Below are 275365 nucleotides of genomic sequence, written 5' to 3' on the forward strand. Positions count from 1 at the left end.
CTAGTGATCCTCCATTTCTACCTATTATCAGGTAGTGGACACGCCCATACCTAACCATGTTAGCAACGAACTGTGTATCTAATTTTGGCTGATGAATGAATCACATCATATGGCCTATGGTGCCGCACCGAGTAATCCCTTAAGAAAAACTTTTAACTCCTTTAGGCTATCGAATCTCATTTCCTTCTTTATAAACAGCTCACCACTATCGGGTTCAACTTCAGTAAGACATAATCTAGAATCACAATAAGTCTTCCTCGGAACCGAATAGAATATGAAAAATTCAGGTACATGTACATGTACAGCTTCCAACTGCCTCAGATCAGTTGGAGTGAATTGCGGCCACCGAATTCCAAAAAGAATATATACCGATCCTCTTAATGCCTCATCCACCATCTCATTAAATAATGGAGTAGCTTGACCCACCGAATTTGGTTCAAGTATAGGACTACTTTGCACCACAGGTGTTGGTTGCGATATTGGAGTTGGAATGTATTGCACCACAGGTGTTGGTTGCGTCATTGGAGTTGGAATGGATTGCACCATAGGTGTTGATTGCGTCATTGGAGTTGGAATTAATTGCACCACATGTGTTGGCTGATGGCCTCGCTTCATCAATAAATGAGACTTATCTTCACCACCATTTCCAATATCATCTTCACCACCACTTTGTTCTTCTTTAGAGCCCACGGATATATCATCCTCATCCTCCTCCAAGTTAGCAAACATTAAAATTATTGTTTACTCTGCATATATCAAAGTAACATTTATCACCGTTACCATCTGAACCATGAGAACAATCGTTATCACCACCCTCTTCATCATTCTCTTCCTCATCAACATTATTGCCCGGTAATACATCTTCCTGAGTTAAGTGTTCGATGGGCTCATCGCTATGTTGAGACATAGACCGCGGGTAAACATCCACAACTAAATTGGTACAAGCAACTTGAGAACCTTTCACCAACTATTTGTAAAATAACCAATCATCATCACATGCAATTGGCATCAACACATAGTGAGATCTTTTGTCACCGACATCAAACCTTGCACAAATCCTTAAATCCTCTTCCTCATTTCCAACTTTGAACAAAGAATTTACTGGGCCTATTATATCATCAAATGTTGGAGGACTATCAAATATTGCTACTTGTTGCCGCATTCTTGCAAACTCTCCATTATCATTAATCGTGTCACCCGATAAAAAACAAATTAAACGATCATCTACACACAACCAACAAATTAAATTGATTACATGGATCTTCACCTAGTTCCTAATGACTTCTACGTTACCAAATAATAATGAAGATTATTCTCTAAAGCATTATTCGTAAACCACAATTACCACATCGAAATCCTACCTTGTAAGAGAAACTACATGATACAAAAGGGCTACTATCGACCATTGCACGATACAATATAACTAGAGGGTGTTTGGTTCCACCTTGCTAAACTTTAGTTGCTAAAGTTTAGCAACTTTTAGCTGCTAAACTGCCAAACACCCTTGCTAAAACTTGCTAAAGTTGAGTTGCTAAAGTTTAGCACTTTAGCAAGTTTTTGGTTGCTAAAACTTGCTAAAAGGTGGGCTGGACAATCTATACCCCTCATTTATTGCTTGTCTCCCCCTCCTGCGCACCTTTAATAAGGCTAGATAGGTCTTTTTACAGCTCATTAAATGCCTTTTAGCAAGAGTATCCAAACAGCTTTTGCTAAAGTTTAGCAACTAAAGTTTAGCAAGAGGAACCAAACAGATCCCTAATCATAACCGATTCATACTCAATCCAAAGTTCCAACTCATATCATACACAAAATCTAACCACCTCATATCCAACTAAAATGACGGAATCGAGAAAAAACTAATTAGTTAGAGTTGAGGAGTTACCTTCCCGGAGCAATTTCCCTTTGTTTCCGCTTCGGATCGGGTGAGGAATAGAATGAATCTAGAGGGGGAGGAGTGAGGGGTGGTGCCATAGGAGAAAGAGCTGAGCTCGGGCTAGGGTTGGGAAGGACGGGAGGAAGTGGGGAGGGAGAAGGAAAGGAGCTGGTGAGTCCAGTGTATAATATGCTCAGTCGCACCAAAACATGTGGCGCGACTCAAGCTGCCAGCTCAGCGGCTAGCACGGCCACCCTGCACGCGCCACGCTAGGTTGGAGGGCTGGTCGTACCACCTCCACTAGCGGCGATCGAAAGGGTTACTTCTTGGTATTTTAGTTTTGCGTATGCTGTTTTTAATATCTTAGATTAAAAAGGTTAAAATAAAAAAAATTCCGTGCGCCGGACGCTCGCTGCGAGCGCACAGATGGTGGCAGTGATTAATGCGGTTTGATTATTGTGGGGGCGGGGTTCGCCAAGTCGCGAACGGGGGGGGAGGCGCCTGCGTGTACCCGCGCGATCGGCCGCTTCCGCTTGTCGCTTCCTCGCGCCGCCGCAGGCAGCAGGGCGGGGATGATTGGCTCGACCGGATCGGGGGGTCACCGGACCCCCGACGGCGACGTGTCAGCCCGCCCCTCGTGTTGGGCGTGCGATATGAACGTCCGAGCGGGGGGGTCGGAGCCTGGACTGTTGGAGATTGTGAGCGTCGTCGGTTCGACGGTGCAGGGATAGGGATAGAAACTGCAATGGTCGGTTCAACAGAAAATACCGGGGAGAGACAAGGCTATCTGCAAGGTAAACTTTGAGGCCATGCATCCAACGAGGTGAGCAGAATGGCGATTGGCAAAGCACCTCTGATGACAGAGTATCGTCATTGTTTCGCACTGCCAGTACGCTTTATACTGTTTTCCCTTGCTTCTGCTTGCAATTCAAAAATGAGAAGAAATACCTAGATGTATTTTTATTAAACGACGCTGACGTACGCACAAATATAATGCTCACACATCCTAACCATACGAGCAACTAAAGAGATTGGATAATTATGTTTTGGGATTGATAAAATCATCACGGATGCCTAACTGTCCATGGTATGTCGTCTGCCTCTAAAAAGTATATTTACCTAAAATACAAACACCTCTACCACTTGTAAACCCGGATAAGTACCACAAGGAGCCTAACAAACTTCGCCATGTTAGGTGTAAAATTAAATATTACCGGACTATATGACAAAGTTAATTAACGGGCCTCGCGTGAATATAATCTCTGCCGTACATAGGATAATGAAAAACAAAATATACTGCAAGCCTGTACTCTGCTCCCTCCATCCCAAATTACTATTCATTTTAGCTTTTCTAGGTACATAGATTTTACTACGTATCTGGACATAATATATATCTAGGTGCATAGCAAAATCAATATATCTAGAAAAGTCAAAACGAATAATAATTTGGGACGAAGAAAATATCTTATTATTATTGCTGGACTGAATCTTTTTGGAGTTCAGCATTATTGGTCGTAACCTAGAATGACACCTTGCAAGATATCGACGGCAGCCTTGATTTTCATTTATTGGCTTTTGCACATGCTTCAAATGGTAGTTGTAAACTTGCACTCCTACATGTCAGCACGACACGACTTGCATAAAGTAAATCAAAGTGTGCAATTAAGGACGTGCGCTTAATCACACCTTCCAACTGCTCCTCCTATAATCACCACCGGTGCCTTTCAGTAAGAAGATTGAAAGACTAATGTTGCCGCAACCTGGAAGAATCTTTAAATAATTTTCCTTGCAAAAAAAATATTTAATTATGCTAGGGAAGGCTCTATCTGACTATCTCCTCCATTTGAGCCACTATTTTGGATTCATCGACGACTCGCGGGGTCATTTTGCTAAAGCACGCGAAGAAACAGCTGGAGCCGAACTTTACAAGTCAAATTGTGATTTTAGTTTGCCATCTTCTAATTGGAGACTCCTTTCGAAGCCTCCAGGTGAAACCACATAAAAATCCTAGGTTGATACTCTATAAAAAGAGAGAAATACTAGAAATTCTTAAAAAAAGCAAAATATCTAACCATCAATCAGTAAACTAAAATCATTATAGTTATTGGATCTATTATGTTTTCTAAAAATTACCCACATGTGCCATTAAAAAAATAGCATAAAGTAACCTCTGTCGGGCATGCATCCCAGGCCCACGAGTAGGCCCTGTGCGGCCCAGTAAGGGGCGTACTCGGACATAATCAAGACTAGGGGGCTACGCAGCAAGAAGTGTATCCTACTCGGACTAGTTAGGTGTGCATATGGAAACTACTCGGTCTACACCGAGTAGAACTCTGTAACCGTACCGGACTAGGATTCAAACTTGTAACCCTACCCTCCTGAGTATATAAGGGCGGGCAGGGACCCCCTCAAAGACAACTCTCTCAACTCACCCGAGTTCAATACAATCAACACACATGACGTAGGGTATTACGCGATCTAGTGGTCCGAACCTGTCTAAATCGTGTTCCTTGCGTCACCATTGACTCCTTGATTCTCGACGGCCCTTACCGCACAAAAGACCACCTAGGGTACCCCCTAGGCGGGTTGCCGGTCTAAAACACCGACAACCTCCTAAATCTATTACCCACCCCTGCCATTATATAAAATAAACTAAAGTAACCCTAATATTCATCTAAATTACCCACTGCCCATTATAAAAAATAATTTAAAATAACCTCCAAAACTTGAAGCCAAATTGCTTACCAATAATGCTTAAAAAATAGTTTAAAATAACCCCTTAAATTTGCATCTATATTACCCATATACGCTATTATTAAAAATAACATAGCAGAACCCTAAATTTGAATCCAAAGCACCTTCATTAAAAATATACACTAATATATGATTCTAAATTATCTTTTTCTTACACTATTGGTATATGATATAATCATCATGTCACCATTTATAAAAATATAGAGAAAAGTGATCAGAATATAAATATCTATGTTAAAAGTATAGCTCAAATTTAGGATGCGTTAAACAAATTCAAGCGTATACATGCAATACAATGTGAAAAATTAAAGATTATAAATGTGAATGAATACATTATACAGTAATTACTAGCTAAAATCTATCACAATCGGATAAAGATAATAAGTATATATTTACATAACTATTGTTCGAATATTTAACAAATGAGAGGTAGTTCAAGGTAATAGTTTTGTAGCAATGTGAACTCATTTTGTTTCCATTGAAGACTTCGCATTAACTCTCACGAGATATGATAGAAAAAAAGACAAATCCTAAAAATAAAATCAGAAACATCAAACATCAATCCTATAAACTCTAATAATCACTGTAATCGGTCTATTATATTTTCTAAAAAATTACCAGCTACTATCATTATAAAAATATTCTAAAGTAAACCTCTAAATCTATATATAAATTACCTAGCTTTACGATTATGTTAATATATAAATACTAAGTTAAGGTATATACGCATGATGGGTGTCACCATGTAGACTATTTATACATGTATTTGAGGAAGTGATGAAAAATATTAATTTTTATGCTAAACAAAATGCATGTGGAGGTGCGATACAAAATGAAAAAGGTATGCTGCATGGAAAAGTGTATAGAGTAATTACTAATTAAAAATCAATCACAACGGTATAAAAATAAGTGCACATCTATATATAAGTATTGTGTTGAAGTATTAAAAAAATGAGAGAGTAGTAGGTAAACAATTTTGATTATTAGTTAGGAGTCTAATTTCTAAATAATTTTTAAATATAATAATTTTTAAAAATATTAGCCCCCGCGCGCACGGTTTGATGGACTAATTTTTACAAGTGTAGCTCGAAGAGTAGAACTGGACATCTTCGAAGCATTCCCAAGCGAGGTACCAGAAATTCAGACGAAACTAGTTTTTTTTTTGCTTAAAAAAGTACCAGAAATCCAGAGCACCCCACGTAAGTTGCACCGTCATCGCAACAAATAAAAGCCGACGATGTAGAACAGAGCTGGGCGCATGATACGAATGCAATGGACGAAATGGGGCTGACACATCTTGTTGTGGTAGCGAGGATGCGAGAGCGATGCTCGTATACGCACCACGTGCCGTAAAAAACGCTCGTCTTCCTTGGTGAGAGGAACCACACGTCCCCTGAGGAGGTGTTTGGATCCTTTAAGTTAAATTTTAATTTATGTCACATCGAATCTTCAGAGACTAATTAGAAGCACTAAATACTGTGATTTGATAATATGATTCTACATTGTGCTAATTATGAATTAATTAGGTTTAATAGATTCGTCTCGCAAATTAGTCTCCATCTGTGCAATTAATTTTATAATTAGTGTATACTTAATACTTATAATTAGTACTGCACATTCGATGTGACAGGACTTTAGTGCGAACTACAGAACCAAACACCTTTACGAGCCGATCAGGAAAGGGAAGATTTCGCCGGATCGAGCCCGCGGCATTGTCAGTTTGTCACGGCCGGTGATGGTAGTACGAGCCGAGTGCGTGTGATCGCTCAGTTAAATCGCGTTGATTATTTGGCCGCGTGGGCATGAATGGTGGGGGAGGCGCCTGCGTGTGTACCCACGCTCCCGCTCGTCCCTTCTCCGTCGCGCCGCGTAGTAACGCCGCAGCGGCTTAATTTTTGGCTGGCAGTGTGGGGGTTGGGGGCCAGCGGCCCCGACGGCGACGTGCAATTCGGCCACGGCCAGCCTCGTGTTATGCGTGTGATACCAACGCAACGCCTCAAACTCCGATCGGGAGCGAGATCAGGGGCGTGATTGGATGATTGCATATGGGTGAGACAGTGTGTTGGGTTTCCTGCATAGTAGTCTGAGCCTGTCCCCGTAGGTGCAAAAGGTCCCTCAGAGCTTGGCTCCGTAGAAACGGAATTTTGATTCGTTTCTCGCGGGCCTAGCTCGCTCGATACGAGAGTGCATGCGAAGGACGTCCCAAGGTGTTGTGTCAGTGACTAGCAGCGATACAGAATTTATATGCAACCAATCAGCATCCCTTTCGCACCTGACTCAACACGATTAGCAGACCAAACAAGCGCATGCTGCACACACCAGACCTGGCTGTGGCTGGCCTGGCTCTGATGTTCAGCCAGGCCCGAGACGTCTGACCAATAATCACGCCCCAGCACGCGCGCGGATGCTCGCTGATCTGAGGCGCGCGACGGTCGCTTCGAGCCTTCAACACATGGGCGGTGAGAACCAAATAAACCGGATACTTAGAGCATTTCTAACTAAGTTCTCATCTCACCCCTACTCTTCATTTGAGAGTTCAAAGGCAAAAAAACAATCTCCAATCGGTCTCTCATCCCAACCCCATCTCTCATCCACCCCCTCGAGCTCTCAGATGTAGGAGCTCCTACTCGAACACTCATCCAGTCGCACGCCCAACTGCTGTCGTCCGCGCCTTGGCTCAGAAATCTTCGAATCAAGGCTGCTGCCGCGGCGATGGCCGCCTCCCAGCGAGCCCCATCTCCGGTTGTCAAATCGAGTAGAAAGACTAAGAGGAGAGAGAACTCGTAGATCCACGCTGCCGGCTGCTTCTTGCCACCCGCCTACGCTGCTGCCGCGTAGGGACCGTGAGGGGATGTGTTCCCACCCACATCTGCGAGAGGCCTGTGCATTGCCCCGCACGCCGGATGCGAAGGCACGCCCCCGCACAGGTGCTCAGCCGGCCAGCCCGTGCACGAGGGGAGGGGTGCAGCTTGCCTGCGGGAGTGGGAGAGGGAGGGAGAAGGAAGATCGGTGCTCAATTTTGCTGGTGCTTGATTTTGCCTGGAGAGAAGGGAAGATTATTAGGCCCGCTGCCCTGGTTATCCATCCTCACTCCCCAAATTCACACCACTTCAAATAAGGAGGGTATAGGTAGAAAATTATATACCTGTTAGAAATGGGGAGGGTACGATTAATCAATTGGATGTGTGTGTATTACAAAGTTAATTATCTATTGGATATGGGTGGGATTGGAAAAAGTAAGGAGTGGATAATAATTATATGAATTTGGGTGTAAACAAGAGTAAGTTTTTCCATATCAATTCCAGTGGCAGGCCTAAAGATTATTGTTGCCGCTTGCTTGCTGCTTGCCCGCGAGGGAAAGGGGCATGCGGGAGGAAGAAGATAGGGAGACGGAGAGCAATTTTTTATTTTTGCAATTGATATTTTAATATCAAGTTATCAACTGATATTTGATTTGACTAGGCATTAAAATTAGCCATTACACATAATTATTGTGAATACAGCTCTTCTATAAATAATAGTATCAAATAATTTCATTCACATATAAAATAGTAACTTAGTTACAAGATATGAATAAAAATGGAGATGGGTAGAAAATAGGGAGGTATATGAGAGATCGGTTGGAGTACGTAAAGAAGTAGGTGGCTAGAATGCAGATGACAGATCCTCGCTAGAATGCAGATGACAGATCATGGCATGGTGCAGGGGTTCAATTTTGAGAGATGGATTGGAGATACTCTTCGAGGTAAACTTTTGAGTCATGCATCCGAGGAGAAATGAGGCGTTCCCTTTGTACCGGTCTTCTTCCTCCCTACTGTACTCTTAGATTCCTTTTCGTTTATCCCTGCTCGCAGCTCAAAAACAACAAGACAAACATGTACTCCCTCCGTTTCAAACTATAAGTCATTCTAAGTTTTTTTAACAGTCAAACCATTTTATGTTATCACAAAGATTTATGACACCGAGTAGATATACTATGAAAATATATTTAATGAAAAAACTAATAGTACTTATTTAGTATCATGAATATTAGTATTTTATTGTATATATTTAGTTAAATTTGAGATGCTGGTTGTGCCTATCACCACGTCGGCATGATAAAACTCTTGCTAACTATCAGGTGTGACGACTCTTTTATACTAATCCCTCCGTCCCAAATTATTATTCGTTTTGGTTTTTTAGGTACATAATTTTTTTTATGCACCTAGATATATATTAGGCACCACGTCGGCACGATAAAACTCTTGCTAATTATCAGGTGTGACAACTCTTTTATACTAATCCCTCCGTCCCAAATTATTATTCGTTTTGGTTTTTTAGGTACATAATTTTTTTATGCACCTAGATATATATTAGATATATATTATATCTAGATACATAGAAAAATTATGCATCTAGAAAAACCAAAACGAATAGTAATTTGGGACGGAGGGAGTACATGATTGAACCCGGAAGCGGGAAGCATATGTAGTTGCTACCTTTTGGCACCCTTTCATCAACATCATAAAAATTTACTACTCGCTCTAGTTCATTTTACTCCCTTCGTTCCAAATTACTATTCGTTTTAATTTTTCTAGATACATAGACTTTGCTCTATATCTAGATATATGCTATGTCTAGATATGTAGTAAAACTATATATAATAAATCAAAACGAATAATAATTTGGGACGGGTGGAATAGCTGTTTTAACGTCGGCAGTTGACAAGTAGCTCTTCTACTATTGTATTGAGTCGAGTAGAACTGTACGAGTGCAGAACTCGGCCAATCTTTAAAACTTTTTGCAAATGAAGTACCAGAAATTCAGAGCGCTCCATACGTGCTTGTCCCGTCGCAAGAAATAAAATAGAGTACGAAACATATGTTGAAGCCGCCAACGTAGAAGAAGGGAGCTGGACAGGCTATACGTTGCTGGTCCTAGCAAGGTAAATGGAAACGATACTGTCACCTTTTCTACTTCGTAGCGAGAGCGCAACTCGTACGAATCAAATCACGTGCCAGAAGAAATAATGGTCCGGTCGTCCTTGGTGAGAAAAAGCAGTTTTACGTGCCGATCAGGGGAAGGACAATTATTGCCGGATCGACCGCGCGGCGTTGTCACGGTGGCACGCTGGCACTGCTATTGCCAAAGAGTCCCAGGGTCCGGGCTAGCTTTGATTTCAGGATCGCCTAGCCCTATCTACCGGATTCAAGGTCGTTGCAGCCATTATTCTTCTCTCCTTTTCTTCTAGCAATTAATTAGCAGCCTTTTCTATTCTACAGTTAGTACAGTAAACTACTACTAGCAGTGTAACACTGGTACAGTTAGTACTGTATTGTAAGTATACCAGTAGCAGTGTCAAATATTACTGCTAGCAACTTAATAAAACTATCGGATACACATTACTATCTGAACCAAGTCTGCATCATCGAAGGCTCTTCCCAATCAACCGGCCGGGACGCCACTATTGTTGACGTCGACATAGCAAGAAGGTACCTCGAGCTGGGACACGACAAAATCTGTTTTTTTAGGGCCCTTCGATATCTTATCTAGATCCGCCGCGCCACCTCATCTTGAGAACTCCTGCGTACGGGCGAAATGTTATCATACGCAGCACGCGGGGCACGAGCACGAGTCGACCCGGACAGGCCGGGCTAGCCCGCATGATTGCTGTCCTCTCCATTGGTCCCCGGCATTAATGGCGACACGGACGGATCGGCTCCGTAGCTACCCGCGGTGGAATCGCAATTATGATGGCGCGATGATGAGTCGATGACGATCTCGACCAGATGCATGGAGCCTCGATCCGCCGGGCAAGCTACTTGCTCTCTCGTTTCGTTTGGCTGCTGCAGGCCGGGTGCTTGCTCGTTGCCGTTGCGCGGCTAATAATATAATCAACTCGAGATCTGCCGCCAGCTACCGGCGCCGCCGCCGGATTAATCTGGGATTAGCGACGGCGTACGTGGAGGATCTAGACCACACGCATGCCATGATGTCAATTAGACTAGAGTGCTCCGACATGACCGATCGTGCTTTAGTGTGTGCACGAGATCAAGCGAGCCACGCTCGATCTCTCTTCTCTGAAGTACACTACAGTAGCGAATAGTGTGCTTTTGCTTGGCAACAAAATCTCACCGCCCATGCGCCGCTACAGTAAGTACGTGTATCCTCTAGGTTTTTTTTGGTTTGGTTTTACAGAAATCGGTCGTATAGCATTTCACAAAACTTAGCTGCTAGCTATCGACAGGATTTAATCCGCACACTCCGTTAATTTTGACGCATGGTACATGCAAGCAGCCTTCCACACCAATTATTTTTGCGTCCCTGCTGGGTCCTCACGTACACTGGACACCGATGTGCTATTACATGACGCTACAGTGTACAGTGATCGCCGCAATGCTTCTTGAATTGTTCTAATCGCTTCCAGCTCATCATTTGTTTTAACTAAAATCATACAGAAGTACTACGTCATGTTAGGGGACCGGAATGTGATCGGGATTACGAGTAGCATGACCCTACTTAATCTAGGATGCTAACATTGCATACACTACTACAGTTCCCGCGCGGTACCTATGTGACATCAGGGTGACAGGGACTTCTGAGGTGAAGACAACGTCGCAATTAAGGAGTGGTTGCACTAGCCAACCGCCCTTCCTGCATTCTGTTTGCTGTAGAAAATTCCAGCAAGTCTCTGTACGCAGTGGCTGGTGCTTATCAGCATCTCCAATTTAAATATTGTTGGATATATTGATGTGTTGTTTGGAACTTTGGAATATTTAATGGGTCACTCCAATACATATTGCAATCATTGCACGTTTGGATAATACTGTTGTAGGGGTACATGCGTCATTTTTACATGTTCATTTATTTATGTGAAGAATACTGGATTTTTTGGGACGGAGGGAGTAGTACAGTAGACTATGGTCACAAAATGCTCGACGCAATCTTTGTTTTTAATTAAAAAAAGGAATGCTCGACGCCACAGTTGGACGTTAGCAGCTGGTATGTTCCGAGAAAGATCAGTGATGTGTATAGAGCAGAGCCTGGAGGAACAAGGATACGACAGCAGAAGTTAAAAAAGGAGTACTAGTATCATAAGCAGCACGCGGTGCACGCTTTTGTGTGTGAGCACTCAGTCAGAACTTCTTCGGACAAAACAGTTTAACTTGGTCCGATCGCTAGATTCAGATGGGCCCGGCCTAGGCCCATATAGCTCCGGCACAAATTGGTGTAAGTCATCTCTTTCTTTTTTTTTTATTCGTCGAGAAGATCCATCGATGCATGGGCCCGGCCCAGCCCGGTGTATCCCTCCCTACCTGCGCTAAGCCTGTTCGCTTCAGCTTATAAGCCGGCTGTAAAGTTGAAACGGCTGATTTGTTGTGAGAGAAAAATACTATTTGATGGCTGATAAGCTAGCTGAATAAGCTGAAGCGAACAGGCCAGCTATCGTCATCGGTGGCCTTTCCCAAAAAAAAAGAAGTAATCATAGCGATGGCCTTTCCGGAAAAAAAAATGGTAATCATAGCGATGGTGAGATGGAGCCCCGGCCCCCCGCCGGTCACCCGTCACCGTCCGGCCGGGCTGGCTAGCTCGTCGAGGGCTGCTGGTGCACACGGCAGCCTCCCGAGTTCATGCACATCAGCACATGCTACGGCCTACGGGTTGCACACGCACGTGGTGTTTTCTTGCGCCCGCCGGGATTGAGGCGATCTTCCAACACAACTCGATCTATGCTAGCGAACTATCCAAGCCTGATTGATATGGAGTCAATTGCGCACCTACACGCGCGCAGGAGCTGCCCGGCTGGACGGATCGGCCATGATCACACGCCCATGTCACCTTGTCGACTATTGGGGATAGAATCCGACAGATGAGCTCGTGCGTGCGTGTCCGGCCATGAACCTTGAACAAATTTTTGTAGTGAATCCCCGCATGTTCTTTTTAACACAGGTTGCACACAGGCCTCGGGCCAGTCATTTGTGCCCTCGGTTTGTCTTGTCACGTACTCATCGACGGGTTCGTGTAATTTTATCCTTTTGCATTGTACCCTAACTACACTGATATGCACTTCCATGTGATACACGATTGGAGAGAGCAATCAACGTTGCTTTCGTTGGGCCTTGTCGTTCTCCGTCGCCAGCCAGCTTGTTGAAATAGCTGGGCCGACTATCTACTGTGTGGAGGGCCGATGCGACCCATCGTCCACACTCTACAGTTTAAACTCTAACGTCGCCTGCTGATTTGATCACCGATTGAGGCGTCGTGAACCTGCAGCTTGCAGTACCGGTAAGAACTGTTACAGATGTCACTTAATCAGCGCACATCCGCAACCGGCCTGCACAAGTTGATGACTACGTCTAAAACACTCCCCGACGAATTTTATTAGAAACCAATTTACTTGGAAACAAGTTCATACAAGTGAAAATTTCACCGGCCAATCATCCTGTAGACGTGACCGACTATGTTTTTCATCACTGATGCCATTCGGCAATTATTATCATACATACATACATACACACTGATACACATATCTATGTTCATTACACTGAACCTTGTACGTATTATATTACAAACGGTTTGGATTGTACAATACACTGCAGGGGGCAACCCAGCAATAGATGTTTAAGCAGGTAGCAACCATCAAATGATACCATGATTAACATCAAGCCCCATGACATGGACATATCCCATATTGTTCTGAATCTACTGGCCTGAGCGTTGTTGCTCCCACCTCAGGTCCTCGGAGTACTCCATCATGGCAGCCCTGGGATCACCTTCGGAAACAGATAAATAGTATGCAGCAGTCCCGTCGTCAACATGCAGGCTCCGCCTCACGGACTCGAGAATCCTCCTACTTCGCCTCTCTTTAGAGATGATATTTGCCAAGGACTCAGTCCCACTCGGGCGACCCTCGGGGTAAAACACTGCAACCTCCCTCTTCGCATTATGATCCATCTCAATGTAGCAGGTGCTGCCCAGCAGGATTTCTGGGTTACTGATGGGTATCAGAAGCCTCTCCCTAGAGTAGATGCCATGGTCACTCATCATGTTGTTGAACCGTTTGATATCAGTCACCTGCATGCAGTTCAACTAGCATGAAATTGCGGTTTGACAATAGACAAGGAAACTGACATTTGCCAAGCTCCACGGTACAACTTCTTAGCATCATTAAAAGTTGCAATCTACTGAGAAATTCAGCACTAGTCGCTACATGAAATGCAATGGCTCCAATAGTGCAGTGCCTAAAATAAAGGGGCAACTGGTGGGTGCTGTTGTGGCTCCTTTCCTTTTTGAAGCGAGATCATGCTGATCAAAACAGCATGGCTGATAGAAAAGAGCTACTTCCAGACTCATGAGAACAAGCTGCTACTCTTCTACAACTTGATATACTATAATACATACAGTTGATAGAACTTTATGTACGCAGTATATTAGGAGAAATGTTTGCCTTATCCAGCATATAACAAATTCTAACAACAGGATGCCAGATGTGAGCTACTTACCTTGATGCACCTGACCTCACTGTTGAGCAATCAGAATTCATACAGATTTTCAGGTCTTCGATAGAAACTCACATTCGAAGGTATTTTTTTGTTTGAATAGCACGGTCAAATTCAACAGAAGTGACTGTGCAATAAATCCACAATTGGTCTATATCTCACTTGTTGGCTTGACAACATAAAGAGCTGCTGCTCCTGAATCTCTTAGTTCAATCAATTGAGCAACAGAGCAAGTACCAAAACTGGCAGTATCTATTTGGCACTGTCCCATAAATTACAGACAGTGTTAAGAGAGTTAAAGCTAGATCTAAATTATGGTCAGAAACTCATTACGCTAGCTTCACACATTGCAACACAGTATAACGGCTATAATGCAATTCTTTGTGGCTACTAGTAGTGATGCCCAACCCACAAGCAGAAAACTAGAAACCTTGTTGATCCAACAAATCCTAGTTATTTATTCCTAGTAATGACATTACACTGAGAGACTCAGAAATCACCAGCTTTCACACCAACAGTAATCCCAAGCACCCAAAAGCAGAGTGAGCCTGTGACCCCTTCCTCAGCAACACTTTCACCATACTTGATGCTGAATATGATGATAAACTCCTCACCCCTCAACCCTCTTCCCAATAACAGCTCACCAAAACCACAAACAATGCCATAGCAACTGCTCCTGCTCCAAGTTTAAAAAAAAAAACCTCTTCTCCTGTTCCAACTATATTGCTTCTGTGCTCTCAACGTATCATGGTTGCACATAATCTTAATCTGCCACACCAAACTCACTGCCATATCAACAGTTCCCAATTGGAGCACCTTTCACATACATTTAGTCATCTCATCATGAGAAATAACGTACTCTACAGCTCTATTGGTCTCAAGGCATCAAATGATAGATACTATCATACTACATGAATCTAAGTATTTAATCGCTCACAATTTGGCGTTTGTTCTAAGATACTTTGCTACCTACATATCATCAACAGTTTGTTCATTTACTTGTTTAATAACCACTTGTGAGTTGTGACCAATTGGCAACTAAGTTCCACTGTTTCCGCATTTGGATGATGAGAAGACATAGCCTCACATTTACTACTATGAATCTATGGTATTTGTCAGGTTCGGTTGGAATTGATGCTGCCACAGAATACTTTCGGGCGATCAAAACCATATTCATGCGATCACCACATCTTTCGGAACGGAGAGCGCGGGCGATATACAGAACACGTACGCACCTGTACAGAATATTTGAGAGCCACGCCGGGGACGGTATCCCCGCGCCGGACGGCATGTGACAGCGCGAACCTCCCCAGGGAGGCGGCCCGCCAGAAGGCCTGCGTCGCCGGATCACCGACGACGCGTCGCACGCCCCAGGGCGCGCAGAAGGCGGCCTCGAGCACGGCGCGGTCGGAGGCCACCGCGTGCCACGCGCGGCAGACGCAGGCGGACCGCGCGAGGTCGATCGGCGGTAGCCGCTGCAGCACGGCGCGAAGTAGGTCCGCCGGGAGGCGCGCGTCCATCGCGTCCGCGGCCGGATCGGGCTCGGGGCCCGGCGGATCGGTGGGGGAGGAGGCGTCGGGACCCCCGGCCGCGCCGTCCGCGCCGCGCGAGTCCATGGTGTGGAGAGAAAGTGGGAGGCTAGCGCTGTGGCTGGCGTTGTGGCCGCGTGGATGGGGTGGGGTGGGGAATGGCGGAGGCGGAGGCTCGTGCGGTGGCGCGGTGGAGGCGGACTTCTGCGACGGCCCAAACTCTGGCGGTAGGTTGCGGTTAGGGTAATTTGATAGGCGGTCTCATGCATTAACATGTAATTTTAAGATGATTTAACAGATAATTTTAATGGTATTGATACGTAATCTTGAGACGATTTAACAGACAACCTGTGCAATGAGTTGTCTTATAAGTTGTCTAGTAGTGGTATGTAATTCCTTAATTTGTGCATAAGAAAAATAAAATATTATGAGTTGCATGGTAATAATAACTCGTACAATAATTGTTAAGTTGTCTCGTAGTCCTACAATTTAGCTCATGAAAACAACGACCTCTTTCTCTCTCCTCGCTCTCTCTCCTCCACATCATAAAAAATCCTACGTGGTACTGCATGAGACGACCTATGAGACCGCTGACATGTAGCAATGTACTTGCCCTTAGTATAGATTTGCAATTTTTTTAGGACATATATTTTTGCAAAATATTAAAATAAAAAATAAAAAAATTCCGGAGAGCGCTGCGTGCACGGTGCACAACAGCGCACGAGCCATTGCGTGGAGTTGTGGGCTCGGTCCCTCCTCCGTGCACTTGGGCTTGGGCCGCACTGTGCGGTGGCGATGAATTCAACTGGGCTCATTTGCTGCGTCCCAAAAGAGAAAATGGGCTTGACCGAACATTTCATTCCGCATGGGCATGCCCTCACTCTGATCCTGTCCACTATTCTCTGATCGGACGGCTCAGGGCCGTCTCACCCTTCTTCCACTAGAAGCTTCTATGAACCCGACCGGCGACGAGAGAGGGGGAAGAGACGCGAATCCGGATAGAGCGCCGCCACCCACCCAACCCATCCTGCCCGGCGACGAAACTCGGCTCCGGCGCCGCCACCGCACCGACCCGAGAGAAAGGCGAGGAGAGAGGGAAGCATGACGACGATCCGCCGGTTCTGCTGCGACGACCTCCTCCGCTTCGCCTCCGTCAACCTCGACCACCTCACCGAGACGGTACGCCACCGGCCCGACTCTGCCCTCGTTCCTTGATTCGAGCGCGCCCCCTCTCTGATCTCTCGAATCGGTCGCCGCAGTTCAACATGTCGTTCTACATGACGTACCTGGCGCGCTGGCCCGACTACTTCCACGCCGCCGTCAACCCTGGCGGCCGCGTCATGGGTTACAGTATGTCTCTGCACCATTTCTTCGTGGTTGTTCGGGCATTTGATTGGTTTGCCCTATGAATTTTTTTGCGGCTAGTTGTCTGTTCTTAGTGCGTATGCATCATTGCTTGTCAAATTAGGGACAGCTGGACCCAAAGAGTGCAAACACAGGATGCTACTTTGAATTTTGAGACATGAGTTGTTTAGAGGAACTGGGTTATCTTCATCTGCTATGTTTTTCACACAATTAGTCATATGTGGACATGCGGAGAGTATGGTGGAATCGATGACTTTGTAGTCCAAGTAGGCATTGTTCCAGCAGTGCAAATGCACGTGAGGATAGTGGGATTTGCAATATTGCTTCATATAAGAGGGGTTTACGAAGTAGCAGGTGAAGATATGAAAAGGATTTCCGGATGAGTCACCATTACCCTAGATTAATGTTAGTTTTAATCTTGAACACATCAATGTTAAAAACTTTATCCCCTTCTCCAGCGTTGAATGAAATGTTCTGCTTGTTCCATTTCTTCCTGGTTCACCTTTGTTTAGTTTATTTAAGGGAAGTAAGCTAGACTTCTCTTTTGCAGTCATGGGTAAGGTTGAAGGGCAAGGTGAATCGTGGCATGGACATGTCACGGCAGTGTCTGTTGCCTCAGAATTTCGGAGACAGAAATTAGCCAAGAAGCTTATGAACTTGCTGGAGGAAATCAGCGATAAGATGTAAGTAGCATGTTTCTAGTTATCTTTTGGTTTCAGTCTCTTCATCTCTTTTTTTCCCTTTATTGTGGATACGGTGTTCTAGTGCTATTATTGTATCTTCACAATGTCATAGTTGTAATCTTAATTGTTGCATGATGAGTTCATAACTTATGACTTGTTCTGCTTTCCAGATGTTCCTTTTCCATCTTAAGGGTCTAAAAACATTAAACAAAATACTGTCCTTCGAGAGCTTTTCCCAGACTCCGCATTTAAACCTGTCAAATATTTATTAATATTTATGCTTCTACTCCTAGATCCAGCTTTTGCTCACTAGATCAAGGAACATTTCTCTGTCTGACCACCTTACTTAAGTTCTCTGTGTATAAGGTGGAGCACTGAGAGTGGGAAGAGTGTGTATCTTTCTATTCTCACTAGCATTCTTTCCTACTTTCTTAAGAGTATTTGATCATATATTTTCTCCTGCTAGACACCAAACAATTACATCAATGTGATACCGGAATTGTGACATATGATCCCCCTTAATGTCCTAGTCTGGTAACATTTCACTCTGATAAAGTAACATCAGTTATTCTACCGATATTAGTGTTATCAAGTACTTGTATTGTTCTTGGAGTCATTATTTCTCATACTATTGTAACTCAAATTTCCTATTCAGGGATAAGGCCTACTTTGTGGATCTCTTTGTAAGGGCATCTAACATGCCAGCGATAAGGATGTATGAAAAGGTATTGCTGTTTACAAATTTCATGATTGCTGAACTGCTCCATTTCTGCTTCTCCAAACATAATTTCTTTTAGTTTGATTATATTAGCCAGCTAAACCAAAAGTCTTTGCTTAGATAGTACTGTACCGAGTGAACTTATCTAATTATGTTATTTGTTTCCATAGCTTGGTTATGTGGTTTACCGGAGGGTGCTTCGATACTACTCAGGGGAAGAAGATGGCCTTGGTAAGCACTTGCAGTGCCAGACGCCCAGATGTTATCATGCATATTTATATTATTTTCCTTCCAATGATGATGTTGCTCATGCCTGTATATTTTCTTTTGCCTCAGATATGAGGAAAGCATTATCGCAAGACGTTGAGAAGAAGTCCATCATACCACTCAAGAGGCCAATCACACCTGATGAACTTGAATATGATTGATGTTAAGAGTCTAGAAAGTACAGTGTAGTGTTTGTTGCTTACCTGAACATCATCAATGGAGAATTTAACAAGCTTTGAATCTGGTCTAGTGGTACCATTAAGTAGCGAGTACTTGTACTGTTCTCTTTTTCCATCAGTTTGGCCCTATGGGGTTTTCAAGATGAAATTCAGCTCATTCTGTGTTTGAGCATAGGGAGAACCGATAACTGTCTTGGAATGCAATCAAAATGCTTTGTTTTTAAGTCACACCAACCGAACCATTCTTATGCGTGGATGCTACTTGCTGTGCGTTGAGCTTTTATATAGCTTATAGTTGTAACGTCAAAGAGTTGTAGGCTGTAGCACGATAAAGTATAATCTAGCTGTGCAATTAGTAGATATCCAGCTCATCCTGGAGATCCTGGATGACAGTGAGCTCGTCAATCAAGTGATACTTGATCATCATTCTTCAGCATCGTCACGTGTTGTGAATAACATTGCACTGAGGTAGTAAACATAAATTCAGGCCTCTGGATTTGGAAATGACGTGCTGCAGGTTACGCTACAAAATTCAATGTATTTTGATAGAGCTTCACACTACATTCGAAATTCCAGAGCATTAGATACTTCTGTTATTCCGAAATTCTGAAGTATGCACTTGGCAAGTTGGGTTAAGCATTGTATTGAAACTTCAACTTATTTGGATAGTAGGATTTGATACAAAATCAAATTTCAGAGCATTTGATGGTTCCGATAGTCCAAAGTTCATATCAAATTTAGGCTAGTCAAGTTTCCAAACGGAGATGCTTCAGTTAGATGACCAATCAAAATAGCATGCGATAGGGCAATTTACAGAGACATGCTTCCTGAAAGCTCATTTGAACTCATTTCGCAAAGGGTGCTGAATTCTGCACCCTCCAATCAGCATGTTTTATTAGTAACCAAAGCAATCCTCTTACATTATTGAACTAAATGAAATATCTCTGAAAGAAAATTTTATTTGTATATGAGGGCATCACGTCCAGGGCCGACGCCAATGTAATGTACTGGAATGCCGACCAGTTCCTCTATCCTCTCCACATAGTGACGAGCAGCTTCTGGGAGATCATTGTAATCTCGTACTGAGGAAATGTCTTCCTCCCATCCAGGTAGGGCCTCGTATTTGACCTACAGCAGAGAGATCACATGAGTTGTTGTCAAGAGAAACAAGAATCACATTAAGTGTCATACTGCTTTGATCTATATGTTTATAAAGTTACACCGATAAAATGTGACCCAATAAAACAAGATAAACTGTTCCTTTCTTTTCTTTTTGGGGAACAGTTTTTCTGTTACCTTTATTTGCTCTAAAAGAGCAAGGTCTGCGGGGAATGATTGGACCATGTTACCGTCATCAGTGAAGTATGAGATACCCAGCTTAATTTCCTTGAGTCCGGTTAAGACATCTAGTTTTGAGAGATTCAAAGATGAGAAGCCATTGATTTGGCAACAGTATTTCAGTGCAACTATGTCAAGCCAGCCACAACGCCTGGGCCGACCTGTTGTGGTCCCAAATTCTATTCCAGATGCACGGAGCAGGTCGCCAGTCTTACCCAATAGTTCTGTTGGGAAAGGACCAGATCCAACCCTAGTTGTGTATGCTTTTACCTGCACATAAAAACACTATGTTTAGGGCAAAAGGAAAATAAGAAATTTGAAGCAGCTAAGGAATTTAATTTAACATACCACTCCAATGATATCGCCGAGACTTCTGGGAGCAATACCAAGCCCAGTGCAAATTCCACCAGCTGAGGGACTTGATGAAGTAACAAATGGGTAGGTACCAAAGTCTATGTCTAACATGGTAGCTTGACCACCTTCAACCAATATTTTCTTCTTCTGCAAGATCGACTCATTCATGAAATGCACGGTATCAGTAATAAAAGGTTCCAATCGTTCAGCAAACTTTTTATACTTCTCAACCTCCTCTTTGAGAATCTTGTTATCATATTCAAAATCTTTAAAGCGCATAGCTGCATCTCTTAGTAGGGTGTTGAGTTTTGCACCAAAGGTATCCATATGTCGCAGATCACTAACTCTGAGTCCATTCCTGATAACTTTGCTTGAATAGCATGGTCCAATTCCTCTCCTTGTTGTCCCTATAAGGGAATTCCCAAGCTCTGCCTCTCTAAGTCCATCAACAATTTGATGAAGATCAAACAAAAGATGAGCACGGTCTGATACCAAAAGTCTTCCTTCGCAAGAAATTCCATTAGACTCTAGCCCATCAATTTCTTTAAAGAATCCAGGAAGATGAACGACTGCTCCATTACCGATTACACACTGTGTGTTCTCATTAAGGATGCCTGACGGAACAAGATGAAGTGAAAACTTCTTCCCTTCAGAATTGTATATGGTATGTCCAGCGTTAGCTCCACCCTAAGAAGTAATATTTTAAAGAAACACCTAAAAATTAAGTGGGTAACACACAACAAATCTTATTGCAAAAAGTAAGTCGTGGTACTATCACCAACTCTTTCTGAGGAAGGAATCAAGGAACAACTTAAATTAACTGAACCTCAAATAATAACACAGAAAAGCAGAAGGAATTGTAAGTTGAGCAGACTATAGAGCCAATTTATTCACAAGGAAATAAGATCATATGTCAAATTACAGGGAGCTCCACATGTTAGTAGCTGGTGCTCTTAAGAATGGTTGCTTTAGATGTCAATGTTTTTTATTGCAAAAGGAAAGTCCTGTATGATCCCATCTTTGTTACTTGGACTTGCCATCAAAAAGATGTACACCGTAAAAGTAAACATCTCTGTTGAGTACATGATAATTGGGAAGTAAACATAAAATTGTGCTTTCCACAGAAACTGAATTGATGCATTACCATCCACAAATTTGTCTGCTAGTTGAAGAACAAGGAAACAGGAAGGATGCATTGAGAAAATGCAGTGTTTTCAAGTCAATATTCATTGTAGTCTGGAAATAACGTGACTGAGAAACAGGAAAGTTACATAAAGAAAAGTTAAAAACAGTGCGGTACAATGCAACTCATACATAAGAACTTATTAGAAATAGAAATAGTGAACTTAAATCAATTTCTACCAGAAACTGCGGCAGCCTGCTGTTTGTTCTATACATACAACCGCGCATACATACTAAGACTCCATGTTTCCATCACAATTCACGCCCATAACACCAACAGGTAGTGATCTAGTGCTGCCTAACTTCTAGCAGTAAAGAGGTTGATGAAATATTCAAGTTACTGGTTTTTATTAGAACAGAAAAGGCATAGTGTGGTACAGTTGAATAAAGTTCAGGTGTTCGGATGCAGCGGACCTCATATATTTTACCTTAACTGAACACATTAATATCGCCAAAGTCGCTATGATGGGATGAGATGACATAATTTTTACACAGTTCAAGCGAACTGGAGGGCAATGATAAGATCCATTCTTGATGGATATGATCTATCCTAAAGAAAGAACGGCTCAAGAACTCATGCTTAAATAATCTTGACATGTTATTTGGATGATTAACAATTAATTGCATGAAAATCCCCAGCAGTAACTACTCACTACCAAACAGGGGTTCTCGTTAAGCAAGAGGCTCTAAAGCTATCGTTATGACTTTACGAAGTTCCTTCAACAGCTAATCTCTAGCCATCTCCACGAAAAATATTTCAACACTGTTTTGATCACGATGATGGCATTGTTCTAAGACAAAAAAAAAAAAGAACCACGCCCAATGCAAATAAAAAAAAGGTACAGCAGATAAAGAAAAAAAATAAAAAGTGGTGAAAACGTCGTACAGTGATCAAGTTCATCTCAAGTATTTAGAAACTCATCTGATGCCTACGTGAAACCTGACACTAAACCTATATTCAGGAGCAATTACATCGAACACCATCCATACCGACGAACAGTAACAAAGCAACGAGCATTATGACTTCCGGGCGCGCGCGAAAGAGAGAGACCTGGCACCGAGCAACGACGTCGAAGCGCTGCGCGAGGATGTCGACGAGCTTCCCCTTGCCCTCGTCGCCCCACTGCGTGCCCAGCACCGCCGCCACCTGGCTCAGCGACTCCAGGCGGCCCCGCGCGGCCGCGGACGACGGCTCTTCCGCGGTGGCGGGCACCACGGGAGCCGCCCTCAGCGGCCGGCACAGGCGCGGCGCGGGCCCCGGGAGGACGCGTCCGCCGCCGCAGCCGGCGGCGGGGCGGAGGAGGGGGAAGGGGGCGGGTTCCAGCGAGAGAGGAGCGAGCGGCATTGCGTGGCGTTGGCGGCGTTGGCGCGGGTGGAGGAAGAAGGGGGTAAGGGGAGGCGGCGGAGGCTGAGTGGCTGGCCGGTGGGCCTCTTGTACTGCGTTGGACTGGTGGACGGTGGCATGATCTTTCATAATCATTTGTCACCTAGAATGAATTCTTCTGGAATTTGATTCGGTCAATAATTGGCATCGTGCAAATTGATCACGTATTAAAACCTTATTCCATGCATTCCTTTTCATTTGATTTAGTAGAGTAATTAGAGTAGCAGCATTATTCCTTCTAACTTTCTGTTTTGGAATAAAAAGGCTAATCGAGATGAATATTTTGGTGTTGATTGGACTCCAGGCAACTAATTATTAGGCTTATTTCCTGCATGCATGTCATTTAATTTTTCTGACTCGTTATGATCCAATTTCAACTCTCAAGTGCTGCGTGGTTATCATCAGCTCGTATCGTCAACCAGAGGTGAGGGTGAATTTGCGTCCTCTTGACAAATTCGCGAAGGCCTTGCAACGATCATATAGTATATCAGAAACAATCAGATTTCAAGTTGATTATTTGCACCCTCGCTGCACAAAGGGAACACGAACACACACACATTTGATTTTAGCAGAACGAGGCAACGAGCACGCGATCAACATACGGCCTACGACCCGCCGCAGCGGCGTCGAGGCAAAGATCAGCTCGGCGCCGCCTCGGCCTCGCCCCACACACAAGATGGGCCGTCCGTATTTGTTGTTGGGCCGTTGCCGGATTAAGACAGGAGCCTTCTTTGGATCAAGCGAGGCCGGGTTATTTACCTTGTCGCATCACGCCGTCGCGGATTAAAAAAAACGCTGCTCGTCAGAAAGGAAACGGAGAAAACGTAACAGAAGTGCCCTCGCCGCCGCCGCCATGGGCAAGAAACCCTGTAGCCGCTCGGCCCAGCCATCGAAGAACCCCGTCGGAGCTCTGCCGGTGTCGGACTCTGAGTCGGAAGAGCCGATCCACGACACCGACTTCGATGAGGAGGAAGAGATCCTGCGGGAGAAGCCGAAGGAGGAGAAAGTGAAGGTGAACCGGAAGCGGGAGGAAGGGAATGTGATGGAGGTGATGGGGAAGGAGAAGAAAGAGGAAGGAAAGCTGAAGAATGGCAAGGGCGGAGGTGGGATTCTGACAAGCAAGCTTTTCTCGGAGCTCGACATCTCCGAGCTCACTGCAAAGGCCATAAGAGAGATGAGCTACACCCACCTCACCGAGGTCATGCTTGCATTGCCACCGTCTAGAATTTACCCTCACATCATCTTCTTGCAAGTTACATACTTTCTGTATTCTGTTTTCGTTGCGAGTCCATAATTGCATGCAGTTGAATGTTTCGTTCTGTGAATAATAGCGTCGTCATAGGCAGGTTCAATCTTCTCTCTGATGCGCTGTTGGATTTTAGTATCGATGTAATATAACGGCATGCATGCATGGTTGTTGTTTTCATGATTGCAGATTCAAGCTAGATCAATACCACATCTGATGGCACAAAGTGATGTGATGGGTGTAGCCAAGACCTTAGCTTTCCTTATACCAGCGATCGAACTGCTCCACAGCTCCCACTTCTTGAAGGAGAACGGAACTGGAGTTATTGTGATTTGCCCAACAAGGGAGCTTGCCATCCAGGTATATGAATGACGCAACAGTATTTCTCTTTGATCCATTTACATGTTTTATGACTGTTCAAGGACTTGCTATGAGTGAAGCAATCATAACATTTATTTTTCCAAACTGAGATAAGGTTATTCTTTGCTAAGGTAGTGCTGTGTAAATATGAGAGGGGCCAGAGGCTAGAGTAGCCCCTGCGTTATGAGAACGCTAGGCACCGGGGTTACAATGCTGTGTAAATATGGTGCACAAAGTTGTTCATTTTGACAGTATTTTGGAGACAAGGCCAGAAAACCGCTTTTCACACTATTGCTACTGTCAAATACTAGCTAGTTGTTTAGCTCCAAAAGGCATCTATCTGTCATATATCTAAATTTTGTATGATTGCTGAGACTATTCATTTGTAGGGACTCACACTTCACTGTCCTTAATTAGTGTTTCTTTGATGCATTTGTGCTAGACACACAATGTTGCCAAGGACTTAATGAAGTATCACTCGCAAACTCTTGGATATGTAATTGGCGGCAATAATAACATGAAAAGTGAGGCCAACCAGCTCGCGAAAGGGATCAATGTATTAGTTGCAACGCCGGGCAGGCTTCTGGACCATCTGCGGAGTACCAGTAGTTTCAATTACAAAAAGCTAAAGGTAAATGCATACTGATTATACTATAATATTTTTTTGACGGGTCAATGGAGGGGGGGGGGGGGGCGGGGGAATTCCCCACCTGATTTTCATTGCATTAGTGGCCCAAGCCAGCCCGGCAGATTACAGCAGAGTTATCGTTTTTTGTCCCAAGAGGGTTACTATAATATTTTTCCAAGTTTCAAGGAAATATTTGAAATACTGCACATATTGAAATTGTCACATTAAATAATAAGTACAAACAGCAATTTCATACTTCTCTATTTGCAGAATCAGTATCCTGATTACTCCACATATGAATTCTTTGCATGTGTCTACCTTCTTCTCGTCCACAACTTGAAGTCTACCTGTTAGTGAATTAGAGTATAGATCAAATTTCAGCGTACGTTATGCCAAGTATATGGAAAAAGTCACAAAAGCTAATAGTCTCTATTTTTATAAAGTCACTATTAGCTCTGTTACGTGTTTTGTCTTCATTAGTTAGTTATTAGTTGCACCGAATTCGTGGGTTGGGAAGTCCAGTGGATATTTAGTAAACCAATTAAGTGGGAACTAGTTACTATTGTGGGTAGAAGTTTTGGATCTATAGCTAAAAGTTTTTTTTTTTCATCCGTCACCACACTAAATTCTATTTTCTTATGGAAGGAACGTATAATTGCATTGTAAACATGTTGTCAGGCATTATTTTGCCAAATTTGCTGGGCTGCCCATGGACAACTCCAAGCCTTGCGTAAATGATATCAAATTTCATGAAAAATTCTGTTAAGCCAATGGATATCATGACTGACCTCTACCCCGCCTTTTCTGACATAACTGTGTTGTAGTGCCTTATAATTGATGAAGCTGATCGAATACTTGAGAAAAATTTCGAGGAAGATATGAAACAAATATTTAAACGCCTACCTCGGGTATGACCATCTGACAATTTCATTTCACATGCGTAGTGCGGCCTTTAACTTTGTACTGAGATTACTGTATTTTGTACTGGAATTATTATTCATCGTATGCAGGATAGACAAACTGTTCTTTTTTCTGCCACACAGACTCAAAAGGTTAGTGGATCTGTTATTCAGCCTATTCAAACTTTTCCTTAATTTTCTCTATTGGTGTCAATAATGCTTATGTGTTATCGTCCCACAGGTTGAAGAGTTTGCAAATATTAGGTTTGGGAAAAATGAAAAAAGACAACGAAAACTTGTTTATGTTGGAGTAGATGATTCTGAATTCAAGGTATGGAACTGCTTGACCATGCTCCTCAGCTCTCTTTTAAATATTTTCCGGATTATTTTGTATCGTAAATAACTTTGATCCTCTGATAGCCCACTGTTGAGGGCTTACAGCAGGGTTACTGTGTCATTCCTAGTGAGAAAAGGTTTCTGGTTCTGTATGCTTTCCTAAGAATGATAGTGCGCCAGGGGCAGAAGGGGCTGAAGGAGCAGAAGGTCATGGTGTTCTTTTCATCGTGTAGCTCAGTAAAATTCCATGCAGAACTTCTAATTTCCTCGGGGTACAGTGTGATGATATCCATGGCCAGCTGAAGCAGCAGAAACGAACTAGCACATTCTTCCGATTTTCGAATGAAGAAAAGGGCATCTTATTATGCACTAACGTGGCAGCACGTGGGCTTGATATTCCTGATGTGGTAAGGTTTTGACCTGTGTTTTTTAAACCATTTGTACTCCTTTATACATTCCTTTACTAACCTAAGGATCTGTTTCCATGTTTAGGACTATATTGTGCAATATGATCCTCCAGATGACCCAAAGGTCAGTGGTTCTGAACCATGCTAAAGAAATTATCTATTTCTCACTTTGGCTAACTTGATACTGGAATTTAATTTGTAGGATTACATTCACAGGGTTGGTCGTACTGCCCGAGGTGATAAAGGCAAAGGAAGCGCGTTAATGTTCTTACTACCGGAAGAATTAAAATTGCTCATTCACCTGCAGGTAATATATGTTACGGTGAAATAATGTTTGTCCCCACTTTTTTAAGAAGAACCTTGAAGTACATATATGCGGCATTATTTTCTTACTTTGTATCTTTGTTTTCTGGCATTGTATATCATCTAGCTACAAAGTCAATATAGTGTCTAAGTACTTTGAAATATGAATCGTGTTGTATAACTTTATACGCTAAGCCATTTTACTATTTGACTTCTCCAATAGCATACACGCTCTACATAATTGGACAGAGGGAGTAATGCATTTAATGTTTGCTTGTAGGCGGCCAATATTTCTCTGACTGAATATGACTTTAGTGAAAAGCATGTGCCAAAATTGCAACCAAAACTTGTGAGTGTCTCTTTCACGACTCAACCTTTTTCGTTTCAACGGGTAGTACTGTGACTCGATTTTTGAGCAGGAGCATATTGTTGGTGGGAATGACTTCCTAAACGAATCAGCGAAGCAAGCCTACAGATCCTACCTTTTGGCATACAACTCGCACTCTTTGAAAGGCATTTTTGACATCCATCAACTTGATCTCAAGGTAAACATCGGAAGTTCTTCCTCAAGGTTCTGTCGTTGGTTTCTGTGCATCCACCCGCTCCACATTATGTTTCATTTCATTGCAAGTTCTGAAAGCAACAAGCTAGTCATAGTCATTGTCAGTTTGTGGCTGTTTCCACCCCCCACACCCCTCTCACAAAACCTATACACAACAACTTCACATATCAATACAAATGTTGTCGGCTCCTTGCCTGCCATAGTCAGCTTGTATAAGAATAATGCTGATATTCCACTAACTATATTTTGCATCACCGACATGACTTATTTGCATATGAATTGTGGGGTTTTGATACCACCCAGAATTGAACGAGCCTATATATCTAATTCACTGTTGTCTTTCAGAAAGTAGCGACATCATTCGGTTTGAAGGACCCTCCTAAAGTGAGTCTGAATCTGGAGAGCAGCGCATCGAAACACCGTAAGATGAGAAAGTTGGATGGTCGACGGAGGCAAAGAATTGGCCCTTCAAACCCCTACGGAAGGAGAGGCGGCTATGATCTCAAGTGGCTGCTTGCAAGATTCTAGAAAGGGTACATCAGCGGATTCAGAACTTCAGATAAGATGCGAGGTTCAGTTTGGTTTCGCTCTTGCATTCTGCAGAATTGTTGAGTTCATGATGAAACGACACGCCCCTGCTCAAACAAAGAGGATTGAGTCTAAAATAAACTAGTTTTCCCTCCAATCCCTCCCATTCCATTTCAGTCCACTACTATCCAAACAAGCCCTTAGATGCGTCTTGCCCAGCGAGTAATGCATAGTATTAGATGTCCAAACTCTCAGCATGCGAGTTATGTGGATGTATTGATTATTACTCGAGCAACAGTATGGTTGGTTCCTTCATTAGTTGCCACGTTACAATTCCAAATCTGTCTGACTATTCGGTGTCTCTGTCAGTCTACATCCGAGCCTTTCTTGGAGCCTTCTTCTGCAAACTTTACCAGCAGAACGTGGCCAAAAAAAATACTGCAGAATTCAGCATGGAATGGAAGGGCAGATAGTCAGGCAGTAAGTAGAAGAAGATTAATTTTTCAAATTTGAATCGGTCAATGACGCCACTATCTTTTGTCACAGATGACCCTGCGTCTGTGACTTCAAGATATACCCACCTCTGATGTCAGGTTGCCCACGAAAATCGTGTACTCAGGTCCAGTTTCAGGATGTGTTTGGTTGGTTGTATCATTTGATTCATGTATGAAATGATTTAAAATAATAATGATCCTTGGTTGGGTGAATTGTATCAGCTCATCCAGAATGAGACCATCCCACTTAATACATTATTCTACTAATTAGAGTGAACCACATGGTACAAGCAAATTGGTTGAACTACCACATCCAGGATCATCCATGCATGCATCATGTGGTGCATGCAACCAAATACACCCTGATACTCCGCACAAAGTAAACCGACACTGAAACCAAAGGCTGTCTCAACTCAACCATCGTGCACACAGCCGGTATTTTACAGAGGAATCGGCAAGACGGCAACATCAAACTGTCTGACACGAACACCAGGTCAGTCCAGATGGACTCGATGAGCCTGCCCATGAGCGAGGCGCCATCAGGACTTGCGGCTAGTAGTAGCTCATCAGGCACTGCGCGCGCGAGCCATGAGCAGCTCCCCCAAGCTCCTCGCCGCGGATGCCGGCGCGCCCTCCCTCAGCAGCCCGGTGAAGGACCCGCCCCACTCGCCGGTCCGGCGCGCGCGGACGAGCTCGTAGCAGATGGTGGTGTCCCAGCGCTCGATGTAGGGCAGGTGCTCGGGTGCCGTCGCCGCCCTCCCACCCCTCGGAGACGGCCTCCCTGACCGGACGCAGCCGCACGGCCTCGATCGTCGTCACCAACAGCTTGCTCTGATGGTCATGCGGAGTTGGGCGGGCGCGCGATCATGACGGGGGCAACCGCGGGACACGGCCAGCGGAGCTGCGGAGGCCGGCGCCGGCGGCGCGACCTTGCCGGCCGGCCCGGAACCTTTGCAAAGCGCCCCCCGGATCGGATCGCGATTATTAATCGCGATCCGATTGTTTTACGAATACCCCCTATTTTGGATCGCGATCCAATTATTTTCACTTTACCCCCTTTTACTTTACAAATAACCCCCTAAATTGGATCTCGATTAATAGTCTCGATCCATTATTTACATTTAACCCCTCGTAATTTGCAAATAGCCCCCCTGGTCGTGGACGGATCCTCCTCCGCCGGTCCGCCGGCGCCGCCGCCCTCGACGCCGGAATCGCGAAGCCCCACCTCGGCCACCAATTCCTCCATCCGCAGCAAGAATATGGAGGGCGGCAGAGTCGTAGGCGGCGAGCACGGAGACGGCCCGCGCCGCGAGGCCCCCGCCCCAGCGGCAGGCCCGGCAGGTTGGCCAGCCCGCCGATGATGTCCCGGTAGGTGTTGCCGAACGGCAGGGGCCGAGGGGCGTGGACCTGGAGGCGTCGATCACGTGGCCTTGCCCCGGGAACGCGTGCCAGTGGCCGCTCCGGTTGCGGGACGCGATGAGGAAGAGGTCGTGGGCCTGCATGGCCAGGGCCGCCTCGCCGCCGCCCTTGCCCTTCAAGGGGAGGATGCAGACGGCGGGCTCGCCGTCAGCGGTGGCAGCTCCTGGGTCTGCGTGGCTGCTGAGGTAGCTGACGGTGGCGGCGAGAGCGAGAGGGAGGAAGAGGCCATGGTGGCAGAGCACGGGAGGCGCGTCGAGCCGAGCACACTGGACAGCCCCGCGCCCTGGCAGGGCCTGGCAAGAGCTCTGGCTGTTTCTGCTAGGCTACCGGCAGTGGAGCGCAGGAAGAAGACGACGGAGTGCCAGGGAGCGGCTGGTTTGGCTGGCCGTGCTCTGGTGGCCACGTTCCGGCAGCAGCATGTCGTGCCTGGCGCACTGCGGACTGCGGAGTTTCCACTTTGGGTTTAGGGCTGCCTGCTCATGCGACTGCACAACCGCTACAAAATGGCCCTCGTGTTTGTTTCAGCAACCAAAACCATTAACCGCAGCCGACAGATAAAAGTAAAGCCGATGGCTAAGTGCGGCGATCAGAAACATGCTGAGGAGTGACCGTGCCAAGCAGGGGCAAGAAACATTGAACCACAGATCAGGGCAGGAGCATCCCACAATAATGCAACAAGTAAAATATATCAAGTATGTTGTCTTCAAGTATCCTGGTGCACATCGTTAAGCCCAGATTGAACAGCATAGATATCTTTACGTCAAACAAATAAAAACAACATAGCTATCAAAAGGCGACCACCATCACACAGTGCTGATCGTGGCAGCGTCACTACAAGAAATGCTACCCAAGGCTGATGCCAGTAAGGCCCAAGCAGATACTCAGCGTTGCTTAGCAGACGCGCTAGACTCAGCGCTCTTTTTTCTCTTCTTCAGTATCTCAACTTTGTCTTGTTTCCTTTCCTTGCCAATCTGTGATCACAAAGAAAGAGTTTAGGTGTTAAAGCCTTTTGGTACGACTGGCACAATCATTTGATACTGAGTAAGGTAGTCCATTGCAGGAAAATTGAAAGATGTTGATACATGGTGCAGTACATAAGATTGAGTACACATACCTTCATTGCCTTATACAGGCCTCTTCCCTTGCGAGACATGGTAACCGTAGAAATGTCAGCACTATCCTTCTCAGCTTGTTTCTTCTCATCCTCCACGTGGTCTGAGTTTGTATCATCCTTGTCCATGGTGTCTGGTGACTTATCTGCTTTCTTATTTGACAGATTTGAGAAAGTAACGCCATCAATTTCCATCTTCAGCTCATCATGGTATTGCTTCTCTAGCATCTCCAGCTAAAAGAACGAAGAAAGGCAGTGTGTTACAAAAAACTGCGAATGGTACGAATGCGGTGGAATTTAGAGACCACTTAAACTGAAACAAACAACACACCTTCCTCTTCTTTTCAGCAGCTTCGTTCGACTCTGTTCGATCCATCATTGCTGCTACCAACGAATTGTCCAGATCTTCATCACCTGGCAGAGGCAAGACCTCATTGCGAGCAGCAGCTTGCAGCCTCTTTATTGTTTCTGCATACTCAGGAATGTAACCCTCTGCATCGTTGTCCACAAAAGGAGACAAATGTGGTGGAGGTACTCTGCAACATGACAAATTAAAAGTACATGATCATCAGAATGGCTAGTTTCCAACATTATTCCACAAGTACAAGTCGTAATCTAGGCAACGATGACAATTTAACTAAATATTTTAGAAAAAAATGTGCTTTAGTTGCAGTAGCAGAAACAAATAGTGGTCTTGCAACTACTACCTCCATCCAGAAATATAAAGGATTCTAGGTTTGTCCTAAGTTAAACTATTCTATGTTTGAGCAAATTTATAGAGAACGCTATTAAAATCTGCCACGTCAAAGTAAACTATGAAAATTTATTTCATAAATGGATCCAATATTTTCATTTGATATCATAAATATTACTGTTCTTTTCTATAAACTTGGTCAAACTCTTCTAAGTTTTACTTCAGACAAACTCAACCCCTTGTATTTGTGGACGGAGGATGCAGTAAGTATTAGCAGTAGCAGCTAGTAAGTTGTATGGGTAGCAACGGAAAGCAGCAACTGGTAAGTAACTAGCAGCAGCAGCAGCAGTAAGAGTAGCAGAGCTTGGCAATTTTTCAAGTATGTCTCATACAGCATGTTAAAAGCTATTATCACTATGTAAAGATTGGAGAGCCAGATTCTATAATTATGGAACTACAAATTTAGCATATCTGACGACCCACATTGGGTTACAATGGTAAAGTTGCTGATATCACACACACCTTCCAACAATATACCCTTCTGTCGGCAATATGATGCGAGCATTTACACAATCAAATATCCACTGTGGTTGGACATACTCCCTAGTGAGGAAAACATGGCTTTGTGTCGGCCTATCAACAATCTGCATTATAATATAAGTGACAGGTTAAGGAAATTGAAAATTCAAATCAAAGAAATAGAACAAATAAACAAACAACTTTGTAATACTTATTTGATATTTAATAGAGAAGAACAGCATGTAAACAAATGAAAACCCAAGGTATGATCGAACAAAATAGCCACAACATGCAATGGGTATTCTACATGGGCAAGTGCATGATGTTATATCGGCTTACACAAAATATCCATTATGTTAAAAAAAGATAGGAATGAAAGGGTAATTCTTTATCTAACACCAAGTAATAACATCAAAGGTTCACCACATGACATTAATGTCTCACTTACGAGATGGTACATCAAAATGTCTCCATCACTACTATAGTTCAATTTAATTATGGCGAATAAAATCAACCTGATGAGTGATGTCTTCATCTACTTCAGTAAATGGAGCTCCTTCTCCTTCCCACGAAACAGTTCCTCCAAATGCCGGGATAATAAATAACAGGGACTCCCTAGGCACCTGAGAGTGAATAAAGGATCTTTTTTAAAAAAAATAGGAAAATGTATTCAAATCAAACAGACTCAATTGCTGCCGCCAGATAAGGCTTGCAATAAGGCCAAATTCCAATAACCTACCTCCCGACTCAAGTAGAACTTTAAGTTCTTAAATAAACTTTTACATTCTTTGGTCTCATCATCATCTGTGTCAACAGCAGTCGTTTCTTCTACAAGATGCATTAGTGCACCAGGTTCATTAGCTGGGAGCTGATGTTGAAGCTGTGCCAATCTGAGTTCAGACTCATCTGCTTTTGAGCTTGTTTTATTGTTTGCATCCTCATTTTCCTTGATTGCTCCACCAGTCTCATCTGCTTTTGAGCTTGTTTTATTGTTTTCATCCTCATTTTCCTTGATTGCTCCACCAGATTCTGAGTTTCGAATCACTTTCCCAGAACCAGTAGACATGTATCGGCACAATGCATATAGCTCTGGTACAGATTAACATGAAACGTCAGAAAAAAGGACATAAACTTAAACAAAAAAAGAGAGAAGAGGCATATGGCGGGTATGTATTAAAAAGACATACAGTTGCAGTTTTATAATAAGAAGAACCAGAACATACCAGCAGCTAAAGCTTCCAAACGAGAATCCAGGATAGGGGGATAATTTACATTAATTGAATGGTAGAGCTTGAAGTTTACAAATCCCAGAAGAGTCTGCAGGTACAATAGGCAAGTCAGAAACTTGAAACAGACACTAAAAATAGTACTATCAAAGTTAAGTCGTTATTTATTCTCAGCTGAAAGTGATATTTTTTAAAAGGGTATTTAAAAAAAATGTCATGTACAGTGTCTAAGTCCAGGAAACTATGCTACAGAATGATACTGGTTATGTAGTTTATAACACACCACGCCATTACTGGACATTCTAACATATTTTGATTTGAACATCATAGCATATCTTGGTTTGGGTGAATTGCTTCATAACCAAACGAAGGCAATGATGCTTTGCAAGAAGGAAATAGCATCATTATGTCTTTGACAAGTGCCTACAGGGCACACTTCTCAGCCTTATATTGGAATAACACACATTTGCAATCCCACGAAGCAAATTAACTTTCCAACGTGATTAACAAGCCAAATAAAAAAATAACCGGCTTCAAATAAAAAATACTAACATATCAGTAGTTATTTCCTGAAGTATTTTACCCTGACAATCGCAGAAAACATGAAATACAAAAGAACTAAACAGCAGTCCCCCATATTTTTTACCTCGTAGAATTCCAGAAAACTAAGCATCACATTGAAGTCAACATCATCAGTTAATACTTGCTGAAGAGCATGAGGAGTTAGCCAAGTGATCTTTTGTCCTTGAACTTCAGCCTGTGTTAAATGGTAGAATCCTGAATTTTTGACTATTGCATGGGGCAATCCGGCAATGACATAACAAAAGGTATCAAGGTACATAGATAAACGAAGTGCACAAGTAATTACCTGGAAATATATGCCCTTCACAGAAATAAATGTCTTCCTCAGGGAATGAGTTCTGGATATGTATGCTTGCCATTCATGGCTCAACCTATAAAAATATTTTTAAGTACATGGAAATGGAAATGGCTTCTTCATATAAGAAGAAATAATAGATGACCCCCTAAAAAGGGCAAACGACCAAGCACAAGCTCTTCTTTCTGTTTACAAAATTTAATTTCCGCTTGAGCATTTGAGGAGCACAAACAATCAGCAGACCATATGCAGGTTCAAATGTAACCATATGATATTAAAGAAAAATGTAAATTTTTATATCTTCGCTGGTTAATTGCAAAGCATACTTCTTTATACAACCTTCAATTTCTGTAGGACAAAAATCCATACAAGAAACATAAATTGGAAAAATCAGAGCATGATCACCAAGTGCACACAAACAATAGCATGTTGGCTGAGAAAATGTTGCGATCTCAAACAAAACATACCTGCGGCAGTTATGGATCCGTTTGACTTCAACACGTTCACCATCAACAGCAGGTAATGCCGCAAACAGATGAACCATTGTAAGGCAGTCATCCAAGTCTCGAAGAGCATCAACAAACGTTGGATATCTGTTCAATAAAGAAAAAAAAACTTAATGCTATATAGAGAGGGTACTCGCTGAACTCCAGAAGAACCAATTGTAATTCCCGTGGTACCTTTCAAGGACCAGCCTATCAAGCTTGTATGTTGGTGGTCGATTCAACAGTCTGTCCGCAAGATCCCTGTTTTTCTTAGCAACAGCCTTCTTAACCTTTTTCCTGTGGACCTTAATTTGCCTGAAATCAAACATAATAGGACTGTCAAGTACACAAAACATACAGAAAAAGCAAGGATTCTTAGCCATGATCATATTCTCATATACTCTAATCACACCCACAGGGAATAAACAAATTATGGCGGCAGTGTCATTATAATGTTTTAGGAATATTGAATATAGCCAATCACATATAAAGCACATATACCAATATTTATATCATAAACAGCCAAGTAACTAAGAGGCCACTAGTCCGTTTCACAATCAAGCAGCAAGATTTTTCATCACCAGCGAACAAGGAACCACAATGCTGCTTTTAGGGCCTGTTTTCTCAGCCCATTTTCAGGTCCTGCTTCTCTCCAGGAAGCAGAATCTGAAAAAACAGCGAATCAAGAGCTGTCTTTACTACTCGGTCGATCTTCTTAAGTGGATTACAAGGGATAATGTTCTCAGTTTGCTGCTAGGAGTACTACATATACTATAGTACTATAACCTTCATCCACAGAAAATTTGGATCCGAAATAAGCTTTCCCAAAGCCACAATCCCAAATCAACATTTTTCAAAAGTTTGCTCAGATAAACAGGCCCTTACAAGTATACCAAAATAACATTGATGCACCCAACAATTAGTTTGTTCAAAAATTTCTTGCTGTTCAAAATACAAAATTTCATCTGGTTCAGGTTAACTAGCAAGAATAAACTAGGCGTTTAAAATATCAGCTCAGATAAAATATCCTTCACCGTTACAGGTAAACATGTTAGATTGTTGGCTACAATCTTGACTACTGGCATTTGTTTTATTGAACATGAGTCATAACTTGAACAGTTTTTTGTGAAAAATAATGGATAGTGGTTTTTCCTGAATACCACGTTCTATCCTGATCTAAATGAACAAGCCTTTTGAGAGTTAGTTACAGGCTTGATTTAACAAAAAACCATTTACTGTAAGAAACCAACTATTGAAACTATCACTAATAGAATTTATGACCATGTATCGCTGTGTCATTAGTTAACAAGCATATCATTCCTCTTCAAAATGAAGATACAAATCCAAATGTATCCATGCAACACTTATTTCCCAAACAGTAAATAGAGAAATGAGGAATTAGGCAAAACTTCATCCTCCATGTGACTCCCTCTAGTCAGTAGTCGCCAAGGTAAAGACACGCAACAAATAATTGGCAGGAAAAGTTACCTGAATTTCTCGATCAAAGGGTCATGAGCAAGAAAAGCGATATCCTTCATGTGGTAGTAGGTCTTGTGGTTTCCTTCCACTTTCTTCTTCGGCTGACGAGGAAAAACACCTTTGAGAATGCATAGTTTCCTGCAATAAGCATGAAATTTTCAATACAATTATTTGCAGAAACTGCTAATTGGAACTGTCATTTTGAGTTATTCGTGCCACACAAGCCGCACATAACACAGTGACTCCATTAAGACCTTAACTTGCCCTTGGCATGCTACCAATATAGCACACAACAAACTGAAATATCTAGCTTAATGGAAAGTTTAACAGCCACGAAAAAATACTAAAATTCCCTGTTCGAGCATAACTGGTTAACACCAGCATAGCATCGCCACAAGCTTATCCCAAATTTTACGCGGTCGCCGCTCCCAGATGACCGCTCGTCGATAATAAACAGGCTAATCAGATTGATGGTGACAAACCTGAAGATTGCAAGGCTGACTTGCAGGTAGTTGACCGCCTTGGTCCTCGTGATGTACTTCGCCGCATTCCCCTCCTTCTTCTTGCCCTAAAGCGCAGCAAGAACAACACCTCAGAGACTCAGCAGATAACGGAGAGGACTTTGGAAGGGAGGGGGAGTAGGGGGAGGGGACGATTACCGCAGGGCGGTAGTGCTTCGGCATGGCGGCGGCGGCGGAGGTCGCTCCTCGGACCGGGAAGGGGAGGGGAAAAGAGAGGAGGGGATGGGTTTTAGGGTTTTGGTTTATAGGCGGCGGGCGGTGGCTTGGGCTGGTGGTGGCGTGTTGCTGAAAGTGCCGGCCTGTCAGCGTCTGCTTGCACAGTTTTTCTTTTTTATATTCTTATTCTTACCAAAAAAAATTTAACTTCGACGAAATAATCGAATGGAAGTGGCAAATTATACGTGGAATTTATGCAAAATTTAGGTCCAAACAAGTTACGTATTGGATTTAGTCAGTTCTTTGCATCGAACATATAGCAGTTTAACTTTTAGTCGTTTGGGGGAAAATCACTTTGTAAAATTATTTTTATTTGCGGGTCAACCATGTACACAAAACCTAGTCACCTAGGGTTATTATATTATGCTTTTAAGCTATTGTTTGAGTAGTTACGTATTTGAAACCATCCATTGGATTCACAGCCCATCTTTTTTCCGAATAATTTAACGTTTCAACCTAGAGCTGTACTGGAACCGTAAGAAAATGATTGTATGTGTGATGGTAACTTTTTATCCCGTTCCATTCTCTCTCTTTCCATAGTGCCCGGCCCTAGAACGTTGCAATTTGTGTCTTGTCAGCCCATCTCCCGATGGGCCAGATCTACACCAGGCCCGCAACGAGATCCGCCGCCTGTTCAAAGTGGGACCCCCGTCGCGAACCCACCGCGGGTCCCAAACACCAGGCGCGTCGTGGCCCTACTTGCCAGCCACCCATCGCCCACGAAATCCAGCAGCACGCGGCTTGAGATGCCAGCTTTCGCGGCCTCTTTTTTTCGCGGGGCGCGATTACGAAAAGGCTCTTCCCGCCGGCGCCCACCTCGCGAGGAGCGGAATCCTCCTCCATTAAACCCCTCCCGCCCCCAGGCTGCCCGCCATTTCCTCCCCCGTCTCCGTTCGCGCCCTCTCTCTCTCTCTCTCTCTCTCTCTCTGTGATGGCGATGTCGCGGCGGCGCCTCTCCCCGACCTTCTTCGGCGGCCTCCGGTCCCGGGAGCTCGGCGGCGCCGGGGGATCCTCCTCCTCCCGCGGCGCGGGGCGGCTCCCCTACCTCGCCGATCTCTCCTCCGACCCCGGCGGCCGCGGCGGCGGCGTCATCGCCGTCGAGCATTCCGGCGACTCCGCCATCCCATTCGCCATCTCCTTCGGCAAGGTACGGAGCCCGAGATCCTTCCTCCATATCGCGTCCTTTGCAAAGTCAAAGCTTGCATCTGTGATTTGCGAATACCGGCTGTTTGATGAATTGTGCCATTTGTTCAGACCGCCCAGACCTCTAACCTCTTGGCCGTTGCCGACGAAGACGGGTACGTCGGCCTCTATGACACCCGCCGGCGCCTCCCGTCCAGCTCCTCGTCCCTAGAGAAGTCAGGTCGGTCCGCAACTCCTCACCCTCCACGCTCAACACGATTTGATCTAAGATTTGGACATGGTCTTACATTTGGTGGCTTGAGCAGTTTATTCCAATCCAATCTGACGCCGTGCTCTTCTTGCAGCTGAGACGAGGGTCTCCGATTGGGTTGCTCACAACAATGCAATCTTTGATGTGTGCTGGATCAAGGTAACTTCATTTGCTATGGTTCAAACAGGCCAACGAAATCTAGCATAAAAGTCAATCCTTAGGCTATGTGTACGTTTCTGACTAAGTTGCAATCTGTATGTGTTACTTGTGTAGGAGGGATCCCAAATACTGACTGCATCGGGTGATCAAACTGTAAGTAATGCAACAACGATCAAATCAGTGTGTTTAGTATGCCATCATGGTACCTATGAATTAGTTGCCTTCTGCAAAATCTCACTATGATTTTTCTTTATCAGGTCAAGATATGGAGTGTGGGGAACAGGAAATGCATTGGTGTCTTGTCAGGACACACTGGAAGCGTGAAGTCACTTTCATGTCATTCCTCAAATCCGGGTCAGTGGAGTACTGTCTAGCCTGAATTGCTGAATCAGTTCGACTTAATCTGAACATATAATCTACAAAGGCTGGTTGCAAACTCCTGTTGAAGTAGTTTATTTTCTTTGCAGAGCTTATTGTTTCTGGTTCAAGGGATGGTTCGTTTGCTCTGTGGGATTTAAGATGCGACCCTAAATCTCCAAATAGCCATGCTGAAACATGCCTCATGTATGTTCTATTCGTTATTGATACTAAATGTTCTGTCAATTAAAAATCTACAGTGATCACAAATGTTTGTAGCGATGTAACAACTAACATCATTCACTAAAATGTGCGACATGTTAGGTCTTCTGCTGTTGTCAGAGAAGCCCACAGTCCTGTCCAGAGGAGTCGAACAAGGTCTCGGGCGAAGGTACTAAATTTATGTGATGTGGATTTTGCTTGGGATGATTGTATATTCTCTTTTGTGTGTTTGCTGATATTGGTGACATTTAGGCTGCTTCAACAAGTATCACATCAGTTCTTTATCTGAAAGACGATGTCTCTATTGCTACGTCTGGAGCTGCAGACAAGTAAGTCCCTCTTGCATCTTTATTCTGCTTTGTAATTTATCACCCAGCTTCACAGCTTTTGTTTGGCTTGTATTGCATTTTCTCTGAAATTATTGTGAGATTTATTACCAGTCATTCCATTGCTTGAAAATCTTTATTGTGGAGAATTAATGTTCTGATGTTTCTAAAATACTAATCTTGTGCTTTTGTAAATGCTTGCCAGTGTTGTGAAAATATGGGATACACGGAACCTGAAAGTGCCAGTCTCCAAAAATTCTCAAGCAGGGGGGCAACCTTTGGTAAATGTCTCTACTCACTAGAAAGAATGGTCATTTGCAAAATAGAAAGGAATGATATACTATAGTACCACAAAAGCAATAAAATTGAGTGCTTCAGAGTATAACCATGTATGTCAATTTCAAACAATAACTACAGAACGGCGTGTTTCCTTATCTCAGCGTAGACAAACTCTGATCAGACTTACTGGTTCTTTGTTTCAGAAGGAGGGTGTGAAACATGGCATCTCTTGCCTATCTCAAGACTCATATGGTGCGTACATTGCTGCATCATGTATGGATAACAGGTAAAAATTAGACCCTATCCATCAGATACTACTAGATACTTTTCATGTCACTGATGAAGACTGATTTTCTGGTTGTACATTTTTTTCAGAATCTATTTGTACAGTGTGCTCCATGTGAACAAGGGACCAGTAAAGGTTTACACTGGCAGCAAAATAGAGTCTTTCTTTGTCAAGGTCAGTGGGTGACTATCTGGCTTTGGCATCCTTTAAATAGAAAACCCTGCAAATTCTAGTTTCTTAATGTGTTCTGTAACACTAAATTTTGCATCATGCAGTCTGCTATTAGTCCTGATGGAAATCACATTCTTGGTGGTTCAAGTGATGGAAATGTATACCTGTGGCAGGTACTTGTTGCATGTTCATCAACTGATTTTTTTCTTACATTCTATGTGTTACATACATGCTGATTCGTCTCCATTGACATAGGTGGATAAACCTGAAGATGACCCTATAGTTCTGAAAGGCCATGAAGGCGAAGCAACTTCAGTTGACTGGTACGATATACAAACGTGAAGACTTCTGTGGAACCCTTACTGACAATCCAGTCCTCATGTTTCAATATGAATTACCATTTTTCAGGTGTGTGTCAGAGGTTGGAATGATAGCAACATCTTCTGATGACTCTACGGTAAGTACTTGGTTAGACCTGCAAATTTTTTTTCTTGATACGTCCTACTGAAGATGGCTCCATTTATTCCCCCTATATATGTTTGTGACAATATGTTGTAGATAAGAGAACCTACAGTTTGTGAGCATAGAAATACAGCACCATATGAAATGAATTGGAACATCTGACAATTCTGTATCCTCTATCAGGTTCGCGTGTGGAGTACCAAGAAAATGGAATGCACCAATGTAAGCTCGCCAACAGCATTCCGTAAGCGGATAACTGCGCCAAACACAGAGTACCGAAGATCTGCCAGCCACGAGCGAGCTACCACATCATGGGATGCAGTTGCCTGCACCAGCACCGACGGCAAATCGCCAAGCGGCTCCCACTCTCCCCTTCAGCCCAGAGCTCTGGACTTTGGCACTCCGGAGTCTGCAAAGAAGAGAGGCTTTGCATTGTTCCAGGAGGAGGCCCTTGACACAAGGAAGAGCCCAGAGGCTCAGATGAACAGCCCCTCGTCGGTTCTGAGCCCACCGCCATCCCTGAAACGGAGAACGATCCGGGACTACTTTGCCAGTAGTGCTTCCTGAATCTGACACTGCCTGACAAGTAGCTGATCCCAAGATCTCTTAGCTGCCTTGAGGACCAGGGCTTTCTTAACTTATGTTCAGTTGTGAAGACAACTGCAAATTTTGGTAAATTCTTCTGTGAATCTGCTGGTGGTCAAGCTCATGACTGATCCTTCCGAATCATGGTTGTACATAATTTATTTCTACATAACCATCCTTATTTTCTCTTTGTATTTGTCCTCCATTGAGCTCAGTCTAACAGAATTGAAGAAATATTTCAGTTTTATATATTTTCACAGTGCATCTCCACTCTTCCAGCTAAAGCTAGCATTTCAATTTTCTTGTGATGTTGGCGACCTACTCCTTAAAAGTTAACAGCATTGTCCCTGTATTGAAGTTTGAACTCTGCATCAAGTGTCCATGACCTTGAGCATGAGCTGCCGGCAATGCCTCCGTGCACACCACCTGTTTGTCTGTGAGACGGCCGAAACGAATGCAGACTGGCCAGCTTAAATCTAAGGCCAATCATTTATCAACTATATATAATGTATGGTGACATTTGCAATGTCACGGCATAAACAATGGAGTTCCTCCCGGATCAATTAAATGGCAACAATGGAGTAGTGGTGATGTGGTATTTTCTTTTCCAATGCAACCGACTCAACTTGGAAAAACAATACTACTCCGGACAACATGACATGGCTTCCCGGCGCTCCTGTAACTATGGACGTCACGGCGTCATCAGATACCGGGTCATGTAGCTCTTTCAGATGGAAACGTCCAAATATTCTCAAAACATATTACCTGTGTATGAGGCCGTGGCACATATTTATGTAAAAATACAAAATTAATTATATCTCATTTTTAGATAAAAAATTGAAATGAAATCACAAATGGGTAACTGATAACAATATATCTTCACTGTCACACACTCGCCCTTGTTACTTAGTACAATGTACAATAGTGAAAAGCTTAATCCAATTTGCCGTTATCTTGGACACGGATTCTTTAGTGCTAATCTTGGACACAGATTCTTTAGAGTCACCAACGTGTGGATCTGGACCTATGTGTCAGCACCTTCCTTGATATAGGGCGACAAGAATTTTGATAGTTGATATAGTATAATAAGTAGAAATACTTTGATTGTCAAACATAGTAGACATTTTGCTACTGGCAAAATTCACATAATTTTCATCTATGGTTGCAGTGAAACTTCTTCTTTTTAATAGCATTTCTTTCTAGATTAGGCTTATTTCTAGAATCCATGACGATAAAATCTTACTAGAGATAAAATGAAAATGCTGACGGCAAACTAGAATCCACATCGCAGCAGCAAAACCAAAAAGGTTGTTCTTGCCCTTACTGTGCATATATAGTAGAAACTCCATTGAAGAGACGGGTGCGTGTGTATGTACTTGCTCATGCCACACTCTATCTTGTTTGAATTCTACCAAGCTTGTAGCTACGGTAAATATAATTCAAATACAAAACCTCCTTGCCCACACCAGCCGCGCTAGCCGACTTGATCACCGTCTGGCGTCTGCTGTCTGACGCTGTCCATGCACATCTGCACACATGTGTACACCCCTTGCGCTGGCACGCACACACGACACAGCTCCCGTGGCCCTGACAGCCAGGGACACCGCGCGCGGCGTGCCGTGTCAGCCCCCTCGACCGGTGTTCTCCATGCAGGCCTCCACCCCGGCCACGTACCCCCTCCCTCCACATACGTGTCGCCGCCCTCGCCACCTATATACAGCGACCTGGACGGGGCCTCTCCACTTCACTCCTCTTCTTGCATCCTTGCAAGCTCTCTTCCCTGCAAAGGTCCTTGATTCCAACCGGCAGCAGCAGCAATGGCGGATCGCGACACACGCGGCGGCATCTACGGCGGAACCCACGGCCAGGGCGTCGGCGGCGGCGGCCGGCCGGTCGGGGAGCAGGTGAAGGGCATGATCCACGACAAGGGCCCCACGGCGACGCAGGCGCTGACGGTGGCGACGCTGTTCCCGCTGGGCGGGCTGCTGCTGGTGCTGTCGGGGCTGGCGCTGGCGGGCTCCGTGGTGGGGCTCGCCGTGGCCACCCCCGTGTTCCTGCTCTTCAGCCCGGTGCTCGTCCCGGCGGCGCTGCTCATCGGGATGGCCGTGACGGGGTTCCTCACGTCGGGCGCGCTGGGCCTGGGGGGCCTCTCCTCGCTCACGTGCCTGGCCAACACGGCGCGGCAGGCGTTCCAGCGCACCCCGGACTACGTGGAGGAGGCGCGCCGCAGGATGGCAGAGGCCGCGGCGCACGCGGGCCACAAGACCGCGCAGGCCGGACATGCCATCCAGAGCAGGGCGCAGGAGGCCGGCGCCGGAGGAGGCGGCGCCAGCACCGGCGGCGCGGGCGGCGGCAGGGCGTCGTCGTAAGCGAGCTATGGTGCTAGTACTACGTGCGTGGATGCAGCAGAGGGTCGTGGAATGCTGCGTTGTTCAGTACGTCGTGTGCCCGGGATTTGCTCGCCTCCCCGACCGAGTGTGTTGGTAGCCTGCGTGTGGTGTGTTCGTACGTGCTGTGTGCCGGTGCGCGTCTGTGTTCCTCATCGCTCCAGTTCGGAGCTGTGAATAAGTAGCTAGGGGAATAAGTGAAGTGTCTGGGGAGAACGTCTGAGCTAGACCGCTAGCGCTAGTGTGGCTGGGCGCTGGGCTGGATATATATGTTGTGCATCAGCGGTGTCATGTGTCATCTTCTGTTACGGAAAGCATTGGTGAATATATGTCTCTTTGCTGAATAATTTCGTCGGATTTGTGATGCGTCTCTCTTTGCTCGATCGTTTGAGTCTTCCATTTCGATCCTGCTACGAGCCCCGTGAGATACCACTATCCGAGCTGAGCCTAAGGCGATTTTCTAGTCCTTAATCCTTAACATAAATAAACAAAACAAAGAAGGGACAGATTCCGTTGAAAATGGAAACGGGGAGTAATAGAGAGATACAGAAAGGAAAGAACAAATTCTGCTGAAAAGAAAAAAAACAAAAAGGAGAGAGAATTGCTATTGAACATTCGGTTTGAAAATAAACTTTGATGGAATGCAAATCCTGCCGTATATTGTTAGAATTTTTGCGACTGTTTTCACTACTTTTCGGAGATATAGAGTATTTGAAAGGGTTGGGTAGTTAGCACGAGGTAGGAGCGTAGGATATTTTCTCGATAGTCGCATGATTTGAGCAGTTAAATAAAAACTAGACCGGCTCTTCTGCTTTTGTTTTCCTCCTGCTATTAAAATTGGTCTTTTGTTCTTGCCCTACCCTGCTTTGAAGTGTACTCCGTAAAATCATACTCAGTACTTATAATTTTACTTTTATTTTCCCAACTTTATGATTTAATCCTTAACTATTTACGAATTAATGTGATTTTCTTAGTGATTATATTTTTGCTCTTATTTTTCCAATTTTTCACAAATTTTCTTCCATACTCCGTAATTATAATTTTGCTCTTATATTTCTAATTTTATGATTTTATCCCAACTATTCAGAAATCAATGACATTTCTTTCTAGTTAACCGTTAAAATATACATTTGAAGTGTACTCCATAATAAGATTTTGCTCTTATATTTTTAATTTTGTAGTTTGTCTTCAGTTATTTACAAGTTAATGCGATTTTACTAGTTAAAATAGGACAAAGATTTAAAGATCAAGTGTAAAAATCCAATTGACTTTATGAAGGGTAAAATTATGAATTTTTTTTAAAAAAATAGAAATGCAGTTGCACTTGGATAAGATAAAAAACAAAACCAAAAGATTATATTTTAGAAGATGTAAATTGGCATATTAAAAAGCATTCGAAGATCAATAGTGACATTTATGTCCCTATTGGCTGCCACCAGCATGACCAACGAAATGCCAAACATTCAGACCTACGTCAAAGTTTCAACAATTATCTACTTTATTAGATTCGTAGGTCTAGATGTAAAATGCTATCAATCCTATGTCAAAGTTTTAACCGATGATCGTTTACTTTAATCCCAGTAGGTCTAGGTTTTGTGCTAAATTTCAAATTGGAGCCACTTAGCTTGAAGCCTTAACACAATATCATTAAGGTACATCTCGAAATTCATCTCTGGAGGATAGATCTGCACCGGCGGAAGACATGCATGTGCTGATGGAGGACAAATCTAGCAACGATCGGTTCGCTAGCTGTTGCTGCACGGATCGATCGTCGGTGGCGACGGGCCGACGGCCATGTCCATCCAGAGTTTGTGGCGATTGGTGCATGTGTTTATAGAGGTAAATGTGTATGAATATAAACTTTTGCGGATGCGCTGGATTTTTTCAAGGAAAGAAAAGAAAAGTCTCGACAACCTCAGAATTTATGCGTTGCATAGAAAACACAAAGGGCAGTGCCAAACGGGCCGTCGCGTCGGCGCGTGTGCAGCCGCAAGGCTGATCCGCGCCGCGTGAAAGCAGCGGCGCGGCACGCCGTTTCGCACCACCTGTGAGGCTGTGAACCCGCGGCACCCTCCACCGCGGATGGACCACCGCACCACGCCTCTCTCCCCTACTCGTGGGCCCAACCAGCGCGCACCAACAAAGCGGGCCGCTGACGCTGAGCGCCACCCACACCCTCCCGTGGGCCCCCCCGACGTGTGGGCCACCGTAGTTCAAACCCGCACCGCGTACCACCAACGTCGTCCCGGTCCTGGACATCGAAACCGAAAAAAGAAAGAGGGAAAAAAAGAAAGAGGACAAGAAAGAAAGGAAAAGAAAAGCGAAGGGAAAGCCAGGAGAGATTCGATCGAGCGAGCCAAACCACCACGGGCCTCGCCGTCTTCCCCCCTGCTCCCTCCCATGCCCTAGCAGCGAGCGAGCGAGCACGCGCGCGGCCGCAGCCTTCCAGCCAGCCAGCGACGGAGGAGGGAGGAGCGAGCGGAGGGGGCGAGGGAGAGCACCGTCCAAGCCCAGCCCGAGGTAAGAGGCAACTCCAATGGAGGTCCTTCTTGAACCCTCACCTCATATCTGAGGGCCAAAACATAAAAAAACATATTTCTTCCCCCCCCTCGACTCTCACTCTCACATCTAGGAGGCCCTTCTCTGAACTCTCATCCGGCGGCGACGACGGCGGCCACCCCTCCCGCGCCTCCGCGCGCTTTTCCTTTCACCAGGTGCGCCCAGCCCCGCCTCGCTCGAGAGTAGCAACGCCGCTCACCCGAGCCGTTTGTTTCCTGCTCGCCGATGGGGTCCTGCCCCGGTCGTATTCCTGCTCGCCGATGGGGACGGGCGGCGGCCGGCCCCGGCCCTTGCGCCGATGGGACCGGCGGCGGCGGCCTGGTCCGGCCCTCGCGCCACTGGGGGCCGGCGGCGCCCTGCCCCGCCGTCTCCGATTCCTTCCCCACTTCCCCCGAGTCGGCGCGATCAAAACCCTAGCCGCGGATCCTCCTCGCGCCGTCCCCGATCCGGCGGGTTCCTCCGCGTCGACGGTCCGCGGACGATCCGGATCCTGGACGTATGCGAAAGGGTTCCCGCGATCGGTAGTTTGCTAATTGCGTCATGTTGTGATGGTTTGATCAATGCCTCCCGCTGTGGCTTCCGCAGATCTGTTCCCGAGCGTGTGCCGGGGGGATTTGGTTGGGACTAATAGGGCGGGTAGGTAGGTTCCGGGGCTTGGGGATCCTTGAGGGTTTGGAGTTCTCTCGTGATCTGTGGAAGCTGGTGGGTTCCGTTGTGAGAGAGTCTACGAAAATTGGTTCGGAGACTAACCTTACACATGTTGTTCTCTCGTATCGACGGGATTGTAAGGTGTGCTCGTCTAGCCCTTCCCAAGGAAATTGTTTAGTCCTTGTGGTGTTGACTTTGGACTTCTTGCCCTGGAGGGGCAGTTTCAGCGAGCGTCTTTAAGTTAGTGCTATGCTAGAAGACCTGACTTGCGGATGCGTGATTTATCTTGCTATATATCTTTGATCTATTACAGTTTCTCTACTGTTAGTATGCTGGATGCACTGTTTTTGACATCTTGAACGTGAGGAGTGTATTTCCACTGCAATTGATCAAATGAGCCTAACAAAATTGCATATTATCTTTGCAGGTCTTCTCTTCGGTGTGCTCATGATTTAGTACCAGCCATATTGACCTCCAACTCTAGTGACACAGGCTGTTGCTAGGGTAGCAAATCAAGAGCTAAGAATGGCGGATTCAATGGTAGCGAGCTTCTGGGGGCCTGTTACATCAACAACTGAGTTGTGCGAGGAGAATTATGCGCACTCATCATACATTGCAGAATTCTACAATACCATCTCTAATGTCCCATGTGTTCTTTTGGCGCTTATTGGGCTAGTGAATGCTTTCCGCCAAGGTTTTGAGAAACGATTCAGTGTCCTGCACATATCCAATATGATACTTGCTATTGGGAGTATGATTTTCCATGCCACCTTGCAACACGTGTAAGTTCTCTTAAATTAAAAGTTGTATATGTTTCTGTGAAATGCCATTTCTAATCTTGCGATTACCAGAGTTAGCTACTTGAGAAACTATTATAGACATAATTCTTTTCTCCAATGTGCTTGATCGAGTTTTGCTCGTTATGGATAGGCACTTTGCATTGGTTTTGGTTTCCATGTTAAACCTTCATTTGGAGTTATTAAGTTACCTATGTTTTTTCATCTTTGTATTAAAGCTAGAACTGCTGATACCATTTTGGGAAAGGGTCAATTGCTGGCTGTACAGCATTTCTCCCTCTGGTCGCTTTGTGTGAAAAACTGCACAGAAGATTAACTTTCATCTGGTTATAAAAAAATATCAGCCATTAATAGTAATGAAATTTGTAATTTGTTACTTTTGGATTTGATGCTTCATTGATAACATCTGCACTCTTTTCATCTTTGCTTTTCTCTGTAGAATCATAGATATATGGAGCTCATGCCAGTGGTTAATAATTTTATTAAAAAAATGTCCAACTGTTGATTTGCTCCTTTTCTGCTCATGTTCTTATCTATAATATATTCTTTTGGCTCAAAGTTGAAGATATCTGTCTTCTTGAGTTATGTGGAAGATTCATGACTGTTGAGTGCAGCATATTGTAGGTTTTTACCTGATATGGGTAGATGAACTTTAGAATGTTGAGATATGTATTGTAAATTACTTGAGTGAACTTTACAAAACCATGTGCATTTTGCGAAAACCACAAAGGAACTACTGATTTGAGAATTTATTTTGCAAAGCATATTTTAGCTCAATGTGTCATTTTGGGCCATCAGGTGACATGGAACATGGCATCGTTGGGCCCACTAACAGTCTCATGTAAATTCTTGCCCCTTTTGTTCCGCATGTTTCCTAGCTTAGTCATCAAATGATTTGAGGCTGTGGCCAGTTGGCTCAGGATGTAATGTTTGCACTGATCTTTAATTTTTGTGCAAAAAGGTTATAGCTTACAACAGTTTTGTTACTGCACAAGCTTTCTCAGATATTTTCTTCATTGACAACAATCCATATTCCAGAGTGTTGTGCCAACTTCTGGCACAGATCTTTTGGATGCATTCACGATTGAGTTGATTTCCATGATCTAAACCCTGAAAGTCTAGCTCCGCTGTCCAAAATTTGTAGCTTGCAATGTAAACAGAGATACTTCAGATGGTCTGTAAAACATTTGTTTATTGTTTAGGTGTTAATTTCTTTTATTCTCAGTGTTTTTTTTGTTATGCTATGTTGTTTATTTATTTATCTTTTTGGGAATTCTTGGGTTTGTTATGTGAGAATGGTCCATGATGATCTACCCCTAAGTTAATGGCTCCCTGGATCCACCAAACACAACTTGCATAGCATGCGCATTTCTACAGAAACTGCCAGAAATGCATAGTTGCTGACTTAACATATTTCTTCTCGTGTTTTGACACATATGGTTCCATTTCTGGCAATATATTGATGCGCTTGCTCAACCATCATTGGGTCATGCCTAGAATGCTGTCTGATGTAAATGCTCTTCGGAGTTCAGTGATAAACCTCAGCATTTACATAGGACATTTGTTAAAAAGATTTTCTTATTTTATATTTAGTTATATGTGCTTTTACTCAATCTTCGGAACCAGTTGTGTGGGGTAGTAGCTGGAGCCTCAGCTCTCCACAAGCTCCTTTTTATGTCGCTTGCTGCAGAATCTTAGTGGTCTCGCGAGGTGGGCTGATCATGATCGAGAGGTTAATTTATTGTGGTGTGTCTGTAACCCTTGATCTAGGTGTGTGTGGGGTGTGTAAGGGAGGGGCTTTCTTTGTCCTCTCCTTGTACATTCTGTACATCTCATCTCTCATAATGAAAGGACACGCAGGTCTCCTGTGTTCGAGAAAAAAATGTGTATGGGGAAGACTTAAGGTAATCTAGTTATCTGTTGTGGTGGGTCAACCAGCAGCTTCAGTCAAGGGATCATTTTGTGTAGTATTTGAATGACAGCAAAGCACTAGCAACACTTGATCTTTGCCATACATTTGACTCAACATGAGAGCTTATTGACATTGGGACTGATGCATAAATTTAGATTGCTTTCCTGAAAATTTTAGAATCCATACTTGAAACTGAAAGGTTACCCTACCTTTTAAGAGAGAAGGGTTGAGAAGGGTTGTACTTTTTGAGCTATGCTTGGTCGTCGCCTTTTTTGGCGCACTGCACTTTCAGCTTACTGCTGGATATTTTTCATGAACTTCCTATATCTGTGTCCTGTTTAGTCATCTTATACTTTATTCGCTCACGTTTACTCTGTTTTATGCAAAATGTTCTTTATGGTAATCTGCTCCCTTTTTATGTTTTGTTTTCCAGCCTACAACAGAGTGACGAGACTCCGATGGTGTGGGAGATCCTCCTATATATGTATGTCCTTTATTCACCGGACTGGCATTACAGGAGCACCATGCCTACATTCCTTTTCCTATACGGTGCTGCCTTCGCTGTAGTTCATTTCTTTGCCCGATTCCAAGTTGTATTCAAGGTGCATTACATTGGCCTCTGCCTCCTCTGCATCCCTCGGATGTACAAGTACTACATACAGACGAAAGACGTGGCTGCAAAGCGGCTTGCGAAGCTGTGGGTTCTTACGTTAACCCTTGGGACTCTCTGCTGGCTAGTTGATCGCATCTTCTGTAAGAAGCTTTCACACTGGTATGTCAACCCGCAGGGGCACGCATGGTGGCATGTGCTTATGGGCCTCAACTCGTACTATGCAAACACATTCCTAATGTTTTGTCGGGCTCAGCAACGTGGCTGGGAGCCACGGATTACCCATCTTCTTGGATTTTTGCCTTATGTCAAGGTCCAGAAACCAGAAAAGAGGGAATGAGTTCTATTTATGTCGAGCACTGATGCTATTCAGTCCGCCACCAGTAAGCTAATGTCCCCCAATGTGTGCAGACAAGTTGTGGCATTTTTGTAAATGGGCATCCAAATGATTACGGAATATAAATGTTCTGATGTCACACTAGATTTTGGTAACTTAAACTGACACCTGTTTTGTACCATACTTAATCGTCAAACAGAGATTAGTTGGGAGTGTTGGTGTCCTAGTTTTGGTCATCTTCCTTTTTGGTTTCTTTGCAGTTGCCTTTTTGGTGCTAATAGGACTGAGTCTTATTTATTTGTTTGTCGTTGAATGGAGTCCAGTTGTATTAGTTGCTACTGTGCATGGAGATAGATCCATCCATATGACCATTGATTCTTTTGACTGATGTTACCACACCGCTGGAAACTTTCTTCAGTGGAGCTGTTCTTGCCTGTGATGGTTGTGGTACTTTTTTGTGCGCTATGCCTGCAGTGAAGCAAGCCTGTTCGTGGATGGCATTGGATGTTTGTTTGGGTAGAAATCTGGCATGTTAGATGAAATCTCACATGAATCTCACCCAGTCACCCTCGTATTATGGCTTCTGTGCTCCCATTGCTGAAAGTTGAATGGATCGTCTGGTAGGGTGGGCATGGTGCCATTTTAATGTTACGGGCAGATGCGCTCGTTGATGGCTGGACCTCATCTGGGTATTCCAGTGTCGCTGTACAGCAGCGTCTTTAGAGTTTAGACCATGGCAGACTCTGCTTAATACTCAGTGATCTGTTATGAAAAGATGGCAGCTGGGATTCACCGTCTATTGGCACGTCTGCGTGCTGTGTGATTCATTTCGCTTGTTTTGTAACACAATTTTTTGTTTGCAGCTCTTGTAGTGTTATTCTTTCAGTCTCATGTGGATGTCCTCAATCTTTGAGTTGACTGTATCCTGGCGCGTTGATCTGTTTCTGAAACCAGCGTTGTTGTGCTTGATTCGCGTTGCGTCGGCCCAGTTTCCTGTTACTCCTGTTGCCACCGCGAATGGCCACCTGCGCACGCACGCACGCCACCCTGCGGTGAGAGGTGATGCCCTGTGTTAGTACGGCAGGCGGCGCCACCCGGTTGGCCAAGGTCCTCCGGTGAGCTGTGGGCTCTAGCGCTGTCGGAGCACGTGCTCTCCAACCTTTCTACGCATGAGCTCGACTGCTGGTTCCGGATCGTCCACGTGCGCCATGTCTCCATGATCAGCACTCCAGCAGGCCGGCCGGCAGCCGTCGCCAGCCGTGTCTTCCACCGCGGTGCCCGCCATGCCGGTCCGGTGATCGCTCGCTCCTTAGACGAGCCGTCCATGGCAGTACCCCGTAAACGAAACACCGAGACCACCCAAGAAGATGAACAAAATCCCAATTCGATGGCTGAGAAAGGAGAAATTGCTGCCGGGGGTGGACGGCAAACGAAATACCGTCCACCGCGAGATCAGGGCTAGAGAAACGTAAAAATCGTGGCAAAAATCACGTAAACGGGGCATGATGCTATTCAGCATCACACGAAATTTCAGGCTGCCAAACGATCCGTGCTGGGAGAAAGAAAATAGAGAAATTTCTGGAGAGAGCTGTCGGTAACGAAGTAGCGACCATCTTCTGTCCCGGACTCCAGGCCCGCCACCCCTCGCCACGGGACGTCGCACCCGGAACACGCGGTCGATCCTTCAGTGCCTTTCTCCTTCCTCGCATGCGGCGTGCGGCAGGCAGCCAGCAGGCTGCTGGCACCGTCGCCGGCAGGGGCCAGCCCAGGAGTCAGGAAGGCGGTGCTCCCCGTCCACGGCGCGGCCGTTTCGCTGTTTATAAGCATGATCCGGAGGACTGTAGAGCGAGGTTGCGACGAGACGAGATGGCTACGAGCGTTTGCACCACCCAGGTTACAACCAACGATCAACGATCACCCCATCCGGGCGAGGCGCTCACCTTGGCAACGCGTTTGCTCCACCCTTTTGACATGGGCACGACGCTGACGGCTGACATGACATCGTCCTCGAACGACCAGGTTGAGCTGGGTCCTCCTGTGAGCTCTGGCGCTGTCGCAGCACGCACCCCCCACCCTTTCTAGGCATGAGCTCGACTGGCTGGTGCCGGATCGTCCACTGGTGGTCTCCTGCCCTGCGCCAGCAAAAGAATACTCCACTTTCATTGTCTGCGGCATGCCAGGCCCGACGACCCAATGTATCCGTCACGTTCGGTTTGCACGGCGTGGCCACGTAAGGCGCTTCGCCGCCGCCGCCGGCGGCGGCGGTCGGGAAGAGATCGTCGAGCTTTCTGAGGGCCGCACAGGCCCGACAATAACGCGTGGTCCAGACCTCCATGGAGCACCGGAGCAGAGGGCAGGGCACGCGCCGGCACGGAGCGCTTTGAGGCAAGGTGCGCGCCGTCCTGGCGAGACCGCGCGACGAGACAGGCACGCGCCGCGGGCTTGGCCACCAGCAGGCCAGCAGCCGTCGCCAGCCGTGTCTTCCAAGTTCCACCGCGGTAGCCGCCATGCCAGTTTGGTAATCGTTCGCTCCTTCCACGAATCATCCATGGCAATGCCCCGGGGTGGTCAGTAAATGAAACACCGATCGACCTCCCAAAAAGATCAACAAAAATCCCATTTCGATGGCTGGGCGGACGCGCAAAAATCACAGAAAAAAAATGCATGTGAGCGGAGCATAGAGGCCTTCATCAGCACGCGAAATGTCAAGAGTCCGATTCGATCTTTGGAGCGAGAAACAAAAAAGTGAATCTTTTGCAAGGGTGGACGGTAAATGAGATACCGTCCACCCCTGGATCCCCAAAAATCGCAGTTCCACGGCGCCTCGTATGCGCTAAAATCACGAGAAATTTCATGTATTCGGGGCACGAGGGTAGGCAGCATCACACGAAGTTTCACCCTCCGAAGCGATCTGTGGCGGGAGAACGAGAAAGGAGAAATTGCTGCAGGGGGTGGACGGTAAACGAAATACCGTTCCACCCCTGTTCGTTTCAGCTTATTTAGCCAGCTTATCAGCCACCAAACAGTGTTTTTCTCTTACAACAAATCAGCTGTTTCAGCTTTTCAGCCGGTATATAAGCTGAAGCGAATAGGTCATATTTTTTTTGCAATTTCTCGTGGCAAAAATCACGTAAACGGGGCATGATGCTATTCAGCATTACACGAAATTTCAGGCTGGCAAACGATCCGTGCTTGGAGAAAGAAAATAGAGAAATTTCTGGAGGGGGTGGACGGTAAACGAAATACCGTCCACCCCTCGCCACGGGGCGGGCGCACCCGGAGCACGTGGCGTCGTGCTCGCACACGCGCTCGATCCTTCTGCGCCTTTCTCCTTTCTCGCGCGCGGCAGGCAGCAGGCCGGCACCCTCGCCGGCGGGGGCTACTGGCTCGATCCATCGTGAGTGGCGTTAGCAATACCATTTGTTCTAGGCCGCCTCCATTATCGCGGCGAGCAGCTAGGAACAAATGGCAGCTGGGATTCACCACCGCTATTGGCAGATCGCGTGCTTTGTCCGTAACGCTTCCCGTCGAACAGTCCCCTTGATAGGGCACATGCCGGAGATGGAAGTGCAGGTAGCAACCCACCCAGCTGCCCATGCCTCCGGCACGTTGTCAAGGCATGGTCCTTGCGCCCCCGTCGTCTGCTGCTGCTCTTGTCCTCCGGATGGGGATCCAAAGTGGACCATGGCCGGGAAACTTCATTCTTGCGCTTTCCGGGCGTGGGGACCGTGGAATGGAAGCGGCGCAGTCGTTCAATTGCCCCGGAGGCCCGGACCTTGGCTGTTACGCTGGGAAATTCGGGGGTACTTGCTGCAGCAAGCGACTGTAGCAGCATCTTGAAAGCATATTTGTCAGTTTAGAACCTTTGGAAGAACTGGAGGAATTTGTCGTGACAATTTTCAGGCGAAAGCACTACGGTGTAGTTATCCCCGGATTCTAAAAAGTATTTGGGGTGTGGCTTTGCAAATAAAGGGAAAAAAAAAGGAGATCGGCGGCATATTTCAGTGTCAAACAAGTGGATTACTCAGGCGGACTTGAAACTCGGGCATTACTCTCTTTAACAAAAGAAGGCATAGAAAAAGTCGCTTGGCTTCTCTAGAAGATTAGAGCCATGTGTTTTCCTGACTTTCTGTTATGCGCACGGGCATTAAGAAAACGCAGGAATCCTGCCGCGGGTACGCGTCCACTAACACCGGTAGGAATTCGAATCACGATCTTGGGTGGGGATAGAGGAGGATAAGATTCCAATCTCGCAGGAGCACCTTTGCTAAACTTTAGCACATATCATATTGGATATTTAATACTAATTAGAAGTATTAAATATAGTCTAATTATAAAACTAATTGCACAGATGAATTCTAATTCGCGAGATGAATCTATTAAGCCTAATTAGTCCATGATTTGACAATGTGGTGCTACAGTAACCATTTGCTAATGATGGATTAATTAGCCTTAATAGATTCATCTCGCGAATTAGACTCCATCTGTGCAATTAGTTTTGTAATTAGCTCATATTTAATCCTCCTAATTAGCATCCGAATATCCGATGTGATTTTGCTAAAGTTTAGCATTTAGTATTCAAACATCTCCTAAAATATTCCACGCACGACCTCACTCTCACATTTGGCAAATCAAAACGCGCCAGGAGAAACTGAACGCAGCCAAGACCCACTAACCAAGCCATCTACCAGTCAAACACATGCTCCTTCCGTTCCCGCAAAACTTGTTTAGAAAATTTTAAACAAGTAGCAATGCTAAAAGTCCAAAGTATCCTGATAACTCTTCTTAATCGAATGAATTATCAATTCTTAATCGAATGAATTATCAAGTAGAATTATTAATTATGCACGCACGTTTGTAGTAATTATAGAAATAATCGATTCATTAACTGAGCTACCGGTATTACGAGAGTCGTTGTTGGATGATATGAAGTTATATAAATATTTTTTGTGGGATAAATTTTGAAGTTAAATGAACAGTTTTTCGAAACGGAGGGAGTACAGAACATCGCACGCGTGCACAGGCGAAGAAGGTGATCTTCCCCACATTGAGCTCAGCATCCACCAGTCTCCACCAACAGTTTGCAAATTGCAACTCCCCGGAATTTCACCGGATACGGTGGCCAAATACAGGTGAATATAGTTCGGATGAATAAGGATTGCGAGACTAAACAACAGCAGTAAGTTCAAAAACAATATTACATTATTGCAAATATCATCCAAGGGGATTATGCAGGCCTCAAGGTCTAACCAAAACAAGGCTGCATGATAATCCGCGACAATTTGTAAAGGGTGAAAAAAAATACCTTTGAACTTGACAGGACTACTATAGGATCCCAAGTAACCACTTACACCATCAGTACATCAAGTATCAATATCATAATGAACAAAATAAACACCACTAGGGAAAGGAAAGAATTCTGGCACGGCGAACAAGCCTTCTTTTCTTAACAGGGTTAATTAACAAAATAGAGAACATCTGATCGATGAACTGATGCTGCCGGGGTGCGATTCTACCTGGGTTGGCCTTGGAACAACCCCAACTGAGGAACTTCACTCTTTAACCTACTGGAACCTCAATAATGTATATGATTTACCTCCAAAATTAAAGAAAACCAATCTCTGAATCACCACCTTCAGCTATCCATCTTTGTTGAATACCTCAATTGACGGGGAAAAAAATACTTCGAAATCATTAGACAAGAATATAGTATCCTCAACACCTTCAAGGCTCATTGCAGGCCTATGTTGCTAGACTACCAACTTGCTGATCAAGCTGCATCTGCTCAAGCAATGCGCCTATAACCGCAGCTTGGTCATGTCCATCCAGCTGTGTGTTCAGACCAGAACCTTCGCTGTTGTTCATGCCAGGAGGCATTAGCGGTGAGGGTCCAACAGAGTTAATGGATTCAGCCATTGTAACTTGCTTCTCTGGTGGAGATTCCTTAACCAGTGTATGTACCCAAGAGAGATCAGGGTCATCACCACCAGACCTCAGCTCAAAGGATGATGAGCGGCGGAGCTTACCCAATTCTTCACCATTCACGCCCCAATCCGGTGTTCCTGAAGGAGATCCCCACTTGGACCATGATGAGCTTAGAGGCGAGCCAACAAGAGCTGATGCTCGTGCTGCACTAGGCCCAAGGTCACGAGAACTGAGACTCCTCATTGTCTGCTGCTGCTGCTGCTGCTTCTCACGCTGAACAAGAGCAGCAGCTAGGTGGGAGTTCATTGGGGAACCTGATTCGACACATCGTGGAGACATCCGGCCAGGGGAGGACATCCCAAGTGATGCTTGTAACAGGGATGAGTGTGAAGGCAACTGCTGGTTGTCCACAGCCTTTGGTGAGTAAACTCCAGTGTTGATTGGAGAAAGCAGTGCTTGCTGCTGCTGCTGGAACTGATTCAGGATAGCAGCCTTGTGAGAAGGTGAAAACATAGCACCTTGGTCAGCATTACTATACCTCGGGGATGAGACCATCTCGGCAGAGAAGAGATCATCCAGGTTTGACGGATTCAGGGACTTGGTTCGAGCAGAGTGGTTCCCTGTGGATGAACTGAGACGTGAATAGCACAGATCATTCATAAGCTGGGAATCAAGATCCTGCATCAGGGAGTAGTCATCGGCAGGCATATCCCTTGCACTAAGTGATGTTCGGAGCCTGCTCGACTGAAGGCTGCTGCCAGGAAGGTGTAATGTTGGAACATTTGGCTGCTGCCACCCCAATGAAGGGGGCATCCCATTGCCTGAAGGGGACATTGGTGGGGTAAATGGAGACATTACCGCTGAAACCGATGATGGGGAACCAGGCATCAAGCCCATAGCTGCAGCCATCTCCATTGCAGCTGTTGCTGAAGCCCTTGGGGATGGTACAGCTGATCCAGTGGAGACATACAGTGGGCGGAGCTCATCAGTTGTGTGGGCAAAGAAACAGACACGCCGGTTACAGCTTGTACCATCCTTACAAAGCCGTGTACGGTACTGTGCTGGATGGAGCCAGCACTCAAATACTCCATGAGCATACTCACACATGTCGCCGCGCCGGCACACACCCTTCCTGAAGTCTGGGCATGGCACACAACTGTAGTGGTATTTGCGGGGGTCCCGGCGCCGAGCATTCTCTCCTGGGTGGACAAAGGGGCACTCGGTCCAGTCATGCGAGTATGCCCGCGAGCAAGGGCGGATCTTGAACGAGTACATGCGGAACTCATCTGAGGCATAGATGCTGTTCTTGATATCTGGAAGGGATGGATCCACTGGATATTCCTTCTTCTCCGATGTCGCAACCCTAGGCAGGTCAGCAAACTTTGTCGTCATCATCACAGCAGCAGATGGTGAGCGTGCATCCTCCGCGGTGGGGGATGAAACGGGTGATGAAATCCAGTTGGTGGACCTTGTCACCACCCGGAGCATGCCATGCTCAGACTTCGGGCATCCAAGAAGATCTTGGAGGGCGAACTTGGCGTCAAACATCTTCGGCAGCACAGAGATCACATCAGCCGGACGGCGCCCAGAGTCGTCCGTGGCGTCAGCGTCTGCCCCCGCCCCGAGCAGCAGCTTGACGGCCTCAACCGCCGTCCGTGAGCCACCAGAGGCGGCGCAGTGGAGGGCGGTGGTGCCATCGGTGCCGGAGCGACGGTTGACGTCGACGGACGGGAGGGACACCAGCAGGCGGAGCGCGGCGAGGCTCCCGTAGGTGGCGGCGACCATCAGCGGGGTGCGATGCTCCAGGACCTTCCGGCGGCCATACCAGAGGCCGGCTTCATCGGCGGCGGCCGGCGGCGCGCGCTCTAGTGCGCGGCGCAGCCCCTCCGCGTCGTCGTCAGCGGCGAGCTCCAGCAGGCCGGCGAAGGCGTCGTCCGTGTCGACGGTGAGATGCCTCGCCATCTCGGCGACAGCGGCCGCCGCCGTCGCATTCTTCCTGGGCGTGCCGGCCGCCAGCGGGCCGCCATCGACTCCTGCCGCAGGGGACGCAGAGATCGGCATGCTGTTCATCATCGGGACTCCTCGGATTGGAAGAACTGAAGCGGACGACGAGAAACGGAACAGCAAAAAACCAGTCAAGAAATCAGTCAAGCAAGTCATCACTAGAGCAAGAAATAGAGTAAAAATCCCACCAAATCGGAAGCAACATGCTACACAGACGCTACAAAAATGGAAGGAAGAAAGACCACACCACAAATCCCGTAAGAAAAACACCTGAAATCTCCCCCCCCAAAAATCCAATCTTCAGCTAGATCAGGATCCCCACACCGAGCTCACGCTCTCCGCCGGCCAGAAAAGGCAAGTGGATACTACTCCCCAGCAGATCGGAGCAAGAAAGAGGAAAGTCCAGGGAAGCCTACCTGTTGCGAATCACAGCAGCGAGTGATGCGGCGAACCATCTCAGCACCGAACCGCCGCGAAGATCTCCGGTATCCCCATCCGGAGCAGGGGGGATCAAAACGGGAAACCGCGAAAGATCGAGAGGAAAAGCTGCGAGCTTGCAGCCGCGTCGTCCGGGAGGAGGCAAAGATAGGGCCGATCTATCTATCCGGTTCGCGATTGCTGGGGGAGGGAGAGGAGACGAAGAAGCTGCTGGGGGTGTGAGAGACGCCGAGGGAGGAGAGAGAAACAGAGATGTGCAGTAAAAAAGGGGAAAGTGAGGAGAGAGAAACGGAGTAGAGAGAGATGGGGGGAAGTGGGAGTCTCCGGGCTCTCGGCTTCTCGCTGGAGTCCCCCTTCTCTCTCTCGGCTTATCTGCAGGCGGCAATTAACCGGAGGTAATTAATTGGGGGCAGAAACTGTCAAACGGATAATAAATATATGGTTAAATAAACGAGTGGTGTGGTGCGCACAGATTTAAATCCCTTCGATTTGATAAAGTTTGGTGCAGTAGAACACTGTTAACATTCCATGTGCTATTTTAAGTGCATGGGTACAACCTTTGGTTTTCTGACGATTTGGTGTGTGCTTTTATGTTGTGATAAATCGTTGATAAGCCATTTTGATTAGGGTTGGGTGTATCTTGCACATGTCTTTGTTCGAGGACACAAAGAGGCAATACTGGAAGTTAGGCAGGCTACATTAGAATGTTCACAAAGTTACTAAAAAGACAATAGTAGTGGTCCATTTGCACTTTTTTCCCTTGCAAAACATGTCAAGTTAGGCACATCACTTGGATGTGTCCAATGTGCAAAGCATATGCCATGGAGGACAAATAAGTAGATGCATGATGGTTTCATTAGATATAGTACTTATTTGAAGCATTGATGATTAACTTGAGGAAAGAATGAGTAATTAGTGTAGTTGTTTATGAGGCTAACTAAGCTACTGAAAATAAAACTTTTAATTAGTCACCCACGAAGAGGTGCTTCGGTTTGTCAAGGTGGATTTTTTATGGCAGTTTGGTAGCATAGGTATGCATGCTCTATCTTTAAGCACTCTTGCGAAAAATATCTACTCAAGCTATATAGGTAGCATAAGATGAGTCATAGGACTCACATATAACCAAATCACATCAAAAGAATTGTGAGCATACTGGTACAGAATTAGCTGAACCTACCATACACGCGCATTTTATATTGCAAAAGCACAGCAGCACCAAAAGCCATCAAACTTGGCAAGAGCTCTCCTTTTTCTCTCTCTTAACACGGGGAACGCAGCACGAGTTTTCGTGCTGGGAAAGATTATTGCTGTTGTTATTACCAAAAACCAAAGAACTCGGCTTATATTTACCCCGGTCCGTGACGATAAGACGTAACGACCGACCGGCCGGCCCCAATCTTCGCACACTCCACGTCCGCACCGCACGTTCATTCTGGACGAGGCCGGGCCGCCTCGTCTCGTCCAAAGCCGCGCTGCCGCGGGCAGGCAGGTGCAGCCGCCGAGCCTCCCGCGATGACGGCAGCAGCACTCCGCCACCACGGCCGCTCGCCCGCGGCCGCTGGCTAACGAAACGAACCCGGCCGCCGCCGCCCCGCCACCCACGTCGGCTGCTCGCGTAGTACTGGTACGACAGGCGCTCGCCAAGCCATAGTGCGCGTCCCTTTCCGCGCTTCTCGAAATTTCCGACGCTCACGGCCGCGTCCGCTTGTCCTCGCCCCGCCACGCCACCCCCCCACCCCACTCGAGGTTTTTACCGACCGGCCCCTGCCCGGTCGTGACCCCCGCGCGGGCGGGCGCCGGCACGGGGCCGGGGTTACGTGGGTTCGGTCGCTCGTGTCCCGCGAGCCCGCGGGGGCAGGTGCACGGGGCGGGCGCGCGCCGCATGATGGCACGGCGCGCTGCGTGGTCCAGCACGCACTCCAGCCTTGGCGTGAGCCCGGGCGGCACGCCCGTGCGGGGAACTCCTGTGGGAAGACAGGCGCCCCGCGGGGCCGGCAGCACCCATCGCGGCAGCCTGGCTGGCCGGTGGTTGGGTTCCGGTTCCCCAAGACTCGGGCTTCGCCGGGAGAAAACGATGGCTTTGACGACCTCCCCCGCCGGGGCGCCCGGTGAAACCCCGTCCCGGCACGCAACGGCGTGATGGGGGTGCTGGGAGAGGAGAGGCTTCCTCGCGTTGGACTGCGACGCCATCGCCATCACCACCACCGGAGACGCTTTGGTTGGTCGTGGCAACATCGTATCGTGCTCCACGAGAACCGGAACCTGCTGCCTCTGCCTGATTTCGCCCGCTTGATGGTGCAGTCAGAGTCCGGTCCTGTCACCAGACATCATTCAATCAGTGGATGAACGATGAAGTGCCGTGTATGGCAGGATCCGGCATCCCGGCTAGTGCGCCGCGTAAAGCCACCAGAGGCCAGGCCTCGCCCATGTTTAGAGACGGCGCTCGTGTATACCGGACCGGATGCGGTCGATGCATATCAGTGACCTGTTACAGAGGGTAAAGTTACTGATTGTACCCTGCTCCGCTTTAATCATGCGATGTGCCAGCAGTCTCGGCAAAATAATGCTTCGTCTCAGATATGACAGCGACGGTGGCAACATACAATGCTGCCACACAGGTGTACACCGCTTTGATAATTCTGATCCGGCTCCTTCCCTATTGGAACTTGGAAGCTTTGCTGCTACCACAGATTCACAGCCACACCGTTCGTGCACGATAGGGCCGGGGCACGGCTTGCACAAGTACCACACTGCTAGCCAGATAGCAGCTGCTGCAATTGGCAAGGCCGGCCCACCATGCATGTTGTTGCCCTATCAACCTGCTGTAATCATGAGAGTTGTAGAGCCCAACAGGTCCTTGCCAATCCAGGCAAGAAGGTCCCCCCCTCCCCCCGGCTAAGCTGCCGTCCTGAGTACGTGTAGCAGAACTCTCAAAGTTGATTCTTAGCTGAATCTAACAGGAGCTCTGTTAAAAAGTTTTTTTAGAAAGAAGTGATTCTCTGAAATGAACTAAGAGATTGGGAGTTGAACAAAGTAGCTTCTCCTGATTCCGTGAAGTGATTCTCCATCCTAATCGTAGGAGTTTATGTTAGAAAATCAAAGATAATCACCTTTAGTCACAGAATCACTTATCTATCTTAGAGAATCAGCTCCTACGTAAAATCAAAATTAGATGGAACTCTACCAAACATACCTTTGGATCGAGGGACTTCGATTCATACCCACCAGTAAAAAATTCTATCTTAGAGAATCAGCTCCTACGTAAAATTAAAATTAGATGGAACTCTACCAAACATACCTTTGGATCGAGGGACTTCGATTCATACCCACCAGTAAAAAATTCGTTTAGGTGGGGTATACCTTTGGATCGAGGGACTTCGATTCATACCCACCAGTAAAAAATTCGTTTAGGTGGGCTTGTTTGGTTGCAACCTGGAGCAGGCAGCTAGCACCAGTCAGCTAAATCCAACCGGGCACTCGAAATCGCCGGCCTGAGAAGTCTGCTGGCCCAGGCAGCAAAACACATGCTTGAAGCAAACAAGTGTGCGTGTGGTGTCCACGTGTCCGGTGAGCTCGGCAGGGACGTGATGGTGGTGCCCTCTGATGGCGATCCCACATTCCCACTGGCACGTCGTGTCCGATCATGATCCTGACCCAGAGCGCATTGGGCCGGGCCACTTCGCGCATGTATATCGATCTAAAGTGCAGAGCTGCACATATCCTCTTCTCCTTGGTTGAACATTATTATTTTCCCCTTTGATGAAGGGAGCTTTATTCCGGCATGTTCAGTTCCACTAAGTTGGCTGCTTAATTCATTTTCATTTCTACACAAAAAAAATCTCACAGTAACACCTGATTGTGTGTTTTGAGAACAGCAACAACAGTTGGGAGAGAATCCCTTTGCGACCTTTCATAAAAAGGAATATGGTATTACACGCTTCTCATCGAAACATGTTGGCAAAACAACATTCCACAGCATGACAACAGAAACACAAACGCATACACGTCACGGCCGCCATACAGCATGACACAACTACACACGCGCATACCAAAAGAGAAAAAGTGTGTGAAGGTTGAAGGCACAACACCATTGTTCCCAAGCACAGCACAGCACGGGAGCATGTTATATTTACAGTGTTACACAAGCTGAGGTTGCCGAATTGCAGTGGTCCATACATACACCATGCTTGTATTATTCAATCCATATTACTATTGAGAATCTTGTGCAACCTGGTAGTAGCTTCATTCAGGCCCCAGCAGCTGATCCCTGCTTAAGCATACAATGCTATTAAAGTGAATCCTAGTCCTAGGATAAAACTAAAGCAATACATATATATGTGCCTTCTTATACCATCGTGATAGGCCAAAATTATTATTTGGGTGAACTGAGCGTGTAGCCAGCGGTTGGATTATCGCCCTCTCTCGTCTCACATAAAAGTCACATCTCACATGAAGTAGTTGGATGCAAGGCATAAGTTTAGCTTCTATTCTTGATAACTCCCTCCATCTATGTTTACAAGGCATGGTATGACTTGACACGATCTTCCAAATAACACTTTGACCATTTATTTATCTTATATTATATTGTTTACGGTTACAAACTTACAATCATTACAATCATTGTAGAGTATATTTGATTACGAATCTGATCATATAAAGTATACATTATAAAATAAAAAAATAATAGTTAAATTATTAGTCAAAGATTGCAAAGTTTGAATCTTGATATGCATGTGCACATTATAAATAAAAGAGTAAATTGCACCCATCATACAACAACTTGTGAGGTGGGTGTAGATTAGTCCAACAATTTGTACAATGCTCAATCTAGTACAATAACTTGACCAATTGGTGCATCCGCAGTCCAAATATTATACTAAGCAACATATTAGCTAATGGCAGATCAGGTTTATATTCACGTCGGAACAAATTATTGAGCATTACGCGTCACAATGGAAATGTATTTAATGAACCTTCGGTGTTTAAGAAATTAATGTTATGTCTTCATATTACTTATTTTTTATACAATAATTTAATTTTTATTAGGAATATTTATTTCCATATTAAATATATATAAGTTCACTATCATTGTTTTTTACATGTTTGATTACGTGCATTGTTCAACAACACAAAAAAACCAATATGGTAATACATACTAACTATACTTGTTTAGGAGTTTGGCATAAATATTTTTTTAAAGCCTAGGGAGAATAAGATAAAATAGACAAATATGCTTGCGTACGGTTGTTGAATACATGAGAAGAAGCGCAAAGAAAACCTAAGGTCCCAGGATCTCTATTATGAACTTTAGTCTTTCGGTAATACTAATCGTGTAATTTAAATATTATTTAATTTTTAGTAATGAATAAATAAGTTATATACATATTTGAGAAGCAACAGTCTGGTCATGATCAACAACTTTTATGGACTATAATTAAGAATTATTAACCGGAAGAAAATTCACATGCCTATCTACTTTGCTTAATACATTGTAGGTGTAATGTTTGGACTATACTGCACCAATTTGTTAAGTTATTGGACTAAATTTAATATTTTACAAGTTGTTGGATCAATCTGCACTCATCAGCTAAACTATTATACTAGATTGAACATTTTACAAGTTGCTAAACTAATCTACATCCTCCTCACAAGTTGTTGTATGATAGGTGCAATTTACTTTAAATAAAAACGAAGGGAGTAGTTGCCAAACGCACCGATAGGGGTAAGTAGTCAGCGTGCATTTGTACAGTGTTTGCAAACAACAAGAGAAGGTGAACAATATGTAGCAACAACGAATAAATTGTGAAAACAAGACATCTGATGATCACCTGTCCAGAATAAATTTCCCTTCCTTGTATTTCTGGGTCCTCTCAGCCGCAGCGTCCTAGAGTAGAATAAATGCATTTTTAGACGTTGGGCGATACAAACGAGACTAGAATTTTTTTGTCGTTACAGAATCCTTACATATTTCCATCCAAGAGTCACTCCGCAGCGGACACAAAAGATGTCAGAAATGGTATGCATCCCTGTCATCAGCATACGATCTTCTTTTTCTCCAACAGTCACATTGACACTGGGCACAATGGACTCGAGTTAATGAGTTATCCACTGAATACTGAGACAGAACCGAATACTGATCGAATAAAACATCGAATTTTAATCCTAGAGTATGCGACCTGACTCCTGAGTAAGCTTAGCTTAGATGGGCGAACAAAAAGTGAGGCACGAGAGGGCAGCAGCTCACTTACACCTTATCGAAGAGGTAAGCCTTCCCGTTCTTGCAGTAGAAATCCTGGAAGGAACCGGAACACAAAGACAAATCTGAGATCATCAGCTAAGGAACCCTGGAAGTCGGGGCCCACGAGACGACATGAGGAGGGACCTTGGAGATGATGTCGTCGGTGAGAGCTAGGTGTGTGCGGCAGTGCTTGCAGCGGTAGACGTTGCCGTTGGCGTCGTCGAGCTCCAGGATCGGCGTGCCCCTGCCGCACTCCATCGGGCGAGGTTTCCTCTCTATGATCGGATCGGAAGAACTGGATGATCGGAGTCTAGAGGACGGAGTGGTTGGCAATCGTCCCCAGCGAAGACCTCGTTTGCTTAAAGCTGATCCCGGGTCGTGGACTTCAGAGGCCATCACAGTGTGTGTAATACCGAATATGCCCACACCCCTGTTCCAGCAGGGAAAAGATAAACAAATTTGAATAGTTTCGGTCCAACATTTTTTAAAAAATTCTAAATTGTTATCCTGTTGACGAGAAAGACTTGTGAGTGCGACGAAAACGGTTCAACAACGGCTGCAAAAATCAGATCGTCTGGCGATCCTCGCTTGCACCCTGACACGCAGGCCGCATAACTCAATCTACGTTCCCAGATAAGGATTTATAGCATCCGGATGAGGCAGGTCTTACTTCTGTTCAGACGACGCCGCTGGAGCTTCAGACCATGAAGTGCACCCGTCAAGATGCATCGTCAGTCGGCAAGATCCTTCGACCCTTGCCGTTTCCATCAGTTAGTACTAGCATTATTGCTTCATGTATTCACCATTATAAAGCACATACATCGGCAAGTTTAAGGCTCCAAAATTTAGGTGTTAAACCCTCTAAAAGAGTCATAAGGGCATCTTCAACACTAACAATTCAGCTAGCTACAAAGACATTTATATTAATTTTTTTTCTAGAAAGTGACGAAGATAATATACGAAGATAGATAAAAATAAGCTAATAGTTAGTAGCCAGTTATGACACATTTCAATATGCATATAACATTTAACTATATTATATGAAAAATGTGTCATAACTACAATATTAGAGTATGCATATTCTGGGGGAATGAAGAAGTGTTTTTCTCTTAATATGCAGGCAACCTCAATTCTTAGTTCATGGTAAAATTTAGATTCAAGGATTTAATTGTAATTGCGTACCCATGTGAAGGGTAGAAAATTCCTCTCATTATCCCAAGTGGAAGAAAGGGCTCAAGCTCACTCATTTTGACCACACTCCTCCGTTTCTCTATCCGGTTATTTTGACCTAGCCCTCGGGTGCCTTATCTTTGTATGATACGATTTAACAGCAACAAGTTTCTCCACCACAATACTCCCCCATTCCCTTGTCCTCTTCCCACACAGACCGTTAGAACAAGCTTCCCCCGCTCCGTCACTTCTCATTGAATATCCTCCATCCTCCACCATCCGGCAGCGACGCCTCCCGCGCTGCCTCCTGCCCCGCCTAGCAACCGTCTGCATCATCAAGCCAACCTTCCACCCTAACTGTCTGTCTATATCCAAAGATGCAAGAAAAAACTCATCAAAGCTCGAATTACAAACCCTTAACCTTGTGACCTCATTGGAGCTCCCCAGAGATGGAGTAGATGGGGAGATGGCTTGAATCTTGCCGGATTATCGATGGTGCGTGAAAGGTGAGAAATACCAAGTTTAATTCCAATTCCTTATATATCTATCAATATCATCGAAGATGCTCTAATACAAACGATTTGGGCATGGAGCAAAAGCCAGATGAGTTTCCTTTGGTAGAGCAAAATCTCTAGGAAACGACAATGAAAAATGAACTGTCACGGAACCCTAGATAGATGGCCAGTCCTTCCACCAAAATCCTCTCAGGAGGGCCTCCACGCAAAAAATGCCGACCAGGGTCCACGGTAGGGGCTTCGGCGACGGCTGGGCGAGCGGTGTCGCGCCTTGCCAGTTCTTGGTCGGGACCTTCGCCGGCGACGAGTATCCACTAGGTACGCGCATCCCCTTCCCACTGTGCGAAACCGAGTGCCCCAGACCATAATGTAAGCTATTTGTATTGACCCTATACTGGATCGGTCCCTGGTTGAGATGAGGCCGGATGTGAAACGGGGGGGGGGGACTGGGAAAAAATTAGTGTGGTGGGTTGGAAAAGGCTGTGTAATTATTGTTGCCCATCTGTAGATCTTGCCTTCTTGCAATTGTGTGGGGAAGATGATGCCTTTTGCTCTCTTCTGTGTGTAGATCTGTTAGTTTTCCTGTCCTGTATGCATGGATTAAGGAGCAGGCCTGCAAACTGGCTGCACATGTCTCCTTCCCTCCGTCCCTACTCATTTGTTCACACAGGGTCAGTGATCAGTTGCATAACACTATGCTTTATTTACCAGGGTAAGTCCAATATATTTGGATCAAGTAGTCCTTAATGGTGGACCATATGTTGTAGTCCGTAGCTATTGCAAATTTTACAATGCTCAGCCCAAAAGCAGGTAGTAGTGGTGGGACATGGAGAGAGGAAAGTAAGGAGAGGGATAGAGAGAGGGAGAGAAATGAGAGAGATAAATTGCTATTTTATTTTTTATAGGTAGCTCATAAGTTTATGGATACCTTTTGCTAGGCTGCCTTATGGATCACTCCCACAATATGTCAGGTTGGTGGAGTGAAATATTTTAGTCCTTATGAACTGCTTTTGGAGCACATTGTGGTTGCCCTCACACTGAAATCTGGTGGAGAAACAATGTATCACATAGCAGATTTCAGTGATAGCATTTGCTTGTCACCTGGAGGGGCACAACTCATGCAGATGCCCGAAGGAAAGACTATTCCTTTTTTTCTAAAAAAAATTCGGTTATTTACAATTGTCCACAGCAAGTTTGAGCTTGTTGAATTGCATATTCATATATCAGAGACACCACTCACTCTGGCGGATCCACTTCGAATCTACTGGGTTAAACATGATTTAGCCGCCTGATATGCGACGCTCATGCCTAAGCCGAGTAAACACGGAATGCCGTCGGATTTTTCCTCCGATTTAACCACTTGAACAGGACCGATTTAGCAGACTCACACAGAGGTGAGTGGTTCCAGAGAGTACAACAAGTCCACCAAGTTAACAAATTAACCACTGGATTTAGTTGCGAAAAGAACATCAGAGTTTTACAAGATTCCGGAAACAACAGAAGGTAAAACACTAGCGGAAGCAATCGTCGGGGTCGGATGTCCTGGTGAGGCCGGCCGGGACATCACTGATCCCTCTCCTCACCGTCCGAGGAGGGATCCCACTCGACCGTCCAGCCCGGTGGGAGCTGGGGCGGCCAAGCGCCAGCAAGAGAGGGGTCGGGAGCAGCAGCTTCACCTGAAAAACAGGAGCCACAACAAGGCTGAGCTACTAAGCTCAACAAGACTTAACCGATAGGAGTAAAACCACTCCACACTTCTAGACATGCAGGGCTTTCTTGGCAAAGGGGTTTGGTTGCCAAAAGCACTAAGTAAAAACCCTATTTCCAAGTTTTAGCTCTGGTTCTAGGTTCATTTACCAGTCTAGGTTTTGCAACCTGTTCTAAGCAATCATAGAACCAAACAAGATGTGTAGATATATCAACAAACATGTCATCATCAGATTCCTCATTAACTCAGGGTGACATAGCGATCAAGCAATCTCAAACTGTGAGAGGCAGACGAATCGATTCGAGTTCTTTAACCATGCATGGTGAACCTAGCCTCACGACATCCACGTACCCAGAGGTCGCTTCCTGTGTCGACCTTCCCCATCAATCCCCTAACCCGTGTCGGGCCCATTTCCTTTGGTGCAAGGTTCCACAGACCCGGCCTCTGCCGTTCTGTGACCACGCATGCCACCACGTGCGACATCCAGCAGCGGAAACTCCGTTCCAAGAACAATGGGGCGACCGCTCACGTCTAGGTTCAATCCGGTACTAGGCTTCCTCATCCCATACTAAGTATGAGGCTAGTACTTTCAAACACTTGATCACGAACACCACCACTGTCGGGCCTTAGCAAGTTTTCATAGACATACGGGGCAACCATCCGACCACCAAAGAGTTACCAAAACCCCGCCCCGCCCATCGTCCTTATAGTTATAACAGAAAGGTAGACATCCAACTCCTACAACTCGCGAGTGACAGGGAATCACTCGACTTTTACCGTCTCCTAGTTAAGCAAGCAGCTACTCGGTCCAACAGCTAGTGCTCAGATCATGGGGATAACTAAGTCATGCATCTAGGTTTTCAAACAACTCCTATACGTAAATGTACAAATATGTTACAGAAGGCATGCGCAAGTTTGGTAAAACACACAGGGTTTTCATGCAACCGGGGCTTGCCTTCGAGCAAAGAGGAAGAGAACTGCTCGACTTCGGGGGCGACTTCGGCTTCAGCGGGCAAGAACTCAGCTACAGCTTCGTCTTCTGGCGCCGGGTGTAGTTCGTAGAAGCCGTCGGCGAGGCGCAGCTCTACACGAATGCAATGCAAGAGTTAGCATAGACGGTTATTTCAACAGCAACACTTGCTCGCCTGAGCCCAGAAACTCGCGACAAAGAGCAGGAGGATGGGGAGGTTTAAGAGAGCTGGTGAAGATCAAGAGGCAAGGGTCGGAAAGGAACTTATGATCTGATCCTTGAACTAGAGGATGTGGCATACTAGGGATCCTCAGACGCAAGCGCTGAAGGGTTCCTAAGTTTTACACATACACCCTCGGGTTGAAGAAAAAGATCACAGCCGAGCCCTCGGGCGAGGCGGATAAGGGTCGGCGGAACAGATAGGGTCGGACGAGACGGAACCGGGGTCGGGCGGATAGGAGGGGTCGGGCGAAGCGGACTGGGATCGGCAGCTTACCTTCTTCCTGAAAGGAAGGCTTGGGGTCGGGAAGAGGCAGACTTGGGCGGAGGGACTAAAGCTTTGAACACGGCTAAGACTGGCAGTGCTCCGGCGGCGGCGGTGCTTCTTGCAGATCACAAGAGAGCTTTTTTTTTTGCGCAGCACGGAGGAGCAAGCGGCTGGGTGACTTGGGGAAAACTGAGGGGAGCTGAGGGGAGAGTTCCTCAAGAACTTGGCGTGTGGCGCTAGGAGCTTGAGCAAGGAGCAAGAGAATGGCTGAAGGCAACAATGGCGGAGGGAACTCCGGCGGCTTGTGCATTCCCTTTTATAGCTGCTGGAATGGGGAAGGGAAGTGGCGCGGGAGAGAGAAGGGGAGCGGCGCGAAGGCCGGGGAGAAGCAATGGAGTGCTCTGCCGGGGCGGCGATTGAGCGAAGAGGGCGGTGGTGCAGGACTCCGGGGATGACGCCAGCGGTCATTGGGTTCTGCCGTCAGGGCGGCGCAGGAGCGGGTATGCCGGTGGTTGGGATTTGGCGGAGGCGGGCGTCGTCGTGCGGAAGATTTGATAGAAGCGACTGGTTAAACGGCGCTAGAATTGAGGGCGAACAGGTGAGAAGACAGGCAGCCGCGGGCGCGCGGGCGAACACGGAGCAACAGATTGTCGGGCGGCTTCTGATAGGGCGGGGAAAGGAGCTGTCGCTGCCGTGGTCGTGGTTGGCGATGGAGGAATCATCGTGTAGCGGAGACCAGGCGGCGCGACTGAGATTGAAGTGACGGAAAAGACGGGCGACATCGGGCTCTGGCGGTGTGATGATGGGCGCGGGAGGCGAGGCTCTGCAGAAAGGTGGCAGAGGGGCTTCCGACGCCATTGGGGAAGGGGCGCGAGGATCCACTCGGTCGCGAGCCAGAGACAAAACTGAGCGGCGACGTCGGAGAAGATGAGCCACGCGGCGGGGAGACTCTGAAGCGGGCATGCAACTCGAGTGCGCCTGTCGCGGAAGATCTGGGGGAAAAAGATCTCGCGGGTCCACCGGGCGGATAGAACGGGCGTTTGAGGAAGACTTAGAAGGATCCGACGGTGAGCCGGGTTCGCCGGGGTCGGGACCGAAGCGAGGCGGAGAGGGGTCGTGTGGCGGATCCACTTCGGATTAGCTTGATTAGACAGGGTTAAGCCGCCTAATATGCGACACTCCTGCCCTAACCAGGTTAACACGAAGTGCCGTCGGATTTCATCCGATTTAACCACTTGAACAGGATCGAGTTTAGCAACTCACACGAAGGTGAGTGGTTCCAGAGAATACAACGAGTCCACTGAGTTAAACAAGTTTACCCATTTAGTTCGGTCATAAAATCCAACATCAGAGTTTTTACAAGATTCAAAGGAACAACAGAGAAAAACACTAGCGGAAGACTTCGTCGGGGTCGGACATCCCTGGTGAGGCCTACCGGGACATCACTGAATCCTCTCCTCGCCGTCCGAGGAAGGATCCCACTCGACCGTCCAGCCTGGCGGAAGCTGGGGCGTCCAAGCACCAACCAGAGAGGGGTCGGGCGCAGCAACCTCACCTGAAAAACAGGAGCCACACAAGGCTGAGCTACTAAGCTCAACAAGACTTAACCGATAGGAGTAAGAACTACTCCTCCTTCTAGACATGCAGGGCTGTTTGGCTGAGGGGTTTGTTTGCCGTCCTGTGACCACGCTTGCCACCACGTGCGACAACCAGCAGGGAAAACTCCGTTCCAAGAACAATGGGGTGACCGCTCACGTCTAGGTCAATCAGGTACTAGGCTTCCTCATCCCATACTAAGTATGAGGCTAGTACTTTCAAACACTTGATCACGAACACCACCACTGTCGGGCCTTAGCAAGATTTCATAGACAGACGGGGCTAACATCCGACCACCAAAGAGTTACCCAAAACCCTGCCCCGTCCATCGTCCTTATAGTTGTAACAGAAGATAGACATCCAACTCCTACAACTCGCGAGTGACAGGAGATCAGTCGACTTTTACCGTCTCCTAGTTAAGCAAGGCGACTACACGGTCCAACAGCTAGTGCTCAGATCATGGGGACAACTAAGTCATGTATCTAGGGTTTCACACAACTCCTATACGTAAATGCACAAGCATGTTACAAAAGGCATGCGCAAGTCTGGTAAAACACATAGGACTTTCATGCAACCGGGGCTTGCCTTCAAGCAAGGAGGACGGGAACTGCTCGACTTCGGGGGCGACTTCGGCTTCAGCGGGCAGGAGCTCGGCTACACCTTCTTCTTCTGGCGCCGGGTGAAGCTCGTAGAAGCCGTCGGCGAGGTGCAGCTCTACACGAATGCAATGCAAGGGTTAGCATAGACAGTTATTTCAATAGCAACACTGGCTCGCCTGAGCCCAGAAACTCGCGACAAGGAGCAGGAGGTTATGGTGGTTCAAGAGAGCTGATGATGATCAAGAGGTAAGGGTAGGAAAGGAACTCATGATCTGATCCTTGAACTGGAGGATGTGGTATACCCGGGGTCCTTAGACGCAAGCGCTGAAGGGTTCCCCAGTTTTACACATACACCCTCGGGTTGAAGAAAAAATATCACAGCCAAGCCCTCGGGCGAGGCGGATATAAGGGTTGGCGGAACAGATAGGGTCGGGCGAGACGGAACCGGGGTCGGGCGGATAGGAGGGGTCGGGCGAGGCGGACTGGGGTCGGCAACTCACCTTCTTCCTGAAAGGAAAGCTTGGGGTCGTGAAGAAGCAGACTTGGGCGGAGGGACTAAAGCTTCGAACAAGGGCTAAGACTGGGAATGCTACGGCGCGGCGGTGCTTCTTGCAGATCACAAGAGAGCTTTTACGCAACACGGAGGAGCAAGCGGCGGGGTGACTTGGAGAAAACTGAGAGAGAATCTGAGAGATGAACTCCTCAAGAACTTGGTGGGTGGCGCTAGGAGCTTGAGCAGGGAGCGAGAGAAGGCTGAAGGCAACAATGACGGAGGGAACTCCGGCGACTGGTGCATTCCTTTTATAGCTGCTGGAATGGAGAAAGGAAGCGGCGCGAGAGAGAGAGAAGGGGAGCGGCGCGAAGGCCGGGGAGAGGCAATGGAGTGCTCTGCCGGGGCGGCGATTGAGCGAAGAGGGCGGTGGTGCAGAACTCCGGGGGTGACGCCAGCGATCATTGCGTTCTGCCGTCAGGGCGGCGTAGGGGCGGGTAGACCGGTGGTTGAGATTTGGCGGAAAGCGGGCGTCGCCGTGCGGAAGATTTGATAGAAGCGACCGGTTTAACGACGCTAGAATCGAGGGCGCACAGGTGAGAAGATAGGCAGCTGCGGGCGCGGGCGAGCGCGGAGCAACAGATTGTCGGTCGGCTTCTGACAGGGCGGGGGAGAAAAGAGCTGTCGCGGCCGCGGTCGGGGTTGGCGATGGAGGAATCGTCGTGTAGCGGCGACCGGGCGGCGCGACTGTGGCTGAAGGGACGGAAAAGACGGGCGACATCGGGCTCTGGGGCCGGGATCTGGCGGCGTGATGATGGGCGCGGGAGGCGAGGCTCTGCAGAAAGGGGTGCAGAGGGGCTTCCGCTGCCATTGGGGAAGGGGGCGCGAGAACCCACTTGGTCGCTTGCCAGAGACAAAACTGAGCGGCGGGCGTCGGAGAAGACGAGCCACGCGGCAGGAAGGCGCTGAAGCGGGCATGCAACTCGAGTGCGCCTGTCGCGGAGGATCTGGGGAAAAGATCTCGCGCGTCCACCGGGTGGATAGAACGGATGGTTGAGGATGCTTAGCAGGATCCGACGGTGGGCTGTGCTTGCCCGGGTCGGGAGAGGAGCGAAGCGGAGAGGGGTCGGGACCGGGCGGATAGCTGAGCACTTAGGCGCGGTCAAGCAAGACAGATGACTAAGGTCAAGGGCTCCGATTAAGATTAACTGGGAAGGTTTAGGGGTCGGTCGTTACAGGTCGGGCCTCAGAGGTCGGGACAGGGCGGAAGGCTGAGCACTCGGGCGCGGCAAAACAAGACAGATGACTACGATCAAGGGCTAGGATTAAGGTTAACCCGGAAGATTAGGGACCGGTCATCACACTCACGTCCCTTCCATTGGAGTAGGACGGGATGGGACGATCCCATCTCATCCCACGTTTGGTTCGGAGATACGAGGGACGAGTCCATCCCTGGAAGAGAATATTCTCTCTATATGCGGGATACCTCCGTCCCTCGAAAACGAGTGGACGGGGGCGTCCCACTTCGTCTCCGTCAGCGCCATTTCTTCTTTGTCAGGCGGGTGCGGCCGGGGCGGGCACGACCGGAGCTCCCGCGGTCGGGGCGGGGAGCTCCTGCTTCTTCTTCGTTAGGCGGGCGCGGCCGGAGGCAGGCACGGCCGGGGCGGGGCATGGCCAGATGCGGCCGCGGCCGGAGCTCCTGCTTCTTCTTCGTTAGGCGGGCACGGCCGGAGGCAGGCACGGCCGGATGGGGCCGCGGCCGGAGCTCCTGCTTCTTCTTTTCAGGTGGGCGCGACCAAAGGCGGGCACGACCGGGACGAGCACGGCCGGATGGGGCCGCGGCCGGAGCTCCTGCGGGCGGAGGCGGGCGCGGTTGGGTGCGGCCGTGGGGCAGAGGCGGCGTCGGCCGACCGGGTGGGAGGCGGAGGTCTCCATGACCGGCGGTGAGAAGTAGAGAAGATGGGGAAAAAGAAAAAAAAAGGAAAAAAGAAATAGAAATAGATATAGGGTGACAGGTGGGACCCACAAATACTGTAGCTAACGGTGTCAAAAATATCATCCATCATCCATCTCAACCTCTCCAACCAAACACAAGATAGAACCATCCCATCGTATTTCAACCAAACACTATACGGGACCGTCCCATTCCACAAAAGTGGGACGGGACCGTCCCGTCCTACATTGTCTCCCATCCAAACACATGCTTAGTATTCCAGCCGCAATGAGCACCTGTGCAACCTAGTCACTGCTGCTTCCTTAACTGATACCTGCTTAAGCATGAAAGTTAAAATAGTTCAAATTACAACGCGGGCCTCCCGGGCACACGCACACGGTTCAGTTTTTATAGGTATTACATTTTGGAAACAAACAACCGGAGGGCTGTGGCCTTAACACGTTACTGACGTTGAGCTTCCACTGGTGCCGGCCAGCCTATGATGGATAGCTGCTTAGCGCCTGCACAAGACCATAGCAGCGCCTCCTCCAAAATACTCTGCACCAGCTGTGCCGGTTGCTTGAATGAGCCTCTGGTGAACACCCGATCATTTCGTTCCTTCCATAATTTCCAAGAAGTTAGCATAAAGGTAGAGTCCAAGCCTTGCCTCAGCCGAGCATTTGTTGCCTCTCGTTTGTGGATCCACCAGTCCATGATTCCCATTCCATCGTTAGGTGCATGATGTTGCAAATGCAGGAGTGTATCGACGTTCTGCCAGACTTGTTGGGAGTAAGGAGAGTGAGTGAAAAGATGATCAACTGTCTCAGATTCCTGATTGCAAAGAGCACATGCTGTGTTGTCCTGTAACCCACGACGGTGCCTTCTATCTGCCGTCCAAAGGCGATCCTTGGAGGCCAACCACATGAACATCTTCACCTTTAGTGGAGCCCAAGCTTTCCAAATCAATTCTCCCCCGGCAAATGTAGCTGCGCCATAGAAGAGAGCCCTATATGTTGATCTTGTTGAAAATGTGCCAGACGGTTCCCATTTCCAAGTGACCATATCCTCAACGCCGGGGCTCAATTGAATCTGATCCATCGCGTGCCATAAGTGAACATATTGGTGCAGTGCGGTTACTGTAGCCGGTCCAACAATATCAGAAATCCATTGCTTCTGGTTCAGGGCTTGTGCCACAGTTCGCTTCTTTTTGACGCGCGGTCTTATTAGATTGCACAAATCCGGCGCAATGGTACAGGGTGAGCAATCCTCGTTCCATTTATCACACCAGAAAAGGGCTAAATTGCCATCTCCGAGTTGGACCTTAATGGAAGCCTGAAAGAGATGCTGTAGCACCCTGTCATTCGCAAACTGAAGCTGCAGGTGTTTCCAGGGTCTGCTATCCTCTGTTTTCTGTAACCAGAGCCAGCGTATGCGCAAAGCCTGAGACATGAGCCTGAGATCAGGAATGCCGAGTCCTCCCAGATGAGTTGGTCTACAGGCTACTGTCCAAGCCACCAAGCATTGTCCCCCGTGTGCAGATGGTTTAGCTGCCCAGAGAAAGCCACGCCGGCGTTTGTCAATCTCATGGAACACCCAATCTGGGACTTTCAGAGAGATCAGTGTATGTGTGCATGAGGAGCTCATTACTGCCTTCACCATAGTCAAACGGCCAGCTTTGTTCATGAGACTTGCCTTCCATGTTGGCATGCAGTTTGCAACTTGATCCACTAGTGGCTGCAAATGTGATTTCTTGAGCCGTCCCACTATCAGCGGTAACCCCAAGTACTGAATTGGAAACTCAGTAACTCTTGCCGGCATAGTGGTGCTGATTTGCTGCAGTTGTGCGTCAGAGCAAGCAGACCATCTGGAAGAAGCAGACAGCAAAGCACCATAGATTTGTTTAAACAAATAATAACAGCAAAAACGAACTTTAATATATGGTAAAAGTAAATAAATAGAATGTGTTGCATGTGTTTACGTATGTAATGTGTTTCACCTCTCCGATTGAAATTTTCCTTCCGTGTACTTCTGGCTCCTATCATATGCAGCTTACTAGAGCATAGGCATCATACAACTTAGATGTCAGCTCGATACACAGGAGATTACAAAGCACTCGTTACAGAATCTTACATATCTCAATCCAACAAGCTCTCCGCAGCCGACACAAAAGATATCAGAAACGGTATGCACCCCTGTGACCATCATGCAATCTTCTTTTTCCCCAACAGTCACGTTGACACTGGATATAATAGAGTCAAGTTAAGACAAATGTTTTTCGGTGTAACTCGTCAGTAACCTCGACAAAACTGCACACTAGAATCTACATAGTTTCAAAAATATAAATGAAATTTGCACCTTATAGTCTACTAGGTAGTTTAAAGCTTTAAAAAGTATGATCGCACAGGTTCTAGGATGCCAAGTGAAAAGGAACCGAGATCGTACCAAATACTGAATTACTGATTGAATTAAACATCAAATTCTAGATCCCAGAGCACTGATTAAGCTGAGCTTACATAGGCGGACAAACTGAGGGAGGAGAGTGAGGGCAGGAGCCAGGAGGTCACTTACACCTTGTCGAAGAGGTAAGCCCCCCGTGCTGGCTGCAGAAGTCCTGAAATCAAGACAAAATCTCTCATCACACGCACACACTCTCCGTCGCTGCGACGCCGAACTTAGCCAGGAATTTCGCCTCGCGCGCGGGAAGACGCCGACAAAGCAACGAGACAGGAGAGGACGTGTTAGGGGTACTTGGTTCTGGACTAAAGTTCATATCACATCAAATATTCAGATGTTAATTAGAAGAGCTAAATATAAGCTAATTATAAAACTAATTACACAGATGGAGGCTAATTCATGAGACGAATCTATTAAGACTAATTAATCCATCATTAGCACATGTTTATTGTAGCACCATATTGTCAAATCATGAACTAATTAGGCTTAATAGATTCATCTCGCAAATTAGCCTCCAACTGTGAAATTAGGTTGGTAATTAGTCTATGTTTAATACTCTTAATTAGTATGTAAACAGTCGATGTGATACGAATTTTAGGAGCTCCTAAAGAACCCTTAGATCTAGATAAATCTCAAACATCCATTAGCGTAAGAGGGGGTACACCACCTATTAGTCCCGTAACGCTAATAGATGAGTGTGTTGGGAGTTTTCCTCCCAATAAATACGAACCACCCCCTTATGAAAAAGACGCATCATAGACTACTATATTATAGACTACTATATGGGAAGGCCTCTAGGTTGGGGTATCCCTTAAGTGGTCGGTACGAGTTAGGTTTTGCCTCTTCTACACTGTTGCGCCGCTACAGTAGTCTTCTCCATTCCGTTGCGTCGGCGTGCACCGGCGAGCGGAAGAGTTATGATCCTGCATTGAGAAAGGGCGAATAAGGTTTTTAGGAAGCGCTCCGCGTGACTGCTCATGTTCGTCATCACGGCTCGTCCTCCGTCCAAGTTAGGCGCTGCAGCGTACCGTCGTCTTCAACGCCGGCTGCTGCGATACGTCCGCAACACTGTTGTCGTCCCGTCGGTACTCCTTGTCATCATGACTTCCCGGTACGTCGTGATCTGATCTGATTGTTAATCATATTTGCTGAGATTATGATTATGTTATTCCAGTTGGCTGCTATATTAAAGTTTTGCATGCAGGACGCACACCTCGGAGATGATGTCGTCGGCGCGGGCGAGGTGCGTGCGGCATCCCCTGCACCTGTAGACGTTGCCGCCCCGCGTCTTCGAGCTCGAGGGGACGGCCATTGCTGGCGTCACCCCCGTCGAGGGTGGGGCGGTTGGTCATCTCGGTCACGGCGCCCATGGCAGCCGCGGCCGCGATCTCCACGGGCGTGGCGGCGGCGGGGATCGGCGTGTCCATGCCGCCCTCCATCGGGCGGGCCTCCTCTCCTCTGATCGGAAGAACAGGAAGACGGAGTCCTAGCGTTGGTAACTCAAGCGAATACTTCGTCAGTTAGTTTGTTTCCCGGGAAAATTGGATCTGTACTCTGTTATCTGTTACAATTTAAAAGATCCAAATCTAAGGTTCCGTTTAGGATAACTTATTTTGGCTCGATGATGTACTGTAGCGTGCTGGGTAGCGTGCTGCCATTTTGTAATCTGAGGCAGCTTTGGCTTTGGTGAAGCCGTTTAAAAGTTGAAGCCACTATTTTTATTTTTTTTTAGCTTCACCAACTTTGACTACAGTGAATCCATTTTAGGAGGGGCCCTCCCGAACGACACTTGAGAAACGGGACTTTTATTGGATCATTAAGCAACACAGATTACAAGCATATACAGACGGAAACATCCAATTGAGTTGGCAGGGAAGACAGGAGGGATATGACCAGGTCACCTACAACAACATTTACGCCGGGGATTCTTTCAATGGGAGCAATCCCCGGCTGGCTAAAGACCAGCACCACACAGGTTATTTACAGGGGATGAACAACATGCTTGAGCTTGGCGAATCGCTCCTCATACATCGTCGGCATCGCTTCCGACCAAATGAGCATCAGGTGCAATCCAGTACTGGCTTCCGTCAGGGCCTGACACCTTAAACCTGCTTAGAATAAAAGTTTATTCAAGTAAGTTCCAGGCTAACAATAAAGCCAAAAGCAGCTTTAGGCACCACTGAAACAGACAAACATTTACAGATCATCAAGTGAGATTATAAAATGAACAATATAGGGGAAAAGCAGAAAAAGCCGTGACTGCAATGACTATGGTGGTCATCACCTCTCCAGAATATACTTTCCTTCCTTGTACCTCTGGCTCTTCTCATGTGCAGCTTCCTAGAGAAGGGGATCATGAAACTCAGATGCTAGACAATACACAGAATACGAAATAATTTTCACGAATCTTACATATTTCCATCCAACAATGGATCCACAGCCAACACAGAAGATATCAGAAACAGTGTGCATTCCTGTCATCATCAAGCGATCTTCTTTTACTCCAGGAGTCACATTGACACTGGGCACAGCATACATGAGTGAATGAAACATCTGCTGGCTGACAGAATACTGTAGGGTATAACTCATCTCCAGAAAAATGGCACCTTAAATCCTACCAAACAGTGAAATGCATATTGGATCTAATGAACTGTTTCAACATTGAATTGTTAACTACCAAATGTAGTCCTCTCGTTGGCAAATCATTTAAGCCCCATTATTGAGAAATTACAGTATATTACTTTCTTCTGAACCAGAAGTTTAAACAGCGAGCTCCCCGAACTCTGACAATAATTGAGTGCTCATGGATGGTAGTCCATGGAGTGCTTTGCCTGAAATCAGGCTTACCTGGTTAGCTCAACTGTTCCCTTGTATGGACTGGGTTTGTATCAGATATAAAATACACTTTAAGGAAAGCTAGGGAGATAGCTAGTGTCATAGTGTATATGACCAAAGATATTGATTAGCGACTTGATAACTGAAATCAAAGTTCATCCAAAGGAAGATTTTTATTGGAAAGAAGAGTGAAGAATCCAGTAATGGAAAAGGAAACCATTTCAATGTGCACTCGACATTTCCTTTCCTAACTAAGAGCCTTATATTGGTATGGTACTGTCATAGTGACATGAGATATAAATAGATTATATAGTCGGTTCATAGAAAGCTGATCCAGCACATGTAAGGTATGGAAACAAAGCAATTAGAAGAAATTTAGACTAAAACTTTTGCTTAGAAAAGAAGGATCCAAACTCCAAAAGGGGTCATCGACCTCTGAAAATATGGGTAATGTACTCTGCTTCAATACTTCCTCCTCACATATGGGTGAGATGAAGGCAACGATGTAAATTTGAAATGGTGCACAATTAACCCCAATAATAAAACCTTACATATCAACCAGCTCCTAAAAACTTGTTTTGTTGAGGCAACATACTAGCACTTATATTAATGTTGTATGCATGTAGGTGTTACAGATTAAACCAGAGATCAGTTTTAGACATAGGGAGCTGAAAATAATCTAGATGGACCCTTAGGGTGCGTTTGGTAGAGCTCCCAGAGCTGATTCTCTGTTGATTCCAGCAGGATCTCTGCCAAACAGTTTTTTCAGAGAGAAGTGATTCTCCGTGAAGTGATTCTCTGAAATGAACTAAGAGGCTGGGAGCTGGAAAAGTAGCTTCTCTTGATTCTGTGAAGTGATTCTCCATCCTGATTTTAAGAGTTTATGCTAGAGAATCAAAGAGAATCACTTTCAGCCACAGAATCACTTCTCTCTGAAAGAGTAGGCATCAGCCTCAAAAGTCAAGGCACTTCAGACCTCTCAAGCCTCTCCTGGTTTCAGAGAGGAGTAGATAAGGCTCTCGCGATGACGACGGATAACCGCCGGACAGATTCACACTGGCCAAAGCCAGCCACATTCCGCGGTGAAATGGAAAGGAGAGTGCTGCATTTTCCCCAAATTTTCACACAACCCCCGGCGCTGCACCCTAAAGACTAAATCGACGAGCAAGTGGAGTAAGAAAAGCGGGGCAGGAGGCCACTTACACCTTATGGAAGAGGTAGGCCTTCCCGTGCTTGCAGTGGAAGGCCTGGAAGAAACCGATGCACAAATAGAAAGAAAAAAAACCGCCGTCAGTCTTGCCGCCGCACATCGGCCGCGGGAACGCCGAAAATTAACTAGGAAATTCTGTCAGCGCGGAGAGACAGGCGCGCGGAGGAGAGGGGGCCGCGGCGGACCTTGGAGATGATGTCGCCGGCGAGGCCGAGGTGGGTCTTGCAGTGCTTGCAGCTGTAGACGTTGCCGTCCAGGTGCATCAGGAACAGCCGCCCCATCGCCGCCTCACTCACTCCCCCCAATCCACTCCAACCCGCCTCCTCGGCGATTCCAGCCGCGGGCCGCTCCAATCGCGATCGCCGCGCCTCGGAAATCCCCTCTCCTCCGCCGGCGTCCTCGAAATCGGAGATTGGGAGCGGGGAGAATTTAATCGGGGATGGGAGTTGTTTACTGCCGCTGGTTTGTGTGCGAAGCGCAGCGGTGTGGTGTCCGCTCGCAGCAACTGCAAGCGAGTGGGGAAACGGGTGAGGGGGGGATGGCGTGGGCGGTGGGCCGGCGTGGTGGGGGCGGATGGGAATGGCCCCGAATGGGATGGGGGGAGGAGGGAGGAGGGAGAAGAGGCTGGATGATAAGGGCGAGTGCGTGGGGGAGTGAGGGAGGCGCAGGCGCTTCTGCACGCGGCACGCTTGCGCACCCGCCGCTGCCGTGGTGGGTGCGGATGCTTTGCCTGATCCGGGCGCATTTCGGCCGCGCCTCTGCACGCTGCTCGTGCTCCTTTTTCGGCCCCTGTTTCGGAAAACTACTTTCGTCTTGGCCTCTTGGGTCCTTGACTTTGGTTTGAAGGGAAATCAGGACAGCGACGCAGTAAAGTGAAATCAGAGAAATGACGCCGTGGAAAGAGTTCTACTCCTAGAGACCATCGCTATGGTTTGGTGTGGAAATTAGGTGACGTTGCATTCCTTCTCTTTGACTTTTTTTTTGGGGCTTTTTCTCAATTTTGCTTGTGCATTTATTCACAAATTGATACCATCATTTGGCGAGGATTTTTATAATGATTGGAAAAAATTGGAAGTTGAGTACTATTTTGACCTTAAATTATCTAAAGTCTACACAGTATAACCATTAAACAAAGTTGCACGATACCATAGTTCTAAAAGGAACATTTTAATTGATATATCCTGAATCTAACCCCAACGTGATCGACGTCGAAAAAATAAATACCACGACATCTCGCACTTATGTATGCCTCTGCCCAAGTGGAGGTGGGGTTCGAATTTATTTTGTCAAAATCAGAGAAGAGTGAGGAGAGCAATGGCTCATTGCGGAATCAATTTTTTACGGTAACAAAACCACGCGCTAGCATTAGAATCACTTGCAAAATGTACCTTACTATTTACAATTACAGAGCCTCCAACTACGCCCGTTTTCTTAAATAACTCTCGCACGATAAAAAATAGTATTTGTTTGTATACAATATTGAAATGCAAATATATTTAAGCAGTTTTAAATGACATTTTGGTGGACTCAGCTTGCCTTTTTTTAACAGAGCCAACACAAGTGGGCCAACTTAAGCAACATATCGGTGACCAAACAATGTACAAGGATTCAACCAAAAGTCCAAATCACAAGGGCATAGCCCACATGCGCACGTCAACAATGATGCTACCTCCAACCGACCTGAATCCGTGGTAATCGAGCATAACCCACCATAATCTGATATGGATTATAAAAAATCAGCCCTACTTTACTAAGAAACATTGCAAAATCTGACACTGAAAGATATTTCAGGTCATGTGTTTGTTCCGGACAAAATTCCGGAATCAGCCCTCCTATTTGAAAGTTTATTCAGTTTTTAAGAGTTTCAAACAAGCATATATACCAGCCCACTTTCTTTTTGAAACCCATTAAATTAAGAGGTATTTGAATCCATGGACTAATTTTTAGTTCGGATCACATCAGATGTTTGATACCAATTAGAAGGACTAAACATGAACTAATTATAAAACTAATTGCATAATTCGTGGCTAATTCGCGGGATGAATCTACTAATCCATGATTTAATAGATTCGTCTCGCGAATTAGCCTTCATTTATTAATTTATTTTAATCTTTAACATTCGATGTGACAGGGATTAAACTTTAGGCTATCTGCACTCGTCGACCTCTATTTCCATCTCTTAAAAGGAATATTCTATCCTAGTCATCGAGATTTTCTACTATGTACTCATTTCTTCTGCACTCGTGTTATCTCTATTCCATACTCTATACCCACTGTTCCATATTTTATTCCTCTCACTTCCCCTCTCCCTCTCTCCCCCCAACTCTCTCCCTCCTTTACCGTGCGCCTGCTGACCCGCTACTTCTAGCGCTCCCCCGCGCGGCCGGTAGCGGCCCGCGCGCTGTCCAGGCGAGCGGCGCGCATGCAGGCGCGTTTCGCGTCCTGCGGTGCGGTCAGTCTTAGCCCTCTAAACACTTGACCTTGTGAGTTGCGACACCGTGGCGTCGGACCGTCGGTATAAACACGGAACGGATCGCGCGAGCACACGAATCCCGTCGGAAACAAAGCCAGCTCGCCCGAATTCCCCCGAACATCTTGCGGCGGAAGAAAGAGAAGCCGGTCAGAGGAGAGCCCGCAGCCCCCGACCCATGTGGCGGCGGGCGGCGACGGCGGCGCTGTCGCTGGGCGCCGGCGCCGGCGCGGTCGCGGTCGCCAGCACCGAGGACCCCGCCGCAACGCTCAAGGTCTGCGCGCACCTGCCCCCGCGCCTCCTCCGCGACTCCGTCACGGCGGCCACCGTCGCGCTCGACTACAAGTGGTCCCTCTTTGGCCTCGAGCCGGGCACCCCCGCGTGGCAGAGCGCCAAGCACGACGCCCACCTCCGCTCAGCCAACCGACTCCAGGAGCTCTGCTTCCGCAATGGCGGCATCTACATCAAGCTCGGCCAGCACATCGCGCAGCTGGTACGGACTTGGCCTCTGGGGTTGTTTCAGCGATCCGTGTGATTCGATTTGAGAATGATCTTAAATGTGACCATTCGCTGATTTGCCTGTGGCATAGCTTGATTTTCAGCTGCCTGTCTTGGTGTGCTTGTTTCAGGAGTATGTCGTGCCGGAGGAGTACGTGCAGACGATGAGGGAATCGATGCTGAAGAAGTGCCCGGTCTCGTCATATGAGGAGGTCCGCGGGGTGTTTGCCAAGGATCTCGGAGAATCGCCAGAAACTGTTAGTGCCTTGCCTGCATCCTCTTTGCCTTACTTTTTCGAGCAATACAACTGCCTGTAGGAGGCTCCTGAATAACTGGAGCTGAAGTGGAGTGACTCAGGGCGTATTATTAATCTTGTGTTTATCGCGTGTAGAGTTCTGTCAAATAATGGAATTTGCTGACTAGAGCACGGCATGTTAACTTGGAATTCTTCAGTTCTGACCTCAATTTTTCTCTCCGTTATTCGGTGTGTAGTTTTTTGCAGAATTTGATCCTGTCCCACTTGCAAGTGCTTCTCTTGCACAAGTCCATGCTGCACGAACCCACGATGGACAAAAAGTTGCTGTTAAGGTTGAGTTTAAAGAGGCATTGCAGTCTGTCCTGAATAAATTATACCAGTAGAAGTTGAACTAACCTTGTTTTCTTTCTCACAATGTATCTTTTTAACTTGATCTCCAGGTTCAGCACGATCACCTGACAGATACCAGTGTTGTAGATATAGCTACTGTGGATTTGTTAGTGAATGCTCTGCACTATATTTTCCCTACATTTGACTACAGGTATCGCTTCTGAATGGTAGCAACTTTATCTTGCTATTTCTTTTGCTTTTTCTTTTTTGATTTTTAGCAATGACAGTCTGCTTGAATCAGTCGAAATATAAAGCGTGTCGTAAAGTCATCTTGGTTAATCACACAAGGCAGTCATTTACCTCAATATACTTCGTTTTACAGCTTGAATTATCAATTAGAAATTGAATTGTGGTCTCCAAGCCCCCTAGTTATCCAGTAAGTGCATGATTGAGGGCACGTTTGTTGTTTTCCATAAAGGATAGTTTTTAAACTTTGAATTAGAATAAATTTTCAAGATTTACTAATGATATGTTATACTAGCTGGTAGAATAGGTCCATGTAAAATCTGTTCCCCATAGATTAGGTGGGTGGGGTGCTGCATTTGTAGTGTACCTAACCGAAAATCTTACTTTTAGCTTATAAACGAGACAGACAATTAGATTGCGTGGCCTACCGCCTAACATCAATCTTGATATAGTTGGCACTAGCTCTTTATCGCAAATTCTCATTCGCAATGCCTGATTTGCACGCTGAGCTCAGAACCTAATTTATGTCAATGGGGCTGTAAATCCTTGATTGTCATGCTACTTTTTAAGTTTTTTCATGCAGAGGTCATTTCCATTATTGCCCAATAACTGTTTCCATGCAGGTGGTTGGTTGATGAAGTTCGAGAAAGTGCCCCTAAGGTACCTTCCTAGTCTTAGCTGGCAATATAATTTCCTTGCTATCGCCTCATGGACTATATTCTTTCTTTCTGCCTGTTACCTAATGAACTAACCTGCTTTTCTCATTTGTCAGAATTTTTTAGTCTTTTAATTGCTATATGATTGTTGCCCTTAATAATCAAAGTTCTTTGCAGTAGTCTGTTCATTTCGAATTTGAATTTTATGTAATTTACGGTGTGCTGAAACCAAAGGATCAACAATTATAATAATTATTAAAAAACTGGAGCTGGTAGTAACTTCTTGTTATGATTCTCAGGAATTGGATTTCTTGAATGAGGCCAAAAACAGTGAAAAATGTTTGGATAACTTTAGAAGGTTGTCTCCTCACATTGCCGGTAGCATCTATGCCCCCAAGGTTTATTGGAATCTCAGCACATCTAGAATTCTCACCATGGAGTTTATGGATGCCAAGGAGGTAACTGATGTTCATGGCATTAAAGAAATTGGCATTCACCCTTCTGATGTTTCGAACCTAGTAAGTTGCCACTGTGTGCTCATTTACTAATCATGCCAGCAATATGTTACAAATACTCACCTTTAAAATTTCTAGGTCAGTAAAGCATTTGCTGAGATGATTTTCAAGCATGGTTTTGTTCATTGTGATCCCCATGCTGCCAATATGATGGTCCGACCCATGCCACAAGACAGCAGAAAATTTTTTGGTGAGAATATTTGTATCTGGCATCTCAAATGAGACCATTGAGTCATTTACATTGTTTTTTGCTTTCCTGAAATGAAATACATGAATGTCACTTGAAACATTACAATTCCACAATAAATCAATAATTCTTCATTTTTTTTGGTTTCACAATTGTGCGTGATATTGATGTCTAGTCGTTACATAGATAACTAGCAGAGTTTCTTTTAAAAAATATTTGCGCCATGGCCATATGTACTATGAAGTAAGCTCTGCTGAATTTGGAGGTATGTGAACAAGTGGTTGTTTATACTCCTAGGATTGAGAGGTAGTCATGTCTTGCATTGTTGCATAAAGGTTGTTCTATCTATGTAGCAACACCACCTTTCTTTGTTCAACATTTTATATGTGTTCCATAGGTCATCCGAAGTGTTATGATGGCTAACTTCCTAATTACTTAAATGTAGGTTGGAAACAGCCACAGTTGGTTCTTCTCGACCATGGTCTTTACAAAGAGCTTGATTATACTACTAGGATAAGCTATGCTTCTCTTTGGAAGGTGACAAACTGACAATACTGTTGCAGTTCCTGTCATAGTTCTCTGATTAGTAGCTAATACTAATTCTTCTCTATAACATTTGTTCAATGCAGGCGCTTGTTTTTGCTGATGCAAAAGCAATTAAGGAGAACAGTATCAAACTAGGTGCTGGGGAAGATCTTCATGCACTCTTTGCTGGTGTTCTCACAATGAGGCCATGGCAAAGGGTGATTGATCCATCTCCTGATCATCTTGTCCTAGACGGAAAAACTACTGATTATTCTGAACTGCAGGTATATAACAGTATTGTGCCCCCAACGGTCATCCATGACACCGCATTAAATGTTACAGAGAAAATGAATATCTTTGGTTAACAGTACTCCCTCCGTTCCAAATTGTAGGTCGTTTTGACTTTTCTAGGTTCATAGATATTATTATGCACCTAGACATACACTATATCTAGATGCATAATAATATCTATGAACCTAAAAAAGCTAAAACGACTTGCAATGTAGGACGGAGGGAGTATAACAGTATCTGTAGGGCTATGAAGTTGCCCGCATGCAGTTCTAGAAAGATTCTGATATTGCTGTTGGTGATTTGTTCATCAAATTAGCAGGTCTTTGAATCTAGCCATGACCAACAGAGAAAATAGGCTACAGACTGTTGAATCACCTAACATCAGCCCATACTCTCTCTCTAAAATGGGAGAAAAGGAATACATATTCACTATATAGCGTTTTACTTGGAATCTGAACCTACTTCATACATTAACTAGGTTTAAAATCTTTTATATTCCTACTTTATATTGAGTATATAGGCTGGTATTCTCCTTCTTACATCAATCATATTGTTTCCCTTTTATAATATAATATATTTTTTATTGCATGTATCCTAGTGTTAGATAATTAGATTTGGATTTTAGTAAAGTTTGTGTTTTGAGTCTGTCGATAGAGTCTTGTATCATTATAAAAAAAGTCTTTTGGATTTGCATAAAAAAGTCTTGTTGACATTTAGGTCCTGGTATCCAACCTTACTCAGATTACTAATTTCTTGAGCACAGAATTACGCCTCCTTATATTTTTCTGAAATCTCGGAGCTGCTGAGGAGATTACCAAGAGTCATCTTGTTGATGCTTAAAACAAATGACTGTTTACGCGCAGTCAATCATGCCCTGGTAAGTGTATGGAATTGCTAGCAACCTAGTCGAATTTATTTGTTCTCATTTTTCCAGAATAAATGTTCGGGTTCTCATAGCGTGCTACATTTATTGTCAAATTCTTTTTTCCTTCACTTTTCCCATAGCCATTCAGTCCCAACTAGTAATGGCTCTTATCTTTGACTGCTTTAAAAAGGGAATCATGGGATCAAGCTTGCTGTAGATATTACATTGGCTTGAAATTTCAGTAGCATTGGCAGTAATCAGCAATTTATCAGTTATCACAGAGGATAAATATACATTTTTTTGTCTAAATTCTAATAGCCTTTCAAAAAAGTCTTAAAGAAAATCTAATTGGCTGATACATGTTTTTCCCTTTTTATACCAGGGGTAAGTTTAACCTTCACTATTATTTCAAAAGAAAGTTCAACCGTCACTCTTATTTGGAGCTGGGATTTGAAATGCTAACGCTAGGAGTAGCCAAATTGTTTTTGGCCCCATTATTAACATGTGATCTCCTTTGTCAGGTTGGAGGCACTTCTTTGGAGTCATTTATGATCATTGGGCGTGTCTCTTCTGAAGCTGTGCTGGACGCTAAAAAGATGAGCAGGAGGTCATTTCTAGATAGATTGATGATATGGCTGGAGGAAGCTATACTGGAAGCTCGATTCTTTAGTTTGAAGCTGATGTTGTGCTTTATGCAACTTAGGAAGTTGTTGCCCAGCTAAAAAGCAGTTCGGTGCATCGACAGTTTTTGGACCGCGCAACTGTGAAGTTGACATCTAGTTCCATATCTTTTCTGAGAGAGAAACTTGGCATTTTGCGTAGGTTGCCATTCTTTCTGTATACATCAATTCTTTCGTCGACCATTGTTTCACCATGATTGGTCATCATGGTACATATGCGCACCAGTACAGTTGTTAACGTTATGTTTCTTCTGATAGGTGAATACAGGTATACAAATTACTGTCGTTGACAAATTAATGCAATAGCACAACTGGTTTTTTTGGAAGGAAATCAAAATTGACTTGGAGCAAATTTTTTAATTTGATGAAAATTTGAACTGCAGAATCTGCAATCATGATAGTTAGGAGATGTGAATCTTAATTTTCTTTTTTTTCCCACTCGCTGGGCAATCTCTTATACTACTGTAAATCTATGATGTAGCAAGCACAATTCAAGAAAGCAACTGCCGAGCATTTACTCCACGTTTCTTGTGAGGGGGAGCTCACCGCGCATCCATGGTGGAGGGTCAGACAAATAAGAACGGTCTGACATGGCTCGAGCAACCGAGATGAAATTTAGTCCATCTTGAGAAACACTGTATATAACTATAAAAATCCATTCCCAGCAGCAGAGAGGATGCAGATACAAAAACTTAAATAAAAAGGCTGCATCGTTAAAAAAATACTGCAAATACACAATTTAGTACGGCATGTAGTCTCTTCGAATTTCGTTTCACAATTTGTATGAACTATATATTCAAATCAGTCCTATCGTGTTCTCTCTCGGCACGAACAGCCGTGACAAAGGTATCTGGAAGTCTCCGTCAGTCGCAGGACTTGGCGACCTCCCTTCCCCACCGCCGCCGTCGCCACCGGGTGGTGGCCGCTTCCGGTGCTTCCTCATGTGCCCGCCGAGCGCGCGCCCTGTGGGGCACTCCGTGCCGCACACCTTGCACTTGTACAGCGTCCTCCTCACGCCGTTGCCATCGCCATTGGCACCCTCGTGGCATGATCCGACCACGGCCTTCTGGTTGGAGATTGCTGCGCCAATGCCCGTCTTCTCGTTGCATCTGGAGTTGCCGCCGTTGGTGAAACAATGGCTCGATACAGCGATGCCGTTGCCCTTGTTGCCGAAGCCAACGTCGTCACGATGCTCTGCAACGCCGTCGACAGTTTTGATCTTGTCATGGCAGCCGCCGCCGCCATTGGCTTTCCCACGACGCGCCGCCACTGCGACCATCTTGCCGGCCTGGGCAATGCCGTTGGCAGTCTCTTCGTTCGCTTCAACCACGGCAGCCTCCTCTTTGCAGTTACCAATCACGCCACCGGCATCGTCGACGTCGAGACTTGCTGCTGCGGCAATGGCGACCTTGGCCTTCTTCCGGTGTCCGAGCACATGCCCTCCGAGCGCCTGGAAACTGTCGAAGCACCTCTCGCACAGGTTGCAGAGGAAGCGCCCGGAGGTTGCGGCGGGCGGCGCGCCAGCCTTCGCCGCCGCTGTCACAGCCCGATCGCCATCCGCCTCGCAGCCCGGACCCCTTCCCCGCTTGCCGCACGCACCCCGCTTCCTCTTGGTCGCGTTATTGGCTTCCCCTCCCTTTCCCGGAGCCCGACGCCCGTGGACCTTCTCGTGGTCGTGGCTCCCCTCGCTCCCGGACTCCCCGGCCACATCAACGCACGGCAAGGCCGCCGAGTCCGAGTCCGACTCCGTCTCCGACCCCGAACCGCTCGGTGGCGTCTGCGCAAACGGCGGCGCGATCAGTTCGAGCCGGGCCCTCTTGGGTGGCGGCGGCGGGGGGGCGCCGTCCAAGATCTCCCGGTCGAGAGGCCTCCTCTTCGTCCTCCCACCGCCTCGCTCGGGCTCTTCCTCGTCCCCCGTCGCGTCACCATCACCGTCGTCGTCGTCATTAGCTGAGCTCGCGCCGCGATCGTCCTCCGCGTGACGACGGCCCGCCGCCGGCGCGGGCGGGCGGGCGAGGAACACGTAGCGGTCGACGTCGTCGTCGGAGTCGGAATCAGAGTAGTACTCCTCCCCCTCGACCACGACCACCATCTCGTCAGCCTCTCCTTGCCGTGCGAGCCTACTGCAGGGGGATCGACCTAGCGGCGGCGGCGCAGATCCGTCGAGGCGGGCGAAACCGAGCGCTAGCAGCTTTTGCTGTGGCGCGCGCGTGTGGAAGCTGCTCAGGCAGGCAGGCAGGCGGGCACTAGGGATTATTGCTGCGGGGGAGCGATCAGGTCAGCCGCGCACGGGCACGCTATTAATATAGGCGCGGTTAGGGCCGTGGGGCTGGAAGCGCCGTGACAGACGGAAGGAGATGGGCCTCCTCGACTCGGATTCGACTTGGGCGCTTTGCTCCTCCTCCTCTCTCACACACACACATGACACACCTTCATTGTTGGGTCGGTCATCGGTGTAGACGAAAGGAAGGCCAAGCCGAGTAATTGGGCCCAAGTACATAACGTGCATGAAGGCAGCAACAGCTGTGTTGATATCCGGTGCGATCGAGCAGGCACATATCAGAACACTTACACTATGTTGTATGATACGCAATGAATACTTAAAATTTGCATTATATGACCCTTAGAATATAAGAAACTTGCATGATGTAAAGGTCCCCTAAACTAGGGTTTCCTGATACTCCCGCGGTGGCGACGGAGTCAACCTGTCTCACGTTACGATCAACGTGATTTCTCCACCAGAATTGATTCGCCGGCGCTGCTGATCCCTTCGGTGGGGTTGGAAGAACCGGGCGAGCGGTCTGCATGGTGGGGAGTACCGAGAGAGAGAAGGGGAAGGGGATGGATGTGAAGGATGAGGCGATGCCGAGTCTGGAGAAATACCTTGAAGGGATGACGCTTCAGGGTGAGGAGGAGGAAGACCTGGACTTCTCAGGGGAATTCGAAGAACTCGTCAAGGAGGTCCGATGGCTGGCCCTGTTTAGGGTTCATACGACTAAGGCTTTCAGTCATACGGCTTTGTTTGGTGCACTGAGGAACGCGTGGGGAGCGGCGAAGGAAGTGACTTTCAAAGCGAAAGAACCGAACCTGTTCGTTGCCCAACTCCATTGCTTGGGAGATTGGAACAGAGTCATGGAGGGGAGGCCCTGGCTTTTCCGTGGGGCGGCCATTGTCATGGAGGAGTACGATGGTTTCTCCAACGTGAAGACATACAAGCTGGATAAGATCCCAATCTGGACAAGGATCCAAGGGGTCCCGGAGATGCTTATGAAGAAGAAGGCTTTGGCAGAGAAAGTAGCAAGGAAGGTAGGAGAGTGCATCACGGTTTTGGTGAATGATGGGAAAATTAATTCAACACCATACCTAAGGGCTAGGGTTTGGATTGATCTCAAGAAACCACTAGTTCGGGTGGTGCCAATTACTTTGAAGGAGAGGATGTTGTGTGTGGTACAGTATGAGAAGCTACCAATCTTCTGTTTCTTTTGTGGATGTCTTGGACATGAGGTAGTGGAGTGTGGAGATGGTGTTCATCCGAGGGAGAAGTGTGCATGGGGGGAGTGGTTGAGGGTTGCTTTTATGCCGTCGGCTATGGTGAGAGACGAGAGAGGGGGACGTGGTGGAGGAAGAGGACGAGGTCGGGGGCGGAGTTTTGCGCGAGGCAGTGGGGTACCTGAGGACCCATATGAGATGTATGCCTCGGTGGATGGAGATGCAGAAGCGGAGGATGGTATGGCTTTTGAGAAAGAGGAGGGAGCTTTGCAAATGGTGAAGCAGCCGGCTCTGAAAACAGATGTTGTAAGCCCGAGTGCTTTACAAGAAAAAAAGAGGCCGAGGAGGAGCGAAGGGGGCGGGGAGGTGAACAATGATTCTACAAATGCAAAATCGGCGCTCTCCTTCGAGGAGAGTGACCGGGCACAATGAAAATTTTAGCGTGGAACTGCCGGGGGTTGGCTAGCTCCCGGGCAGTTCGAGTGCTTCGGGAGGTCCAGAAGCGGGAGAATCCAGATGTTCTTTTTCTGTCTGAGACACATCTGAGTAACGCAAAGGCAGCGAATCTGAAGCGAAGATTGGGATATGATAAGTTTGCCATTCATGAGAGTGATGGCCGTAGTGGGGGTTTGTTGATGTACTGGAAGAAAGAGGTAGTGGTGAGGCCTGTAAAGGTTTCTCAATACTATATAGATGTCGTAATGGGAGAAGGGGAGGAATGGCGTCTAACTGGTATTTATGGAGACCCAAATTGGGATCATAAAGACCGAACTTGGGAGGCACTGAGAGATCTAAAAAATAGTATGAATTCGTTGCCATGGTTGGTGGTGGGTGATTTTAATGAGATTTTGTTTCATCATGACAAAGAAGGAGGCAGAGCAAGATCTCAAAGGCAATTACAAGATTTTCACGATGCTCTTGATGAATGTGGGCTTTCTGATATGGGGTTTACAGGTGATATCTTTACCTGGCACAGGGGGAGGATTAGGGAGCGGATTGATCGTGGTGTTATTAACGATCAATGGAGAGATATGTTCCCTAATGCTGAATTAGTGAATGGAGAGTATCTCAAGTCTGATCATCGCCCTTTATGTGTGAAGACTGAGACTTCGGAGGGGCAATATCAGGCCAATTGTGTTACAAAGCGCTTTGAAGCCAAATGGTTGAAGGAAGAGACAGTGCAGGAGGTGGTGCAGACGGCCTGGACGCGGGCTTCGGCTCAAGGACAGGGGGGTTTTTGATGAGTAAGCTGAACCAAGTTCATTCAGACCTGCATGAATGGGATAGGAAGGTGCTGAAGAAACCTGTTCAACGAATGAAGAAACTTAGGAGAAAGTTGGAGGTGTTGAAACAAGGATCGCAGACAGACGAATTCTTGTCTGCTCAAAAGGAGATCCTTCTCCAAATTGAGTTGCAACTAGAACAAGAGGAAATTTACTGGGTGCAAAGAGCTCGTGCTAATTGGCTTAAACATGGTGACAGAAATACTAATTTCTTTCACCAGTTTGCTTCTAGTCGCAAGAAGAGAAATCTGGTCAAAGGGTTGGTGGATGACCAGGGAATTCGTCATGAAGATATTGATACTATGGGGGCTATGGTGAAAGACTATTTTGGCACGTTGTTTACAAGAGAGGTCCTAGAAGTGGAGGATGGCATTTTGAATGATGTGGACAGGAGAGTTACAAGTGCAATGAATCAAGCTCTTCTGGAACCGTTTACAAGAGAGGAGGTAAAGAAGGCTTTATTTAGCATTGGCGATCTGAAAGCCCCAGGGCCGGATGGTCTCCATGCCATTTTCTTCAAACGGTTCTGGAATTTTCTAGAGGATGATCTTGATGATGAGGTGTTGGGAGCAGTTAACAATGCAACTATACCTATGGGTTGGAATGATACAACCATAGTTATGATTCCTAAGGTGGATAATCCTGATAAGGTAACCCAATTTCGCCCTATCTCGCTATGTAATGTGGTGTATAAGGTTATTTCCAAGTTGCTATCGTATAGGCTCAAAATAGTGCTACCTAAGATTATTAGCGAGTCCCAGAGCGCTTTTGTCCCAGGTCGGCTAATAACAGATAATATCCTGTTGGCATATGAGTGTATACATACAATGAAGAAGAAAAAAAGGGAGCAAGGGAGCGTGTGCTATTAAGCTAGATATGCATAAAGCTTATGATAGGGTGGAGTGGATTTTTCTGGAGAAAATTATGGCCAAATTGGGCTTTGATCAACGCTGGATTCAGTTAATCATGGCATGTGTTTCATCAGTCCGATACAGAGTTCGGTTCAACAACTTTGAGACAGATATGTTCACACCAACCAGAGGTTTGCGCCAAGGTGATCCTTTATCACCTTATCTCTTCCTTATGGTTGCTGAAGGTCTGTCTAGTATGATTAAGAAGGTAGAGGAGAGGGGAGATTTGGAGGGGGTTAAAGTCTGTAGAGGGGCACCAGCAATATCTCACTTACTATTTGCAGACGACTCGCTCATTCTGATGAAAGCTGATAAGGGGAATGCTGATTGTTTATCAAATATCCTGGACAAATATTGTGCAAGTTTAGGACAAAAGTTAAGTGAGGCCAAATCAAGTATTTATTTCTCCAAAAATACAGATGTGGAAGTGAAGGTTGAGGTTTTTCATAGTCTGAATATTGTGACTGAATCGCTAACAGATAAATATCTGGGACTCCCAGCTTTAGTGGGGGCTGATAGGAGCGATTGTTTCAGGCATTTGCTTGACAGGGTGGTGGCTCGGATTGCCGGCTGGAAGGAAAAGGTCCTTAGTTTGGGAGGAAAGGAAACTCTTATCAAATCTATAGCTCAGGCCGTGCCGGTCTACGCGATGATGGTATTTAGAATTCTGACAAAAATCTGCAAAGGAATTACAAGTGTCATCTCGCAATACTGGTGGGGAGATGAGGAAGATCATAAGAGAATCCACTGGTAGGAATGGTGGAAAATGTGTATGCCAAAATGCAAGGGTGGTATGGGCTTCAGGGATCTGCAGTGCTTCAATTTGGCAATGCTAGCTAAGCAAGTTTGGAGATTATTGAGTGATCCAGGATCGCTATGTGCTAGAGTCCTTAGAGCACGATATTTTCCTGATGGCAAGTTACTTAATGCAAGACTGAAGAGTGGGAGTTCATACACATGGCAAAGTATATTTGCTGAACTCCAATGTTTTAAGCAAGGGTATATCTGGAGAGTGGGTGATGGTTCACAGATTAAAATTTGGGAAGACAATTGGTTACCAGGAAGCCAAAACTTAAAGATCCAGACGATCAGGGGAAATAGATTGGTGACAACAGTGGAAGAATTGATTAATCCTATAGACCATACTTGGGATGAGGAGTTGCTAAGGTCTATCTTTTGGCCAACTGATGTGTATCGAATTATGCAAATTCCGATCACACCAGGCAGAGAAGATGTAGTGGCCTAGCACCATAACAGAAGTGGTTCTTTTTCAGTGAAATCAGCGTACCACTGTCAATGGGATAAAAAGTATGGGGCAAGAACAATTCAGGTCCCAGTTGGGACTGCATCAAGGAGTAAGCTGTGGAAGAAGTTATGGAGATTGAAAGTTCCAGCAAAGATTAAAATCTTTGGTTGGAGGGCGCTCAAAGGACTGCTACCATGTCGGGCTATCCTTGCTAATCGTCATATTGGAGAATCAGGAGGTTGTCCTGTATGTCAGCATGGAGCGGAAGATATTAAACATCTCATATTCACATGTGTTAGAGTGAAAGAAGTCTGGAGGTCGATGGGTCTTGGAGAGAAAATTCAGCAGATAATAGACACCGATCGTTCAGGTTCTGTGATTCTGGAAGAGGTTATAACAAATGAAGATCAAGTTCAGGCGTTGGGAGTGGGCTTTGCAGAGCTGGTTTTGACGGCAGGATGGTATATTTGGTGGGAACGTCGGCAATTTGTTCATGGGGAGACTGTTCAGAACATCCCAAGGTCTGCCATGGCTATTGCGGCACTCACCAAAAATTATATGCTAGCAGCAAGGAAAGTGGTGAAGGTGAGACAGGGATGGAAGAAGCCTCCGGTTGGGAAGGTGATGGTGAATGTTGACGCCGGTTTTGATGAAAACGGTGGCTGTGGCAGTGTTGGCTCGGTGATCAGAGATTGCTCGGGAGGGTTTCTGGCAGCTGCTCATAGTTTTGTGCTGCACTTAGTGGATGCGCAAATGGCAGAGGCTTATGCTCTCAAGGAGGGACTGATGTTAGCACAAAGAATTGGGTGCAACAAGCTTATCATCCAATCGGATTGCATGGAGGTAGTGCAAATAATGCAGGATGGGGGTTTCTCGGCGAATTCTGCAGCTCCCATTTATGATGAATGCAATATTTTGTGGAGTGGTTTCCAGGAGATTTCTATTGAGCACTGCAGTAGGGAAGCAAATCAAGTGGCTCATAGTTTAGCGCAGCGAGCTCGAATGATTAGACAAAACTGTGTCTGGGACGATGAGGCCCCTAGCTGTATTTTAGATGAACTGGTAAACGATGTAACTTTTCTTGAATGAATAAAGTCAGTCCCATGATCAAAAAAAACTTGCATGATGTAAATTATTCGACCCCTATAGTTATAATGCTCGGTCCTGGTGTCCTCCGTCGCCGCCCAATGCTAACTCGTCAGGGACCTATGCCTCCACCGCCAATAGGATCACGCTCCAGCGTGCCTTGTCACCTCCGCTCTGTCGCTATCTTCTCCACTACACCGTTGGCGGCGAGCCGCCTAGAGCTCTAGCCCTGGAGGCCACGGGTAACCTTACATTCTAACCCCAAATTTCTTTTCCCATTTCGATTTTCAGTAAATTTTGAGTGATTGATAGATAAATAAGAAAACAACCGTTTTGAACGGCAACTAGTTTTCTTTCCCTTTCGGAAATAGTAGCGCTAACACTTATAGATTGCTAAAATTCAAGACACATCACTTTATTGCGAGAGAGAGCACAAACCAGTGCTTCACTACTGTTGGCGTGCTAAGCCAAACGCACGACACGATTATTGGCTCTTCACTCTTCAGCGAGGCCACGGTTTGGCAACCAGAAGCAGAGCCTTCTTGAGGCGCACGGAGAGGCCGTTCACCTCGCTCATGTCCACCACCGCCGATGCCGTCCACGGCCTCGCTCCACCTGGAACCTCCCAGTCAAAAACTCAAAATGATACAGCAAGCTCGCAAGCAGTTCGTTGGCCGGCACGGCGAACCCGACGCCCGGACACCCCCTCCTCCCGGCGCCGAACGGCAAGAAGAAGTCCAGCCCCATCTTGTGGTACTCCGCCTCGCCGTCCGCGGCAAACCTCTCCGGCATGAACTCCTCGGCATTCTCCCAGGTGGCTGGGTCCCGGCCGATCGCCCACGTGTTGATCACGACTCGCGTCCGTGCCGGGACGTGGTAGCCTTGCAGCTCGGTGTCCTCGAGGGTTTCCCGGGGCAGAAGGAGAGGTCCTGGTGGTCTGGTGGGTGCAGCCCGAGCGTCTCCTTGATGACGGCCTTGAGGTATGGTAGCTTGGGCATGTCGTCCTCGGTGATGCCGCCGGCGGCGCCGACGGCAGCGCGGATCTCGCCCTGGAGCTTGTGCATCTGGGTCGGGTGGTTGATGAGCTCCGCCATGGCCCATTCCAGCAGCGTGTACGAAGTGTCAGTGCCGGTAGCAAGCATGTCCTATAACCATGCATCAAATTCCATCTCGTTATCAACCAAATGTTTGTGGGGATGTGTTGTGCTTTGTGCACAGTAATAAGCATACCTGGATGGTGGCTTTGATGGTGACCGTGTCGAGCTGGACTCCCCCGACCTCTTCCCCTGTCTCGCTCAAGTCCAGCAGCACGTCCACGAAGTCCCTGCGATCGTCCTCTCCGTCTCCTACCCGCCGCGCACCACGACGCCGCCGGCGATGGTCAGCGATGACCTTCTCAACCAACCGATCTATCTCCTCAAAGGTGCGCCTCGCCTTCTGCTCCAGCCCCGTCACCACGTCCACCGGCCACAGCCACGGCACCACCTCCGCCATCGGGACTGTCCCGAGCAGCTCCTCGAATTCACTGAACACCTTCCTCAGCTTCGTCCCTCCCCCGTCGTCACCCTCGAGCCCGTAGCCTGCGTCGCCGAACGTGGCGCGCGAGATGACGGCGTTGGCGTAGGCGATGAGGAGGTCGCTCAGGTTCACCGCGACGGCACCGTCGGCGGCGCCGCGGACGCGGTCGAGCAGCGCGGCGACCTCCTGCTCGCGGGCGGCTCGGAAGCAGAGGACGCGGCGCGGGCTGAGGAGGTGGGACACGCAGACGCGGTGCGGGCTGGCGCCAGCGCTCGCCGGACGGCGCGAAGACCATGTCGCGGGTGCAGTATGGGCGGTCGGCCATCCGCAGCCTGGGGCAGCTGGCGAAGGCCAGGTCACGGGTCTTCATGGCCTCCTCCGCGGCGGCCGCCGAGGACGCCACGACGGTGGGCACCTGGCCGAGGCGCAGGAGCATGACCGCGCCGCACGACGCGGCCATCGATCGGAGCGCCCGATGCGGCAGCCTACCCAGTAGGTGGAGGTGGCCGAGGAGCGGCTGGCCGCCTGGCGGGGATGGAGGCAGCCTCCGTCCATCGCTGCGTTGCAGGTGAAAATAAGGCCTCCAGGCGGCGATCAGAAGGAAGGAGAGCAGAGGTACGATGAGCACGGTGAGCAGCGCAACAAGTGAAGCGGCCATGCCTGCTCCGTCGATCAGATAGGAAGGTTCCAGGCTACGAGGATGTGAAATGCAGAGAAACGTGATAGGTAGTTCCGAATGAAATTGACATTTTGTGGTGCAAAACGAAATGTGATTGATAAAATCAACAACACTACAATGTTGCAAGATCGACGGCCTAAAACAAAAGGTCTGTCTCGCTCTCAGTTTATTGAAAAATAGTTTTAGCGTCAATCACCATCTTTCACCATTGGATCTCAATCTATGCTTCAAATCTATGCCCCTCATCTTCTTCTTTCGATGCATCTTCTTTGTCGCGATTCCATGACAATAGAGGCCGACCACGGCCTCATCCTACTCATACCCAACTGACCCTCCTCCTACCTCACTGTCACTGTGCATGACACCAGCGCGCCCCACCTATGTGCCCACCACCCTGTCTCTCTCCTCCGCCCCTCCCTTCTCTCTCCATTCGCCAGTAATGTCATATTCGTGCATTGACGCGGCGCCCCCACCTCTCACCCCGACTCTAGTGGCCTTAGTCGTGCCTGACTCTAACCACTCAGGGCCTTATGTACCCGCTGCCTCCACCACTCAGCTCCGACGGTGCCTTCGCTGCCTCCTTTTCGCCATTGTCTCTTCCACCTCCAACTTCGGTCGACTAGCCGTATCGGAGCTCCCTCTAGGCCTGCAGGCTACAGGTAGCCCTCAACATCCAAACCTCTAAACTATAGATGGCCAAATGGGCCAGGCCCAGCGGGTAGCCCAAAGCATGGCACTAATACGATCCGATCCTATGGCAATAGTGCCTGGGCTGGCACGGCCCTATGCATAGTGTAGTGCTTGGGCCACCATACCGGCATATAGTGCCTGCCCAGGCATGACACGATTCTTGGCCGGGCACTATGTGGCACGAATACCCCAACTTATAGTGTTGTACTATATGAATTTATGGTGGAATTGTTCTATCTATATACGAGTTTATGATGAAATGGATGAATTGACATATATCTATATGAATTTGTGAGGAAATTGATGAAGTTTTGGGTTGAATGAGTTGATGCATAGTGCTAGGGTTAGCACGAGCACGATGGGACAGTTCGGTGTAGAGTTCTCTAATGGAGATCCCTTTCAGCACGTGCAACAACAGCAGAGACACTAGGATTAAACTCCATATATAAACCAGTGAGGATATACTGCACCAATTCTTCAACTTGTAGGGCAAACAGATGCCATCTCATCTCCCAATGCCTTCATCTTGCAGTATTCGACGATCGTCATGTTCTCCTTGCGAATAGTGGCTAGAGCAATTCTGGTGCTGACTGCTCTAGCACGAGTCTGCGAGGCATAGACGTCCTCGAGGCTCTTCCATGCATCAGCCGCCGTCTCCGCGTTGGAGACGTGTGTCAATGCAGCTTTTGAGATGGTGGACAGAAGGTAGCTGAGGACGAGTTGATCCTTCGCTACCCAGTCGTTGTGGGCGGGGTTGGGCTGCTTCTCAGTCCTGTCTCCAACCTTGACGTCGATCTCGACGCTTGGTGCGACGATAGTGCCGTCGAGGAAACCTAGCCGCGCATCGCGTACGGCAGGCAACACTTGAATCTTCCATAGGAGATAGTTGTTCCTGCTGAGCTTCTCAATCACCGGATGATGCTGAGCTTCTCAATCACCGGATGACCAAGAGCCAGTGCGGCAAAAGCAGATGATGAACTCGCCATTGACGTATGGAGGAGTGGCTCTGATTACCATGAAAGAGGAGATCAGAGGTAGGGTGGAACGTCGCCCTTTGTCTCGGGTGACGGCTTCGTGTTAATCTCAATGACAAGTGCACAAGTACGTAGGTTACATAGGGTTCGGCCTTGACTCAATCTATCTACAACAAGAATCTAGCTAGTTTACAAGATATAAACCATAACAAACTCTATCAAGGCCGACCCCAATCGTGAGCTATTCAAATGTTGTTACAGGATATTTATCTCTAATATCTATAACGGTGCCGTCCATTTGGCCATCTATACTCTAAATCCTTAAACCCTAAATTCCCATTCCCAATTTAATTTCTAGTACTTTTTGAGTGAGTGATAGATAGAAATCTGTAGTTTGAGAGCAGAAATCTCTTTCTATAACTACTATGTGTGGGTGGTGTAACCAAATTTACCAACTTTTCAACTTGGACTTAAGAAACTTTCGGATAAAGAACTCGGCCTCTCACAGGTTATCGGCGAGCTTTCTGCTTTTCACGGCCTTTGTTACTGTATGTACGTCACGCGCCGTACATGGCCAGTACACACGAGTAGTACGTGACAAAGCACTATCAAACCTTGTCCTCCGATCCGTTCCCTTCCGCACAAATAATCGGACGCCAACGCAAGCAGACAAGAGCGGCCCTGTCCCCGCCGAGCCGAGGCGAAAGCCCCCACCCGGCCGGGTTGGTGTCGTCCGGCTGCAGGCACTACCCCGTCGTGGTGAGAGAGCGTACGGGGCGCGGCCGGTGTGCGCGCACCAGCGCATGCATGCCATGGCCATACTCTCCCTCTGCGGCGCTCAGCAGGGCTGGGGGCCATAGCGCCGGAGCGGCAGAGCCCCGCGCCGCGGCCGTGCTCTCGCCAGGAGGGCAAAAGGGCCCCGGCGGCAAACAAAGGCTGTTCTTGTAGGGAGGGAGACGCAGCAAGGCAGACGGCAGCTTAAGAGTCACGCACACAGCTCGGCAGTGGCCAGTGGGCACTGTGAAGTGGCTCGGTATGAGCACACACGTACCCGGCTGGAAGCCTGGTACCTCCTCGTAGCGCCCGTAGCCCGGCCGGCCCCAATAATTGGCCCGTCCACTACGCCGGGCCGATCCGGCCCCCTTTTGTCCCGGCGCGCTTGCGCGCGGGCACTCGGCGGCCAGTCCTACTCCCTAGCCCGGTGGGCGTGCGCCCCCACGGCAGCGCGTGGCACGGCAACGGGACGACGACGACGGCGCGCGGCAAGGGGTGATCGAGGTGCCAGCCGGCCGCGGTGGGGCGGCAGGCAAGTGGCCAAAAGGACACGGCGGCAGGCGGGGCACCGGCAGGGCAGCACGCATGTGTGCTGGCGCGGTTAATTTGCGGCACCAACCCGGTTGACGCGCCCACCCCACTTGCGGCAGGCGACGAGGGGAGGGGGGGGGATCGGAGTGGAGTGCCCGGTGGCAGTGGTACCGGGCCGCGGAAAATCCAAGGGGCGCTGCGGGGGACCGGGGGTGGCCCGGCCTGGATTCTCGCTCGTGCCGCTTTGCTCGCCTCGTTTATGGTAAAACCAAATCCAGGCGCCGCAGTGGCTCGCACTGTACTGTACGTCTCCATGTAACCAGTACGTCTCTGCGTCACACTCGCGGCGATGTATGAGCGCATATGTAGGTTAATTTTCTGAGGCATTTTTCTCCCAACATTGTTGGACAATACGTAGCGTACTTATATTGCCAATGGTATATTCAGCTAAACTTTGTCTTGATTGGATCGTGTTGTCATTTATGGCAAGTGCTCGGCATTTTATGTGTGTTGTCGTTTAGTTGATTGAGTTACATTTGCAGCCGGTAGCCGGTAGCAAAACTACCGAGGAGAATATGCATATGTGGAGTTAATGCCAATCAACACCACTCTTCTTTTCACATTTCCGGTGGCACTCCTAGAGTCCTGTACCATGAGATCCATGATCGCCGCCGTCACCTTACTAATCCACACCACACCCATTGACCCATCACAAATTTGGCCATGATGCCTGTGCATCGATCCCTTGAAACCTGGCAGAGACCTCCCCGAGCCAACCCCGCCTCTTGAACACATATAACCGAGTAATGCTGGAGGAAGCAACTGATGTTGAGAGTGTGCAAATCGCTGCTGTTAGTTGATCAGAGTACACCAGGATTAAGAACATGCATATGCTCACTTTAGACAACGAATTCTATATTTTTTTCCCCCAAAGAACGGAGAAATTAAAGCTTTTGCTTTGCCATAATAATCTTATTTCTAGAAGAGATTCAGCAAGTACTATAGCACACGTTTGACACACTAAGTACGTACGTAGAGGGCGGGACATTTGCTGCCACATGAAGGTACGTACATCAAATATGCAGTGCATATTGCTTCCTGCTGGCGCTAATCGATCACGAGAGGCGTTACTGCTTGGCAAGATTAGTAAATGCTAGCTGGTTGCTGGATCCACACATTGCGGGAATGAAACCTAGGAGTACAAAACAACAAACTCCGGATCAAGAAAACAACAAAAGTGCATAGGTGGATGGCCTGGAACACGTGATAATAATAATAACAATCTAGCTTCTTTTCCTCTTGACGCCTGCGGCGGCGCCCTTCTCTTCTTCTCCTCCTCCGGCGGCGGTGCCATCTTCCTCGTCGGCCGCCAACCGCGCCTCGGTCAGCTTGTTCAGCAGCTCGGCGGCGGTGTCGGCGAGGACGAAGATGTTGCGCGCCTTGGCGTCGATGAAGCCCTCCTCGACACCCTTGTCGAACAGCGAGAGCAGGCTGTTGTAGAAGCCGTCCACGTTGAGGAGCCCCACCTGGTGACGATGATGACGCAAAAGGCACCGACGGCCATGCAGCGTTGGTTGATTAGTTGGGTGTCAGCAGAGCGGGGATATATGATTAACAGCCTAGCAGCTACTCCATTAGGCATGAGGCATGACGGCCTAGCTAATGGGGCTAGAAGATAGAGGTAATGGCGGCGGCATTATAGAATGCAAACGGCAGTTAAATACGACAAGGTTACCGGTTTGTTGTGGATCCCCAGCTGCGCCCACGCTATGATCTCCAACAGTTCTTCGATCGTCCCGTAACCGCCTGCGCATGTTAGACAATTAACAACTAGGTGTAGCTCAAATCATTCGGCTCCCGATCGAGCTGTACACTGCATCAACGACGACCCTAGCTATACTATACTACATGTCTTAGACGTCGTAGCTAGAAGGAAGAGAAGGCGATGCTGTTTGGGAGCAAGAAATGATCCAAAATAATGCTGGTATTATTTAGTGTTGGTCTTTTGACCGAGCTAGACCTGGCAGGGCGATGAAAGCGTCCGCGTGTTTCGCCATTTCTGACTTGCGCTCATGCATGTCCCTGACCACTTTCACCTCTCCCAATGTCTCCCCTGACACCTACAGATGGGCACCACAGGTTTAATCCATGCGCTGCGGCGCACACTCAAATCCATCGTGCCTGCTGGCTCGTGTTGGGGTTGGGTACGGTGACACACAGGAATGGAGATTTGGCAATACCTCTTCAGGTAGGAGCGCGCTAGGGATGACCCTGCAACAACAACATGAGCCAGCATTCAGCAGAGGGGTAGTCCAAAAATCCAAAGCCAGGAGGGAGACGAAGAAGTACGCAGTGACGAATCACTACTGAAAAACAAAAATGCTAGCTTTGCATTGGAGATACGGCATCATCGTCTATTACCCGAGGACGTGGCGGCCGCCGTCATAGACGGCCTTGGACACCAGGCCCATCAGGCCGCCGCTGCCGCCGCCGTAGACCAGGTTGATCTGCCTTTCGACCTGCGGAGCTAGCAGCAATCAAGCACCGAAAATACGCAAGATGCTAGCATACCTAGCTTGACGAGAAGCAGCTCAATGGCTGCTAGCTAGCTCACCGTACCAGTTGCTTTCCAAGGTCGAGCGCGGCAGCGCTGAAAGATGGCCGGTTCCCCGGCCTGCTTCCGCAGAAGACACAGATCGCCCGCACCGCCGGCCACCGTCCGCCTCCGCGGCCGCCGCCGCTCTCCGTATCAGCAAACTTCTCTTGATTCTCCTCCATGAGTCACGAACCACGAGAGGGAGGGGAGGAGGAAAGGATGAGACACCCAGGGAGAGGGAGCAAGAGACAGAGAGAAGGTGGATATTCCCTCGATGGGGTCCCTTCTCGAGGGCTCGATGGTGGATGGCTCGGTGCCTATTTATGCACACCAACTAGATGGTTTTGCATGCAATAATTACAGCTCTCGTCTGCCGAAAATCATATGCCGCTGATTTGTCGCCACCCCCATATAAAGAGTGTCTATTCGTCACCCGGTGAAAGAGGAGCCGCTGTCACTTGATTTTTAAATCATCCGATCGTCATCCAACGTGTCGTGTTCATCTTCAACCTCCAGCTGCTCTTTCTCTCTCTGTTGTGCTTCTTCTACCTGCCGCCCCGTCGTGCCTCCACCCGCCCGCGCGTGGTCGCCTTCCTGTCCCTCCCACCACCGTCGTTGTCGTTAATTCCTCCCTCCCCAGCACCGTCCAACCACCCTCCACCACCACCACCCAGCCAGTGGCGCCCCCGCCGCCGTGCCTCACAGCCCCCACGCCCGCCACCTTCGCCAGGCCAGCCTACTGCCACCGGCCTTCCCTCTAGGGCCGCCGGTGAGCACCCACCTCAGAAATCCCGAACCCCCCTAACCTCGAAAATCCCGAACCCCTAACCCTGGCACCCCAAATCTCGCCGGAATTTGGTTGGAGTTGGAGAGGAAAGCGTGCAGATGGGGAGGAAGAAAAATTTAAGTAAGGAGTGGCTTCAAATCACTCGACTAAGTGATAGCTTTTCCCGATAAAAACAGTGCTAGATTTGGAGAAGGCAAAACTTGTCGAATTTCGTAGATTTGAATTCGATTGAAGATTTGTAACGTTTGACTATTCATCTTATTCAAAAAAGTATGGAAGTATCATTTATTTTATTTTGATTTATTTTATTATCATACATACTTTAGCATGACTTATCTTTTCGTATATTTGTATAAATTTTTGAATAAGACGAATGATCAAATATTATGAATTAAAGTCAATAGTGATAAATATTTTGAATAGTAGGAACACATGTATATGTAAGATGTAACTCCTGGTTCATCAAACAATTATTTTTCTACTTTCTGAAAAGAAGAACGCTTAGTAGGGTTAGGCTTCCCACCACTGCACCACATGAGTGTATAAGTGGAAGGGAGATGGGAGTGAAAGAAAGGGCTTGCAATAGAGGCAGGTGTTGGCGGGCTATGCTCTGTTCCCATCATAGCGAGAGGCGGCATAGAGATGTTGCACGGGGGGAGAGCTATGTGTGGCTACATCAGACACAGAGACCTTACCTTTATTTCCTATCGGATCTATATATGAGGATGGATGAGTTGTTGAAGTAGGGAGTGGGAAATGTATGCGTGCTATGTAACCTGAAGTAATGGAAATGGACTCTCAAAACTAAAATACGAGCACTCAAACCTGGTTTCGCAATTATTATCTAACAACTATATTTCATATTCCTGCTCCTTTTTAAGAAAGAATACGGGTTTCGCAATTATTATCTAACAACTATATTTCATATTCCTGCTCCTTTTTAAGAAAGAATACGGTAAGAAAGAATAAATTTCGTATTTCTCTAATTGACACAATGACGTAGAAACCACGTCAAGACGCGGTCTCTCCTTGTTAGGAGTCGTCGAGAATTAAAAGTTTGACCTAACACTCTACACAACTCGTACGCGCGCACCGCGCTCCGGCCAGTTCACAGGGTACGTACGACCGGTCGGCGCGCGCTCCATCGCCACCCACCGCCCACCAGCGAGCCCATACACCCACCGGCCAACACCGCCCGCGCAGTCTCCTGCCCCACCGCTCGTACCAGCCATCCCTCCCGTGCTCGCGGTGTACGACGGCGCGGCGCCCCCTTTCCTATCCTAACCCCCGCGCGCGTGCCTGCCTGCCGAGCCCGTACGGCCGCCGCGCGCCGGGTAATTGGCTCGTACCTACCGCGCTGCCGCCGGTGGGTTCATTACGTACGCGCGGGGGCGCGCCACCGAACCATCGCGTCGTCGCCTGTGACGGCTCGCGCGCGGGGCCGCGGCAGGGGCGCGGGCCACAGGCCGCTGCGCTGCTGGCTGCTGCAGCCCGTGTCAGATCCGGGTGGGTGATCGCATCATCGGGCTGTGCAGTAGGGAGGATACGTACACCGTTGCATGCTCGCGCATGAAGCATATGCAGTTTGGTTTGGTCTGCCAGAAGTCGAACCGGGGATGCATGCTATGAAAGCGTGGTTTGTGAGTTATATGACGACGCGTGGGGCGTAGCAGTACACTGGAGAGATTGGTGGAAAAAATTCTATGCAGGAGTCCTGCAAACTCCCAACAAACTAAACAGATTGGTTAGGATTTAAGAAAGAACCTGGCTAATTTACATCCGGCTGTAAATTAGCCTATCGCACAGCCACCCCTTTTTAGAACCGGAACCACTGTCCGTCCGTCCACTTTTTACTATTCTGACAAAAACCTTTGCTGTTGTTGTCTTTTTGCACGGGCAAAGACAGCAACTCCACCGGTAAGATTCCAAAAAAAACAGAGAAAAGATTGCTAGGTTAAAAAATCCATGTCTTTACAACCGAGGATCAAAACCAAAATCTGATTGCACTATTCGTGTTAGTCTCAGCAAAAGCTTCAAAATAATATCCCACTTCAATATGTTTTGATCCTATTTTTCTCATACAGTACTAAGCAGTTTTGTTAAAAGCTCAATTCATATTACAATAAACTCGGAAGCAATTTAGGACAAATGTATAAGCAAATTAACATCATTTAAAGCCACATAGTTTCTTCACCGAAAGGGGGACAACCGAGATGAAATCCGTGCAAATGTAGCACTTTTACTTATTCACAGTTCACTTCAGATACAGAAATGAACACATCCACAAAATGACAATTCATGTAATTGGCATCTGAAACCTGGAGTACTAAGTTGCTTATTGGGAATCATATTTTTGCTTATCTAGAATAATATGTCTGCCTAATCAGGTCCAGATTATTGCCTAAAACAGGAGGACAGGCACCAGGGAGCAAAAACTCACAAAAATGTCGCCGGGGACCACCTCGCGGCCGTGGGTCCCTCGCCGGGGTCACCGCCGCACGCCCTCGCCGGGGGCTGTCATCGCGCAGGCCTCCAGGGGGGCGCCGCCACAAGCCCTCGTTGGGGAGGGGGGGGCGCCGCCGCGCGTGTGCGCCAATCCCTTACCACCATCCTGTGAAGATATAGGGAGAGTAGGGTGAAGAAGATAACCGTGCGTTTGGTTACTAGGTCAAAGTGGGTTGGAATGGGTTCGACTCACTTTGACTCGTGTTTGGTTCGAGAGGGTGGGGGTTGGGTCGGACCTAGTAGAGGAATATTCCTCATAGATGCGGGTTGAGTGCGTCCCTCCGAAACAAGCGGACGCACTCGACCCGCACGGACGGCGTGCGCATCCGTCCGGCCGGCCTGGTGCGAATGCGGGGAGGAGGCGGCGGTCAACACCGGGGCGGCATGGAGGAGGAGGCGGGCCAGGGAGGTGGGGGTCTGGGCGGGGCGGGCGGCGACACTGTGGAGGAGCAGGGGGCGCGGAGGCGGCCGACGGCGTAAGGAGGCGCCAACGGCGTCGTGGAGGAGCTGCAGCCGGGCGGCGCCAAGAGGAGGCCGTGCGGGGAGGAGGAAGAAGATAGAAGAGGAAGTGAGAGGAAAAAAGAAGAAGAGGACGATAGGTAGGCCCCGCAGCTGACAGGTGGGGTTCACAACTAACTATGTTAAAAGGACATCCATCCCAACCCTCTCAACCTCTTCAACCAAATAAAAGACTGGGTCCAACCCATCCCTCTCCTTCCCTCTCATCCAAACACGAGCTTGATAATTTGATCTCCACTGGACTTGGCCCAACGGTCAAGTCCAACCCTGATCCACGCCCTGATCGGGGGCGCACAACCAACTCATGGTTGGTGGGGCCCCGTCGCGTAGCGCTATAAAGACAGGGTGGGGCCAAGAGCATGAACGCCTTAGTTTGACGTCGTGCCCACCAGACCCACCAACAAACCTAGTACCCGATCTACTTTGCGCTGTCAGCGGCGGGAAGCTCGCCGACTCCTCACGCCGTCGTCGTCCTCGTCGTCAGCACCACCATCACCACCATGGTGAACTCGTCGACGAAGCCCGATGGTTGTGACCCACTCTCTCTCTCTCTCTCTCTCTTTCCCCTCTCGGATGTATCTATCTAGATCTTAAGTCAATGTTTTGTCCTAAAGAATGATAGCTTACCCGCTAGATTTGCATCTATAGTTCCTATAATTTCTACCAGAGTTGGGTTTACGGCAACCCACAAAAAAGGGTTGGCTCCAACCTGATCCACGTCATTCCAGAATCAAACACATGCTAAGAGTGCCTGGCTAGAAAGCAATCATTGCCTTTAAGAAAACCTCCCAACAAACTAAACACCGCATGATCTACTTCAGCTGTATGTCCGATGATCTGCTCTTGCGGCTACAGGCTATGGCAAGTTCACCGGCAACATCGTGGTTTAACCTGTGTACTCCTTCCTCCGTTTCAAAACGCACATCACCTCTAGTTTTTTTTAGTCCACTAATTTTAACCAACTTTGTGGAAAAATATGTTGACACCTACAAAACCAAACGAATATATATGCTATAAATATATATTTAACGAAACTAACTTGATGATGTACTATATGTTAGTTTATTTTAACAAAACCTGTGTACTGTATGTTAGTTTATTTTTCTACAACCTTTAATAAAGATAGAGAGGTTTGATTTACATTTTGGAACGGATGGTTCAAATCCGTGGAGTAAATAAATAGGGCCTAAAGCCCGCTCACGATGTCAGCATCGACGATGCTCATGCTCTGATGCTGATGGGTGATGGCAAGTAGTACGACTGTAGCATGTAGGAGTATCGTGTAGCTTGAGGCCAGGGACCTCAAAGCCTAGAGATTCCAATCTCAAATCTTCGTGCACGCTAGTGATTCCAATCCACATGGATATTCCATTGAAGCCAAAAGAAAAAAGGAAAGAAAGAAAGAACATAAAAAAAATATGTGTGGGACTCTATAACACCGTTCGGCCGATCTATCCGCACAGAGATTCTTCCGGCCCCAGCATAAGAAATCTAGGCAGCAATGTGCCTAGCCTAGAGATTCTTTTGCAATGAATAATTGAGCGGAAGAAGATGCGTAGATGTACTACAGCTTTATGTCTCAGCCAGGAGCTAGAAAAGCTGATGCAAATATATGTGGATTCTCTTATTCTTTAGTGGGGCTGGTTGTTGCAGCCGACGCCGGGCTCCCCCTCTCTTTCTTTCTTGCAGAACTAGATCACTACGGCCCTGTAAACAAATCAAATTATAGTAGGGCATCATGTTCAAGTCCAAAAGACAACCCAAACTTGATGATTTTATTATATATAATATCTGCATTGCTCAATAATCCATCAGTTGGCTGACAATTCGGCAAAAAGGAAGAGAAAAATAAGAGGAAGAAAGAAAGAAATCATCGTGTGATCATGCACGATGCTTGCGGAGAAGAGGGGGTCCTCTGCTCATCAAAATAATGCATTGATCGATCACAGATTCACAGTTGGTCCACTACTGTGCTATGGAGCCACTAAAATCAGTCAGAAGCCACGTCCTGCATAGTTGCATTGATCCGTCCAACAGGAAACACCCAGATCATACGGCCGGAACCACAATGCCACCTACCTATACTATACTACTAGCAATCGCTGTAGAAAATTAACTGCGTGCAGCTATGCGTAGTGGAGCTGACTCTCCGCAGGCAATATCCAAAAAAGGACCGTGGTCAGTCCTGGAACAGATTATAAATAAATTAGTCAGTGTAACAGATTTAATCACTGGATGGGCCGTGCCAGAGCTGAGGCAAGCTGTAACGAAATTCCTGCTTTTTTTTTCCTTTTCGGTTCGTGGAATTATTTCTTTTAAAAGGAAAAGGTGAAAAACAAGAGAATGCTGTACTGGTTCCATGTAAAAACACTGCAAAACAACCAGCAGTATAGTGCTGGTGCGGGGGTTGGGTTAAGCGAGTGGATGACCTGGCGTCAAATGAAAAGATAGTACGTGAGACTCGCTATCAATGGCGTTGGTTAATCTCCCCAACGAAAAGATCAGTGCGCAGGTTCGTTGCCTAGAGCTCTGGTCCTCAACCAATGCTCGCCACATCTCGTACCGGCAGCTACGAGCTACTCCTATCTCTAATCTCTGCACAAAGTAATGGCCGTCCGTACACCGACGTCCGTTTAGGGTATTCGCTAACAGCATGGTCCTTTTGACCAACCAGAAACTACGAATAATGAAGAAGATTAGCGTGCTTTTAGTATATCACTAGAACAAGCACTAGACCTGTTGACTTGCTGCTTGGGCGCTACGCAAGTGCGCAACTAATCAGCGCGGCGCGCCGCCTGCCCAATCACGCACGTCGGCAGGTAGGGAGAAGGCTTGCTTGGCTGATGTTGCATCTTTGCAAGGGATAATTGACGATCCAATCATTCGTTCCACACAGCTTACCACCGACCAAGAAGCAAGAACCGCGTAGCGCATCAAAGGTGATTAGTGCTCTCCTTTTCTAAGGACAAGGCATATTTCGGTTATGTTTATTAGTAGTTGTTTAAACCGTACAAGAATACCAGGCGAGGTGAGCCAATTTGGGTCTCCATAGAAATACACACCTTGTCGACATGTTTAGCCTCTAATCTTGCTAGACAAGGCAAGGTAAGGAAAGGATGAGCAAAAGAACCAAACATACTTGTTTCGTTAGGATAAGATTCTAATCAACAGTTACTCCATATATGCTTTCTTTATCCTAAAATAAAGTGCGATTTGGCTTATTTCGGCTTTTAAGATCACACTTTGACCGCTATCATTCGTGATGGTTTTTTTATCATAAAAAAGTATTTCCAAATATCAATCCAATTTAACATTTTTGTACTAAAAACTTTTCATATTGTTAGACTAATTGTTAGTTACAGAATGTAAAGTTTAAATCTTAAAAAAATGTGTGCGCATCTTTATATTTTGAGACTGAACGAATATCATATTTGCTTGATACACATATATAGTCATAATATGATTTTAATAACATCAAATTCGTGTCATAAATTTACTATATATTATTGGCCAAAACGATTGTTTTAGCAAAAGCAAAATTGGTTTTATAATTTCTAGCATATTGATAATATTATATCCTTTTGTTGTTGATCGACATAAACCGGGAAATATAGCAAATCATCTCCGTTCACATCAAGGTTCGTCGTTGCCCTAACCTTCATTAACAACTTGTTTCGTTTGCGAGTTTAGGAGGTGTTTGGACCTTTAGTCCGGACTAAAAATTCATGTCACATCGAATATTCGGATGCTAATTAGGAGAACTAAATATGAGCTAATTATAAAACTAATTACATTGAGGCTAATTCGCGAAACGAATCTATTAAACCTAATTAATCCATCATTAACACGTGTTTACTGTAGCATCACATTGTCAAATCATGGACTAATTAGGCTTAATAAATTCATCTTGCAAATTAGCCTCCATCTGTGCAATTGATTTTGTAATTAGTCTATATTTAATACTTCTAATGAGTATCTAAACATTTCGATGTGATAAGAATTTTATGAGCTCCTAAAGCTCCAAGCACCCGGTCTGACGCGACTTCAGTCAGATATCACATCATTGGCGACCAAAGTTGCAACATCAACTCAGCCTTTTTTATTCTCAGAAATGTCCTGTCGAATTGGATTTTGCGAGGTGCAACAAGCGCAGTTTAAAAACAGAGAGAAACTTTGGAATATAGCAATCTGAAGCGGCCTATCGGCGACCGAACAACGAATGATTCGCCGTAATTCGCCGCGGCAGATCATTTTGGGCCCGAGGTCGCTGTCTCGCTGAAAGGAGATGCTGCGGGCATCCCACGCCGTCCACAGGGCCATCTGGCTGATGAAAGAGATGCCAGCACAGTGAGTCAACGAAGCAAAAAAGAGCGATTTTTGGAACACATCAGTCTCAGAAATTCGTACAGGAAACAAATCATGTTTCATCCGTGTGTTTCAAAGTGTTTAATCGAATGTCCGCATAGATTTCCTGCATTCCGCGAACAATGAGTGGCAACACAGAGAGATCAAAACAAGCTTCTGCCTTTTGCACAGGAATATTCAGTTCAAGACTGACGCGGCTGAACACCAAACAGACCAACATGAGTTGCTACATCTGAATAACTGGCTCGGCTGTAGCATTGTTACAGTTCAAATTCACAGCAATACAGGGCATGTTTAGTTGCTAGCCACCATTTGCCACACCTAATCTTTGGCAAGTGTGGCAAGCCACAAAAAGTGTGACAAATAAATTTGAAGCCACACTTTGCCATGGCAAAGAGGATCTTACCATACTTTTTGTTTCTATGACATGTGGAGCCTAAAGAATCCTGCCATTTGATGTCCAACCAAACACTTGCCACCTTGTTCAAACTTGCCTAAGGTTAGATGTGGCAAACTGTGGCTGGGAACCAAGCACCCCCTTAATACGAAGTTGATCTTAATTATACAGGTGTTCCACAGGACGCTGACAAGCGAACACAACCTTAGTTTCAATTACAACACACCAGTTGTACACACAAGGGCGGAATGTGAAAGCCAAGAATGAATTGCCTGAAAACAGCAGACCTACCCATAGCATTGGACACTCCCATGGACTCCTGTGCCCGCATTGCGTTCTGCCAGGACCTGGTACCAAGCTCATTCAGGTGAACGAACCTTGGAAAGCCTTGCACAATGAATGCAACGTCGCTAAGATGGCAGCGCGGTGCAGGGCCAGGAATCCGGTCTCAAGTGCCTATGCCTGTGGACAGAAACCACTGTTCTAGGATGCAAGACCCCTACTTCATGCCTCGTTCTGTCGTAGCTGTAGTAAGTCAGGAGGGACATGGAGATGCTCTGAGTGTTGGTCTCCTATTGGATGTAGAAGCAGGGTGTCAGGAATGGAAACGCATGCACTTGTATTGGTGTTCTACGAGAAGCGAAGCATATCAAGCAGATTAACAATTGCAGTACCTTTCTCAGGATCACCATTACCGTTGGGAGAACCATTGTCAATTTTCTTTGTGTTCAGGAAGCGTCCCCCATTTCCTCTCGCCCTTCTCATTGCGTGTTGATGACGAGACTCATGAAGGTAGGGCTGCAATATCAAATGCAAATTCTCAGCGGGCTATTAACTCATATGATTCATTCACATATGGCTACAACTCAAGGGCATCCAAAAAGAACAGACATACAGAGTTTTGTACAAGGAATGCGCTGATAAAGCAAAAGTCACTGATTGTCGATCCAGAAAATCTCAGGGGAAATAGAGGACGCATGACCACAATATTTGCTTAACTAACCTTCCTGGTTTTGACCACCTTTTTCTCAAGTTCAGCCTTGGCACGTGACTGCCTTCGCCTTAAAATTCCATGGTACTGCTTTGCATTTACATAAACAGGCTCCTCCGATACTTCAAGGGGTAATGGCATGCGAGAGTGGGCTAATCCAGGTAGCTGGAAATGAGCCTGCACAGACAATAAAAACTGCAGGTGTAAGTGTAAGGAAAACTACAGCCTATCAAGAACCCATGTTTGTTTTTGCGAGATAACCAGACATCGCAAAAGGTGAATGTGCACTACTCTAGCCAAAGTATCGTGTTTGCAGTGGATACAAAGACATCTGAGCATTACCACCTTCCGTAGCTACGACAACAAAATGTCTCTGCTTATTACAGGTTAATATTTTTTTCCTAATAAAGTACCAAAGGACTCCAAATATTTTGAATTCTGTAGTGTAATTTCAGTAGGGAACATAGTAATATTTAGGATTGACAACTGTTCAATAGTAGCATCTCCACTGTATCTGTAATTCCTTTCTCAGATTTCATATTGTGCTTGAGTGAAGCATAGTAGCCAATACCATTATTTAGACTATCAAGAATTGCAAACAAGGGGCAAGATAAAATATAATGCTTAAATATGCAACAAAAGGAGTACCACAGCTTGAGTGCCATAAGGAGGAACCATGCCAGTGTAGTAAGGATCTGGGTACTGATATGCTGCCGAAGCCTACACAAGGAAAGGTATGAACATGAGACAAGAATCACATTGCCTAACATGTTCAAAGAAAAGGGAAGCATGAACAGACAAGAAACAGAGTCCATAGAGAAAAGGGTGCGCACAATTGATTGGTTCAGTTCCAGCTGTGAATATGGTGCCAAATACTCTGACACCAAAGCAGGCATCTGTGATGTGGCATGGTTCTTTTCTTGACCAGCACTTCCATCTGGAATTAAGATAACAAATTCTGAATTTCTTATTGGAAGGTATGAAAAATTACTTTAATTGCCAATGCAACGATTGGTAATGAATTGAACTCTTCAAATCGATAGCACATTTATCTGAGTATAAATTGTACAGTCCGACTTGAACCAACGTTTCAAAAGTTTAGGAAGGAAAATAGCATTATTCCTCTCATTTGACATTGTAGAACAACACTAGACTGAGAAAAGGTGAATAGTTAGTTTATTGTTAAAATCCCAATATCTTAACCAACAAATATTCCACGAATTTGCATTAAAAAACTAAATATCTAACTATTGTATACATTTCCTTTCCAGTCAAGACACTCAATGCTCCAGCAAGCTGCTGAAAAAATTGAATAAAAAAGGTGAAATATTTTTTATAGAGATTTCTATGCACGCCTAATCTGCAAAACGACTAGTTGACTTTGACTATGCACCACATGAATTCTCTATGCCATGCAAGCATCTGAAGAATACATCTCCTTTTACAATTTTTTTCCGTCTAATTTGCTGTTATATGCACAACAGCTAATGTTACCATGGTTAGTGAACAGTTCTATGCATAAAAAAAACATTTGCACATAAGGACACAGTAAGAGAAGTACTCATCATCATGGAAAGTGTCTATACTATATACCAGGCAATACTGCAGTACAGTTAGAACAAGATCAAGAAAGAGACTCTGCACCCACCCACCACCACTAGCATTTTGCACAAACTGCTCTTGCTGATCAAAGTACTTGCTTGCTGCCTTCTGTCAGATGGTATACCTTGAACCAAATAACTAGGCTAGTGACCAAAGAAACTAGCTGTGATGAAATAACAATCCTACATACGCCAGTTTGCTGCCGTGTCCGTGCTACATAGCTACATAGTACTCATCCATGAGAAATGAGATTGATATAGCTCTTAAGGTTTCCTAATGGGAGAAATGACAGATTCCAGCATCTTTCTCTGAATCTTAAATACCAAAACAAAAACAAATATGTTAAGTATGATTCTGCAAGGCCTGCATTCAGTGTCAGAATTTCTCCCATCCTTTTATGCCATATAAGGGAACTACTGGTGGAAGCATCTTACGTAGGACGGTAGGAGCGAGCTACCGTTGGGCAATTGTAAATATAGAAAGATCTTCCAACGAATTCAAACCCAGATGAAGTACGGTATGCTAAAAAAAGCAAGAACGCTGAACTGTAGAGAAGAGAAACCACTACAGCAACTTCCTGCAATTAACAGCTCATCTTCAACAGATATAAAGCAGCGCATACCTTTTGGTTCCCCAGATTTCCGTGAATCCTCGCTGCTCTCGTCACTCGCGGCGCCTTTGGACGCCCCGGCACCACCACTACCACCTACCGGGCTGCTCGACAGGCTAATCCCTGCCCCGCTCCTTGGCGCCACAACGGCCGGCGACACCGCACCGAGCCCGGCCCCGGAGGTCGTCCACCACGGCTGCATCGCCGCGCCGACCGACGGCAGCGCGGCGCCCTGCCCTCTGGGCTCCACCAGGTTCGTTCCGCCCGGCCGCGACTCCATGATGCTGCTCGGTGCTCACCCTCGCAGGAGCCTCGCCGGCCGCGTCGTCAAGGTCCGCGCTGCTCTGTTTCTGTGGCATGCGAGTCATGGAAAAGTCAACACAGAGAGGAACAGCGGTAGTACATCACAAACGAGGATCGAGAATGAAAGCCGCATATGCTCGGTGCGAAACGGGGTGGCAATCTCGACCCGATTGGAGATGCGAAAAACTCCGGCGAATCATGCAGCGTATCAAGTATCAACACTGGGAATGAAACGCCAGGACCAATTCAAGCACGGACAGCGGCACAGAGCAGAGGCTCTCCGACGAGCCTCGAGTTTGAGCACTTGCCACTTACGGAGTAGCTAGCTACCGAATCAGAACAATTTAACATAGGAATTGGTAACGAAACGCAGGTCAAAAGGGGAACAAAACGCCATCAGACACAGCCGGGACTGAATTGCACAAGAATTTTTCCGGCGACTCGAACAAGGAAACCAAGCTAGCCGAAGAAATCACAGCTTCAACAAGCTCAGCGGCAGCCATGTCTCTCCGATCCAACCGGCGGAAGAACTCTGTTCCAGAATTCGCCGACCCAACAACAACAACAGGATCCCCCCGCTCCGGGGAATTGGGACACCGCCTCATCCGAAACCAGCCCTGCCGCCGCCCAAAAATAGAAACGGGGCGGCGGCCGCATCAAGCCCGAGGCGTGCAAAAAAGGGCCATCACGAAACCACCAATCAGGTAACAAGGGAATAAAAAGGAAGCAAGCAACGGGAGGAGGAAGCAGAGCAGAGCAGGGGAGCGAGCGAGCCGGTACTGACCACTGGGCGCGGAGGCTCGCCCGGAGGCGGCGGCCAATAGGCGAGCGCGTCGTCTCCCTCCGCCCCCCCTTCTCTCTCTATCCCTCTCTCTCTCTTTCTCTCGCTGCGGTGGGGCGCGGGGAGGCGAGGATCCCAGGAGCCCGGCCAATCGGAGCACGCCCGGCGCAGGCAGACGTCGCCGTGGGCGCGTAACCCTAGCGGCTAAGACGGGATTGGGCAGGGGATTATTGTAGTGGCCCGGACAGGTGGACGACGGGTTGCTGCTGGCTGCTGCCGCTCGTCGTTTATTTAACCCCTGGGCTTAGTTTAAAATATATTAATAAATATAATAAATGTCTGACGGGTGTGTGGGATCCCGGGTGGGCGGACGAGTGGACGGCCGGATGCGGTTGGTGGAGGATTGGCTTCGGATAGACGTGTGCACGACAAAAGTGAAGTGGTCACCACGGCCCCGCCACCCCCTCCTTTTCTTTTGGGCTCTAGCGGGCACGGCCGCTGCGCGCTGTGTCAAGTGTGAAGTGACAGGGTGACGGACCAGACCAGCGAGAGAGAGAGAGAGAGAGAGAGAGAGAGCATGACGCGAGGGGGGGGGGGGGGGGGTGTTTGGGTTTAGTCTTTCGACGACCTAGGAGAGGATAATGCTAAACAAGGGTGAGGACGTGAGGTGGCTCTGCCCCCACCCGGGTCTGCCGGTGATGCCCGCCACCGCGTGTTCGGCGCTCCTTAATCAAGTTTACGGCACGACAGGTGGCGGATTAACGAGCTAAAAATTGGTGACCGTCCCCTCGTGTCTCATTTCTTTTTCTCTAAAAAAACAAACGCTAACGCTCCTTTCTGTGTGCCGGTTAGCCGGGGCAGTTAGCTTTGCCTTTTCGATCGCCACAGAGCTTAGCAGTGAGCCGATTGTGATGCCTTGGACGCTACGGCTGGGCTCCTAGCTAGGTTTCCGAAGAGCTCGCACTCACACGTTTGCTTTTCGATCGCCACTGCGCTGAGAGCAGATCGTGAGGTGCGCTAGCTCTACCGTCTGCGAGGTTTCGTGGTTCTTGCCGTGCGCGCGTGTGCCTAGGAGCTAGGGATGGGATGCGATGGTATCATGGGCCTTTTCCGTTTGGTGTGATTAGTAGCGCACAACTTCACCGATCAGCTAACTTTTGCGGTTAAGACTTGCTGGACAATAAAAAGGGAGCTCCCCTTGCCCTTTTATTTTTTTCTTATTATAATCGTCCAGGATATTCTTTTCTAGAAAAAGGCGCGCAGGCTTATTCGAGAAGCTTGAGAAAGATCAGGACTTTGGTCACATGAAAGTGTAAAATAGTACCCACCTGTAGGAACGGATGTTTTTTTTTTCCGGTGAGAAAAAATGGAATGACCGGTGATATTTTGGCCCTCTGCCAGGATACTCTTTTCTAGAGAAAATGCTGGGTAAGCTTATTCGAGAAGCTTTGGTCACGCAAAATACCAAAAGTTTTGACGTGGCGGATTTGGGGATATTGGCCAGGTCACGCCATCAGTTTCAATCCATACACTAGCTAGCTTTTGCAAAACGAAACAAAAAAGAAAAGGCCATCATTCCCTCCCTGTTCTTGTCCAATGCGAATAACACAGAGTTGGACCAGAGACTAGTACGGTTAACCTTCCTCTGACACGACGAATAATGATGGCCGCGATTAGATCGAGATCAGACGAAGGAAGCCGCGTTTCGGTCAGTCACCCAGTCGCTGCGGACGAACCGTCCCTTCCCCTCGGGACCGTTAATCAACTGCGATTGCGTGCCTCTGACAGACAACCTCATCCCGGATCTGCCGTGCACTTTGCCAGTCATCACTCGCTCTCTACCTACTACCCTGCACTAACAGTGAAACGGACACCAGCCGGATTTGGGTAAAGGCGAAAACGCTGAAACAGGCAGGGGCGCGTCCACCCCCCCCCCCCCCCCCCCCCCCCCCCCCCCCCCCCAGGTGAGGGGCATCCCCGTCATTTTCCGGCGTCGTTGCGTGTCCGCGGGGCCCGCCGCGCGCGCGCGCGTGCCGAGGACAGCACCCGCGACAGCGACGTCCCAGCGGTAGGCGGGCGGACGTCCTGGGCACGGGGACCGCGCGGGGCGACGTGGCCCGCCCCGCCGCGGTTGGTGGGAGCGGCCGCGACGGCGACCGAGACGGACGGGGCCTGGGCGCGGCGCGGGCGTGGGCACGTGACGTCGCCGCGAGCCCCGGCGTGGCAGGCTGACTATTCCTTGGTGGTGGTGCTCTTGGGAGGGCGCGATCGCGTGCGGCTGCTGTCTCGCGGCGGGGCGGCAGCTCGGGTTTTGGGGAGCACGCCAGCGCGCCGGCGCGTGGCATCGTGACGTGCCGCGCCGCCTGTTGCTCCAGGTAAGCGGGAGGGTGGGCAGTGCCCGGCACGCATGAATCATGCCCTGTGGGCTGCGGCTTGTGCGGTCGAGCACTGCCACACTTGCACTTGCACAGGAGGTGTGCGGGAACAGCGAGTGCGCGCGCGCTGGGCTGCTCATCATTTTGTCAGTCTCATCTTGCGAACATGATGCTTTGGCTTTGTTTGGAGAAAAAAAAAAGCACATGCTCTGCCTGCCTTGAATTGACAGGTCTGGTTTGGTTCCGGATGCTTATTTTTAGCACCCGTCACATCGAATGTTTAGATACTAATTAGAAGTATTAAACGTAAACTATTTACAAAACCCATTACATAAGTGGAGGCTAAACGGTGAGACGAATCTATTAAGTCTAATTAGTCCATAATTTGACAATGTGTTGCTATAGTAAATATTTGCTAATGATGAATTAATTAGGCTTAATAGATTCGTCTCGCCGTTTAGCCTCCACTTATGTAATGGATTTTGTAAATAGTCTACGTTTAATACTTCTAATTAGTATCTAAACATTCGATGTGACACGTGTTAAAAATAAGCAAAGTAACCAAACGCACCTGAACTTATGCGCATCTCGCAGAGCCTGTGAGTCATGGTATGGCCTCATGGATCCGTATCGACCCAAAAAATACAGGATCTTCTAGTTCTAGATGATTTGGAAGCTTGGGCCGGCATGACTAGAGAACTAAAATAACTAAAAGGCAAAGTTATTTAGTTCTCTGATTTTCCAAGCTACTAGTACGTTCCCCCCCCCCCCCCCCCCCCCCCCCCCTGAGTTGGTGTATATCCATCCACTCATAAGGCTACTAGAAAGTTCATCGAACCACACCGCCACCTTTTTATTTATTATTTTTGCGAGGATGTCACCATCCTTTTGAGTTTATTTAAGGTAGGGACCACTCATGACAGGGCGAAGAGCAGCCACCGCTACTTTTTTTTTTGTCGGATACGGCGTATGCAATGCACGTCTATACATAGCGACCAGGATACACGGACTACTTCTGTAGTTTCAAGAGAAAGATCGAGAGGGCCTAGCAAAATTTTTCTCCAGGTATATGCGTGCCGGGTCGTGCAAGTACACGTACGTTAGCTTTTTCTCCAGAAAAGTGTAAGTGGGCATCCAGGTGCACCCTCACCTGTGTGAATGGCCGTTGACTGAACCTTAAGATTTGCTAGAGAAGAAAAAACGAAGCAGCAGCTATGACTACGAGCAGTGTCGTACTGAACTGGACGTCCAACGGAATTTTACTCTGGTAGTTGACTGGTTCCTCTTCGTCCTCCTCTAGCTATCATGTACTATTGGTTTCTCCAATTCTCCTCTCCCTTTCCACGCTAAACCTGCTTGGCTCTTTCTCACCGCTGGCCGTGTTCATGATCGACGGTTGGCCACGGCGTTTGGATCTCGAACCAGGCACAGGGGATAGATCCAGAATATCTGAATACAAGAACCGCTTCTTCCAGCTAGTTTACTTGCTTGATCGAGACTGGCAGCAATTTACGTTTGTTTCTTCAAAAATCAAACCGGTGCGCCGTGCGCGCGTAGGTATGTAGGAAAGCCTCTTCGACGGCCCAAATTGACACCTGAAGATGCACGCCGAGACGGTGATTTTTTTTTATATTTGTTCTTTTATGAAATAAATAGCCGATTTAAAAGTTTGCAGAAATAGACCCCTACCGCCGAATTAAACGGCGGAAGTAAACTACCGCCAGTTGAATCGGCGGTAACTTCCCCCACTGGACAGTGCACTTTTAAAAAATTATAACTAATTCATATAAATTCGTATGGAGATAAACTTTATATAAAAATTGTAGATCTCGACGAGATCTATAACTTTGTAGTTCAAACTTTTTTCATTTCGTGTCATCTTGGTACTCAAATAATCGACACAAGTTTAGATCTAAAATTCAATTTTAGAATTTTAGATCTGAAAATTGTGTCAATTATTTGAGCACAAAGATGGCACAAAATGAAAACAATTTGAACTACAAAGAGATAAATCTCAACGAGAGCTACAATTTTTATATAAAACTTATCTCTATCCGATTTTATATGAATTAGTTATAATTTTTTGAATGTGTGCTGCCCAGTTTAAGATCTAAAATTCATCTGAAACTTGTGTCGATTATTTGAGTACCAAGATGACACTAAATGAAAAAATTTGAGTTGTAGAGATCTACAATTTTCATTTAAAGTTTATTTCCATTCAAGTTCATATGAATTAGTTATAATTTTTTGAATGTGTACTTTCCAGAGGGGAAGTTACCGCCGGTTGAACTGGCGGTAGCTTGCTTCCACTGTTTGATCCGGTAGGGATCTATTTCTGCAAATTTTTTAATCGACTTTTTATTTCTGCAAAATTGTAAAAGAAGAAATATAAAATAAAATCCCAAGACGGTAGACGACCCATTTACGGGGATGACGGCCCATTTACATGCCGCCACTCGTTTCTACTTAGTCTTCTTCTATCCATTGTCCTCTGAAGAATACAAGAAACACGACATTTTGTTTTTCTTTGGAGAACGAAGCCAGAAGTCATTGTCGCAGACCTTCTTTTCATGCGATCGCAGTGGATTCTTCCTAATCGAGCACAGCGTAACGCCATTGCCGCCGTCTCTCATAGTCTCGTACCACACTGGTCCAGAAAAGAGCCCAACTAGCCCAGATCCCAAAGCCCGCCCGCGAGAAAACACAGTCCGGTGGTGGGGGCGCTTGCCGCATTAGCAGCAACCGAGCCCACCGCTCTGCGCCGCGCAGCCGCAAGACGACACCGGGGCGACGAGGTGACCGCCTGCCCGCCTGGTGTCTCACCCAGTCACCCTGTCACGTAGGAGTACGCTCTGAGGTCTGAGCTCGACCTGTCAAAGCCGCCGTGCGTACAGCGCCGAAACGACGCGCGCGGCCCCTGCCCGCGTCCGTGTTGCTGCCGCTGGCTGGTGCAGTGGTCAGTGGTGCTCAGCCGCTCAAGAGAGAACTGCTTCCTGGCGGACGTCGCAGCCTTACCCGAACCACCAGGCTCTCGCCAGTCGCCAGGCTCCCTCCCTCCCCTCCTTGCCCCTTTCAAACGCGGACGCGAACGCGAAGGCGAGCGGTTTCCCAGGCGAGGGGAACGAAAGGGACGCCACGTCACGTCGTTTCGGAAATCATGGCGGGCGAGGCAACGGTCGCCTACACCTAGCACTAGCAGTAGCAGGCTAATAGCAGCTCGCAGTCGCAGCGGCAGCAGCGGCCACCAGCAAATGTCACGCTCGAGCACACTGACACCGCACAAGGACTTGCGCCCCTCTCGGCTCTTGACCCCTCTTTTGTCCGGCGCGCGCGCATGGGCCGCCTCTCTTTATAAGCGACACAACCGGCCACAACGAACCGAGTGCCACGCTCGCCGGAGAAGCTAGCCGCGCGCAGCCAGCTCTGCATCCGCTGCGCTTCTTTTGGCGGCGCGACGGTGGGGGTGCGCGGTGGAGATGGCGGCGGCGACCGCTTCGTCTTCGTGGGCGCAGGCCGTGAGGAGGGCGCTGCAGGAGGGCGCCGCCACAGCGACGTCGTACGCGCAGCGAGCCCAGAAGCAGGAGGCGGCGGGGTCCGCGGCGGCCACGGTGAGGTCGGTGCAGACGCTGGTGGTGATCGTGGCCGCGATCGTGCTCGCCGCGGTGCTGGCGGGCGTCCTCGCGCGGGTGTGCGGCGGCCGGTACGTCGTGCCCAGCGGGGATGACCGCGACATCGAGGGCTGGATCGAGAAGCGATGCCGGAGCTGCCTCGACAGCGGGCTGCCGCCGCCGGCGCCGGCGCCGGGGTCGGCAAAGATGAGTGAGGCCAAATAGTGCTCTGTGCATTGTGTTATTACTGCAGTAGTAGTATAGTAAGTAATAGTAATACTAGCGGCTGTGTAGGCATTGCTGCAGGCTGCTGCAATTCAGCCACGCAGGCTACCTGTACACGAGTAGTACGAGATTAGAATCAGGATTAATCCTCTCTGTAATATTTTTGTAATGATAGATTAGTAGCCGAGATAAACGGCCAAGAATCGAATGTTAGTGTCATCGTGAGTTTTATGCCAAGGTTATTATGGAAAAATCATACGCGCGAATCAGTCATCAGTGATGGTACTACTACCAGATGATCCATGTGGCCAATGTTCCAATAAACCCAAACAGGAACAGCACCCGGAATACCAATGTGAAACGACATTTTCTTCTCAGGGAACTGATCGGTATTACATGACGTGCCAACGACTTCACAACAGGCAGTATAGTTTTGTTGTTCCTCGCACGTGTACACCCAAAGCCAATGGATCGAGTTTTTACAACCACAACTCCAAGTGAAGTTTAGAAATCATCCATTCGCCAGAGGGGATAGCTTCCACTAGCAATTTCACTGATACAGAAAAAGAAAAGGTCAGCTTCTGAAAGGCTCAGAGTCAACCATCAGAGAGTGTATAAGCTTTGCAGTTCTTTACCTCAGGATAGCAGTCCTGATGTACTATGGTTTGGTTGTGTGGATTAACATGCACCACACATGATATTCTCCCCTGCAAGAAGCCAAGAACAATCACGAAAGAGTTCAGAATCAGTACATGTAGATCAAAGACTGCAAGCAGGGAACCGATAACGTGCACTCCTGGACAATCCTTAACACAAAGAGGAATGGGTGGTTCTTCAGTCAAATCAGTCATAGTGCATAACATACAAATGCTACTCTATATTCATCAATCTTTTGTTTAGTGTAACAAAAAATTCTGAGTCAACAAGCAAAACACCTGGCTATAGCTTGTGGAGGGCTACAGTAGCGGTTGGAACTCACAGATATTGCAGAAACAACCAATGGTTGGGTTACAAAGTATTTTAACAAAATATACAGCTTAAATCAAGTAACAACCCAACCTCTCAAAAATTCCCTCCACTCGTACAAAAAATTTGAAACAAGAATATTCTTTGATAGTCTTACAGTTTTGTTACCACAGCTCTATGTTAACAATCCCCCTATATTACAGCAATACAATTATACAAATACAAACATAGAAGTACTGCTCTAAACATGTGAGGCAAAAAGGATAGCATGAAAACTAGTTCCATCAGATAATTGCAGTTGTTTTCCATAGGTTAAATTCCAGAACCATGCCTGCTGCAATGGAGGAAGCGTGTTTTATGGGGTAAAACAACCACTGCATCCTGTAACGACTCTATGCTTATCGAATCTAAGAAGGCCAGTTCATATTTTACTATAGTAGAGACCACATCAAAAAAAATTTCACTAGCAGCAAACACATCTTTATGGAACAAGGAGCAAAAGCGTGTGTTGACAGCAAACAGGGCATGTGCTGAAAAGATGCCACACTGAGCTTTATGGCAACCAAAGAAAGTGAAAATAACAACTTGGTGGGACTTGGTAAGAACTAAGAGCCTGACAAGGCTATATGGGCCCAACAAGCACCTTATATTGCCAGGAAATAGTTAGCTTTTGCTGGTAAGGAATACTCAGAGACAGACTAATCTCTGCGTCCCTGAGTTCCTACAGAGAACACAACAAGTTAAGAATTGTTTGTTACATGTTTGATAAGCCTGAAACTTGATGGTGGAATCTTTAAATGATAAGGGGACAGGGGGAGGGGGCCAATTGCCCCATCAAGGTTTTGCAGTGGTAACTTCATGGCAGAAGGGCTGGTAGGATTGTCTAAGCACGTTAACGATAGATCTTATTGAAATGTTTTTGATTTGCTCATTCCCCCCAGAAGCATACTTCCCAAACTCCCTTCCAAGTATAATATCCTTTTAGTCATTCTTGATTTAAGAACATCAGATTAGGAAAAAAACAACATGCATGCTACACTGTTTTATCTGTTCAATGAGGCGCACTGTTTTATCTGTTCAATGAGGTGCTTGATTGTTTCCTGACAAGTTACAGTACAGTGCAAGAGGGATAAAAATGGAAAGGGCAAGCTGCAAATATGTTGATTAATAGTGACTTTTTGCTTGAGCAAAAGCCTTCATTTGGGCATGAAAAACAAAATAATAAAGCAATATAGCATAAAAAATTCCCAGCAATTCCAGATCTAGCTAGATCAATACAGAAGTGGATACCATGAAGGTGTACATTCAACTATGAAAACTACTAGAGCTGTAAATATCATTAATTTTCATGTCCAGTTGGAAGTGAAAAGTGATAACAGTTAAAAACACACAAAAAATGGACGTTCATAACTCTTCTCGCGTGTTAGATCAATTATTACTCTTCCTCCTATTAGGTGCTCCTCAAGTCATTGATTGCAATTATAACTGGAATCAGTCACTCCAGCCAAAGCTAAACATGGGGCATGAAATCTGGATAACAGAAGCCTCAACTGGATCACATATTTGCTTCAAATTCATCAAAACAACAATAATTTTTGATGACCATGCATTCTTAAAGTGATATGTTGCTGATCATGACAAAAACAATGATGAGTCAATACAAGATGATTATCTCATTCTTAAAGTAGTTATGGCATATCTCATTTGTTCTTTGTAACGTTTAGTGACCCATGACTTAGAGAATTAGACCATGCTCCCTGATAAACAATACACCATGATACCAAACCAGATGCTTTTGAATATGATGGCCATACCATGCTTCACCGATGAAAGATATCTAGATTAATGCAAGATAATTGTGTAAACCTTATTTCCTCACATAATTGTTAGCTGCATTGTCAAAATGCATTAGCCATTATATGGACCTTAAGAAATATGTCAGATAGACTATACGGCGTGCTAAGCTCTAGTCGGCGGCTAAAATTCCAACTTGCTTCACCAGATGTCAATATCCTAGCAAATCTATGTTGTAGATATATGGGGCTTTCACATTACCAAAAGATGCAAGAGAGAATGGCGTCTAAGCCTGAAAACTCATATACAGATTCTAATCCAATTAACGAGATTTGCATATATTATATAGCCAAAGCAATCAACACTTAGGGTTGCAGCGGCTGAGCGGCGGGCACCTTGACGGGGACGCTGAGGAACAATAAGTGGAGGTGGCCCTCGACTTCGACGACGGTGTCGAAGGGCACGGACCCCCGCGCGAGGTCCTCGAGCAGGTAGATCGCGTCCTCGACGACGCGTATCCCGTCGAGCTGCAGGTCGGCGTCGACGTACGAGACGGCGCGGGCCCGGACGCGCCCGCCGCCGGAGGTGACCCGCCCGAGCCGCGCGCCGCGGTAGCCGATGTCGACGTCGAGGCGGGAGTAGTCGAGCGCGAAGAAGTCCGGGTTGCGGACCCGGACCTTGAGCGCGGCGGAGATGTTGATGGCGACGGCGGGGCGCGCCACGACGGAGACGTGCGCGAGGCGGAGGCGGGCGAGGGAGACGTCCGGGTCGGCGGGCCAGAGGAGGAAGCCCGCGAGCGCGAGGAGGAAGAGCGCGGTGAGGCCGGGGGCGACGCAGCGGCCCCCGCGGCGCAGGCGGCGGCGGAGGCGGACGGGGACGAGGAGCACCGCGTAGGAGTCGGCGGGGTGGTGGTCGAGGTAGGGCTGCGGGGAGGCGGAGGATGGGAGCAGGGGATCCCGCTCCCCCCGGGGGGGTTGCGTGGTCTTCGCCATGGGGAGGGGGGCCGGTGGGTGAGCGCGGGATAGCGGGGCGGGGGTGGTGGACTGGGCTGGTGATGTGGAGCTTTGCTCAGGCGTAGCTTGGAAGGGGAGGCCAAGGAAGAGGGGAAAGCGGTTGATTGGAAGTTGGGAGTGGAGGGAGGCCCGCCGCCGGAGCTCGTGAGGATGCGGGCTCCTGGTTGGTGGCTTGGCCTTGTTCGGTAGCGCCCCTAGTGCTGTCTCTGTTTTGGATGTTTGGGTGCTTGCTTGACGATGACGCGTGACGGTGTGAAGTGAAAGGGAAATTTTGTGGCAGGCAGGCGCCACGCGTTGGAGATGGCGTCCAGTTTGAGGAAGGCAAGCTCCCAAAGTCACGAGCAGCTCGTGCCTTCATTCATGACGAGGAGGAAGGCAAAATCCAAATATGGGCGCAGCTCCTGCGTATTTGAAATCTTTCACCTTTCACCACAAACAACAACGCATAACTTTTCCCCTAAACAACGGTACACATACCCTCCTATGCGAACAATGTCACTCATCTCTATAAATACGACGTATAGTATTCTACCTTTATATAAGTACCTCATTCTCGACCATAACATCCACCACTAATTGAGTAACTAGTAAAGTGAGAATTTGTGCTAAATTGAAGATTTGAATACGGTCGAACAAATTACATCACAAAAAAGTTAACCTACGATCAGTTCTCAAGGCAAACTCTACGCATTACAAACTAAAAAAATCGGAAAAAAAATCACATAAGTGCCGGATTCGATACTATTAGAGGGGAACATTTGCACGCACATTATGCCTTTCGCCCTCGTTAAATCATGCCTCACGATGTTTGTGTTAGTTTGATATCAGTTTTAAATTTACACAATTTTTAGGTACTACAGTAGGGACAGCTTTTAACTACCCCACTGATACACGAAAAATCATTTGCGCACAACTCAAAGAGTGTTCTAGATACATTAGATTGTTAGCTCAATAACTCCTAAATCCTAAATTAGTTGTGTGCGGTCGGAAATAATTCTATTATTTTAAAAATAGCTCCAAAATATATTAGGGTAATCTCAGTGCACAATTTTATTGCACTGTTACCAAGACTAGGAACTAGATGAAACTCCTCTCACATATGATGAAACTCCCCCTTCTTTCTCTTCATAAAGATATTGCCAAGTCAGCAAAATTGCTGATGTGATATAAAATTTAATGTTCTTAAAAATTCCATTTGAAATTGTCAAGCTAACTTGTTTTGAATCCGACGCTCTGGTTGGTAAGGAAACGAGAAAGAAAAAAAAACTAAACGAGCTTAGTGGAAAGGCTCACGAACCGGCAGAGCTTAGTGGAATTGCACATGACGAGCCCCATGAATGAATTTACCAACTTACTGTACATCCCAATACAAAGCCATCACGATCTATCGATTACAAAGTTGTTAAAGAAACAAGCAAAAGTACTAGATCAGCTTCTTGTTAGGCTCACACTAGCCAGCTCATTGGTACATGTGAATAGAGAGCGCCACGAATGAATTTCCATCAAGATAAAAAAAAGGAAAAAATACATCACGATCTATTCTTGTCAAATAGCTCGAGTTTTTTTTTTATATTTTTTTATGGGCGTTGCTAGCGCTCGGACGTCCGATGCGAACTTTCCCATCGGACGCTCCGTTGCAACATTCAAAAACAACATCTGCAACATCGAAAGTATGAGGTTGCAACATTGAAAATATGCGAAAATCGTTCAATGTAAACATCATTTTTTATTAAAAAAATTCCCACCGCACATCAACGCATGTTTCATGCAACATTTTCAAACAAAAAATCACCATATGATAGGTTAAACACTTGCAACATGTGTGCAAAGCATATGCAACATCTAGATCTACTTTGCAACATCAACATGAAATTCTTGCAACATTTTTCTGAAACATCCGAAACACGTGAAACATACACTTGCAACATGCAGAAACATCTCGTTGGCCATGGAGACCGCTTCCCGCCACGCGCGCCCATGGCTGCTGGCCTCGCTCACTGACAGCCTCGCTGCGCCATGCCGGATGTGGCGGACGGCGACGCAGAGGAGGTTGGGGCCACGCCCGAGAGGATGCGGATGACGAGCTCTAGGCGCGGGGGCCTCCATGGCCGGCGAGACGGGGGCGCGGTCCGGGCACGGCGAGGTGCCTCCATGGCTGGCGGGGCGGGGGCGAGCTTCGGGGCACAGCGGCCTCCATAGCCGGCAAGGTGGGGGCGAGGTCCATGCGCGGCGCCCGCCATGGTCAGTGTGGCGAGCTCCAAGGAGAAAGCAGAGCAGGAGTGAAGGATTTTGGGGAAGTATAGCGGGCAACCCAGCATGCAGCACTGCAACAAATAGATAACTCTCGATTGGACTTGAGCTTGCAACTAGCTTGGTTGAAATGATACTTCGGGTCCGTCGCCCTGACGCCGTTTGAGTGGACCTGAGCGTCCGATATTTTCCGTCCGCGTCGGACGTAGGATGGTTAGCATTACCTTTTTTTATATATCGGTGTACAACAATATCAAAAGAGACCGGTAAAAGAACATAGTACGAACTACTACGTCCCATGATATTACAACTCGATGAGCTTTTTCATTTTTGCTGATCGGATGGTTTAGAAAATAGCTGTACTACACAAAAGTACCTTTCCAACTTTCTTATATCCGTGTGCTAGTTCATTCAAGAGAAGCTATCAAATATATTATCAATTGTATAATTTATGACCACCTTATACAGTCTACTATTCAAATTTTAAACACCCAGCTTATAATTTATAAAAACTTCACAGCTTATAATAAATTGGGAGGATCTAAAGACGTGAAGTGAGGTATATGAGGTTATCCAGTATATGAGGTTATTCAACATCGCCTTGCGTCTGATTTTGGAGCGTAGAGCATCACAGGCTCACAGCCACTCTTCCCAAGTCAAGTCCGACCGCGACCACGTGCTTCGGCATCTCCTCCGCCGGTGCCATCAGCCCGGCAGCTGCGCGCCTGCGCCGTCGATCCGCCGTGGCGGAGTCAACAGCCCTGCGGCGTGCTCCGTTCCAGATCCCAAACGGCAAACGCCACGCCACTCCCTCTCACCGCGACGACTGACCGACCGCCAAGGACGCGCACGCTCGCTCGCTCCAAAGCCCGTACGCCACACACAATCTAACCACGCCACGAGTTGCTGAGAAGTGAGACCGGACCGACTCGACTCGACGAACTCTTGGCTCCAAAGCTTTCCCGGCCAGCAGCAGCGTCCCTTCCCCTACCCCCGCGATCGAGCCGTTGGAATCGCGCGTCTCGGGCGGGATCCGGCGCGGCCCCGGCCCCGATCCGATGCTCTCCGGCGGCGACGACGGCGTCCCCGACGGCATCGGGATGGCGCGGCTCGCGTGGACGCGCCTCCCCACCGCGGACGCGGAGGGTGCGGGGGCGGGGCCCTCCACCTCCGCGGCGGCGGCGGACGACGAGCTCTTCTCCGCCGCGGCCGTCGAGAGCCTGGACTACGAGGTCATCGAGAACTACGCGTACCGGGAGGAGCAGGTACGCGCACGCGCACGCGCACGCGCCGCGCCCCCATCCGCCGCTGTTCGAGCGTGTGGTTCTGGTGTGCCGTCAGCTCAGTTGCTTGTTTTGCTGGGTGGGTGCAGGCGCAGCGGAGCAAGTTCTGGGTGCCCTACTACGTCATGCTCAAGTGGCTGTTCTCGCTGCTGATCGGCGTCGGTGAGCGGCTCTCAGTTTGATCCTTTGTCGTGTTTTAATTAGTGGTTTGTCCGATTCTAAGAGCTTGGTGTAGTAGTGGCGATTTCAGAGGTGTGCGAGTAGAGTCTGACATTTGTTTATTGAATCTGGTTTTCCTTGTGCAGTCTAGTTGCCCTGACTAAACCTATTTATCACTGGGAATCTGTTTATCCCAGTGATATAAACATCACCAAATCAGTGAGCTTAACTACACAAAATGTAGTTCAGACGAGTCTTGCATTTTGGATATGGTTTCCTCTCATATCACAAATGCTACATGCCTTTATGTCAGCCAAATAAAAATGCGCAACAAAAAAACCTAACTCAATTGTTAGGAGAGTCCAGAATATGAAAAAGAAAATCGGCTGTATACAAGGTTCAGATGCCCTTGTAGCTTAGGCTCTATAATTGCTAAAAGGTGGGGCGTGGTGGTGACTGCTGCGTACCAGTTATAATTTAGCAGGAGCACATATGGGTTAATAGTTAAGCAGGATGTTTGCTGCTAAGGTGCACAGTTTCTGTTTAATGAAACTTGGACATTCTTGGTATGCACATTATATATGGCACTGTTGCTTCTAAATGTTATACTGCTATTTTTGTGAAAGTGGAATCCTGGAGTATCGTTTAGCATTTGTTATCTACCATAAATTACAAATTTCCCTTATCTTTATTGCAACTGAAATTTTATCCTCTATTTAGTTAAAATTAATTTTGACCATAAAGTCATATTAACTAGCAAGTTGGCCCACGCTAATAGCGCGGCTAGATTTGATACACTATTTTTATTATAAATTTGATGTTGGCGTAATCTATTTTTTGTTCCTCCATCTCTTGGCATTATTAAGTTTCTTATGTCCCCCTGAGTCTACACATTGTATATCAAGCTGTATGCGTAGATATACTTTTTGTGAAAATAAACTTTGTAGCCACATGTGCATATGCATGCCTAATCAACATCACTTGGTTGTGACAACATGAGAACTTAGGTACTCCCTCCGTTTCAAATTGTAGGTCGTTTAGCTTTTTTAGGTTCATAGATATTATTATGCATCTAGATATAGTGTATGTCTAGGTGCATAATAATATCTATGAACCTAGAAAAGTCAAAACGACCTACAATTTGGAACGGAGTGAGTAGATGATTCTTATCTCATGCAGCATTTTTTTGCGCCACCACTCACATGAATATATTATTGCTTTTGTTGTGCTGAATCTAATAACGTAGTCCCCGGTTCTGTTTGAAGACCATGTAAAGAGAAGGATACAAAGCAAAACAAACAATCACATATTCATATCAACTAACCATATGCTTCCTCTAACATCTCAGCAAAAACCGTTTCTCCCGATTTCAGCATGGTGACTTGGTGAGATTTCTCCTTACTTTCCTCCTCTCATTCTCCTTGCACAATCAAAGATGGTCCTCGCCACAAACCGCTTGGATTTGATCAACAGATTCATCATCATCCACATCCATTATTTAGATCCAGCGACCAGCACCATCTAGATTTGACTTGATCGGGTTTCATCATCACATTCCACAATCAAGGACGATCGTCACCACAAACCCCTTATTGTCTTTGTGCAAAACAGAATCTGCTCTTCTTAAGCTTGCTGAACACATCTCTCCACATCTTTTATTCCACAAAACCATTGTTGTTCGGCTCCCACATAGGCTCTTCTCTTTTTCAGGTTAACGTGGTAATTTCTAGCCCCTATCAGTGAACGTGGTGGCTTCTTTTAACACTATTGTATTAAGATAATAGATATGGACAAGCATTGCAATTAATTTATGCCATTTACCATTATTTGATTCCCAGATAGCGATACAGGAAAAATTTATTATGCTTAATGTTATTAAAATGTGCCTATAGTAGTTCTTTTATATTTTACATTAATGTGAATATCTAGAAAAATGTTTGGAAAACTTGATGGATTAGAGTGGGCAGCATGTTACCCAGTTGCTGTACAAATAAACATCATGAACTCACAAATATAGTACCTAAACATAAAGATTGGCTTTTGCAGGGTTCATAAAAGATTGGTATAAGACTATAAGCATAACAGATGTCGTATGATTCAGCTAATTGGAAGCAATGCCTCATGATTTATTGGATTGGGAAATAGAGCCTCTAAGCATATAAGACGTATATCTGCTAGTGAAATATATTTTACACACCAAGTTTTACTTGCACTGTTCCCAGTTCTTTCCACTAGTTGATTCTTCTTGCATTTGATATCATTTTCTGTTTTGTAGGTACTGGATTAGCTGCTATATTCATAAATCTGGCTGTTGAGAACTTCTCTGGATGGAAATATACTGCAACATTTGCTATAATAAAACACTCATATTTTGTGGGATTCTTTGTGTACACTGTTTTCAATTTAGCCCTTGTCTTCTCTTCTGTATACATAGTCACAAACTTTGCTCCAGCAGCTGCTGGATCTGGTATTCCAGAGATCAAAGGTTATTTAAATGGTAAGGTTTAATTACTGAAACATCTGGTACTGATACTCTGAGAAACTGGTGATGTAGTTTGAAGTCTTGATGCAGGAGTGGATACACATGGAATCCTACTTTTCAGGACATTAGTTGGGAAGGTGAATTCATACTTACTTTCTTCAGCTAATATGATGACCGCGAACTGAGTTTCAACTTTCAACTAACTGAACTAAGTATTATATTCATATATGCTGATAGATCTTCGGGAGTATTGGATCAGTTGGAGGTGGATTGGCTCTAGGAAAAGAAGGGCCTCTTGTTCATACTGGGGCCTGCATCGCTTCTCTTCTTGGACAGGTGGGTTTGTGATCGAGATCTGAGCATCTGCATTCAACATTATCTTTTCCACAAGTTATAGATGTGTCCTGAAAGGGGTCATAGGTGAGTACACAAATCATCAATGTTGAAAAGTAAAAAATGACTCTTCTCTAGCATCAATTTAGGAAAGCCTTGGATACCTCAATAAGTTGTGGCATTCAACATGACGATTCTTATGTTCACACGCTGTTAACTTTCGGTGTGACCATGTAGAATCATAGAACGATTGACTACTGTATGAAGCACACAGTTCATACTACTACAGTCCTTCCCTGGAGTGCCTATATGTTGTGCTTTGGGGGTGGGGGGGATCCGTGATACTCAATATGATGCTTACAACATCAGTTGATTGATCGCTCTATAGGCCACCTGTACTTTGAGCTACTGTTTACTGGTCCAACATAATTTGTACACAAAGGCCAACACCCAGCAAAAAAGAGATATGGCAGCAGATTAGCCTTTTCATTCTTCATTTCCATTTGGCAGTATTTGATTGATATGCTACATAAATGCTTATTAGTTTATACTGCCAACTAATTCTAATCTGCATGTGCATAGGGTGGATCTGCAAAATACCACTTGAGTTCTAGGTGGGTACGGATTTTTGAAAGCGATCGTGATCGGCGGGACCTTGTAAGTTACTTTTGTTCAGGCAATTTATTAACTTACCCTCTGTGTAGCTGTTAAATAGAGTCACTCATGACTAATTTTGTCACTCTACGTTTAATATTAAAAATATCTTGAATTGATGAATTCATTGGTTTCCTCGTGCCATTTAGTTTTACTTTCCAATTAGGCCATCCTGTTGACCTAAAAAGATTGGACTGGACTGTGTAAACAAATGCAAGCCACTCGTAGCCTGTTTGCAGCCCAGCAGAAAGTTGAGTCTAGCCTGGTTCCAGAACTATTTGGGTAGTACAGAAAATGGATACTGTATTATTTGCTGAAACATTTACCATACCTTAATAATGTTGAACAAGATCGTCTGAGTGGAGTGGTTCACATGTGAATGTTTTCTTGTTTGGCATGCCATTCAATTGCAAGACTTGATTACTTAGGCTTTAGACACTCAAGTCTATCCTTTTTTATCCTAGTGTTATCAAATAGCAGGTATATCTGCTTGCAATGCTTAAGTGGTTAAATGGCCCAGCTGCTGCTTCTCTGTTGAAATGTGAGGGCTGATAGGAAGCACCACTGTCACCCTTCCTTGCTGGTGCATCCTTATCTATCACATCTTATTGCTTTCATAATTGCCAGTATAGATATGTATGACAACCAGATAACGTTTGCTAGTACCCTTAACTTCTCTTGATCGGTCAACCTTAAAAAATTCATCGGATTTGAATTGTCTAGATAGATGAAGCTGTTTCAAGCTTCTTTTTTCATGTGGCCACTTAATCTTTTTTTTGAGGTTATACAACTTCAAGTTCTTTAGCCCAGTCATGTTGAAATTGTTAAAGCATTCCCTCAAAAGAAAGTTGTTAAAGTAAAGCAGATTTTTGCCATCCTCAGTTTATGGAACTAAAAACCATAAGGAAAAAAAAAGAAAACAATACAGAAAATTAATAATTGAATAGGGAATAACCTCCTTTAAATGTTGATGCATTGTTACATATAATGTTGATTGCATTCTGAGCTTTTCTTTCAGAATGTATGGATTATAATATTGAAAACTCTCAAAACTATTAATATTTCAAAAAGGTGACATGTGGATGTGCAGCTGGAGTTGCTGCAGCCTTCAGAGCTCCTGTTGGTGGGGTACTATTTGCCCTGGAGGAAGTTACATCCTGGTACGAATGCTCTATTACATTTTTTACGTTCCTTTCAATAGACAAATTGAAACACATAATTGTAAAATTAGCGATTTAGAGCAACAATAGTCCAATTTCCAAGCTTTAGTTTACCAATCATCTTTTCTGAATTTAAGAAACTACTATTAGTTGAAGAAATATTGTGTTGACAAATGATAATAACCAGCGCTAACAGCTCAGCTTTTGTTTGCCAACACATATATTTCTTTTGTTACTTTAGCTGCTGGCAACAATATCTTTAGTACTAATGCGATTCGCCCTATGGTTGATTGTAACTAGTTGAAATAACAAGAAATGCTTTAGTAGCAGCTTCTGTTCGTTCTTGTCTCTCTGGTTTGTCGATAACAATATTCTTGTTAAGTAACATAACTTTTATGAAGAACATACTTATACTCATTTCAAAGGATCAGTGTATATATATATATATATATATGTGTATTAAAGTTTGTTGTAGCTAAAAGATAGAAAATTGACTGCATGCTCCCACATGGCGAAGAATTTGTGTCCTGGTGCATTTAGTGTTTCCGTGCTTACTAACTATGGCTGTTATACACTGCCTCATGATAGGCTGCGATTCTGCCTGCAACATCATGAGTGCATGATTGCAAGGGTGCAAATTAATTCTAGATTGAATTCCAGAACATTCTTTGAAATAGAAGTTTATCAGGAACTGACTATTCGCGTAGTGCCACCATCAAGATCTGCATGCCAGAACTCTACACTTAACGAGAGTGTTCATTGTGTGTGTGGACTTGGTCAGAGGGTGGTGGGCTGCCCTGAAATCCCATTTTGTCGTGTTTTCTTACTCTTTTGTTTTTTCATGCTTTTGTGTAGGATAAAATCGAGATTTTAGTCCTTACTTGTAGTAGGACATACCCGAGATATTGTGAAATATTAAGGTCATCATTTCACAGTTGTCTTTATTACTATCGATATTTAGTACCCAAGTGTTCATATTTCTGTGCAGCAACCGTTCACACTGCATACCAATTGATATCCGTTGCTCTACATGAAAGCTTATTTTAGATGTCAGAATAATGTTTTTGATTTTTGTGGGTACTTTTACTTTGACCTAGAGGCGTAAAGTGGATACAGATTATTCATACTGTATTCTATAGGATGTGAATATTGTTTAGATTTTGTTACCCGATTAACAGTTTATCTCCTATTCACCATTGGGAAACTTTATAGGAATATGGGTGCAAATGTGGTATGAGGTTTGGGGGTTTGAAAATGTTACTTTATCCTGACTACTATCATATTATGTTAGTCACATTTGCACGCATATTTTATTGCAGCATGTCTAACTAGCTGGGGTCTTACATTTTAGTGTGATTCATATTTCTTCTTGTGAAATAACTAAATTAAAATGATTAATTGCTCTATATATCAGTATGTCTTTAATGCCGGGATGCATAGAAAACTATTATGTTATCCATGTTTGACCCCAAACTGAGTGGAATTTCGATACATATTTGTGTTTGAGTGTATTCAAATTCACATAGAAAATACGAATAGAGATGTTTTTAATCACTGATTCGTATTTGATCAGTTTCCACCTGTACTTTGACTGTAGAAATAACATATTGCTACTATAATATTCATATTCTGCATTGGACTACAAATATGATTGTGTCCCCATTATATTGCTGAAGGTGGAGAAGTCATCTTATGTGGAGGGTATTCTTCACATCTGCCGTTGTGGCCGTTGTGGTGCGTTCAGCAATGAATTGGTGCAACAGTGGAAAGTGTGGTCATTTTGGAGCTGGAGGTTTCATAATCTGGGACATATCTGGGTAAGATAACCCCCTTGCCCCAAATCATATTCGTGTTGCTTCAGTCTGGAAATTGCATTTGTGATATTGATTGTTCATATTCTTTGAAGAGGTCAAGAAGATTACTCATATCAGGAACTGTTTCCCATGACAATTATTGGTGTTATTGGCGGACTTCTTGGTAAGTAATTGTATGCGAAGTTGATCCTGTGTATCTACAAAAGCCAAGTCAGGTTTTGCACATAATAATAATTTCTATACTGATTAGGACATGCTAGTCATTTAAAACAGCCCCCGTCTTTGCATAGTTTATTGTCTTCTCATCGTGCTAGCTAATAACCAGTTTAGGGTAACATAGTTGCATTGTTACAAAATCACTGTGTGTCTGTCCGCTCTTAGGCTGCACTATACCCAATTCTGTGTCAGCTAGTTAAACTGCTCTTTGGCATCTTTGTAGAGACTCCTCTAGCCAAAGTTGGATGAAGTTCTATGGGAAACATAGTGCTAACTGAGTGATGCATGCTCGGATGCTCCAATCCTGAAAAGTCATATCCCAGTAGATCCAAACCGAATAAGCAGTCCTATTACATGTCTCATTCTTTGTCTAATATTCCTGAATCTAATGTGCTAGTTTCTCTTTAGGAGCATTATTTAATCAACTCACCCTTTATATAACTAAATGGCGGCGGACATATCTTCATAAGAAAGGGAAACGAGTCCAGGTATGCTGAAGATATGATGGATTTTAGTAGTAGAATTGCATCTGTTCTCTGTAGTCCTATCTCTGACATCCAGATTAACATTTTCAGATCTTTGAAGCCTGCCTTATATCTTTGGTAACATCCACGATTTCCTTTGTGTTGCCACTACTAAGGAAATGCAGCCAATGCCCTCAATTAGAAACTAATTCTGGCATAGAATGCCCTCATCCACCTGGCACAGATGGGAATTTTGTTAATGTGAGATTTACTTAGTGAATTTCTGCTCGACTTGCATGTTCTCTTCAGCTACATCATCATTTGTTTTCTTCTCTTAATCTTTTGTTTGCATTATGCAGTTTTATTGTTCAAAAGATAAAGAATACAACGACCTGGCAACCATTTTCTTCAATACCCAGGTTAAATATCACTGGAGAACTTTTGTTAGTCTAACGTTTTATTGTTTCTATATTCGTTATGGCTTCATTCAACATCATTTTTTTGCAGGATGATGCAATACGTAATCTTTTCAGTGCAAAAACATTCCATGAATACAGTGCACAAAGCCTGATCACCTTCCTGGTACCGTCCCCCCCCTCCCCCTAATTTGCCTATGTAATATTGGACTTCCCTTTGTGGCCGTTTTTTTTGTAGGTATGATTGTGCTCTAGGGCTGGAAAAAACTATATTTTGCTGAACTTTTGGTCATATGTATTTATTTAGGCTACATTGTTGTCACTGTTATTTGCTGTACTCTTACAGGCCTGCTTTACTCTGCTAGGATTCAATTTTCATCCTAAGCTGTTTTTTTTATTATGTGTTGTATGAGGAAGAATTGTTAAAAGTATCCATCGGATGCAAATAGTGATTATAAATTGTAATCTCTCATAGGAACTTAGTTGTCTGTGTCTTAGTAGGGCGTTCAATCAGTACTCCTGTGTGTTTGAGGGGAAAAAGCACATTCTATCAGTAGAATAAAATTTGATAGGTTACCATTTTACTGTACAGAGATCTGATACTGTTGTAAGATCTACCTTTGGTTGATCAAGCAACCAAGTTGGCTTTGCTGAAATCTGATGATTATTTCATGAGTTCTTTCATCTACTTATGTTTACCTTTACCCCCTTTGGGTCTCAGGTCATGTTTTACTCCTTAGCTGTCGTGACATTTGGAACTGCTGTTCCAGCTGGTCAGTTCGTTCCAGGAATAATGATTGGATCTACGTATGGACGGCTTGTTGGAATGTTTGTTGTCAAGCATTATAAGAAGCTAAACATCGAGGAGGGAACGTGAGTCCTCGCATCCCTTTGTATCCGCACATGCAATATACCCATTTTAATTATGCTCTAAGCATTTTGTTTTTTGCATTGGATTGCATTGGATAGACCTTAATGCCCATTGGGAATGCCCATTTGATAGTTTGTTGGCTAAAACTTAACAGAGTCTCTATTCATTATCAATGTTGTTGTAGGTACGCGCTCCTTGGTGCTGCATCCTTTCTTGGTGGTTCAATGAGAATGACTGTATCTTTATGTGTTATCATGGTTGAGATTACAAACAATTTGAAACTCTTGCCATTGATCATGCTTGTTCTTCTAGTTTCTAAGGTACTAACTCTGCAATCCATGACTCCTAGTTGAACATAATGAATAGAATATGTCTGCTGATTTCAGTTTATGTAGGCGGTTGGTGACTTCTTTAACGAAGGGCTATATGAAGAGCAAGCCCGATTAAGGGGCATCCCTTTACTGGACTCCAGGCCTAAACAGGTTATGAGAAATATGAATGCAAAAGATGCCTGCAAGAACCAGAAGGTTATTAAGCTTTGTACGCCATTGACCTATTTAAGTGGACCATGGAAATTACCATGTATCAGTATTATTCCAAGTTCTAATGCATCCAATCTTCTGTCACCTATGTCAGGTTGTCTGCCTACCTCGTGTTTCAAGAGTCGTCGACATTGTTTCTGTTTTGCGAACCAATAAGCATAATGGTTTCCCTGTAAGTTTCCTTGAGGGTTGTCAAAACAAGACAAAGTTTTCATGTGATTTTCACCGATTCATTTTCTTATCTCCTTTTCTTGGTTCAGGTTGTTGACCGTGGGCAGAATGGCGAATCAGTCATAGGTCTCATACTTCGTAGGTAAGATACAATGCTATGTGTTCTTGAACTTTGCTGACTCATGTCCCTGTGGTTAATATTTGGGAATTGGGGATTTCACAATTGCATTCTGTGAACGAGAATCTAGGTCAATAGGTTGTAAATCTACAAGATGAGCCAATTGGCCAGGAAGAATATCTATACTTTCACACACACACACGCACGCACGCACGCACTGACCTTGTCATCCTCTTGTTGCAGCCACCTACTGGTACTTCTACAAGCTAAAGTAGATTTCCAGAACAGTCCTTTCCCTTGTGGGCCTGGCGTACTGAACAGGTTTGCAATCCGTTGTCTATAATCCAGAAATAGCATATTCGATGCACTTATCTCTGGTAATAATTGATTATTTTTGCTGTTACATAGGCACAATTTTAGTGACTTCGTTAAACCAGCATCAAGTAAAGGAAAGTCAATTGATGATATTCATTTGACAGATGATGAACTGGGGTTATATTTGGATCTTGCCCCATTTTTAAATCCTTCACCGTACATAGTGCCAGAGGACATGTCATTGGCGAAGGTAAATCATGCTTTGTTTTTGGATTATACACCCATTTCATGAGTTATGTAATAATCATAGTATCAATGATTTCAGGTTTACAATCTCTTCCGCCAGCTTGGATTGAGACACATATTTGTTGTCCCTAGGCCTTCTCGTGTTGTAGGATTGATAACCAGAAAAGATTTGTTACTTGAGGTGATAAGTTATACTTTTATTTTAGTTGATATTTTTATTATCTGGAATCCCTTCCAAATGTTGTTGTTGTATTTCAGGAGGATGACAATACTGTGATGGCGGAGCTCCAATCGACGAGTGTAAGGTTTTGATGTTCCTCCTGTCCCCCAATTATTGTTTAATCTGCAAGCCTGTACATTGCCACAAGGAACTTATATTTTGTTTGCATTTGCTTAAAACCTGAGGTTTAAATTATCGCTCTGCTACTGGTGGTGAACTTTGGTATTGCGTTTGGAAGGCTCTTGGTGGTGAAGCCCTCTTAATATTTTATCAGCAGCGTAGATTTTTGGTTAGATGCTCTTGACATGCTAGAGCAAAGATTTTGAAAGGCTAGATTTTAAATCATTGAAAAATTCTGGTTTCATTTTTTTTTGCAGCACTAGATTCATTTACACTCTTATTAAAAGAAAAGGGTCTTTATACTAAGATTGATAATTCCTTTCGACCAGTTTGGATTGATAGAGTTATTTTGATCCGCAGGGGCTTGCTAAATGGCAAACTGCTCGGCAGTAATGCACATCTGGAACGTCCTCTTCTTGACGAACTTGTGTTTGAGTAGATACATAGCAGCATACGACTTAAGATAATTTTGATAGCAAGCAGTTAACCATCCACTGCATATTGGGCCATGGCTATTCCCTCCAATTTTACATGAATCAAGCGGCACTGAGCGGATCACTTTGCTGTGCCTGCTGCGACTGAGGTAATTTCTCCGTGCCGTGTGTTTAGGTTAGGTGATTGTAACTTGCACAGAAATGTTCATACACATTATCCATGTATCCTACGATAGATTTCCAAGGCGCTGTGTTAGGCGGTTGTAAGTAGAATTTTGTAATGGGTGATTGCGATGGTAAAGACAAAAGCTACTGATGAATGATGATTGGCTTGTTCTTTTCCTGAAGTTGTGTGGTATGCCGTATGCGGCTACTTGTAAATTTCCTTCAGTTCCGCTCGGAATAGCTCCGTTTGCATTCCCGAGTCCTCTCGATCTGTGTTTGCGTGCTTGGAGAACGGAAGCTGTGGCTGGCTGCCGTACTTGAGCTCCTGAAATGGCTTATACATGTGAGGTGAGTACCGACGACGATGATGCGTGATGGTATGGGCAAGGCCTAGGTGGGCTAGGTAAGGATTGTCTAGAGATTGTATCCATCCAACATCCAACAACACAAAGGAGTTGTTGGTATGTAACAAGTTCAAGACTGTATAGGTGAGGATCAGGTTTCGCCAAAAAAAAAAAAGATTGCTGCAATTTAAAAAAAACAGTTTTCTTAAAATAGGAAACAAAAAAACATACAGCTATAAGGACAACAGAAGAAGGCTCAGCCCGCCGTTCAAGAACGACAGAAGAAGGCCTAGCCCACAATCCAAACTTCGTCGAGCCTTTGGGCTTTGTCGTCTCGGTTTCCCTTTCTTCTTTCTTCTACCCCAAGACGAACTCGTTCACTCGTCCTGAACTCTTCCGGTTCCTCCCGTGTCCTCTATATACGACTCGCCTCGTCGCCCCGGTACCCGTTCCTCTATCCTCGCGCAGCATAGGAGCACAAGCGAGGAATCCAGTCCAGCCCCAGCAATGGAGTGCGTCTTGGGCTTGGTCGGCCGCGACTTCGCGGTGGTGGCGGCGGACACCTCCGCCGTGCAGAGCATCCTCGTCCACAAGACGGACGAGGACAAGGTGATGGTCCTCGATTCGCACAAGCTGATGGGCGCTTCGGGGGAGCCTGGCGACCGGTAGGTTCTCCGCCCTCGCCGATCCGTTCGTTCGGCGGCGGCTCCACCGATTACACCTTCCCTTTTCTAGGGTTTTGCGCGCGCGCGCGATCTGATCCCGATCTGGCTGGGTTTCTGTGCGGGTTCTGATTGTGGTGTTTCGCTTGGCGCAGGGTGCAATTCACGGAGTACATACAGAAGAACCTCCACCTGTACCAGTTCCGCAACACCATCCCGCTATCCACCGCCGCCACCGCCAACTTCACCCGCGGCGAGCTTGCCACAGCCCTGCGGAAGGTACCGATCCGAATCAATCTTATCCCTTAGTGCTACTTGATTTGCATGCAAAAGGGTCGAGTCTTTAGAGCGCAAAAGGGTCGATCGAGGATAGATTAGGGTTAGGCGTAGTCTGCTGTAAGTCCGATTTGGGTGAGTGTCAGGTTGACTTGAGATTAAGGTTGCAGTCGAGGGTGATTACAGAATCAGTTTAGTTGGGTGAAGGGGGGATGATGATTTCATTAATCCATGGGCATAGGTGGTGTATTGAGGAATTATTATGGGCAACCGAAACAAGGGTTATATTTGCAAGCCTAAGAGATGTGTGCCTGTAGGTTTTCTCATGTAAAGTTGAGTATTCTAAGCACCTTAATAATTTTCTGAGGTGGTTTGTGGATGAACTGGTTCAGTTCTAGTCATTTACTACTGTTTAGTAAAAACCTAACATGTTATTAAAAAAGGAATACCAAACTGATGCCAGTTGCAGATTTAGTGAAATGACTCAAGCATGCTATATTTAATGCCTCTGTACGCCTTTGTGTTGTTTTAGGGAAATATATGATGTTTTCGTATGAGGTTTGCTACTGGAATCAGCTAACACCATGCTGTTCATTTATGTTCTAGTTTTGAACTAATTTGTATGGTCGAGATTCCAGTTATTTGAATTGTAACACAATTGTGTGATGTGTACTTGTTACAAAATTCTTGGGTGTTGGAACTCATACCATGTTGTTTAGTCTATTCCTTTTCAATATTGTTCTCTTTAAGCCAGAACTGTAAAAAATTTTTTTATCACATCGTCTCTTTGCAGCGTGATGTCCTCTATTTGGCATATCTTAAATTTATCTTTTGGCAATACCCAAATAAGTCTGAAGATAAGTCAAAAGAAAACATATTTGCATATTAGATGGAATAGCATCACTTTGTGCTGTGCGCGCTTTATTTTCATTCCCCAACAATTTTAGTTGTACGTTTCCAGTTTCCAGCAGTAGGTTCATGCTCATGGAGCTCCAGTGATACCAGTAATACATGTGCTTCTCAGTTGACTCTGTGCTTTCAGATTGACTGTTGCAATAGATGGTCTTGTCCATTGTGTTTCCATTCAGGAAGATGACCTTTTTGTGTTTTTCCTGTCAATCATTTCTTGATACTATAGGCTATTTTTAAGATGAACTCATGGTATAATTGCAACCGAACAGTATATTGTCTTCTCTTATTTTTTTTATTTGATCAGTAATGCTTCACTATATATAGGGATGCAATTTTGTATCTTGTTATAGCAATATGAAATTGATGAACCTGGAATATTTCTAGACAAATTGTGTAGTGAACGAGTGATATTGCAATATTTGCTTGTGCTAGAATTTCATTGGCCTCTAATTGCTATATAACTTTGAGGGGGCACTGGGCTGTTTTCAAGAATTCCGGCTATTTGCCCTATTCCCGTGAGGCTTACTGGAGAGTAGAAATCTTGGCTCTTGTAAACTGGCAAACTTTTGTCATCCTCCTTACTTTTGTGGCACAGAAGGCTTTTAATGCTTGCTCAGATATGAAACACGTTGTGTATTTCCCACCATTTATGATTTCATATTTTCATTCATAAAACAATTTGCAGTCAGTGTCCAGTAATGCTTTCTTTTTTCTTTTGCTGTTGTTTCATTGATAACACATTTTTCTTCATTTTGTCTGCTAATATCTATGTCCTCTTTATTGAGGTCCTATATCCCTGACACATGCTTCATGTTTTCCCCCTCAGAATCCATACATGGTCAACGTTATACTCGGTGGTTATGATAAGGATGTTGGTGCTTCCCTGTACTACATCGACTACATTGCAACCCTACACAAGATTGACAAAGGTGCCTTTGGGTACGGCTCCTATTTCTGCTTGTCGCTGATGGACAAGCTGTACCACCCGGACATGACTCTTGAGGAGGCAGTGGATCTTGTTGACAAGTGCATTAAGGAGATCCGCCTGCGGCTGGTCGTTGCTCCCCAGAACTTCGTGATCAAGGTTGTGGACAAGGATGGGGCGAGGGAGCTCGCGAGGCGTGAGCTCGTAGGCGACAGTGCATCAGCGGAAGCTGCAGCAGCAACCACAGTGGCCGCCTGAGGCGTGAACTCGTTGGCAGTTGGACATTGTTCATTGTTTCTCAGCGCTGCTACTATGTAAACCACAAGATACTTTTGGGGTCCCAGAACTGTTTTTATCAATTCTAGCCCAGGCGTGTAACTCTGTTTCTGCACTTTTCATGTCTCTGCTGAGTACAAGTAGTGCTTCCCGCTTTACAATGCTGTGTGCCTCTGCCTGTGTGCTTGTTCTGAACACTGAAATAAATCCAAAAAAAAAATAATCTAATGTGCTACTTGCTGAACATCCTTCCCTGCTGAACGCTGCAGCGCCGGCCCCATGTCTGGATGCTGCACGCAGAGGGGAGGCTGAGCGTGCGCGTCCGGTCGACGCGGAGCGCGGCGCTGAGACACCGCGGCCTCGACCGCGCCACGGACCTGAGCTGCGAGCAGCACCGGCCAAGCGCCGTCGCCTCGCTGCCGATGCCGCTCATGTAGTCCACGCACGGCGACAGGCTCACCAGCGCCGACGTGCACCCGCTGGCGCCGGGGCGCCCGGTAGCCGCCGCCGCCACGACGAGCAGCGAGGCTGCGGCGGCCAGGAGCCAGAGGGGCGCCGCCCTTGCCCTCCCACGAGCAGCCATTTTCGTCTAGCTTGGGTGCGGTGCGGTGCGCTACTGCCTGGTTTGAGGCTTTGAGCCTGGAGCAATGTCGTGCACTAGTGCTGGCTATCTTGTTCCCATCTGTGTTTGGCGTGTTGCCGCTACGTGTCCCGTTCTTACTCGATGTTGTTGCTACGGAAAATCTAAGGCGCACCTCGGGGAACAGGGGAAGCCTCCAGCAAACCAGGGCCGAACTACAAGGCCGGTGGCTCCTTGAAGGTGCGAGTTCTACCACTCTGTCAGAACTCCAGAGTTTCTTTTCTCTCCGTATGGCCGCAGTTTCTGATGCGCGGTCGTGCGGAGACGAGGTCCCATACTCCAGCTATTTCCTTGCTTGTGGGATGCCTTCAGGTGAACCTCCCTGGCCAAAGTAGAAGGCAAGGAGCATAGAAAACCAGGTTGTAGTTGGGCAAGGAGAATGAGCTGCCGCCACCTCCCGGCTGCAAATTCACATAAGGGTAGTTTTGTATTTGCTTCAGTAAATGCGCTGCAGATTGGTTGTTGTTCAGACTGAAATCGGAGTCCTCCATTCTTGACGGTTTAGACGAGGCTAATCCTAAGGCGAATTTTGCTGCTTTCTCCATCCTTCATTGTACGGCTTTAAAAAAATAAAAGGGAAAAAAATTTGTGACAAAGGAACCATGCGGTCAATATCGCAAATTTTGTTTACTGATTACGTTTTACTGTATGTGTCAGAGTTTAGATGTCTGAAAGTTACACGAGTAGTTTTGTCACGAACATGAGTACTCATGGTATGTTTTATAGGTATATCGTAGCAAAAATGAAAGATCGCAGCTTATTGCCACTCCACGTATGAGGCGAGAGGATAGGTGGGTGGAAGTGTTGACGTGTAAGTGAAATATCTGTTTTACTAAAAAATTATGTGTTTAGGGCCAACATGATGATATGTGGTCGCACAATAAAAATGGTGGTGACGAGGTCCATTTGACCTCTCCTATGAGGCCGCCTTGCAACCTTTGAACCCGCAACATAGGATAAGAATGACTTCAAGTACTGAGATTATATTTGAGAGAATTAAGATTAAATTTCTCAGTTAAGAATGACTTTTCGATAAGTGAAGCATTTGGGTTGACCGGCCCAGGAACATTTGAACCCGCAACATAGGAAAGATAACGCAACACGATTTTGAAAATGCGACATGACGAGTGTAAACGAACATGGCATATATATAAACCGGCAAATTTATTGCGACCCTAGGAATCAACCAATCGCACAAGAAATAACACAAATCCGTAGAGGCACACACGCAACACTCAAAATCCTCCTCCCCGAATGCTGAAACGGAAGTTTCACACGACGCAACAACGCGTCCTGAAACCCTGAATCACCACGCTTCACGCAGCAGCTGACACGGCGTAGACCGCAGCTGACACGGCGAGCCCGAGCACCAGACCCGCCGGCCCCCGGAGCGCCGCGGCGCCGGATGGCAGGGACGGCGTCGCCTTCGATCCTTCGCCGCCCGACGAACCTGCACCGATCGATCCGATCACACGACGAGTTAATTTCCGTTCAGCAACGAGCGAGATCTCCAAAAGAGCAGAGCGATCGGCGTGAGATGAATGGCGCCGGGCAGTTTGCCTCCGGTGGGAGCGGGGCGCTTACCGGCGTTGCACTGGCTGGTGGGCGGGGTCTGGACGTTGCAGGCGGCGGGGAGGCCGAGCGCGCGCTCCCGGTCGATGGTGACGCCGCCGAGGGAGGACGAGGCGCCGCCGCCGATCGCGGCGCAGAGGCACTGCGGCTTGGACTGCACCACGGACTTGAGCTGCGAGCAGCACGACGCGCTGGGCGACGACGAGCCGTTCCCGCTGATGTAGTCCATGCACGGGGACAGGCTCACCAGCGCCGACGTGCAGTCGCTGCCGCCGGAGCCGGAGGACTGCGCCGACGCCGCCGCGACCAGCACCGCGGCCAGGAGCCAGAACGGCATCACCCTGGCAACCATTTTCTTGCTCGGAATTGCTACTGTCTGATCTGATGTGATCAGTCAGCTTGCCCAGAAGTACTTTTGGCTGATGTGCGAGTCTGTTGCGCTGCTTTGTGTTGCTTTTGGGCTTTGTGGTGGTGTGGTTTTTATAGGGGTGATTTGGGATGGAAGTTGAACGAGTTGGTAGATGCTGGTGAGCTGCCGGTTCCTACTTCATCAGGAAATTGTAGTACCAGTCCAAGTCGTAGACTATTTGATCGAGTTGTTACGGATTTTGTTTACTAAAATGTGTGGCGAATTCGGTGCTCAGACTGAAATCAGGTGTTGATCTTTGGCGTGTTTGGTGAGGGCAGCAACGGTACTGAGTATCTTATCAGAGTTTCGTTGCTTAGTATGTTTTTGGTTTATTAGGAAGCTGCTTGTCAGCTTGTGTCAGCCTCACAACTGGCAGAGACCAACATCAGTAACATATTGTTTCCACATAACGAGACGGTGGTGGAGCCCGGCAATGATCTCACGCCCGGAGACCGTAGACCGTAGAAGCGGGAACTGACCTGCAAGATTTCGTCAAATCTTTCTATTTTTTGAACAAAAATCATCCATGTTTCTTAAGCTGAACCCAGTCCTGCAGTGCACAAGACAACACACAAATGCAGACTCACATGTTCTTTGAGGACAATCTATTTACAAAGTCGTGTGACTGTGTCAGGAACACTGCACAAGTCTACCGACGTACAGTTGCTCATTTGCACTGCCGTGGGCTACATATGCCAACTTTTATGTTGCCTGCTAACAGTGACGTCAATTACAATTATATTTTTTTACAAATACAAGATCTGTGCTATAGTTAATGAGAAAACCGCCAAAACTGAATCTACAATTTGTTCTTTCTCCACAGGGCCAATCCGCAACCTTTTCTTTCTATAGAGGCCTCAAAAGCGGGTAATCTTCAAGGAGCTCTCGTTCTGACAATGTGTCGTTCTCATTTTGTGGAGTCCATAGGACCTCGACTGCCTGCAATGAAGATAAACCAAGTGTCAGGCATCATTGTTATAGCATACGAGTATCAACCAAATGCAGACAATCACCTTGATTTAAAATAGCAGGCTAGCAAAATGTTGGCTCTTTTGATGATTTTTCTTCTTTTCCCTTATTCTTATTTTAATTTTCCACTTTACTTTTAGTGTGAATTCATGAGGCTATTGATGGTTTCAAAGCCCCTAAAGATCAAATGGGGTTCTCTATTTTTTTAGTCATAAAAATGTCTCCAACTTCAGCAATAGCCCCAATGGATAGAGGGCTCCCTAGAGACTTGGGAGTGGAGGGTGAAGGGGGGAATTTGGATTTGGGAGTGGAGGGTGAAGGGGGGAATTTGGATTGTTAGTAGAGGGCCTGCTGGAGTACATTTTTTTGACGTGGCAGAGTAGAGGACTGTTTATTTTTTTGACGTGACCCTCTAAACTTAGAGTAGGGGACTGTTTAGAGGGCCTGCTGGAGTTGCTCTAACCTACTCAACTTGCTTGCTAAATGATTTGTAATCTAGCAAGATGTCGCTTATTAGATGTCCCTATAACATGCCACTGATTTGCTGCAATTTTTATTTGCTGACTAGATCAGGCAGCCTTGTACAACATAAATGGATTAGATAGCTATTTGGACCAGCTGGATGAAGTTTTGGAGCAAATACAATTTTACAGAACTGTAGATGTTGGTGACTGAAACCAGGTTGCTGTCAGTTCACATTATTTTACATTTTAACACCAATGCAATCAACATGGAATGAATCACGAGTAGGGATTGTAGGACTAGAATTCAAACTTGATGACAGAACAAGAGAGATTCAAACTTGATGATAGAACAAGAGAGAAAATAAACAAGCAAGGAATACCAGTATTTTGCTTGATGGTATGCCACCAAGATTTTGCAGAGCTGTCTTCAAGTCATTGCTGCTATTTATAACAGGTAGCTTATATACTCCCTCGGCAGCAACCAGTATGGTTATCTACAGATATGAATAAAAATGCTTAGATATATGGTGAGTAAATACTAGCAAAACAGCTAATCAGAAACACTTAATCGCTCAAGCCTATACACACTGTAAATCACATACCCCCTTTTTTACATTTTAAAAAAATCTTAATTCTTGAATGGCAAGAGGCATCCTGAACTGTATCAGGAAAGTTTATGAAGAGGGTTAAAATGTATAGGCTAATAATGCTGGTTGATAAATCACCACACTGTTGACTGATATAATGGGACATTCCGAACTGCACATCATGAAGGTCCCAACATCACTGTATGCACACATAAGATACTACTTGACAAGCATGGTGCCATTTGGCTACATACCACAATGTACTCATTGCTGAAGCCACTTGATCTTTGGCTGCCTGCTTTATTCCTCTTGATGCTGTTCACGTTCACAAGCGTCTCTTCATCAAACTTGCCCCTCTCCTCAATTGATAGTTGATTGAAACGTTTCTCCCCATCGTCCATACTTCGTTTCACATCCACCTTTAGAACAATAAATGAGATTACATAAGACATTGGAACAAGAAACTTACTGAATTCCAAACCAATTTGACCTTGCCACTAAAAACATGATATGGTACTCATGTGTGGAACATTGATATTACTTACAACACAAAAAAGGACTTTATGACCATATCATCACTGATGAAATAAAAACATGTATGGAAAAGTCGTTTTGCATTCTTTTTGGGGAGGTGTGCGTAATATTACATTTTTTGCAAGATAAATCGCAGAGTTACATCATTTTAGTGATCAAACATTTGAAAGCAAGAGACAAACTGCAATCTATTAAATAAGACAAACATTATAATTGAAGCAAAAAGTGTGCTTACTGATGAGTAAGCTGAGATACAGCAATCTGGATGCCGAAGCAATGCCAATGTTGTCTCTATAGAACAGCATAATAAACAGTTAGCACGATAAACAGTTAGCACGATTTCAAGGCAATAGCAAAATGGGTGTAAGTCTTATAAAAAAATCTATTGAATTTGTTTAAGAAACTATGACTCATAATGTAATGCAGTTTAAAATACATACACATACTAGAGTATATCAATCAACAGTACCGATTTTGTATCAGGCAGCATGCATCATCGCCAAAATGAGAGATTGTTAAAAAAAAAGGACTGTTGTGGCATACAGAAGGACACAAGCACACAGGAACCACCAAATTTCCACCACAGATACAAATTGTGTCCATCAAAGTGTGAAAGTGATCCTTACTAACAATCCAAGGGGAACAAGATTCAATCAATAAAGAAAGGAGGTAAAATATATGAGAACAGAATGCCAACACAGAAAATCACTTTGAAAGCAGTACATTACATTGAATTTCAAAAAAACAACAAGAAGAAGAAGATGATGAAAAGAACTATGCTACCTCGAAATAATTGGACCATACACCAGAAAGGGATCTGCTATAGATCCGTTAGGATCCTGTCTCCCAAAGAGACTGAACCAAGCCCATTTTCATCTTGGTACTTACCACGGGCAATCAGAGTGTGTCATATCCAATTTTGCCTTTTTTTTCTTTCTCTAATGTGTGAGCCAAGCTAGTTCGTTGTGACATTAATAGCTCTATTGCCTGGATTTTACTCCTGCCACTTACACCACCATAACTCCAGAAGTAAAATGGAGCAGCATATATGATTTGGTTTTACCTGTCAACACATAGCTCAACCCAGCCGGGGTGGATGTATCTGCTTTCTCAGCTATTTGATCAAGCTCCTTCTGAAATGATCGGGCCATACCCAGCAAGCCAACCTGCAAACAAATGTTAACTTATAGATTACAAAAGTTATCCGTGGATTCATCTTTTTTACACATCGAGTGCTATTTGTGAACCGGTATGTTCTTATTGACATTTGGTATGTACTGCAAACAACGTAATTAATAGATCTTATTTGACAACAATTGTGTATCAACGTCTATCATGATCTTGTTTGGTATGCACTACTAATAACGAAATGAAGCGAGCACATCTTAGTTTGCAGTTTTTGTACATCTAGGTACAGTGTGTACAAATGTCTATCATGATCTTTATCCGAAAAGCAGCACAACAGACTACTTGGTGAAGCTTCAGTGGATAAAATATACCAGCTAAGAAGAGTGCGCGTGAGACAAATCAGCAATTTACATCAAAATAGTCTTAAATATGGATTCTGGCCTTCTAGGCGATGTATCCAGCTGGCCACATGTCACACTATATTACAATGCATTTGGGCAGTGGCTTAAACCAACATGTTAAAATGAAGTGCGCACCAAATTAGGAAGTTGATTATAGCTTGGATGAAAGAGCCCGATGAATAGCATTTTCCTTACAATCAAACAGCAGGCAATGTAACAACATTTCATTTGCCAATTTGCCCGCTTACCTATGAAGTTAACACGGAAATTGACTCAATGTAGTAATGTCTCTAATAATAAAATCTTATCCCCAAATAACAGCGATCCCAAACGTACCTGTAGCTTGAGGACGGTGGTCTTCTGCGTCTCGGTGAGCACGCTCCCGTTGCCGGGCGAATCCGACAGGAACCCGGCGAGGTAGAGGAACGCGGCGAAGCCCATGAGGGCCATGAGGAACCCGGAGCCCCCGAAGCCGATGCCGACGGCCGGGCCGACGGAGACGAAGGGCGAGGGCGAGTAGAAGGGCGCGGAGGTGTACCCGCCCCTGGGCGCCGGCGCGCTGTACCCGTAGGAGGGCGGCGAGGATGAGCGCGAGGAGAAGGCGGACCCGCCGACGCGCCCGCCCGATGCCGCCAGCGCCGCGGCGTGCGGCCCGACCACCGCCGGCGCCGCGGCGAGCAGCGCGCCGGCCAGCAGGAGCGCGAGCGCGGGCCGCTTGAGCGCCGCGAGGGAGTCGAGCACGGACCTCCTCAGCGCGTCGAGGGCGAGGAGCGGCTGGGGCTGGGGCCTCGCTGGTTCGTCCTCCTCCGCGGCGGCGGGAGGCGGGAGGCGGTGGTGGGCGCGGAGGGCGGGGAGGCGCGCGGGCCCGAGGAGGAGGCGGAGGCCGCGGTGGGGCGGGAGAAGGGGCGGGCGCGGGAGAGGGGACGAGAGGAGGCGCGTGGCCTCGAGGAGGGAGGCGGCGGCCATGGCGGTGTCAGCGGCGGCGCGGGTCGCGTGAATGTGATGATGCGGAGGCGGAGGAGGTTGGGTACTTGGGTGGGGAGCGGGAGGGATTTTTTTGAGAAGTGTGTGGGGGAGGAGGATCAGGTTCAGGTTGAGGCTGCGGGCTGGGGATGCCGACGTGGCCGACGACCGGCGGCCGGGCGGCGGATGGGAATGGGAGCCTTCCGCGGCAAGGATCCCAGATCAGACCATTTCCATTTCCCACACCGTGCCGTAAAAGGAAGGCAGGCGACGGCCCAGATGGAGCCTAACCTGAAATCAGAAGGTGCACATCGTGCCTTCCTACCGTGCACCTCCAGCTCTTCCACTGCTTCCCCATCTGGTTGCCGCCACTGCATACTTCACCAGCGGCGAGCTCGCGGCAGCACTCTGCAAGACACTAACCCGGATTAATCTTGGACGGAGATTCTTTCAATTCGTGGTGTTCAGAAATCAGAACATCCATTGCTCATCAGTCAAGTCATATTTGTTTGGCAGTGCAAATGTACGACCAATCAAATAGTTACAGGCCAACTTCAGCTCATCGCTTCATCTCCTAAACTAGAAAGATGCAGAAACAACTATAGCACGCTGATGAACAAGATTGTGCCATACAATACTGGAAATTAACGTTAATCAAGCACACATGCACCAGTTCAATGAAAAAAGGAAATCGCTCAAGGTTTACTTCTGCTAGTACTACTTCAGCAAATTTTATCAGGGGCATCTCATAGTACTGCACTCAGTTCTAGCACACCTGCAGGGCCCTGTTAGAACGAATAGGCCATACTCGTTGATGGAGAGGTACATGAACTGGTTGATGGAAAGGAAAGCACCATACCATCCACGCATCAGTTCAGTACTAGCACCAGATCGACTACGGTAAGTATGTTACATTAAAACTACACCTAGGGATGTCTACAGACACGCGAGAGCGAACGCAAAAGGAGCATTTCCACAGGTAGCCCCAGGCCACAGATTTGTCCTTGGCTCCAAGCTCCAGTACTACAGCAAAAGATCAAGTACCCCGGGGAAAGAAAATAACTAAACCATCTTCAAGCCCATGCTGAAATACGACGTCTAGCTTCACTCTTCGTCAGAGCGCAGATGGAAGCGGGCTCAGTCCCATGAGAGGTTGATCATCATGGAGTTGGCCAACCTGGCTCTTCATCCAGGTCCGACAGCAAATCCTAGGTACAGTACACGATCAGAAAGAATAAGCAAGGGAACATCTACACCATATTACAGCTGAAATTTTAAGTTTCCATGCAACCCTACAAGCTACAACTACAATTCAGTACAAGAATGAAAGAAGGGTGTCAAAAATCAAAAATACCTGGAGCAAACAGTCTAGGCGAACCATTCCATTCCAGCCACGCATCATTTCCCCAGTGACAGGATCAATGAAGAGGACCAACCCTTTGGAGGCAGATTCCTAACAAATCTCGAGGCGTTCCGCCACGTGCTCGAGAACCTTTCTGGCACCTTCCGTGTCAAAATCGCTGCCGGCAAATTCTGGAAGAAGGCCTTTCGTAACATTAGTCCTTGTACAGCACCGCTCCAGATGTTAACAGCTCCTTATATTCCATGAGCGCTCTTACGGTTTCAAAACATCCCGCTTCAAATCTGTCGACCATCTCGACGGCTTCGTTCATCTCGTCCATGAGCCTCCGGCAATCGGCCTTGACGCACTCCTGATGGAACTTCAACATCTGCGCGGCTGGGTAGTTGAAATCATCTATCATCAAGCTCATCTCCTCCGTGAGGAAGTTGATCGCCTCTTCAGCCACTTGCTCCACGGCTTCCTCTCTGGTAGTAGCCTGAGAACTTCCATTTATCTTCCGGTTTAGCGGCGGCCCTCCCGCCGCGGCCGGGCAGTACCACACCATGGCTTCGGCAGTGAACGCCCCGTCGTCGGTGCTGTCCCGGCAGATGAACTCCGCCGGGTGCAGAGCTAGCTCCTTCCAGACCTCGAGCAGTATCACCCGGCGACTGATCCGGACGACACGGGCACCTACATGCATTAGCAGACAGTCTCAGTTTAATTCAACCGTCATTATATTTTGGTTAAGCCCGGAAGGTGCAGAGCGGCAGTGCGTGAATGAAGAGGAAGAAGCTGGGCACGGGGGTTCACCTGCTGCTGGACCATCCCCTTCCGCTTTTGTCTTCACTCTTCAATGATGTGCAGGATCTCTCTGGATGGCCGGCCGGCGCGGCGGCCTTGTCGATTGCGTTGGCACCTCCGCGCACTGGTGGTATGCTTGGCAATGGCATGCAAACGCCACGAGTTTCTTATTTGACCTCTTCGCCTTGTGCTAGGTGTCGGCGGATTCGCGCGCGGGTGCGCCCAGCCGCGTATACGTGGTCACCCGCATTGCCACGCGCGGCGCGTGTAGAGCACCCGCGGCCTGCATGACGTGTATAGTTCGTTGCCAGGTGCCACGGTGAGGAGCGGCGCTCGCGTGCTTCCTTGGCGGCGTGTCAACGTCGGCCGAGCCAGCTGAATGCCCCTGTGTGGTATTCCATTGAAGCTGCTAACAAGAATTTCTTCAAAAAAGAAGAAGAAGAAGCTGCTGCTAAAGAGTGTTCGGAGACAGTACTTGCGATAACTTGGGAAGTGTTGCAAATAATATTGCTTTGACCTCGTCCAAAGCTGGAGGCGGGAAAAATCCCACGCATGCACTAGTGGGCCATACGAGACTTGCCTACGACGTGGGCACATCCCTGGTTATGGACGAAGTGGAGCTGCCCATCGTGGGGCTTTTTAGCAGTTTATCTCCTAACCTCTTTTTACTGAGCCTATATATATGTAATCATCATTGATTAATAAAGACAACTGATTCACTGTTCATCTCCTTTCTCTCTCGAATCTTCCTCTGTTTACGTTCACAACACGTTATCAGCACCTTAGTTCTCCGCTGAGCAGAAGAAACGAGTTCGCCGGAAGTCGCAGAGGATTTATACGGGAGTCGATCCGATGGATGAAGAGTTGTGCCTTGTGGACAGCTGTACCACAAATACTATACTTAGGGAAGTCAAATATTTCCAAACTCTTACAAAGAGGGAGGGACAAATTTTGACCATCGCAGGATGCGATGCTATGATAGTTGGTTCCGGCAGAGCCACCATCATACTTCCAATGGGTACACAAATTGATATCGAGGAAGCATTATTATATCCTGATTCAACACGTACCCTACTAAGTTATAGAGATATCTGTAAAAATGGGATTCATATCAAAACACATGAAGAAAACAAAGATGAGTTTCTCATCTTGACTAAAGATAACGGATATGGCAAACAGACACTCGAAAAGGTGCCTTCTCTTTCATTCAGATTGTACTACACATACGTGAAACCTGTACCACATGTTGCATACAAAGTGATTTTTCAGAATGTGGACACATTCAAAACTTGGCATGATCGCCTTGGCCATCCCGGTGTCAGGATGATGAGAAAAATCATTAGCAATTCACATGGTCACGGTATGAGCAATAACAAATTTCCACAACCATCAGATTTTATGTGCACCTCATGTGCAATTGGGAAATTAATTTTGAGACCCTCACATCTCAAAATACAGGCTGAACCACTCAAGTTCCTTGAACACATTCAAGGAGACATATGTGGACCTATTCAACCTTTATTTGGACCTTTCAGGTATTTCATGGTTCTAATAGATGCATCCACAAGATGGTCTCATGTGTGTCTATTATCGACACAGAACTATGCTTTTGCAAAATTGATAGCACAAGTCATCAGACTTAGAGCAAATCAGCCTGAACACCGGATAAAATCAATTAGGTTGGATCACCGGATAAAATCAATTAGGTTGGACAATGCAGCAGAATTTTCTTCCAAAGCCTTCAATGATTATTGTATGGCCTTAGGAATTGAAGTTCAACATTCTGTACCATATGTCCATACACAAAATGGTTTAGCTGAATCTCTCATCAAGAGAATAAAGCTTATTGCCAGACCACTATTGCAAGATTGTAATCTACCAACCTCATGTTGGGGTCATGCAGTCCTACACGCTGCGGACTTAATACAATTGCGCCCAACTGCATACCATGCAACCTCCCCGTTGCAATTGGTTCGTGGTGATCCTCCAAGTATTTCCCATCTATGGAAATTCGGTTGCACAGTATACGTACCAATCTCACCACCAAAGCGTACAACTGTGGGCCCTCACAGGAAAATGGGGATCTATGTGGGGTATTTATCTCCGTCGATTATTAAATACCTGGAGCCCCTTACAGGGGACTTACTCACAGCCCGGTATGCTGATTGTATCTTCAACGAAGATCATTTCCTGGCATTAGGGGGAGAATTCAAGTATCACACTGTATGCCAGGAAATAAATTGGGATGCTATAGACACCCTAAAGGAGGATCCTCGTACCAAAGAATCCGAACTTTAAGTTTAAAGGATTATTGATTTGCAGAATGCTGCAAACAATTTGCCAGATTCATTTGCTGTTGACAAAAGTGTCATAAAATCCTACATTCCAGCAAGGAATGTGCCGGAAAGAGTAGATGTACCAAATAAAACTATTCAACTATCTTCTCAGAATGAGAATGAGAGAAGTACGGCAAATCCTCGCAAGCGCACGAGGAAACAGAGGACAGAATCCTCTAAAACAGTAAATGCGACTCAACCTCAAGTTGAGATACAAAGAGTGGATTTACCCAATCCACCTCCCACATCAACAGTGCACTCAATTTCTGATGATGGGACATTGGAACGCCCCGACGCAATCGTATTGGGAAATACCGAGCCGTCAGCTGAGGTGCTTGAGATTTCCATAAACTATGTTGGTTCTGGAGAATCATTTGATCATAAGACTACAATTGTCAACATATACTTTGCCTCATCAGTTGCCGACACCATCCAAAATGATCCAGATCCCAAATCCATGGTAGAATGCAAGAAGCGTTCGGACTGGAACAACTGGAAGGAAGCAATTGAAGCAGAGTTAGCCTCCCTCAAGAAAAGACAGGTATTCTTATCAGTGATACCTACACCTCCAAAAACCTTCCCTGTGGGTTTTAAATGGGTTTTCGTCCTAAAGCGGAATGAAAACAACGAGGTGGTGAGATATAAGGCGAGGCTTGTAGCACAAGGGTTCATGCAGAGACCCGGCATTGATTTCAATGAAACATACTCTCCAGTTATGAGTGGAATCACATTCCGATATTTAATATCGCTGGCAATCCAAAAGCGTCTATCTATGCAGTTGATGGATGTCGTGACTGCATATTTATATGGGTCACTAGATTCGGATATATATAAGAAGGTTCCTGATGGAATCTCTATACCGAATGAAAGCGCAAATCGCAACATGTATTGTGTAAAACTTAAAAGATCATTATATGGTCTTAAACAGTCGGGAAGAATGTGGTACAACCAACTGAGCGAGTACCTTCTGCAGAAGGGATACTCCAACAATGGTGATTGTCCGTGCGTCTTCATCAAGAGATCCCCTACGGGGTTTTGCATTATATCCGTGTATGTAGATGACTTAAACATCATTGGCAACACACAAGATATTGATGAAGCCCGAAATCATCTTAAGACGGAATTCGAGATGAAGGATTGGGGTAAAACCAAATTTTGCTTAGGTTTACAAATCGAGCACCTTCACCCGGGAATTTTAGTGCACCAGTCTGTTTATGTACAAAAGGTATTGGAGAAATTCAATATGGATAAATCATATCCAATAAAAACTCCCATGTTTGTTTGATCTCTTGATCTAGAAAAGAATGTTTTCCGACCACGGGAGGAAGGGGAAGAGGTACTGGGTCCAGAATACCCTTATCTCAGTCTCATTGGAGCACTCATGTATCTTGCAAATGGTACCAGGCCTGACATTGCTTTCGCAGTGAATCTGTTGTCAAGACATAATGCCGCCCCAACAAAGCGCCATTGGACCGGAGGAAAGCAAATCCTTAGGTATTTGAATGGCACTAAAGACCTTGGATTATTCTTTCAGAAAACCCAAGACTCCAATTTAGTTGGATACACTGATGCTGGCTATATGTCTAATCCCCACAATGCCAGATCACAGACAGGATTTGTATTCCTACATGGTGGAACAGCCATATTGTGGAAATCATCTAAACAAACAATGGTGGCCACCTCCACGAATCATTCTGAGATCATTGCACTATATGAGGCATCACGTGAATGCGTGTGGCTTTGCAGAATGATAAACCACATAGAGCAATCTTGTGGTATTGGTCCCATTGAATCACCCACCATTATCTATGAAGATAATGCTGCTTGTGTTACACAGATGAAAACTGGCTACATCAAGAGCAACATCACTAAGCATATTGCTCCCAAGCTATTTTATCCACACGAGCTTCAGCTAAGTGGAGATATAAATATCTTGCAGACAAAGTCTTGCGATAATCTCGTCGACCTCTTCACCAAGTCCCTACCATCTTCCTCATTCGAGAAATGCGTTAAGGGCATTGGTATGAGACGTTTTCGAGATTTGCAAGCTTAAGGGGGAGTCTCCTTGAATGATGAGCCTAGTTGACAACATCACGTTGTACTCTTTTTGTTTTATGAGTTTTACCATCAGGTTTTCTCATATTAAGTTTTAATGAGGCAATGGGTAGCACAAAAGATGTCATATCCCATTTTTCCCCCACAGGGTTTTTTTAGGGATATACAAGGCATAAGTTACTCCTTAAACTTTACAGGTTTATAACAGAGTAATCATAACATAATCTATTCCTAATTTTTCCCACAGGGTTTTCAGAGGAGTAGAATTACAACTTAATCAAGCTTGGACTCGATCAAGGGGGAGTGTTGCAAATAATATTGCTTTGACCTCGTCCAAAGCTGGAGGCGGGAAAAATCCCGCGCATGCACTAGTGGGCCATGCGGGACTTGCCTACAACATAGGCACATCCCTGGTTATGGACGAAGTGGAGCTACCCATCGTGGGGCTTCTTTAGGAGTTTATCTCCTAACCTCTTCTTACTGAGGCTATATACATATATGTAATCATCATTGATTAATAAAGACACCTGATTCACTGTTCATCTTGTTTCTCTCTCGAATCTTCGCCCTTGTTTACTTCCCACAAAACTCCCAACTTTGACACTATGCAAAAAGAAGATTCCCCATCACATCAAACTTGCGGTACATGCATGGAGTACTAAATGTAGACGAAATCAAAAACTAATTGCACAGTTTTGTTGTACTTTGCGAGACGAATCTTTTGAGCCTAATTAGTCAATATTTGGACAATAATTCACAAATACAAACGAAACGCTACAGTGTCGCATTTATAGCAAAATGTCAATTTGGCACCTCCCAACTTTCCAAGTAAACAAGGGCTTCCTACCCGAACGAAATCGGTACTGGCAGCACGCGCTGCGCACCCCTACCCGAACGAGCACTGTGGGGCATGCAGGTGCGGACGCGGCTGGATGGGCAGATGGCACGACAAAACGTGGAAACCCAAAAGCGCCCGCGATCTCCGATGCTCCTCTAATCCGGCCTGGCCGCCTAGCCTAGGTGGGCGATGCGAGTGCGGGTGCGACCGCGCGGGGGCAGAGCTATCTTCGGATACCTCCGAGCTGCCTGAGATAAGGCGCGGCGTCAGCATGCGCTCATGTTGCTGCTCATGAGCTCATCACCATCTTGCGGGGCACGGCAACGCGTGCGCGCACGGCGCGCCGGGCCGGCCGCCAGCTGGCCTAGCTAGGTGCGATGCGAGTGTGACCGCGCGGGGGCAGTAGCTTCCCCTGGCCCCTGCCTGATCATACCGATCTCTCCTTATCCTCTGTCACTTTTGTCAGAAATTTCAGTATCTTGGCAGCTGGTCTATACGGAGGAAAACAAAGTCCCGGCGAGTGTGTTTCTAGTCTAGTACATAATGTATAATACATACTGATACTGCATTGTAATTTGCTCCCTGTGAAAATCTCGAAGCGGGTGAAATCACAAAGCAGTGTATAGGGGATCGCCGTCATGCTAACAAGCAACCGCTAGTACCCCGGACCCTTTTACTTGGTAAGTGGTATAGTGCTAGCTAACAAAGTTAGAATGCTATAGGATAAGATGCCCCTGGATCGGAGCAGTTCATCTTGATACCTCCGAGCGGGGCCACAAGTCGGGCTCGGGCAGCCGACGAAAGGCATGAACTCATCAGTCGTCACGCTGCAGCGATGCACGCATCAGGAATTCCACACCGGCCGGCGTACGTGGAAGCCAAGGGGAGGCACGGACGACTTGGACGTACGCCAGCTCATGACTGGAAAAGACAAATGGCCGTGCTTCTCCAAGCTTGCTCCTTGCCAGTACATCGCAGTCTAACCACACGGTCGAGCTTATGTTAGAGTCATGACGACCTTTGAACAAGGTCATATATTTTTTTTTTGGAAACGAACACGATCATATATTACACTACTGGGGCGCTGCATGCCTATCCAAGAACACCAAAATTCGCATCGGAATCCCCGGTACCGGCCAATGAACACACCGCACGCAAGCGTGCCGCCATGCAGTTAATTGGCATGCACCACCACTGTCTGATCAAAATCGGGATAGTTTAACTTGACTTGCTACTCCCTTCAGGGACTCGTAAAACTTTTGGATACCTCGTAATACATCTAGCTAGTTTCATAACATAAGAAACCTTATGTTTAGATTTGTCTCAAAAATCACACACATTTGTAGTCTCATAACTTCGTAACCCTCTCATCATACTAAGTACTCCCTCCGTTCCAAACTGTAAGTCATTTTGACTTTTCTAGGTTCATAGATATTATTCTGCACTTAGACATACACTATATATAGATGCATAATAATATCTATAAATATAAAAAAACTAAAACGACCTACATTTTGGAAATCTATTAGAACATTAATATATATAACCTCCTGTATGGTAGTTCAACTAATAATATGTATTAAAGTATACCATCATAAATAGAAAAGGCTATATATATTGTGAGTTTGTTTTATCATCATGAATATAGTTAATCATATGTCGTCAATCTATATAATTATTTTTTGCCGTTTATAGTCAAAATTAAAAATTAAACGTTTGATTCTGGAAAACCTAGACAAACGTCTAAGGAAACACACATTTGTGAGTACTGAGTAGAGGAAGTGTGTTTGCTCATACACATCCATTTTATTACCGCCACGAATGCCTATCCAAATCCGGATTTACATCGTTACTTACGGCACCACCAATCACCAACGTACGTGGTACTGAAAGGTGAAGCCATGTTTCACCTTTACGTACTGCTGGCTGCTGGGAGAGGTGATCGAGTCACCACGTAAAGTCGATGGAGAAACTCGTACACAACTGCTCTTCTTCTTTACCCTAAAAAAAAAGAAAGAAAAACTGCTCATGTTTTGCATGGAGACAGAGTGCGCACCTAGCTTTAATCGACGGCGCCCTATTTGACCTTCGATCACTCCCATTTAAGTATTTTAACTATATACCTTGCTAATAACAATATTAATACACTCTTCTTGTACCGGCTAAGCACAAGTCAGGTAAATCTTGGTTACTATAAATTTTCTTATCTTTCGAGAAACTGATCGGTATGTACAATGGGCCAATCGTTCTAACCGAAGAATCACGAAAGTGAATCTATATCCTAGTTTTATTTTATACATAACACGTACGCTCTCATGCGCGTCCACGCTCTGGCTCGCATCGACACTGAGATCGAGGAACCCACCTATAAATAGAGCTGAGACTTCGGCTAGCCTCCAGCGTCCCAACCCTAGCTCAGCTCACTCCCATCACTAGAGAGAGAGAGTGTGTCAGTCAGTGATCACTGACAACAGTAGGATTTTTTTTTTAAAAAAGGAGCGAACGACTAGTGAGTATCGACCGATCTGACGGCAGCATGGACGACACCACGTACAACGCCATCCTGGTGGCGCTCCTGGCCGTGTCCATCCTCCTGTTCCTCCGCCGTGGTGGCTCCCGGCGCCGCCCGCCGGGGCCGCGCACGCTGCCGGTGGTCGGGAGCGTGCACCACGTGGTGAACACGCTGGTGCACCGCCGCCTGCGCGACCTGGCGGCCGTGCACGGGCCCATCATGACGCTCATGATCGGCCCGACGATGCCGCTGGTGGTGGTGACCTCGCGGGAGCTCGCCCGCGAGGTGCTCAAGGTGCAGGACCCCAACTTCGCCAACCGGCCCCGGCTCCTCGTCGGCGGCATCTGCGGCTACGGCTGGGCCGACATCATCTTCGCCCCCACCAGCGACTACTGGCGCCGGATCCGCAAGCTCTGCATCCACGAGGTGCTCAGCCCGAAGCGGATCCTCTCCTTCCAGCACATCCGCGAGGAGGAGGTGCGGCGGCAGGTGGAGGCCATCCGGGCCGCGGCGGCCGCCGGCGCGCCGGTGAACGTGACGAGGATGGTCTACGACATCAGCAGCCGGACCATCTCGAGGTCGTCGTTCGGGGAGGTGAGGCCCGACATGCCCGTGTTCCAGGACGCCATCAAGCGCGTCATCGGGCTGTCCAGCGGCTTCAACGTGCCGGACCTGTTCCCCAGGTTCAGGGAGGTGCTCGGCGAGGTCAGCGGGATGAAGCGAAAGCTCCGGGAGATACACCGGACGTTCGACCGCATACTCGTCGACATCATCGAGAAGAGGCGGGGGGAGCGCGCCGCGAGGATCGCCGCCGGGAAGGAGGTCGTCGACGAGGACGTCGTCGACGTCATGCTCACGCTGCAGCAGAGCGGCGACAACTCCTGGGGGTTCCCGGTCACGGACAACACCATCAAAGCTGTCGTCTTGGTATCTTACTGCATCTTTAATTTCTTTCTTATTTTGAAGCAAGACTTTATTCCATCCGATTCGATTTCATATAGACAAAAAAAATTGTGCAGGATATGTTCGCCGGCGGCACGGGGACGTCCGGCTCGTCGACGGAGTGGGCCATGTCGGAGATCGCGCGGAACCCGCGCGTGATGAGGAAGCTGCAGGAGGAGATCCGGAGCACGTTCCGCGGGAAGGAGACGATCACCGAGACGGACCTCCGCAACAGCGACCTCAAGTACCTGAAGCTGGTGATGAAGGAGGCGATCCGGCTGCACCCGGCGGCGCCGCTGCTGGTGCCGCGGGAGAGCATCGGCGCGGCGGAGCTCGGCGGGTACGTGGTGCCGGGCGGGTCGCGGATCGTGGTCAACGCGTGGGCCATCTCGCGGGATCCGCGGTACTGGAGGGACCCCGAGGAGTTCCGGCCGGAGCGGTTCGCTGAGGACGGCGCGCCCGACTTCCACGGCCTCCACTTCGAGTTCACGCCGTTCGGGGCCGGCCGTCGGATGTGCCCGGGGTACAACTACGGGCTCGCCGGCATGCAGCTGGCGCTGCTGCAGCTCATGTACCACTTCGACTGGAGGCTGCCCCCCGGCGTGGACGAGGTCGACATGGAGGAGGCCATGGGGCTCGGCGTGAGAAGGAAGAACCCCCTCATGCTCTGCGCCACTCCCTACGTCCCCGCTGCTCCGGCAGTGTCCGCCGGCTAACAGCTGGGTGCTCGATTTTGAATAAGTTGAGACTGCTCGGAACTTCCATCCTCAACAAAAATCTCGATTGTCTTTGTCCTGGGACTAAAGAGACTTTAGTCCTAGGTCTAAATTTTGTAGTCCGTGGAGACACCTAGAGGTGATCTTTAGTCCCGGTTGGTAATACTAACCGGGATTAAAGGATCCCCCACGAGTTATTACAAAAGAATTGCATCCCCTACTCAGTTAAATGTGCTGTGTAGGTGAGATGGTAAGAAAACTATACGTGAGGGGAGCCGACCTTTAACCAGGAGGTCTGAGGGTGAGGCTCCATCCTTTGGACCGCCCACGATGACCTGCAGGATGAGACCATGCGCGGCCGTACACGCCCACACGCCCTGGCATCATCATCACCTTCGCTGTTAAGGAGATCCGTCAAGATCAAGGCCATACCACCGCGCCAGGCTCGGTACGGTCCCGCAGGCGAGGTGAGACCTAGCGACAGACGTTACAACGAGGAGCGGCCAGAGCGCACTAAAGAGGTTGGGGAAAGCCGGGACGAGCGGCGCGCCCCATCCAGGCCACTAATCACGGCCCGCCCATTTGTCACCAGTATGGACGACAACAGGACCCGTCCCATTCACTGCCACGGAGTTGGCGGATGAGATGGGAGCACACCACGGAGTAGGCCGGGCCATGCGTAAGAAACTCACGTCGCACAGGAGCTACCGTACAAGGCGTGCGAAGTCCACGAATAGCCAAGGGGACAGGACAAGCAGGCCTCTTGGTGCAAGGAAGACCTGACCACACCACAACCCCCTTCATTTCTCAATATTGTTGCCTGGTCCCTGACCTATATAAGGGGAACCAGGCCTTCTCTCTCTCGCATTCAACGCATACACCCACACATCGCACGAACGCTTGCTTGCAACTACCCCATTGTAAGTCCAGTGCACTTGATCCAAGGAACATGACTCTTGCCAAAACTGAATGTAGTGATTTTTCCTAACCAGTGTAACTCCTTGTCTCTTGTGTGCTAGCCATCGGAAGTGAGGAGAGCGCGGTGTACAATCACTAGTCAGCGGTCCAAAACACCGATACTCATGCATCGCGCACGCGCATATTTCGTGTGAAAAATTGCGTGACTTGTGACTTGTGACGTGCGTGTGTGTGGGGGCCTCCTAGGAATTTATAATATTTTTTGCACAAAATCTGTTAGTCCCAGTTGATATTACCAAACGGGACTAAAGGAAGGTCTTTAGTCCCGAGTTGTCTAAAGACCGCAACATTTCTTCTCCAATATGACGAAGGTTGTCTAAAGGCTATTGGTTTGTGTTCTCACCGAACTATGGAGGTTTGAAGCATAAAATGCCAACATTAACGGTCATGTGCTAAGTCTCTTGGTTAGAACGGTGTGTTGGACCTCAGCAACAACCATCTGACGGGTCCTGTTTGGAGACATTCACAAGCCATATGATACAACACTTCAACCTCAACAACATTCACAAGCCATATGATACAACACTTCAACCTCAACAATGACAAAAATGTTTTGCGACACGTACATTCTAAATAGGTGCTATGCTCACCATCAAAGGTGTGCTCGAGATTCTTGTAGGAAGGAGGGGGGCATGTGCCCCTTTATTTCTTAATTGGAAAACTAAAAGAATGAAAAAGAAAGAAGATGACAAAATGGTTGTTGGCCATTGAGTTATGAACTGTCGTGTTGGTCCACAGACTCGGTGTATCTCTCCGGGAACATGCTTCAAGGGCTAGTGCCGGTGTTCGTATGCCACATGCAAACTGATGTTGTTGAGGTAGCCAGAAAAGGGAACTTCTGCCAGCTGGACCCAGCACGTGTGATTTAGATGTTTAAAAGTTGCTGTCGATAGCCACTGTTTTACATTTCCTTGTGTCCCTTGCGGAGAGCTGACGGCGCAACAACACCTATGCGGGTTGGCTTAGTATACACACTACGCCACGAATAAGGAAAATGACCATCACAGGGTCGTTACAGGGATCAACATGTCTCGTGTATTCCTCAATGGAACCATCCACCTGACGTTCTCCAATCTTTTGTCTCTTGAAACAATCATTTTGTGTGGCAACAACATCAGTAGCACCATCCCACTAGTCCTCACGCAGCTGTCGTCGCTCCGCCTCCTAACATTTCTGACAATGTGCTGCAGGGCAGCGTGCCCAAGTTCATCCAGTGGCCTGGAGGTATGGGTGGAGGGGAACCCCGAGCTGATTGTCTCCAGCGTCTCACCGTCAAACATGTTAGATGCACTTCACCATCGTCTTTGTGGTTGTGGTAGTGCTAGTGTCGATCATCTAGTTTACGCCTTCATAGCTGGTCTATCTAGTTTACACCTTCATAGCCGATTTGTTTGCAATCCGGCTAAATGGGTACTATATTTACCATTAAAGATTATATTTACCATTAAAGGTCTGATCGAGATTCTTGTGTGTGTTGGGGAGGGGGGGGCAAGTGCTCCCTAAAAATAAAAGAACGAAAAAGAAGAAGAAAGAAGAGGGTCAACTAAAGGGGTGTTGACCTTTGGGTTATGAACCGTCTGGTTTAAATCATGAATATATAAATCATTTTATTTTTTTAGTTAGAAAACCTTCGTAACTTTGATAACACATACTTACTCGTAAATATAAGTCCATTTAGGTTTATTCTAAGCCAAACATTTTCTAAATTTGACAACCGATATGTAATATTGATTTACAATTGTTTGTCATGAAATACACTTTGACAATATATAGCTCTTTATATGAAACAATATGTTTTTATGGATAATTACAGTAAAAAGGTAAATTGGAGACTGTGTTTGTGCCCAATAAACTTGTATTTATGACCAGAAAAAATATTACAAAGAGTTTAGATATATTTCCGATATAAGATTGATGTTAGTTGATTCAAAATTTTAAGTGATTTATCTTTTTATCTTTAGATATCATATTTTTTTTATTAAAGTTGATAGTCAAAGTTCCATCTTGTAGATATCAATGTCCTAAAGCAATTATATTTTCAACCGAGAGGGAGTAATTAACATATAGATACAGGATCAAAAAGCATTCTCCCTTCCACGCAATACTCCGTATGCCGCTATATACGATTGATTGTTTGATTTCCTGTTTATATCATCATATGCAAGTAGTAATCAACATACAGCTGCACAATGATATGATTGCTTGGCCACAATCTACAGACTGGTTTATAGTAATGAATTCTTTATTGCTTGTTTTTTATTTGGTAATAATATTTTCCAATATATATTCCGTAAACATGCATGCATGCATTCCGGTAATGTGAAGCTTTTCTGTTTGGAAGGACGTGAATTATGGAAGTTTCTGTAAGAGTGATGACGGCAACCTAATATAGTACGTGGTCGTAGTCGGGTTGAGTACACCACAAAACACGAAAACTTTGAAGCAATATTGCAAGAGTACTCGCGAAATCGATCTAATGGCATGCCGAACGCCGATGCCGGTTCTTGCCGTCCTGGTGATCCTCGGCGCCCTCCCCTGGATCATAGCCGCGGCGCCGGCGAGCCCTGACGACGCCGCGGCCATGCAATCCATCGCTAACACAACCGGCGCCGGCAAGGCGCGCTCGGCTGGGGCGTGAAATCGGCCGACCCTTGCGACGGCTCGTGGGTGGGCGTGAGCTTCGACGATGCCCGCCGCGTCGCCTCCATCCGCGCCAGCCGCGCCGGTCTGGCCGGCTGGCTTTACGCGTCCGACCTCAGCAAGCTTACCTTCCTGACCGAGCTCGACCTCGGCTTCAACGGTCTCACCGGGCAAACCGGCGGCGACCTCCCCCTCCTCCCGACGCCGCTGCAGCACCTCCGCACCCTCGACCTCCGATCCAACCGCTTCCTCGGCGTCCCCGAAGGCTTCTTCGCCGCCTTCCCCGCCCTCGAGACGATAAACCTCGACGACAACCCCACGGTAGGCCCGAGATTCCGGCCGGACGACGTGCTAACCTGCTCCGGCCTACAGAGCTTCTCGGTCAACAACATCAGCCTGTCGCTGTTCCCGGACTACCTCGGCAGCGCCGCCGCGTTCCCGGCCCTAGAGAGCCTGTCGCTCGCGAGGAATGAGCTCCACGGGGCCATACCAGCCGGCTTCGGGAACGACGGCAACATAGTTCCTCGACGTCAGTGGTCAGAGTTCACTCCTCACCGGGCGCATAGACCAGTTCATCGCCGCCATGAAGAGCCTCGTGGAGGTCCGGTTGGATCACGATGCCTTTTTCGGACCGCTCCCTGACGCCACCAACCTCGTGAACCTGCGCGTCTTTGATGCTGCCGGCAACAATTTTGTGGGGTGCCCAAGTTCGCCAACACTGTTTCAGTCGATGTTTCTGCAAACCCAAGAATCGACAAGCCATGCTAGCTCCTGTACTTCTTCTTCTTCTTCTTCTTCTTTTGCAATTGCACGGAGGCAAGGAGCACTAAGTTATTCTTGATCGTGCGTGATTCTTAGTGGTTTTAAATAATTTTCTGATATCATCTAAGATTCGAAGAGGAAAGGAAAATAGAGTGTGCAAACCGTTATATCAATAAATGACTCGTAGAGCCATATAAAGTCGATGGTACATGGGCCAAGATGGCAAAATTGCTACATCACTCAGCCATCTCTATAGGCACAAACAAGCCAGCACTACATGTAGCAACAAAGAAGAGCCTGCCAAAGAATGAAGTAACACGGACTGCAAAGAGTTGATCATAAATCATAAAAATAATTCAACATTTTTTTCGGAAAAAAATAGTTCAACACGAACGCAAGGATTGTGGATTTGTAGAGCAGCTCTAAGAAGGCAGCTTGTGGCACTCTTTGGATTTGCTCGACTTGAGCATTCCCATTTCATCATCATGTAATGCAAATGTGTGATTTCCTTCTTAAATTTGTGAGACAGGTTGTGGTTGTTTCCTGGTTAACAGTAGGTTTTTGTTACAACTTACAAGACAGTCATATCATGAAAGAAACAAACAGCGCAGAACAGAACTATGAGCATATATTCTGTGCGAAGAGCAGCTGACAGTTTCGAACACAAACAAAAAGTATCTAAGATTCTTTTTCCTAGCAGGCCTGGCCAAATAGACAGGTATGTAGCACGCAAATGCAATCGCCCTCCTTCTTTAGATGCGCACTGGAGTGTTTCACTGCACATATCATGTGGAGGCACAGACAGAAGTAGTCCAAGTCGCTGTTGTGGGATGAAAAAAATGGAATTCGCTGCGAATAGCATCTGGGATGTGGTTTGCTAGGCGATCATGCATGTTTCCAGGCTTCCACCACATGTACACCTCTGCAAAACTAGGAAAATGGAAGTCTGGAACAACCGAACAGAGTCCTTATCACGGAACCCCAACGCATCTCAAAGCGCGTGGCACACTGGCACTTGAAGTTATTATAGTGCATAATATTCTCAGCGAATTCAACCCCCCCACGCCCCCCCCCCCCCCCCCCCCCCCCCCACAAAAAAAAAACATCCCACACACCAGCACTCCGCACGCACCCGGCAGTCGTGGATTGCTTTTGCTTGGTTGGCGTCTGTCAGGTGTCCGCTACTTGAAGAGTGTCACATTTTCACCTCAGAGCTCCTCAACCTGTTTACAAGGACCTAAATTGTATGGATGAACCATTTGGGGACTAATGGTCTCCATATTCCATTTTGGGAATTTACTGAATACTTGCTAGCCAGGATTTTAAAGGGTCAGCCCTTCATACAAAAGGGTCTCCCCCTCCAGCCAGTTAACTTTTTTTATGATTTTATCCACAATAGATTGGATATCTTCTTTTCTAGCTTAGAGTAGTGAAAAGAAATGCCTAGATATGTAAAAGAGCGACTACCATTCTTATAGCAAAAATGTCTGGCACAAGCACTCACCTCCTCCTCCTCCTCCTCTAAGCCTATCCACATCATGTCACTCTTTTCATAATTGATTTGTAAAGTTCATGGAACGGCCGGCTCAACCTCTCAGGATTAGCGCAGCTCTCTATTTATATCCTGGAATATTACAAGTGTTTGAGTTACACAGGACTCAAGTCCTAAACGTATGGTTTCACTAGCTGGTCCTAGTAGGATCTTAAAACTCTAGCGCGCCTATGCTAGGATAATAATCCTACTCGTATTACATGTACACTATCCTGATTTTCATCCCTGATAGCTGTTCAAGTAGATCCGGATCCATTTAAAATTTCTGGCTTTATTGTATAGGTCATTGTTAAGAAAGAGGGAGGTGTCATCAACATATTGTATGCTGATGACCATACTAGGAGTCCAGGACACATTCGGCAACAAGCCAAAGACTACGCCCTGCCGCTTTCATCAACATTCTGGTGAACACACCTAAGCCCTTGTTTACTTCACCCCCAACTCCCAACTTTGGCACTATGCAAAACGAAGATTCCCCATCACATCAAACTTGCGGTACATGCATGGAGTACTAAATATAGATGAAATTAAAAACTAATTGCACAGTTTTGTTGCACTTTGCGAGACGAATCTTTTGAGCCTAATTAGTCAATGTTTGGGCAATAATTCACAAATACAAACGAAACGCTACAGTGTGCTACAGTGCCAGCACAGTAATTTGGCACCTCCCAATTTGACCAACTAAACAAGGCCTAAATTGAAGAGAAGGGGGGGCTGGGGAACAGGGGCCCCACTGCTTAGGCCCTGTTTGGTTCCTTTAGGGACTAAACTAAACTTTAGTCCCCCTTTATATAGGGATTGAAGTTTAGTCCCTCCTATTTGATTCTAGTGACTAAAGGATATTAAATGAGTTAAACAATGACCAACATGCCCCTAATCATTGCTACCCCTGCCCTTCTTCTTTCTCTACCTCCCCACGTAGGCACGCATAGCACACGCGCGAGCGGCAGTGCGGGGGTACGGAGGCGGCGCAGGGTGGCCGGGTGCGGCGGGGTGGGGTGCGGGGGGGGGGGGGAGCTAGTCACAGACGGGGCATTAATGAGGGGTACAGGGTGTCTAGGGTACCTTTTAGTCCTCATAAACAACCCCTTGGAGACTAAAGGGCTAAACTTTAGGGAATAAAGTTTAATAAAGTTTAGCAACTTTTAGTCACCCTGTTTGGCATTTTAGGGACTAAAAAGGGACCAAACTTTAGTCCTAAAGTTTAGCAAGAGCAAACCAAAAGCAAACCAAACAGGGTCTTAAGCACCTTCCCTGTTTTGAAATATACAATGTTTTTCAAGAAGCCCTGGTTGCCTCTAAGAGGGTATCCAACAGTTTGAGATAGTTCCTAGCTCAACGGGAAAGAGAAATAAAAGTAAGTTGGTCTAGGAGAAATAATAGTAAGTTGGTCTAGGAGGATAGCTCGAGGCTCATGCAGTGAGAGGGAAGAGTATTGGGAAACGTGCAGCTCTTCACCACAAGCTAGCTAGGATATTTTTACACTGTTCATTATTTAAAACCTCTTGTTGGAGACACCTAACCATACTCCTCACCAATCACCCGTCCGATCCATTTACCATCAAAACCCCGAGATGTTAACATCTCATCTAGAAAGTCCCAATTCATCCCGTCATTACCTTCTCGTAGCCATGTTTATGTGTATTAATCATAAAGCATCTTTTTGCCGAATAATCATAAAGCATTAGAGATACTTGACATGTTGCCTAATCGATTTCTGTGATCAGATCTCCTCCCCATCGTAAATTGTAAGTCATTTTAGCTTTTTTAAGTGTACACATGTTTGTATGCACCTAAATATAGTTTATGTCTAGATGCATACAAACACCTATAAATTTAGAAAAGTCAACCTAAAATTTGAAATGAATCTAAAAAAGTTAAAATGATCTAAAATTTTGAAACGGAGGAAGTAGCAAGGAGAAATATAGATCTTCTTTTATATAACTATACAGGTGCATCAACAGTTCAGCATTCCCTGCCGACCTTTGGGTTTCCACCAAGGTCGACGTCAGTTCCCGCGGGGAACTTGGGAATACCACACAGGTCGTTGGTGGCGACGCTGACGCGACGGAGGTTCGCAAGATGGGTGGCGTCCGGCAGTGGCCCGAAGAAATTGTTGTGATCCACACGGAGCTCCACGAGGTTCTCCATGCCGGTGATGAATCTCAGGATCCCGGTGAGTTTGCTGTAGCGGCTGTTCTGGGCGCCGACGTCGAGGAACTTGATCTTGCTGTTCACCCCAAAGTCCGGACGTACGACTCCCCACAGCTGGTTCCTCGCCAGCGACAGGCTCTCCAGGTCCGGGAACAAGCTGGCGTTGCCGAAGAAGTTTGGGAAGATGTTGTCCATGTTGACGTTGTTGGCCGAGAAGCTCCGGAGGCGGCGGCAAGCGGTCACGTCGTCCTGGAGGACCGCCGGGTCGGACATGTCGTTGTCGTCGATGGCGAACGTCTCGAGCGCCGGGAACGCGGAGAAGAAGCCGTCGGGGATGTTCAGGAACCTGTTGGAGCGGAGGTCGAGGACGCGGAAGCTGGTGAGCGGCTGCCGCAGGCGGGGCAGCTCGAAGCGGCCGCCGACCTCGTTGAAGCTGAGGTCGAGCTCGACAAGGGACGTGAGCAGGCTGAGGTCGGCGGGGGGAAGCGCGCCGGAGAGCCCGCCGCGGCTGGCATTGATGGAGGTGACGCGGCCCGCGCCGTCGCAGCGAACGCCGGCCGGCCCAGGTGCCGCCGCATGGGTCGGGCGAGCGGACGCCCCAGCCGAGCGACTTGGCGGCGCCGGTCGAGTCCGCGATGGATTTCATGGCCGCGGCGTCGTCAGCGTTCGTCGGCACCCCAGGTGGGAGCGCCGACGAGGAGGAGGAACACCACAGACTAAGATGGCAATGGGGACCCGCGACCCGATACCTGACAGGTATTTACTCCATTAGGATCCAAATATGGACTAAACAAAGTACCCACGGGTACGTAAATGGACCAAACCCTTCACCCATCGGGTACGCGGGTATGGGTATGTTCCAACAGTCCCCATACCCGTTAACCCATGGGTGAAAAATACCCGATCCAAAAGTAGAGAAGCCCACCAGTCCATAAGGTAACCCTAAGTATATAATCTTATCCCCATTCCCCACCCCTCCCAACCCTATCCCACCCAGCCACCAGCGCACCACTGGTCCCCTGCCGGTCGTCGAAAAAAAAAGCGCACAGCGCTAGCTTCGCTAGTCGCTACTCCTACTCACCACGACCGCCGCAAAAAACAAGTCAACAGCGCCTGGCCGCCTGCACGACTGCGCCCGCCTTGTGACCTCGTTTTGCTTTTGCATCGCTGACTCACTGTCGCACTCCATCCCAAATCCAAGAGCCAGGAAGCCGCCACATCCGATGCCATGCCGCCGACAGAGCAAGGAAGCATCAACGGATGGTGATTCTTCTCCATTCTCCTTCTCCCCTTCATATGCTTTGTAGGCACCAGGCGCCCAGGCGCTCCTTGCCTTCTTCAGTCCTTCTCCCTCGCACTAACCACCTTGTTCACTATGGCGTCAAGGAACATCGTGGAGGTCCTCGAAGACGGTGACTGCCTGAAGCTGCTGGATCCCAAGCTCGTCGACGCCGTGAATAAACTATTAGTGGGTACGGGTGACCCGTCGGGTATGATTTACCCGGTCGGGTATGGATCTGAGGAAAATTCCCCACCCATAGCGGGTATGAGGATTCTGGCGGTCTCAAAATTTTATGGCAGGGATGGATCTGAGGTGACCATACCTGATGGGGATTTAACCATTGCCATCCTTACCACAGACGCCGACACGTTGATTGATGGGGACATCGATCGAGCAGGGAATTTGCATTCGCCCACTTATGTACAGGTGGTTCTTGCCACGCATGCAGCCGTGCCATCATGGTAGTACTATGGAAGAAATTTATTGCCATCAAATTACTTGCTTTACAGCAAATCGAATATGGCAGGAAATCACTTGATGTTTGGAATGAGGAGATGGCGTCTCATTGATTCCGAATTAAAAAGGAAATCACTTGATGCTTGAAATGAGGAGATGACGTCTCATATTTGTGGCACGCAATACGATACGATATCTCCAAATTAGGAGTATCTGATTTCGCCATTTATAAGCAATTCAAAAACACATCTAATCTCAGATGTTGCACGAACTATAAGCGTTGAGTAATACTTCCTCCGTCCCAAATTACTATTCATTTTGGATTTTCTAGATACGTAGCTTTTACTATGCACCTAGATATGTATTATGTCTAGATACGCAGCAAAAGATATGTATCTAAAAAGTCAAAACGAATAGTAATTTGGGACGGAGGTTGCATGGAAATGGCATGCGCCACTTGACCTCGCAGACGTATACTATCCAGAGCAATTTGCTCGGTACCACTGAAAAGCAGCAAAGACTATCTGCTCTCTGAAAGGGAGAGAGAACTTTGCCCTTGCTACCGTCCTCCTGAACCTGACTGCTCCCAGTCCGACAACAAGACCGACTCCCGTTGCCACCGCGCACCAGTTACCTCCACCCTCCCCACCACAACACTAGCTGCCACCACGACTCCACACACGCCCAGTGACCCGACCCCCAAGCACAAGACCAGTTCCTGGGCACGCTGCAGATTATATTGAATCAAAACTAAAATCTCCTGCTAGAACGGTCTCAGAAAAAAGACAACTCATCCTAGCTTCAGCTCCTCCTCCACCATCCAAGTAGACAAAGTATCAAACCGCAGGCAAAGCTATACTCTATAGTTGTACACTAATCTCTTTCTGTTTTCCACTAAAACAATTAGCTATACTTCGCACGAGGGAAGATGATCCTCCAGAATTTATTTCAGTAGTGACCTGGATCCTAGCAAATGCTCCACGGATTTAATTTATTTCGGTAGAGATTTGGATCCAAATCCAACTTGTCCAACACATGCCGCAAGTAGTGAGTACCAGCATAAGCAACTAGCGACTAAAGCAAAGATGAACAGTAATTGTCTATATGCTACAGCTAAATGCAGAACAGTGTTCTTTGGATTTCCTGGAGATGTAAAAATTCTTGATACCTTACCTTTCAGCTTAAGGCTGGTCCAAGTCCACCACCCAGAAGGATCATCAGCCATATAACTCGTGGGAAGTCTCTGAAGCTTGTATTACCTGGAGCATTGAAGATCTATGCTAGACAAATGAAGGCATTGAAGGAGTGTTAACTTCTAGACAGATTCTATCTGAAGTTTCGTGTCTGAGGCTCGGAGCAGTCAGCTTGAGCATTGCAACTGTCTGAATTGTCTAAAGCCCTTGCTCTATAGAAATGGAACTGGGCATCTATTTGATGTTCTATGAGTGTAAATGGATATATTTGTCTTCTGCAACACTGCTTAAGCCCAAAGCAATCAGCAAATACCACTAGCAAGCAGCAACCTCTTTTCTGAACAAAGTGTCCTGTACTCCTGTTACATGGTTCTAGCTATTGCATGCTCAGCAGCATGCAAGAGAGAAATTGGTCAAGAAACTAGATAGATCATGTAGCAGATCACAATGCAACTTTGAGGTAAACATGAGACCTAAATTTGGACCTTTCTAATACATGCATTTTTTGCAAAATATGGACATTTATTATCCCTTCGGCATAAATAAACATAAACAGGAAAAGGAAACAAAGATTCACAAGTTGCAATCCATCACTAGCAAGGCCAAGAAAAAGGAAGTAAAGGAAGTAACAAAACAATCATCATCCTGTATAAACAAAAGGTAGGTATCAAAGCAAATAGTATGAAAGTTAAAAAATAGCAACTTAGTTTACATGGATGCTCAACTGTCTTGCAGTATTACTCTAAAAAAAAACTGTCTTGCAGTATTACTCTAAAAAAAACTGTCTTGCAGTATTTATCAGGTCAAAAGTATGAGTACGAATACATACAAGCACCAGCAAATATATCACCTAATTAGAGTAGTAGCCAAGATGCTAACTTCTCCAAATGGAATTCTTGTTTAATGTCCTGATGAGTAGTTGAGGACCCCATAAGCAACACGTTCAATACTTATTACTCAGTGCTGGTAACTCTGAGAAATAGGGAACATATGAAGCAAACCCAAAGGAGTCACTGACAGTGTGGAGAGCACACACTTCCCCAGTGTCCATATAATAAGATATCAGTTTATCATTCCATTTAAAGATGATTACATCACGATCAGGATGAATGGCAACCACATTGTAGTCAATTCCAGCTTTGCAACTCTTTTCTCCAAACAGGTGCAAAAAGCTCACAGTATGTTTGAGTACCAGTTCTTGCGTATCACCTTCCGGAAGAATCCAGATGAACAGTTCATACTCCACATCATCATCATCATTATATTCACTAGCAGACCGTTCAGAAGGGCCATCATTATTAGTATAGTATTCTGGTTCCTCATGGTTGACATAATGCACAAGGCCTTGGGATTGACCAACAAAATCAGACAGGATACTACACTGTTCCTTGCACATCCGAAAAGGGACAGGGATGAATTTCCTTGTCTTCCCTTCCACGTCCACGGCAATGATGTGATCCCCGTCTAATACCGGCGGACCCTCTCCTAGTGAATCACAGATCAGATATAGCATGCCGTTGACAACAGCTCTCTTCCTCTCAGGTTCTAAGCTATAGCTCTCATAGCGCCATCTTTCACATGGGGCTTGCTTTTCTTCCAGGCTCCAGGCACTTTCACTGTGAGTCCATGCCCCAGTTTTCGACGAAAAGATCTGCACCGATGTCACGCTGGTGAACAAGTCATCGGTGAACTGGAGCAAGTAGACATGGGAAGACATGGCCGGACAGAAAATCAAATGAACAGACATTCCGTTGCACGGCGATGGAGTCCAGCCGAAGTCAGGCACAGCCAACCATTGCTTCGTCGCGGGGTTGCACACGACATAGCTAGGTATCGAATCAAAATCATAACCACCACGGTCAAGGAGGAGGAGCCCGTGACAGGTATCCATAATCCTAATGCTCTCAGAACCATGCAGCTTCCTGAGGAACGAGAAAAAGGGATCCACGAGGGGCATTGATCGTCCCAACAGGTCCACGAACCCCACCCAGCCATGGCTACGAATGTTATCGTCGCCGGCACCTTCATCGTCCCCGTCGCGATCGCGGCGGTGGTGTATCTCGTAGAATAAACCCACAAGGGTTTGGGGGAGCTTACAGCGGTGGATGGGGTTGGCGATCAGGTCGCGCCAGGCCTTGGAGACGCACTTGAATCGGCAGAGGGATCTGAAGGGGACGCGGGAGAGGATCTCCACCAGAGGATCATCGGGGAGGCCGGCCACCTCAGGCGCCTCGGGGTCGGGGAAGTCCATGCCACCGGGAACGGGGGCGACGCCGCAGAAATAAACTGCGAATCGGAGGACCCGGATCTATGAGGGGATGACCGCGAGAGGAAACGAGATCTGGGAGGGCGGGGGGTAGCGTACCGGTCGTCGGAGATCGCTGGACTCGACGATCGGCGGCGCCGGCCGCCGGAGCCGCGACCGGAAGACCAGCTCCGCCGGCGAGGTTCAGCGAGTGCGGTCGGTACCGAGCTGCCGATGCGGCTCGCAGGATATGGCCAAGCGCCCGAGAAAGGATAGGAATAAATAGCTTGGGGAATTTGGAAATCGGGAGGAAGAAGAGGAGCCAAGAGCGGCGGCACCGTCTCACGTTTGCCTTTTGAGTTTACAGTTTGCACTGGCGGGATTCGGGGGTTCAGTGTACGACAAGAGATAGAGAGAGCTTGGAGCCCGGCCGGGGACGGGACCCCTTCACGGCTTCACTAGCACCGTTGATCCTCCATTAAGATTAGAGAATGAATTAATGGACGGGGATTCTTGTTACTAGGCTTGACGATGAATGAAGTATAATAAAGTGTGAATTAACCTTGCTCCATTCTAGGTGAAATAACCAATGCAAGTTAGTCATTGGAGGTTAAAAGTTAAAACTAAAGTGTGTGCTAGTGAAGATGGTCTGTCCTGGCAACCCAAGCTCTTGATTTCTCGCGTCCACTAGCTACACTCCCAAATCTCGTGTCAGTGCAAACTGCAAAACTCCAAAGGCAAACGTGGGAGATGCCACGGCTCTTGCCTCTTGGTTCCTGTCTCGTTCCTCCCAATTTCCCCAAGCAATTTCGGTTCCTCTCTCTTTTGTTACGGGAGAACGTACGTGTGAACCTGCTTGGTCCATCCTAGGAGAATAACCAAGTTAGTCCTTGAAGTTTTAGCTAAAGCTTGAATGTCCATCAAATCCTTAAAACTATATCTTCTTTGATTCGAATTGGTCCTTGGATGATGTGGAGCGCCACATGTCTGCATGACATGGCAACATGTTGTTACCTATCGTGGATAGATGTTGTGGCCTTGGTTTGTCGCTTACGCATGTAATTAACTCCATATCATCTCAGGAACATAATTCGACCAGAGAGGGATCAAGCAGCAACCAAAAGGACAAAACTTAAACTCTATGGAGCATATTGAGCTTTGAGTGAATTTAGGGTTGCAAAAGATTAGGAAGCTGCCTGGCTCTAAGAGCATTATGCTCTTGAATACCTATAAAGGGCTTCCCCTTGAGCATAGCTAATAATATAATTCACACACCAACGAGCTATATCGTGTGCAACTGTACTACAACGCAATGAGTACCGACGACTATGCTTAACTCTGGCATGGACTCTGCCTCCATACCAAGGAAACGTCACTATATGATTTCAGACCGGACATATCTTACCACTTCTACCTGGTTCAGTTCACCAATGACGTGTTCCTGACCATAACATATGTGCACATCTGCTCATGAAAAGCTGGCAACGGACTTATAATGAAGGTGCCTTGAGTGAGGATGGCATTGGTCGATCCATGGATCCATTGTAGTTCAACTTCATTAACTATATTTTAAAATTTTGAGTAACTTAAATTTTCAAAATAGCTAATTAAGTTGACCAACGAATCCTCACTCCATCCTCACCCATAACCAGAACTCTAGAAGAAAGGCAAGGCTCATGGAAAAGATGGTGTTATAAGAAATGCTGCATAGTGCATGAGAAGAATAGTACTGTTGTCGATGGAATGTTGTATCCGGCCTGTGATTCAGTAGGAGAGGGTCATGTTTTCGATGGATCGGAGATCACAAGACTGAGGGAAGACTCGCGAAAAATATCCTGTGCAGTTTCAGATGCGCAAAGAACAGTGTAGTACATTGTCCAATTTTATTGGTCAACCAATCCTAAAAGCGTCTGCATTACATCAGTGGGGAGGAACCCAATGCTGAGAATAATTATCCTTACTTTTGGGAATGTTAAAGAATATTTCTTACCAAAATAAACCCCAAAACATCATCCAAATTGTACTGATTAGTTTTCCGAGAACTAAACATATTCAACGTGAAGTAGAAACAAAAAATATTGAATCTTCTCTCGTGTCAAAATCAGTAAACTTATCTCTTTTGAGGACATGAGCATAATTTTAGGTTGGGCCTTTTGCGATGGCATTTTATGAATTATAGAGGCATTTGTTCACAATGAGGAAATAAATAAAAATGGATTTGTACCCATGCAACAAACTGGAATTCAAAATTTCAACTTAGTATAACTTACCCCCGCAGTGTGGTGCTTACGTCGAAGAACTCCAGAGTCTAGATTACTATCCTCCCTGTGAATGCCTTTGGAGTGGATGTAAAACCGCAAAAGCGTAGCCTGAAACACTTGGAACCTACAAGGACAAAGTAGTTTGTATGGTAAAATGTAACACTTGACCTCATGCCCATTCAATCTGAAGACTTCTTATGATACTGGTAAAGCAAGAATGGAATGGTTCAAAATAAATGATGAGGATTTCAACACATTCAAGGTGCAAAAAGGTACTACATAAGTGCTTTATATTGGGACTATCCAAGTGATTTATCAGTGCATATGCCAAATAAAATATGATATGTTCTAGGTTAAATAATTCGAATGTTCCCGATATAAAAATATTATAAGCATTTAATGTGTAGAAGGTTCAGTATGGCTTATTGATCACCGCCGAGCAACCTTATACCCCATCAGCCTCCTCACCACCCTTGCATCTGCTGACAAGCACCAAATTTACCCATGACAGAGGGATAGATTGCCAGATCTGGCTACAACTGTCAACCTTCTCTCCATCTCAAACCTTCCTCATGTGCGCCTCAGATCTAGCCAAGAGAAGAGGAATGACATACCTAGTGCCATCTTGGCTGATGACAGCTTGGGCCCCTCAATCAGTGATGACTTCCTCTTTCACCCGTGATGATGCGTAGGCAATGGCCACCTTCTCCGTACTATCGCTCCAAGGAACATTATTTTCATCCTTTTCACCGCCCTTCCATGTGTGTCGCTGACGTGTGTGTTGGATCTAGATACGGTGAAAGGGAGGAGTGCCCGATTTGGCTAGGATTTTTCACATCCTCACCAACTCAGGCCTACCTATGTGTGCAACCACTGGATCCCGACATGGTAGAAAGGAGGGATGCTAGATCCACCATCACCTTTGGCCTATGACGGCTATCCCTCGATCAAAGATGACTTGCTCTCATGAAGTGGCGCGGCGGTGGATCTCCCTTGGGACACCACCACGATAGCTGGAGGTGGAGAAGACGCCTATGAAGGGTTCCTTCAGCAGATCGATTTGGAGGGTGGCCGGGGGATTGGGGCGAAGGTACGCCAGCAGTAGGAGATGGAGCTGCTGACGGCCGCGGATGAGGGGAGAATGGGTGAGGATGGGGGCTATGCGGCGTTGTGGCGTGGAGTCTGGAGAGGCAAGGGTGGCTAACCCTAGCCGCACCGCTTTTATGTGCGTGCGGGGATAGCGCGCCCCTCTTGGGCCGAGTAAAAGGCCACAAGCCCACAATGGCTTAGGAACAAGTTGGCTCTTCTATGCACATATGAAAATTTCATCAGTCTAAAAAAAATATGAAAATTTCATGTGTGTTCTACCTATAATATACATGAAAATATTTTCTGTATGTATATCATCATTTCCCTACCAATGACTTATATGTTAATATATAATTTCCATGTTAGCTCAGCCATAACCTTAAAAAAAAATCACCCATAGGGATATTCTGGTTGCCAAGAATAGTTGCCAACAAATGCATATTCTATTTCAGCCACATATGCACCACATCCATGGAAAAAATATACGAATGGCACTTTGAGTTTTATGTTTGTGATTGTGGACACATTCGGTTGAAAAGGGTCGCGGATCCGTGTCAGCAAGCCACAACATTACAAACTCACTTTTATAAAAAGCAGAAACTAATCTGAGGTGCACTATCCCCTATATAAAGGTAATTTTAGTCTACCTCCCTTGCTCATGTATCAAGAAACTGCCAACAAAAAAAAAAAAGTAGTTCTGCCAACTATATAGCAGTATCTTGCCACCACATATTACAAACTTCCAATAAAATGAATCAGCAAATGTCAAAATTGACTCGACGCCATGTCATCTATGCTTATCTGGACTCCAACAGTTTGTTTGCTAAATGTCAAAACCTTGTTACAAATCAAACGTTAGTCCATCACTCATTGAGAACTATCAAATTAGAGATACATACTAGAAAACATTTATACGTCTGTATCGTATCTTTAAAAAAACTATAAGGTAGCATACACAATAATTCATATATTCGTTTGCAACGACGACCACTAGTTTATGAACTGAATTGAGAAGGCTAATACACCAATTTTGTACACATAGGAGAGGCGACACCTAAAATTCCCAATACAAAGTAATTTTGCAGTCAATGTTGCATTATGCTGCCTGAGACAGTTCAACTTCATAGCAGCAAGTGCGGTTTGAAACAACAAAAAATAACTGAAATCTCAGATTCAAAACATTGTCATATGGCAGTATGGCTTGGCAACAATCAGTTTCCCTCACAGTAATTTCACACCGGCATCTCTAAGAGAGTCTATCACGGCCTTAACCTTGCCATGGTACTTCTGTTCTCTTGACATGGAGACAGATACTGCAGGGATACCCTTAAACAGCAAGCGCTCACCAAGCAGCTTTCCAATCTTTGCTGCCGCAGCAACATCCCGCGTTGACTCCATGCTTGGCCTCAGGAGTTTCTCCTGAGAGCTTGCGGAGCATGTGACTGTGGCCGATGGAGTGTGTATGACCTGAGCACTCACAAAATTGTTTGTGAAATGCATCTTCAGAATATAGGGCTTCAGAAACTTGGTGATTGCAGGAGCCATAGCTGGTGGAGGGGTAACCATATCGTCTAATCAAGCTGACCTGAACAAGGCCATAAACAAGATAAGATAATTAACCAAAGCACTGACATTTCATGCTAAAACTTAAGATGGACAAGGATAAATGAACAAATAACATTGAATTGTATCTTGTGATTATAAATGATAAATCCAGGATTGCATACAAATATATTACATAAATGAATGGACCACCAACACTTAATGGTTCTTGTGACTCTAGGGAAAGCACACGATAGTATACATCATACTTCACATTTAGGACAGAGAACTTCAATGATGCACTTAAGTATTTTAGTATGTAGGATTAAAGCTACTGCCTTGCTAGATTTTCTACCATGTAATTACACTGATACCACATGTTACATCACAGAGTGATAATATGATTGCTTTATCTTCCAAAAGCCATTCAAGAGTCTACAAAAGAATAGATACTCCCAAATTTGGCTTTGCCATCCTATAGCTGTTAATCAACCAATCAGGTGTTAACATAAATTATTTGAACAAGGTGACATACTTCAGAGTCTGAGTTTCTGAAGAACTAATACAAATACTAGACATCATCGACATAGACGGAGCCATAGATTGCACAATCATCTTAGGATGGAAAGCCAAAATGCCAAATCCATCCTATGTGGTTGCTGACAGCAGAGTCTTAACAATAAATTTAAGGAAGATCGATCTGAGTATGCGTCTAATTCAGAACTAGAAACCAAAGAACCTGAAAAAAATCACAATCAAATAAGCAAGTGTATTTTCACAAAAGAAAACAATAACAGAAGCAGCACCTGATCCACTTAAAATATGGCTGTGTTGTCATTTGAGACTTGCAGAACTTTCTTACAATACCACAAGCAGGAAATGACAAATTTACTTTAGGAAGATTGTATCGGGTAGACATCTTTTCTTTTGAATGCTACCTTTCTTTTCTTCCACTGCACAAACAGTTCCACACGACATTCAATTGCTAATCACTAGTTTATAGATGGATAACCACATAATTTGAGATCAAGTTGTTTACAGTAGTGCAATCATAATAATCTTAAACAGTACACCAAGTTCGAACAAAGAAAATGGATGAACAACAAAAAAAATATGATGCACAAACAACTCAGGACCAACACATGTTAGCATTTAACATCTAACGTGTTTGCTTGCTAAAACAACGGACTTGTTTCTCAATCTGATTTCAGAAAAAAACTGCTTTTAGGCAGATGTAGATTTCTAAAAATATATCCGACACAAAAGAACAACCAAACTGAAGCAAAGGCACATTGCACTGCATTTACGTACACAAAGTCCAGGAATTGATATGGTTCCAGACTGGAACGGAAACTGTTTCTCCGACAAGATTGCAGGAAATAAGCAAGAGTACCCCACAAGAAAACGTAATAACTGGCAAACTGCTAGCTTTTCAGTTTCAACAATAAATAGGAAAGGGTGGCACGGCATGTGTTGGGAAGCACATCCGTAGCAAATTTATCAGCTGGCTCAGTCACATACAAGCCCATGAGGCATCAATATTTATTTCAACAGTCCGTTCATCACATATATCCGTTCTTCTGTGTACTCTTGGGCCGGTAGGCAGTCGTACATTTTTTACTGAGAAGCTGCAAAAAGAACATGAACAGATAACAACACGCATGGGGGTTCCGTTTGTAGTTGTGGCTGAATCTTTTAGAGACAGGGCATTTTGTTACAACTAAGGTACCACCAGCAGCAGGTTAAGATCCAAAACGAACACAGCACGACAAATTCGACCAGGCTTGTACCAAACTGCAAAGACGAACTACAACGAATGTTTGTTCCAACATTTAGCTTCTCTCCACTATGACAAACCTTCGGCGTCGCCGGGGGCAATCGCTGGCTAGTGCAGCGGAGAGAGATAGAGAGAGGAGGAAGTGTACCGGGTCGCAGTCGTCTCCTCCTGTTCCCCGCGGCCGAGGAGCTTGGCGAGGGCGGCGGCTCGCAATCGCCTGCCGGTGCCGGCGCCGCGAGTGAGAGATTGCGATTTGGCGGTGAAATGAGAAGAGGAAGCAATTCACTGGGGGCATTTGCAAATTTGTTCCCCTGAATGGTTGTGCCCTACTGAACTATAACGGAAATTTAAAAGAGGACAGGGGTCTAACTGCAAAAGAAAAACGAACGGTCACGAAGGTAACCTGGTGCGAGACGCCCAGATCCAACGCTCCGTTAACGAAAGGCGAAGGCAGCGAGCAACGCAAGTAGGCGGGGAGAGCGAGTGTGCGGCGGCGGCGGCGGCGAGAGGAGACGAAAGGGAACGATGCAGGCGCTGGCAAGGGCGTCGCGGGGGATCGCGGCGGCGGTGCGCCCGTCAGCGGTGGAGGCGGCGCACGGCGGCTAGCTGCAGTAGGCCCGGGGCATCGTGGTGCAGGTGAGGAACGGGAACCTGGACCGGGCGCTGTCGGTCTTGGAGCGCAAGATTCGGTCCAGCGGCATGGAGCGCCTCATCCGGGCACGCACCCACCACCACGTCAAGGACTCGGAGAAGCGCGTGCTCGCGCGCAAGGCGCTCATGCAGCGCGTCAAGTCCCAGGAGCTCGGCAAGAAGCTCCGCGAGATCCTCATCAAGAAGATCAGGTCAGTGTCACCCCCTCCGCCAGTATTCGCCATGCACTCATGTGTCCTTTTGCTTGCGTGTCTACCTTTCTCGATCCGACTTTTAGTCGGGGGCTGTAAGGAGTGTTGGGGGGGGGGGGGGGGGGGGGGGGGGGGGGCGCTGAGTGAAATTATGTGGGATTTGCAACTAAGGGGACGGATAAGGGGACGGATTAGGTTGTGAAATGGAGAATTTGATTAGGTGCTCGTGTGAGAACCTGAACTGGAGACGGAGACTCTCTGTTGGGCTCCCTAAGGGAATATGTGTGTATGGTACAAGCAATGAGCGCCAGGACATGCTGTATTTACAAACTGTTTGATGATGGTAGTAACAAATTGTGCGAAATGAGATGTCGCGGTATTGGTAATTTTTGTGCCATATGGTGCAGCAACTATTTGGTTACAGGCTTGCAGCACTAACTTGCGATTGTCCCCATTGTCTTATTTGGTAGCAAATCCTGCATTCCATCTTTATTAACCTTTGGTCACATTTCTAGCTGAGTTTGGGTCGTTTCTGTTCAGTTCCTAGTCCTTGTGACTTATAATTGTTGGAATTTTGAGTGCTCTTATTAGCAAAGTTCTGATCAACCACTTTTGGATATGTAGAAAAAATGGTCTATGTAGGAGGAATGTTTAATAAATAGGTGAGTGACATATACTGTCCTAAATCAGAAATCTAAAGATTTGATGGGCCCTAAATAGCGAAGCTATGACCCTCAAGTTTATTATCCAGTAATGAAACTGATATTTGTGTAACTCTAGAAAATAAAAGGTTTAGGTCGCTTTAGCTACCTATGGATATATTCATATAAAATAGACTCATAAGTTGTAAATTACCTGATCCAGAAATTAACTCTGTATATTTCATGTTAGTTAACAGAGTTATTCCAAGGGAAGTTCCTTTTGTGTCTATGTTTTGCATCTGCTGTGATGTTTCGTTGAGAATATTAAATCAACTCTACTGAGAGTTCTAGCAGTTCTCGCAGATTTTTTCTAGTGAAATGTAAATGTTGTTTATGTAATGAACCGTCATGGTGGTTAAACATTCTTATGTGAAATATTGCATTTCCTGATGACATGTATGTAGTATATATCTCCTTTGGCACACAGCCTGAAATACATTGCAAATTGGTTGATATAGCCATAGAGGTTCATGGTGGTGCCTGAAAATTAATCTTGGAACCATTTCCCACAATTAACTGTGCTGCCTGGACTATATAAGTTGATGAATGCCATTGAGTCATTGATACTAGCAGCTAATGGAGATTTTATACACTGTTTATACATGATTTAATGACTGCTATGAGATGGTAATTATGATTCAATTTCAAGCAAAAAAGAGTTATGTATCTTTGATAATGGCTGTATGAATGTTCCATTTAACAATTAACACATAGACATTGTTGTTCCTGTATTTGTTCATCAATTATTATAGAGTAAACTTCTGAAAAACAGGCTTTGCTGTCATTGTTGTACAAAGCTCGTACGTTTAGCTTATACTATCTCACATCAGGTTCTATGGTCATGTTGTTTCACAAGTGCCCATACTTAACCGAATCCTAATTATTAAGCTATTTGACCTTCAATGTCTATTTGTCATCCATTTTAGCTAGTTGACAAATATTAGCAACTATGGCAGTGCAATTGCAGGGCATGCCTGTTCAGGTTAGATTTTGTTAGAGTGGAGTTTGTGAACTGCATCACCACAAAATACGCATTATGTGTCACAAGTCAAGAAAAGTTTTGACAGTATTACAAATTTGCAGTTTGCACATTACAAGATTACCTTTCAAGTCTGATATGAATTACTATAGATGTTTTGTTAATTGATCAGTATGAAAGGTCTGCTCTGCCAGCTACAGAGAAATCCAATAGTTTTTTCTTAAGGTAGCGTTGAAATGTAGAAGCTGAGAACTGATAACACAAACCTGTTGCTGCACAACATCCTTTTATTTGATTGTCAAAACAGTATGCATTTATTCTGTGTACAATCTTTCAACTAGAAATAAGCAGTTGTTGGTGTGTTTATTGTTCCTGGATGTTTTTTCCTTAAAAAAGGCAACATTGAAATGTGGAGTCTAGACTGACAACACAAATCTGTTGTTGACAAGCATCATTTTTATCTGATTGTCAAAAGTCAAAACAATATGCATTTGTTGCTGCATGAAAACTTTTTAGTAGAAATAAGCAGTTGTTGGTGTGTTTGTTGTTCCTGAATGAATTGCTGTCTTCTCTTTCAAAAGAATGAATTGCCATCTCTTTATTCATGGAAACATTATTGCTCTGTGCAGGGGCCAGTGAGAGCATATCTAGGATCAGCGCATCGGCAGTTTACCAGTAGTACTGAAGTATAGTTGCTCCATGCTGAACATGTAATCAGTGCCAATGATGTATCTGTTTGGAGCGGCTTGATAATAACACAACTGAAACCTTGAGCAAAAAAAAACTTTTGTTGATTGATAATTTGATAAAAAATGATGAATTGATTATTTCTTTCAAAATGATGAGTTGACAACGCTGTCGATGATTTTAATGTTACAAACTTAGTATCTACGGATTGTTTCTTGTCAAATTATAGTATCTAATTTGTATATGGGTTTAATTTTGCTGTTTGATGCCACGCCATATGTCATCTATAGCAGTGAGTAATGGCACGCTTCAACCGTGGAATACAACATACAAGAGTTAAATGCACCGGAGGTTCATTAACTTGTGCTAGGGTTTCGGTTAGGTCCATCAACTCTGAAACGCTGAAAGTGGATTTTTAGGTCTTTAAATTTGTTAAGTTGGGTCAGTTAGGACCATACTCCACGTGAGCATCTCATGCTGACGAGGCATGCTGACTTGCTTCTTCAAGCAGCTCCTCGCTGACCCATTTCATCAAACAGATTGTAAGCGACAACAGCACCACCGCCGATGCCATTGCAGCCGCCCCACCTTTCACATTGGGCCGCCGCTGCATGCTGCTGGACACGCCGAGCACCTTGCTGGCACTATATTGGTCCTTGGCCGCCCTCTTTGCCCTCCCGGCGACATCCCGGCGCGGTGACGGGGCACTCCCCGTTCCGGGTGGGGGTGTGCGCGGTCAGCATCAGCCGCTGCTCGAACAGCTCATCAGAGGGTCACTCCCGCCCACGGTATAATTCATGTACTGCTCCAGCTTGCCCTCGAGCTGGTGGCACGCCTAATCCAGCTTCAGGAACCTCTCGTCGGCGCCGAGCCGTGGCGAGAACCCGAGTGAGATCTTGTGCGGGCCGACCAGCAGCCTCAGCTCGCTGGGAGCTCCCGGTGCTACAGCCCGTCGGTAGCTGCCCCCCGGACGGTCTCCATGTCGCACTTGTCGCCGAAGTTCTTCAATGCAGTAACTTCATGATGGTGTTAGAGCAACTCCAAGAGCTCCTTAAAAAATTCTTCCCCAAAACTATGTATTGGGGGTTCTTCCAAAAAAAATTTCCCCCAAAAATATATGAAAAGATCGCTGATAACTAGCCCATAATATTTCAAAACAGACCACATCATCATAATCGGACCCATTAGTTGGGCTACCCAAATCCCCTCCCTCCCCCTCATGATCTCCACGCCGCCACCAGAAGTCCCGTCGCCCCTGCGCAGGAGCACTTCGCCACCGCCCCTGCCTAGGAAAAGCAGTTCCTGCGATCTCCAACTCCAATTGGAGATACGTAAAACAGATTCGCTATGAGTCGACGAAGCCTTCCAATGCAACTGGTGCTGGATTCGTCGTCAGATGATGATGATTTCTTCCTCTCTATTACTCATGTGGCTGTGAATGTGGATGAGTCCGATGATGAAATAAAACATTGTGGTTCTGTCCTAGGGCTATACTACATAAGAAAGCATAGTTTGCACATTACAGCTGGGCATCTCCGGCTACTGCTTATCCAATGTTAAAGGCCAAGCAGGTATGCAGGCAGCACTTCCCAATCACAGAAGGAAGAGAACCCAATTGGACAGAAAATACACTACACATGTACAATCAAGTTCAGCAGCATCCAAAGTTTCAGACAGAAAAGGACACACCCATACCAATCACCAACTGAATCCAGCAATAGGAGAACACTTCTTAAGACTAAATAAATTTAATCTTGCATATATGGTTTTACGTACTGAAAATATATATAGACGACGCTACTGTCTGTATAACTAGAACGCTTCTAGTATCTCTATAACTAGAACATACTGTCACAATTATTCCAGCAAACATATAGAAGCTGCTAACCATAATTTCTATAACTAGGAAGATACTGTCGTAGGAAAAACTAGTGAGTATATAACAAGACTAGTATATCTCTACTCTAACATAGTAATTGGATCAATAAAATTCAGAGATCACTTTGTGCAGCAAAAATTGTGCTTACACAAACATAACATAGGCATATGAGAAAAAACTTTGTTCTAACATCATGACCTACTATCAGACACCTGACTCATAAGATCTAACACGACAGCTATAACCTAAACTGCAATTTCCTTGATCAATTACACACGCACAATTAAATAATTTCTTATAGGGACTGATGACTGAGTGATGCAAATACCAACACATTCAATTCAACACAGCACATTCAGACAGATCAAGTTCAATAGAACAAATCGGCTAATTTCGAATCAAGGATTCATCTCAGCTAGGGATCCGCAGTGTAAGAGTGGCCATGAGGATTTACCTCGATCTCCTGTAGCAGTTCGCTGGGGGTTGTAGAACTCAACAGTGGTGACGTAGGGGCACGGAGAGGAGCAATTGAGGAGCTCGGCGACGGATTCAGGGCTCAATCGGCGACGGAGACAAGGGCTGGTGGAGGAGCGCTTGAAGATCTCGACGCCCACGGTGTAGAAGCTCGGCGGCTGCAGTGTAGGGGCTCGGTGACCACCGCGCAATTGAGGATCCGGAGGTGGTTGTGTGGCGGCGGCGATCGACGGCGGAGGTGCAGTGGTGGCGATTGACGGCGGCGGGACGGTGGAGGAGCTCCGCGTCAGCGAGCTTGCGAGCCCTGCGTGGTGTTCTGCCGCCCTGGAAAGGAGCAGCCGCCGCCGCTGCCTCCACCGCTCGGGAAAGGTTGCGAGCCCTGCGTGGTGTTCTGCCGCCCTGGAAAGGAGCAGCCGCCGCCGCTGCCTCCACCGCTCGGGAAAGGAGCTGCCGCCGCCGCTCGGGCGCTCGGGGAAAGGAATGGCGCGCGCGGAAAAAAAAAATAGCGCGAATGGCAGGCGCGGGCGCGCGCGGGCGTATTGGGGAGGAGAAGCGCCCCGCATATTTGCAGCGGAATAGCTCTCGATACGGAGGACGCAAATTTGCGGTAGGTTCGAGGGAGCTATTGGAGCAATTTTTTTCCTATTTCTCTCTAAAAGGTTTAATTAGAGGTAATATAAGGGAGCTCTTTGGACAGGACCGTGGTTTTGGCAAGCTTAGGTAACGAGCAGTGGAGGAACAATTGCACGAGAGGTTTCCGGACTCAGATGCTTAGAACCGAGCTATTGCTTGAGTGAACAAAGCAGAGATGGGCTCAAGTTGCAAGCTTCTTGCACGGCGCCGCGGCAATCTGGAGCAGAGCGGACAGAACTCCAGCAGGCAGCAGCCGTCCTTGCCGCGCGCGCCATCGGTGATGACCGGCGGCGGCAGGCGGCAAACATCGAGGGAGCCGAGCCGAGCTATGCCCTCTGGGAGTCAAGCCGCCCAGCTCCTCACCGCCGATGGCCTGTTGAGGCCTGTGACAATGGCCTTCGCGGCGAGGGGGAGGGACACGCAACGGCGCCGATGTCGTAGCCCGTCATGCGGCGCTCAGGCAATAGCGCTGGTGTGGCCCACAACCCATTTGACGAAATGCGTCTACCAGTAGTCACGCCATGTCAGCATGAGAATCCTACGTGGAGGGATATGATCCAAATGACATAATTTAACAAGTTTAGAGACTAAAAAAACACTTTCGAAGTTGATGTACCAAACTGAACCTTCACATAAGTTAATGGACCTCCAGTGCAGTGAGTAATGGCACGCTTCAACTGTGGAATACAATAGACAATATTGTACCTGTGTGAAGAGCCAAAGTTATATCAGTTTAACCTTCTGAGATTGGCCACATGCATGTAAAGCTTGGTATTAGGATTTTTTTTCACCTGGAGCTGAGGGTTGTACTCTCAGTCGGCTATCGTCGTGCGATTCCATATTACCCAAACCTTCAAATCTCAAGCTCTCAAGCACAGAAGAAATATAATTCTCAGACACGTGAAGTGTTATGAGAATGTGGCCAGTTTCTTTTACTCCCTCCATCCCAAATTATAAGTCATTCTAAGAATCTTGAAGAGTCAAAATATATCAAGTTTGACCAAATTTACATAATAATATAATAATATTTATGATATCAACTAAGTATCATTAGGTTCTTCGTCAATTATATTTTCATAGTATATCTATTGATGTCATAAATCTTTATAATTTTCTCTATAATTTTGATCAAACTTGAGATACTTTGACTCTCTAAAATTCTTGAAATAAACATATAATTTGTAATGGAGGTAGTACAATTGTACGCGTACCCGACACCTAAGGTAATATCTACGCGCAAGGCAGCTACGCCCGTGCGGGCAAGGACCTGCAGGAAATCGTACTACCCAAAGGCAGCTTCAGAAGATTTATTACAGGGCCCCCGGTCAGCGTTCAAAAGGGAAATCTATGGGCTGTGGGCCACCACCCGCAATAGAAGCGGAAACAATTTCTTTTTTCCTGCCGTCTCTTTCCGAGTCAGTTGCAGCCCCTTTGCGGCGATCGCCGGGGAGGGGAAGAAAGAAGCGATGGAGGCGGCGCCGAGCGCGAAGCCGGGGCGGGAGCCGCCTCCCGTCCCTCCCAACTACATCAGCCTCCGGCACCTCCAGGAGCTCCGCCTCAAGGAGAAGGAGGAGCAGGAGAGGCGGCGGCGGGAAGAGGCGGCGGCCGCGGCCGCTGCCGCCGCAGCTAAGCGGGAGGCGGAGGAGGCGGCCAGGGCCGCCGCGATTAAGCGGGAGGAGGAGGGCCGCGCCGCCTCGTGGGAGGCCTCCGGCGGGGCCAAGGAGAGGCAGCGCGGGGGGAAGGCGCAAGGGCAGGGGCACCAGTGGGTCGCCGTGGCGCATCGTGCCCCGGCCACGACTGCCCGGCCGATGGCGGGCGGGCAAGGTGCGGCTGGGAAGAGGGAAGCAGCGATTGGAGGCGGCGCTGGCGAGAAGGGGCCGGACAATGCCCCATACGGCAGAGGCAAGCCCTGGGTGAAGGGGAAGTGGAAGGGGAGAGAGAAGGAGAAGCGGGCCGAGGCGGCTCCTGCTCCATCACACGGCGGCAAGCCTGCTGAGGTGGTTCCTGCATCACCGTACGGCGGCAAGCCGGAGAACAAGAGCGAATCGAAGGCGAAGGGGAAAGTCCCGGGAAATCAGGCGGCGGAATCGGGCTCGGGTGGCGGGCGAGTCGAGCCAGCCGACGCAGCCATCTTATCCTCACGAGACTGCTTCCGGCGCGGGAGACCGAAGGGCGCTGGTGGCCGGAGCACAGAGACGTGCACGGGCGTCGCGCCGGTGAAGACGGACGGCCCGTCGCCGCCGCGAGGCGTCAAGTCGGACGGCATGGGGAAGCCGAAACCCCCGGCTCCCAGGCGCGCAGACGCGGTGGCGGGCGGCCATCCGCCGGACGGGAAGAAGGCGGGTCCGGCCCAGGCCCCGCCCACCTCGGCCGCCGACGGCAGCAGCAAACCAACGAGCGGTGGCGAGCTCCGCAAGACCATGGAGGCAAAGCCCGGGGGGCTAGTGGAAGGGCAGCGCCGGCGGCAGGTGGTGGAGGCTCAGGCCGTGGCGGAGCTGAACCCACGGCGTGCGAGGTGCGAGGCTGGGGGGCCATGGCGCGGCCGAGGCAATGATGCCGCGGAGCAGCACGGGCGAGTGTGGGTGCCAAAGGCGGCGGCGGCCGGATCATCTGCCGGCGCCGGGCTTTGAAATTGCCGGCGTAGATGAATAATTTGGGTTGCGATTGGAATTGCTTGAAGCTTGGGGCAAATTCCACTCTGGTGAGGGATGGCTTGACTAAGCTTTAGTGAATACCTGACTAGTGAAGGATGGTCTGTGAAAAGAATCGAAGCCATGTTCTTGTTCCTCAAATCTATTTTGGTGACAGTTTCAAATATGAGATTCTGAAGAAAAATATGAGACTCCGAAGAAAAACTAGTGACTGAATTATTGCAAAATCTCCTAGTCTCTCTGAAATTAAAATTGTTCATCCAAAATGATTTATAAGCAGAATCAAAACATCTAGCTCCCTCCCATCTGCTTGATAGGGGATATCACATTGGTTCTAAAGGGAGCTCTCCCTCTTCAGAGTCCCTCAGCATCCTAAAGCGAGGGGAAGTACCTGCTCAGGCCATAAGGCAGAGCATAGAACTCCTCGCTCCTGGAGTCCTGCTTGTAGGATTTGAACTTCTCCCACCAATGCCAGCCTCTGTCCTTCCTCACACTAGCTTCCCAGTACAAGTGGGTGCAGTCCAGGAGGTAGGCGAGTATGGCTGCTACTGTCGCCGGCGAGGAGAAGATGACGTTGACCATCACATTGAACTGCAATGTCAAGAGGGAGATAGTGATCAGAGTATGAAGACTAGAGGAATTTGTTTCTTGCAATCACGCTGAGTACGCTTACCGCAACGGAATGGGTGTGAACTGGCCCAAAGCCAAAGAACATCTCGTACACTCGGAAGTACTGTGGGATGGACAGTCCGAGGAACAAGGAGATGCTGATTATGAACTTTGATCTCAGGCTGTTGAGATTGCAGTACTGAAGTAGGCTGAGGCCTGCACCAACTGCGTCAAGCAGAAAGCAAGTTCAGATCAACAAAAGAAGATGATATCAAAACTGCCGCTGTCTAACTGATATGGATTGGGACCGTAAAGTCTAACCTGTATAAGCAAAGAGAACACAGTACAGTGCAGCGAAAAGTGACAACGGAATAGATGCAAGAACTGCCCCAAATTTCCCTGTTGATTTGTAGTTCATATCGGTCAGGTGAAGCAGCAATCATTTTAAGTGTTGACGATTGATGCTGCTAAAAGTTTCAGAGAATGGGAGAGCTTACCAAACAATGAGAAGAAAATCATGAACAAGGCTGAGATCTTTATAACTCGCCGGCTTCCAACTCGCGTCAACGGCAACAAACCTGCATTCTCACTTTGAAAGCAACCAAGACAGGTTATTCCAAAATTTTCAGTTTGAACTGGTTCTCTATCTGAACAGCAGCAATAAGAGTAGAATGCATTACACTGAAGCTGCTGTGCCTGTCAATGTACCGCACATCCCATCCAGTATGATGGATATGCCCTGATGTTTCAGAAGTTGCATTCCAGTTAGTGGAATCCTTGTAAAATACGGTCAGAAAAACTGAATAATATCTTTATTCATATTTGATTACCTCCCAGCCAACTCCACGCGAGAACACTGAAGGTGGGCAGAATGTTGCCCCGGCGAATCTTGACACAACGATTAAGGTACCGGTAGACTGCAAGGAAAGTTGCTCAGCATTTGAATCAAATCAGGGTATTTTGCGGGATTTTTTTATCTTGTCTTAGAACAAGCAAAATTACTGTTGAAGATTCCCAATTATCTTTGTGAGGATCATTTTTTTTTCTCAATCATGAATGGGAACTATGAACCATTTTGTTATTAAGAAGAATGAAAGTACAGTGAGGATCATATATGCTTAACTACTTTTCGTTCTCTGGAATCTTGGCAGCGTTTACTGAATAAGCTTCAGAGTAGAAATGCTCTAGTAACTAGTATGTGCCTTGTTGCTGAAATAAGTAAAAGAACTCGATAACATGATAGCACAAAGAGCAGACCTCAATAAGCGATGCAAAAGAAGCAGCCAGCATGGCGAGGCAATCCTGCCAGCAGAAAATGGGGTACCCCCACTGGAACGGGTAGGGAAACCTGACCCTGCAAGGAGCAGAACACAAGACAGCACAATCGAACGCATCATCAGCTCGGAGCACAGCAACACAAAACAGAAATCAAGAACATCGATCGTGAGCAGTTTAGCCTACCAAGGTGAGCCCTGGATGATCCCGGCCCGGTCGGTGCGGCAGCTGAACTGCGTCACGGGGCCCCTCTCGTTGTAGGCGCCGGCCGCCGTCAGGATCTCGGCGTAGATCCAAACGATGATGATGGTCACCAGCACGGCGCACCGGCCGAACACGAAGCTCCCCTTGACGAAGAAATGGGAGGCGTACTGCAAGGAGAGGAAAAAAAACATGGCTGTCAGATATTGCTGAAGCCATGGCACCGTACGGTGCTGTACGGTGGTCATGCTGTTCCTGATCAGTGGCTGCTGTTACCTCTGCGAAGAGCACGAGAAGAACAAGGGCGGGGAGACCAATTTCGATGCATTTGGCGACCTGCAGGAGACGGGTAGCAAGAATCTAGACGGATTAGTAGGGTGCACCGGAGAAAGAGGACGAGAGATTTACTCTGCCGTGCCGACGAGCTCACCCCGGGGAACGTGAAGTAGAAGAGCCCCAGCCCCGAGAGCGTGACGAATGGGAACGCCGCGAGGGGGCTCAGGAACCTGACATGCACGGCGGCACAGCCACATCGTCAGCACAAGAGCAAGAACAGCTAAACAGGAAGATGACATGAACGGAGGTAGCAAAGCAAGACCTTATGAAGACCCTCCATATGCCGAAGAAGCCGACGACGGCCTGGAAGACGCCGGCGATGATGAGCGCGCCCTGGATCGACCTCATCGTGAGGACGAACCTCTGAAGTGAAACGGCGTCGATCAGAAGCAGATCGGTCAGTCACGCTGCAGAAGAGATCGATCGATGGAACAGAAGAACAAGGCATGGCACGGACCTCGAGAGGGTCGATGATGAGCGCGTGTCGCGGGCTGAGGACGATGGCGACGATCGGGTAGATGTAGGTGTAGGAGCCGCCCATCACGGCGGGGAGCCGCGTGCCGAAGTGGACCTGCAGGAGCGTGTTGATCCCGGCGAGGAAGAGGATGGTCTGGATCACGATCGCCTTCTCAGCCTGCGCCCACGCACGCACTCATCAGTGCTCGTTCGTTCCAGGCAAACGGGAAGGGGAACAAGTAACAACGGAGGAGTGATGCAGTAGACTTACATGGCCGCCGCCCATGAGCGGGACGATGATGGTGGGGATGATGACGGTGGTGCCGAGCATGACCAGGTAGTGCTGGAACGCCACGACCACCGTCGTGACTGCAGACAGACCACGCGCACAGATCAGCGAACCGGCCGTTCAGAGCTCACGGCGGCGCCGCCGCAATCAGATCAATCAAATCAAAGCCAAGGAGATGGTGGCAGTAACGTACGCCATGGTGGGGGGCTGGTGATGCAGAAGTCGAGGCCGTCGAACTGCTCCCTGACGGGGTGCGGCACCAGGTCCTCGGCCTTCACGGGGGCCATGGCGCCGGCGCGGCCGGACTGGCTGGCGACCTCCTCGCCGCCGGTCGGGGGGAGAAGGAGAAGAGGGGCCGGTGAGGTTTGCAGTGGAGCGGTCGGAGGAAGAAACCCAGGAGCGGCTCCGCTTATGTAGAGCGCGTCCCTCGCGCTTCCGGTGCACTGCCGGTCTGCAGCTGTGCAGCCTCAGTTATTCAGTGTCACGTTTCACTGCCTCACGTCCTAATCGTCAGGTGACAAAGTTTGTTTTTCTTTTAAACTGTTTTTATATTTAATTTAAAAAAATATAAAAATGGAAAATGTGGCTCCACCCGACCTTGCCGTTCGACGTGCCAACGACTCAAAGCCATCTTAGCATACGTCGGAGAAATTGGATCGATCGTTGGATCCACCAACGACGTAGCTAACAATAGGATTATTAGGTGGATCCATACGACCTTCCCGTTGCGCCCACGGTACGAGGAAAGAAATATACCAATTGGCATGTTTTTTTATGTTTACACTATACATGAGTATTTTATCTTTCCTTTTTCATGCTTAAATTTTCAACCTTTGGATTTTTATCAAAAGATTTCCTTTCAAAAGTTCGATGTTCTTCTTCATCTAGTTTTCTTCGTCCTCCAACAATTTCCTTCCTTCACCCATGGGACATCAAAGCAAGCCCTAACACTCCCGCTCACCTTCCTCCTCCCATCTCTGGTAGTCCCGCTGCCAAATCCAACACTACTCCCTGCCACCACGCTAACCATGAGTTTCTCTCACACAATCATTTCACCAGCTAGATCAGTTATTCAGTTTCATATTTTACCGCATCACGTCTTGATCGTTAAATGGCAAAGCTTGTTTTTGGTTCAACTTTTTTATATAAAAAAAGAAGAAGAAAAGGTAGCCCTTGCGATCTCACCATTGGACATGGTAGCAACTCAAAGCCATCCTCATGTAAGTTAAAGAAACTAGATTAGCCATTGGATCCATCAACAATGTATCCAACAATGGGAATATTAGGTGGATCCACGTGACCTTATCCATGGCACCAGCTAGTGAAAGAAAAATTGTACCAATTGGCATGATTATTTTTTAACCTTAGTATTTAAACTTCCCTCTTCGACGCTTGAATTTTGAACCTTGGATCTTTTTCAAGATTTTCATACATTATTTTCTTTCTTTCTTGTTAATCTAATTTTCCTTTTCAATTCCTCCAACAATTTTCTTCCTTCAGCCATAGCGCCTAAAGCAAGCCCTGACACCTTGGCCCACCTTCCTCCTCTAGTTTCTTGCGGTCCTGGTGCAACAGCCATGCTAACCGCGAGTTTATCTCATCACCACCCTTCCACCAGCTGGATCAGTTATTCGGTTTCATGTTTTTCAAGGGACAAAGTTTGTTTTTCAGTTTAGACTTTTAGAGAAACAATAGGGCGAAGGTGTCCCACACGACCTTGCTGTTGGACGTGGCAACGATTCAAAAATCATCTTGAGACACGTTCAAGAAATTGGATCGGTCGTGGAATCCATCAACGGTATAACCAACAAGGGATTATTATGTGGATCCATGTGACCTTAACCATCACGCCAATGAATGAGGGAAAAGCAGCACTAATTGGCATGGCTGCTTTTTATGTTTATGCTATAGCTAATTATTTGACCTTACTTCTTACGCACTTGAATTTTGAGCTTTTAGATCTTTATCAAGATTCCCATCCAACACTACTCTTTTCTTCATCTAATTTTTTCTTCCTCCGACAATTTTTTTCCTTCACCCATGGCACCCAAAGCAAGCCTGACACAAATGGGCCCTCGCCCACTTTCCTCCTCCCGAATCTTGTGGTCCCACTACCAAATTCACCATCACTCCTTACTACCATGCTAATTGTGAGTTTGTCTCACCACAACCTTCCCACAGCTGGTCAGTTATTCGGTTCATGTTTTACCGCATCACGTCCTAATCATCAAGGGACAAATTTTATTTTCAATTTAGTGTTTTTTAGAAAAAAAATGTGGCCCCACACGATAATATTGTTGGACGTGGCAGCGACTCAAAGCCATCATGACATGCCTTAGAGAAGTGGATCTACAAAAGTATCTATCAATGGTGTAGCCAAGGATAATTAGGTGGATCCACATGACCTTGCCCATTGCCTCGATGAGTGCAGGAAAAATTGTAGCAATTACGTGGCTCTTTTTATGTTCACACTATAACATAGTATTTTACCTTTTTTCTCTTCCACGCTTAAATTTTGAGCCTTTAGGTCTTTATCAGCATTTTAATCCAACAATTCTCCTTCTTTATTCTTGATCTAATTTTTTTCTTCCTCCAACAAATTCTTTCCTTCAGCCATGGCACCCGAAGGCCAAAGCAAGCCACGGCACCCTTGCCCACTTTCCTCCTCCTGTTTCTGGTGGTTCTGCTACAAAATCCACCACCACTCCCTACCGCCATGCTAATCATGGGTTCTCTCAGCAAACCTCTCATCACTTAGATCAGTTATTCGGTTTCATGTTTTACTGCATCATGTCCTAATCGTCGAGGAACAAAGTTTGTTTTTTAACTTTAGCTTTTTTAAAAAAGAATAAAAATAAAATGTGGCACCACATGACCTTATTGTTGGACGTGTCAGTGACTCAAAGTTATCATAACGTATGTTAGAGAAACTGGATTGGCTAATGGATCCAATCAACATCGTATCCAGCAATGGGATTTTTGGGTGGCTTCAGATGACTTTGCCGATTGTGATGATGAGTGAGAGGGAAATAGTATCACACTATATAGATTTTTATGTCCACATTATACTTGGGTATTTTACCTTATCTCTTCCAAGCTTCAAGCTTGACCATTGGATCTTTGTCAATATTTTCATCCAATGGTCCTTCTGCATTCTTCATTTAGTTTTCTTTTTCCTCCAAACATCTGCTTCCTTCAGTCGTGGAGCCCAAAGCAAGCACACCTTAGACTCACCCTCCTCCTCCCATCTCAGGTTGCTCCCTCAACCGAAGCCTCCACCACTCCCCATCTCCATCCTAACATGCTAGAGTGAGCTTCTCCCATCACAACCCTCCTCTCGGTGATCCTCGTTGCCTCATCCACCAACCACCTTCACCACCAGAGCATGCTTTCTCCCATGGCCTTCCCTCTTACTCTAAATCCCATGTTCTGATTTTCCACTCCCCAATCTCAACCCCCAAAGTCCCAAAATCCTCTAACCCTAACCTATCAGAAAGGCTTCATCTTGTTAGAGATAGAGGAGAGGGAAGCCAATATCGTGGGAGTTCGAGAAGAAGGGGTTGAGTTTTGAGCGAATAAAAAAATGGAGTGTGGCTTGTAGAGCCAAGTGCCCAAGTGTGACATAGCATTTCCTTCTTTCGAATAGGATATAAATTATATAAAATCAATAGCAAAATTACACCATGGTATTACATAAAGGGTCTTGAAGATTAACGAAGTGAACAAAATGATTATTATATCCTAATTTGGCACATATCTTCGTCGAGTCTTAACAAATCAACATGAGATTGGATGAAGGAGAAAATACAAAAGATCTAAAAAGGCTTTAGACCTGGAACACCGCAAGATATACATAAATAAAATGAGTGCAGCTTCAACGTTGACCACTAACTCTAGCACGCACAAGAGTCTATGAACAAGCATCAATCACCATCTACTTGCAAAGTCTATGGGACATTTTTGGTGGAGCTTAGGGTGGCTCGAGCTTCACCTGTGTAGTTGTACTACAGAGGTAGCAACTCAACTAGATAAGAGGGGGATCGGAAGGAGCTAAAAATTTTAGCTTCACTGGCTCCAGCTCCTGTGACAGGCTGAAGCTCTACCAAAGAGGTCGTACGTATCTCTTCTATGTTTAATCAACCTTTGTTCATTTCAAAAGAAAAAAACACCCTGAGGGTGTCACATGCCCACTTAAGGTCTTCCTTGTTTCCAACTTTCTTTTATGGGGTGTGTGTGTGTGTGTGTGTTTGGGGGGGGGGGGGGGGGGTGTCTGCCCGAAGATGATCCTTGCACGCACACATTATCGTGTCACTTCATTGAAAATTCATGTAAATACTCAAACATCGTTTTTGAAAACAAGAGCTGGAACTGACATATCTTGACCTGAATTATGTTCACTTAACTGCAAAACAAACTCTAAAAACCTAACCAGAAAAGTAAGTATCTAGGTGCAACATTGGCATTTAGCGCTTAAAAGGTTTTTTGTTGTAGAAAATAAGATATTCAATTGATATCAAATTCAATTCCTCTTGCATACGTACTGATATATGCTATCAACAGACTTTTCCTTTCCATTTTTTTTGTTCAAAGCCATTGCTCTGAATAACTTCAACACTGGCACAAGAGTCTAGGAACAATCACCAATCACCATCTACTTGCAACTATAGTCTATGGGTCTCATTGGTGAAACTTAGGGTGGCTCCGGCTCTACCTATGTAGTTATACTATTCACTACTATAGAATGGGTCAAAATGGAAATCAAGGTAGCACAACTAGATAGGAAGGGGGAGCCGAAGGAGTTAATTTTAGAGTCTGTTTGGTAGAGCTTCATTCTCTATGGAAGCTGATTCTCTAAAAGAAGTGATTATGTGGCTGAAAGTGAGACTCTAGCATAAACTCTTAAAATCAGGATGGAGAATCACTTCACAGAATCAGGAGAAGCTATTTAGCTCCTAGCCTCTTAGTTCATTTCAGAGAATCACTTCACAGAATCAGCAAAGAATCATTTCTCTCCGAAAAACTATTTGGTAGAGCTCCTGCTGGATTAAGTAGAGAATCAGCTCTGGGAGCTCTGCCAAACAAGACCTTAACTTCACTGGCAGACTGAAGCTCCACCAAAGAAGCTCTACATATCTCTTTTATGTTTAATCAACCTTTGTTCATTTCAAAAGAAAAAAAATAAGGGCCTCACGTGCTCACTGAAGATCTTCCCTTTTTTCATTTGAGGGCTCGTTTGCTTTGGGTCTGGCTAGAGCTGCCTGCTGAGTCAGTGCTCCCAAGCGTCCGATTTTGGTCGCCTGGAGCTGAGATCGCTGCCTGGCCGGCAAGCTGCCTGCCAGATCTCAATCCAAACAAGCCTCGAATATCTCGTATGGTGCTGGGCCAGTTTGGTGTAAAGAAAAAAAAAGCTGAGACTCCCAGTTTGGTAGCTGCCCTGACGAGGCTTTTAGGTAGGAAAACAAGAGAGGCAGCAAGCGGATCCATCAGCTTCGTTCCCTCCCTGCGGCTACCGCGTCATGCATCCCTTTTGTTTTGTTAGCTGCGGTTGGCGAGCTAGCTCTCATCTGAACGCATGCAGTCTCAGACGACTCTCACCAGTCACCAGTCACCAGTCACCACCTCATCCTCGGTTCCAGAGCTGGTTCTGCGTTGAGGGACCAGACCCCTGTGCCCTTCTTTTGCCAGTGGCAGCGCCATCTAGTTTGGCTTTCCAGTGAACCGTTGGTCGGAACGTAGTCGCTACAGGTTGGCCATTAGGAATGGTAGCTCTGAAGTTGCAGCGACCGGAGAATGCGGTTTGGAGCCGCCAGGGCGTTATCCAAGCTGATGGTGACATGGACGGCACTTTGTTGATGCTGATAGTTTTTGTTTGTTTGGTGTGTGCGTCCGGATTAGGAAGATCCGGGGGTGTCAATATCATCCCGTTCCCCCCTGCTTGGTTTCTGAAAATGGTGTTTCTACCTCTGCACCTAAGGGCACCTCCAGTACAGCTCCAGTAGTATGAGAGAGCAGCTGACTCAAAGTTAGGAGAAAGAGTAAAAGCGAACACACGCAGCAGGGGAGCTCAGAGCTCGTGCAGTGAAAGGGGAGGCTTTGGGATACATGCGAGATCAGTGCAGAGGAAAACTCCAGTGTGTTTGCTTTTTGTACTGCTCACTGAGTAAAATAATATTTCTATTAACTCAACGCTAGTCCGTTGGAGACGCCTTAAAAGTGAGCATGTATGGTCTAGTACTGATCTGCAAGCAGTTTAAATCTCATCTGCTTTGTAATAAGATTTTTCTTTATTAGAAGAGTCAGTATCTTTTTTTAAGGGAGTCAGTCAACAAAGAGTAGGCCTTGGACTTTCTTGTCATTCTTTTTATCTTTCTCTGGATTTATTTGGAAGCACAATGGTTGGAGTGGGTTGAGACTTGAGAGAGCAGCAATGTCCTCTTTGTCACCCGAAAAAAAAACAGTGTCTTTGTCAGTTGGGCTCTACTTGGACTCCTGGCCTCGTGGGCTATGCTTGAAATACATCCCTGGTGGGCTCCGTTCGTTTTGGATCCTTAGCCTGCGGCTGCTGTTGCTTGGGTTTTTAGAAAATGCCATTTTTTGCAAGCAAACATAATACTACCATTTGCCGCTTTAGCAGATTCAGATACAAATGGAACCCCCTCTCAAATATGTTGTGATATGTTTGCAGATTCGGTTATCAAAGTTCAACTGCCTACCCATCAAAGCTTGCACAGAAGAACATGAATAATAAAATGTGATGATGAAACGAATGATCCAAAAATGCCTGATGCATTGTGAACCAGCTGATAAAATCACTACGAAGGTGCTAACATATCTATGCCGTGGCACCCTTTTCAAATCTTCATAGAAACACAATACGCTGCCGGCTGCGGGCTGTTACATTTGCTCGTACGGAACAGCGCTTGCATATCTTCCTGTAGTCCTACGGGTTTCCAGTTCTTTCTGGAAGACTGGAACCGCTTCAATCCTTGAACTTTGCGTTTGGCATGGCAGGCAATGTGTCTTAGCTTCAATTAAGGACTTTTATCTATGCAGTACATTATCAGAAATTTGGGTCTTCCTAAAAGCAGATTGAATTCAAGTGTGTTGTTTTAGTTTTACCAAACGAAAATTTGCAAGATCAATGCTAAATTTCTTATTTGTAAGGCTGTTACATTTAAGTTGAATGTAAGTTGATGTCAGATGTGGCCTAGCAGTCCTTGCCAACGCCGGGGTTCCCAGCAACGTTGACAGCAACACCTGGAGCGAACTTGACCTGCCCACACAGCTCGTTGTTGGCCGCGTCGAACACCTTGAGGTTCACGAGCCCGGAGGCGTCCGGCAGCGGCCCGTAGAACGAGTTGCCGCCCACGTGGATCTTCACGAGCTCCGTCATGCCGGCGACGAAGTCCAGATGCCCGGTGAGGCTGTCGCCCTCGATTTCAGGAGTCTGGTTGCTCATGTGTGGCAAAGTGTAGCTAGAAACTAAACATCCCCTATATGTCTGTGTATGTAGTAGCTAGTGATCTGTATCATTATGATCTGACACCTACACTAAAACAACACCGCAGCAATCTACTCGAGCGAAAGACCTTCCTCTGTGAAACGTCGCTTCAGTCAATCGTGATTACTCCATTAGTTCCAAATTACTATTCGTTTTGATTTTTTATACATAGCATTTACTACGTATCTAGACATAATATATATCTAGGTGCATATCAAAATTATGTATCTAGAAAAGCCAAAACGAATAGTAATTTAGGACGGAGAGTATCTTCCATGCCCTAATCCCCTCCGTTCCAAAATACTATTCGTTTTAGCTTTTTTAGGTATATAGCATTTGCTACGTATCTAAATATAATATATATCTAAGTGCATAGTAAAATTTATATATCTAGAAAAGTCAAAACGAATAATAATTTGAGATGGAGAGTATCATCTATGCTGTGAGCCCCTCTTGTCTCCACCCTTCTCTCCTTGCTCGTGTCGAGCACAAAACACGCTCCTGCATATCCCTTTTTATTTTGATCGTGAGATGGCAATAATCACAGCATACGGGGAGGGTGAAACAAGTCCGGCTTAAAACTGATTGTTATTGCAGTTTGTTTCTTGCCTAAGTTGATCTTATATATATTAAGTATTTATTACACTGTATGATAATGACTAGAGTAGAATTATTTAGAATAATACTCCTTCCATCCCAAATTACTATTCGTTTTGACTTTTCTAAGTACATATCTTTTGCTACGTATCTAGACATAATATATATCTAGGTGCATAACAAAAGTTATGTATCTAAAAAATCTAGAACGAATAGTAATTTGGGATGGGGAGTAGGAAACTTGGTTTCGTTCGAAAAGCATAAATAAAGGGATAAGTTTTATCTAAAAAATTTGATAAAATCAAATTAAAAAGCACTTGACAAATTTTAAATTAAACATGTACTTACTAACCTAATAAGTTGCCTTTTTTTCATATACAGGGAATTAGTGATATTTATGTCCCATTACAGGATCTTCAGTTTTGATATCGTCCAGGCCCCCAAAATGCCAGGACCGGGCCTCCCAAATTTTACAGATCTTTTTTTGTGAAAAATAACTTTACAAGGTCTTGTGTATGTCATTGATCTTTTGAGTCCAAAAGTAAAAAAAAAAAAGGCATGTTCTGCTTGAGGGAATAGTTTGGGCCTTTTGAGGGTGTCCAGCAGGAAAATAAGATATCCTGAAAGTGTATATACGAGGAAAAACAACAGCTTTGTTCGCTTCAGCTACTTCATCAGCTGCAGTTGCGGCTGTAGCAACCCAACCATTCGGCTGCAGCCCAAACAACCCAAGAAAGTTGCTGGTAGCTGGTTGCAGCCGCTGTAACCTGAGCACTTGGCTGCAAAAGCTGTAGCAGCTGTAGCCTAGCTGCTGCTGTTGTAGCTGCAGCAAGTTGTCCGAACAAGCTGAACATTTCCTTGAACAAGCTGAATATTTCCTTGATGACAATCGAACAGGAAAGGATTGTCAGATTCAGCTACAAGATTAAAACTAATATGAAGGAAAGTTGATACACTTGTTCTTAATAATGAATAGTTGAGTGCACAACTCATCTTAAGGACGAGGGATGTGAATAAGGACAGATTCTTTTTCGAGAAAGTTACGTGAAGGAACTCTTATTCGATAAATCCAACGCCGGACTCTACGACTGACCGGCCGGGCCAGCCGCCAGCGAAGTTAAACTAGGAATGCATCTCGTTGGCGAGTCCTTGTCAGCAAAACCCACCAGAAAGCTGCATGCTCCCGTGCAGAACACTTCCCTCTGGACCGGTCGTGCACTCGTGCATGTGTGCAGCTATTCTGTAGCCAGATCGTATTGACTGGAAGCTGGTTAGTTATGGCACGAGTTGTGCTCGAGCTCTGTTCTTACACTCCTACAGGGAGGCGTCATCATCTTCGCTTTGGCCACTGTTTCGTCGTAGCAGCAGTTTCCTTCTTCTCTTTCGTTTGTTTGTCGGGGGCTCGTTTGACAGGGCTATGACTGTGGCTGAAATGATTCCGGCTGTGGCTCCTCTGGTGGAGCAGCTTTAAAGGTAGAGCTAAAGCGGTTCTAAAAAGTATTTGGCAAAACAGCTTCTCCTGTATTTTTATGAATGGATATGAGAGGTCAAATGTCCAATATGCTCATGGTTAAGTTTGAACCAGTGAATTGCACGCTTGAATTAGTTATAAATTGGGTTCATTTGAAATTCTAAAAAATAAATGAAGAGAAATTATTATACACACAACTTTTAGTTACCCTCGATTTATAGAACATTTTTTATAAAATAAAAGAGATTAATAGTGAATTATACAATAACTAAATTTTCCTTCTATATTTATTTTTTCACACATCTTTTTTCTCGTTCTTGTCCGGTGCCTTTTTTTCTTTCTTATCTTTTCTATCCGACTGCTCTTACTTTCCTTCTTATTTGCTTCCTTATCCACTGGCTGTTGGAACAGGAGCACCACCACGGCACCATGCGCTCCCACGCAGCATCTCTCCGAGCTCCGGCCAGCGTCACTGCTTTCCTCCTGCTCTGCTCTGGCCGCGCCTCGTGACGCCCCCCATCTCCCTGCTCGGTCCACGCGGCCCTGTCCCGTGCGGCCTGCCGCATCTCCACTGGGGCTGACGTCCCTCGCCGCCATGGACGCGCCGTCACCTTCCTCGTCGGCATGGGTTGCCGCTACTCTTCCCTAGCACGAGCTGTCGACGAGCATCGCCAGGGCAGGATATTTTCACCAAGCAACATGGCAGGTGAGGGTGAAGTCGTGGGGAGCTACTTTTTTCAGCTTCCTGTGCGCAGTTCATTTCGATGTCCAGCTTCGGTGCAGCTTCACCCCGAAGCCGTTTTGGCATGGTCCATTTGGTAGGGCTTTAGGTGGAGCCAATGGAGAAGCACCTCCGAAACCCTACCAAAGGGAGTCTAGGTTTGAGCGTGCGGCTGCGGCTTGCCTAGCGGTTGAGATCCAGAAGGCTGTGTCAATAACACTCCGCTGAACTAGCTGCTCCAATCTCAAATATCAGGCACGCACTGAAACTTGTCAGCTTGGTATCTCTTACAAAGCACTGAAGCTGGATAGGCAACGTCCTGAAGATACAACTATGTTTCGCCGACACAGCCCCAGGGCTCCTGAACTAATCATCCTGCGTTCACTTGGAAGCTGCAAACTGAAATTGCCGTACTCTGTCCATTTTCTAATAACTAGTTACTCCAAAGCCCAAACTTGTTACCTCATAGAGAAATGCTTCTCTCTGCTCAGCACGGTAAAAAAAAATTAATTTTATTTTTATAAAATTGTCTCTCTTGCCAATAGGTTTAAAAGAAATTAGACCAGATTCTTCTTGGCTACGTGTTTGAATTTTGTTCATTTTCATCTGACCGACGGGAGAGACGCCGATACAAGGCTACAAGCTACGTAGCTAAACAGATAAATTAAATTAGAATTATCTCTACGACAATAATCCACTGTGCCTGCTTGCCTCCTTGACCCACCAACAAAACCGTAGCCGCCGGCTACAGATGTTGAAGCCAACTTAACTGACGGTGGGAGAAGTGGACTGCCAATTCTGAAACTTGTTCTGCTAGCCCTCTGTTACTTTCGAGGTGCAGTTTGAGCAAAATGTTTTCTGGCCGTTATATTAGCATAGCATGGATAGTGATTTATGGATCAACTCGAAGCTGTAGCCGGAGGGAATTGACTTGGAACAAGAGCACAAAGCCACAAAGGTGCGTAGCCAAGTGCAGTACTCCAGCGAGTTTTCTATAGCTCTCTCGATGTCTGCATGCAGAAACAAATATTGCCCGGTCCTTAGCAGCCGGTATGGCATTGACTGATAAAGATTTTGTGGCTGAAAAAATCAATATTCAAATATATTATGAACTAATTAGCTTGTTCTAAATTGTTATATAGTTAAAAACAAAACTATCTCCACGTTCCATCATGTTAATACAAAAGGGCTAAAATCACTGAACTTTGACATCAATGCATTTCATTACATGGCTAACCTGTCCTACAACGGTAGAATCCATGCATGCGTCCCTATATAAAGGGCACAATGGTTCACCAATCCATCCATCGCTGCTACCTCAGCTCTCCAGTCTCCACAACCACAACACACTAGCTAGCTGGTTATTCACTAGAGCCAGCTCCAGTCCATTAGCGATGGAGCACTTCAACTACAAAGCCCTAGCAGCATTGTCCGCCACGCTGCTTCTGCTGCTGGCACCTCACCTCATGGCCGCCGACCCGGACCCTCTCCAGGACTTCTGCGTCGCCGACCTCAACGGCAAGCCCACGGTGAACGGCTACCCGTGCCAGCCTTCCTCGTCGGCCGGCGACGAGTTCCTCTTCTCGACCAGGATCGCCAGCGGCGGGGACACGCTGGCCAACCCGAACGGCTCCAACGTGACGGAGCTCGACGTGAACGAGTGGCCCGGCCTGAACACGCTCGGCGTGTCCATGAACCGCGTCGACTTCGCCCCCGGCGGCACCAACCCGCCGCACGTCCACCCGCGCGCCACCGAGGTCGGGATCGTGACCCGCGGCGAGCTCCTCGTCGGCATCGTCGGCAGCCTCGACTCCGGCAACCGGTACTACTCCAAGGTGGTCCGCGCCGGGGAGACCTTCGTCATCCCGCGCGGCCTCGTGCACTTCCAGTTCAACGTCGGGAAGGAGGAGGCCACCATGGTGGTGTCGTTCAACAGCCAGAACCCAGGCATCATCTTCGTGCCGCTGACGCTGTTCGGGTCCTCGCCGCCGATCCCGACGCCGGTGCTCGTCAAGGCGCTCCGGGTGGACGCCGAGGTCGTCGAGCTCCTCAAGTCCAAGTTCACCGGTGGGTACTGACAGCCTCCTGCTGCTCTTATGATGGCTTCGCGCGTGGATTTATCCGTAGGGAATTGGTGTCGATCGGATCAACAACAATTTGGTATTGTAGCTATAAATAATGTCGATGAAAGGAGTCAGAACACGTATATTTAAGCTTTGTTTTTTTAAACCTATATTTAAGCTTTGGTTAAGAAGCTAAGTGTAATATTATGGAATAAGTCAGGATGGCCTCGAGGTTCACTACCTAGTCGGGGAATTAAATTGTATTTGCTCATTTTTCATGTGTAATGTAACAAATGAAACTGTATATGTGTGCTTTTCTAAAGTACGATTGTATCCAAGAAACCAATGCGATGGATTAAATGTTTTCATTTTTAAAAGAAACACAATTCATCGGGTGCACAAAAGCACCCCAAATAGCCACCATCTGCAATACGTGGGCTCCACCAAAATGCAAATTCTTTGCATGACTAATTGTGCAGAACAGGGTTTGCTCGTCAGACATACTGGCAAGATGAGGATAGGACCGCAGCCTGACTTGCCTACTCTGTAGGTTTACGATGGAGACAGCGCACCACCTCCTAGCTGAATGGCGATTCACAAGACGCTTGTGGATGTGACCTCCTGGACCGCACAAGGGAAACTTGCTCCAAACGAATGGCATCAAAATACGACATGTCTGGAATGGTGGTCCAGTATCACAACAACACCAGGAATTTCACGGAAGGCGACACGCAATATTTCTCTTCTAATCATATGGGAGATATGGAAGGAAAGGAACTCATGAATTTTCCGACGCCAAGAATCGTCTGTACCATCGGTCCTCGCAAAAATCAAAGATGAGGCGAACTAGTGGATTGCAGACGGTGCAAAGAGCCTTACGAGTCTTCTAACGTGAGAATAAGCTCAAAGTTTTGTTCTTTTTCATTTTCCCTTTATACCGGCTAGCCGACTGTATTTACCCCTCTTTATCAATGAAATAGGCACAGTCTCATGCCCATTCGTTAAAAAAAGAAAATATAAGAGATTAGATTTCATTGATAGATACAAGTGCATTTACCTGCTGGCTGCATATCTTTTTAAGAAGGAAAAAGTCTGTTTTACTCCCTCAACTATTTTTAATATTCCACCATAATGGAAAAAATGTCCCGGCAGTGAAATAAAATGTTTCTAGGTAGAGAATAAAATGTTTGCAATGTAAGTCTAAAAATATATATTCCAGCTGCCAAACAAAATGTTCCAGATAGACAAATAAAATGTTATGATTTTATTGCATTTTTTATTATCGAGGGAATCCAAACTGCTGGATTTTAATCCAGTGATTTATCAACAGATAAATAGATAGCCCATTTTTCATTTGTCAAATATCTTTAAACAAACCTAACCATATATCAATTCCGGACCTAGAATATATGTTTAATCGTATTCATCATGATGTGGGGAAAAACCTTGAAATCTCTACTCTCAATAAGATTCAGAATGAATGAGCTTTTTGGTCTTCATAACTTCACTATGAAACTATAAATGGAGCTAGTCGGGGAATTAAATTGTATTTTTCTCATTTTTCATGTGTAATGTAACAAATGAAACTATGTATGCGTGCTTTCAAAGTTTGATCGTGTCCGAGAAACCAATGCAATGGATTGAACGTTTTCCTTTTTAAAAGAAAAGGTAGGAGCTTGGATTTCATTCATAGATACAAGTACGTACAACCAAGTGCATTTACCTGCTGGCTGCTTTAGGAAATGGTGGGAGCAAACGCTATTTACCTGACAGGTTTTTTTGGCAAAAATCTGTCAAATTTTTTTAATTTTCCAGCATGATGGAAAAAATGTTCCGACACTGAAATAAATGTTCTAATAAGTAGAGAAATAAATCATTCTTAAAAATCTGGATGTCACGGATTTGCAAAAGTTCCGGTCTAAAACAATTTATATTCTAGCTATGAAATAAAATGTTCCAGATAGACAAACAAAATGTTCTGATTTTATTCAATTTTTCCATCATCGAGGGAATCCAAACTGTTGGATTTTAATCCAGCGGTTTATCAACGGATAAATAGATAGTCCATTTTTTATTTGTCAAATATCTTTAAACAACCATATGTCACTTCCGGACCTAAAATGTATGCTTCATCGTATTATCATAATATGGAGAAAAATCTAGAAATCTCTACTCTAAATAAGACTGAGAATGAATGAGCTTTTTGGTCTTCATAACTTCACCATCACCAAACATGGCTCAAGTTCATATAAATCAAAATCTGAGTGTGGCTTGTGAGTTGTGATCCCTTGCCCGGTCCTACCTGGCATGGGTCCGCCCTGCCGGTCATGTTGACAACGACCTGCTTTGTGCCACAGGAACCGCCTGATCTAGCTCGCTATGGGGACATTTTTTTTAAGGAACGGCTACGGGGACATTTAGGGATGGAAATGGTCGGTAACGATAGGGAAACCACTTTCGCTACTGTATTTTTTTTTCAGGAACGGAAACGAGAGCGTGAATGCCGGTCGGGAAAATGAAATCGAAGATGTCGGAAACAAAATAATTTGGTCAGGAACATGCCAATAATGGTCGGGAACCGGTATAATCAATCAGGATGATTGATGGACTGAACTCTAGAAAAACAATTATTTGTATAATTTAGTTATCACAAAATACGTGGAAACAAAAATAAAGAAATTGCAAAGGAAAAGAGAAAATACAACGAAATGGCCAAACTTGCATCTTCGGTGGATTTCTAAGCCACGAGCATGCACAGGCTGACTGACACGCTTGGTCATTTCGTTAACCGGGAAAGCAGACCGATCTTTTGGAAAGCTGGCCAGTGTTGCTATACGGGAAAAACCGGGAATAAAATCGGGAATTCGTGAGTAAAATACAGGAACGTTCCTGTTCCTGATAAATATAGGGTGCCGGTTGGGATGGGATTTCCCCGTCTTGTTTTCGTCTCTAGAGATATTTCTATACGCCTCTTCCTATCCTTTGCCCCACCTTGTCGTAGACCCACTCATGCGTTCCTCATCCGCCTTTGAGGCCTGGTTCACAGTTGTGCAATAATTAGTTTTTTTATTTGAGGTCTGGTTCACAGTTGTGCAATAATTAGAAGGGAGGCTAGGAAGATGAGACTCAGCCCACGTTTTATATGCTCAAAATAAAACTAAAAAAGTATAAAATAATCCATAACCATAGATAACCTATCCACAAGTCCCAAGGACCATTGGCGAGCCGGTCCAGTCATAAACCAAAGCAAGCACCAAGCATTGAATGCTTCAGTTTTCGCATGCTCCATCTATCTCATCAAGTGATCACATCTCATACCCTTAAACCTCGCTCCCCTCTATAACCACCGGCTTCCACGGTTCCACCTTTCCGCAACGCCAGCATGCACGAACTCGTCCAGGCTCCGGTCGGAGCTTCCGCTGACCACAGCGCGAGCCCTTTCCCTCCACTTCCCCGCTATCTCCCTCTTTGCCGACGCGCGCTCACCCTCATCCATGACAGCGCGCACGCACCTATTTACTCTAGGAGAAGGAAAAAAATGTTTCGCATGAGAAAAGGTGTTAAAGAAAAAGCAAAGAATGTTCCTAGAGGTGTGATAGAATGCATTCCACTTGCATATGAGGCATATAATCTTTTGGACTTGAACCTAATTTGCACTTTGCACCTCTCTGGTCAATTGAACGTACATCGTCGTCGTTTGCGTTGTACATTTAGTGTTGAACTAGGGTAGTCCTAGTCAAAAATTCTAATATACAATATGGTATAATCCAACACACAATTTGGATCCAACTACAAAATTCCCCAACAATTCTGTATACAAGTGAATCTACAATCACAATTTGTAATTGAAAGCTGGATTGTGATGGAGTAGAGTACAATTTAACAGAGGGATTAATAAATAATAACCAGAAGGTCAATTTTCAAGCTAGGCTAAGTAACCCTAACAACTGAATCACATCTCAATGAACTATGGACACACCAATCAATCATTGAATCAGTGAATCCACACTTGTAATTTGCAACCAGAAATCAGGATTGAGTACACCGTTAGGAGATTTGTCAATTCTAGATGGTTCTAGTGCTGCAGTGCCCGTGTCGACCGTCGGGGCATAGGTACCTGTGCCGTGCACGAAGCTGATCGCTGATCGGACTAGACTTACTTACCCACTATAACAAAGACTTAACCCATTGACTTGACTCAAGCTTGCAGCCTAAGGAAACTTACTATCTAAGGAAGTGGTTGCCTATACTAATGCTAGTAGATAGGCAAAAACACAAGGATTACTGCTAACATACCTATCTCAATCAAGAACTCCATATCACAACTATACTCTTTTTTTCTTTCGAGCAAACACACCATACAAAAAATCCCTACTTCGTAGATGGCTAGATTACACTAATCCGTATGGGCAAGATTACCCTAGTCCTAGGGTACTTCAGCGAGAGAGCAAGAGGGACAGCAGCAAGTCTGCTTGGAAGGATTAACTACATATATGGTCCGCAGGTATAAGCAATTATCAGCCTATTCCAGGAGAAAGCCACAGATCACAGCCTACTATAGGGTGAAGGCCTGCCAACTATTTACTCAAATGGTAGTGGAAGGAACAACTTGGGCCTTGTTTACTTTCCAATTTGGGAGTGGCAAAATTGGCATTTTGCCATAAATACGCAACTGTAGCGTTTCGTTTGTATTTGTGAATTATTGTCCAAATATTGACTAATTAGGCTCAAAAGATTCGTCTCGCAAGGTACAACAAAACTGTGCAATTAGTTTTTGATTTCGTCTACATTTAGTACTCTATGCATATACCGCAAGTTTGATGTGATGGGGAATTTTCTTTTTGCATAGTGTTAAAGTTGGGAGTTTGGAGGGAAGTAAACAAGGGCTTGCTGTTGGTGGGGAGAAAAACAGAAGCCACAGATCGTCTGGCCTGCTCCTACGTAGTACTTATTCCTTACACTATTGTGCAATGCTATAGTTATTCATTCGTTCCACACACCGACAATAATTGCTTCTATCTCTGCCCTCTCCAAAACCGAGTTATGAGGCCCATGGGTCAAAATGGCCGTGTGGTCACTCCACCAAAGGTAGCATGTATGGGAGTCCAAACTGCTAGCCAACTTAAATAGTCAGGGTTAGAAAGTATTGCAACCTTGGGTTAACCTTTTTACGTGAAGCGAGGGTAAAAGCATAAGCAGGTTCCAGTGTAGGTGAGGTCCACTCAGCGTGCAGAATGGGCATGAGCCGTTTTTCTGGACTGGGTCGTTACATTTGGTACCAAAGCACGCTCTCGCCGTGTCACAAGCTCAGGCGGGTCAAGTGCGCGGGCATGGTGTGCATGACGCGTGGGTTCTGTGTGGACACGATATGGCACATGCACCGATATTGGATGTACGGACATGGCTGGGAGAGTAGGTCCTGGACAATTGTCCTGTATGGGTAGGTTGGTTCGATAGCTCGACGAGTACGTCGAGTCCTTAGGGTGGGAGTGTTGTGAGACCCATGGGTGAAAATAGCTATGTGGTTACTCCACCAAAAGTAGGATGTATGGGATAGTCTCAAACTGCTACCCAAGTGAGAGATAGACCAACTTAAATAGCTAGTGTTAGGAAGCATTGCAACCTTAAGTTAACCCTTTTACACGAAACGGGGACGAAAGCGTAAGCAGGTTGCAGTGTAGGTGTGATCCACTCAACATGCAAAGTGGGCATGAGCCGTTTTCCTAAGCTGGGTTGTTATACAAGTTATTGCTTCCGCTTACGTGACAGAAGTTCCCCCGGCTAGTCCTGCTGACCCAGCAGGCCGATAGCATATTGATTGCTCCATGGCTTTTCCCGCTCCTGTGGTTTCATATTACACGTGTCTCACGTAATCAGATACCGATTCAATTACTTGATATTCATTTTATAAATATGTTTGGATTAAATTGATCACTGTCCAATTAAATTCAAATTATCTTCTCTAAATAAATACTACAACTGTTTGTCGTTTCGTGCATGGTGGTCGGCTGAGTCAGAACCGAACGCGAAGTTCAAGTTGGTGACGACTTGTAACTTGGTGAAGCGCGTGGTTTGCGTGTATCAATCACGGTGATGTCCTCATCATCCTTTCCTTCTTGAATTAGAGTCGTCCTCAACTCCATCCCATCATCCATCTCCTACAAAAGGTTAGTGACAAAGCAATGTGCAAGACAAAGGATGGTATGGCAAGGTGCATCATGATCAAAATGTCCGGCAACATTAGAATTGGTTGACAGAAAAGCACATTCTTTTAATTTATTTCATTCTTCGTAGCACAAGGTGAATCTAATGCATGTGCGGTCTTATCAATTTCAGCAAGCCGTTTATTATGTTTACTAATGTCTACAGGTGATATTCTTATGCATAATGTGTATAGTATTAGGTGCAGCGTTGTTGCGCCCCTTTGGATATGTCCAGTGTTATTATAATAGCCTTTGATTTGTTGGATTTACGATCTAAGAACACGATAATAGTACCCCTATCAGAAGAGCTTGATCGATGCAGATGACTACAGTAGTTAGAATGCTAAAACTGATGGGAGGTAAATGGTTGCAGGGATCCAAATATATTTCCAGAATGAATAAGCTGATAGTTTACATTTTCTAACCACCATAGGAACCTAATGAGACGGTTCATGCAAGAACACAGCAGGACCTGCCAAATTCCAAGATTACTTTATGAAGGAGACCAATTTTATGCAAGTAAAATGATATTAGGTAACCGCAATCTCATTGGTAGTGTCGATAGACAGAGCCACGCGCCCACGGTGATGAACTTGAGCATGTGATGGCTGATGAACTGATTGTGGACGTGCAGGAGCTCTCGCAACATGTTTGAACCATGTCGTACGAGGCTGACGCTACCGTAGCCTCTGCCCGCGCCCGGATGCAGGAACGCCAGCATATCCTTGAGCGGTCGCATATCCGCGTTGGGCTGTTGACATCGAGATGCTCCACGAAAGCCACGGCTGGCACCCCGCACGCGGTCGGCGGAGAGCTCATCGCTCATCTCCCTGTCACTCGTCCGTTGTGGCTTTATCCTTGGCACGCAAATCACGAGCTGTCAACCGGGGGCTTCGCCACTGGTGCAATGGAGCTCCAGGAGGCGAGGGCCGGGCTGCGACGGAGGGCAAGCGGAGGCAACTGGAGCGTGGTGCCGTCGTGCCGTTGCTCCCTCCAACGTCGCCTTGCCTATCGCAGATGATGCCTAGCAGGCAGAGTCGGCGGGACAGACGGAGGGCGGAGACCAGTTGGTGCAGAGGTAGGCATATGATGCTGAGCGTGGCGTCTGTTGGGAGGCTCAAGAACGCTCTGGAAACGCTAGCAGGGCGACGTTGGACAAATGAGGTGCCAGAGTCCATGGGGCAGCTTTCGTTATTGTGTTTGGTTGGTTGTATCATTTAATTCATGTATGAAATGATTTAAAATAATAATGATCCTTTTATTTGGTTGGATGAATTGGACCAACTCATTCAGGATGAGACCATCCCACTTAATACATTATTCTACTAATTAGAGTGAACCATATGCTACAAGTAAATTGGTTGAACCACCCCATCTAGGATCATCCATGCATGCATCATGTGGTGAGGGTGAGCGTCCTAACCCCAGCCACCATGTAATTGTGCCCGGCCGATCCGGTCATCACAAAACAAAGCAAGCCAAGCGTTGTCTGATCGCATCGCGTCATCACATCTCAGACCCTTCAGGCTCGCTTCCCTCCAGAACCAGCGCCTTCCACTTCTCCGCAGCGGCGCCGGCGCGCACGAACTCCACGAACTCGTCCAGGCTCCGGTCGGAGCTGCCGCCGGGCGCCACCGCCGCTCGAGCCCTGTCCCTCCACTTCCCGGCCGTCTCCCTCATCGCGGCTGCGCCCTCGCCCTCGTCCATGACGGCGCGCACGCACCGCTCCACCTCCCCGCGCGGGAACACCCCCGCGGCGTCGTCGCGGCGCGCGCGCGCGCCGGCGCCCCAGGCGGCCTCGACGTACCGCGCGTTGGTGGGCTGGTCGGACCACAGCCCCAGCGCCACCATCGGCACGCCGAAGCCGAGCGCCTCCAGCGTCGAGTTCCAGCCGCAGTGGGTCACGAAGCAGCCCACGGCAGGGTGCGCCAGCACGTCCAGCTGCGGGCACCAGCGCACGACCATCGCGGCGCCCGACGCCGCGGGGTCGTCGAGGAGGTGCCGCGGGAGGTCGTGCTCCTCGTTGGCCCGCACCACCCAGAGGAACGGCTTGCCGGCGGCGAGGAGGCCGCGGGCGAGCTCCTCCGCCTGGGCGGCGCCGAGGGACGCGAAGCTGCCGAAGGAGACGTAGGCCACGGAGCCGGGGGCCTTGGTGTCCAGCCACTTGATGCAGGCGTCCTCCGGGTTCAGCAGGTTGGCGCCGTAGGTGATCCGGCCGGTGGCGCCGGTGCCAGCGGCCGGCAGCGGCACGCACGGACCGATGGCTCGGGCCTTCATGTAGTTTGTCAGTCCAGCCAAGACCTATGCACAGGAAGAAGCGGTCGAGATGATTAGTCCGGTTCAAAGAAAAAATTAAACTTGCTCCGAATCTCTCATCGTACCGCACATATATATGCTCTGAAATGAAATTCATCTGGCGGTACCAGGTAGGAAATCAGTCTTACTAAAAAATTAAGAAAAAATCTACTTTACTATCATCATCAATTCACTTTGTCTGTTTAATAAAAGTTATGCTCGATTTGTTTCCTGAACTATTTTTCTTTTTTTATTTCACTATGTACAAATTCTTTTAAGTTCAAATTTTATGAGCAGAATTAATGCCCTGTGTTAAAAAATGTATTAAGAGTTTTATGATTATTTTATAGGTTCGGAACATTTAATATGAAATTGATTTTAGAGATATCAACTTGCATGAATTGTAATAAAAAAAATCTGATGTGTTTATTAAAAAAATTAAATAGACAAAGGGAATGGATAAGGAAGCATTTTTAGTTTACATGATTTTGAATTTATTAGTCATACAAAAAACGTACTTCATATAGATGTGCGTTTTTTATATGACTAATAAATTCTAAGAAACCTGTAAACCAAAATGCGCACTCACCTCGCTCTCCAGCTCTTCGAATGAATTGAACAGCACCCAGTCATCTTTCCCCTCTTGAGCGAACTGTTTGAGCGCGCTCTCGGCGATCATTGGGTACGGCCCATCGCCAAACACGGACGACGGGAACTCCGACCTCTCCATCTCCGGCAGCCCCTCGAGGGCCTTGCTCCGGGCTACGCCACCACCACCGTCGCCGCCGTCCGCGGCCTGCGGCGGCGGTACGGCGAGCCTCCCCTGGTTGAAGTGGTAGTACACGGCGCTGACCGCGCACGACTGCGTGGAGAAGGGCACGGCGGGGAGGCCCATCCGCCGCGCCACGGGCGGCACCCACTGCTCGTACGAGTCGTACACGACGCACGTGAAGCGCTGCTGCGCCGCCGCCGACGGCGACGACGACGACGCGCGCTCCTCGATGAGCGCCGCCAGCGACTCGGACATGGCGGCCGTCTGCTTCTCCAGGTACTCGCCGACGCTGGCTGCCGACGCGAACCCGCCCTCGTCGTGCCCGTCGGAGACGGCCTCGACCGCCGCCGGGCGCGCGTCCACGGCGGACGTCCGCGCGATGAAGCGGGTGGTGACGAGCGTGGTGGCCACGCCCTTGGACGCCAGGCACTTGGCGAACTGCACCATGGGGTTCATGTGGCCCTGGGCCGGGAACGGCACGACGAGGACATGCGCCATGGCTGCTGCTGCTGCTGCTTCTCTCCCTCGCAACAATGGGTAGGGGAGACGGGGATTCCAAGATAGAGCGAATGTTACCAGGGGGCGGAGGCCCGGCGACGATCACCCCGCATAACATGTGACGGCCGATAGGCACACTCTCGTGCCGTTTCGTTAAAAAAAAAACATGTGACGGCCGGGCAAACTTGCCGGATGCGTTTTCCCAGTTGTACAAGCTAGCGACACCTTTTGTCAGTGTGTGTGCTGGAGTACACCATTACGGTTAGTAACTGTTGTCCATAGTAGCCACGCTACGTGGATGAAACATGAGGAAAGCTCTCGCCTACGACTGAGACTACGAGGAGTGCATGAGCTGGGCCCCATTTGAACCTGGCCTGCATCGATCGACGGCCACTCTGCTGATTAGAGATTTGGCTATGCTTTGGCTTGGAAGGAATCTGAAAACGTGTGAAACGCCATGCTGATCTGGATTCATATGTGTATATGCTATGGATATTTTGAATTTAGCAGAGTGATGTACAGAGTTGGGTGCATTACTTCCAAAAAGTAACCATGCGTCCTTGCCTTAATCCGTATACCTTGCAACAAAGGTTGAGCGTTTACGCACCAGTTTCAGCAAACCTCTCGCAGGAAAACATTGGCAAGCACAAAATCTGAACCATAGCCATCAGTGCTGTGCTGTCATCTATCCCTCCTGAAGTCCGGATAAACGAACGAACGAACGAATGGCAGTTCCGCCGTTTCTTCTGTTTTTACTCTCTTTTGGGCTTCGTGGTAGGCTTATAGCCCAAGAGCTGTAGGATGCTTGTTTCGGGCCTCTCAGATCCGTCCGATCAGGCGTTCCCCTACACACACGTTCATCATTATATAGGCCCATTACGAAATCAGGCCTTCCCTCCTCAAAAGTAGTTTGCTACAGTACAGCCCAACTCGTGGCAATAACATTCCAAAGTTCAAACCCTGTGAAAGAAACGGCAATAGCAAATTTGGAAAATTCTAGTTTGCACTATCGAAGCATGCAAGAAAATGACCGGTCGGAGGTGGGTGCTGGTTTTGGAGCTGGTTGCACAACCAAAACAGCTTAGAGTAGAAATGTGCTCCCTCCATTCCAAATTATAAGTCATTTTAATTTTTTAAAAATTAAAACATCTCGATCAAATATATACAATAAAGCACTAACATTTATAATACCAAATAACTACTATTAGATTCTCCACTAAATATGTTTTCATATTATATCTATGTGCTATAAATCTTTGTAATTCTTTCTATAATTTTGGTCAAACATGAAATGATATGACTCTCCAAGTTGCAGTGACCTACAATTTGAAATGGAGGGAGTAGAATATTGCAACGCATACCTTTAGTAGCTGATCTGCGTGCCACGTGTATAGAAGAGTCGCAACGCAACAGCATATCCATCACTGGGATTCCGTCTGATCTGGGCTTGTGTTACTTGAAGCAATTTCTCAACTCCCATCGCTCTTGAGTCTTTGACCCTACAACTCTTTTTTAGAGTATTTGACCCTAAAACTATAATAGCAAAAAAAAGAATCTAAAAAATATAGAAAGAAAAACATTTTATTACTAGATCAAAACAAAAACAAAATGGCAAAGACCTGAACCCAAACCTCGTGGTTGGTTCCATTCCATATAGATCGAAGCATCGGAACCCAAACGGCCAAACCCACCACACCCAGACCCAGCCCAGCCGGCACCTTCTTCCCCGTCACGGTGATCCCACCAAGACACGCAGAGGGGGGAAGAAAACGTGCGCTCTCTCCGTCTCCTCCCAATGCGGCGCCTCGCTCTCCTCCTCCTGCCGCTGCTCCTCGCCGCCGGCGCCGCGGCGGCGGCGACCCCTCCCCCATCCCCTCCCACTCCAACTCCCACTCCGCCGCCGCCGCACAAGAACGCGACCCTCGCCGAGCTCCTCCCGCTGTACGGCCTGCCCCCGGGCGTCTTCCCGTCGACCGTCACCGCCTTCTCGCTCGCTGACAACGGCAGCCTCGCCGTCGACCTCGCGGGGCCCTGCTACGTCCACTTCGGGTACCTCACCTACTTCCAGCCCCGCGTCACGGGGGTGCTCCGCTACGGCTCCCTCTCCGGCCTCGAGGGCGTCCAGGTCCGCCGCTTCCTCTTCTGGTTCAACGTCATCCGCATCAAGGTCGACCTGCCCCCGCCGCCGAGCTACGTCTACCTCGACATCGGGTGGATCACGCGCAGGCTACCCGCCGCCGACTTCCAGTCCATCCACTCCTGCGAGGCCTCCAACCGCTGCCGCCTCTCCTCCGCGCTCGCCGTCGCCGCCAAATGGTTCCAGGTAGGAACAGTTTCCCCTCCTCGCCGGATACTTTGTTGTCACGTGCAGCCATTGGCATTCAGTCAGTTCCTTGTTTGAGCTTATCGGGTTTTCTGTGGTGAACTTGGTCCCTAATTACAAATTAAGTTCCTAACGAGCGACGTGCCAGTTCAATTTCCTGGCTATGTTTTCTTGTTGGGTCGTGAATCCGAGCAGAAAGGTGCCCGTACGCCACTCTTGTTCTTTCTAGAGGCTTGCTTGATGTCGATGGTAGTTGGTTTTGAGTTTTGACTTTCTATAGACTAGGGAGGTAGCGTGGTTGTGAAGGAAAAAAACCGAGGATTGCTTATTGCGGATAATCTGACATTGGGTATTAAAGGAACGGCACGTGATTGTAAAATAATATGCCTGACTGCATCCTGTGGAAGTTCTTCAGAGTGGTCCTAAGCATATTTTTTGTTCAGTATTAATGCATCATGTGCTGACTTTGGGATGGGAAGGTACTCCATTAGATAACCAGCGTGCTAAAGATCTCACAAAGTGCCATGACCATAGGCCATTCATCTGTCAGTTTTATACTAACCTTCTGCCACGGAGGGCAATTTAGGAGGGGACGAACCCCTCAAATCCTTACTTATGCTTGCTTGATGAGGGGGAGGGGGAAGGGCCAATCTATAGGGCCGCCCAATGCACAATTTTGTTTTGAGATCATGATTTGCTACCACAGGACCGGTATAGTCCAGAAACTTGTTTCTCCCAATGAGATTGAGGAGTGAGGTTGTGAGACAAGTCAAGTAGTGTCACACAATTACCCAAAGGAGATATTCTACCTATATGTGATTTCCTTATATTGTGACATTGTGTGATTGCCTGGTTGGTACCACTGATGGATTTGTAAGCTTATGAAACTTATTAGCCCTGCGATTGCTGAGGTTTCTTGAGTTGTCTTTGTGAACAAGTCCAAGCGTATTGCTCTACTGTTATTAGCCCTGTGGTTGCTGTGGTTTTCTTGAGTTATCTTTGTGCACAAGTCCAAGAGTATTGCTCTACTGTTCAGTTTACTGTTAGTTCATGGGTGTGCTTGTTTACACCATTTAATTGTAAGTTATATCAGTGAATTTTATTTTTAGTTCTCTCTGGTGGTATACTAGAAATACAGAATGTTGTGAATTAGACATGAAAAGGGCACAGTAAAAGATGAATGGAAATGAAATTGATTTACTGATTCAGGTATTCTGTAACAATATATTCTTGGTGACTCAATAGTGTCACTGGCTGAAGGACGGGCTCTTATTGCTTAGAGTGGTCAATATGAAATTGAAGAAATAGAGAAAAAATCCCATTTTATGATTTGGATTACTGATTCAACTTATGGGCAAATTGCTACGTCTAACAATATTATTTTGGGAATCTGACTTGCAACGATGGCATTTGATTTCCTTTTGAAATGATGCATGTGACCTGTAAACAAACTATTATGATATGATCTTTTCAGTATATAGGCAATTGATGTGCTTGGTTGAATGTCAGCTTGCAATTGATGACCTTTTTACAGCACGGTTTCTATATGGCATTTGATCACTATGTTAGTTTTCTTGATCTAAATTACTGTTTTGGTCCTTGCAGGACTTCTTTGCCCAATTTTAGGGGATGGGGAAGGCCCAGCATTGCATGAGGTAATATAGCATTTTGGTTATAAAGATTTGCATCTCCCTTGATCTTTCAATTTCATATTGCTAAATCATCATCTGTCTAATAATTTATGGCATTCTACCTGATAAGGGATATTTTGCTTACAAAAAAGTTTCAGTTGGCTGAAAACTTATTACTGGGGCATATGTCTGTTTCCTTGTTTCTGATCGCAGAAAACTGCTCTACCACTTTCTAGAGTTTGTTTCACTGATTCCCTCCTTTTCGGTGTGTGGGTGCCCATCCCACTACGCTCCATCCTGCAGTATGCATTTATTGGTTGATTCCCCACGAAACTCGATTCATTTATTGTGGTTCATTAGTAGCTAGTGTTCAAGATAGTGTTCTGATACTCTGCCATAGCGGTAACCTTTTCAAAAAAAAAAGATACTGCCATAGCAGTGAGATTATGGAGATGGTATTGGAATAGCAATTTTAACAGGAACTGCCATATTAATATATTTATCCCAAATTTGGTTCGGAATTGGTCCCAAGCTTGCCTTGTTGCTGGTGCCCAGTATCTGTTCACTTAAATGCTGATGCCGAGTGCACATACCAGTACTATAGTAGTGAGATGGGATCTAGCATGTGGCCTTCCAAACAAAGTTGAAGCCATAAAAAGAATGAGTTGTGATCAGATGAGCCACCGATTGTTCCTTCCTGCCCACTTCTTGATGCATACGTGGATCAGCAACTCTCGTCAAAAGCATCTAACAAGTGTTATCTTATCAACTAATGTCATGAATTTTCTAATTATATATGCCTCTAAATGATTCTGTTGATTTTCAGTAACTTTCCACTAACTTTATCCTCACAACTTCCTGTAGTTTCTCAGCCTTCGACACCTTGAGAGGATTGTTTGAGCCGTGGACAAGTGCGCTGCCGTTTGTTAAGATCTCTACAAGCAATGCAGCTAGCCAAGCTGCTGTCTCATTTGTACATTTGTTGACGTTTGATTGCCACGTGATCTTGTGGACTCTGTATCGGCTGCTTTCATCAACTTTGTTGGTGTTCCACACTTGAAAACAGGAGGCAAATATGAAGGTGCCTGTTTCGTCATTTGTTAGGAATCTTTAAGCAGTACCGCGAAAACAATGTTTGGTTACCTTCATTTGGCTATCGAGTTTCAGCTATTAAATAAAGATTGCAAAAAGAAAAGGTCGCAATTTCAGCACAAGCCTTGGTTACATGCAACGCAACCCAATTAGACAATCAGCAGTTCATGATACACCAGGGAATACCTAAGAGATGGTACTAACACTTAAATATTGTAGGAGTATTACAGTTACCTAGCACTGTCCGGAAGATTGGCGACCTGATGACATCCTAATGTTTACATAACTAAGAGATATTACATGTTAATAACAGTCCACAGCGCAACATTACCTTATTCCAAGGGTCGCTAAGAGATTCTGACGAGCTGTCAATAAATAACGACCCATACAAGGGCGGTACAAGTTGTACAACTATGCACAAAGCATGGAAGCTAAGTAGAGCTGGGGGGACGAGGGTCCCTGAACACTGATGAAGAACCACCTGATGCAGCGGGGGAAGGCGATGAGGCTACATAGTTCCCACCTGGCAATGATGCTGAGTGCAGGCCAGGATGTTGTCCTTGGTGCCCGCTTGCTGCAAAGCGTGATGGACTTGCCATAGAGAATGTTGCCGGACTCCTTGGAGTGTGGCCCTGTAACATCAGATGTGGTTCTTTAGCTGAAGAGAAAATTTTGTTTGTCTAATTTTGTCGTACTCCAATACTGTCCAAATATGGTACCTCTACCAGTACCATTCAATTTTGATCCCCAAACCAGTTCTTGGTGGTTTTCAAGTGAAATGGCGGTGGTTTTTCCTCCAAGTTGGCTTTTTTTTTACACCTATGCAGCTATGCTATGAAGTGGCCTGGGATGGAGTATCACTCTCTCTTCTCTGGCCTATATAGCAAAAAAAAACTTGGAAAAACCTGCTGCCATGTCACCTGAACCACTGAAAATGGCTTCAGGGCTCAAAATCAAATGGTATTAATGGTTGAGGTGCTAGATTTAGATGGCGTTGGAGTTGAGACTCAAACTTAGACAAATAGAAGAGTTGAGGTGCCAAGATAGGCTTATTCCAAAAAGTAATAGCGGGTGGCATCAAAGCAATCATTAATTCATTATATTCTGAACTTAGAAGTCGGAAATGGTAGATAAGCATGTCGAGCAGCATTTACAGAATGATCTTTATTTACTGTTAAGTTATCTTCTGATTTTGAAGTCTCACTCTTGCAGTTTGCTACAATCTACATTCTACGCACTTAGTGCCAAAAGCACGTGACATGGACAAAAGTAGATATGGATTTGCAACAAGACTATTTAATGACCATTCGAACAGCTTACCTGTAGAGAGCCAAAAGGCGACCTAACAAATGAGGCTGTTGAAGGAGAGATGCTGTGGAAGTGATGCAAGGGTCGCCCAGGAGTGCCCTGGTTGGAACCAGCATCTGAATCGCCAGCAACATCACCGAAATTGACATCAACAGTCATTCTGGGGCCCAGCCTGGAAATAGAACTTCCATCCGTTGCGTTTTCTGATGGCTGAGGCATAGCAACGCGCAACGAGGCATGCATGCTACGCCTTCGGATTTCCTCTTCAGCATTTAAAACCTGTTCAAACAGATAAAACAATGACATTCCATACTGACCACCAAGTTCAGTCAGAAAAGAGCAGCTAACCACCACTATGGCACTATTGTGTATCCATATATTATTTCATTCATTCAAACTAATGGACTAAGCGACAAGTATAGCATTTATCTAGAGATAGGAGATAGATATCAAGACTATAGAAAATGACATCTAAAGATCCCGAGAACCTTCTTATCCACAGACTAATCCAATTCAATGACCTTTTGTGAAGTTAATTGCAACTGTCCAATGTGAAGCATCTGGACGCACTGCCAATATGGCATGTGCAACAGAATGTTTAGGAATTGACAAAAGTGTTAAACTATTAAAAACATATTCGATAAATAATGATGAACGAGAATGAGTTTCGTATTTTTCAATGAGTAGGCATGCAACTCCCATTAGTTTCCAGTTTTCCCATCATTAAAAGCAAAGCTTCGGAACAACACAGCAACAACAATGTCTCGAGCAACACGAACTGAGCTTAATACTTCAACCTGTGTCAACTGAAATATGAGCTTGGATTGTTATTATTCATCGACACCATATTCAGGTGGGTATATCCACTTAACTGTTTTCCTGGATTGGAAAATTGTTCAATGGGGAAATATAATCCAGATCTACATCTTACAAAATTGGTTATCAGAAATCATAAACTTGTGTACAATCTGAAGGTCACTGGATACATATTCAACCGGCGAACATGCAATACTATAACCACAGACATTGACAAGAAAAAACATGGATAACGCAAATAATACCTGCTTCAGCATCTGCACAAGATCATGCTTTTTCTTATTTAGGATGTCCAGCTTTTCATTCAACTCTCTCTTCTTTTCATCGATTTGATCAGGATAACTCACCTGCAATAGATGTAAAACCATGCTGGTCTCAGTAACAGAGTAAGTCACAGTGGTCGCAACATAACAAACACAAAGCAACGGAGGTCGCATGTGTAGACACCCGTTCATATGCAAGCAATGTGTAAGGCTACTCGGTTATAGTCATACCTTTACATATGTTCCCCCAATACAGATACGCCAAGGATACATATCGGAGGAGCATCCGATTAAAAAAATAAAAGAAAAATCAGATACTTGGGCCAATACCAAGGCTCGTCAGACTTCATCTGGATACGGCCCAGTCCACAACAACCCCCTTATCACCCCCCCCCCCCCACCCCACCCCACCCCCGGCTCCCTGTGAGTCTGTGACCTAACCCGCACACCCGCCACCGGTCGCAATGTATGCCACCGGCACATCCCTCCTGCTTGAACTGATGACCTCCTCCATCTGCCAGCGGCAAATCAGAGGCAAGTCAGCAGCAACTGGTGAGTCCTCTCCCTTATTCTCTTTTCCTGTTTACAATCCTATCCCCCTGTCTCCGAGTTGCTTGACTTCTTCACCATCCCAAATGCGAGCTCAAGCAGCTGCCGACGATAAGCTCGAGCAGGCAGCAGCTGCCAGCGGTGCATGCTGACCACAAGCTGCACGGTGCACGTTTATCAACACCCACATGCGTGCAACGATCTCCACTACCTGGTGGCAGTTCTTCCCTGTTTCCTCTCCCCTTTAATCCCTTCCTGCCCCTTCTCCCATGTCCAGTAGTCAAATTAACCCTTGATTGATTTTTTTGGGGGCAAGATTGGATGGCAAGAACACGATTACAAGAATGCAAGGAAATTTCCTGCTAGGCAAATGCTTTAAGAAATTTTATATGCCTTATTATTTATTTATTAAAAAATACTAAAATGTATCCGTGTATAGGTTTTTTTCAGAAAATGCCATATCCGCCCGATACCAATACACGTGTACATGCTGCATAAGCCTTTACAACGTACCAGAACAAAGTAATCAAGCAAAACACATTCTTCTATGAGAACATTTGTGTTAAGTGGCAATCCAGAACACCATGTATTCTAAGTTTCTAACTTTTGTTTTATGCGAGATGATTAATGTTGAGTAATCTCAGAAGTTTCATCTTCACTGCAAGATGAAAGTTGGCTGTCCAGTGTTGGTCGGTGTGAAGATTATTAAGAATATATATGCTCTGAACTCATATTCCCAAACTGCCTCATCTGGGACCTCACACTCTCTTTGCCAGCAAGGTACTCTGCAATCTTGGAATGTAACGGGTTGCCTAAATTATGATTGTTGCTAGCAGTTAGCACAATCAAGACAATTGCAGCACAGGGATTATGAGAATCGAGAATTCGGACAACCCTCACCTCCTCCTGGTTAGCGTCAACGCCCTCACTTTCACCTTGCCCTTCTTCAGCATCACCATTGCCATCACCTACAACGACTATCTCCCCGGCATCGTTCATGTCAGCATCCTCCACAGCCCCCTCCTCCTGCTCCACCTCTTCCGCCAGTGCCTGCTGCTGCTGCTGCTGCTCTTCCTCCCCAGCCCCCTCTTCCGCCTGCTGCTGCTGTTCCCCCTCCCCATCCTGATGTTGCTGCTGCGGCTGCTGTCCCACTAGTTCCTCCAGCCGATCCGCTTCCTCTTCACCCCGTGCCTCCCCATCGTGCTCCGCCGCGCCACGACCGCCGTCCGCGCCCGCGGAGGACGGGGATCCGCGACGCTGCTGCTCCGCGGCGAGGCGCGCGATGGCGAGGGAGCGGTTGCGCAGGAGGCGGCGGAACCGCTTCACGGTAAGGGTCGGGCGGGGCGGCTCCCACCGGCGCGGGGCGGCGGCGATGCTGTCGCGCCCGCCGATGTGGAGGTTGCCGCGGTACATCGAGAAGGGCACCATCCTCCGGGTCCTGGCTCCTGCCCCCCGCCGGCCGCCGCGGCGAGTAGGGTTTGGTGGGTTCAACTCCGGCTGCGGCGCCGGCCGCAGGTTCAGGACTTCAAGGTGGGTCGGGTTGCGGTTACGAGTTACGACTGGGCCGTTTGGGCTTTTCGCGTTTTGGGGGTTCCTGTCGTTCGGGCCGGCGTTTCACTCACTGCCTGGCTTGCGAGCCCTGTTAAGGAATTTTTTTATTTTTTTATTTTTCTTTAACAATTTTGAGAAATAAATAGCCGATTCAAAAATTTGCAGAAACAGACCTCTACCACCGGATTAAACGCTACCGTCAGCTAAAAAATCATAAGAACTTGGATGGAGATAAACTTTATATGGAGATCTACAATTTCAAAAAATCATAACTAATTTATATGAACTCGGATGGAGATAAACTTCATATGAAGATAAACTAGTTGTCGAGGTCTACAATTTTCATATAAAGTTTATCTTCATCCGAGTTCATATGAATTAGTTATAACCCTTCTGCGATTTGATCCGGTGGCAGGGGTCTATTTCTGAAAAATTTTAGATCGAATATTTATTTTTGCAAAATCGTAAAAGTAAAAATAAAAAAATAAAAAAAATCCCTGTTAAGCGAGTGTGTGTTTTGCGCTGGATGGATTTGTTGTGCCTACCATGTTTGCGAGCCCACGGGCGTCTAGTACCCATGGGCTTAAAGCAGAAGACGTCACGTTTCCACTCAAACTGCTTTATTTCCTCCCACTGAAAAAAATACTTTATCTCCTCTCAAAAATCGTTGTATTTGTTTTCCGGTTCCAAAAGAATTTCTCTATTTTTCCACAACGGGCGATTCACATATGGCACGGTATCCTATCCATGTGCACAAGTTTATATCGAGTTACGCGACTGCCGGAACTCAAATCCAGTGTAAACATAGTATACCTTATCAAAATTGTTTTTTTATGTTGCCACCCTGAAAAGAAATTGCTTCATTTTGCCGGGACACATTTGATGATTTTTTCCGATCACTAAACCCGCACAGTTGCAGTTGTGAATCAAACACCTGCACCCATCGCCGCTGCCAGCCAAGTGCTCGAGGACAAACACAAATCCGTGGCGAATTTACGACCCGGGGGAGACCGACAGCTTGCCCGATCGGTCCTTGTCAGACACTATTCCGGGCAGGCACAGCGACAGGCGGCGAGCGGAAGGCTCCACACCACAAGAGTACCGGCCCTCGTCGTGTTCTTGCATGCGCGGATGCCCCCCGTGCACGAGTCCAGAAAGCCAAACGAGACGAACGATGCAACAAATTTTCCCCGCGCCGGCCAACAGACGCTTCGGTACTCGCGGCTGTCCCGCGCCGGAACGAGCCAAACCCGGAGGCCAGAGGGACTCATCTCTGTGTTCCAAGCTCCGGCCCTTGGCAGTCGCGCAGCCTGGAGGCTGGAGCCCTGGACCACACGTGGAGGAATGGAGGATGGACGCCCATGCGGCGCCAAGTGCCGGTGAGGTGAGCCGCCCGCTCCGTCCGGTCCCGAAGGAAGCGTGGCCGGCGCGCGGGCGCAGGCGCTGGCCTGGCCCCCCACCGGCCCACCCGGAACACGAGCTACGGATCGAGCTGGCGGCCGGCCGGCCGGATCGGGATCCGGCCATCAAGGGCGCGGCCGCACGGCAGGCGCCAAACGCCGCACCGCACCGCACCTACCTGCCAATTTAGGCCATGTTTACTTTCCTCCAAACTCCCAACTTTGACACTATGCAAAAAGAAGATTCTCCATCACATCAAACTTGCGGTACATGCATGGAGTACTAAATGTAGACGAAATCAAAAACTAATTGCAAAGTTTTGTTGTACTTTGCGAGACGAATCTTTTGAGCCTAATTAGTCAATATTTGGACAATAATTCACAAATAGAAACGAAACGCTACAGTGTGCATTTATGGCAAAATGCCAATTTTACCTATCCCAAATTGGTAACTAAACAAGGCAAGGGGAAGCCGCTGCTACGAAGCAACGACGAAACAGTGGCCAAAGCGGAAATGATGACGCCTCCCGACCGGTCCAGAGATAAGATAAAGAGAACTGTTCCGCACGGGAGCGCGCAGCCTTTTTGCGGTTTTGCTGACAGGGACTCGCCAACAAAAGCTCACTTTACTTTTACTGCCGGGGAAAAAGAAGGCGGCTGCCGCGGCCAATCGTGGAGTATGTCGAGCAAGAGGTTTTCAGGTGCAGTTTCAGTTTCATGGCTGAGGCTGACAACCGTTTCAGGTCCGATCGTCACCAAGGAAATATCATCTCGTCTGCTAAATAATTTAGGTGGTATTTGGATACGTAGACTAATTTTTAATTCGGGTCGTATCGAATATTTGGATACTAATTAGAAGGACTAAACGTGAACTAATTATTAAACTAATTGTATAAGGCGTGGCTAATTCGCTACAAGAATCTATTAAACCTAATTAATTCACATGATTAACACATATTTAATGTAGCATCGGTCAAATCATGGACTAATTAGGCTTAATAGATTCATCTCGTGAATTAAGCTTCGCTTATGTAATTGATTTGTAATTAACCTATATTTAATACTTCATTTAATACTTCTAATTAGTATTAGTTTAGTCCTGCCCTCTAAACGGGATCCTATAGTCATCGCTCCTCGACGGAGAAAAGATAGGCGCAGGCCAGGGTCTCTGTCCTGCAGCATAAGTGCTGCATCTCCTGCATAATTTAGGATGTATACTGCGGTTCTTTTCTCGGCGTCGACGTGTTTTCCTTTCCCCTGAATAATTTAGAGCCACACGAATTCGCAAACTATTACATGACGTATCCTGATGATACTTCAGTCGCCCAATCACCCTTGGAAATCGCAAGGTCCAACATGACTGCAGCTGGTGGGCCTGGATTGGTTCTTTTACTTATTTTTAAGCACCCGTCACATCGAATGTTTAGATACTAATTAGGAGCATTAAACGTAGACTATTTACAAAACCGATTACATAAGTGGAGGCTAAACGGCGAGACGAATCTATTAAGGCTAATTAGTCCATGATTTGACAATGTGTTGCTACAGTAAACATTTGCTAATGATGGATTAATTAGGCTTAATAGTTTCGTCTCGCTGTTTAGCCTCCACTTATATAATGGGTTTTGTAAATAGCCTACATTTAATACTTCTAATTAGTACTAAACATTGATGTGACACTTGCTTTAAAAATAAGCAAAGGGAACCAAACGCCCCCAGTCAAGACCGCTACCGAAACAAAAACAAGCGTCCAGGTGCGCCGTCGCTATCGCCGGGCCTCGGAATTCTCTCTGCATTGCGTCCAAGCTTGCCATTAGCGTCCATACTAGCCACACAGAGACCGGTATCAATTTCTTGGACACGCGGTATATCAGGAAGGTCATCACATTCTTGGATTGGACTCTCTCGGAGATGATTGGAACAACAGAGACCGGCGCAGAACACCGGAAAGGCACCGATGTGGAAACAGCCCTGAAGCTGAGGGAACGATTTAATTGGTGTGTGGTGTGATGATGGGATCAACTTGTTCTCACGTTGCTCTCAAATTCCATTTCTAAATCACCTGCTTGCTACCAAACTACTACTCGGATGAAACTCATGAAAGAAAAAACTTACCAAAATTAGCCACAGACCGTCACTACTCTGGAAAATTCCAGCTAGCGTTGATGTGCAAGCAATAAACACCGTCAAATCCTTCGTCTAGAAGAAAGAGCACCAACAGTTCCAGCGGCATTGCCGTATCGAAATTTCGGCAAAAATTCTCTGAACTTAGTTTCATGGCTGATATTTGTTTTTTTTTATTCAGGGCAATAGTTTCTGCACTTTCATGGCTGCCATCCGTTTCAGGTCCATTCATGGCTGGCATAGCCGCATAGTGAAGGCGCGAGAATGAATGCGGCGAAACAGACACGAGCGAACCAAAAAGCTCGCCCGGTCCCAATTCATGCCGCGCGGCGTCTCTTTCAGATCAACCAATGTTTTTCTTTTTCTTTTTTTTTTTGAACCATACCACTACTAGTAGATAGTAAGTACATTGATCAAATTCAACGGTTATCGGTCGTGCGTGCGCCAACAAGTTACAGCGTGCACGCCACAAAGCCCGGACGATCACGCGGAGAAAAAACACGCACAGGATTGAGAGGATTCCGATCCCATTTCGTTTCACCACTCCTAGCTTGCCATCTCCACCCACCTTTGTGTGACGGATCCGGATCCCGATCCATTGCAGCGGCAGTTTTGAAGCCGCGATTATTGATCTGATCGCGTGGTTGGTTGGTTCGCCGTTCGCGCGCGTCACATGGCAGATTGCCAGGAGGTGCCGCCGGGGACACCTTGTAACGGTAAAGGCCAGCAGCTAGACGACTTTGGAGCTGTGTTTGAGGAAGCTTGCAAGTACGAGGCGAGGTACGTCTTGTCGGTGAGCCCACGTGGACGTTGACATCATCTCGTGGGTTGACGAACTCGACAGTCAAAGGATGACTCGACTCGATCAAACCCAATGCGCAACAGCACTACTGCTATTACCACGCAGTTAAGGGTTCTAGAAGGAACAGTACGAGCAGTTCAAATCGACATTGACATGCCAATCCATCAGTCCCAGCCGCACATCCAGGGAATCCGAAGGGATGAGTGTGCGGCCGATAGGTACCCACGGGACGCGCCGTAGCTATATCTCACGTAGCCAGCAAAAGTGATTTTCCTTTTTGGCGCGTCGGTCTTCTTTTTCTAAGATGCCTTCGCGCCCTCCGGTCGCCCGGAATTCCTCCCTTAGCTTCTTCGTTCCGATCGATCCGTGCGCCGCCTGCGAGTCGCGCGAATATCTTCCTTTGCCATTTTCTTCGAGCATCCACTGAACGAACGTCAGAGAATGCGGCAGAGCCCCGTGATTTCCCTCGTTGAACACGCAGACCCGAAGAAGAGGAGGAAAATCACTCTACGGAGAAAAGGACAGCATCACTGCGTCGTCGTTAGCGTTCAATTGCGTTGCTTCGTCTGGAAGGAGGAGCGTCAACAGTTTGAGGATTCGCTTACGAATTGGAGTGAAAAAAAATCAGCGGGAAAGTGTGATGGCTCTGTCCTAGCCGCCGCATCCGGTCTCATTTCAGGCGTTCGTTCCGCAACAACGTGGATACAGCCATTGCCATGCGGGTCACCGTCCAGCAGCAGCAGGGCATCTACGTCGCATTATTTGTCTTAATCTAAAAAAAACGTCGCATTATTCGTGTATGCGAAATTAGGGAGAATTTATCCAAGGAAATACTGCCCACGGAGGCAGGCAGGCAGGCAGCCAAGAGCCCCAGCTCTGCGTCTGCGAGTCCACAGAGGCCCGAGGGTACGAAGCACTGTACTGCGTACTGCAAGCCACTGGGGCCGGCCGGCATGGTGGGGAAGCACAAGCCTGAAGGTGCACGTGCAGTCCGAGGGGTCCATGCACGATGGGGTCGCTAGCGAAATGGGACTTTCTAGCATGGTAGAGTATTTTATCACGTAAACCAGTTGAATTTACCAATCATCCTATCAGTCAACTTTGAACGGCCGCCGACGAGGTTCCTTTTGGTTTGAGGAGGCGCTCGTCGGAGCTCTGATCTGGGCCTCATTTAGTTTCCAATTTAGGAATGGTAAAATTGGTATTTTGTCATAAATGTGCAACTGTAGTGTTTCGTTTGTATTTGTGAATTATTGTCCAAATATTGACTAATTAGGCTCAAAAGATTCGTCTCGCAAAGTACAACAAAACTGTGCAATTAGTTTTTGATTTCGTCTACATTTAGTACTCCATGCATGTACCGCAAGTTTGATGTGATGGGGAATCTTCTTTTTGTATAGTGCCAAAATTGAGAGTTTGGAGGTAACTAAACATGACCCTCATCTTTTTTGAGGCACATGCATGTTGATTATTATTAACCCCATGCTATCACCGTATCACGGGTAATCACAGGGGGAACATCTCACTTGGCGATCGAACGAAGTCAACAGTCAAAGGACGACTCGAGCAATCCAATACTGCAGGAGCACTGCATCTCCACCGACCAGCTGACCTCTTCTAGAAGCGATAACGGATTAGTCGTTCGGACGGGTGCGGTGATCCACGTGGGCACGTACGTACGTTGAAATCCCAGCCACACACCTATACGTCGACTTGTGGTCCGTACATCCCATCGGTTTGATTTCTTCACGCGCTCGTAGTCGTAGCTAACAAAAGGCAAATTTACTGGTTTTCTCATGGCAGCAGATTTTCGTCGCAACTTATATATTTTTTAATGTTTTTGTTTCAGAGGTACTCCCTCCATCTAAATTATAAGTCATTCCAAGAATCTTGGAGAGTTAAAGCATCTCAAGTTTGACTAAATTTATATAATAATATTATAATATTTATGATGTCAACTAAGTATCATTAGATTCTTCATCAATTTTATTTTCATAGTATACCTATTTGATGTTATAAATCTTTATAATTTTCTCTATAATTTTGATCAAACTTGAGATGCTTTGACTCTCCAAGATTCTTGGAATGACTTATAATTTGGAACGGAGGGAGTACGTATCAGTACGATCTGATTTTTGAAAAAGAAATTGCGACACCCATGCGTTGTTCTTTTGTTTCAGAAATAGAGAGGTACTTTTAATAACAGCGTCGTCGTAATTGAGAGGAAACAAGGTGCAAGCATTTTCCAGTGTCGCCTATCTATCACAATAGCTTCCAAGTTCCAAGGATGCATGCATGTTATATACTCAATTTACTGATTATTGTAGCGAACATGGTCCCATTATGCCATAATTTGTGATTTTAGTGATTGAGTGACAACATAATTATTGTGACTAATGCTTTTTCTAGCATGTACCTTGTAGTTTTTTTAGTCCCAAGTATGCAAATCAAACCATGGTAAGGTCCAAAATCATCGTATTCAAGTATCTAAACTATGTCATTCAAGTGACCAAGCCATGGTATGTAGGATTATTTTATGGTATTCAAGCATTCAAATGATAGAGAAAATGACGGTATCTTCGGTGTGCAAGTGGTGGTATTCAACACAAAAAAAAATCAGTACCATCGGATGTTCCGATGGTGCTGGTGTTTTATACCCGGCAACCTACCGAGGGGTATACCGGAGTAGTAGATTGGTTGGTGGGGATCGCCGGAATTGGAACTCGAAGGTAAAAGTGAGGACACAAGACACGGATTTATATAGGTTCGGGCTGCCGGAGTAGTGTAATACTCTATGTCCTGTTTGGAGTGTTGTATATTGCGCCCTGCACTTGGGTGTTGTTTGGTGTTGAGGATTTGATTCTTTGCTGTGGTTCTCTGAGGTCTTCGACTCTGTTCGCTTGAGCTGCCGATCTAGGTACCCCTACCCTCCTTTATATACTCCAGGGGGCGGGATTACTACTCGATTACAAGGTAGGAGTTCTAGTAGGATTATATGGTATGAGTCCTAGTAGGATTACGGAGGAGTCCGTTTTCTTCCTTCCTTACGGGTACTGGGGATCTATCCCCGATAACCCCCTACTTCATGGAGAAGATCCGTAGTGGATACGATGTCAAAGTGACCGGAAGAGAGGGAATTGTGAGCCTTGCCTAGTGGCAAACTTATCATCTGGCTTGGCATAAGCTTTTGTGGCGAGTCCAAGACCTTGATCGGAAGAGACTTGGTGATCAGGAGTATATCTTTGGTGGAGTTCCAACATGGACCAGGGGTGCCATTTGCCTACCGATACCACAGGATAAATCATCGTGTCAAGAGTTTTCTCCCCCTCTTCCTTACCTCTTACGTTTCCGTATTTCATACTTGTAACTTGTGTGCTTTTACTTTCTTAGTGTAATACCTTGCTAGGATTGGCTCTAGTTGCAAAACTTGTTTTGGACGGATTTCACACTAGATCAACCATAGTTGCACATCTTAATAGCATGATCTAGTTTATGTATTGTGAATTGATAGTGAAAGTCATGGAATAAGATTTTAGATTGACTAATTCACCCCTCTCCCTCTTAGCCTGCTAGCATCGTTTCCTTACAATTATTCGTACCCGTACCAACTCAGGATAGTTCATACTGGGTCAGAAATACTTTTCTGGACAAAGCAGTCCAAGATAGGCTGCTGCAGAGTTTTGGTCGCTAGGCCCTTTTATTTAAAAAAAACAAAAACTAAGCCGTTAGTTGAGACGAAGAAATTTCTCGACAACAAAACAGAAAAAAAGCAAATGTTCGTTGAAACAAAGAAAATGCCAGCCCTGGGTACTAGAATATCGAGGCGAGAGGAAAAGTATTGTTTGTTTAATATTCCCCGCACGAAATGGTGACGGCCGTGGCGGTGTGCCACCCTGCGTCCGCCGCGCTCACCAACCGGGCCGCCGGCGGCGGCGCCGTGGACCGCGTCCACGTACGCCACGCCAACGGAAGAGACCACCACTACCCGGCGGAGGAGCATGGAGAAGGCCGGCCGGCGAGGCGAACAAGCCTTCGGACCGAGGGAAGAACGTTCTAATCTTTAATCGCCGTGATGTGATGCGGTATGGTGCGTCTACCAGTACCATTCGTGGCATTCAATTGTTGTCACGTCGGTTTCATCAAATTTAAAGTTTGGCCACTTCCTTTTCGAAGCAAAATAGTTGGCCACTTACTTTTGCACCTGCAGGAGAATCTCTGAATCCCAACTGGTTCGAGTGTTTTATTTGCATTTCACCTAGGTTGATTTGGAATATTAGAGGTTGAGAAGCGCCGTCAAGTTCTAAACAACTGGGGCGTTCATGCATGATGGGATGGTGGGGCCACGTGGCGCGTCGATCATGGTGCACGTGCGATTCGATGATCCATGCCTGAGGTCGCACGTGATACGGGACTTTCTGTCAAGTCAGTTGCCAACACGAAAAATTACGTGACCCCATTCGAAGGGGACTACGTAACCTTCGATTTCATCACACGCACATCTTTTAAGTCCACGGCTTTTCTAAATGCGCTCATTTTGAGAACGGAGAGGTGGCTTGTTTAAATCATTCGATGTATTTATACTACGAGAGATAATTACGATATGAATTATAATAATTCAACATCTCTCGACTAGATCAAAATAATCCTTTTCTCCCCTTCCATCGAGTAGAACAAACCACCTCGGTCGAGCCAAGCAGGCCTTTACGTGCCCTGGCAGCGTGACAGCGCCCATTCACTTGCGCCGCCTGCCAATGCCACCTCAAAATCTAAACCTCACCTGTACCGGTCGACAGTGGCGCACGTACCCCCTGCGACCCACAAGCAGCATCACGTCACAGGTTTCCCCAACGCGCCCCCAACCCCCACCAGCAGCGGCGAAAGCGCGGGCCCCACCCCACCCAACCAGAAAAAAAAGGCCCACCCCGGACGAAACGACCAGCCGCCTACCACGGACCGCGTCCATGCGCGTCGCGACGACGGACGACGACGCCTCCTACTGCTGCTACTAGTACTACCCCCACCGCCGCCGCCGCCCACCCCACTCGTGTGGGAAAGAAAGGGAGGCCCCCCCCGAACTGCGAAAGCCGAAACGAAACGTAACGAGACGGAGCGGAGGCGCCGCACCGCACCGCACCGCACCGCAGGCCAGCCCACGCCACCACACACCACCACCTCCGCCTCCTTCTCGCCTCCTCGCCCACCACCTGCATCCACCAAGGCCACCACCACAAGGTTCGCGTTGCGGTGCGCGCCCCGACCCGCCGCGCGGCGAGTCCCCTCTTGGAGATCCCTCCCTCCTCCCAAGCAACCAACCGCCGCCTCTCCGCGCGCCCCCGCGGCGGCCGATCTCGCCTCGCCTCGCCCCCGCCCCGCACGGACGAGGAGGGCGGGGGGATGGGGGCGTGCGTGTCGCGGCCCAGCGCATGCGTGGGGAAGCCCCACACGCCGCGGTCGGGGGACGCCGGCGGCCGGTCGGGCGGCGGGAGCGGGGCGCGGCGCAGGCGCAGCCGCCGCGCGTCCAAGGGGCGGAGGAAGGCGCCGTCGCGCGCCGCGTCGATGGAGACCATCCAGGAGGCCGAGGTGCCCGCCTCGCCGTCCGCGCTCGCCGCCGATCACCGGACGTACAGCAACCCCGCGTTCCAAGGTGGGTGGGTGGGGGGTCGACGGACGGGTTGCTTTCTCCTCTTCCTCTCCCCCGTGCGCCTTCCCCCGCCACGCTGCTCGTTTCGGGGTTGGAGATTCTGATCTCCGGGGGACCATGGGCGCGAGATTGCGCGCTCCAGGGTGGGGTTAAATTAAATTACTGCATCCGGGGATCGTGCGCGTCCAGCAGCAGCTACTCGCTTTCTTTATTCGTATAGCTCGCGGAAGCTTGTGCTACCCTGTTCTGTAGAGTGGGGTTGCAGCTAGTATCCGGGGTACAATTCAGTAGGCATCGAAGTTCGTCGCGTCAATTCGTACTCGCTAGTCCAATTTGACCTGACGTGATTCCCGGGGCCTCTCGTGCAGCAGTGTCCGGGAGCATTGAGGAGGCATGGTACGACTCCTTGGCGATGAGCGAGTCGGACGCCGAGGACGACTTCCACAGCGTGCAAGATGGTACTAAGACTGATGTCATAATGCGATCCTAGCTTGGTAGCTAGGTCCCCCTCACAGCATGATTCAATTTTCAATGGTTTAGTTGAACATGCTGAGCTGCTTTTCATTTGCACACGCTTTTTGATTGAACGGATTGAACTTCATTTTGATCTTGCAGATGCTTGTTCATTGAATGGCTTTGAGAATGAAGCGGCATTGAGCACTAGAGATGGCAACAGTGGGAGCTTCAAGGAAGCTGCACAATCAGGCGAGCATCACCATAGAAAGCCAAAGTCCAGTGAACTGTCAAAGGGAAGCTCGGAGAATGGTGTGAGGACCTCCTTGAGCCATGACGATGTGCTGAGTGTTTCTGGCGAGGATAGCACGCACGGTGGAGGAAGGATACTGGATGATTGCGGGCTTCTGCCTAATAATTGTCTCCCTTGTATTGCCTCTGCTGTTGGAGTAAACGAAAAGAAAAGAGCTCTTTCCTCGAGCCCTACTCATTCAATGAAGATGCCTTCTTTGAAGCTCTCGTTCAAGAAGAAATCTGGTGAAGCTCATCCATCTTCCACACTACGTAAGCATCTCTTAATAAGCCATTTGATTAATAATTAAGATGCCTTTCCCAAAAGCAAAACTGCAGTTTGTACCAGTTTTTGCCAACATGGCACACTTTTCCATGTTATTGTGTTTGATGAGTTAAAACTTTGCCGGCAACTTGCTTGGTTCCTTTCATGACATATTGGTAGTCAAATTATGAGCATCAATAGGACAGTTCATTAAGCAACAAAGAAGAGAAAAGGCAAAAGGTAGCACAGAGAATTGATGCTTTCAAGTAGTGACAATATCTTCATTGCTTGCACGGTTCGCCCTTATCAAATCAATCATCTTTCATTTAATGTTAGCATTGTATTGATAAGACTCTTGCATTGGAACACATCAAAAAGTTAAGATTCCCTAGTTGTACTTATCATTGGTCTGCAGAACAGCAGGAACATAACAGAAATGTAAGGGAGATGCTTATTGAAACAAAGTTATTCGCTGTGAATATGCGGGACATAAGTTTAGAAGGTCTTGCCAGCTTCCCTAAGCTTTTTTGTCGCATGCATGCCATAATTTTTAAGAAATTTCAAGTAACATAGCATCCGTTGAGGTTAACGTGTTGATACACCACAAGTGCTGGGAGTATTTTCTTTCCCTAAAAGATAAAAAATGCCAAACATGTTAACTTTGCTAGGAAATCTATTAAAGTGACTTTTTTTTTGTTTCAGTATCTACGAAGGATTTCCTTGAAAGGCCTCTAGCAGGTAAACAAGTACAGTTATGCTTGTTGGATACGAAACTACTCAACAGCTGGTCTCATATTGATCCTGGTACTTTCCGAGTCCGTGGAGCAAACTATTTTAGGTAAATGCCTTTCTTTCAGTATCATGTTCATATACATTGCGGTTTTGTTTGTAACTCCTGAATGCCTAAATGGGAGCGATCTTAGTTTCAAGTGCACTTTTCCAGGGATAAGAAGAAAGAGCTTGCTCCGAATTATGCTGCATATTATCCATTTGGAGTTGATGTGTACTTATCGCCACAGAAACTCAATCATATATCTCGATTTGTCCAACTTCCTGATATTCAACTCTCCAGCAGACTCCCACCTCTTTTGGTGGTAAATGTACAGGTAAGTCATAAGTATACCGAATACACTTTAGGTGAAACTTTTGTGGGCAGTGCTCTTATTCTCAAACCCTGAATGTATCGAAGCATCCTATGTGAAACAATTTTCTGTTTATTGTATATGCTGGTCCTTTTTCTTTCTCATGATGTTCAATATGTCCAATTGTTACATTTGGAGACACATGTCTAATTAGTCTTAAGGTGGTGAAATGAACTGCATGTCTACTGGCACTGAACATACTTCCTCTGATCGGATATAAGTCCATCTATGTTTGGTCTTAAGTCAAACATTGTTACCATTTACTATCAATGGATAAGATTTTATATAAGATTAACAACACAAGATTGTATTGTTAGATTCATTATGGAAAATACTTTCATAATATATTTTTTTGAGTGAACGACGGAGGGGATGAGAGTCCCCACCTGATTCTTTTCCACTGATGCCGGCAAGCCGGTAATGGACGGTGTGTTCACCGATTACAGAGTTTTGGGCCCTAGGCCAGATTTAATACATGATTAGAGGGGAGGGAAGAGCTTATGCCATAGTGAACAAATTACAGCATACATTGACCACCATTCGATGCGTACGAGGCAGTCGTCCTCGCCATAGCAGTCAGTCTTCCTTGCAGCCGTGGAGCAGACTGCCAAGATTACAAATGTCCAGATGGCCCGCGGCCCGGAAGCCCGCCTAGGAGCCCTTTTTTGGCCCGGTCTAAGCCCGGCCCAGCACGACGGACTTCGTGCCTGTGCTGGTCCAGCCCGGTAGCTAGTGCCGGGTGTGGGCCGCCACCCAGCATGACGGGTGGTCCGGCTTGGCACGGTTTTAGGTGGTGGGCCCGATAAGGCCCGTTAACTTCTCCACCTGACCACCGTACAATTCTCCACTTCTTCTATCCTCATCTTCTCATCCCTCCTCCTCCAGGCTGGAGCCGCTCCCCATCCTCCCTCTGACCTCCATGGTTCCACCTCCCTCCGTCCTCCCTCATCCCTTCGGCGACTCCTCCAGGAGCGGTGACGCGCGAGCTCAGTTCACCGAGCTGGTAGGCAGCAGCGGCGGCGGCACCCTGGGGGCAGCGATCGGGCAGGCGGTGGAGGCCAGCGCGGCCGCATGCACTCCCTTCTCCTCTCCTCCACCATTGGCGCTGCTCCCCCTCTCATCTCCTCCACAGATCCCGGCGGGCGGCGTCGACTTCTCCACCGTGCTTGGGCTGGCACGGGTCTCATCGGGCTGGCCGTGCCAGCCGTGCTGGCCTGGCACGAAATGGGCCCATGGGCCCATGCCTGGCCCGCTGGTGGAGCCTGTGGGCGGGCACGGCCTGGCACGGTGGTGGCGTAGTGCTGGGCCTAGCACGGCACGAAGTTGGCAGGGCCTAGCCGGGCCCGTGCCAGGTCAGGTCAGGCTGCCCGTTTGGACATCTATAGCCAAGATTGGGCTGTTGTGCTTTGAACACAACATCATGCCTGTGTTTCCACAGGCGCCAGCAACATAGGAGGAGGAACGTGGAGAGGAGAGTAGCGGGGACCTCACCTGGAGGTTCAGTGTTCCTAATGGATGCCGGTGATGGCACCGAAGATTCCGGCTATCCGAGCTTGGTCCAGCACTGACGGGCGAATGGGCACTTGGAGAAGAGGTGGTCAGCATCCTCCTCTGCATGTTGACAAAGATCACAAGTGGCTGAGTCGATGATGTTCTTTCGTAGCAGGTTCCTTTTGCACTACAGTTTGTCCTGGACCATGAGCCATCTGAAGAACTTGGCGCGTGGGGACTTTCATAATATATAACTCTTTCCTTGTAAGATAATAATTTTTTATAAATTTGGGAATCAAATTGTCATATTGGAGAGCATGTCAAACTGTTTATGTCCTAATGGACTTATATTTCCGAGCGGACGAAGTATTACTTTAGATGGGTACCAGCTAACACCTATGTTTACCACCAAATAATTTCACGTTAGTGACACTAGTACAAAGGATTAGTCTGAAGCAATTGGTGAGCTCCTTGTAGCATGTTTATTTTGCCTGAAGTATGTTGCACCGCCGTGCCATCATATCAACCTTTTCAAAAAGAAAATATGAATTTCAGTTAGACTTATGCACTATCAATATTTTCACTGAAAGCTGTATGCTCGTCATTATCCAATTAGTGTGTTGACATTCATATGCTTTTCTCAGGTCCCACTATATCCAGCTTCATTGTTTCAGAATGAAACTGATGGGGAAGGGATGAGCTTTGTTCTGTATTTTAGGCTTTCTGATGGTTACTCAAAAGAGCTTCCACCTTTATTCATAGAAAGTATCAGAGTAAGAGCTGGACTGGTCTTAAATACCATTTTCGCTAATATATGTGCTTACTATTTTTTTTAATTTTATATGTAATAATACTGGCGTCCATGTTTAGTCAATGAAAATGAGTAAGATCAGAAAAAGTATGGTAATTATAGACTTAGTATCAAATTCATGCAGGTGATGCAAAGTGGATAATAGTTATTGCCAGCCTCAATGATTGATTTAGTAACTAATCAGCCATGCAGAAATGTATCATGTTTTTCCCAGCATTTGAGCTCAGAATTATTGGTTAGAAGATATCGCATCGCATTCTTTAGGGTGGACTTCAGCTAAGGGTCCTTTTTGGGCTTTTGCCATTCTTTTAACTAAAGCGTCCTACCATTCAAATCCTTACGCTTATTAGTTGATTAAGGTAGAAAAGATGCATATCACTTATGTAGCACATCACATGCAAATAAGAAAAGATGAAGCATTTTTGCATGTTAAAATTTGGTTTCAGTTACCGAATTCTGTTCAGGAAATGTAGTCTCTCTTTATATCATTGATAAGTGTAAAATTTGTTCTTAATCAGTATTTTTTTGGGCTCGATTATCTGTCAACTGTGAAAGCTATTCCTGTTCTACTTATTAATAAGTAAATAATACCTTCCCACCTCCCCAAACAGAGGTTGGTTGATGATCATGTAGAGAAGATAAAGGCTTTTCCAATGGAAACAAGTATACCATTCCGAGAGCGGCTAAAGATACTTGGCCGGGTGGCTAATCTGGAGGATCTTCCTTTGAGTGCAGCGGAGAGGAAGCTAATGCATGCATACAATGAGAAGCCTGTGCTTTCTAGGCCACAGCATGAATTTTACTTGGTTAGTTTTGTTTATTTCTTGAAATTGTTTTTTGGTATTCATCAATGTTCTTTAGAAAGAAATGCAATGTTGTTTCAAAAAAAGAAAGAAAGAATACAACATCATAGTCTCGTAGAAGTATCTTGTTTGGACCATATACTTTGAACTCACTCTCAAGAAGGAATATGGACTCATGCTCTGCTTCTCTGCAGGGTGATAACTACTTTGAGATTGACATTGACATGCACAGATTTAGCTACATCTCAAGGAAAGGTTTTGAAACATTTTTGGACAGGCTAAAAGCATGCGTTTTAGACGTTGGGCTGACTATTCAGGTATGCCAATTGTAAATGACACCATGTTCTTTGCTATGCAATATTGTATTTTCCCAGAAAAAAAAGATTGGTCAGGTCATTAAATGTGCTCATTTCTGACTGCAGGGAAATAAAGCTGAAGAGCTGCCCGAGCAGATCTTGTGCTGTGTTAGGTTGAATGGGATTGATTACACCAAATATCAGCAGCTTTTGACACATGGTGCCTGAAATCGACGCTTACAAGAATCAGCTAACAGATGGCTGGCTGCTGAGATGTAACCATGCCTGGACCAGGCTCCTGGAGATTTCAGACTGGGAGCCGCGTCTGACTAGCACCACTGCTGTTGAAACGCCCTCATCTGAGTCAATGGAGCTGTGATCGTGTGACATTGCATATAAGTAACATTAACAGGAGAGCAAGGGAGTGACTCAGTGACCGCAGGCTGGCCCCATCAGAATCCGTGGTGCTATATATAGAGGTTTCTTTCTGAAACTGTAAAAAACGGGGGAGACTGCGGTACATGTAAATCTGTAAATCATTGCTCAAGAGCTCCGGTTGCCTCCCTTGTTGCCACTCAACGTTCTAGATTTAGTAAATATATCACTAATTTTGCGTATGATTGAGTAGGTTTAGGCACACTGGAACTTGTAGAGGTTCTTTTCTTTTCCGTGAATACCATCTACGCAAACAGTGGCCGGCTCGTAAATTATCTTGAAAAGATCAAAAGAGAAGAAATAGGGTATGCTCTTGGTGCAAATTCTCGTGTAAAGCTCAGATGATGCGTAGCTAGTAACTTTGAAAGCTTCTAGGGATTGGGTAGACTTTGAAAGCTTCTAGGAATTGAGTTGTATGTCATTGGAAATGTAGCCCATCCCTGCCATCAAAATTTAGTCCATTCCTTCACTGCCACTAAAAATTTAACTTCTTCCCTTCTACGCCGTTACGGTCACCGTGTAACTTCATCCCTTCTACGCCATTACTGTCACAACACGGTGACATGGCTGTTAAGGCTATCTGAGAAGGGTGTTAAAATTTAACACCCTACTTTTAATTATTTTTAACATTTTCCTATCCAAACACTTGTGTTAAAAGTAAGGTGTTAAAGTTTAACACATTGTGTTAAAAGTAAGGTGTTAAAGTTTAACACATGGAGGGAGTGTTAAAACTTACTAAAGGTGTTAAAAGTGGTTCCCCTCTCCACTTTTTCCCAGGTTACCACTTCTCTCTCCTCCCTCTCTCTCTACCGGCCATAAATAAGGGGGCAATGGAGTAATTTCCCACCAAAAGTGTTAAAATTTAACACATCATCCAAACACCTCAATGTGTTAAACTTTAGCACTCTATTTAACACTTGTTAAATTTTAACACAGGATATCCAAACATGCCCTGACTGGTGGTGGAAAAGATAATATTACCCCTGAATAGAAGAGATGAAACATTTTTTTCACCTTATGCCATTGCAGACGCTCATACAGAAAATTGAATAAGAGATTGTGACGGAGCCAAAGATACCGGAGGAGATCCTGCAGGAGGTGGGCATCAATGCAATGCTGCAGCGACAAGATCGAGAACCTCGAGCGGGAGATCAGCGACCATGCCTCAAAGACCTCGGACCTGTTCGCTTCAGCTTATAAGTCGGCTGAAAAGCTGAAACGGCTGATTTGTTGTGAGAGGAAAACACTGTTTGGTGGTTGATAAGCCGGCTAAATAAGCTGAAGCGAACATGCCGCTCGCTTTCACAGCATCTCAAGGCAGACCAAGAGCACAATCCTCCTCATCCTCACTGAGTCTCCACCTGCCCGCCGCCTTCGCCGGCGCTCGTACATAAAGCCAAGCTGTGGGCCTGCCGCACGCCGGTTTCTCCAATGCAAGAAGCCAAGAACAGCCGCACCTCTCCTCCTCGTCCAACCAAGGTACGAGTACTTAGGCTCCGTTTGGAGAGGGTGCACCTCACTTTTTAGCACATTTTAGCACTTGGGCTCCTAAATAGGGGTGCTAAAAGAGATGTGCTAAAGTTTAGCACCCCTATTTTCTTTAGCACACCTAAGAGGTGCTAAAATGTGCTAATGGGTGCTAAAAGTGATCCCAAGCCTATTTTCTGTTGCCCCCTCTCTCCTCTCCACTTTTCCCCAAGCCAATCATAAATGAGGGTAATAGCCAGTCATTTCTCACCAATGTGCTAAATTTTAGCACTGTATCCAAATAACCCCAAGTGATAAACTTTAGCACTCCATTCGAAGGTGCTAAAGTTTAGCATTGTGTATCCAAACGGGGTTTTAATACACTCGCATCTGGTTGTGTATGCCTCCACTCAAGAACCAATTGGGTTCCTCTGCCACAGCAAATTGATTCCAAATTTTTACATCTTGAACCTAGAGCAACTGTCTCGTTTTGTTGTTTCGTTTCGCAAAGATCTCGCAGCTCGCATCGCTAGATGGAGCTCGCTATATATGGTGGATCCGTTGCCGGCCAACGGCAGGAAGCGCAAAGCCCCCGTGCTCCTCCGGCCTGGGTCCCGTGGTTCCTCACGCTCTCCGGCTCGGAGTCCGAATCAGGCGGCCCCTGCTCGACAATCGCTTTCGACGCTGCTGACCTCGGCTGAAACCACTGTCGCGCCGCACAGGGGTCCATGCCCATGGCTGCATCGGGTGGCCTCGTCTTCCACCGCGCATCGGCCACGGGCGCCCTCATCGTCCCCAAGCGGCTGACAGGCGCATCGCACGCACTCCCACGCCGCCGCAGCAGGGCGCGGACGGAGGGCCCCGTCGGCGTTGGTGGTGATTGCGGATAAGGTCGGGAGAGGGGTAAAAAGGAAAAACGGCGTTGGCCGGATGCGTTTTAACGGCGTTACGGTGGTTTTGGGGAAAAATAACGGCAATGGCATAAAGTTATATTTCCAGTGGCACTGAAGGGTGGGCTTAAATTTGGATGGCACAGAAGGGACAGGGAATTCTCCCATGAAAATTAAGAAGTCAACCCAGTGAGAAGTTGTGAGTGCGGAACGTACCTGCTGTTCAGTTCAGTGGGGTTGTGCTGAAAACACAATAGACAATAGCAATAATGGCAGTTTTGTTTACTCTAATGGCCGGTTTGCAGGCTCCAGCTTTAAGCTCCAGAATTTAGGCTAATCCCAATGAAGAGTTTCATTTTGATGTTTCCAAGATAGCCACATAAGCAACATGAAAATGAAATTGTGTTTGAAACTATCTCTACAATGCAAAATTTCATGGTGTGGTTTCATATGCACTACATACAAGACACAAACTGTGTTGGTAACTGTGCATACATGGTTTCATCTAGATGAAACCCCTCTTACCTCTCTCCTCATTAACTCACTGCCACATCATAAAAAATGCTGACATGGCACCCTAATTAATGTGCATGAAACCTCTATGAAACCTGCAGATTAGTCTTAGAATTTGTAGGATAAAATAAAGTGGTTTAACTATTTATGATTTAATGCAAAATTAAGAACAGCACGGCTCAACGAAAATATCGACAGCTGGACAAAATTTTTAGTGCTGGAGTTCTGCTAAATAGGTTCAAACATATAACATTAAAAAATTGGGCCTTTAGGACCCATCCATCAGAGGGGCATGGCCGCGGCCCAAACGGTGGCTGGTGGTGGGCTCAGAACCGAACACTAGGGTTACGATCCTGCTCGGCTCGTCCTCTGGTATATATACCTCCTATTCCTTCACGCCGCCGCCGCTGCTGCCTTTCGGTCTCCCCCGACTCTCGGCGCCGCCGCTGCCGCCGCTGGTCTACGAAGAGATCTTGAAGGTGAGTTGCATTGCCGATGTGTGTATTCCACCACCTCTTTTGCTCCAGTTCGTATGCGCGAGCACGGCTTATCGCTAGGCGAGGCCTCGCACTAGGATCTGCACTTGGTAGTTCACTATCCAATTCGGTAGGTCGAAGCATGTCATTCAGGATCCAGGTAGCTTCGCGTGTAAGGTGCTAGAACGCGGTGTCTTATGATTCATTGAATTGTGCCATTTGACGGTAGTTTATCCTTCTTGGGCCCTGTTTGTTTACCGGTTACCCCCGGATCATATAATCCAGCTTATATTTGTGAAAGAAAAAAAAGTAAAAATAAGCTGAAATATTTGGTCCAGAGCAACTTATATCATTTGAGGTGTTTGTTGACCATGTGAGCTCTATATAAACTGGATTATAAAGTTATTGTTTTCTCGTTTGATGCTGAATTGATCCCTTCTTTATGTGTGGAAGTTGCAACTGAACTGTGTATGCGCCTGATTGTTTGCTTCTGCGCTCGCAGTCGCTGCTGCGGTAGCTTTCCCAGCCGTCACCATGGAGAACGAGGAGGGTAAGATGGTGGACCTCTATGTCCCCAGGAAGTGGTAAGTTTTGCTCCAATTTTCTTGTTTGCTTCTGTAGTGATTGGTGGTTATGCCTGTGTGTCGTGTGATTGCTGAGCTGTGTTTTCATTTGTTTCCTGTAGCTCTGCCACGAACAGGATCATCATTGCCAAGGACCATGCCTCTGTGCAGATCAACATCGGGCACTTGGATGAGAACGGTCTGTATGATGGCCACTTCACCACGTTTGCTCTCTCTGGATTTGTCCGTGCTCAGGTAATTATCCTTGTTGCAGTCTGAATGGGTTGTCTAACACGAATAAAGGATATTTTTCATATGCAGCTTTCGGTTGTAAGTGTGCACAGGCTACTAGTTTTGTATTGTTGTAAGCTTTTAATTGTGAGTGTGCACAGGTTTCTAGTTTTGTATTGTTATAAGTACCCACCTACAAGATTTCCTTACAGTGGATTTGCATGCCAATAATTGCTGGGTACCTGCCTACCAGATTTTCTCACTGCAGATTTGCATGGCATTATACCATGCGTCATTATATATAAATGTTCAACATCTGTTTCACCTTCTATGCTTGATCATGAGTTGCCTGTTTGATTTATTGTGCCCCCATATTATTGAGTAAAGCATTCCCATGCTAAGAATATGTAAGTTTTCTATGCATTTTAAGTTTCAAATATGCAATGAAGTTGCCAAGTATATGAAATGTGAAATTTGTATTTGCAGTTAGATGGTTCTTTGGCTGCATTTACTTTGTCTGTTGTCAAGTGCTCTTATTTTGCTGAACACAATTAGCTCACCAATTTACCCTTTTGTCACTTTATCTAGCACTTAAGCATGGCAATTGCTGGAGTTAAAGCTGTTTGTTCTAATGTACCAAGCTTTTTTGTTTAGTGACTTGTGTTCTGTTCTCTGTGAATAGTAGAAAGCATGTCATCTTAGTTGCTAGCAAATTGCTGGTTCTGATTTCACGTTCTGGTTCTGGCAGGGTGATGCTGACAGCTCATTGGACAGGCTGTGGCAGAAGAGGAAGGCCGAGATCAAGCAGTAGTGGATCTTGCTTGCTTTTAGTTTCCCCAGAAATCAGAATTGACTCTTATGATAGGTCAGACCCTGCTTTGGTGAAGTTTTGATTTCTGTGTTGTGAAATCGGATACGATGCTGTACGTTCAGTTGGTACTGAAGAAGTATGGTCTGGTGGGTCAGTTTTTAGCTTGTTAAGATAATCAAGGATTTTAGAAAAATTGCCAGTTCTCTGATATTGCACCTGTGCTTTGCTGTTGTTGATCATGCTTTGTCTGGGAGTCATATGGCTTTATCTGCTGTGCATCTGTTGCTTTGCTATTTACTTTAGAAAATCACCAAACGCTTGCTGGATGAATTATGTTCGTACCATGCGGTTTGCCAATCACCAAAATTGAATGTTTGGTTATCTGATGGATGCTAGAGGGACTGCATTTTGGTATTGGTGCTTAACTGCATCAGCAGTTAGAGTAGCGTTACCAAGAGGGTTTACAATAGTCTCATCGTCTCATGCATTGACACGAATGACACGTTTTTAAGATTACTTAACAGTCAACCCATGCCTTATAAGTGCTAGAGCTATATAATTTTTTTTAATTTATGCATATGAAAAAGGAAATATTATGAGTTGCATAACAACGGCATTTCTCTCTCTTCTCGCTCTCTCTCTTCCATATCATAGAAAATTCTAGACTTATGAGATCACTTACGTTTACGTGTACCAATGCTTTTAGATTCGGTTCTGTTCGTTGTGCCAAACCAGATTAGCAATTATATGGGTTCGTCTTTTTCTTCTCCCGAATTTATCTATCCCGCTCATAATTTGTCTACAACAAATCCATTAGGAAACGGTGGTTACGGTAGTCCGATGCTGCGTTAACGTCTGCTTCTGTTTTAATGTCAATCGAGAGCTTTTGTCTTCTTGCTGCTTCGGATTTTTATATCATGCTGTTAGCTGCGTCAGCAATGAGAATAGCATCCGCAGACCAAGAGGATAAACATTCCTGGAGGATGGCCGTACCACGTCTTGGCATTGACTTGAGAGCTACGTGCAGATCGAACGCAAAAGATTTGTTCCTCACCTGTAGCTCAAGCCATAACACAGTACCCAACGTCCCTAAAGAGTTTGGTGAGATCAATGCTATGCTACTGGAAGATTAGTTAGAAGCTTTTTGTCGGCGCCTGCTCCGTCAACGCTGTTTCAGAGATTAGTTAGAGGCTTTATCGGTCGGCACCCTTTTACTTGTTTGCAGGCATGATCAGGACTAATAATTCGAGGTCAGCTGCGATGCTTTGGAAGCAAGCAACGAGGGCAGGCAAGGCAGGCATGGAAAAGGGCAAACGTCTGGTGACTTGGCGTACCGGCTGACAGGCTCGCACGGCTGTGCTTCCACCGACACTGAAACTGCAGTAGAGTCCTAATACAGATACTCATAACGCATCAGCGCAACTCTATTCCCCTTAGACGAATTTGTGTCGGGAGTAGAAGTGTAACCTGAATACCTGATCGTGTGCCAAGTTTCTGCATCCCGAACGATGTGTGCGTACTCCAATTGTACCTGCCAGTCTCACAGCCAGTGAGGCTGCAATGGACAGGATCAGCGATCAAGGCCAACTACTCCGGCTACCTGATCGCGTGTCGCCTTCGATACTCGTATATATCTTGGGATTTTTCTCGAGAGGAATCTCGAGCTGATTGATGGCCGAAATCAATCGAAGCGGCCGGGTACATCGGCCGGCGAAGAACAGATTAGGAGGGGGTCCCTCCAGCTGAAACGATAGCGACGTGGCGTGATGATTTGCTAGTTGCTACTTCTAGAAGGCGACCTTCAGTTTCGGTGGGAGTCTTTCACAGGGGAAAGCTCCACCAGTCAGTGTTAAAATCCAACGTAGAGAAACCAGGCAGATTCGCGTGTTAATAAATTCTCCATGCAAACTGAATTGGGCTCAGCCATCATTAATGCGGCAAAATTTTCTCATGTTCCAAGTTAATTCTCAATGCAAATTTAGTCTGATGAGAAAACAAAAGGAATAAAAATAGTGCTAGGATGATATATCTTCATGATGTGGTGTGTGAACATATTCTGGGTGACCGTCGTATCTAATCCCAACCACTCTCTTTGATTAAGAACCAGTGTACCAGTCCAAATTGCTTGTCCCTCAAGTATAAAGAAAAAGGAAAAAAAAAATTCCAATCCAAGTCAAGAACCAGTTTAAAGGCTACTCGGTCTTCCGCATCCCCAAAACGCGAGCACCCACAGCCCCCCAAAAAATCCCAAACCCCCAACGGCCATGTCTCCGCTGCCCCGCCGCCTCCTCCTCCTCCTCCTCGCCGTCTCCGCCGCCGCCACCGCGGCGGGCGGCGCGTCGCTCAAGGGCGCGGCGAACGACCTGCTCCCCAAGTACGGACTCCCCAAGGGGCTCATCCCGGACTCCGTCGCCTCGTACACCTTCGACAAGGCCACGGGCGCCTTCGAGATCCACCTCGCCAGCACCTGCTACGTCCACTTCGGCTCCCACCTCGTCTACTACGAGAGGACCATCACGGGGAAGCTCTCCAAGGGCGCCATCTCCGACCTCTCCGGCGTCCAGGCCAAGAAGCTCTTCCTCTGGGTCTACGTCACGGGGATGGTCGCGCACCCCGACAAGGGCACCATCGAGTTCCAGGCCGGCTTCGTCTCCGAGTCGCTATCGGCGTCCATGTTCGACGAGGTGCCCACCTGCGGATCTGGTGTCGGCGCGCAGCTACGCGGCGCCGCGGGGGTGATCGGGGAGCTCGGCCTGCTCCCCGTTGCGCAGGTATGCTTTCTTATTGTTCTGTTGCCCAGAGCGGAATTAGTTCGGTGATGGATGGGAACTAGATCTCTTGACATAGTGCTTCACTTTTGTTTGCTTCAAATCTAGCTGAATTTTGATCTCTGCATGCTAAGTAGTTTTTTTGGCTCATTTAGATAGAGAGATTGATTCGTGAGGTGCTGTGTACTTGGGATGCACGATCTGACTTAACGAGCCAATTTGACCTTGGTATAGGCTTAGTTTCAGCTTAACCAACAGCTGTTGACTTGTTTTGATGGATTGATTTTAGCGTTGCATGCTAACGAGTCCCCAACTGGCTGATGCAGTAGTTTTTTGGCTCATTAGATAGAGAGATTGATTTGTGAGGTGCTGTGTATTTGGGATGCACGATCTGATTTAAGAAGCCAATTTGACCTTGGTATCGTCTTAGTTTCAGCTTAACCAACAGTTGTTGGCTTGTTCTGATGGGTTGATTTTAGCGTTGCATGCTCACAAGTCCCCAACTGGCTCAGTAATGCATAATTTTTTCTACGAGGTGGCTATTTTTGGTTTTGACTTGGTTGTGTGGTTGAGTTGTCACATGAGATGCGTCCTGGTTTCAAGCGAGCTGGCTGCTTGAGTGTAAACAAAATCCTAGGTGGAACTAGGTGACTTTATATTAAGAAGAAATAGGCACCCAAATTCGCCTCAACAAGTATCCGGACTGGTGGTCTGGTGTGCGTCCAGGCCCTTATCCAACTCAGTTAGGCTCAGTTGCCACCTGGATAAGAGTGTAGCCCGGATAGAACTTATTATCATGGTTATGGAATGTTGAAGACAGACTAGATGTTGTTTGGGTATACCCCAGAGTTGGTTTTCTTTTTCATCTTAGACATCCTCTGCTCATGTCACCTATCTGGCGAACTAAACAACTTCACAACTTGTTTTGCATGAGTTACATCGCTTGATCAAATATACACATCGATCCTGCTTGCATTTTCTAATCCCCTTTCCACTGACTGAGTTTGTCTGATCAAGCCATCTAACACTCCGTTGCAGCAATCAATTGAATGCGCCATTAGGCAACTCCACCAGAGATGTGAATATTGGGATCACTTGTAATAGTTACGAGGATGATGCATGAGTACCTCTAATACTTAGGATAAGGAAAATGAGCGCTATTGTGAATATATTGTGGGGTATACTGCCCACAGCTAAGCACTGCCATTTGTATTACTCCGTCTCTTTCTTAAATAGTTAGCACGACCTTTTCTGGGGGGCCAAGATATGAAAAGAGCAAATTTATGAAGTTAGTAGTTGCAGGGGTATTGGTTTCAAGGGTTTTACAAGTTCAGACTTGTTGAAGAACTCTGTTTTGAATGACTACTGTAGTGATATTTGTTGAAAAATAATTTGAATAATTATCTGTCTACATTTGACTGTAACTGTACAGTAATAAAATTGCTACTCAGAAGCTACTACAGTCCAGGGATTAAACACTTATTTAATGTGTTGGCATTTATTTCTTTCATTTGATGCTTTCACCTATGTGCCAGCAGTGCACTTCGGCATTTGCTCCTCACGGCCTCATATTGTTAGCATTAACCTGAAACGGCTCAAGTATTGATTTTAGTAGATTCATGGAACTACAACCATATTTTTTGCCTTTCCAAATTTACTGTTAAGTACAAATATAAGAAATACGACAACTTAGCTTCACAACTTATATGGTGGACCGCATCAGTATGTTAGTCATGGGTGCTTCATAATAGAGTGGACAGGATTCCCTCACCTATTTTCTTGTTAACTGTACTGCCAAATGGCCACGAGCTGTGACATGGCCATCTTAAATCACAATCTTCTAGCCTAAAGCTGGAATGTTATGGCTAAATTTTGATGGTAAGGTAAGTCTGTTTAGCTAGGGGCCCTAGCATCTACTAGAACTTGCCCTTCTAGCATATCACAAAACGCCATTTTTTCTTTGACATACCACTTATGATGATCTAGTGACAGCATCATGGACCACTTGGTGCTGAGACCTGGGAATTCTAGCTCCATATGTGATAGGACTATATGAATCCTAAGTTAGGAACTAATTTGTGGGATAATGTTCTGCACTGAATTAATTTTCCACTGTTGTCTGCAAATATGGGCTGGGAGTTTTTAGTTTGGAATATTAATTGTTTTGAACTGAATTAGGACAAATTTTGAGAGAAAATCACGCCTGCACTATCCTGTGCTTTAGTGAAACCGGTGCTTATAGCAATTTGAAGACTGTTTAATAGTTCATATTATGTTCACTGTCAGTTTGTTTCTTATGTTGTATGTCTTATTTGAAGTATAAGAAAGTCAATTATGCCACATGGTGCATTTTGTTGGACCAAATAGGAACATGACTTTTCTCCCCCTGCAATAGGTGTGACTGTTTGGATTAGCCAATTAATTACTCAAGCAATAAAAGATAACAAGTTTAGTTTTCTTTTAAGGGACTATGATTTAGAGTAGTTTATCATTCTATTTGGATTCTATTTGTTGCAATAAAGGCACTGACTAGTATCTAGTGCATTTTAGTAATCCCTTGAGCTTTTGATTCTGTTCTTACAAGGTGGATCTAGTAGTATTTTACTACCCTGGTTTGGGCCCTTACATTAGAAATCAGCTCACCATGGATAATGACTGCATGTGATACCTTTAGCACAGAGCATGGAATCTTGGAACGTAATTATCTACGAAATACTGAAAACTATATGCTTTTTTAGGTCTGCATGAACAAGTTAGAAAGAGACTACTCTAATAGCACAAGTCCAGAACATCAAATGAATAAGAACAGCTGGAGTAACTGGTTTCTAATACATAGCATCATATCTTGGGGTGTATTTACTTGTGAAATACAAATACGTATATGCTTTGCCTCTGATGTCGTTGGCAGTTCTGATTCTTGTTGGGATGTTTTAGACGCGATTCACAGGAGGGGCTCACGTGGCAGGTGCTGGTATAGTGGTTCATCGAGAGAAGCTAGAGGGGTTGTTTTATTGCTCAATTCACACAAAGCACAATGCCATCCTCTTAATTAATCCAACCCTAAGCCTCCTGCTTTGGCACGAATGCAACCAAACTATACTCAAGACTCGTAACTTTTCTATCCTCTAACTGGGCTGTAGAACATGGATTGACTCTTCCAGTTCACCATGGACCCTGCTCCAAAATCTGAATGACTGTTGCTGCATTCATCATGGATATTTGGTTTTGTTTTCGTTTTGTGGGATCGTGGTACAAATATTTGGCAGTCAACGGGTTTGGGGAACTGGATTTAGGCATATTATTGGCCATTGAGTATAATGTTGCAATGATTCGAGAAAGAAACTGTTGCGTCATATCATATTTTTGTTGGACTGGTCTCTGCTTTGCGGCTTGTCTTACGCTGAGCACTCATGATGTCAACCAAGTAGGCATCTGCATGAAAGTCAAGTTGGATACAATAGTTTGTCTCCGCGTGATTATTTATTGTAGTTACTTTCCAAGTAATTACGACCTCAGTGCTAATAAATTTTACAATGCCTATTTTTCTCCTTCCAGGCCTAAACCTCGAGTTGAGCATCCGCTTCCAGCGACCTCCAGGACCTTCGAGTTTGCTGTCGCGGGAGGCCTAGAGTGCAGGAAGTTCAGCTGTCGTCTGTTCTGCCTGTAACCATACCTGGTTGTTGCTCCCATCTCAATGGTAGTGGATCCTCTGTAGAAATGTATATCCATCTGCTGTTCCTGAACCTGTGTAGGTCGTAGATAAAATCCTCAATCTCTTTGTGCTCATAGTCCCGGATTTCATGTATTTGTGGAACCATGAGCTGCCCCAGAAGTGAAGCGGCACTAGAACGATGCCACTGTTTAATTGATGCGTGGTTCTGCTGAGCTTATCATCTTTCTTGGACGTCGTATGCTGCTGCTATTTCATCCTGTGCGGGCGCCATGAAAAGTTCGGTCTGGTGGGTGATTGATTTTGTTATGTTAATTTGCTAACTGGTGTTGGTCACCACTCACCAGATGTTTTATACACTCTCTCCTTTGTTAGGAAAACAAAATCGTGCCGTTTAAGTCCAAAGAGAAACGCAATTCTGAAGGCATGCAGCAATACCTCCATTACATATCCAACCTGTATGAACAACTAACAGCAACGTTCGTTTGTCAGGTTTCTGCCCATACCAACTCTAAGCATAATTCCGGGCATGTTTAGGCGGGATATAAAGATTATGAAAACCAGCTAAAAAAGCTGTATCACATCCAAAAAGCACAAATTCTTATAATCCTACTATCTCTCTACCCAGGTACTTTTGAGATTATAGGCACAACCATCGTTTAACTAGTGTCAAAACAGCACGACTATGAACTATCCATCCATAATCTATATTTTCTAGATTATAGCCTCCCTGCGGATCTCCTCTTCCTCCTCAAGGGTAAGTCTATTCTCCTTGACGGTGACAATCTCGCGGGTCTCAGGCGTCTTGCCCGCCATCATGTCAGCAATGGCGTGGCATGGCCAGGTCGACCTTGATGAAACCCGCATCCCACTCCTCGAGCTCCTCCGCGGCGGGCGTGCTTCTCGCAGTACTCCATGACCCTGCCGAGGACCTTGGAGCCAAGCTCGAGGACCAGGGGAACGACGCTGTCGCCGGTGGGGTTGTCGCAGATCAGGTTCCCGAACGTCAGCGACTGCATCGCCACCGCCCTGTCCACCTCGAACACCACGCCGTCCCAGCTCTTGAACTTGAACTTCTTGGCGTCGTCTTCACCAGGCGCCGCTAGGTCGTCGATCACCGTAGTGTCCACCTGGAACACCTTGCGCTCGCATCCCAGGAGCCTGACCTTCCCCTTGCCGTCCTCATCCCAGGACGCCGCCACCACCGAGGAGTCCACGACGAAGTCCGGGCAACGGTGAAGCAGCTTCCATTTCCGAGTATTAGTGATCGAGTTACTCCGGTGGCTGGTTCTATCAGTTCACCCTCAACTGCAGACCGAGATGAACCGCTTTGATGGCGAAGCCAGACGGAGGCGCCGCTACTCCGCTGACAAGAACTCAAGAAGCTTATATGGATTGCGATCGAGAGCAGGTCGAAAGCGCCGTGATGCTCCGGCTCGTATATGCCGCGGCGCTGCCGTCCGCGGCCATGGAGCAAGCCGCGACGCGGCGTTCTCCGTGGAGCTTAACGCTGCCGTGCCGTGCCGCCGCCCTGAAGAGATCCGCGCCGCCGCGCGCGCGCTTTTGCCACGCCTGCCCAGGCGCCATCCAGACACCACACCGGCAGCGCGCCGTGCCCGCGGCCGAACCCGTCCAGCCGTACACGCCGACGCCGCCGAGCCGTCGAACTGTTGCAATGTTGCCCTCGTATAACAGGCCAGGCGCTTGTGCTGCGCTAACTTCTTTCTTGTAGCTCCGCGTCACCAGATCAGTCAGGCGACTCCACGTACACCGCCAGCTCGACCCCCGGTCAACAACAACGTCTAGTCGACGCAGAACTCGAACCCTCCTCGAAGTGGTGACTTGGCATGAACCGAGCCGAAGCACCGAGCAGCCGAGCAGGCCGGCCGGCCCGGGTGGCGGACGCGGATCGTCCCGTGCGATGGCGCCGTGGCACAACCGACGGCGGCATTTCGTCGTTGCCCCCGTTTTCTTCACCGAGTAGGCGTCGCAGGCTCGTAGCGCACCGTTACACACCACCACCACCGCAGCCACCATGCCGTACCACGCGTCCGTCCCGGCCGTCGCCATCTGCGCCCGCGCTGACTGACTCGTGATCCCCATCTGCCATCTGCTTCAAAGCTGCGGATTCCGGCTTCCAGGCGGCGCAAAGATTGGCTCGCCCCAAAAAGACTGCGCGGGAGAGCGTACAGCTTACCTTTCTGGTTTATGGATCTGTTATCGCAAGATTAAGCGCCAACCAAACAGACCCTCAACTGCACACACATTATTACCGTTTCTATTTGAAGCCGTTTTTTTGGGTTTTCAATTAGGATGAGCCTGTAAACTATTTTAGATTTTAATTTCGAAGTTGCAACTTATACACTTATCTTATGCAGCTGCTCAAGAAGATCCATAACGCACATTGAATTTGGATTAAACAAGCCGTGATCACCGTGGTACTACTACCTTTTTGGGTACTGTGTGTACCAACTCCCCAAGCGAATGCCAACGTTCTTGGGTGCACACCAGCGATGATCAAACCGCACCAGACAAGAGCAAAAAAGCAACTCCGAAAGGACGTGCACGCAAAAAAGCAGCCCCCTCCCTCTTAAACCCCGCAGAATTTCCGAAACGCCGCTCGGAACGCACGCCGCGCCGCTTTTTCCCGTCCCCGCCCCCTCGTCGCCTCGCCACCTCCCCCCTCCCGGAAAAATCCAAAACGCGCCGCCCATGCGCCGGCCGCGCCGCGGCGGCGTCGGCGGCGGCCTCCGCCCGCTGCTGCTTCTGCTCCCCTTCGCCGCGCTCCTCTCCGTCGCCACCTTCTCCCTCCACTCCCCCGACCGCCTCGTCATCGACGCGCCGCGGCAGCTGTCCCCGACGTCGCGCCACGTGCACCGGCTGGCCGTCTCCAGCCTCGACGTTCCCGGCGCCGCGCCTCCGCTCCACGGGGCCGCCGCGCGCGCGTTCCGGTCCGGCGGGCGCCTCCTCCGCGACGTCCTCTCCTCCCCCTCCCCCTCGTCCTGGTCCTCGTCATCCGCTCCCGCGCCGCCGCCCGCGGGTGTCGTCGGCGCGACGCGGTGCCCGGCCTCGATCACGCGGTCGGGCGCGCAGCTCCGCGGCGTGGGCGGCGGCGCCCTGCTGCCGCTGCCCTGCGGGCTGGCGCTGGGTTCCCACGTGACGGTTGTGGGCGCGCCGCGGCGGGCGGCGGGCGCCACCGTGGCGCAGTTCGCGGTGGAGCTGCGCGGGGAAGGGGATGGGGACGCGGCCCCGAGGATCCTCCACTTCAACCCGCGGCTCCGTGGGGACTGGAGCCGCCGGCCGGTGATCGAGCAGAACACCCGCTTCCGCGGACAATGGGGACCCGCGCTTCGGTGCGAGGGCCATCGGTCGCGCCCGGAAGAGGAGACCGGTGCGTCGGTGCTCTCATCTCTTCGCTTCCTTGCTGTGCTGCTAGTACCAGTACTTTTTTCATGTCCGCTTCATTATTGCACGGTAACAATATTATATGAACTGGTGGAAGAAGGCAGATTACTGTTGGCCCAAATGCGTGACGAACTAGCTTCTAGCAAAACAAACGTGATGGTACTCAACCGAGTAAATTACCATGTTAGCTTGCATTAAGAGAGCCATGTCGCGCCTTCACAGTAGGTGTTAATATGATTGTAGCCTTGATCGTACGGTTGGTGCGTAAAAGGCTCCTCCTTTTTGGGATGTTCCATTAATTATCATAGTAGTAGCTTTTGTCCTGTGCGTTTATTTTTCTTTCAGTTTGATCGGCATCAATCAATTCTGGGAAACTATTCAAAACGGAAATTCAAAACGGAAATTGCTACCACTGGCCATGTTTCTCAATTCTTACTACTAGTTAAGGGTCTACTAGTTAAGGGTCTGTTTGGTTGCCTGGCTAACTCTAGCCTGGCTAGAATCTGGAGCCAGACTAGCCCAAGCCTGTCTAATGCAGTGCAATCTGCTCATGTTTGATTGCTTGGGCAGCCTAAGCCTGGCTAGTATAAGATTTTATTTGGTTGGTTGTACACGTTGTTATGATGACCTTGTACAAGGCATAGGTACAAGGCATAGGTGAATTTACCATCCAATTTCATCCTCTCTTCTCCACCACCTTCAACCACATCCTCCCTCACCTCCGCCCACACCCTCCTCCTCACCACCACCCTCTACCTCCCTCTACTTCCTCCCCCCGCCCGACTTTTCCCGGCAGGTGAGGCCTGCCCACGCCGCACGGCCGCTGCCGGCCACCGCGGGCGAGGTCCTCTGCGTGGGACCGCCGCCGGCCGCTGCAGGTGAGCTCCTCCACGCGGGCTGCTGCCGGCCGTGCGGGCGAGGTCCGCCGCGCAGGGCCGTCGTCGGCCGCCACGGGTGAGGTCCTCCGCTCGGGGCCACCGCCGGCCGCCGCGGGTGAGCACCTCCGCACGGGGCCACAGATGGGCGGAGTGAAGAGAAGACTGGGAGGTGAGTCAATTCGAGGGGGTGCCTGCGCGGAGCCCGGCTTCATGGAAACGCTGGATCTGGGCGTTCCTAGCAAGCCTGGCTAAGACCCCCTCCTTGCATTAGTGCAGCTTGGCTAAGAGGGTTATACAGGCAACTAAACATGAGCTAGTTGGCTCTGGGAAGCCTGGCTAGGAGTTAGCCAGGCAACCAAACAGACCCATAGTCGGTCCAAGTACCATCAAAGAGTGGAACACGGTAAGTTAGTTGATCTTCTTTCACATACTGATTGAGCATTGCCATACTGAATGAGCCCAAGAACATCTAGTTATTTTGGCACAACTGTTGTGGTTCTTGCCAACAATAAGTTTTCTTCACTTGCTTGATTTGATGAACAGGGACTTGCCTCCTTGTCTAGAATAGCCAAGCCATGTGGATAGCTTATATTTTACTGTAGTTCTCTATCAACATTTTTACTAGGGCAGTTGCCAGTTGGCACATTTGGTAGAGGCAAGGAAAAAGTCCAAATTACTCCCCTCGAGTATAACCAGAGTCTGGATAACCCCCTAAAGTATTTCTTAGTTCAGTTTACCCCTTAACACGATTTGTCTTTTTTTTTCTACATGCACAAGTGGAGCCTTAAGTTCAAATTTTGCAAGATGATAGCAGACATCATAAGACATGATTAAAAAAATATATCATGAATTCTTTATCATTATTTTGATAGGTTAGGATATTTAATAATAAAATTTATCCTTGAGATGCAAAATTTTATACAAACTAATGATGAAAAAGTCATAAAATATTTTTTAATATAGATTATGATGTCCACTACCACCCTGCAAAGTCTCAAATTAAAATTCAACTTGTGTATGGAGAAACAAAAATGACAAATTGCATTATGGTATAAGTTGAACCAAATAGCATAGTTTAGGGGTAAATTGAACCAAAACATAGTTTACGGGTTATCTGGATTTCCTCTATACTTGAAGGGAGTAATTTGGACTTTTTCCTAGAGGCAATGCATGGGTTGTTCATTTCCATTCCCATGACAGTGATAATGTTACCATTTCCTTTTCTAGTGTTCGTGTTTCTGATCTAGTGTGTCCATTAAGTTGTTGCTAGTACTCACTCGACAACAGATGATAAACCCTGTTATAACTTATAACTGAAACTCACATCAAGCATTTGTACTCTGAGTGCTCAATTGTGCAACCAGCAATTACACAGCTAGATTAGCAGTGGATGCCTTTTTCTTTTCTTTCCTTTTTTTTTTGGAAGGGGGATACCATTTCTCTTGTCTTCCATAATCTTTATATATTGTACAAAATGTTTCTATTAGCGGAACACATTTCGATATTATAGAGGGGATCTTGTTTCTACACAATGCTGCCCATGCCCAATATCCCCATATAAGATATATTTAACTGATTTCAACAGGATACCTGTCTGATAACATGATGATATTCTATTTCTATATAAATTATTTGATTGAAGTGATAAATGTTGACTTCATGAAAAAGTCTGGCAGGTTATTATTGTCAGATCTCTTATGTTGCTAACCTGTGGCGCAGTTGATGGATTGGTAAAATGTGAGGAGTGGTCTGGAAAAGTTAGGGACACATCAGAGGAGTTGAAGAGATTGTGGTTACGGAACCGTATTGCTGGACAGAAGGGCAGAAATTGTATAGATTGGCCATATCCGTTCATGGAGGATGAATTGTTTGTTCTAACACTAAGTGCTGGTTTAGAAGGCTACCATTTTCATGTTGACGGGAAGCATGTCACTTCTTTTCCTTACCGTGTTGTAAGTTGTGCTTCCTTTCCAAACCTTCCTATTTTGAATTAATCTGTCTCTTTTATGAGTGCTGCTAGTTTTACATTGAATTGTGCATCAGGATGTGTGCATTATCATGCTTTTGTTCAAATTTTACATAGTGCAGCACACATTCCAATGTACTATGAATGGCTTATGGCTAGGATAAGGGGTAGTTACGCACGTAGGTGCACATGTGCTGCTACTGTAGATTATCATTTAAAATTCTTACTTGATTTCTTTGTTGCAAGATGTTCTGATGTGTTAGTTCAATACTTTTCTTCTTTCAAGGGCTTTGTTCTTGAGGATGCCACTATCTTGTCTGTGATTGGTGACATTGACGTTCAATCAATAGTAGCTGGTTCATTACCAACAGCTCACCCTAGCATTGTCCAAAGAAATCTGGAGTTGCTAACAGAACTAAAAGCCCCTCCTCTTGCTGAAGAGAATGTAGAGCTATTCATAGGCATTCTTTCAGCGGGGAACCATTTCACTGAACGCATGGCTGCGAGGAGATCTTGGATGTCTTCAGTACGAAATTCCTCCAGCATGGTGGCTCGGTTTTTCGTTGCATTGGTAATTTTAACACCTCGGAACCTTTATCTTGCCCCCTTTTGTCTTGTTCATACGAACATAAATAACTTAAACATGATGTAGGGCAGAATGGCAGAAGAGAAGTGAATGAAGATTTGCTGAAAGAGGCAGATTTCTTTGGGGACATTGTCATTGTGCCTTTTGTGGATAGTTATGATCTGGTTGTTCTGAAGACAATTGCCATTTGTGACTATGCGGTATGTAGCACTAGGGTGGATATGAAACAAACCTATCATACGAGTATTTGAAGTACATTTCCTGACAGTTTTTATACATTGCACTCTCTGAGTTGCATTTTACATTGTTGTTTGAAGGCTCGTGTTGTTCCGGCGAAGTATGTCATGAAGTGTGATGATGATACCTTTGTTAGACTTGATTCAGTGATGGCTGAAGTCAAGAAAGTCTCAGACAGCAAAAGCTTGTATCTGGGGAACATGAATTACTACCACAGGCCACTGCGGGAGGGAAAATGGGCTGTCTCATACGAGGTGAAGTGATGAACTACTGTATTTTTCACCTTTCTTGAAAATGTTATAAGCAAAGCTTCTTTATGATATACAGACCGATTATTACTCCATTTGTTTGGCTTGAGATACCAGAACTAGCGAAATGCACCTCTTACAAACAGATCAAAGAGTCTGCTAGGATGGCAAATCAAATACAACAAACAGCTATCATTCTAGCAGTACTACAGTTCTTCTGAATTTGACTGAACAAATGGTTTGCAACGCATTTTACTTGGCATGTAGCTGGATGTCACTTCATGGGCATCACAAGAGCTATAGTCGTCAACATGAATGCATTGTTGTTTTGTGTAGGATAATTGCCTTGTCACTAGTGCAAGCATAGTTGAGTTAGCCCTGTATCAGTTGAACTGTTTTTGTAATATTCCTCTATCAAATTCCAGGAGTGGCCCAGAGAAGAGTACCCGCCCTACGCCGATGGTGCAGGCTACATTGTTTCTTCTGACATTGCAAACTTTGTCGCATCTGAAATGGAGAAGGGAAGACTAAATGTAAGCTCTGTCTCCACTTACTATCTCCATTTTATGATCATTTCGTATCAAACAGCAGAAGATTTTGTGCAGCATCTGCAAACTGCTTATGGCCCACTACAGCACTCAATAACCACCTGCTTTAACTTTGGTTCCCTTGGATGATGCCACTCTTGACGGAAACAGTAAAAACATGAACCCAATCATGCCTGACCCTGAAAAGGTTTACCAAAAGCCAAAAGCCGGAGCCCATCTCCAATTCACCATGCAGTGCTGTTGTGCACGGGCGCTTAGCAAATGATTGCATTGCCATTACGTTTTCTCCAGCTGTTCAAGATGGAGGATGTGAGCATGGGGATGTGGGTGGGGCGGTTCAATAGCTCCGGGAACTCCGTGGCGTACGTCCACAGCCCCAGGCTCTGCCAGTCCGGCTGCGTCGACGATTACCTGACCGCGCACTACCAGTCGCCAGCGCAGATGGTGTGCCTATGGGAGAAGCTGCGGCAAGGGAGGCCACAGTGCTGCAACGCAAGGTGACACAGAGAAAACTCTGCCTCTGAAAGCTCACCTCGGCAATTCGGCATACACTTCCCTGGGATAGCAGGGTGCAAACCACAGGTAACGCTTGTACATTGGAGGGTACATAGCTGCGTTTTTTTCCACTGATCGGAAGCAGTGTGGTGAACACAGAATACGTCGGATGAAAGGATAGTTTACACGTCATATCTGTAACATAATCCAAGCATATTATATTTATAACAATCTCTCTTGGTACATAAATTATACGTGTCACAGTGTACTGTCACCTGGATACTGGCGTACTGCTGGTCCAAAAAGAATGCTCAGCCGAATTGTTTTTCGGCATCAGGCTCATGTATGCAGTGTACTCAACTCCAGAACGGAATGTCTGCGAGATCAGGCCATCACTACTGTTAAACAGCCGAATTGCTTCTCTCTCCTTATTTTTTTGTCAGCTGACGTGCCGTGACAAAAGAAAGAGCACGGCTATTGCTGTGGCTTGGCCGGCCCGACCGTGGCGACGACCCTACTAACATGCGCTCGGTGCTCCTGTCTGGCTTCCTCGACGTCCTGTCTGCGTCTGTGTTCCTGGCTTCCTCTGCCGCCACTGTGTAGTGGCCGTGCCCTCCTACTGAGGTACTGTTGGTGGGTGACTTGGGTTATACGCGTGGTTAACCTTCTTGTTCGCAAGTAACTGAGCGCTTTGCTGAGACTGGTTGGTTTCTCCTCGATGCTTTATTGAGATGCGCACACGGTGCATCTGCAATGTTACCCATGCCAGATCACGGGTATGTTCTGACGAACAAAATATAATCTCAATTGTTGCACATGCTCTTTTACGTGGCATAGAGATGATCTAGATCTCTGTTACAGAATCTCTATGCCATGTACTTAAAAGAGAATGTCAGGGTAAAAAAAAATACTTAAAAGAGAACGCAGTACAACAGTTTTCCAGGAGATGAAGGAAAAAACGATTATTCAGATTTTGGAACATCTAAATTTCTAGGCAGGAAATACATTGACATTGATGAGGGGTTCAGATCCTGACATTGATGGCCTTTAAAGCTTTTAATTAATGGCGCTGCTTTGCAACGCGGCCGAGAGTGTTGCTCACCCCTGTACTGGAACCATTTACTGCTGCTTCCATCTTTAATTGGACGTTGGTACGATGTTTGCCTCTACCCCTGCTTTACCTGATCGATGCAAGTACTACATTTGCCGGATGCCCACAACTGAGAAGTGCCGTTAGCAGCATGGCATTCTCCTATTCTTTCTTCCCCTGCTTGTTTCATTTTGCATGTTTCTTTGTTTGCTTGCCGTGTCGATATTTATAGCTATGCCTGCAATACCACAACCTCGGATCACGATAAATAACAAAAAGAAAAGGTTTTTGTTTCCATATCTTCACGGTTAGAACGTCTCCAACAAGAAAGTGTTGTGCTACTGGTGTTACAGTAATATTTTAAACAAATAAATAGTGTACTAACGTCCTATCGCGCCGTGAAGATCTAAGCTCGCACGTCTCCGGATACTCCCCCCTCTTACCGCACGAGCTCCGAGCTGTCCTGCTACACCAACTTTCTTTTCTCTCTTTCCGGTTGAGCTAGCAGCTATCTCATGATGCTCTTGGAGACGCAATGCATGATCTCAACCATTTCTCAGTCCAAAATTTCCAGCTTAAGTATTTGCAAGTCTTGACTAAAAAGTTTCACTATCCATCGTGCTATGTGTGCAAATCTATCTAACAACCTGAGGACCAACAAGAGCCAAAAATCGAAGGTAACGACGGGAAGGTAAACGATGGCAATGCTCATCGGTTCGGATCCTGAACTGTACTATGCTCATTGCTTACCCTAGCACGAATGGCAATGGCATACTATTTTTCCTTTTATTATGGCGCCATGGCATACTATTGGCATTGCGCGCTGCTACCATATGCTAGCACCTGTCCAAACGGAACAGTTTGCCTATGGCTCTATTGCTTTGACTTTTGGCGAAACGAGGCAAAGGGCAAATAGCCTTTGATTTATTGCATTGGGTAGCTGGGCTGGCCCATGGACCCATACCCCTCTCATCAGGCAGGGGGGATTCAGGAGCCGCCCAGGCCACACGGCTCCCTAAACTTCCTCTGACGATGTGTGATCCACTGATCCTGCTCCAGTGTTTTTTTAATTACATCCTTCTCAGTGTTGATTCCCGGTCAGAGAAAAGTAAAGACATGCTGCTGGCGAAAATTAAACCTCCCTGCAGTCTTAGGTCGTTTTCTGCCACTCTGTCGTGTGATTCTTGCTACAGAGTGTATGTACGTGATGCATTGTGGTAGGAGTCTTTTTTTTAAAAAAAAAAACAAATGGCCGGTTCGCCGTGCGCCCCATTTTGCCATTTTTACTTACCATTTTCCCCGGCAAAATGGCACGCACATTGCCCACTAACACGGCATGCCTACAGTGAGAATTAAACAGAAAGCAATCCCGGACGCTGTGCAACGTGCAGTGCGAATTAAAGCGGGCCGCCGCGGCGGTGCGCAAACAATCCTACAACGAGCACTAGTACTAGAGATTAGCCACCCTACTTAACATAACGGGTGGAGTATTTAATGACTCCCAAGGACATTTGGGAGGACGGATGCTACCATTCCTCCCCTCCCCTCTCCTCTCCTCTCCTCTGCGCGTGTCTTTACCGTGCCGTAAAGCTGAAACCTTTTCGTGCAGGGCGCTCCAGCAGTTTGTTACGGCGCAATGATTGCCGCGCCAAACCTTTTCTGTTTCCCTCGCGGGTCCTCCGTTCCGTCTCGGCACCACACTAGCAGCAGCAGCAGCTAAAGCTAGCCTCCAAGAAATCGAGACAACCCCCGGTCAACCGATGGTCAGGATAGGTTCGGTCTGTTTGCGCTTTGCTTTTGCATGGACGAGGACGACGATGATGGGAAGATGGAGGTATCGCTTTGGAGGGACGTGGCACGGCAGCGCCTCATGATGCTCGCTCGCCTCCACGGTGCACGACACCACGAGGAACGCTACGGCTAGCCGGCTACGGAAGGCGGTGGCCACGGCATCCAGATCCAATCCCCCATGCGGCCATGCCCCGTCCTCGATGACGCTAATCACCCCCCGACGCGAGCGGGCGCAGCGCAATCAATGCCACCAGCAGCCCACCCTTGGGGCCCCTCCCCTCCCTGACCCTGACCTCTCCTCCATCCCTCGCGCACAGTCGAACCGGCCACAACCGTAACGCCACTCCGGGCGGCGTCCACTGTTCCCTCCTCCCCGCCAGCCGTCACCACTCCCAGTACCCCGCTGCTTTATTCCCCTGCCCTGCGCTCTCTGCTCTCAGCCTGCGCCCGCCACCGCCCCCGCTGCCGTTTGAGGTTTGACCTCGAGCTCCCTCCCGCACTCGCGCCCCTTCCTCCTTTCCCTTTCCCCGCCATTAACCTGACACGCAGCTGCCGCAGCCGCAGACAGACCTCGCGGAGTTGCAGTCGAGGAGGACGACGACGACTCCCCTCGGCCCCGCGGCCCCACGAGCGAAAAAAGTCATTCCTTCCGTGCTCTGCTCGCCCGAAAAGCTCCCGTTTTGCAGGCCCCGTGCCCGCCATTACGCCCCGCCCCCGGCCCTCGATTCAATGCCCTCATTTCCTCCTTGAGCTCTCTCCCCGCACCTCCTTCCTCGTGCCGGAGCCCGGAGCTGCAATTGCAATCGCCCTTCTCGTGCAGTCGTGCTCCTTCCTACCTCACGCCTCGCTGTTGACACCCTTTTGAGGCTTGGAGCCGCCTGCTTGTCCGCTTCCTGCCTCGCACCCACGACGCCCAGCCCACTCCAGTCACCCATCGCACGTCGGAAACCTCCAATCCCCGGTTTTGTTTGTAGCCATCCCTTTGGCCCTTCCCGTGGTCACATCGCCCTCCCTCCCCTCCCTGCAGCGTGCGCCCAAATGAAATGAGAGCAAAGTTCGGCCTCAGTTCCCCGGCGTCCCGTCCCCTCATGTGCCCGCGCCAGTGAGCGATCCTTGGCCGGACCAGCCGCCCGCCTATCCATCCCCTCCCTGCCTGGCGATCCTTGGCCGGGTCCTCTTCTCGTCCAGATTCTGATCGCTGACAGAGTCCCAATCTCGGCGGCGCGCCCTCGCCTCCCTCGCCCGTGCGCTAATTTAGACAGGGGTTTCGAGGCGGGCTTCGGACTTGGAGTTCGAGGTACGCCCCCGCACTCTGCTCATCTGCTGACTGTAGCGTGTACTCCTCCTCCCTGTTTCCGTTTCTTTCTTTTTGTTTTTTTTACTCGATGGGAAAATTGGGAACTCCCTAGTAGATACTCCATTGGAGGCCCCTGATCTTGTTTTTAGCGCCGTTTGATTTGAGGCGCGGGTTTTCCGGATTCCTGCCGTCTTCTCCTGCTGCTGAGGCGACTGCAGTTTCCCCAGGTGCGCGCCGAGAGACCAGAGCCTCCTTCCCGAGCGGAAGGAAGTTGAGGAGCAGCCAACAATGGAGAGCCGAGGGCGGCGGCCGCGGACCCCGGAGCGGCAGAGACCGGCGGCGCGGAAGGTGCCGGTGGTGTACTACCTCACGCGGAGCCGCCACCTCGAGCACCCGCACTTCGTCGAGGTGCCGGTCGCCTCGCCGGAGGGGCTCTACCTCAGGGGTCAGTGGAGTTGCAGCTTCTCTTTCCCCACGGGTAGTCTCTACCTGTGCTCGTTTAATGGCGATTGCCTTTTGGGGGTTTTGCAGATGTCATCAACCACCTCAACACGGTGCGCGGCAAGGGCATGGCCGCGATGTACTCGTGGTCCTGCAAGAGGTAATGCAAGACTGCAACTCTTTTTCCTTGGCAGGGATTTTTTTAAGCTGTTTTTCTTTGCGATTTTTTTGGGTGTTTGCGTGTTGATCGGTCAGCTGTTGGTTTCAGGAGCTACAAGAATGGGTTCGTGTGGCACGACCTTGCCGAGGACGACCTCGTCCTCCCGGCCACCGATGGCGAGTACGTGCTCAAGGGCTCTGAGCTCGTGGACCAATCTTCTCCAGGTAAGCAGAAAATTTTACCCGAATTCGCATTTGTTTATCTGGAGTCGAACTAGAAAATGCAGTGCTGAGTTCCTGACAGTGTTGGTTGCTGATTAGTACTTTTGCCTGCTTACTCAGGTCAATTATACCCTGTCAGTAACGGCAACCACAAGCAACAGAGCAGGCTGAAAGAGGGTGCACGGCAGCCATTGCCAAGAGAGCATTCCTACCCATCCTCCCCTCCTAGCGTGATAGTAAGAGAAGCCAAGCCCCGGCGTTCACCGTCTGTGCCTTCACAAGAAGAGGACGACACCCCCTCGCCGTGCAGGGACCGCTCCTTTGGGACCATGTCGCCGGAGTTGGAGCCCCGGAGGAATGAGAGGGCTCAACTATCAGCGAGTGGGTCTGCAAGCCCAGCAGAGTTCAGAGTTTACAAGCCCACTGGTTGCATGGATGCTGCAACTCAAACTGATGATCTTGGCAGAAGATCCGGTCGGAGAGCACCCGAGATGCGCAAGAAGAGTCTGAGCACAGATCATGATGCTGTAGTTCGTGAAATTACCGAGTACCGGCAAAGCCATCCTCGCCGGTCAGCAGATCTCCAAGGGATCTCCAGGGAACTCCTGTCCCAATGTGCTACTCCATTGAGCATACCTTCAACCCGTGTCAAGTCGGAGAGTTTAGAGTCCTTGATACGAGCGGATAACATGACGAACAGCTTCAGGATTCTTGAAGAGGAGGATATCGTTGTGCCCACCTGCCCGAAGCTGAAGCCGACTAATGTATTGATGCAGCTCATCACTTGTGGCTCCCTTTCGGTGAAAGATCATGAAAATGTCGGAATTGTTCAGGCATACAAGCCCAGGTTCCCAAGCCTGAAGTTCCCATCGCCGCTAATTTCTCGCACCATGATGATGGGTGAGCTTGATTACCTATCAGAAAATCCCAGGTTGATGGGAATGAGGTTGGAAGATAAGGAATACTTCAGTGGGAGCCTTATTGAGACAAAGATGCAAAGAGATGTTCCAGCTGAAAGGTATTCAGCGCTTAAACGGTCTTCCTCCTATAATGCAGAAAGGTAACTTCAGTACTTCACTATGATCTTAATCATGTACTGAAATAAGTTGACATTTGGATATTGTTTCTGGGTAAACACAAATATATCTAGACTAACTGTACAAATAGTACCAAATTCTATGACAATATTTAGCAAGAGCACCTCGACTGTCAAGGCAGAATTTGGATTTTATTAATTCTGTTTCCTTTTGCAAAATTATTTTATATTTTAATCATTATAATAGAGCCAATTATATGGGTGTTGAATCCAAAATTTTGTACCAACTGTTGATATGAACCCAACCCATAATTGATCTTACATTATGCAATTTGGTTGGGTTGGTTTACGCTCGGATCAGAGTTAAGAGTTGGAAAAGAGCCATTACTGGAGAGTATTTATGAACACGAGGACCATTGCTTTTGCAGTTTGTGCAACTGGGTTGATAGCAGAAACACTGTACGGTTGTCATATAATGCCATCATGTAGCTGGCATGTATCTATCAAACAAAATAGCAAAGTACGGGAATCTACCTAGCGGGAGAGAATTTGACGTCTGCACGGTCCAAAATTGGTAACACGAGAGATGTAAATGAGGTCTAGGACAACATGACAAAACACTACTAGCTCTCCGATTTATCCATTTCTTCTTTTACTTGCTTGTTATCTGATTAGAATGTTAAGATCATCGTTAGACATGGTCCATGACTAGTTAGGGCGAACTGGCTCAATAAAGATGTCACCAGACAGTATATAAAAAAAGATGTCGCCCGAAAATACAGAGGGGGTGAATTTTCTTTCTGTTACTTTCTTTGTCACCGATTCACTTCTGAAATTCTGGTGATTCTCTCATTCTCACAACACGAGAAGCTTGTCAGACTTAGAGGACCACATTGCTTGGCTGCCAGGCAAGATTCTCCTGTTGCTCTACTGAAATACAGAAGTGACCCTGTTGGTTCATCCTCATGAACAGTCTGTTGCTGTCCTTACAAGCTGTCATTCTATTGGTGGGGCCATTTTTTCAAAAAAAAAGTACTGCTACTACAAAGACAGTAGGTTCCAGTCTATCTGCATTGCAACTGGATCAAGGTTTCTTCAGCCTGTTAAAATCCGAATTTTACCTGGCAGAATCACATGGCGCACTTGATATATGAACTTTATTAGCTTATTTATGGTGGAACATGCTCTTACACGTGAATTACATCTGCAGGGGTGGCGGGACTCTAGATTGCACAAGATCTGATGAGGACACAACCGACACATCATCACGCTCGAGGTGCCTCCCCCGGACGCCGATCCTGTCATCCTTCCTACACCCGAAGAGCGACTCGCTGAAATCCCCAGTCTCAGACTGCCGGAGGAGCTCCTCAGCGAGGCAGGACTGCGACCTGGCGTCCGGGAATGGGAGCAAGAGGTTCGCCGACGGCTCAATCACGTCAGCAGCGAAGGCAGACTCGTTCAGGAAGGAGGAGAAGCTTGTCAAGATCGAGGAAAGTTAAGTGTCGCTCGTGGCCTCTCTTACCTGAAACTACTGTGAACTCTTTGTCAGTGCTGGGTATGCACTCGATGCTTCCCTCCCAAGAAACAATGAAACTCAAGCAATGATACGATGTTGGTATTGAGGGTTGTGTTTTGAACCATTCGTGCAGGCTGTCGTCCGGAGCTCGCGTTGTGATCCAGTACACCGTCCCTTGCAACGAGAGCGACGAAGGCTCTGAACGCTGACAATGCAGGGATCCTGCTGCTGCTGTAGAGAGTTTATCCTTGGAAGATTAGCAATCAAGGGATTACATTTCTTGAAAGTTGAAACATGCATTTAGCTAGGGGATCCTTTTTTTGTGGTTGTTTTTTTTACCTTCTTCCTTAGAGGTTTATCATGTCTCATTGTCATTTTGTAAGTGCCTATTAAAATTTATCTGTTATGTTTTCCTCCCCTGTGGTTTCAAAATAATTTCTGCTGGTGAATATCGATGAGTCTGGTTGACCAGCGTTTGCTCCCCAAAAGTGGCTCTCTGTTTTATGCTGGGCCGTGCATGCAACCCATAGGTCCATGGGCCATAGCTTCGCCGTAGAAGCGGGAGCCCATGGCTTGGTTTCGGCTGGGATGCGCTGGTTGGCTGTTGGCTCAGGCAGATGCATGAACTTATAGAGCGACTGGATCAAGTGTCTGAAAATTGCCTGATCTGCTCTACAAGTCAGCACCATCGGCCAAGCTAATTCCTATTGCTAACGATAGCTTCTCCAGTTTATAGGCTTATAGCATTGCTTAGAACTTGTGTATGCAGTAAACATGCCTGAAACTCTGCATGCTGATCGTCGTATTCCACTTGTAATATTCACTCATCAGTTTGATTAAGCGCGACGAAACCGAACTATTAGTTCAATCTGGTTGAAACTAAAACTAATCAACGAGAAATAAAGCTACTCCATTTCTTGAAAGAAATTGATGCGATTTGTAACACAAGAACAGGCACAGGAAAATCAATCTTAATTTACTATTCGGATCGCTTGCTATTTACATCTGTTGCTGGGAAAATCAAGAGAGAAAACAACCAACGAATTTTGCTGTCGCTGCCAAATTAAACAACAGAAATCGCCCGAACAAAATCTTGGACGAAGAGACAGAGGGTGTTACATCATGCCGCAAAATTTACAGAACTTTACAGATTCTACACCTAGGCTTGATGGCAACTCGTGCCGCGCTTCTTCACTCGAACTCCCAGATCGCTCTTCTCCTCTCCATGGCCGCCTGGGAGTCTCTGCTCCTCGCCTTCTCGCTACCGGCATCGGTGAGGAAGACCACTCGCCCTGTTGCCTTCGCGGCGGGCATCGACGGAGCAGCAGATGCTTTCTTGGACATGTAGGGCGCCGCGTGCATCGGACGCGCCGGCACCGGCGCCGGGTAGGTGGGGCGCCGGCAGGAGCAGCAGCAGCACTGCTGCTGCTGCTGGTGGTGGTGAAGGGAAGACTGCGCGTGGAGGCGCCCCGCGAACTCCGGCAAGCTCTGGACGCGCCGCACCGGTGCAGTAGGGTAGGCGGGCCGCCGGTGCAGCTGCGCCTGCTCGCTCTGTACGCGCCGCATCTTCGGGGCCAGGGGTGGGAGCCCCGCCGCCGCCGATCTTCCGCGCTGGACGACGCCTCCGCCGCCGGAAGCCGCTGCCGCGGTGGTGACGAAAACCCGGAACCTCGCCGCCGGCCGGGTGGCACGCAGGCGGTCGTACTCGTCGCGCATGTGCGCGAGCTCCTCGTCGCAGGTGACCGACACGGTCACGTCCTCGAGGCCCTCGTCCGCGAGGCGGTGCCTGACGGCGCGGACCTCCGCGCCGCCGGCCATCTCCTCCAACCTCCTGGTCAGGTCGCGGAAGGACGCGTCGCGCGGCACGGCGAGGACGCGCGTCTCGCCGCCGACGTACCGGATCGCGCCGTCGGGGCCGCGAGGTATGAGGCGCCCGCCGTGGCTGCACAGCAGCTTCATGTGCGAGCAGCCGTCGCCGGCGGCTCGGCCGGACGTTTCTGCCGCCGCCATGAGGGCGGGTGGATACAATGAATCAGTGATGGATCGATCGAGTCGGATGGAGTAGCGTGTGGGGGTCGGAAGGGGGAGGCGGGTACGATTGGTTTGGGAGGGAGCAAAGCTGTGGCGGGCACAAACTTGTATGGATGACGACCAAGCATGGTCAAGTCGAGTCCGACGAGGAGTTTGAAGTCGAGTAAGGCGGTGGAGTATATCGCGTCGTGAACCGCGCTTGCGGACGGCGCCACGCTAACCAGCCTACGCAGTTGGGGGACCGTATTTGCATAATAGTCCATGGGCCGTGCTAGTATCGCCTCACCAGACATCCCACTATCGGCCTAGCTGGCCCATCATTGAGTGATCATGGGCTCATAGCACAGTGTGTAACATATATCAATATCATGCGCGACGAGGAGCTCGCGCACATGCGAGATATCATGCAAATACGACGAGATGCATGCATGCATGCATACATACATACATACATACATACATACATACATACATACGCACACGCCATGGAGTGATTAAATTAGTATTTTTTATGGTAACGTTGGCAGAAATAGCCTAATTTAAAATGTAATTATATATTGGTGTACATTTGAGTAAAAAATGATATAAGTAAGTATTTTAGGCGCAGATTTAGAGAACTACTTTAGGTTCTTTTTAATAATAGCAAATGTATGTAATGTTATAGCATAGATGCAAATTTAGAAGGTTAATTTGTATTATATTTTTATAATGGTGATAATTTAGAACACATTTAGAAGCACTCCGAACTAGCTCCGCTCCGCTCCTCGATTGGCTTGCTTCCACTCCCAACCACTTCCGCTCCCAAAAAACCTGTTTGGTGGAGCTCCATGGAGGCTCTAGCTCCAGTCAACGATGGCAGCAGGCCATTCGAGCTCGCCCACCGGCGAATCGAGTTCTCCTCGCGAATCGAGCCCGACTACTGACAAATCGAGCTCTTCTTCCATTAATCGAGCACGGCGTCGACGAATCGAGCTCCAGTGAGGGAGGTGAGGCACGACGAGGCGAGCACAGCTAGAGAGAGTAGTGGCACCGGTAGAGATTGGTGATGAGTACGCGGCGGAGAGGGCAAGGGAAGATGACAGAAGGAGGTGACATGTACGGAGCTCTGAGACCTAGAGAGGAATGGCACGGGCGGCCCGCGCATGGGCGGAGACAAGCAATGGGAGGGCATCGGACCTGCGTTCGGCGCCCAGGCATAAACATATGAGCAGTACGCGGGCTCGATAAACAACGGTGAAGGAGGAAGACGAAGGGAATCAATGGGAGCAGGTTTTTTCTCTCCCCACTCGATGTGGAATCGGGCGAATCAATTCAACCTAATTCTTGACGTCGCGTTTCCCATTTGGCAACGCTCCGCAAAATCTCGCGTAGGGCCGAGCGAAAGGAGCGCTGCCAAACCGCACCCTTAGATGAGGATTAGGAGGTTATTTTAGATTATTTTTCATTATAAAAAAGGTGGGTAATTTGGACATTGATTTAGGATTACTTTAGGCTATTTTTATAATAATAGTATAGGTGGGTATTTTTCCAGAAAAAAGATAATCAGAGTCTACAGGATTGATGGTCGGATATTTCTAGTTTTCTTAGAATTTCTAGAATTTATCTTTTTTTTCTAATGCATCGTGTGAGTATTAATGTGGAGGCTTCAAAAGTAATCTCCAACAAGTAAAAATAAGAAGTCAGATATATTTCAGCTTCAAAACTTTGCAAAAGAAAAAAATTGGGAAAACAAGGCACTATTGAAAATATAAATTCACTTAGACATATATGCCCCTCCGTTTCAACTTATATAGTCCCTTTATATTGTTAGTGAAACTTGTCTAACTTT

At 46.7% G+C, this 275365-nt stretch overlaps 35 protein-coding genes, 1 long non-coding RNA gene, 1 other non-coding gene and 3 pseudogenes across 47 annotated transcripts; 20 read left to right on the plus strand and 20 right to left on the minus strand.

Moving 5' to 3' along the window:
• Positions 1-13019: 13019 nt before the first annotated feature.
• On the minus strand, positions 13020-15832 carry LOC117836612 (F-box protein At1g55000). Its single transcript, XM_034716080.2, has 2 exons — positions 15342-15832; positions 13020-13681 (listed from the first exon to the last, which is right to left on the minus strand). Exons 1-2 carry the CDS (start codon positions 15720-15722, stop codon positions 13310-13312), a joined length of 753 nt encoding a protein of 250 aa, XP_034571971.1. The 5' UTR covers positions 15723-15832; the 3' UTR covers positions 13020-13309.
• A 762-nt stretch (positions 15833-16594) lies between these two features.
• On the plus strand, positions 16595-19075 carry LOC117838465 (N-terminal acetyltransferase B complex catalytic subunit NAA20). Its single transcript, XM_034718507.2, has 6 exons — positions 16595-16814; positions 16895-16985; positions 17551-17683; positions 18339-18408; positions 18572-18632; positions 18738-19075. Exons 1-6 carry the CDS (start codon positions 16737-16739, stop codon positions 18827-18829), a joined length of 525 nt encoding a protein of 174 aa, XP_034574398.1. The 5' UTR covers positions 16595-16736; the 3' UTR covers positions 18830-19075.
• Positions 19076-19695: 620 nt separating this feature from the next.
• Positions 19696-23088, minus strand: LOC117838464 (adenylosuccinate synthetase 2, chloroplastic). Its single transcript, XM_034718506.2, has 4 exons — positions 22773-23088; positions 20534-21226; positions 20144-20455; positions 19696-19975 (listed from the first exon to the last, which is right to left on the minus strand). Exons 1-4 carry the CDS (start codon positions 23064-23066, stop codon positions 19805-19807), a joined length of 1470 nt encoding a protein of 489 aa, XP_034574397.1. The 5' UTR covers positions 23067-23088; the 3' UTR covers positions 19696-19804.
• An 870-nt stretch (positions 23089-23958) lies between these two features.
• Positions 23959-28689, plus strand: LOC117835196 (DEAD-box ATP-dependent RNA helicase 27-like; annotated as a pseudogene).
• Positions 28690-29101: 412 nt separating this feature from the next.
• On the minus strand, positions 29102-30808 carry LOC117835197 (uncharacterized; annotated as a pseudogene).
• A 146-nt stretch (positions 30809-30954) lies between these two features.
• On the minus strand, positions 30955-37488 carry LOC117839087 (pescadillo homolog). The gene is made up of 14 exons (XM_034719334.2): positions 37338-37488; positions 37161-37246; positions 36688-36816; positions 35395-35514; positions 35182-35307; positions 34706-34790; positions 34484-34594; positions 33835-33928; positions 33351-33700; positions 33127-33234; positions 32615-32736; positions 31730-31934; positions 31402-31632; positions 30955-31258 (listed from the first exon to the last, which is right to left on the minus strand). Exons 1-14 carry the CDS (start codon positions 37359-37361, stop codon positions 31169-31171), a joined length of 1881 nt encoding a protein of 626 aa, XP_034575225.1. The 5' UTR covers positions 37362-37488; the 3' UTR covers positions 30955-31168.
• A 742-nt stretch (positions 37489-38230) lies between these two features.
• On the plus strand, positions 38231-41912 carry LOC117836470 (uncharacterized). Its single transcript, XM_034715904.2, has 15 exons — positions 38231-38562; positions 38670-38778; positions 38903-38967; positions 39082-39120; positions 39225-39321; positions 39435-39531; positions 39649-39715; positions 39799-39875; positions 40078-40153; positions 40355-40437; positions 40527-40611; positions 40713-40781; positions 40864-40931; positions 41017-41065; positions 41254-41912. The coding sequence occupies exons 1-15, from the start codon at positions 38347-38349 to the stop codon at positions 41635-41637; spliced, it is 1581 nt and encodes a 526-aa protein (XP_034571795.1). The 5' UTR covers positions 38231-38346; the 3' UTR covers positions 41638-41912.
• A 1380-nt stretch (positions 41913-43292) lies between these two features.
• Positions 43293-44399, plus strand: LOC117839787 (oleosin Zm-II). The gene has a single exon (XM_034720206.2). It carries the CDS (start codon positions 43473-43475, stop codon positions 44022-44024), a length of 552 nt encoding a protein of 183 aa, XP_034576097.1. The 5' UTR covers positions 43293-43472; the 3' UTR covers positions 44025-44399.
• Positions 44400-46323: 1924 nt separating this feature from the next.
• Positions 46324-51322, plus strand: LOC117838118 (alkaline ceramidase). Of its 3 annotated transcripts, XM_034718010.2 has the most exons (4): positions 46324-46562; positions 46675-46756; positions 47677-48031; positions 50392-51322. In XM_034718010.2, exons 3-4 carry the CDS (start codon positions 47775-47777, stop codon positions 50906-50908), a joined length of 774 nt encoding a protein of 257 aa, XP_034573901.1. In that variant the 5' UTR covers positions 46324-46562; positions 46675-46756; positions 47677-47774; the 3' UTR covers positions 50909-51322. The 3 variants fall into 3 exon arrangements, with proteins under 3 accessions (XP_034573901.1, XP_034573902.1, XP_034573900.1); XM_034718011.2 differs by lacking the exon at positions 46675-46756; XM_034718009.2 differs by lacking the exon at positions 46324-46562 and having other exon boundaries at positions 46595-46756.
• A 4763-nt stretch (positions 51323-56085) lies between these two features.
• LOC117838655 (zinc finger CCCH domain-containing protein 24) lies at positions 56086-59625 on the minus strand. The gene is made up of 2 exons (XM_034718770.2): positions 59251-59625; positions 56086-58926 (listed from the first exon to the last, which is right to left on the minus strand). The coding sequence occupies exon 2, from the start codon at positions 58901-58903 to the stop codon at positions 56648-56650; it is 2256 nt and encodes a 751-aa protein (XP_034574661.1). The 5' UTR covers positions 58904-58926; positions 59251-59625; the 3' UTR covers positions 56086-56647.
• Positions 59626-63156: 3531 nt separating this feature from the next.
• On the minus strand, positions 63157-65893 carry LOC117836650 (protein yippee-like At3g08990). Its single transcript, XM_034716118.2, has 5 exons — positions 65655-65893; positions 65521-65564; positions 65237-65345; positions 65101-65156; positions 63157-63539 (listed from the first exon to the last, which is right to left on the minus strand). Exons 1-5 carry the CDS (start codon positions 65766-65768, stop codon positions 63515-63517), a joined length of 348 nt encoding a protein of 115 aa, XP_034572009.1. The 5' UTR covers positions 65769-65893; the 3' UTR covers positions 63157-63514.
• A 13328-nt stretch (positions 65894-79221) lies between these two features.
• Positions 79222-82137, minus strand: LOC117837609 (protein yippee-like). 3 transcript variants are annotated; one of them, XM_034717328.2, is made up of 5 exons: positions 81663-82137; positions 81471-81514; positions 79845-79992; positions 79717-79772; positions 79222-79540 (listed from the first exon to the last, which is right to left on the minus strand). In XM_034717328.2, exons 1-5 carry the CDS (start codon positions 81756-81758, stop codon positions 79456-79458), a joined length of 429 nt encoding a protein of 142 aa, XP_034573219.1. In that variant the 5' UTR covers positions 81759-82137; the 3' UTR covers positions 79222-79455. The 3 variants fall into 3 exon arrangements, with proteins under 3 accessions (XP_034573219.1, XP_034573220.1, XP_072146899.1); XM_034717329.2 differs by having other exon boundaries at positions 79845-79953; positions 81663-82111; XM_072290798.1 differs by lacking the exon at positions 79845-79992.
• A 1791-nt stretch (positions 82138-83928) lies between these two features.
• LOC117837608 (putative ABC1 protein At2g40090) lies at positions 83929-89294 on the plus strand. The gene is made up of 11 exons (XM_034717326.2): positions 83929-84440; positions 84577-84702; positions 84938-85033; positions 85142-85242; positions 85901-85937; positions 86233-86451; positions 86527-86638; positions 87081-87172; positions 87265-87444; positions 88215-88328; positions 88838-89294. Exons 1-11 carry the CDS (start codon positions 84126-84128, stop codon positions 89036-89038), a joined length of 1593 nt encoding a protein of 530 aa, XP_034573217.1. The 5' UTR covers positions 83929-84125; the 3' UTR covers positions 89039-89294.
• A 4350-nt stretch (positions 89295-93644) lies between these two features.
• Positions 93645-95433, plus strand: LOC140221075 (uncharacterized). The gene is made up of 4 exons (XM_072290396.1): positions 93645-94418; positions 94729-94864; positions 94964-95074; positions 95159-95433. Exons 1-4 carry the CDS (start codon positions 93645-93647, stop codon positions 95431-95433), a joined length of 1296 nt encoding a protein of 431 aa, XP_072146497.1.
• Positions 95434-97447: 2014 nt separating this feature from the next.
• Positions 97448-99277, minus strand: LOC117835200 (cytochrome P450 71A1-like; annotated as a pseudogene).
• Positions 99278-103308: 4031 nt separating this feature from the next.
• On the minus strand, positions 103309-105077 carry LOC117836513 (probable cytokinin riboside 5'-monophosphate phosphoribohydrolase LOG4). The gene is made up of 6 exons (XM_034715958.2): positions 104797-105077; positions 104599-104696; positions 104418-104448; positions 104198-104297; positions 103913-103983; positions 103309-103703 (listed from the first exon to the last, which is right to left on the minus strand). The coding sequence occupies exons 1-6, from the start codon at positions 104953-104955 to the stop codon at positions 103461-103463; spliced, it is 702 nt and encodes a 233-aa protein (XP_034571849.1). The 5' UTR covers positions 104956-105077; the 3' UTR covers positions 103309-103460.
• An 8070-nt stretch (positions 105078-113147) lies between these two features.
• Positions 113148-117890, minus strand: LOC117839025 (uncharacterized). The gene is made up of 7 exons (XM_034719255.2): positions 117637-117890; positions 116562-116899; positions 115171-115274; positions 114986-115057; positions 114350-114514; positions 114021-114144; positions 113148-113918 (listed from the first exon to the last, which is right to left on the minus strand). The coding sequence occupies exons 2-7, from the start codon at positions 116827-116829 to the stop codon at positions 113851-113853; spliced, it is 801 nt and encodes a 266-aa protein (XP_034575146.1). The 5' UTR covers positions 116830-116899; positions 117637-117890; the 3' UTR covers positions 113148-113850.
• A 5251-nt stretch (positions 117891-123141) lies between these two features.
• Positions 123142-124066, plus strand: LOC117839103 (uncharacterized). The gene has a single exon (XM_034719358.2). It carries the CDS (start codon positions 123485-123487, stop codon positions 123839-123841), a length of 357 nt encoding a protein of 118 aa, XP_034575249.1. The 5' UTR covers positions 123142-123484; the 3' UTR covers positions 123842-124066.
• Positions 124067-124189: 123 nt separating this feature from the next.
• On the minus strand, positions 124190-127872 carry LOC117839101 (uncharacterized). The gene is made up of 3 exons (XM_034719355.2): positions 126997-127872; positions 124477-124548; positions 124190-124394 (listed from the first exon to the last, which is right to left on the minus strand). Exons 1-3 carry the CDS (start codon positions 127591-127593, stop codon positions 124392-124394), a joined length of 672 nt encoding a protein of 223 aa, XP_034575246.1. The 5' UTR covers positions 127594-127872; the 3' UTR covers positions 124190-124391.
• Positions 127873-130652: 2780 nt separating this feature from the next.
• On the plus strand, positions 130653-142229 carry LOC117839100 (chloride channel protein CLC-d). Of its 3 annotated transcripts, none has more exons than XM_034719354.2 (23): positions 130658-131129; positions 131237-131309; positions 133582-133803; positions 133879-133925; positions 134026-134124; positions 134704-134778; positions 135847-135935; positions 137612-137752; positions 137842-137912; positions 138374-138453; positions 138541-138690; positions 138789-138848; positions 138937-139011; positions 139567-139718; positions 139901-140036; positions 140112-140243; positions 140353-140430; positions 140519-140571; positions 140791-140868; positions 140956-141112; positions 141188-141289; positions 141367-141408; positions 141809-142229. In XM_034719354.2, exons 1-23 carry the CDS (start codon positions 130923-130925, stop codon positions 141839-141841), a joined length of 2352 nt encoding a protein of 783 aa, XP_034575245.1. In that variant the 5' UTR covers positions 130658-130922; the 3' UTR covers positions 141842-142229. The 3 variants fall into 3 exon arrangements, 2 of the variants coding, with proteins under 2 accessions (XP_034575245.1, XP_034575244.1); XM_034719353.2 differs by having other exon boundaries at positions 130660-131129; positions 141367-141413; XR_004636790.2 differs by lacking the exons at positions 141367-141408; positions 141809-142229 and having other exon boundaries at positions 130653-131129; positions 141027-141112; positions 141188-141233.
• A 477-nt stretch (positions 142230-142706) lies between these two features.
• On the plus strand, positions 142707-145603 carry LOC117839102 (proteasome subunit beta type-2). Its single transcript, XM_034719357.2, has 3 exons — positions 142707-143056; positions 143209-143332; positions 145068-145603. Exons 1-3 carry the CDS (start codon positions 142899-142901, stop codon positions 145422-145424), a joined length of 639 nt encoding a protein of 212 aa, XP_034575248.1. The 5' UTR covers positions 142707-142898; the 3' UTR covers positions 145425-145603.
• Positions 145604-147203: 1600 nt separating this feature from the next.
• LOC117840167 (non-specific lipid transfer protein GPI-anchored 5) lies at positions 147204-148125 on the minus strand. Its single transcript, XM_034720628.2, has 2 exons — positions 147667-148125; positions 147204-147532 (listed from the first exon to the last, which is right to left on the minus strand). The coding sequence occupies exons 1-2, from the start codon at positions 148004-148006 to the stop codon at positions 147399-147401; spliced, it is 474 nt and encodes a 157-aa protein (XP_034576519.1). The 5' UTR covers positions 148007-148125; the 3' UTR covers positions 147204-147398.
• Positions 148126-148639: 514 nt separating this feature from the next.
• Positions 148640-153171, minus strand: LOC117840166 (FLUCTUATING-LIGHT-ACCLIMATION protein 1, chloroplastic). Its single transcript, XM_034720627.2, has 6 exons — positions 152483-153171; positions 151681-151783; positions 150853-150908; positions 150338-150502; positions 149877-149990; positions 148640-149002 (listed from the first exon to the last, which is right to left on the minus strand). Exons 1-6 carry the CDS (start codon positions 153110-153112, stop codon positions 148910-148912), a joined length of 1161 nt encoding a protein of 386 aa, XP_034576518.1. The 5' UTR covers positions 153113-153171; the 3' UTR covers positions 148640-148909.
• Positions 153172-163017: 9846 nt separating this feature from the next.
• On the plus strand, positions 163018-164651 carry LOC117835201 (5-epiaristolochene 1,3-dihydroxylase). Its single transcript, XM_034714573.1, has 2 exons — positions 163018-163920; positions 164013-164651. The coding sequence occupies exons 1-2, from the start codon at positions 163018-163020 to the stop codon at positions 164649-164651; spliced, it is 1542 nt and encodes a 513-aa protein (XP_034570464.1).
• A 7897-nt stretch (positions 164652-172548) lies between these two features.
• LOC117835202 (receptor-like kinase TMK2) lies at positions 172549-173572 on the minus strand. Its single transcript, XM_034714575.1, has 3 exons — positions 173562-173572; positions 173349-173453; positions 172549-173245 (listed from the first exon to the last, which is right to left on the minus strand). The coding sequence occupies exons 1-3, from the start codon at positions 173570-173572 to the stop codon at positions 172549-172551; spliced, it is 813 nt and encodes a 270-aa protein (XP_034570466.1).
• A 2904-nt stretch (positions 173573-176476) lies between these two features.
• LOC117835203 (uncharacterized) lies at positions 176477-178154 on the minus strand. The gene has a single exon (XM_034714576.2). It carries the CDS (start codon positions 177917-177919, stop codon positions 176612-176614), a length of 1308 nt encoding a protein of 435 aa, XP_034570467.1. The 5' UTR covers positions 177920-178154; the 3' UTR covers positions 176477-176611.
• Positions 178155-183627: 5473 nt separating this feature from the next.
• Positions 183628-183745, minus strand: LOC117841180 (small nucleolar RNA snoR104). Its single transcript, XR_004637207.1, has one exon. It is a non-coding gene; the product is annotated as a small nucleolar RNA snoR104 (small nucleolar RNA).
• A 1282-nt stretch (positions 183746-185027) lies between these two features.
• LOC117837870 (uncharacterized) lies at positions 185028-187931 on the plus strand. The gene is given in 2 exon segments (XM_034717670.2): positions 185028-185424; positions 187734-187931. Coding segments are annotated over 2 exon segments (327 nt in total). The 5' UTR covers positions 185028-185107; the 3' UTR covers positions 187744-187931.
• A 933-nt stretch (positions 187932-188864) lies between these two features.
• LOC117837869 (uncharacterized) lies at positions 188865-191468 on the minus strand. The gene is made up of 2 exons (XR_004636441.2): positions 190125-191468; positions 188865-189223 (listed from the first exon to the last, which is right to left on the minus strand). It is a non-coding gene; the product is annotated as an uncharacterized lncRNA (long non-coding RNA).
• Positions 191469-192110: 642 nt separating this feature from the next.
• On the plus strand, positions 192111-194861 carry LOC117837868 (uncharacterized). Its single transcript, XM_034717668.2, has one exon. It carries the CDS (start codon positions 192244-192246, stop codon positions 193405-193407), a length of 1164 nt encoding a protein of 387 aa, XP_034573559.1. The 5' UTR covers positions 192111-192243; the 3' UTR covers positions 193408-194861.
• LOC117837867 (nucleobase-ascorbate transporter LPE1) lies at positions 193615-196985 on the minus strand. Its single transcript, XM_034717667.2, has 14 exons — positions 196788-196985; positions 196577-196674; positions 196307-196483; positions 196112-196212; positions 195944-196019; positions 195790-195849; positions 195499-195683; positions 195295-195391; positions 194868-194954; positions 194718-194776; positions 194535-194626; positions 194359-194436; positions 194102-194262; positions 193615-194019 (listed from the first exon to the last, which is right to left on the minus strand). The coding sequence occupies exons 1-14, from the start codon at positions 196879-196881 to the stop codon at positions 193801-193803; spliced, it is 1584 nt and encodes a 527-aa protein (XP_034573558.1). The 5' UTR covers positions 196882-196985; the 3' UTR covers positions 193615-193800.
• Positions 196986-208173: 11188 nt separating this feature from the next.
• Positions 208174-209251, plus strand: LOC117836476 (germin-like protein 3-5). Its single transcript, XM_034715911.2, has one exon. It carries the CDS (start codon positions 208279-208281, stop codon positions 208960-208962), a length of 684 nt encoding a protein of 227 aa, XP_034571802.1. The 5' UTR covers positions 208174-208278; the 3' UTR covers positions 208963-209251.
• Positions 209252-216393: 7142 nt separating this feature from the next.
• Positions 216394-219548, minus strand: LOC117840426 (indole-3-acetate beta-glucosyltransferase). Its single transcript, XM_034720931.2, has 2 exons — positions 218035-219548; positions 216394-217451 (listed from the first exon to the last, which is right to left on the minus strand). Exons 1-2 carry the CDS (start codon positions 218713-218715, stop codon positions 216657-216659), a joined length of 1476 nt encoding a protein of 491 aa, XP_034576822.1. The 5' UTR covers positions 218716-219548; the 3' UTR covers positions 216394-216656.
• An 827-nt stretch (positions 219549-220375) lies between these two features.
• On the plus strand, positions 220376-223765 carry LOC117838917 (uncharacterized protein At5g01610). Of its 2 annotated transcripts, XR_011897076.1 has the most exons (4): positions 220376-221038; positions 222644-222693; positions 222883-222971; positions 223534-223765. XR_011897076.1 is itself a non-coding variant. In XM_034719115.2 (3 exons), exons 1-2 carry the CDS (start codon positions 220511-220513, stop codon positions 222662-222664), a joined length of 549 nt encoding a protein of 182 aa, XP_034575006.1. In that variant the 5' UTR covers positions 220381-220510; the 3' UTR covers positions 222665-222693; positions 223534-223765. The 2 variants fall into 2 exon arrangements, 1 of the variants encoding a protein (XP_034575006.1); XM_034719115.2 differs by lacking the exon at positions 222883-222971 and having other exon boundaries at positions 220381-221038.
• Positions 223766-223944: 179 nt separating this feature from the next.
• LOC117838916 (uncharacterized) lies at positions 223945-228199 on the minus strand. The gene is made up of 4 exons (XM_034719114.2): positions 227598-228199; positions 226131-226232; positions 225082-225348; positions 223945-224393 (listed from the first exon to the last, which is right to left on the minus strand). The coding sequence occupies exons 1-4, from the start codon at positions 228123-228125 to the stop codon at positions 224193-224195; spliced, it is 1098 nt and encodes a 365-aa protein (XP_034575005.1). The 5' UTR covers positions 228126-228199; the 3' UTR covers positions 223945-224192.
• Positions 228200-237630: 9431 nt separating this feature from the next.
• On the plus strand, positions 237631-244384 carry LOC117838763 (uncharacterized). 2 transcript variants are annotated; one of them, XM_034718914.2, is made up of 9 exons: positions 237631-238218; positions 238584-238673; positions 238831-239232; positions 239927-240062; positions 240168-240330; positions 242502-242630; positions 243280-243474; positions 243666-243788; positions 243894-244384. In XM_034718914.2, the coding sequence occupies exons 1-9, from the start codon at positions 237969-237971 to the stop codon at positions 243993-243995; spliced, it is 1590 nt and encodes a 529-aa protein (XP_034574805.1). In that variant the 5' UTR covers positions 237631-237968; the 3' UTR covers positions 243996-244384. The 2 variants fall into 2 exon arrangements, with proteins under 2 accessions (XP_034574805.1, XP_034574806.1); XM_034718915.2 differs by having other exon boundaries at positions 238587-238673.
• Positions 244385-247399: 3015 nt separating this feature from the next.
• On the plus strand, positions 247400-249361 carry LOC117837908 (small ribosomal subunit protein eS21). The gene is made up of 4 exons (XM_034717717.2): positions 247400-247551; positions 248051-248132; positions 248234-248366; positions 249091-249361. The coding sequence occupies exons 2-4, from the start codon at positions 248083-248085 to the stop codon at positions 249151-249153; spliced, it is 246 nt and encodes an 81-aa protein (XP_034573608.1). The 5' UTR covers positions 247400-247551; positions 248051-248082; the 3' UTR covers positions 249154-249361.
• Positions 249362-251347: 1986 nt separating this feature from the next.
• LOC117837907 (uncharacterized protein At5g01610) lies at positions 251348-255806 on the plus strand. The gene is made up of 2 exons (XM_034717715.2): positions 251348-251924; positions 255477-255806. The coding sequence occupies exons 1-2, from the start codon at positions 251418-251420 to the stop codon at positions 255480-255482; spliced, it is 513 nt and encodes a 170-aa protein (XP_034573606.1). The 5' UTR covers positions 251348-251417; the 3' UTR covers positions 255483-255806.
• Positions 255807-258256: 2450 nt separating this feature from the next.
• On the plus strand, positions 258257-264300 carry LOC117836334 (hydroxyproline O-galactosyltransferase GALT5). The gene is made up of 7 exons (XM_034715736.2): positions 258257-258982; positions 261594-261826; positions 262127-262411; positions 262498-262626; positions 262744-262917; positions 263337-263444; positions 263751-264300. The coding sequence occupies exons 1-7, from the start codon at positions 258304-258306 to the stop codon at positions 263958-263960; spliced, it is 1818 nt and encodes a 605-aa protein (XP_034571627.1). The 5' UTR covers positions 258257-258303; the 3' UTR covers positions 263961-264300.
• A 2852-nt stretch (positions 264301-267152) lies between these two features.
• Positions 267153-271955, plus strand: LOC117840152 (protein SOSEKI 3). Of its 3 annotated transcripts, none has more exons than XM_072290954.1 (7): positions 267153-268132; positions 268351-268577; positions 268664-268733; positions 268842-268957; positions 269075-270014; positions 271201-271483; positions 271638-271955. In XM_072290954.1, the coding sequence occupies exons 2-7, from the start codon at positions 268421-268423 to the stop codon at positions 271713-271715; spliced, it is 1644 nt and encodes a 547-aa protein (XP_072147055.1). In that variant the 5' UTR covers positions 267153-268132; positions 268351-268420; the 3' UTR covers positions 271716-271955. The 3 variants fall into 3 exon arrangements, 2 of the variants coding, with proteins under 2 accessions (XP_072147055.1, XP_072147056.1); XM_072290955.1 differs by having other exon boundaries at positions 268360-268577; XR_004636946.2 differs by having other exon boundaries at positions 267156-268132; positions 271201-271545; positions 271640-271955.
• The last annotated feature ends 3410 nt before the right edge of the window (positions 271956-275365 follow it).

This window comes from Setaria viridis, chromosome 9 (genome assembly GCF_005286985.2).
Source record: "Setaria viridis chromosome 9, Setaria_viridis_v4.0, whole genome shotgun sequence".
NCBI lineage: Eukaryota > Viridiplantae > Streptophyta > Magnoliopsida > Poales > Poaceae > Setaria > Setaria viridis.

Bases quoted from the DNA above. Each gene is read 5' to 3' on its own strand.
- LOC117836612 (XM_034716080.2), bottom strand. From the start codon at position 15,722: ATGGACTCGCGCGGCGCGGACGGCGCGGCCGGGGGTCCCGACGCCTCC. The intron at 13,682-15,341 runs GTGCGTACGTGT...AACTGCATGCAG, and splicing joins CTCTCAAATATTCTGTACAG to GTGACTGATATCAAACGGTT.
- LOC117838465 (XM_034718507.2), top strand. From the start codon at position 16,737: ATGACGACGATCCGCCGGTTCTGCTGCGACGACCTCCTCCGCTTCGCC. The intron at 16,815-16,894 runs GTACGCCACCGG...CGGTCGCCGCAG, and splicing joins TCGACCACCTCACCGAGACG to TTCAACATGTCGTTCTACAT. The intron at 16,986-17,550 runs GTATGTCTCTGC...TCTCTTTTGCAG, and splicing joins CGGCCGCGTCATGGGTTACA to TCATGGGTAAGGTTGAAGGG.
- LOC117838464 (XM_034718506.2), bottom strand. From the start codon at position 23,066: ATGCCGCTCGCTCCTCTCTCGCTGGAACCCGCCCCCTTCCCCCTCCTC. The intron at 21,227-22,772 runs GTCTCTCTCTTT...ATTACTTCTTAG, and splicing joins ACGTCGTTGCTCGGTGCCAG to GGTGGAGCTAACGCTGGACA. The intron at 19,976-20,143 runs GTAACAGAAAAA...TCTCTGCTGTAG, and splicing joins CTCTTTTAGAGCAAATAAAG to GTCAAATACGAGGCCCTACC.
- LOC117839087 (XM_034719334.2), bottom strand. From the start codon at position 37,361: ATGCCGAAGCACTACCGCCCTGCG. The intron at 34,595-34,705 runs GTAATTACTTGT...CATTTAACACAG, and splicing joins TGAAGGGCATATATTTCCAG to GCTGAAGTTCAAGGACAAAA. The intron at 31,633-31,729 runs GTGTGTTGTTTG...TCGTTCTTTTAG, and splicing joins CTGCTGAAAAGAAGAGGAAG to CTGGAGATGCTAGAGAAGCA.
- LOC117836470 (XM_034715904.2), top strand. From the start codon at position 38,347: ATGGCGATGTCGCGGCGGCGCCTCTCCCCGACCTTCTTCGGCGGCCTC. The intron at 39,121-39,224 runs GTAAGTAATGCA...TTTCTTTATCAG, and splicing joins CTGCATCGGGTGATCAAACT to GTCAAGATATGGAGTGTGGG. The intron at 40,438-40,526 runs GTAAAAATTAGA...CATTTTTTTCAG, and splicing joins GCATCATGTATGGATAACAG to AATCTATTTGTACAGTGTGC.
- LOC117839787 (XM_034720206.2), top strand. From the start codon at position 43,473: ATGGCGGATCGCGACACACGCGGCGGCATCTACGGCGGAACCCACGGC.
- LOC117838118 (XM_034718010.2), top strand. From the start codon at position 47,775: ATGGCGGATTCAATGGTAGCGAGCTTCTGGGGGCCTGTTACATCAACA. The intron at 48,032-50,391 runs GTAAGTTCTCTT...TTTGTTTTCCAG, and splicing joins CATGCCACCTTGCAACACGT to CCTACAACAGAGTGACGAGA.
- LOC117838655 (XM_034718770.2), bottom strand. From the start codon at position 58,903: ATGATGAACAGCATGCCGATCTCTGCGTCCCCTGCGGCAGGAGTCGAT.
- LOC117836650 (XM_034716118.2), bottom strand. From the start codon at position 65,768: ATGGAGTGCGGCAGGGGCACGCCGATCCTGGAGCTCGACGACGCCAAC. The intron at 65,346-65,520 runs GTAAGTGAGCTG...CATTGTGCCCAG, and splicing joins GCTTACCTCTTCGATAAGGT to TGTCAATGTGACTGTTGGAG. The intron at 65,157-65,236 runs GTAAGGATTCTG...ATTCTACTCTAG, and splicing joins TGACTCTTGGATGGAAATAT to GACGCTGCGGCTGAGAGGAC.
- LOC117837609 (XM_034717328.2), bottom strand. From the start codon at position 81,758: ATGGGGCGGCTGTTCCTGATGCACCTGGACGGCAACGTCTACAGCTGC. The intron at 81,515-81,662 runs GTCCGCCGCGGC...GGTTTCTTCCAG, and splicing joins CCGGCGACATCATCTCCAAG to GCCTTCCACTGCAAGCACGG. The intron at 79,541-79,716 runs GTGATGACCACC...TATTCTAAGCAG, and splicing joins GGAAAGTATATTCTGGAGAG to GTTTAAGGTGTCAGGCCCTG.
- LOC117837608 (XM_034717326.2), top strand. From the start codon at position 84,126: ATGTGGCGGCGGGCGGCGACGGCGGCGCTGTCGCTGGGCGCCGGCGCC. The intron at 84,441-84,576 runs GTACGGACTTGG...TGCTTGTTTCAG, and splicing joins GCCAGCACATCGCGCAGCTG to GAGTATGTCGTGCCGGAGGA. The intron at 86,452-86,526 runs GTAAGTTGCCAC...TAAAATTTCTAG, and splicing joins CTTCTGATGTTTCGAACCTA to GTCAGTAAAGCATTTGCTGA.
- LOC140221075 (XM_072290396.1), top strand. From the start codon at position 93,645: ATGGTTGAAGGAAGAGACAGTGCAGGAGGTGGTGCAGACGGCCTGGAC. The intron at 94,865-94,963 runs GTCTGTCTAGTA...TACTATTTGCAG, and splicing joins CTTCCTTATGGTTGCTGAAG to ACGACTCGCTCATTCTGATG. The intron at 95,075-95,158 runs GTATTTATTTCT...AATCGCTAACAG, and splicing joins GTTAAGTGAGGCCAAATCAA to ATAAATATCTGGGACTCCCA.
- LOC117836513 (XM_034715958.2), bottom strand. From the start codon at position 104,955: ATGGAGGAGAATCAAGAGAAGTTTGCTGATACGGAGAGCGGCGGCGGC. The intron at 104,449-104,598 runs GTAATAGACGAT...TTGTTGTTGCAG, and splicing joins GGCGGCCGCCACGTCCTCGG to GGTCATCCCTAGCGCGCTCC. The intron at 104,298-104,417 runs GTATTGCCAAAT...GCCCATCTGTAG, and splicing joins GCGCGCTCCTACCTGAAGAG to GTGTCAGGGGAGACATTGGG.
- LOC117839025 (XM_034719255.2), bottom strand. From the start codon at position 116,829: ATGGAGTCGCGGCCGGGCGGAACGAACCTGGTGGAGCCCAGAGGGCAG. The intron at 115,058-115,170 runs GTGCGCACCCTT...TTCCTTGTGTAG, and splicing joins TGGAACTGAACCAATCAATT to GCTTCGGCAGCATATCAGTA. The intron at 113,919-114,020 runs GTACTGCAATTG...TACATCCAATAG, and splicing joins TAATGGTGATCCTGAGAAAG to GAGACCAACACTCAGAGCAT.
- LOC117839103 (XM_034719358.2), top strand. From the start codon at position 123,485: ATGGCGGCGGCGACCGCTTCGTCTTCGTGGGCGCAGGCCGTGAGGAGG.
- LOC117839101 (XM_034719355.2), bottom strand. From the start codon at position 127,593: ATGGCGAAGACCACGCAACCCCCCCGGGGGGAGCGGGATCCCCTGCTC. The intron at 124,549-126,996 runs GTGCCCGCCGCT...GGCTTCTTGCAG, and splicing joins TCCTCAGCGTCCCCGTCAAG to GGGAGAATATCATGTGTGGT.
- LOC117839100 (XM_034719353.2), top strand. From the start codon at position 130,923: ATGCTCTCCGGCGGCGACGACGGCGTCCCCGACGGCATCGGGATGGCG. The intron at 131,310-133,581 runs GTGAGCGGCTCT...TCTGTTTTGTAG, and splicing joins CTCGCTGCTGATCGGCGTCG to GTACTGGATTAGCTGCTATA. The intron at 141,290-141,366 runs GTGATAAGTTAT...GTTGTATTTCAG, and splicing joins GAAAAGATTTGTTACTTGAG to GAGGATGACAATACTGTGAT.
- LOC117839102 (XM_034719357.2), top strand. From the start codon at position 142,899: ATGGAGTGCGTCTTGGGCTTGGTCGGCCGCGACTTCGCGGTGGTGGCG. The intron at 143,057-143,208 runs GTAGGTTCTCCG...CGCTTGGCGCAG, and splicing joins TCGGGGGAGCCTGGCGACCG to GGTGCAATTCACGGAGTACA. The intron at 143,333-145,067 runs GTACCGATCCGA...TTTCCCCCTCAG, and splicing joins TTGCCACAGCCCTGCGGAAG to AATCCATACATGGTCAACGT.
- LOC117840167 (XM_034720628.2), bottom strand. From the start codon at position 148,006: ATGGTTGCCAGGGTGATGCCGTTCTGGCTCCTGGCCGCGGTGCTGGTC. The intron at 147,533-147,666 runs GTAAGCGCCCCG...CGATCGGTGCAG, and splicing joins CACCAGCCAGTGCAACGCCG to GTTCGTCGGGCGGCGAAGGA.
- LOC117840166 (XM_034720627.2), bottom strand. From the start codon at position 153,112: ATGGCCGCCGCCTCCCTCCTCGAGGCCACGCGCCTCCTCTCGTCCCCT. The intron at 150,909-151,680 runs GTAAAACCAAAT...GCTGTTCTATAG, and splicing joins GTTGAGCTATGTGTTGACAG to AGACAACATTGGCATTGCTT. The intron at 150,503-150,852 runs GTAAGCACACTT...ATTGTTCTAAAG, and splicing joins GTATCTCAGCTTACTCATCA to GTGGATGTGAAACGAAGTAT.
- LOC117835201 (XM_034714573.1), top strand. From the start codon at position 163,018: ATGGACGACACCACGTACAACGCCATCCTGGTGGCGCTCCTGGCCGTG. The intron at 163,921-164,012 runs GTATCTTACTGC...AAAATTGTGCAG, and splicing joins CCATCAAAGCTGTCGTCTTG to GATATGTTCGCCGGCGGCAC.
- LOC117835202 (XM_034714575.1), bottom strand. The intron at 173,246-173,348 runs GTCGCTCGGCTG...CATCAATGCCAG, and splicing joins GACTCGACCGGCGCCGCCAA to CCGCGGCGGGCTCTCCGGCG.
- LOC117835203 (XM_034714576.2), bottom strand. From the start codon at position 177,919: ATGGACTTCCCCGACCCCGAGGCGCCTGAGGTGGCCGGCCTCCCCGAT.
- LOC117837868 (XM_034717668.2), top strand. From the start codon at position 192,244: ATGGAGGCGGCGCCGAGCGCGAAGCCGGGGCGGGAGCCGCCTCCCGTC.
- LOC117837867 (XM_034717667.2), bottom strand. From the start codon at position 196,881: ATGGCCCCCGTGAAGGCCGAGGACCTGGTGCCGCACCCCGTCAGGGAG. The intron at 194,955-195,294 runs GTCTGCTCTTTG...CTTTCCTTGCAG, and splicing joins CTTTTGCATCGCTTATTGAG to TCTACCGGTACCTTAATCGT. The intron at 194,627-194,717 runs GTAATGCATTCT...TTGCTTTCAAAG, and splicing joins ACAGGCACAGCAGCTTCAGT to TGAGAATGCAGGTTTGTTGC.
- LOC117836476 (XM_034715911.2), top strand. From the start codon at position 208,279: ATGGAGCACTTCAACTACAAAGCCCTAGCAGCATTGTCCGCCACGCTG.
- LOC117840426 (XM_034720931.2), bottom strand. From the start codon at position 218,715: ATGGCGCATGTCCTCGTCGTGCCGTTCCCGGCCCAGGGCCACATGAAC. The intron at 217,452-218,034 runs GTGAGTGCGCAT...TCCTGTGCATAG, and splicing joins TCGAAGAGCTGGAGAGCGAG to GTCTTGGCTGGACTGACAAA.
- LOC117838917 (XM_034719115.2), top strand. From the start codon at position 220,511: ATGCGGCGCCTCGCTCTCCTCCTCCTGCCGCTGCTCCTCGCCGCCGGC. The intron at 221,039-222,643 runs GTAGGAACAGTT...TGGTCCTTGCAG, and splicing joins TCGCCGCCAAATGGTTCCAG to GACTTCTTTGCCCAATTTTA.
- LOC117838916 (XM_034719114.2), bottom strand. From the start codon at position 228,125: ATGGTGCCCTTCTCGATGTACCGCGGCAACCTCCACATCGGCGGGCGC. The intron at 225,349-226,130 runs GTATTATTTGCG...CTGTTTGAACAG, and splicing joins TTGTGCAGATGCTGAAGCAG to GTTTTAAATGCTGAAGAGGA. The intron at 224,394-225,081 runs GTAAGCTGTTCG...CTGATGTTACAG, and splicing joins CGCCTTTTGGCTCTCTACAG to GGCCACACTCCAAGGAGTCC.
- LOC117838763 (XM_034718914.2), top strand. From the start codon at position 237,969: ATGGGGGCGTGCGTGTCGCGGCCCAGCGCATGCGTGGGGAAGCCCCAC. The intron at 238,219-238,583 runs GTGGGTGGGTGG...CCTCTCGTGCAG, and splicing joins CAGCAACCCCGCGTTCCAAG to CAGTGTCCGGGAGCATTGAG. The intron at 240,063-240,167 runs GTAAATGCCTTT...GCACTTTTCCAG, and splicing joins CGTGGAGCAAACTATTTTAG to GGATAAGAAGAAAGAGCTTG.
- LOC117837908 (XM_034717717.2), top strand. From the start codon at position 248,083: ATGGAGAACGAGGAGGGTAAGATGGTGGACCTCTATGTCCCCAGGAAG. The intron at 248,133-248,233 runs GTAAGTTTTGCT...TGTTTCCTGTAG, and splicing joins CTCTATGTCCCCAGGAAGTG to CTCTGCCACGAACAGGATCA. The intron at 248,367-249,090 runs GTAATTATCCTT...TGGTTCTGGCAG, and splicing joins CTGGATTTGTCCGTGCTCAG to GGTGATGCTGACAGCTCATT.
- LOC117837907 (XM_034717715.2), top strand. From the start codon at position 251,418: ATGTCTCCGCTGCCCCGCCGCCTCCTCCTCCTCCTCCTCGCCGTCTCC.
- LOC117836334 (XM_034715736.2), top strand. From the start codon at position 258,304: ATGCGCCGGCCGCGCCGCGGCGGCGTCGGCGGCGGCCTCCGCCCGCTG. The intron at 262,412-262,497 runs GTAATTTTAACA...GATGTAGGGCAG, and splicing joins CTCGGTTTTTCGTTGCATTG to AATGGCAGAAGAGAAGTGAA. The intron at 262,627-262,743 runs GTATGTAGCACT...TGTTGTTTGAAG, and splicing joins TTGCCATTTGTGACTATGCG to GCTCGTGTTGTTCCGGCGAA.
- LOC117840152 (XM_072290954.1), top strand. From the start codon at position 268,421: ATGGAGAGCCGAGGGCGGCGGCCGCGGACCCCGGAGCGGCAGAGACCG. The intron at 268,734-268,841 runs GTAATGCAAGAC...TGTTGGTTTCAG, and splicing joins TACTCGTGGTCCTGCAAGAG to GAGCTACAAGAATGGGTTCG. The intron at 268,958-269,074 runs GTAAGCAGAAAA...CTGCTTACTCAG, and splicing joins CGTGGACCAATCTTCTCCAG to GTCAATTATACCCTGTCAGT.